At 53.2% G+C, this 243,793-nt stretch overlaps 2 protein-coding genes and 1 non-coding gene across 10 annotated transcripts; 2 read left to right on the forward strand and 1 right to left on the reverse strand.

Annotated features, from left to right (window-relative positions):
- The first annotated feature begins 38,394 nt into the window (after nt 1-38,394).
- Nucleotides 38,395-225,113, forward strand: SIPA1L3 (signal induced proliferation associated 1 like 3). Of its 3 annotated transcripts, XM_055145449.1 has the most exons (24): nt 38,395-38,605; nt 104,712-104,886; nt 120,366-120,451; nt 120,578-120,681; nt 157,938-159,723; nt 163,514-163,644; nt 169,570-169,758; nt 170,430-170,604; nt 172,969-173,072; nt 173,730-173,887; nt 178,041-178,617; nt 184,161-184,435; nt 186,040-186,291; nt 186,932-187,069; nt 188,998-189,125; nt 192,166-192,284; nt 193,999-194,423; nt 203,901-204,143; nt 212,944-213,109; nt 213,691-213,928; nt 214,994-215,137; nt 220,895-221,030; nt 221,705-221,786; nt 222,569-225,113. In XM_055145449.1, exons 5-24 carry the CDS (start codon nt 158,238-158,240, stop codon nt 222,710-222,712), a joined length of 5,310 nt encoding a protein of 1,769 aa, XP_055001424.1. In that variant the 5' UTR covers nt 38,395-38,605; nt 104,712-104,886; nt 120,366-120,451; nt 120,578-120,681; nt 157,938-158,237; the 3' UTR covers nt 222,713-225,113. The 3 variants fall into 3 exon arrangements, with proteins under 3 accessions (XP_055001424.1, XP_055001425.1, XP_055001423.1); XM_055145450.1 differs by lacking the exon at nt 120,366-120,451; XM_055145448.1 differs by lacking the exons at nt 120,366-120,451; nt 120,578-120,681.
- On the forward strand, nt 161,284-161,410 carry LOC129406900 (small nucleolar RNA SNORA54). Its single transcript, XR_008631321.1, has one exon. It is a non-coding gene; the product is annotated as a small nucleolar RNA SNORA54 (small nucleolar RNA).
- A 1,101-nt stretch (nt 225,114-226,214) lies between the features above and the next one.
- Nucleotides 226,215-238,093, reverse strand: DPF1 (double PHD fingers 1). 6 transcript variants are annotated; one of them, XM_055145840.1, is made up of 12 exons: nt 237,935-238,093; nt 232,098-232,258; nt 231,902-232,009; nt 230,826-230,953; nt 230,409-230,498; nt 230,036-230,114; nt 229,707-229,838; nt 228,663-228,713; nt 228,336-228,455; nt 227,551-227,663; nt 227,322-227,433; nt 226,215-227,225 (listed from the first exon to the last, which is right to left on the reverse strand). In XM_055145840.1, exons 1-12 carry the CDS (start codon nt 238,075-238,077, stop codon nt 227,155-227,157), a joined length of 1,308 nt encoding a protein of 435 aa, XP_055001815.1. In that variant the 5' UTR covers nt 238,078-238,093; the 3' UTR covers nt 226,215-227,154. The 6 variants fall into 6 exon arrangements, with proteins under 6 accessions (XP_055001815.1, XP_004600809.2, XP_055001816.1 ...); XM_004600752.2 differs by having other exon boundaries at nt 227,322-227,403; nt 237,935-238,092; XM_055145841.1 differs by having other exon boundaries at nt 232,098-232,253; nt 237,935-238,073.
- Nucleotides 238,094-243,793: the final 5,700 nt, after the last annotated feature.

A 243,793-nucleotide genomic window follows, 5' to 3' on the forward strand; every position in this document is an offset into this window, starting at 1 on the left:
GCACACGGCTGACCCAGGTTTGATTCCCAGCATCCCATAGGGCCCCCTGAGCACTGCCAAGGGTGATTCCTGAGTGCAGAGCCAGGAGTGACCCCTGTGCATCGCCGGGTGTGACCCAAAAAGAAAAAGTATTAAAGAGTTAAAATAGACTTCCATTAATACACTAGGTCCTGCACTGCAATGTTTCCTCTCTTCCTTTAGACTTTTCAGACTGAACAGGCTTATCTTACATCTAGCAGATGTCCTAATAAGCTCAACATGACGATTCACTCAATGTACATTCTCTAGGGTAGTAAAACTTACCATTTGCATAACTATGACAGGCTTTCCCATTCCAGTTCCTATATCTCCTTAGTGCACTCACTATTATCCTTCACAGAAGAGAAAATAACATTCTAGAAGAGATAGCTAGTCACAGTTTCACATGGAATGTCACTGACTCCAGCATCATAATGGTTCAGACTGCCATAAGCCCTCCCCATGCACACGGTCCAGTATTACAGTATTATATTGCATTCCAGTATTACATTAAGAATCTAAAAGTTCCAAATGAGTATATGCTAAGTGATAGCAAGAATCTGGCTTTTATGTTAATGGAGTGAGTGTAGCTTTCTGAGGGTCACACAGTGTGACTTTCTGAGGGCCAGTCATTTGAGACCACACATGGGGCTGGAGAGTACAGCAGATAGGATATTTGCCCTTTTTTAAGTGAATCACCATGAGATACAGTTACAAATATTTCATGAATGAGTTTCAGTCATACAGTGATCGAACATCCATCCCTCCACCAGTGCGCATTTTCCACCACCAATGTTCTCATGCCACCCGCACCCCATCCCACCCCTTGCCTCTGTGGCAGGCACCTTCCTTCTTATTTTCTCTCTACTTTTGGGCATTATGGTTTGCAATACAGATACTGAGAGACCATCGTGTTTGATCCTTAGTCTACTTTCAACACATGTCTTAGGGTACTTGCCTTGCACATGGCCAATCTGGTTCCCTCCCTGGCATCCCATAAGATCCCTTGAGCAGTGCCAGGAGTAATTCCTGAGTACAGAACCGGGAATAACCCCTGAGTATCAACAGGTGTGATCTGAAACAAAACGTCTGAGACTACACAGACAGGGTACTAGAGACATTGGGCTGAGGGGAGGTGAGTGCACTAGGAAGGGTTTATTTATTTTTTTATAAAAATAAACTTTATTGCTATTGCTATTTACTGTTTCAAGAACTGTTCATGTACTGTCTCCAGTAATGCTTCTAATCAGTTGCCAGATTAGTTACATGTGAGACATATGGAGGCTAAAGATTTACCTGCCTTTTCACCGAAATGCAAACATAACTAGTGTCATGAACTTCTGTTCTCTGGACATGGCAGCACCAGGAACTAAAGCCTAATAGGACCCTCATCTTCTTTTTCTGCAAGATTGGCTTTCACAACTTAAGAGCTATTACTTCCTACGGGGCTGGAGTGATAGTACAGCGGGTAGGACGTTTGCCTTGCACTCGGCCAACCCGGGTTCGATTCCTCCGTCCCTCTCAGAGAGCCCGGCAAGCTACTGAGAGTATCCCACCCGCACGGCAGAGCCTGACAAACTACCCGTGGCGTATTCGATATGCCAAAAACAGTGGCAAGTCTCACAGTGGAAACGTTACTAGTGCCTGCTCGAGCAAATCGATGAACAATGGAAGGACAGTGCTACAGTGCTACTTCCTAGGAAATTTACTGCCATCACCTGGGGAGGGGGCCTTCCCTATCTGTCTACCTCTGGCTCTAGAGAGGCAACTTCTGCACTGGGTTGGCTGGAACCAAGAATCATCTGAACTGAAGCAGTCATGCTCGTTTCTGCGAGAGCCTCAACCTTGCTGGACCCCCCAGACATGCCACAGTGTTTTGGGGTAAAGCTAGCGGTACGAATCACGAAAATTTACAGGGTACAGTAGCTGGAAGATTTCACATGCGTAAATGAGACGCCAGAGGATGTGAGTGTCACCCCTGCTTAATCCCGAATCCTGTGGACCGCACCACACTCCCATTCCCGCCCTGCCAGCCGCTGCCACCTTCTGCTGTAAGCTGCCCCTTTTCCTTGGTCTTCAGGTGCTCCTCGACCTTCTATCTCAGGGTCTTTAGATTCTTCTGCTCTGGTCTGGAGTCTCAGAGTTTGAGAGTCCCTAAGGGACAAGGAGAATGGCGGGAAAGAATGGCCAGGCAGGACTAGTGCCAGGGCTCCTTTGGGATGCAAGACTGGTCGCCAGGCCAGTGGACACAGATCTCCATTTAACCACACAGCAGAGGTAATCCCCCTGTTGTGGCCTTTCTTAGATTCTCAAGGGACTGGACTGGCTGCAGTTTCCAGTACCAGCCATCCCAGGTTCTGTGAGTTGAACCTTTCCCTTCAGTCTGGCATGTGAACTGACTACATTATTGAGTGCTGATTTTCATGCCCTTTATTCTATGAAGTTCTGAACTCCACCCAACAATCCCACCACTTCAAGAATAAACAACTCAGGTGTGTGTTTTCTTTATATCTACTTAGCATAAAGCCCTCAAGTTTTATTTTGTAACATATTGCAGCATTTCCTTCCTTTTAAATGATCTATATTACTTTTTGAAATTTTTAATCCATTTATCAATCATTACGTATTCATATGTCTACATTTTTTTGCTATTGTGAATAATGTTAATATAAAGGTGACTTTGTAAATATCTCTTCAAGATCCTACTTTTGTTTGGGTACATACCCAGAAATGGAGCTGTTGGACCATATAGAAATTCTACTTGAATCTTTTTTGGGGGTGCTGTCGCAGGCACACCATCTAGTAGTACCTCAGAGCTTTACTCCTGTATGGATCTTTGCTCAAGAATCACTGCTCACTTATATGCAAATTTCATGACTTCATCTTTTCTAACAGCTGCATAGCATTCGATTGTGTAGATGTACCAAAGTTTCTTTAACCAGTCATCTGTTTAGAGGCACTCTGGTTTTTATGGGCACTGGTAGAGGGATGGGTAAACGATCACTGTACAAGTGTAATGCAAACACAAAGTTCATAAGTTTGTAACTGTACATCACAGTGATTCTCTAATAAAAAATTTAAAAAAAAAAACTTGACCAAAAAAAAATCACTGCTCGGCTGACTGAATGGGGACTGAAGAGCATGCAAAACAAGTGACTTAACTCCTGTATTATCTTTCTGGCTCTGTACTTTTAAAGTTTAATTTTTATAAAATTTATCAGTAATTTATTACATTCAGTATTCCAACTTTGAGGCAAAGGAAGAAACTCTTACGCGCCATGACAGGCTCCAGCTTAGTTATCAGGCCTAAGGTTCTGTTTCCCCAAAGCATAGGATTCAAGTTCCCTGAGACTGTCCTTGCCAGAAGCTGAAAATCCCCTAGATGCCAATCACCAATCATATGATAGGCAGGATATCTCTGGGCATGGCAAGCAGATTTGACCACTCAGCTTGAAAGACTGTGACTGTTTCTCTACAATTCTTGGAAAAACTGCAAACTGTAACCAATAATTGAGCCAGCTTTACTTATGTAACCATAAGCTATCTAATGTCCTCTGAAACTAGAGTCAGGGTCCTTGTCAAGACTCCACTGCTTGGATGAGTCTTGGACCCTAACTCGAGCTAGAAATAAAGGTCCCTTTGCTATTGCATTCTCACGTGTGGAACTGGTCTCTCTGCCAATGGGAAACCCCAAGCCCGAGCATAACACAAACATCAATCCCACCACCATTATACCTTTCCCCAATCACTGTTTCCTATTTTCTCAACCACCACCCAAGCCTGCCCCAATAACAAGCCTGAAATGATTTATTTTGTATTGTTTGTTATGCTTATTGGCTAAAAAATAGGCAAAAAAATCCTTAGAAGAAAGTGTATAAGAGTATAATGTGTATAAGTGTATGAAGCTCATGTGTAATAGATTACTAACCTGTTGTTACAGGTTAAGCCTTGTGTGTTAATATTTTCTTCGAGATTGGTTGCCTTTTACTTTACATCCCATCTGATGTGGTGTGCTACTCCTTGTATATCAGTGATGTAGAGTAAGAGATGTTGGATTAGTTAGTTGGGTTAGTCTCATGGTCCCCGAGCACGAATGATTCTTGAGTGCAGAGCCAAGGGTGACCAGGGAAATTGTGGAGAAAGGGAGTTTTTGGTAGGGGAATGGTGGGGGAGCATATGAGCACTGTCAGGAGTGACCCAAAAAATCAAAGAGAAAATTGTATCTCTGTAATGCTAGACTAACCATCAATCCTTGTACATCTGGGAGACACACTTGAACTTAGTCTTCTAAAAGTTTTATTATTTTTCTTTGGGGGCCATATCTGGCAGTGCTCAGGCTACTCCTAGGTCTATGTTTGGGGTAGCTCTCAGACATACGAGGGGCAAAACCAGGGACCAAACCCAGGCCTCCTGCAAGCAAAACACACTCACAGTCCTTTGAATTGTCCCTCTGTCCCCAAGTCTTCCAAATTCTTATACTGTCATCTCCTGCAAATTCTAGGTATTGAAGGACGTGAAAGACAGATTTCCTTTCTTTCTGCTTGAACCTCAAAAGTCCTTATTTCTTAGTGCTACCCAGTAATGAGATTAGTGGGTAGTATTAGCTAGAATGTGTTGAATTTTTTTCCTTTATTCTGGGTCTCCTCCACACCCATCACCAGTCTTGCTGTTTGGGACTCAAACATCAATATGCAGAGCTATTATCAGAGAAATAAAATCTCACTCTGTGTCCCCCAAAACTGAAGGGTAAAATGCTTGTTTTTCTGATGCTTAAATCCATCTTCTTCCCTTGGTGTCAGTACCTTTTTATTAATGTCCTATGAGGGGCCAGGGGGTGGGGGCACTTGCCTTGCATGTTATGGACTCGGGTTTGATCCCCAGCTCCTCATATGGCCCACCAGCCCTGCCAGTACTGATCTCTGACTGCAGAGCCAGGAGTAATCCCTGAGCACCACCGGGTTTGATTCCTCCCTCCAAAAAAAAAACCAAAAGTTAATACCAAAGAAATTATTTTTGTATTCAGGTACTTTCCTTCATATAGCCTTTAGGGAAGGAAGTGGACAAAGACAGACTATTCTGTCTCATGGCCTCCAGAGAGTGAACACCAGGGATTGTTGGGATGTTTTCCTACTTATAGGCATATGTTAGTATCTGGTATCTCCCTCTACCTTTCCTGAAGAATCAACACTTGAAGAAAAGGGACACATCATAGTGCTTGTAAGAATCTCCTCTTTATTCCACAGATAGAAGCTCATTTCTGGAGTGGACAGAAAAATGACTTTGGCCTTGTCCCACCTCACTGTTGACCTTAAGGATAAAGGTCTAGAATCTGGTGGCCAGGCATATCTCCAGGTGAAAATGAAAAATCCTGACCTCCTGTCAATTCCAATTAGAGAATATGAACAGTGACATGGGACATTTTCTTGGGGAAGTGAGTGTCAGCTTGGGGCAGGCTTTTCCAGGCAAGTTCTAAGATCCCATATTGGGCAATGCCCATGGGAAAGATGGAATGCACATTATTCTTATATGGGAGTGACACCACCTCCTGGAACTTCAGATGACCCTGATGAGCTTGATAGGTACCAAGAGACAAGTGGTAAAGCAAACGCTCCCCAGGAGCTAACTCCATGGCCTTTAGGGACTCTTTGTCTATAATCTCTTGAGATTGGGGCTCCTCCCTCAGCAACAACTCCTGTAGCAGTGTCTGTATTTGTGGGGACTTAAGTTGGTACAGGTCCATGATATGATAGAACTGTTCCATCCAAGCAGCTCTATCTTTTGCATGTCGCATCTGCAACTTCCGCAAAACATAGTACAGTGCCACAAATGTCTCCCATTGTGGCACTTCTTCTTTTCTTTCAGAAATGCGCTGTGCTTTCTTCTCCAACTTAGGCAATTTGGTATATCCTCGTCTGTCCTCAGAAGTCCAGAAGTCCTTTTGAAATATCAGTGCTAGAGTTTGCTGGGCCACAGAGTCATGGATATCTGCAGTAATACTGCTTGGACAAGAAAAAAGGGGTTGCATCTTCATCTCCCTGAGAGTGTTGGATATCTGCTTTGTCCGTTCACTCCTGTAGGGCTCTTCTAAAATGTGCCAATTTTCAGCCCTTGTGTGCAGAATGCTCTTGGGAACTAATCTGGAAGTTAATGTAGAAACAGCTGAAGGTTTGGGCCAGCTTTCCTTTTCCTTTCCTTTTATAGGAGGGATCACTCTCAGATGTTTGAGACCCATGAACTCCTTACTAGGTTCTGAGATGCTTGTGCTCTGCGGTTCCAGGACCTGCCTGTGACGGTGCACAATAGCTTCAAGTAAAGACAGATTCATCCCCTCTAAGTTTTCCTTTGTGGTGAAATTTTTGAGAAGCTGACACAGTCTGTGGAAATTATCCCTGGAAAGTTGCTCTCCTGCTTTCATCTGTTCCAGAATATGGTGTATCCACTCTTTATCTGACAGACTTAATTCCTCTGTAACTATTTTCTCAGGCAGAATTTGGGGCACAGGTAATTTTCCCTTAGCCTTAGGTAATTTTTCTCTCAGAGTTGGACGATGCTGCAAAACCCACTGCCACTTAATCCCTAGAGATTTGCCTTGAAGTGTCTGAGCTTTCATGGTCTTCCTTAATATATGGGTTACAAATGGGGTCTTTTTATCCAGTTCTTGTGACTCCAAAATTGTATCTAAAGCTGGTAGAGGTGTGGGTGTATAGACCTCTGACAGTTCTTGTTTGTCCATAGGTCTTTTCCATGCGAGTATCCTGAATATTTCTTTCATCTTATCTTTCTGGGATATGTGTTTCAGCAACTCTGGCTCTGACATATCTGCTCTTCCCAAAGATTCTGAGGATGGTGTCTTGATAGAGCTTTTCAGAACATCTCTTTTTATATCTTTTATCTCAGGGATCATTTGTTCCATTGAAGGGACTCTTTCTCTTCCTCTTAGGTCCTTTCTTTTTTGTAACTTAAATAGTTTTTTTTTAATTTTTTCCTTCTCGTCTACCATCACTTCTTCCAGTGAACTCCTCTCTTTATCACTCATTCTTTCCTCTTCCTCTTCTTTTCCTTTCTCCTCCTTTCCCTCCACTTTTTCTTTCTCCTCCTCTTCCTCCTCCTCCCCCTTCTCTCCTCCCTTTCCCTCTTTTGTCTCTTTCCCTTCCTCCACCTTTTTTCCCTTCTTTCTCTTTACCATCCCCTCTTTCTTCTCTTCTTCCTCCAAGTCTTTTCTTATCTTTTCCACATCCTCTTCCTTCTCTCTCTCCTTTCTCCTTCTTTTTTCTTTTCTCTCTTTTTTCTCTTCCCCCTCCTTTCTCTTCCTTGTCTCTCCCTCTGTTTCCTCCTCCTCTTCCTTTTTCTTCTCTCTCATGTCCTTTCCTTCTTTATCCATTCCCCAATGTTCTTCCTCCATCACAGTTACTTGTTCCAGTCTATCTAAGAGACTTTCCAATTCTTTAGAAAGTATCTCTTCTTTCTCCAGTTCACCCACTTGACTGGGAATCTCTTCCTGTGACATATCAACTCCCGTTAGCTTTTTGCTCTTTTTCAACTCTTGTTTAAGGAATTGAATTTCTTCTTTATCCTCCTCTTCTTCTTCCTCTCCTTCTTCCGGTTTCTGCTCTGCAAGGATGAATCTTCTCTTTTTGGCTATTTCACTTTCTTCTGCACATAGTTTTTCCTCAGTCTTTATTATTTTTTCTACTTCATCAGCCAATTTTCTCTGATTTTTAGCCAGTTTCTTCTCACCTTCTACTATTTCTAGTTGTTCCTCTGAAGTATCCCACTCTTTACTATCAAGTATACTCTTGTTTTCATCCAGTTTGCTTTCCTTTAATAAGAGTGATCTCACTCTCTTTGTTAACTCTCTTTTTTCCTTTGTTACTTTTGTTTCTTGTTTGACAAGATTTTGAAGTGCTTTTAAGATTTTATTGCTTACCTCTGGGTCCTGGTAAATGTTTTTGCCTTTAGTAAGCATTGTCATTAGTTTGGCTAGCTTCCTTTCTTCTTGTACATGAATTCTATTTTCCCTAGCACATTCCATTTCTTCTTTGAGAAGGTCCTTTTTCTCTGTGGCCAGCATCCTATCTTCAAATAACAGTATCTTTTCCTCTAGTGACAGTTTCCTCTTAACTAGTTCTAGTTCACTCTCAATTGATTTTCTATGCATTGAGGTTTTTTCTATCTCTCTCTGAGATAGAATTTGTTTCCTGTAAGCCATTCTTGCCTTCTCCAGGGACAATCTCTTAATCTCCATAGCCAGTGTATTTTCTTCTTTGGCAATGTCCCACTTTCCTCTGAGCAATTTCCACCCTTGAAACCTTTCTCTTTTCTCTGTAGCTAGTTTAATTTTATCCAGGGCCAGTTTCTGCTGCTTCTCAGCTAGGTTCTGCTCATCTTGACACAGTTTTTTCTCAGCAGCAGCCAGTTTCACTACCTTCTGTAAAACTGTCCCCCCTTCCTCCATCAGCTTCACTTGCAGTTCAACTATTTTATCCTTCCAGATATCAGTTTTCTTTCTAACTTGGTCCAGTATATGCCTTTGGTTGCTATAGTTTAGTTTGTAATGAAACAAGTTCTCTTCCCTCTTAGTCAGAACCTCCTTCTGCTGAACTAGTTTCTCTTTTTCGAGAACTATAGTGTTAATTTTCTGAGATAGTATATTCTTTTTCTGTGTGAGTGTATCCTTGTTTTGGTTCAGTTTTTCCATTTCCTTGTCCAGTTTTTGCTTTTTATATATCAATTTCTCCCTTTTCTGGGCCAGTGTTTTCTCTTTCTCAGGTAATTTTTCCATTCTGTTGGCAAGTTCTTCCTGGATCAGCAGTTCTTCCTCCAAGTTCAGCTTTTTTTCTTCCTCGTCCAATTTCTTCTCTTGTAGGATCAATGTCTTCTCTTCTTGAGCCAATTCCTCTTCTTCAACATCTAGTTCATGCATTTTCTGGTTCAGTTCCTCTTCTTTACAAGCAAGTTCTTCATCCTCCCATACTAGTTCCTCCAACTCCTCTGTTAGTTCCTTTACTTTATCACTCAGTTGTTGCTCCCGCTGGTCAAGTTTTTCCACTTTATCAACTAGTAAAAGTTCTATTTTAGCCAATTTTGCTTCCTTATTCACTATGTTTACTTTTTCTTCAGTCAGTGCCTCCAAATTTGCAGCCAATTCCTTCCTTTTCTGAGCCAAATTCTCTGCTTTCTGACTTAAGTTTTCCTCTTCATGGGCAAGCTTTTCCCCTTCCTGAAAAAGAATGGTCTCTAACTGAGTAATTGTCTTATCTCTTTGAGCCAATACCCACTCTTCTTCAGCCAATTTTCTCTCCTCTTCAGCAAGTTTTCTTTCTTCTCTTGCTAGTTTCTCCTCCTGTTGTGCAAGTTTCTTTTTTTCTTGGGCTTGTTTTCTTAGAGATTTGTACTTTATCCTCTCCTCCTGAATCTGTTTATAATCTTTCTTGATCCATTTCTCTTTCCCCACCACCTCTTCTTGTTCTGGTTCTTCTGGCTTTTGAAATTGTTGTTCTCTTCCTTTTTTCCATATTAGTTTTTTATCTTGTTCTAGTTCTTCTTGTGTTTCTTCCATTTTATGCTCTAATACATCTTGCATATCTAGTTCTTGTATATCTAGTTCTTCTTGTGTTTCTTTTATTTTATGCTCTTGTATATCTTCCTTTTGTATTTCTTCCTGTAGTTTTTGTTCTAGTTGTTTCTGTTTTTCTTCTAGCTTTTTAAGTTTTTTTCGTTTGCTCTCTATATGTTTTTGTCCTTTTAGCTGCTTTTGTTCTCGTTTTTGTTCTAATTGATTTTGTTCTAGTTTCTTTTGTTCTAGTTTCTTTTGTTCTTCTAGTTCTTTTTGTTGTTCTATTTTTTCCCCTGGTTCTTCTTTTTCTAGTTGTTTTTGTTCTAGATGTTTTATGTCTGATAGTTTTTGTTCTTCCAGTTGTTTTGGTTCTTGTAGTTTCTGTTGTTTTTGTTCTTCTGGTTGCATATGTTCTTCTCGTTTTTGTTCTAATTGTTTTTGTTGTTCTAGTTCCTCTACTTGTTTTTGTTCCTCTACTTGTTTTCTTTCTAGTTGGTTTTGTTGTTCTACTTGTTTTTCTTCTAGTTCTTTTTGTTGCTCTAACTGTTTTTGTTTTAAGTCTTTTTGTTCTTGTTTCTGTTCCAGTTCTTTATACCGTTCTAGTTCTTTCTGTTCTTCTAGCTGTTTCTGTTCTAACTGTTTCTCTTGTTCCAGTTGCTTTAATTCTAGTAGTTTTTGCCATAGTCGACTTTGTTCTTCCAGTTGCCTTTGTTCTAGTTGTTTTTGTTCTTCTAGTTGTTTTTGGTCTAGTTGTGTTTGTTGTTCTAGTTGTTTTTTTTCTTGTTCTAGAGACTTTTGTTCTAGTTGTGCTTTGTGTTCTCGTCGCTTTTGTTCTAGTTGTCTTTGTTCTTCCCATTGTTTTTGTTGTAGTTGTTCTTGCTGGTGTAATTGTTTTTGTTCTAATTGTCTTCGTTCTTCCAGTTGCTTTTGTTCTAGTTGCTTTTGTTCTAGTTGCTTTTGTTCTGGTTCTAGTGGTTTTTGTTCCAGTTGTTTTTGCTCTTCTAGCTGATTGTATTCTAGTTGTTTTTGTTGTCCTAGTTGTTTTTTCTCTAGTTGTTTTTGTTTTTCTAGTTGTTCTTGTTCTAATTGCTTTTGTTCTTGATCTATTTGTTTTTGTTCTTGTTCTAGTTGTCTTTGTTCTAGTTGTTTTTGCTGCCTAAGTTGATTTTGTTGTTCTAGATGTTTTTGTTCCATTTCTTTTTGTTCTTGCAGTTGCTTTTGTTTTAATTGTTTTCCTTCTTCCAGAATCTTTTGTTCTAGTAGTTTTTGCTCTAGTCCTTTTTCTTCTTCTAGTTGCTTTTCTAGTTCTTTTTGTTCTTCCAGTTGCCCTTGCCATAGTTGTTTCTGTTCTTCTAGTTGGTTTTGGTCTAGTTGTGTTTGTTGTTCCGGTTGTTTTTTTCCAAATTCTAGGGATTTTTTTTCTAGTTGTGCTTTGTGTTCTCGTTGCTTTTGCTCTAGTTGTCTTTGTTGTTCCTGTTGTTCTTTTTGTAGTTGTTCTTGTTGGTGTAATTGTTTTTGTTCTAGTTGTTTTTGTTCTTCCAGTTGTTTTTGATCTAATTGCTTTTGTTCTAGTTGCCTTTGTTCTGGTTCTAGTGGTTTTTGTTGTAGTTGTTTTTGCTCTTCTAACTGATCGTATTCTAATTGTTTTTGTTGTTCTAGTTGTTTTTTCTCCAGTTGTTTTTCTTTTTCTAGACGGTCTTGTTCTAGTTGCTTTTGCTCTTGATCTATTTGTTTTTGTTCTTGTTTTTGTTGCTTTTGTTGTAGAATTTTTTGCTCTTGGAATTGATGTTGTTGTTCTAAATGTTTTTGTTCTAGTTCTTTTTGTTCCTGTAGTTGCTTTTGTTTTAGTTGTTTTCCTTCTTTCAGATGCTTTTGTTCTAATTCATTTTGCTCTAGTTCTTTTAGTTCTTCCAGTTGCTTTTTTTCTAATTGTTTTTGTTCTTCCAGTTGCCCTTGCCATAGTTGTTTCTGTTCTTCTAGTTGTTTTTGGTCTAGTTGTGTTTGTTGTTCTAGTTGTCTTTGTTCTTGTTCTACTAATTTTTGTTCTAGTTGTGTTTTTTGTTCTAGTTGCTTTTGCTCCAGTTGTCTTTGTTGTTCCCGTTGTTCTTGTTGAAGTTGTTCTTGTTGGTGCGATTGTTTTTGTTCTAGTTGTTTTTGTTCTTCCAGTTGCTTTTGTTCTAGTTGCTTTTGTTCTAGTTGCTTTTGTTCTGGTTCTAGTGGCTTTTGTTCCAGTTGTTTTTGCTCTTCTAACTGATTGTATTCTAGTTGTTTTTGTTGTCCTAGTTGCTTTTTCTCCAGTTGTTTTTGTTTTTCTAGTTGTTCTTGTTCTAGTTGCTTTTGCTCTAGATCTATTTGTTTTCGTTCTTGTTCTAGTTGCTTTCGTTCTAGTTGTTTTTGCAGTCTGAGTTGATTTTGTTGTTCTAGATGTTTTTGTTCCAGTTCTTTTTGTTCTTGTAGTTGCTTTTGTTTTAGTTGTTTTCCTTCTTCCGGATACTTTTGTCTTAGTAGTTTTTGCTCTAGTTCTTTCTGTTTTTCTAGTTGTTTTTGTTCCAGTTGTTTTTGTTCTTTCATTTGCTTTTGTTCTAGTTGTTTTTGTTCTTTCATTTGCTTTTGTTCTAGTTGTTTTTGTTCTTGCTGTTGTTTTTGCCCTAGTTGCGTTTTTTCTTCTAGTTGTTTTTGGTCTAGTTGTGTTTGTCGTTCTGGTTGTTTTTGTTCTTGTTCTACTGATTTTTGTTCTAGTTGTGCTTTTCGTTCTCGTTGCTTTTGCTCCAGTTGTCTTTGTTCTTCCCATTGTTTTTGTTGTAGCTGATCTTGTTGGTATAATTGCTTGTGTTCTAGTTGTTTTTGTTCTTCTAGTTGCTTTTGTTCTAGTTGCTTTTGTTCTAGTTGTTTTTGTTCTGGTTCTAGTGGTTTTTGTTCTAGTCGTTTTTGCTCTTCTAACTGATTGTATTGTAGTTGTTTTTGTTGTTCTAGTTGTTTTTTCTCTAGTTGTTTTTGTTTTCCTTGTTGTTCTTGTTCTAATTGCTTTTGTTCTTGATCTATTTGTTTTCGCTCTTGTTCTAGTAGCTTTTGTTCTAGTTGTTTTTGTTGTCCAAGTTGTTTTTGTTGTTCTACATGTTTTTGTTCCAGTTCTTTTTGTTCTTGTAGTTGCTTTTTAGTTAGTTGTTTTTGTTCTTCCAGATGCTTTTGTTCCAGTACTTTTTGCTCTAATTCTTCTTGTTCTTCCAGTTGCTTTTTTTCTAATTGTTTTTGTTCTTCCAGTTGCCCTTGCCATAGTTGTTTCTGTTTTTCTAGTTGTTTTTGGTCTAGTTGTTTTTGTTTTTCGAGTTGGTCTTTCTCAAGTTCTAGGGATTTTTGTTCTAGTTGTCTTTTATGTTCTAATTGCTTTTGCTCTAGTTGTTTTTGTTGTTCCCATTGTTTTCGCTGTAGTTGTTCTTGCTGGTGTAATTGTTTTTGTTCTAGTTGTTTTTGCTCTTCCAGTTGTTTTTGTTCTAATTGTTTTTGTTCTAGTTGCTTTTGTTCTGGTTCTAGTGGGTTTTGTTCCAGTTGTTTTCGCTCTTCTAACTGATTGTATTCTAATTGTTTTTGTTGTTCTAGTTGTTTTTTCTCTAGTTGTTTTTGTTTTTCTAGTTGTTCTTGTTCCAATTGCTTTTGCTCTTGATCTATTTGTTTACGTTTTTGTTCTAGTTGCTTTTGTTCTAGTTGTTTTTGTTGTCTGAGTTGATTTTGTTGCTCTAAATGTTCTTGTTCCAGTTCTTTTTGTTCCTGTATTTTTTTTTGTTTCAGTTGATTTTGTTCTTCCAGATGCTTTTGTTCTAGTATTTTTTGTTCTAATCCTTCTTGTTCTTCTAGTTGCTTTTGTTCTAGTTGCTTTTGTTCTTCCAGTTGCTGTTGCCCTAGTTGTTTTTGTTCTTCTAGTTGTTTTTGGTCTAGTTGTGTTTGTTGTTCTAGTTGTTTTTTCTCTTGTTCTAGTGATTTTTGTTCTAGCTGTGCTTTTTGTTCTAGATGCTTTTGCTCTAGTTGTCTTTGTTCTTCCCATTGTTCTTGTTGTAGTTGTTCTTGTTGGTGTAATTGTTTTTGTTCTAGTTGTTTTTGTTCTTCCAGTTGTTTTTGTTCTAGTTGCTTTTGTTCTAGTTGCTTTTGTTCTGGTTCTAGTGGTTTTTGTTCCAATTTTTTTCTCTCTTCTAACTGATTGTATTCTAGTTGTTTTTGTTGTTCTAGTTGTTTTTTTTCTAGTTGTTTTTGTTTTTCTCGTTGTTCCTGTTCTATTTGTTTTCGTTCTTGTTCTAGTTGCCTTTCTTCTAGTTGTTTTAGTTTTCTGAGTTGATTTTGTTGTTCTAGATGTTTTTGTTCTAGTTCTTTTTGTTCCTGTAATTGCTTTAGTTTTAGTTGTTTTCCTTCTTTCAGCTGCTTTTGTTCTAGAAGCTCTTTCTCTAGTCCCTTTTGTTCTTCTAGTTGCTTTTGTTCTAGTTGATTTTGTTCTTTCAGGTGCTTATGCTTTAGTTGTTTCTGTTCTTCTAGTTGTTTTTGGTCTAGTTGTGTTTGTTGTTCTAGTTGTTTTTTCTCTTGTTCTAGTGATTTTTCTTCTAGCTGTGCTTTTTTTTCTAGATGCTTTTGCTCTAGTTGTCTTTGTTCTTCCCATTGTTCTTGTTGTAGTTGTTCTTGTTGGTGTAATTGTTTTTGTTCTAGTTGTTTTTGTTCTTCCAGTTGTTTTTGTTCTAGTTGCTTTTGTTCTAGTTGCTTTTGTTCTGGTTCTAGTGGTTTTTGTTCCAATTTTTTTCTCTCTTCTAACTGATTGTATTCTAGTTGTTTTTGTTGTTCTAGTTGGTTTTTTTCTAGTTGTTTTTGTTTTTCTCGTTGTTCCTGTTCTATTTGTTTTCGTTCTTGTTCTAGTTGCCTTTCTTCTAGTTGTTTTAGTTTTCTGAGTTGATTTTGTTGTTCTAGATGTTTTTGTTCTAGTTCTTTTTGTTCCTGTAATTGCTTTAGTTTTAGTTGTTTTCCTTCTTTCAGCTGCTTTTGTTCTAGAAGCTCTTTCTCTAGTCCCTTTTGTTCTTCTAGTTGCTTTTGTTCTAGTTGATTTTGTTCTTTCAGGTGCTTATGCTTTAGTTGTTTCTGTTCTTCTAGTTGTTTTTGGTCTAGTTGTGTTTGTTGTTCTAGTTGTTTTTTTTCTTGTTCTAAAGACTTTTGTTCTAGTTGTGCTTTGTGTTCTCGTTGCTTTTGCTCTAATTGTCTTTGTTCTTCCCATTGTTCTTGTTGTAGTTGTTCTTGCTGGTATAATTGTTTTTGTTCTAGTTGTCTTCGTTCTTCCAGTTGCTTTTGTTCTAGTTGCTTTTGTTCTAGTTGCTTTTGTTCTGGTTCTAGTGGTTTTTGTTCCAATTTTTTTCTCTCTTCTAACTGATTGTATTCTAGTTGTTTTTGTTGTTCTAGTTGTTTTTTTTCTAGTTGTTTTTGTTTTTCTCGTTGTTCCTGTTCTATTTGTTTTCGTTCTTGTTCTAGTTGCCTTTCTTCTAGTTGTTTTAGTTTTCTGAGTTGATTTTGTTGTTCTAGATGTTTTTGTTCTAGTTCTTTTTGTTCCTGTAATTGCTTTAGTTTTAGTTGTTTTCCTTCTTTCAGCTGCTTTTGTTCTAGTAGCTCTTTCTCTAGTCCCTTTTGTTCTTCTAGTTGCTTTTGTTCTAGTTGATTTTGTTCTTTCAGGTGCTTATGCTTTAGTTGTTTCTGTTCTTCTAGTTGTTTTTGGTCTAGTTGTGTTTGTTGTTCTAGTTGTTTTTTTTCTTGTTCTAAAGACTTTTGTTCTAGTTGTGCTTTGTGTTCTCGTTGCTTTTGCTCTAATTGTCTTTGTTCTTCCCATTGTTTTTGTTGTAGTTGTTCTTGCTGGTATAATTGTTTTTGTTCTAGTTGTCTTCGTTCTTCCAGTTGCTTTTGTTCTAGTTGCTTTTGTTCTGGTTCTAGTGGGTTTTGTTCCAGTTGTTTTTGCTCTTCTAGCTGATTGTATTCTAGCTTTCTTTGTATTTCTAGCTGTTTTTTCTTTAATTGGTTTTGTTTTTCTAGTTGTTCTTGTTCTAGTTGCTTTTGCTCTAGATCTATTTGTTTTTGTTCTTGTTCTAGTTGCTTTCGTTCTAGTTGTTTTTGTTGTCCAAGTTGTTTTTGTTGTTCTACATGTTTTTGTTCCAGTTCTTTTAGTTCCTGTAGTTGCTTTTGTTCTATTTGTTTTCTTTCTGCCAGATGTTTTTGTTCTAGTTTTTGTTTTTCTAGTTTTCCTTCTTGTTGGGCTTGTTCTTGTTCCAGTTGATCTCCTTCCAACTGTTTTTGTTTTTCTACTTGTTCTTGTTCTGATTGTTTTTGTTGTTCCAGTTGCCTCTGTTCTAGTTGTTTCTGTTGTTCCAGTTGTTTCTGTTTTAATTGTTCTTGTTCTGTTTTTTTCTGTCTTTGTTGTTCTAGTTGCTGTTGTACTAATTGTTTTTGCTGATCTAGCTGTTTTAGTTGCTCTTGTTTCAATTGCTTTTGCTGTTCTAGCTGTTCTGGTTGCTTTTGTTGTTCCAGTTGCTGTTCTAGATTTTTTTGTTCTAGCTTTTCTAGTTGCCATTGTTCTAGTTTCTTTTGTTGTTCCAGTTGCTGCTCCAGTTGTTTTTGCTGTTCTAGCTGTTCTAATTGTTTTTGTTCTAGTTGCTTTTCTTCTAGTTCCTGTTCTAGTTGTCTTTGTTGTTCTAGCTGTTTTAGTTTTTCTTGTTTTTCTAGTTGCTTTTGTTGTTCTAGTTGCTTTTGTTTTTCTAGTTGCTGATATTCTAGTTGCTTTTCTATTTGTTTTTGTTGTTCTAGCTGTTTTAGTTGCTCTTGTTGCTGTTTGTGTAGTTGTTGTGCTAGTTGTTCTTGTTCTAGCTGTTCTAATTGCTGTGCTAGTTGTTTTTGTTGTTCTAGCTGTTCTAGTTGCTTTTGTTGTCCTAATTGCTGTGCCTGTTGATTTTGTTGTTCTAGCTCTTCTAGTTTTTTTTGCTCTAGCTGTTTAAGTTGCTCTTGTTGCTGTTTGTGCAGTTGTGCTAGTTGTTCTTCTTCTAGCTGTTCTAATTGCTGTGCTAGTTGTTTTTGTTGTTCTAGCTGTTCTAGTTGCTTTTGTTGTTCTAATTGCTGTGCTTTTTGTTTTTGTTGTTCTAGCTCTTCTAGTTGTTTTTGTTGCTCTAGCTGTTTTAGTTGCTCTTGTTGCTGTTTGTGCAGTTGTTGTGCTAGTTGTTCTTGTTCTAGCTGTTCTAATTGCTGTGCTAGTTGTTTTTGTTGTTCTAGCTGTTCTAGTTGCTTTTGTTGTCCTAATTGCTGTGCTTGTTGTTTTTGTTGTTCTAGCTCTTCTAGTTGTTTTTGTTGTTCTAGCTGTTTTAGTTGCTCTTGTTGCTGTTTGTATAGTTGTTTTGCTAGATGTTCTTGTTGTTCTAGCTGTTCTAATTGCTGTGCTAGTTGTTCTTGTTCTAGTTGTTCTAGTTGCTTTTGTTCTAATTGCTGTGCTAGTTGTTCTTTTTGTTCTAGCTGTTCTAATTGCTTTTGTTGTTCTAATGGCTGTGCTTGTTGTTTTTGTTGTTCTAGCTGTTTTAGTTGCTCTTCTTGCTGTTTGTGCAGTTGTTTTGCTAGTTGCTCTTGTTGTTCTAGCTGTTCTAATTGCTGTGCTAGTTCTTGTTTTAGCTGTTCTTGTTGCTTTTGTTGTTCTAATTGTTGTGCTAGTTGTTCTTGTTCTAACTGCTCTAGTTGCTTTTGTTGTTCTAATTGCTGTGCTTGTTGTTTTTGTTGTTCTAGGTCTTCTAGTTGCTGTTCTAGTTGTTTTTGTTGTTCTATCTGTTTTAGTTGTTCTTCTTGCTGTTTGTCTACTTGTGTTAGTTGTTTTTGTTGTTCTAGCTGTTTTTGTTCTAGCTGTTCTAGTTGTTGCTGTTGTTCTAGTTGTTGTTCTAAGAGCTTTTGTTGTTCTAGCTGTTTTAGTGGCTCTTCTTGCTGTTTGTCTATTTGTGCTACTTGTTTTTGTTGTTCTAGCTGTTCTAGTTGTTTTTGTTGTTCTAATTGCGGTGCTAGTTGTTTTTGTTCTTCTAGTTGCTGTTGTTCTAGTTGCTGTGCTAGTTGTTTTTGTTCTTCTTGTTGCTGCTTTAATGTTCTTTGTTGTTCTAGTTGTTTTAATTGTTCTTGTTGCTGTTGTAGTTGTTTTGCTAGTTGTTTTTGCTTTTCTAGCATTTTGAGTTGCTGTGGTTCTAGTTGTTCTGCTAGTTGTTTCAGTTTTTCTACCTGTTCTAGTTGCTTTTGTTGTTCTAGTTGCTGTTCTAGCTGTTTTTGTTGTTCTAGCTGTTTTAATTGTTCTTGTTGCTGTTCTAGTTGTGCTAGTTGTTTTTGTTGTTCCAGCTTTTCTAGTTGCTTTTGCTGTTCTAATTCTTGTTCTAGTTGTTTTTGTTGTTCTAACTGTTCTAATTGTTTTTGTTGTTCTAGTTGCTGTTGTTCTGGTAGCTGTGCTACTTGTTTTTGTTGTTCTAGCTGTTTCAGTTGCTGTTCTAGTTGTTTTTGTTCTAGATGCTTTTGTTGTTCTTGTTGCTGTTCTAGTTGTCTTTGTTGTTCTAACTGATCTAGTTGCTGGTGTTCTAGTTGCTGAGCTAGTTGTTTTTGTTCTAGCTGCTTTTGTTGTTCTAGTTGTTCTAGCTGTTCTAGTTGCTGTGCTAGTTGTTTTTGTTGTTCTAGCTCTTTTAGTTGCTCTAGTTGTTGTGTCAGTTTTTGTTGTTCTAGCTGTTCTAGTTGCTGTTCTAATTGTTTTTGTTCTAGTTGCCTTTGTTGTTCTAGTTGTTTTTCTATTTGTTCTAGTTGTTTGAGTTGTTCTTGTTGCTGCTGTTCTAGTTGTGCTATTTGTTTTTGTTCTAGTGGCTTTTGCTGTTCTAGTTGCTGTTCTAATTGTTTTTGTTGTTCTAGCTGTTCTAGTTGCTGTTGTTCTAGTTGTTGTTCTAGTCCTTTTTTTTCTAGGTGCTTTTGCTCTTCTAGTTGTTTTTGTTGTTCTAGCTGGTCTAGTTGCTGTGCTACTTGTTTTTCTTCTAGGTATTGTAATTGCTGTTGTGCTAGTTGCTTTTGTTCTAGTTGTTCCTGTTCTAGTTGCTGTTGTTTTTGTTCTTCTTGTTCCTCTGGTTGCTTTTGTTGAAGTTGTTCTGATTGTCTTTGTTTTCGTTCTTCTTGTTGTTTTTGCAGTCGTTTTAGTAGCTCTAGATTTGGTTTTCGTTGTTTCCCTTCTTGTTTGTGTTTATTTTGTTGTTTCAATCCTTTTTGTTTTTCTATTACTTCTACTTTCTCTTCTTCCTCCTTCTCTTTCTGTTCTTTATCCTTTTCCTCTATTTTTTCTTCTTGTTCTTGTTCTTCCTTTGCTTTTACTTCTGCTTCTTTTTCTAAGAATATTTTTACTTCTTTCTCCTTCTCCTCCCCCTCCTCTTCTTCCCCCTCCTCCTCTTCCCCCTCCTCCTCTTCTTCTTCCTCAAGAGTCACTTTCTCCTCCTCCTCCTCCCCCTCCTCCTCTTCTTCTTCCTCAAGAGTCACTTTCTCCTCATCTTTGGGCAGTTCCTCCTTGGAGCCTTCTGACAGTCCCTCTTCCCAGAGCTGTTCCCATTCATCCCATGTCCCTTTACTTTCATCCTCATCCATTCTTTTCCGATATGGAAATAATTTCTCTTTGGCCTCGTGAGGTTTCTGCTCTTCTTCAAGATGACTCTCAACAAATGGTATGCTATTCTCTCTTTCGAGCTGTTCTTTGTCCTCGCGTGGTTTCTCCTCATCCTTAAGATATGGTATGCTTTTTCCTTTTTCAAGCTTTTGCCACTTATCCCGCTCCTTCCAAATCATTCCTCTCTCATCCTTAACTGGTCTTTTTTCTATCTCAACCACTTTCTCCTCTAATGCAGCCATTTCTATTTCTCTTTTATCCTTCTTTTTTCCTTTGATCTCCTTAATATCCAATTTTACATCCTTTGGGGCCTTTTTCATAATTTTCCTAGAACCCCTCTTTGACATCTTATCTTTTTTCAGTTTCTCCCCTAGCTGAGTTGGGTCTGCTTTTAAAATAATAATGCTCTTTTTCTCCTTTTCTTTGAGAATTGCCTGGGTTTCCTCCAAGTCTTTCATATCCCTTGCTTCCTTTTGCTCTTCTTCCACTGGTATCTTTTCCCTCTGTTCAATCACCCTGTCCTTACTAATTGCTCCTTCACGAATAAAAGATGATTTCACCTCTGGGGAACCTATATCCCAGTCAGTTTTATCTGTTTCGTCCTTCAACACAGGACAGATCTTCTGAAAGAGTTCCCAGCTGGGGTGCTGATCAGATAGTACGGCCTGGGCTCTGCTCACCACTTCAGCACTTAAAGCTTCTGAAATTTCCGTTTGAGAACCAGATAACCTGAAGGTCATAAGACGACACAAATCATCCCGCCATGTTAAGTCCTCACCTTTATGGCCAGGCCTTCCAGAGACCCCTCGCCTACTGTCACTCTTAACATCTTTTTCTTTCTGTAGTTCTGTGATTAGAGTTCGAGACTCTTCTGTCTTCTTCTTTTGTCTCTTTATGGGTTTAAAAAAATTCTTTTTTTTCTTGCTTTTTTTTTCATGTATTTTCCGCAACATCTTCAGGGCCACTGCAACATGATCCCTTGAAGGTTCTTTTTCTAAAAGACTTTGTTCATCTTTTAGACTGTGAGTTGAAGATATTTTTGAAGGGATGGCTATATCCTTTTCCTCAATCGGTATAGCTTCACTCTGATCAACTCCGCTGTCTAATAGACCTGTTTCCCTCTGATCAACTTCACTGTCTAATGGACCTGGTTCACGCTGATAAACTACATCCTCTGATTCAGTCTCTTTTATCTTCTTGCTTCTCCGCAACAACTTTCGAGCTGTTGTGAAAAATCAGAAGATAGAGCTAAGGAAAGCATGGGTGGCTTAAATGAAACCCTTTCCAGTATCTCATGCTAAAAGAAACTTCCATAAAAGTAATAGCTACACAGGGGACTTTAAAGAATGGGTGAAATCTTTTCAAAATCAAAAAACACATTCTTGGCTAGAGAAATAGTACAGGGGTTAGGATATTTGCCTTGCATGTAGTCAACTATAGTTTGATACCAGTCACCACACATATGGTTCCCAGAGCACCACCTGGAGTGATTACTGAGCAAAAAGTCAGGAGCAATCTTGAGCATAGCCAGGAGGTACCCAACCCTACTCCAAAGACATTCTCCTTGTTTTATTCCCAGTTCTACACCCCTACACACACACACACACACACACACACACACACACACACACACATACACACCTCATGAAGAATCACCATAAGATTGGGTATATCTTCCTAAATTTTTTTCTTGAAAAGTTCTTTCTACTTTATTTCTATTCTTGCCTATCTTTTGACCCCCTTCATCTCTATAGCACCTGCCTTTAGGAATCCCAAGACTGAACCAAATCACCCTATACATACGTGGTGGTCTTTTCCCGCCTGCTCGGGTCCGTCTTTGGCTTTTGATAATCTTAGTGGCCATTTCCACATTGTCAACTGTATCAGACTTCTGTGATTCAAGTTCAAAAGGCTTTGATATTTCAAAAGAAAAAGAAGATTTATCTTCATTCAAGGTCAGGTCTTCATTTAGTCGCTGCTTTACTTGAGTGTGAAGGATTTGAAGATCTGGGAGTCGCATTCCTAGCAGCTGGTCCAAACTTTCCTCCCCAACTATTTCCTGCCTGTGAAAGTCAAAGAATAGGAAAAATAATGCTGAATCAGGAAAAAGAGGGAGACTAAGAAGAGAAGTACTGTGGAACCAACAGGGTGCTTGGTAAAGTAGCCAGCAGAAAGAGCAAACAGACTGGAGTGATTGTATGGAGACTGTGAAGATAGGGCAGAAGGATGTAAGAGAGAACTTGAAAAGATAGAAAAAGACAGGAATAGGAAAGATATTGAATAAGGTGTATTATTTATTGTAATGAATAAAGATGCTGACTACTGTCAGTGAATTGTCAGGATAGTCTAGGAATGAAAAAAAGACAAGAATGAGATAAAGGACCAGAAAATACTCATGAACTAAGAGATAGCAAGGGAAGGGACTGAGAAAGGGTAGAAGAAAATTAGAAGCTGGTAAAGATTTAGGGTCAGAGAGATAGTAATGCAGGAAGAGCTCTTGCTTCACACATGGCCAACATGGGTTTGATCCTTAGCATTCTATATGGTCCCCCAAAGCCCACCAGGACTGATTCCTGAGTGCAGAGCCAGGAATAACCTAAGCATCACTGCCAGGTGCGACCCAAACTGCCCCTCTTCATACACAACCACAAAATATATAATGAAAGAAGCTGGTAAAGAGTTAAGCCAAAAAAAAAAACTTACTGTATTTCTCGGAATGTGTCTCGGTGCTCGATCAAGTTTAAAAGTGAAGTTTTTGAGTGGATACCAGTTTCAGGAATGAGGCTTAGGGCCTTATCCCTCACTATTTTATCCTTGTCCATTAATCCTCTGGCCAGAGGCACAGCAAAGAGATGAGTAAGCATTCCTAAACGTTTTAATCCTTCCCAGGACAGCTCTCGGATGTGTGGATTGGAATTGGTGGTATCGTCCAGTAGACGATGAGCTACTTCAGAGCGCAGGGTTGGAGATACCTGATAAGAGGCAAAGATTTGCCCTAGCACACCGACACAGGTTTGGTACTTTAATGGAGCTGCATGAGCTGTAACGTTGAGGATTGTTTCAATCAGGTTATTAATAGCCATTTCACTCATTCTTTTTCCCAGCCAACTGCGATTTCCTGCACATGTAAGGATTGAGAAGGTTCGATCTGTGGATTGTCTTTTTTCTATTAAGTCTCTTTCCTCATTTTGTTTTGGATAATGTTCCCGAGGACCTGACTCTTTATTCCAGAAAAAGAATTGTTCAGATTTGTCCCAATTTGATAAATTCCGTGTGGGTGAGTGCAGAGTACACTGTAGAAATACAGGGCTTCCCTCTGGCCAAAGTCGGGCACGAATCACTGAGTTGGGGATATAACAATCAGGAGCAATGGGCCATTTCTGTCCGTGACCAAAGTAGGACCTCAATATCTGATAAGGGTTGAGTCCATCCCAGGTTATCAGCTTTAGTTGAGGAGTATCCTCATAATAAAGAAGTTCACTGTCCATCTGATCAGTTATCTCCTGGCTTGGGAATTCAGAGCTGGTCCTAGGCACAAACACGATGCTTCCTTTCTCACCTTCTACTATGACATGAGGCACAGTTTGGTCAAAAGCAATGGCCCGTTTATTGACAAGGCTATGTAGTCCCACTAAATCCTGTTTCCCGCATCCCCGATAATTATATTTGGGTGCAAGTATGTTCTCAAAAGATAAGAAGAAGCTTGGCATAAAAGGTTTTGAGTATTCTAACACCTCATCTCTAATGTTCATTAAGAAAAGGTTAGTCAACAGGGTGAGAGGAAGCAGTTTTAAACAAGATACCAGATAAAGACTCTGGTTGAAAGTCACAAGCAGATCTCCTCGATCATTTACAAAGCAAACTGGGCCAAAGTGCAGTGATGAGTCCAGCAAGGCTATGAGTTTACCCTGCAAGTTCCATACCCGGACACTGCCATCAACGCTACGTGTAACAAGAAGTTTCAAAGATAGGCAGACATCAAAAGATGAGATTGGACACTGGTGCAGAGGAAATGTCTCCATGAATGGTGTCTCTCTCTCTGTTTGAGAAGATAGAAAATCACTGAACTTCCAAATACGTAGGCAGTTAGACTGTGTGATAGCACCAACAGAGTTGGGCAAGAGTAATAGGTGTCTCAGATGACAGCTGCTGAGAATGCTTGTGAGGACATAAATACTTAGTTTGGAAGCCTCAAAACTAGCTTCTGATAGATGTATATAGTCATCCATTCCATAGGAACAGAGCAGAGTGTTATTTCTGGCACTCTGAACCCCTCCCGGAAGTGTACAGAGTGCCAATACAGCCCCACAATGCATGAATTTCTCTGTTCGAGCAAAGTTCTGATGGGAAAGCACTTTTACCATACCACTCCGGTGCCCAACGAATATCAGTCCTTCTATACAATAACCTGAGTAGAAAGTCCCATACGCCAGGCTTTGTACTTTGTCTTGAGAGTCTGGCGAGGTACATATGATATACTTAACTGGGCAAGGGCAGCGGGTTGTGTCAAATACCAGTATATCAGAGCTACCTGTTGCCACAAAGAGCTCCTGGTTTTCTGGGTTATAGGCCCAATCCACAGCCTTGTCCAATAATGAGAAGGGCCAGGTGATAACCAGACGTTCACCTGTGAGCGGGGATATAAAGTGCATCAAGCCATCCTCAGTAAGGCATAGTATCCTGAAACAATTACCACCACAGTGGACACGACGCAGCTGCTGGGGAGGAGAGCCACAGACATTGAAGAGACTATAGAAGCAGGGCATACGGCGCAACGAGAAAGTATGGGTAGTCTGACAGAAGAAAGTACTTGTGTCAATAAACTGGAGTGCGCACAATTCCTCACCAAGATCTAGCCGCCGTAGCAGGGTCCCTGAAGTCAGGTTCCACTCCTTGATTAGACCTTCCATGCCAGCTGTTAGTAAGGTGTGGGCTTCTGGCTGACTACGGATATATATCACAGACATGGAATGGGCTGTGAAACTGTGAAGAGAATGACCCCGTTGAAGGTTCCATACTTGGACTACCCCAGTCTTATTTCCAGCATAGAGGAAGCCCTGACCAAAACAGGTATAGCAGCAAGTGATAGAAGAGCCACTGGTCATAGATGTGTACCTCTTCACTTCTGCCAGCCTTCCATGGGCCTGGCGCTCAAGAACCCTCACCACTGATTCACAGAGGGCTACGAGTGTGCTATTTGAGCCATTCAACATGATGTCTTGGACAAGTTCATCACCAGGCATGGAGATCATGGAGACCATTTGGAGGCCCTTGCCAGTCTGCTCGATGGTCCAAGTGATGACTGCCCCCATGACACCTGACATAAGCATCTTTGTTTCTGGGTCATAGCAGAGACAACTGATGTTGTAGCGGCAGGGAACTGTACTTAGGGGTTTGAATGCACGAAAATGGTCCCCAAAGAGCCGTAGATTCAGGTCACCACAGTAGGCCACAATTATATGAAAGGAACCAGTATGAACCATGGATTGAATTGGAGGCAACCGTTCTGTCATAGAGAATATTCTTTTCTCAACCGTGTCTTCATCTTTGCTCTTTGTCCATACCACAGCCTAAAAGAAAATAAAAGGAAACTGCCTAGAAAAGATAGAAGGGGAATGGGCAGGCTATACAGTTATTTCCCCTGTTCTTGTGCTAAGGTAAAATTGGAAGACTAGAGTGATTTTTTTGCTCCCTGTTTATGGTGGTTGGAAGTACTGTAGGAGGAGAAAGCCTAGGACTCTCTCCTTAACTGTATCTTACATCAGGAGCCATAAAATCTATTGATCAGGGAATCTGTCATTGGAGAATGGCCAATGGGGGAAATCCTGGACCCCGAATTTTTTTTCAAGGATATATCTTTTTTTTGCCAATTTTGGGTGAGAGCTTATATGGGCCAAGCCCTATAGAATGGACTAAGATTAAGGAGAAGAAAGACTAGAACGTTTGTCTGGGTCAAAGAGATAGTACAGTGGATAGGGCGCTTGTCTTGCAATGTGGCCAACCCAAGTTGAATCCCAAACACCCTATATGGTCCTTCAAGCCCCACCAGGGGTGATTCCTGAGTACAGAGCCAGGAGTAAACCCTGAACATCACCAAGTGTGCCTCTCCTTGCTCCTTCTCCCCGCAAAAAAATTAGACAGTTTTACTGGTATTGTTTTTTTTTTTGCTTTTTGGGTCACACCCGGTGATGCACAGGGGTTGCTCCTGGCTCTGCACTCAGGAATTACCCCTGGCGGTGCTCAGGGGACCATGTGGGATGCTGGGAATCGAACCCGGGTCGGCCGCGTGCAAGGCAAACGCCCTACCCGCTGTGCTATTGCTCCAGCCCCATTACTGGTATTTTTTTAAATTCCAAATAAATTCACCTGTATTTCTTTTATGCCTGGTGTAACCCAAGAGAGGGAAGCAAAAAAGTCATCATCATTGACATAATGGCATACAAGCGGCATGTTTTGAAGATGGCGAGAATCTCTGTACAGTATCTCTGTACGGTCACTGAGGACAATTAACTCACTCGTTTGTTCTTTGCTGAGGTCCTGGGAAGAAGTATGACATAAAATAAGAGGACAGGTCATATTCTAATTCATGCCACAATGAAAATATTTCCCAAAGTTATGCCTCAACCCCAAAAACCATTTCTGTCATACCCACAAGTGTACAATTTATATTGATAGGATGCCTATATTTCGAAAGTATATAAGAATATCCTCAGCACAACAGGAAATCTAACCTGTCTAGGGTCTCAATGGACAAATATGATAGTATGAGTACAGGAAAAAACCAACGTCCATCACAATATGAAGTTGGCTATACCTGTCTTCCAATATCTAAAAGTGGATATGAAGGGGCCTAAATGATAGTGCAGTGGGTAGGGCATTTGCCTTACAGGGTTCAATCCCTGGCATCCCATACTGATCCCTGAGCACCACCAGGATAATACCTGAATGCAGAATCAGGAGTAATCCCTGATCACAGCCAGGCATAGCAAAAAAAAAAAATTAAAAATGGATATCTAATGAAAAACACATTTAACCCAAGGCAAGTGTACTGCCTCACACATGTCTTATATCGTATCCTAAGAGTCAATGCAGTTTTAAGTTACTATAGCTTAAAGCTGCACTAAATAAACTGAAGAGATAGTACAGCAGCTAAGGCACTTGCCTTGCATTTGGCCAACATGACACTGCATATGATTCATCAAAGTGATCCTTAAGCACAGAGCTAGGACTAAGTCCTGCACACCTCCCAGTATGGCCTTAAATCAATAAATAACATGAAACTGCACTAAATAAAGACTTTTAGATCACTCCTCTACTTGACCTTTAAATTTGGTAAAGAATAAGTGGATAGACAGATATTGTTCAGATATTATCCCATAGTTCAAACACGTGTTGGGAAACTGCACCTGGGATCCTTTTCTACAAACACAATCATAGCAAGTATTTTCTCTCCTGCCAACTTTCTATTTCATAAAAAAATCTCTTTTCCTAGAGGACTAGTTCCTCTGATTATGTTCCACCATGTTTACCTTTCAGTATCCATACAAGACAGTCCTGAACTCATTTGAAATTTGACAACTCACTTTCTACTAAGAGGACAGCTGTTTCTGGAACCTAACCTGCCTACTTACTGCTTTCATGAAAAAAAAAATCTCTGCCTTCTCTGAAGTGCTCATAGCCATAGATGGAGACCAATGACATATCTATATAAAAATTACCTGATTTTCTATTATGTCATTTATTTGGTATTTAAAATCCTTCCACGGGGGAATGAGTCTGGAGGCAGTCATAATTGATTATCCCGTGGTCCTTCTCAAGACTACTGCTTTTAAGAACCTGTGAAATAGGGGCCAGAGAGATAGTACAGAAGGTAAGGGGCTTGCCTTGCACAGCCAATCCTAGTTTGATCACCAGCATTTGATCCCCCAAACACCACCAGGGATCACTGCTGGGGATAGAACTAGGAATACCCCCCTACCTGGCTTAACCTCCCTCCCTGCATAGCTCTCCACCCACCCCCGCCCAGCCCTACAATAAGATAAACAGTGTGGGATTGATAATACTGAATAATGGCAACCCTTGGACTTCAAGTTTTGAACTGACATTATCATGTCATGGTGATACAGCAGGAGTGAAAGGTTAGAGCATCAGGCACACACAGAAATCTCGGACCCAAGCAACTTGCAGCATAGATGGCCCAGGACTTTGCAATAGGTAGCTCCAGATGGGGGGCAGATGCCGTACCACTGCCTACCCTCTAAGAGCTCCAGTGGCTGCCATTTTATAGAAGCACCAGCTCCCACATGGCCACGATCCAGAGACACACACAGGAATCTCGGACACAAGCAACCTGCGGCAGCAATTTCTTCAGACCCTAATATTAAAATCCTGTTCCTAAATTCCTAAAGCAAAAGCAGCCACGCAACATTATATGATATCCATAACAAGCAATACAAAACACATTGTCTAGCAATTGTATTTTCGGCAGATATAAGGGGAGGTAGGACTAGTCTTGAAATATCGAAGGCAACTAAAGTAGAGAAAGAATACCTTGCAAATTGTCTGCCACACAAGCAGGGGGAGGTATGGAAAGTGGCAGCAGGGGAGTGGGGGGGGCTCCGGGATACTGGGGATTTTGGTGGTGGAAAATGTGCACTGGTGAAGGGATGGGTGTTGGATGACTATATGATCAAAGTTCAAACATGAAATTTTTGTTACTGTATCTCACAGTGAATTAATAAAAAAAAATTAGAGCATCAGGTGGACTGGTTATTGTTGTTTTGGTTTTGGAGTCACACTTGGCTCCAAATCAACAGAAATAGTTAATCTAATTGATCATTTTAAATCATTAAAAGCAATAAAAGATATCCTATAAAAATAGATAATGGGATGACTGGAGGTCGAAGACCATGGCAGATAGAGGAAGGCCCCAGCCAGGCAATCTCTCTCTCTCCCTCTCTCCCTCCCTCCTCTCCTGCTCCCTCCGCTTCCCCTCCCCCTCCCACACTCTTTCTATACCTCCCCACCACCTCTGCCCTTCCACACTCTCTCTCCCTCTCCCTTTTTCTTCCCTTCCAGGCAGGGCTCTTACACCAGAAAGCTGGCAAGACAGCCAGCATCTCCCCAACACACATGGCCATGGCTAAAGACCAAGGAAAGTTTGAACTAAAGGGAACCATTGGATACAGCATGGCATCAGGACAAGACCAGACCTTCATACGCTGGAGATGAGTAGACAGCAAGGAACAGAATTTAGGAAAGGGACCCAGACCTGTCTACTTATTGTGCATTTGTTTGTTTGTTTTATTTTGGGGGCCACACCCAACCATGTTCAGAGGTTGCTTCTGGCTCTGCACTCAGAATTTACTCCTAGCAAGACTCAGGAGATCGTATGGGATGCTGGGGATCAAATGCAGATCAGTCTGATGCAAGGAAACCACCCTACTTGCTGTACTATCACTCCGGCCCCAGACCCATCCTCTTGAACTGTGCAATAAATTCTAACTTCTTAAACTTCTGAATTTTGTATGCAAACTTTTCATAAAACTCAAGAACCCACAATACCAGGAAAAAAATCCACTTTCATGCTAACATTGGAGGGTGATGGGAAAAGAAAGAGATGGATTAGAAATGACACGGGAGGGGGCCAGAGAGATAGCTTAGCAGGTAAGGTATTTGCCTTGCATGAGGCCGACCTGGGTTCAATCTCTGGCATCCTGTATGGTGTCCCAAGCATTGCCAGGAGTAATTTCTGAGTGTAGAAGTAGGAGTAACCACTGAGCATTGCTGGGTTTGATCCCAAAAGCAAACAAAACAAAACAAAACAAACAAAAAAACAGAAGTGACATGAGAACAGTCAGTGTTGGAGAGTCTTGAGCGCTTGGTGGTGGTGAAGGTGCAGTAACTATATACCTTAAAGTCATACAAGTTTGGAGGGCTAGAGTGATAGTAGAGTGGATAGGGTGCTTGCCTTGAATGCAGGTTCAATCCTACAAGCCCCACCAAGAGTGATCCCTGAGTACAGAGCAGAAGTAAACCTTGGGCAAAACCTGGTGTGCCTCCTAACTCCCAGGGGAAAAAATCCCAAATGAACAACAACAAAAAAAACCCAAATTATAGAAGTTTTGTTGAATGTGGAGGGGGGAGATTTGGGCCACAGACAGTGGTGCACAGAGGCTACTTTTTAGTCAGGCACAGGGATTGGTCCTGGTGTTTCTCAGGGGACCATTTATGGTACTGGGGATCAAACTGAAGTTGACTGCATGCAAAACAAGAACCTTAATCCCTGTACTATCTCTCTGAGTTTGAACCCACGTAATTTAACAGTGTTATAACCATATTACCTAAACAATAAATAAATAAGAACCTGTGAGAATTCAAAAGAGGTCTGTTGAGCCACTGCAATCTGTCTAGGACCTAGGATTTAGAAAGTGAAATCCATAAACTCGTGTTTATTGAACATGAGCACTTTTAAATGTCAAGACTAGGTAAAAGAGGTCAAAGATATAGTACAGCAGGTAGGGTGCTTGTCTTGCATCTGTTAGACCTGGGGTTTGATCCCTGGCACTCCATATGGTTCCTAGAGCCAACCAGGAGTGGCCCCTGAGCACAGAGCAGGAGTAAGCCCTGAGCACTGTGAGGTATGGTCCAAAATCCAAAAAGAAAAGAAAACTGAATTGCTGGAGAATTTGAGTCATATGAATTACCCTTAAAGTATGCCTTGAAGTAACAATGATGATTCTTTTTTAGCCTAGCCTGGTTCTCAAACAAGTGGCCATTCATTTCTTTCCAACGCATACTTAGTATCAGTTACTCTGGAAATGTGAGTTAAACTTACAGTTCTGCCAGCAGAGGGCAATAAAGGCCGTCTTTGTGCCTGCTAGAATTTGCCATTTATTTTATTTAGTCCCCAAAGTGCCATCTTCAGGCCAGCAGCATCAGCAAAACCTGAGAACTTGTTAGAAATGCAAATTATTGAGCCCCCCTTGACTTTGTAATTGGAAATTCTGAGGCAAGAGCCCAAAAACCTGAGGTTGGGCTGGAGCTATAGCACAGCAGGTAGGGCGTTTGCCTTGCACGCGGTTGACCCGGGTTTGATTCCCAGCATCCCATATGGTCCCCCAAGCACCGCCAGGAGTAATTCCTCAGTGCATGAGCCAGGAGTAACCCCTGAGCATCGCTGGGTGTGACCCAAAAAACAAAAAACAAAAACAACAAAACAAAAAAAAAACCTGAGTTTTTTTTTTAATTTTTAAAATTTTAGGCACTGTGGATTACAATACTGTTGATAGTGTTTTATGCATAATACAATCCAGCATCACTCTCTATAAATCTGAGTTTTAAAAAAAGATTTATTTTTTGGTGCCAAGTGTTGAACCCAGGGCTTTATACATGTAAAATATGGGCTATACCACTGAAGCCCCCCAAATCGGAATTTTAATAATTTCTTCAACTGATCTTATGGACACTGAAGTTTGAGAACCACTGCTTCAGAGAACAATGGGGGTCCCTGATCAGTTTGTCGGGTAATTCTAAGGAAAGATCAGCAGAACCACTTCTGACATGGCTAAGCCTACGACCTACATTGCCACAGAAATGTGATGATCCAAAGCAGCAGGCAAAATTTATCATCATCTTATGTATGTAAAATGGGCAGACCCCTCAAAAAAAAAAAAAACGTTTTCACACCAATCATATCATTAGTTCTCAAAGGAATTAAGATATAGGGACCAGAGGTGTGGCTCAGTGGTAGAGCATTGCCTTGTATAAGACCCTAGATTCAGGACACTTCATGGTTTCCTGAGCCCTACTGGGAGTGACCCCTAAGTACCAAATCAGGAGTAGTCTCCAAGCATTGCCAGTTGTGGTCAAAAAAGAGAGAGGGTTGGGGCCAGAGTGATAGTATGGGTGGTAGGTTGCTTCCCTTGCATGCAATCAACCTGGGTTTGATCCCTAGCACCCCATATGGTCCCCTGAGTGCAGCCAGGAGTAAGCCCTGAGCATAGGCCCAGAAGTAAGCCCTGAGCACTACCAGATGTAGGCCAAAACAAAACAAAAAATGAGAGAGGGGCCAGAAGGATAATATAGCAGGTAAGGTGCTTGTCATGCATATGGCTGACCCAGGTTCAATCTCTGGTACCACCTATCATCCCCTGAGCACCACCGGGAGTGATTCCTCAGCATAGAGCCAGGAGTAATCACTGGATGTGACCGAGAAGCAGAAGGAGAGAAAGAGAGAGAAAGAGACAGAGACAGAGACAGAGAGAAAAAGAGAGATCATCTCCGTTTCATATATATATGAACATGAATTTAGAGAGAAAAGTTGATAACGTTCAAAGATTCTGGGTCAGATTCAAGCCCAAGATTTAACGCACAGTTTAAGAGTCAGAGGAGGAGGTTCTGCCAGCAACAGCAGGTCTCAGACACATTAATGCACTATTTTTTTGTTTTTTGGCATTTGGCTTTTGGTCACACCCAATGATCTCAGTGGTTAGTCCTGATTTTGCACTCAGGAATTACTCTGGACAGTGCTTGGGGGACCATATATGATTGAACCTGGGCCGGGAACATGCAAGGCAAGCACCTTAACCACTCTACTATCTCTCCAGTCCCTGTAATGCTGCTAAGATTGTGGATCATGGCCCCATATGAGTTATGAAACAATATAGATATTACAGAAATTTTCTTTTAGAATAAATCTGTGATTTATTGACTAACACAGCAAATGTTTGTCTATTTTACATATAAATGTTTGACTATTTTATATGCCTACTTACACATGGTCATAGAAAAACTTCTGAGGCAGGGGTGGGCAGAAAGTAGAGGGGTTTAAATGTTTGCCTTGACTGTGGCCAACCCTGGTTCGATCCTTGGCAATGCACATAGTTTCCAAGCATAGCCTAAGTAGTTTCAGATGTGGGTCCCAAACAAAACTAAAACCAAACAAAAACGGTCACAAGTGGAAAAAGATTAAGAAAACCCTGCGCTAAAGAAGACTGGGACTGGCTGTCAGATATTAGCAGCTCTTCTTTCTCCCCAGGGCTGCATGCTGCCCTCCTCACTTATTTTTTTCCATTCTGCCACACTGCACTTGATGTTTTCAGACCCTCTTTCAAGAGTCAGTGGAATTTGCTTTAGACCCAGCACATCAATGGATGCCCCTCAGTGCACATCTCAGGTGTACCCCCAGCTGGCTCCCTTCTAAGTAAGGCCCCAGACCTACTGAGAACAGTCATTAGTAGCAAATTTACAGTCACTGTCATCAGTTCCCATTGTTCCTAATCTCTCCCCTGGGTCAGGCCTCTCTTGACCAGCCTACAAAAGGGAATGGATAGGACCATTCCGGGCATAGCCCTAGGGGATACAGTACATCTAAGGGGTATACAAGATAGAAATCTCTTGCTTATTTGTTTGTAGCTCTCTTCCATCCTTTTACACAAGCTTCCTCGGGCTATCCCTGGAGGAAATTTCTCTGCTGAAAGCTCCCATGTGATTCTCTAATACCATTACCTACCTAGCTTCTTTTCAGAGTGAGTTCCTTAATCCTCATGGTCTTGACTTGATATCTTGATAACCCAAAAATAATCTATTTGAGGCTCTGGAAATCAACCAGCCTGTGATTGGGCCTTGACACTGGCCTCTTACCCTTTTTCTCAGCTGCAGTGCACTTCCCATGTCAGTATTGAGGGATGCACAGCCAGCAGCCCAGGAATCTTACTTTTGGAATAAAGAGAACTGATGTTGGAGTCCCTGCATCTAGTCTTGTGGATTGATCTCCCCTCAGAAGACAGTGCAGAAGCATCAGAAAGAATTAGTTGGCTCTCCAGTCAAACGTACTAAGCCAGAGGATACTTTGGGCCTACCAGCTTTTTAGGGGGAAGAGGGTGCTCTCAAGCAGCAGTGGGGGCCTGTGGGTCCTTCCTGGCAATACTTAGATTGGCCGTGCCAGCTCGGAGTGATTCGCTCTACTGAAACAGTGCTGCTCGGCCTTCCTGCTAGGGGCCTCAAGAGCCACACCCAGAAGTTCTCTAACATGTGGCCCAAGGATGGAACTTGGGGCTTTATGCACACAAAACATGCACTCCAGTCCTTTAGAAGCTATATCCTTGGGGCCAGAGCATAGTACCACAAGTAAGGCACTTGCCTTGCACTCCACTGGCTCAGGTTAGATCCTCAGCACCCCATATGGTCCTCCAAGCCTGCCAGGAATAATTTCTGAGGGCAGAGCCAGGAGTAACCCCTGAGCACTGCCAGATGTGGCCCCCAAACAAACAAAACCCCCAAACACAAAAACAATTATTTTTTATTTTTGGGTCACACCTGGCTCTGCATTCAGGAATTATTCCTGGCGGTGCACGGAGGACCATATGGGATGCTGGAAATCGAACCCGGGTGGGCCATGTGCAAGGCAAATACCCTACCCACTGTGCTATCGTCCCAGGCCACCCCAAATAAAATTTTAATGGACACCGTAATATTTAAAATAGGACTGAGTACTTAGTTCAGTGAATATATATATATATGTATTTTTTCAATATATATGTTCAAAACACAGTAAGCATATAATTAAATTTTTACACCTGACTTTTGGTTCCCCTCCATGGGGCAACCTGGTTGTCTTTTTTTATAGGTGTCCTGTATATTTGTATATATTTTTTTCTTGTTTTTGGCCATTCCCTGTAGTGCTCAGGGCTTACTCATGACTTTGCACTCAGGAATCACTTCTGGTAGAGTTCAGGAGACCATATTGGATGTCAGGGATCTGAACCTGGGTTGGTCACATGGAAGACAATTGTCCCAATCATTGTATTATCTCTCCAGCAGTTCTTTTCCTTATATAAAGTGGTAGCTTGCTATTCATTGCTCTGTACTTTTCACTTAATGTATCTTAGAGATTAGTTCATTAATACATATACCTCTCTCATTTAAAAGACAATTATTATTTTTTGACTGGCAGTGCTTAAAAGGGACCAGATGGTACTAGGGATATAGAACCTGGACCTTCTGCATTGTAAAGCAAATAATTGCAGCCGTTTTAGCCATCTTCTCAGTCCTTGTCTCATTTGTCAACAATTGACAGCTCGTGTTCCACTATGCAAATGACAAAAAGCAAAAAAAAAAAAAAATTACTTGTGGCAGTGCTCTGGGAACCATGTGGGATTCCTAGGATCGAATCCAGGTTCACCATGTGCAAGATAAATGTCATCCCTGCTATACTATCACTCTGACCCCAGGGTCCTATTTTTTTTCTCTTGCTTTTTGGGTCACACCCAGCAATGCTCAGGGTGTATTCCTGGCTCTGCACTCGGGAATTACTCCTAGCAGTGCTGGGGACCTTTTGGGATGCCAGGGATGGAACTCGGGTCGGCCACATGAAAGGCAATTGCCCTACCTGCTGTACTATTGCTCTGGCCCTCAAGGTCATATTTTAATAATAATTTAAAAAAAGAATCATCACCTTCCCTTCCCTTTTTGTTATCATTGATGATGGGTATTGACCACAGCTGGATATAGCGTTTGCACACTTACTTGTTGTGTTTGCTGGGGGCCACATACAATTGAGATACTTGCAGACCCACTTGGTTGAGGGGTGCCAGAGATTGCACACACTGTTGCAACATGGGACTTCATATTTGCAAGGCAGGTGCCTTGGCACTGAGCTATCTCCCTGGTTTCTTAATTTGTCTGCAGTTATTAATAAATATTGGTAAATTTCCAACCTTTTGCTGCAACATGTACTACAAATGGACAGCTTTGTTAATACCTCAGCTTTAATTTTAGTAAACTTTTTTTTTCTTTTTGGGTCACACCTGGCAATACACAGGGTTACTCCTGGCTCTTGCACTCAGGAATCACCCCTGGCAGTGCTCAGAGGACCATATGGGATGCTGGGAATCGAACCCGGGTCGGCTGCGTGCAAGGCAAACACCCTACCTGCTGTGCTATTGCTCCAGCTCCTAAATATTTTTTCTTTTTTGGTCCCAGGAATTGACCCCAAGTCCTCTGCGTGCAAGATATGTGCAATGCCACTAAGCCACATTTTGAGACCCAGTTAGCTTCAAATTTGAATTTGAAGCAAGTGCTTACCTCAGTGTCTGAATGAACAAACCCCCAACACATGACCTTGTTGTCCAGCTTGCTGAGAGAATAAAGGCCAAGCATAACCATAGCAAGGAGCTTCAGGAAAAGTGGTGGCAAGAGACTATCACTGCATGGGTCAGGGATGTGACTCAAGTGGAGAGTCCAGGCCCTGGGTTCAATTCCTGGCACAACATGGACCCTTAGCACTATTGGGAGTGGCTCAATCTTGAAGCAAAAGAGGTGAAGATCCTACAAATAGGAACTGTAGTACAATGGGTAGGGTATTTACCTTGCATGCGGACCACCTGGGTTCAATCCCCTATGCCCCTTATGTTCTCTGGAACCGCTAGGAGTAATACCTGAGTGCAGAACCAGGAGTAACCTCTGAGCACAGCTGAATATGGCCTCCAAAAGAACAAGATCCTACAAATGCCCAGCTCACCGAATCAGACAGCTAATGGATCAGGATGGTGGAGAGCTTCATAGTTTGCAAAGCACTCCCAACCTCTCCACAAATGGAAGCAAATAGCAAATGTGTGTGTATGTATATAATTTTTAAAAAAGTTTTTGTAGTGTGGGGGATTGAACCTAGGACCTTGCTCGCTCATGCAAGGAAAAATGTTACACCTCTGAGTCTTGTCTTTGACCTTTAAGATCAATCTTTTTCATTAGGTCAAACTTGTTTGGGGTGTAGCAGATTAATTAAGAATATTCTTTTCTTTTTCACTTTCACTAAAATTTGAGCGTTTCTATGTGGCTTGCAGCATAGTTCTATCAGCCAGTACCTCTTTAGGATTGGGGAGATTGCTCAGAGCATGCTGCAGGCAGGATGCTGGGTGTGCTCCCGTGCACAGCACATTCTCAGGGTGCCCCCACACCCCATTACCATAGTAATGCTTTAGATTGTAACATTCCAATAGTCTGATGATACTCTTGCTGGTCTTAATTTGTTTTGTTTTTGATTCATTTGGGGGGCCACAGTCAGCAGTTCTCAGGGCTACTCTTGACTCTGACGAGTGCTGAGGGGACAAGGTGGTGTCCTTCTAGGGGCCTCCCACTTGTCCAGCATATACAAGGCCCTGGTCTTAACTCCATTTTGATATCTCTTGGCCAGAGATGAAGTAGGTGCTTTATACGTATTTGGGGGCCAGGATCACACTCAGAGGTGCTCAGGGATCACTCTTGGCTCTGCACTGAGAAATTACTTCTGGCAGTGCTTGGGAGACCATATGGGATGCTGGAAATTGAACTTGGGCCAGCCTCGTGCATGGCAAGCACCGCATCTACTGTAATATTGCTCCAGTCCACTTTATACATTTTTGTTGAAGGAATTAGCAAGTGAAGAATGACCTTCTGTCCTCCGTAAGAAGAAATTTGCTTCCTAGCTTCTAGTCTGTGTATCTTTGTGGAAGATGACACAGGAGGGCTTTATTTTGTTTTGTTGGGCCACTCCAGGCGGTGGCCACGGCCTACTGGCTCTGTGCTTAGGGATCACTCCTGGTAGGTCTTGAGAGAACAGATGAGGTACCAGGAATTGAATCCGGGTCATCCATATGCAGGACAAGTACCCACTGTACTCTTTCTGCCACTCCAGAAAGACCAGAGGACGTTGGTATTCCATGATCCAGTGATCCTCAATCTCAGGTCCACGAACTGGTGCCAGTGCTCAGCGGTATAAAGGTCAAAACCCCCTTCCTTGACAGCCTTGGTTCTGCCTTGGTTCTGTCAGTGGACAGGTGACAGGACAGGTGAGGGTCACAGGTGTATTACTGAACACTGTGGTTATCTATGGCATAGGAGTGCAACGTGGTTTTTTTGGTTTTTTTTTTAAAACATGATAGGATAAAAACAAAAACCACCGTGGTTGGATCCCTGATAATGTCGGCAGGTGAAGAAAACTTGGACAAAGTTTCCCGGGCAGTAGGCATTTGACAACTGCTACTCTAGGAATGTGATCTATGAATGAATGGGTGAATGGAAGAAAACTGATCGTCCTGGGCAGCCCCTGGGTGGTGCTAAGGAGAATCCTAGAGAAGAAATCTAGAGTTGCCTAGGAAGGCTGGAAGGGGCGACTGGCCATCAGCCCCAGGCCCCTCAAGTCTGGGCGTCCTGGTCTCCGTGTGGGAAGAACGAGGGCGTGACTGCCTCTTAGGTACAGGTACGAGGTACTGGTACGAATGTGTGTGTGTGTGTGTGTGTGTGTGTGTGTGTGTGTGTGTTCTCCGTGTGGAAAGAACGAGGGCGTGACTGCTTCTGAGGTATGAGGTGTGTGTGTGTGTGTGTGTGTGTGTGTGTGTGGTGGTGGTGGGGGATAGGAGGCGTGCCTATATACCTGCAATGACTGGATCCCAAAAGGGGGCGGGTACGGCGTCACTCAGGTGCTCCTACTCTAGGATCCGACCTAGAAGGGGCGTCTCAACGTCGACCTTGGGGATGCGGCGATAGGAGGATTCAACCGACAAGTCGGTTAGTCCTCCTCCAAGCCCGCGCAGCGCGGACTGAACTCAGGCGAGGCGAAGCGAGCGCGCGAGAGCGCGTGCGCACTGGCGCGCGGCCGTAGTGGGGCGGCGCGGGGGCGAGGGGGTGGGGAGGAGGAAATCCGAGCGAGCGCGCGCGCGTTCGAAACGAGAAAGAAAAAAAAAAAAGGTCCTCCCCCGCGGGGGCCCGAGGCAATTTAGGCCGGAGTTGGCCGGCGAGCGCGCGTGCGCGAGCGCGCATAGCCGCCCTGCTTCGCGGCTACCTTCCTCCGCCGCGGCCCGCCGCTGGGGGTCTGGCGCACGGCTCGGCGGTCCCCGCCTCTCCCGAGGCTCGTGCCCTCGGGGTAAGTACCTCGCGCCTCAGGGAGACGGGGAGGGAGAAGGCTCTCCCGGGGAAGGGACGAGGCGGAGCGGGCTGAGAGAAAGGGAAAGACCGCCCTCGCCGCGCTAGGAGCGCGGCTCCGGGCTGCGAGTCCCCGAAGACACACCTCCCTCCCTCACGCCCCTCGGGGCTACGGAAGTGCCCTAGAGACTGGAGCGGCGCGGAGGCGCCAGGCGGACTACCACTCCCAGGAGGTAGCGCGGCGGCGGCGCGCCTACTGTTCCCGGCAGCCCCCGCGCGCCAGGCTTTTTCCCGTTTGCTGCTGCCGAGGGTGAAACTACAGTTCCCAGGAGGTCTCGCGTGAAGCGGCTTGGAAGAGTGGGCAGTCACTGGAAGTCACTCGGGCCACCGGAGCTGGCGGCGTCTCCCGCGAGCGGCGTGGGGCCGGACGCCGCGGTCTTGGGGCCCTCGGGGTGGGAAGCCGGGACGCCCAGGTATGTGGCGCGAGTGTGCCAGGGACAGCCGGGCGCAAGGGCAGCGAGGAATCGATGACCATTCGGAGACCCCCGAGGGTCAGCGCGGGTGGCTGGCAGGGTGTAGGCATCGGTTGTGGGGGGCGGCGGCTCTGGGACTCGCGCTCTCGGGACCTGACCAGACTGATGCCCGCATGGCTCAACTTTGCAGACCTGTAGCCCAGCGCTGTGCAAAAGAGCATGGAGTAGGAGTCGGGTGTCTGTGGGTTTGCTTCTTGGCGCTGCCACTCCGGAGCTGCGATCTAGGGTATCCTCGCCGAACCTCAGTCTCTCTCCTCTTTGGTGAGACGGGAGAAGAGTCACCATCTTTTGCTGGGGATTCTGTTGAGATCTTGAGATCTGGCAAATCAGGCATGTGGCACCTAGGAGGCACTTAGAACGTGTATGCGCTATTGTTAGCCCTTGAGAAACGGGGAGGGGGAACGATCTATCAACTGCAGAGGTTTAGTTGAGCGTGTGCATGTGTGGAGCCGAGATCATAGTTAGCACTCCATGCGGGGTAGCTGCTGTTCACTGAAATTATTTTGCTAAGGCTTTGGTTTTAGGGGGGGATTGGGACGTGGGTTCAAATTTTGTCTCTGCCATTTATCTGCCATGTGACCTTGGGCAACTGACTTAACCTGTGTCACGGTTTCCCTGTAGAATGCTATTAAAATGGGATTTTCTAGCAGCCCCTTCCTAGAGGTGTCCTCAGGGTGCATGAAGAATACCGTGTGTAAAACGCTTGGAGCAGCAGCTGGCATTTCTTCAGCTTTCCATAAATGATACCATTTATCCATTACGGTTTCCCAGTGGCCCAGAGACCCTCTGAAGGTGGGACTGTGACTGTAGCCGTAATCTCTACTGCCCTCCAGACTCTTAGTGGGTCTGGTTGACTGCTCCTTGTAGCCTCAATTCCTTATTTGTGACATGGGATAACAGCACCAGCCGCAGAGGACGGAAAGGATTTGCTGAGATTGTATTCCTAGTCCAGAGCCATCTCTCACTAAGTAGCAGCTCTAATGTATTGTAATTGTTCTTCGTGTTCTCCATCTGGCCCCAAGACTGCTTAAATGTGGGCTGGGACGTGACAGGCCTGGGCTCCCCCACATGTTCACTCCCAGCCTCAGTGTCCCATCTGTGAAATGGTAGTTAGGGCTTTTGTGCCAGGGTTGTTTAGATGATTTCAGGAGATAATTCATGGTTAGTGTGTAGCACAAGCCTGGGTGCACAGTAAACATTTAATAAGCATATCTTGTTTTTCTTGATTGGCTTTCGCTGCTTCTGATTTTAGTTTCAAGGCAGCATGGGTCCAGGTTAGTGACCCCCTTGCTCCATTTTACTCCCCCCGCCTCCCGTCCAAGGGTTAAATTATGGGCCATTCTGCAGTATTGGTCTGAGAAGAGATGGTGCTGACATGCTCTCAGCAGCCCCCTGCTGGGATCTCACACTCTCCACCAGACCAGCACTTTTCACTCTTGGTCTTACATCCAGTCCCAGTGCTACCAGCACTTGACTCTGTCTCAGAGCCTTATTAACCTGCTCCCCGCCTCCCCACCCCTCCACCCCCCCACATCTAGTTCCAGATGTGAAGCCTGAAGGTAGTGCCTTCAACCTGATCTCTTTTGTCCTCTCACACCCATTAGTCACTAGCAAATGGGCTGTCAGCCCAAGCCAGATACGCTGGAGTTGTTCTCTCCAGCCTTCCCAGGTCCAGGTGATGGGTGAAAAGGACGAAACCTGTTGTTTCAGAGAAAGGCCACTTCATTGGCCCACCGTGGCCTCCATCTTCTAGGCTACTTCCACTGGAAGGAGTGCTTCTTCCTGTAGGGTCGAGTTGTTTCTTTGAAGTCATCAGGAATCAATGTTCATACAGCATTGCATTCATAGTGGGGAGAGGAGACAGTTTGGACTTGGCCAGACAGCGGTAGCCACTCATGCGACCTCAGAGCCTGACTTTCAGGATCCCGTGTTGATACTTTTCAACCTGGCAAGGCCTTAAGCCGAGTTCTCGGTTTCTTTGTGGAAAGTTATTCTGTGCCAGAGGGTTATGACAAGAGAATGTAGTCCTCGCCCAGGGAATTCACCAGGTCTCCATTTACGTTGGTGTTGTGAGAACTTGTCATTGTGATTTTATTTGATGATGGGAACTGGTGGATTCAATCAAATTCATGCAGGCTGCCAAACTTACCTGAGTGTTTTTGCTTTGCCTTTTTTCTTTTTTATAAAGCAGAGACCATAAAAAAAAAAATTCTTGGTTTTAATTGTTAGTGACAACAGCACATGGTTTTCAGCAGTCTGGATGGAATGGTCTCAGTTAAATGTGAGCCTGTGTTCCAGACATTGCAGTTGTCAGGCGGTAAATCAAAATGGAATTTAGAATGTGCAGTGATTGGCGCCTTTTTTTCCTGGAAAACATTTTGCTGATTTATTTCAAACTTATGTAAAAGAAAAATGACATACCCTAGGCAACAATTTAACTTTGTTAGGCGTTTCATTTACAAATTTAAATTGGATTTTGTGGATTTTGTTGGTGTGTTTTGTGGTCATAGGGACTAGTAGTAGTCCCCGGCTGCACACTGCTTGGACTTTGGGCTAGCCTCTGGTGGCACTGAGGCAACCATGGGGTGCCAGGGATGGAACCCAGAATCTTGTTTTCTTTTTTTGCTTTTTGGGTCGCACCTGGCAATGCACAGGGGTTACCTCCTGGCTTTGCACTCAGGAATTACTCCTGGCGGTGCTTATTGGACCATATGGGATGCTGGGAATCGAACCCGGGTCGGCTGCATGCAAGGCAAATTGCACTCAGAAATCACACCTACCCGCTGTGCTATTGCTCCAGCCCTGGAACCCAGAATCTTACACTCAAAGCTGTACACCAGCCCTTTGAGCCACCTCCATAGCCCTGTTTTTTTTTTTTGGGGGGGGGGGTGAGGTGCGTGGGGCAGGTCTCCTCAGAGGTCCTCCGCCACCAGCACTGTTTCTGGTAGTGCTGGGGAGCCATCCTGTGTCAGGGGTTGAGCCCGGCGCCCTGTACATGCCAGGTTTATGCTTTAGTCCTTGAAGTTCACTCCCTGACCCCAGTTTATGTTTTATGATATTTCCCTGTAAGTCTTTGTTTTAATTGTTTGACCAGTTTGTGTGTTTCTGCTTTCTTTAAGACTGGTGGTAGGGAGCGGAGTGTTTGCCTTGCACGCAGCTGAGCTGGGCTCAGTTCCTGGCATCCCGTCTGGTCCCCTCAGCACCACCAGGAATAGTTCCTGAGTGCAAAGCCAGGAGTAATGCCTGAGCAGCTCCAGGTGTGGCCCCAAACCAATCCCCCCCCCCAAAAAAAAAGATTGATGGCGCACTTCATTTTTTTAGGATTGCTTTGGTCATGGTCTTAATTTGTATATGTGCAAGCATGGGTTGAATTGGACTTTATAAAAGTTAAACAAAGAAATACATGCTTGTTACAATACATCAAATAATCCAGATATATGAGAAAAATAATGGGACTCCACTTCAAAATCCTCTCTTCCAGGCCTAGAGAGGTAGTACAGTGGGCAGGGCACTTGCCTGGCACACAGCCAACCCAGGTTTGACCCCCAGTACCCCATATAGTCCTCCAAGCCAAGCAGGTGTGATTTCTGAGTGCAGAGCTAGGAGTAAGCTCTGGAACACAGCCAGAGTGGCCCCAAAACAACAGTGATGACAACCACTACCACAAAATCCTCTCCTCCAGAAGGCCAGGGAGATAGTTGAAAGGGCTGGTTTTGTGTGCAGGAGCCCTGAGTTCGATCCCTGCTGAGCCAGGAGTAAACCGTAAGCACCACTAGCTGTAGTCCCCCGAATACAATGACAAAAACCCTAAGTCCTCTGCCTTTGGGAGAACCATGTATTCAGATCTAGCTGTCTAGCATCTGTTACCCACTGTCAGGTTTGGGCAGTTGTGAATAGAGCGAATGTACTGTCTGCCTTTGGCCACGTGACTATCATATATGCATAAACTGGTTGTTTTCTTTTTTCTCCCTCATCTTTTCTCGGAAAGGAGCACAGGGATCAAACTGCCCATACTTGTGAGAATTTGCCAATTAGTGAAAGAGCATAAGCTATCAACCTATGGGTCTGACTTAAAAACTACCCCCGATATTTTCCAGTTTGAAGAGATTGCGATGGACTCTGCTTCCACTCCCCTGTTTCTTTCTCTTTCACCAGAACACATCTAGAGCGCAGCCTAGTATATGGATAGCGAGACATAGTGACTGAAAGCATAAACACACAGCAGTCAAGACAAACGGGAGCCTTGCTTTCTTAGTTTCAGGTGGTTTTAAGTGTCCAGGGAAATAACAGCGTGAGGGGCTAGAGCATGGCTGAAGGGGCAGGATGGTGCTGGGGACAGCTTATCTGATCAGGAACTGGTTCCCAGACTTCTCTGAGGGGGAGAGGAGACCTCGGTGAGCAAGAGGTGCTGACTGTGTCAAGAGCTGGTGGAAGAACATTCCAGGCAGAGTGGAGGTCTTGTGCAAAGGCCCAGAGTGGGATTGAGTTTGCGTCAAAAGCAGTATCACTGGGGTTGGCGAAGGATGGATTCCCATTTTCTTTTGAGTTCACATTAAATTTTGAAATAAAATTTAAAAAAAAATTTTGAAAACGACGGGATTGGTAGTAGCTAACTGGTGCTTATTCGCTGCTGGGAGGCTTCTAAGTGTTCCACACTTGGCCTCTGCTTATGTTTTTGTTTTGCTTTTTTTGGGCCACCCCCGGTGATGCACAGGGTTTACTCCTGGCTCTGCACTCAGGAATTACTCCTGGCGGTGCTCAGGGGGACCATATGGGATGCTGGGAATTGAACCCAGGTTGACCACGTGCAAGGCAAGCGCCCTACCTGCTGTGCTATTGCTCCAGCTCCCTCTGTTTATCTGTTAATGTGCTGACGACGACACGTTTATGAAGCTCATTTTATAGATGAGGAGGCTGATTCCAAACAACAGCTCTTCACCCACATGTCCCAAATACTCTTTCTTTCCAGGCCTTCACCAGGTGGATGCAGGTGGGGCCTGTGGACGTAATGTTTCCATTGTGTGTATGAGTGTGTGTTTGTTTTCAGGTTTGGGGGCCACATGGCAGGGCTCAGGGATGGGTAACTCCTGGCAGTGCTTGGGAACCCTCTGTGGTGCAGGATTCAAACTAGGCTTGTGGTGGTCCGAGCTGCTTGTTAGGCAAGCGCCTTCACCCTCCAAACCCTCCTTTCTGTGTGGACCGGCGAAGCATCCTGGTATTTTGTTTATACATCACATGGGGCAGGATGTGAAGATATTAATGTGGTGTGACGTTGCGGCACTATTTCCACTGACAGCAAGACCCAGTGGGGTCCGTTCTTGTTGGGAAGTTCATTTGGTGGTTTCCGTTGATCCCCAACCAAAAGCAGTTAGTTATTTCGCCAAGAATATGGGTTTAATCAGAAAGAACTGAGAGTTTGTTGTTTGACGTTTAGAAAAGAACAGTCGTATGACAAGACACACTATCCCAGATTATAAACCAGCCCCCCCTTATATAGCCTTTTTATTTTTGTTTTTGGGCCACATCTGGTAGTACTCAGGGTTCACTCCTGGCTTTGCACTCAGGGATCACTCCTGGTGGGGCGCCGGATCCCATGCTGGGGGGTCTAACTTAGGTTGTCTGCTTGCAAGACAAGCACCCCCCTACCTATTCTACTCTTGCTCTGGCCTCTTATATAGCCTTCAGAGGGCCCCTTAATGCATAAGGAGGGACTCTTCTCTCCCTCTGGGCTGTTAGAGGTGCAAGGCATGTTGGTGCTTGTTGTTTGCTGGTTCATGTGTGTGGGCACATCCTGGCCTCATTTAAATCAGATTTTTATATACTAATTTTCACATGTCAGATTGAGCGGCCTTCAGTAATTCCTGCCCTCAGAAAAGACCAGGTTGCTTGTTTGCGTACTGTGCCAGCCCCGGGTTGTGGGGTTGGAGGAGAGTGAACAAAGTGAGGGTCCCATTTGGATGAGTTTTTTTCTTTCTTTTTGGGTCACACCCAGCAATGCACAGGGGTCATTCCTGGCTCATGCACTCAGTAATCACCCCTGGCAGTGCTCAGGGGACCATATGGGATGCTGGGATTTGAACCCGGGTTGGCCGCGTGCAAGGCAAACACCCTACCCGCTGTGCTATCACTCCAGCCCCCCATTTGGATGAGTTTTGCAAGGACCTGGGCTAACAGCAGAGAGAGAATTTGTAAGTACTGTGACAGCATTATGGGCTGCTAAAGTAGCAAAACACTTTTTTGAGGGGGTGGGGCCACACCCGGTGTTACTCAGGGTTTACTCTTGGCTCTCTGCTCAGGGATCAGTCCTGGCGTGGCACGGAGAACCAGAGATTGAACCCAAGTTGGCCATGTTCAGGGCAAGTGCCCAACCCGCTGTATTATTGCTCTGGTCCCGTAAAACACGTTTCAGCAATGAAATGATAATAATCCTGGCCCAGCCCCACTCCTGGACTGTTGGGAGCCCAGTGAAGGGCAGCCAGGTGAGCTGTGAGATTAGCAGTGGGTGCTTTTAAGAGCCGGAGGGACAGGGGTTTACCATGCAACCAGCCAGCGCTGAAATATTTTCCCTACTTTACACGTGTACTGGCAGCATGGTTAGACACAGGGTGTGTGGCGATGATACAGAAGATGGCACCGTGTGGTTCCTTCTGTTGACACCCCAGGGATATGGGGGTGGCATGTGGCTCCTGGATGTCTTTTACAGTTTCAGAGTGGCTGTATTTTGCAAAGTAAGAAGAGGCAGGAAATTAATTTAAATAATTTATTTGGTCTAAAATATTATCGTTTTAACATGTAATCAATATGTGTTATTGATGGTCCATATTGTGCACTTTATACTCTCAGTGCATCTCTGTTTGCTTCGGCCACAGTCCGTGTTGGTTAGCTTGCACCAGAGACGGGCCGGTCACGTGACATGGCCAAGCCATCTCCTCTGTTTTCTCTTGGGGAGTAAGGGCAGGTGCGTGATGCAAAGTATGTTTAGCTCAGCAGGGAGAGCAGACCCTGGAGCCGGCGTTCCTCAGGGCACTGTGTGTGCCTACCCTGGTGCTTAGTGCTTGGCCTGAGCCCCATGTTCTGAGGTGGCAGCTAAGGAATGGCAGCACGAGGCCCCACACTCAGGGAGTGAACTCAGGCCCTGTTCCGTCTTACTTTTCCCATAAGTTCAAAGGACTTTGGGGGCTGGAGTGATAGCACAGCAGGTAGGGCGTTTGCTTTGCACATGGCCACTCCGGGTTCGATTCCCAGCATCCCATATGGTCCCCTGAGCACCGCCAGGAGTAATTCCTGAGTGCAGAGCCAGGAGTACCTCTGTGCATCGCTGGGCGTGACCCAAAAAGAAAAAAAAAAAGTTCAAGGGACTTTCATATTTATCCATATCAACTTTGGTTTTGGGGCTGCCCCTGGCTCTATGAAGGCCCCTTCTGGCAGTGGTTGGGGAGATGATGGGGTGTTGGCGTGCATCATGGGTTGGCCCCATGCAAAGCCTCTGCCTTCTCCTCTCTACTCTCTCTCCAACTCCCAGAGGCTATTAAAACTGTTAGGTGTGCTGTGTTAGGTGGTATTTAAGGAGACTGGGACCTGAGGATATTTTGGTTTTGTTTTGTTTTGGGCATAGGGGCCAACCTAGTGGTGCTGAGAGGGTGCATTTGGGGCCCTTCCTGGTGGTCCTCAGCCCAACAGTCAGCAGTGGTGCTGAGGCCCTGTTGTGCTTGGGGGGCTGCATGCAGTGGGAAAGGGGCAGGCCTGAGTGGTGCCAGGGAGCGAATGCAGGACCTCGTGTCTGTTGGGCATGTACTCTGCCACGTGAGTACTCTCCTTACTCCAAGGTCTGAGTTTTGAACAATGAAAACCACAGCACAATATGGATTTCCAGGGTATTGTCCAGTTACATCTTCGAGTTGTGTTCTTGCTGGCTGCAGGTTTAGACCCAAGCAAGTGAATGCTCCTCCCTTTCTATTGAGCTCTAGGTTTGATGGGGAGGAAGGATGGCAGTGAGGGTGAGGAAGCCCAGGGCTGGAAAGTTACTCAGGCAGGGATTGCTGTGCCTGCAGTCCCTTGCACACCGGTTTGGTCCCTGGCACTGCATACGTTCCCCTGAGCGCAGAGCCGGGAGTAAGCCCTGTGTACCACCAGGTGTGACTCAAAAAAGCTCCCCACACCACCAAAAAAAAAAAATACCAAGGAAGCAAGAAAGGACCCCATTTACTGAAAGTTCTTCTCTAAATAACTCCTTTTGGTCTGAAGCCTCTTCTTTTCCACCTGCCTGCTCTGTCTGGCACAGCTGCTGGCTCCATGGAGTGTGGCGTATCCTCCTCTGAGCTCAGCCAGCCTGTGGCTCTTCCCTGGGATCCAGAGCAGGGCACAGTGGGGAGGGGCCGGACGTCACACGGCTTCTTCTGTCATCTGGGGGAGTCACTGTCCCAGGGGGTTCTGCGTCTCGGCCAGGAGGAGTCTGGTTCTCCAGCCCAAACCTGCCAGGTACTAGAGGTCCTCAGTCTGGTCATGTCCCCAAGAGGTAGCCTGGTTCCAGTCCTTGTCTCTAGGTGATGATTCATGAGAAGCTTAGCCTCCTCCCCCCCCTGCTGCTGTTCAGAGCCTGGAGTGTAAATGGTGCTCAGTGTCTACTGCTGAATGAAACAGGAGAGCCAGCGGTATTGCTCTAATGTGTTCAGGGCATGTCTCTGTGTGTTCTTCGTGTGATAAACCTATTTAATCCTCATCACTCTGTGGGAGATTGTTGGTTGTTGTTCCCAGTTCTCATGTGAGAAACTGAGGTTCAGAAAAGTCTTGTCATACATCCATAAAGACAAGTCATCTTCTCCCAGAGTTCAGGCGTGCTCTCTCTTTCTCTCTCTTCCAACCCCTTTCTCTCTCCCCCTCTATCCTCTCTCTCCTCACAGCTGCACATAAGGCAAGTGCCTTGCCCACTGTACTATCTCTCCGACCCAAGTTGAGCAGCCGGGTGAGGCAAGTAGGCTCAGACCCACAGCTCTGGCCTCTCCATTCCATGTAATCACTGGTCTCCTGGCTAGTCCCACTCCTGATCTCAGGCCCTTTGGGTCTGGAGGCTTCAACACCTTTGTGGCCATGAGATTTTTCTGATTCTGGAACTTACAAAAATGATCTGGATATTTGATACGAAGGAGCTCTTGTTTATTTACTTATTTTTAGGTGTGATCATAGGGTGCTGCTAAGAAAAAATTCCTTATCTTTAAGATATGCATTCTGAAATACCTATGCATGAACTGTTGAGTTGTTTGGGGTTTGCTTCAGAATATAGAGGAGTAGGGAGTGGAGGGGGGCAGGTGAGGACAGATGACTAAGATGAAATGTGATTGGCCATGATTTGGTGTGGCTGGGATGGGATTTGACACACTCTTTTTATCATTGTGTGTTTGGTTTATATTTATTGAGGGAGGAGTACTCCCAGCATTGCTCACGGTTTACTCCTGGCTCTGCGCTCAGGGATCATTCCTGGTGGGCTTGGGGGACCATATGGGGTGCCAGGGTCCACATCCAGTTTGGCTGTCTGCTAGGCAAGTGCCCTACCTGCTGCTCTCTCTCCCCAGTCCCATTGTGTGTTTCAAGTGTCTCATCATGAGAAGGTAGAAACAAGTACAACAAAATTTACTCAGTTCTCTTGTATGCATAGGGGACTTTCCTGCCTCTGATAAAAACAGGGCGGCTTGTTTATCCTCATTCAGCCAGACAGTACATGACCCAAAGCTTTGGAAGCCCCTTTGGTAAGGCAGGTGTCTAGCGGGCAGCAGTGAGGAAACCACCCCTCCTCGCCCCACCCCTTTTTGGGCCAGTAGCTCCCTCCCTCTCTCCATTTCCCTCCAGCACCTGATGGGGCCCCTCCCACATTTTTTTCCAAAGACAAGTTTCAACCGGATGCCTCTGATCCTCTCCCCCATCCTCCCCTCGGGACTGATCTTCTGATGGGGCTTTGTTATGCCCCCCCCCACCACGGAACCAGAATCCAGCCGTTGCAGTGGTAGGCAGGGAACGTGCCCCCGGATTCCTGTGCTGCCTTTTGACAAAAGCAGAACAGGGCAAGATGCAGCTTGTGCCAGTGCCTGGACCTGCTGATCCTTCTTGTGCAGCCCGAAAACACGTCCCCCCACCCCCCCCATTCCGCCTTCCCTTGGAAGAGAGGTCTCCGTTTGCATTCGAAGTGTGTGTGTGGGGGGTGGGGAGGTGATCTCTGAAGAGTAAGGAGTGACAGAACTTCTTGGGTGTAAGTGGTGGGAACAGAGGGCGCCCTGGGCCGTGTCGGGGGTTTCTGCTAGCCTGTCAGGAGCTCTGGCCTGACCCTGCTGCCGGGGCTATCCTCCAGGACCCCGTTTCTCAGCACCGGGGGCGGGGGGGGGGCCTGGCAGCAGCCCCGCCCCTCCTGCTTCCTCCAGCCTCTGCTCCAGTACCGCCACTCTGTAGGGAGCCTTCAGGGAGTGACCCTGGGCTCCTCTGTGTGTCATGTGTTGTGTGTCCCAGTGTGGAGCTGTGCAGCCTGGCTCTGAGCGCCACAAACTCCAAATACTGGCACTGTAGCTGATCCCCCCCCCCCAATTTTTTGTTGTTGTTGTTGTCGTTATCCTTTAGCTTATTTATTTATTAAACCAGAACATTTATTCATACTAATTGATGAAGTCCTTAAGATGAACAGGATGCTGCAACAGCTGCTCTCTTGGGTTTAGGCATTGTTCCCTCACGGAATCCATGCCCGAATCTGCGATACACAATTTTCAGGTGCCTCGTGCGACCGGTGCCGGTGGTGTTCATCCTCTGGGCCTTGGTGCTCCAGTTATACTTCCTCTTGTGCTTGGCGGGGTGGTAGGTCTTGGAGTCGCAGTGGCGGTGCAATGTGTTGCGACGCTTCCTGAATGACGAACTCCCCTTTGTCATTGCACTTCTACGTCGGGGACCAAAGAGCTATCCTTTATTTTTTAAAACAAAGTATTTTAAATTTTCTTGTTAGTTTTTGGGCCACGCGTGGCGATGTTCAGGGATTATATTTGGTGATGCTCAGGGGTTACACCTGGCAGTGCTTGGGACCGTATGGGATGTTGGGCTGGAGCTCTGGGCTCCACCATGCTAGGCAAACACCCTGCCTACTAGTTGTTGCCCCAAGTATTTTTTAATTTTTTAAAGTTAATTATTTTGGATTGGAGTCTGCGCCTAACATTGTTCAGGGACTACTCCCAGCTCAGTGCTTGGAGGTGCCAGGGATCCAACTTGGACTTTCAGGCGTGCAGAACATGTACTCCAGCCCTTTGTGCAGTCTCCCTGACGCCTTAATTTTGGGTGATGGGGTGGGGTGGGCGCAATCTTCAAAGAAATGCCAGGCCTTAGTTAGTGGTGCTCAGGGGGGCCACGTGTTACTGGAGATTATTGTTTTGGTTTGTTTTGGGAGGCCACACCTGGCTATACTGAGGGCTTACTTACTCCTGGCTCTGTGCTCAGGGGTCACACTCCTGGTGGAGTTTGGGGGACCATATGTGGTGCTGGGAATCAGACCCAATGAGATGCACTCAAGACAGGCGTTTCACCTGCTGTACTCTCTCTAGCCTCTTGGGGCCTTGCATATGCAGGCCATGTACTTCGTCTTCTGCACTCTCTCCCTGGACTCCATTATTCCATTTTACATATGCACATATTCCCGCCCCTCCCCCCATTTCCAGTGTGCTGGGGATCAAACCCAGGGCTTCACTCCTGTGAGGCATACGCTATAACACTGAGCTGCATCCCCACCTCCAGCAGTTCCCGAATTTCCTTGGTCTGCTGCCTCCTTTGCAGAAAAGAAGTTACTCATTGTTTCCTGGAACTCTGTTCTCTTTCAGCAAACAAACAGTGCCCTCTCCCCTCCATGGCACCTGAGGCTACTTCTGCCCCAGTCTGCCCAGTGACCCACCTTGAGGGGGTGGTTATCACCCACTTTGAGAAACACTGCGTCTGATTAGAATCATTTTTTAAATGACTCCTTTTGTGTTATGATTAGGAGTTGTGTACTTGGTTGTGTTCACTCAGGATTGTCCCTACATCTGATTTTTAATTAATTAATTGGGTTTTGGTGGCCACATCTGGCAGTGCTAGGGGCTGTCCCTGGCTCTGGGCTTGGGGTCTCTCCCAGAGGTACTTGAGGGGGACTGTGTAGTGATGGGCATTGAACTGGGGTTTGCCACATGCAACACAACTGCCTTAACCCCTGCACTATCTCTCTGGTTGCCATTCATCTGAATTTTTTTTTTTCAGCAAGGTGGTGTTGTGGTTTGAGCCATACCTGGGCTGTACTCGGGGCTTACTTCTGCTCTGTGCTCAGGGATCATTCCTGGTGGGCTCAGGGGACCATATGGGGTACCATGGATCGAACTCAGGTTTTCCGCCTACAAGGCAGGTGCCCTGCCCACTGTACTATCGCTCGGCCCTTGTCTGAGCTCAGAGTACTCTTTGGGGCATAGGGATTCAGCTGTGAGCAAGGTAGGCAAGGCTTTGCCCCTCGGGGGGGCACTCAGATTGGGTTCATAGTACCCAAGTAGGAAAATACATGCTGTGTCCATTGATGACACATGGAAGCGGAAGAAAGTGCACAAGGGTGATGGGTGTTGACATTTTAGACAGTGGTGCTGGGCAGCTGACTTGATCCGGGCCTGAGGAGATGGGGGCGTGTGAGCAGTGCGGTTTCTGGGTGGAGGGAGCACCTAGGGGCATGGTGAGACTGAGATGTTGGCTGGAACCGAGAAGAGTGATGACAGGCTTGCAGAACCCCTAGGAGCTGGGGAGATCCGTCTTGTCTGTGGCTGAGAAGGGAAGATCTGCAGGCGTGACAGGGCCCTTACGGCCTTTAATAATACCTGTTGAATCGTGACCGTATATGCATGGAACCAAAACTGAAAAGAAGGCACCTACTGCCCTCCCGCCAAGGCCACTATTCTTTCTTGGGGCTGACCAGCTCCTCTCCTGGGCATTATTTGAGTGAGTTTCCAGACTTTAGTTGAGCCCCGTAGAATTGCCTTTTCTAGGATCAGGAAAGGTTGACTATCGGCAGTTTTCTGAGGCTTAGCCTTGTATCTGCCTTTGTGGAGCATGGAAATGACCCGTCCTTTCCTGTGCCCGGGGTTGGTGATCGCTGAGGTCAGGACCTCTTCCCCCTTGCCACTGCCTTCTAATCCCTTTGAGTGCCTGTGGCATGGCTCACTCATTGCCTCTTCCTCAGTCTTGCTCTGAAGGCCAACACGAGGCCGCCTGTCCCTCCTGGGACCTTCGCTCTGCTGGTGTTAGTCACTCAGGCTTTCTGTATCTTGATGCCACCAGTTTTGAAATCACAGAGTACTCCAGGAGGGGAGGGCAGCCCCTGGCTCTTGCCAGATGTTTGGTATGACTCAGGTGGTGGGAGTGCTCTCTGGGGGCGGGCAGAGCTTGTGGGCATGCTGGATCAGTGACTGGGCAGAGCAACTGGTAGAACGCCCAGCCTGGCAGTGCAGGGAGTGTCTTCTGGGACTGCAGAGGGTCAGGAGGTAGGAGCAGAGCTGAGGTGCCGTAGTCCGGGTGTAGGGAAAGGCTTTCTTGCCCCCTGGGGGTGGCGCCTCTTAGGACCAGAGCATCACCAGTCTCTGCAGCCCTTCTGCAGCTGGACTGGGGTAAGGCATTGAGTAAACCTAAAGGAATAATGGATCCAGCTCTGGGGGAGCCCGGTCAGGACGCTATTAGGCTTCAAAGAGTCATAATTGCAGCAGCACACATGGCCGCTAGATACTGGGCTGGTGCTTGCCACAGCGATCAGGCCTCCCAACACCCAAGATATGGCCTCTTACTCTCCTTGTCCCCATGTGCAAATGAAGCACCAAAAGTTGAACAACTAAAGCCCTTGGTCACACTGCCCAGGATTTGGAGTGAGAGTCTCACCCCAAGGATACACTCTGAGCTCTTTTTTTTTTTGCCACACCCGGGGGCTCTCAGGGTTTCCTCCTGGCAGTGCTCAGGGGACCATCTGGGGGTCCAGCCAGGGCTCAAACCCAGGTCAGCTACATGCAAGGCAAGCACCCTCTCTGCTGCCCTATCTTTCTCACCACCTCCCCCCAAGCCCCACTCCCCTTCATTTTGAGAACTTTAAGTCTGCTACATGCCTTGCTGTCGCTCAAACCAGGGCAGGCATCAGAAACCCCTAGCCAGCTTGTTAGCCCCTCTCGGAGTCTGACTGTCCTCCGGCTTGAGAGCTTCCGTTCTCACATGCTCCCTCAGGGTGCTGGTGCTTCTGATCGGGGAGCACACTCTGGGAACCACTAATTAACCCGCCAGAAACCCAGTAGGAATTGACCTGGAATCAGGAGATTTATGATGTTGTATGAGAAGCCTGTAGCTAGGCACCACCGGGGTTGGCCAAGCAGTTCCACCACGCCTGTTAGGAGTCCAGCCCTCTCCAGCATCCTTACTCTGTCCTGGGCTTCCCCGATGTCTGCAAGACAACTGCCACAGCCCTAGTGGCCACGCGCTGACAGGGCTAGATCCAACAGCAGGGTGAGTCCATCTCATGCACTGTCTCTTTTTCAGAGTGAGCCTTTCATGGATCCCACCTCCCAGGTTCCCCTCATTATCTCATTGGCCATCACTTGAGCATGCCCCAGCAAATCATCGGCCTTGGCCAATCAGGATTCGCTCTTAGGCTGGGACTGGAGCCATCCTTACCTGAAGCACAGGAGGGGTTGGGAGGAACATGGCTGCCAGAAAAGAAAACTTGAGAAAGGTTTAAGGAAGGATGATGGGAAAAGCCGCAGTAGGGCTGACAGACCTCTGGATCTGCTGCAGAAATGAGCAAAACCAAAGTAGAAACTTAACACCTGCACAGTCCTTGTCCCTGCCCTGACCTGACCAACTTTGTTCAGTGATTGCCCGAGAAACCACCTGGGCATTAGCTTCTTGTTCTCTCATCATGTAATATTCCTGCGCCACGGAAGCTTTCCTCCTTGTCACGAAAGCAAAATCTCTTGTCTGAAAACCCAGAGAAGTCTGAGCTGGGAGCTGAGGGAGGAGCGGTCTGCAGGGAGCAGCAGCTGGCCTCTCTGCTCCTGACCTGGACCTCCCTCATTGAGGTACTTTGCTGAAGCCCCGTGTCCAGTGAGGACTGCTGGCGGGTGGCTGTGGGGCTCACAGGAGAGGGGGTGGGTTGAGAATAACCAAAGGCAGTGTGTGAAGGTGCTCAGTATGTGGCCTCTGAGTAAGACAGGAATTGGCAGGTTATACTCCAGCTCTCTCCTCCCAGCAAGCCATGGAAGTGACTGTTGGTTTTGCAGGCTGCACGTTCCTCTGCATTTTGCGGGATAGGGGAGGAGGACATATCCGGTAGTGCTCAGGGGTTACTCTTGGCTCTGTGACCAGGGATCACTCCTGGCAGTGCTCAGGGGACCATATGGAGTGCCAGGGAGCGAACCTGGGTCAGCCATGCCCCAGGCAACGCCCTAACCACTACTATTGCTCCGGCCCCTGCACGGTAACGTTTTTGGTGGTGCTTGTTGCAGTGCCGGAATCCAGGCCTCTCACATGCAAGACCTGTGTTTCTCCACTGAGCCACGTGCCTGGCCTCTGGAACTTTCTGTGGGTGCCTATAGGCACAAGTTGAAAGACACTGGCCTGGAGACTGCAGGGAAACTGGGAAATGAAGCACCAGGGTGCAAGTCCTGGGTACACGTCAGGCCTCGGGTGAGCCCCTTCCTTAATTGTCAGGATGCTGAAACGGGCTTCTTTTCCTGTATGTTGGGAGGATGGAGTGGGTTAGTTGTAAAGCACATAAGGGAGCTAGAGTGACAGTACAGCAGATTAGGGCACTTGCCTTGCATGCAACTAGCCTGGGTCCATCCCTGGCACCTCTTATGGTTCCCTGAGCCCCACCAGGAGTGATCCTGGCCACAGAGTCAGGCGTAAGTCCTGAACTCTGCTGGGTTGGTCGAAAAACTGATAACCAATGAGAAAAGGGCGTAAGAGGGTTGGCCAGGGAAGTAGAACAAGGGTTAGGGCACACACTGGACTCCAGTTCTCTCCTGGTTCTATCCCTGGTACCACATGGCCCCCTCAGAATCACTGGATGCCCCCGCCCCCCCTGTCAGGTCCTCCCGAGCACTGCCACGGTGTTTGGCCTGGTGATCCTCAGCGTTGCAGGGCTCAGGCAGCCCCACCCACTCAGGCCTGAACATCGAACCCTGCTCTGGTTGGCCAGTAATCACCGGGAATGGCCTCCGGGCCCCCTGAATACTTGGGAGCAGCCCCCCCCCCCAGACTCTTGAGAAACAGACATGTGCAAGGTCCCTCTGAACTTGATCTAGCACTACTTGACCCCCTTCCCCTGCTGGTGTGGCCCCTATTGCAAAATAATTGAAATAACTACATTTTCCAGAGGCATAGAAGGGGCTGAGACTGGGGCTTGTGTGAGGCCCTGGGTTCCATCCATGGCAGAGCTGGATCCGCCCGTGCAGTGGCCTCTTTCACTGTCCCCTGTGCATCCTCAGAGACTCAGCTCCTTTGGGGCAGGGTTCGGGGTTTGTGTCTACCCTTGTGTCCTGGTACTGACTCCAGTGTCTGGCTTTTGTTTTAGTTTTGGTGCGTGTAGGCTAAGGGCAGTAACAGCCTTATTTTGTCTCTTCAGCTGCCCAGAATTTAGACTCCACGATCACTAGCCACTTACTCTTACTTATTTTTTGAGGGACATGGAGAATGGGCCACACCCAGAAGTGCGCAGGGGCCGTTCCTGGCTCTGTACTCAGAAGCAGATCTCTGATGGTGCTCAAGGGATTGTATGTGGTGCTAGGGATTTAAATTGGGGTCAGCCACGTATAAGACCCTTTATTTCTATTTTGGTTTTAGAGCCATACCTAGTAGTGTTGGGGGGGCGCGCATCCATTGGTGTTCAGTGGTCTGCGTGGTGCTGGGCAGGGCATAAGCTCCATTCTTCTGAGTCATCTCCCCAGCCTGCACCCCTTACTCTGCAGGTATAGGATGGACCTAACTCAGTTTAAGGACAGCAGGTGACACTGCAGCTGGTAGATACTGAGTCCCTGTGTGTGGGTTTGCGTCAAGTGCTCACCCCCAAGCCCATTGATTCCCCACACCCCATTTTACAGGACCGGATACTAAGGGAAGGGGACACGGAGGCCCCCTCTCTCCTCCCAAAGAGATCTGATGCTGAGCTGAAGGGTTGGGGTGCCCATTTGCTCCCTACTTGCCTTTGGTGCTGTGTGATGCCTCTCCTGAGACTGCAGTTGTCCGAGGTAGCCAGGAAGCAGGAAGTGCTCCAAAGGGGTGGGCAGTTGGCAACAGGCAAAGCTGTGGGGCTGCACCCAAGGATTCGGTGGCACTGCCTTCACGTGGAACTCCACTGTTTCTGTCAGCCCCCCATCACCCCCAGCCCCACTCCATGCTGGCAGAGATCAGCCTAGGCTTGATCAGTGATGGGGGGTGGGCTTAGGGGGCAGAGGCAGGGAGAGTGTTGGGGGGGAGTGTTCCTGATCACTGTGTCCCTAGCGGGCTTTGTTACCTTTGAACCATTCTCCTAAACCTATCCAGGCGCTTCAGACCACATGTCTGATGAATGAGGAGTCCTTCTATTCCCTTTCCCGAAGGGACTGTTGGCAGAACTACCTGCATTGGGAGTGCCTCCTCCCAGCTCCTGCAGACCCAGTGTTTCTCAGGGGAACCCCAGTGGGAGGGCTGGCTGTTGAGTCAATGGTTGTTAGAGGCGGCTCCTGTTTCCGCATTCCAGACAAGGTAGGGGGGCCAGCACCCAAGGGCGGGCGCTGGGCTGCTCAGGCAAGTGGCCCCGGCTCAGCGCTCGCCCTCACTTTGTGAGCGGGCCTGGCTTGGGGTGTCCCCGAGGTGAGTGGTTTAGCTTTGTCGCTGTTGGGCGTTAGGGATTTGTGGAGAGCGAAAGTTAATTTTGTGTTGTCTCTTTTGGGGAACTGGGCTGGTGGCTTTTTTCCCTCATCAGGAAATGTTTACCTGGCTGCTTCAAACTTCAAGAAAGGGTGGGCGGGGTGTTGCAGGAGTGAGGAGGAAATGGAGGCCCTTTCTCCTCGCTCTTAGAGAGGCCAGCCTGGGTGCGGGCGGCTCTGTGCCGCCAGGGCCTGGTACACCCAGCTGTGCGGTCTCTGGTCTGCGCCTTCCCCTCTCTAGGCCTCAGTTTCCTCATGTGATAAACTGGGAAATATGAGTCATATGTGACGTACCCGCTGGGCACAGAGTGGTTGGTGCCCAGTGTCAGTGGCCCCTGTGTCCTTTTCCTCAAGTCCCCGTAGTCTCATCAGACCTTACCTCTGCCATCTCAGTTGTTTTAATATATTTATATATTTATTTTTTTTAGTTTTGGGTCCCATCTGACTGTGCCTAGGACTTACTCCTGGCGCTATGCACAGGTGTCGCTTCTGGCAGAGCGCAGGGGATCATTAGGTGTCATGGATTGAACCCAGGTTGCCGTCCACAAGGCCAGCGCCCTGCCTGTTCTCCTATCACTCCCGCCCTCTCTGCTATCTAAATTGTTGGGTGCACCCCAGCCGCTGGGCCTTTGCCCTGGCTGTTGCCTCCGCCTGGATCACTGCTACACCCTCCCCCCCACCTTGAAAGCCCTCCCCTATCTCTGCTCATGTATCACTTAACTCAAGGGGGCCCCATTGTCTTACAGTGCCCCTTCTCCACCATTCTGGCTCTTTGCAATGCTTTATTTTTCTTAGTAGCATTTATTACCCCTTGACATATTATACATCTCTCTGGCCCCCAGAAAGCACAGGGGTACAGTCTCTTTCCTTGTAGAACAGTGCAGGACACGTGGGAGGTGTGAGATCAGTTATTTTGTAAATGTATTGAGGATACTGCTTAAGGATGCATGGCTGTCCCGTTTGCAGCATGAGTAGGATGTCCACATGTTCTGTCACCCTGTGACTGTCGGGGAGGTGATTCGTTGAACACCTAGTGGTCCTTGGAATTGCTTACAGTGTTCGGCCTCTGGCCTCCTGTCCCTGAGCCTCTGCATCCCAGGTTCTGGCCTGGGTACATGTGACACAGACCTCCATGTCTTCAGGAGTTTAGGAGATGTATCCTGGTCAGTTCAGATGGGGAAGCACTTGTTTTACTCTGCCCCCTGCACACATCCCAGTATAAGTGGGAAGATGATGTCTGCCAGGCTGTGCGCAGCGTTCCTGCTGGAGGGAGGCTGGGAGGTCATGGGAAATAAGAATTAACTGGCCAGGCGCAGTTTATCGGTCTCCGCTGCTTTATCAGGTAGTAATTCTTGTTCTGAGCTGAACAAGTTTTAATTAACTGTTGCACTCGAAGAGTGTGTGTAATAGCTGACACCTTGTCATCTGTTTCCTGGCTCCCGGTGTCAGCATTTGATTCTGTAGAATTACTTTGGGCAGGACTCCCCCAGTTCTGTGGAGCGAGGTCGGGGGCTCTCACTTTTCTCCCACTAGCTGGATGCACTGAGGGACTGAGATGCCCGTGGACTTCATTGCGCATCACCTACCATCACACCTCCAGGCCTGCTGCTTTTTTAAGAATGTGCCAAGTGTAAGAAGAGCTGTTTCCGCCCTATTTCACTGCGCCCTTTGAGCTCTGGGTACAGTGGTCATGGGGGCAGGGCCCCTTCTGAAGACGATACTACATCGGGCTCATGTTTCAGCACTGCCAGGTCTCTGGGTGCGGTGCTAAGGGGTACGTTTAGCTGGGCCTCGGTCTCCTTACCTGGAAGTGTGGGGTATTTTGTACTATGTAGAGACCAGGTGACCTAATTAGTGCTCTTATCTGTGGATAGTAAACAGGCATGATTGTTAGGAATTTGTTTCAGGGGTTGGGGAAATTGTCCAATGGTTAGGGCGCCTGCCTTGGAGGAACTTGACCCTGGTTCAACCTCCAGCATCACATGGGCCCCTGAGCATCACCTGAGCACTGCTTCAGGCCCTTCTCCCCCTGCCCCCCAATAACTGGTTTCAAGTCCTTGGTAATTGCTTTTAGCCGATCCTATTTGGTGGGTGCCCTTTGTCTCCCTCTGCCTCTCTGCCCTGTCCCTTTGCCAGCTTCCTCCTACAGTTCTTTACCCACGGTAACAATTGAGGACTGGGTAGATCTTTCTTTTCTTCTTTCTCAGTAAAAAAATATCTGGTTTGTTTAAATTAATGTTTTATGTAGGCACTGTGATTTACAAATGCGTCCATAATAGATTTTCAGGCATACAATGTTCCAGCACCAATCCCACCACCATGTCAGTTTCCCTCCACCAATGTCCCTGGGTTCCCTCCCACTCCTGGCTCGATCTTCTACGGTTTTCTCCATGGTTATATAATCCTGCAGAGGAAAATAATATTTTCTAAGGGGTAATATCACCCTCATTTTCCTGCATTTAACTTATTTTTCTCATGGCAGCATTGTGGGGTGCTGCCTCCCAGGTGTCAGTCAGGGCTCACATTGACTTTGTGGTGTGTGTGTGTGTGTGTGTGTGTGTGTGTGTGTGTGTGTGTGTGTGTGTGTGTGTGTGTGTGTGTGTGTGTGTGTGTGTGTGTGTGTGTGTGTGTGTGTGTGTGTGCGCCTTCCTGTCTCTTCAGGCCCACATTGGCTCTTCCTAACCCCTGTGCACTACTCAGTGTTGTGGGCAGACCATCATTTCTTTGGCCTAGTTGACTTCAACATGCATTTGCTTTGTTCCTCGTGGTTTTTTTTTTTCCGCTCAAGTGATTAATTTTATTGATAGCCTTCTTTCCTTAGATTGCGAGCACGTTCAACCTGCTTGGCCACCTTGTTAATTTCTGCTCTCAGCCCTTGAGCACGAGTGTGAAGTAGCATTAGTGTAATGACGCCTTATGTCCAGATAGGAGCTCGATTTTTCTGAGAGTTCTCACCAGGTCCGGAACAATGGTGAACCATCCACTTTAAAAGCTTTTTAATTATAAAAATGATTAATAGACTCATCACCCTTCACACAGATTAGTTGTATTTAATGAGTACTTATTACAAAATAAGAGACAGAAGGTACTTTTTATTTTTCATATTAGCAATCTTTTTTGGAAATTAGAATATGCAAGAGATGGGGGGAGATCCATTGGCATGTTTCTTTTTCAGCTGGTCCTTTAAGGAGTACATTTAGTTTTATAAAACTTGCTCTGTGGTATATCCTGATAGAGGTAGCTTTTGTTGCTGTTTAGCAAGACACCTCAAAACATAATACCTGGGAAAGACAAAAATTTATTACTTCTCCTCAGTCTGGCTGCAGAGGCTCATCAGGGTGATTCTTCTGCTGATCTTGCTTGGGGTCTCTTTCATGGCCACACAGAGAGCAGGTGGGGCTGACAACATTTCACATGGCACCATGGGGGTACCCGAGAGCCCCTGTGTGTTCTTTTAGCTCTCCTCCTTCTGTGTGGCCTTGTGACTTCTTACCATGTTGACACGGGTGAGTGCCACTGGTGGCTCACAGATGGCTGTCCCATTGGACAAGCGGTACCATTAAATATGTGTGGTGGTTCACTAAATCTGTATGGTAAGTAGTAAAAACTTTTGCATAGTTGAAAATTAGTTTTTTGGGTGTGGTGGGGCTTGTGGGACCATTTGGGGTGCCAGGGATCGAATCTGGGTGGGGTGTATGTAAAGCAAGCACCCTACCTGCTATACCATTACTCTAGTTCCAATGTATTGATACTTGTGTTTTGTTTGGGGACCTCACTGGTGTTGTTCAAGGCTTATTCTTGGCTCTGTGCTCTGGGATCACTTCTGGTGGTTCACCATGGGGGACCGACTATGTGTGATGTGGGGGATCAAACCAGGGTCAGCCGTGTTTAAAGAAAGTGCCCTGCCCGCTCTACTGATGTTCTGGCTCTTGGATTTAGTTTCTTGTTGAAGTGAACATGTGATGACAGAACAAAACAGGAAACAGAAACCACTTACTACTCCGTTCTTCCACTCCTACCTCATCTGTCCCATCTGCTTATGACTCGGTGCACATTCTTCCTCACTTCTTTCTAAACTCATTCTGTGTTTTAAAGATGGCCTCTGGGGATGCAGTTGGATTAATCATAATCCGTGGTGCATGAAACTGCTGGGTTTTGGTCCATGCAGAAATGTCTGTCTCGAATAGCTATTAGCCTGCTGTTTGCCAAGAACTAGAACATTCCTGATGTCTTTGAACCTTGTGGTACTTCCCCTTTCATCTCCTGCTATCCTAGACCGCCCACTGACTTGAAGATTTTTTTTTTTGGAAAAAAAATCTGTTTATTTTTATAAAGTTTTCATAATTTATTACATTCAGTACTCCAACACCAATCCCACCACCATGGCACCACAATTAATTCCAATTTTCCCAACCACCCCTGAAGACTGCCCTATAGAATGCCCTGAAAATATATTTTATGTTGCTTGCTATAATACACTAAAAATGACACTTGAATTTTTTACTTACCATTTTTTCCCTCAAATAGAGTTACTGTTGAACTTTATACAAATGCTGTTTCACTGCATATAGTCTCCTGGAAAAATTTTTTTAATTGCATTCTGATTCTAAGATTGATGTAGTCTTGAATATAATTTGGTATAGCTGTAATTTATTTCGCATTGCTGTACAGTATTCCATTGGCTGAATATACCACATTTTTTGTTTGTTTTAGCCTCTCCATGCTTATGGATACTTTATTTATTTCTAAACTCTCTTTTTCTTTTTTGCTATTGATGGGTGCTGTGAATCTTGTCACACATATGTCCTGTAGTGCATGGACAAGAACTTCTTAGAATATGTACTGGGGATGAGATTGATAGCTTGTAGGACGTGAGCATCTATAGCTTTGCCAAATCTTGTCAAGCTGTTCTCTGAATGTTTCCACCAAATGCAAGTTCTTTGTTTTATGAAGCTTTTTAATTTTGTCAGTCTCAGGAAGGAAGACAAGTCTCCTTGTAGTGGTTTTAATTTGCATGCCCCTGAACACTGGGATGACAAATTTTTTTTTTTTTTTTTGCTTTTTGGGTCACACCCGGCAATGCTCAGGGGTTAAGGGGTTACTCCTGGCTTTTGCACTCAGGAATTACTCCTGGCGGTGCTCGGGGGACCATATGGGATGCTGGGAATTGAACTTGGGTTGGCCACTTGCAAGGCAAATGCCCTACCCGCTGTGCTTCCCCTCCAGCCCCGACAAAATATTCTTATGTTTCTTCTAGATATGGCTTGTTTATCAGTTTTGCTGCCTTTTTTTTGGGTGGGAGGTAGGAGGGTGATATACCTGGTGGTGATCAGGTCTTTTCGCTCTATGCTGAGGTATCACTTCTGGCAGACTCGGGGGACCATATGGTATGCCAGGGATCGAACATAGGTCCTCTGTGTGGAAGATAGATGCCCTACCTATCGTACTATTGCTTTGGCCCTAGTTTTGCTTTTTTTTTTTTTAAATATTTTTTTTCTTGGAGTCACACCTAGCACCATATGCAGTGCCAGGGATTGAAACAGGGTCAGCCTCGTGCAGGGCAAGTGCTTTAACCCCTATACCATCTCACTGGCATTACTTTTTTTTTTCTTGATGTATAGGTGTTCTTTATTCTCTCAGGTCACTCATGTTGGGCAGCAGTCTATTTAACCAAATGGAAGTTTTATGACTCTAAGACATCATTTCCAGGATTGCCTCCTCTCCGCTGTCCATCCTCCTCCTAACTCCTCCCAACTCCAGGGCACCTCTTTTTGGGGGCATAGCCACCAGTGCTCAGGGGCCATTCCTGACTCTTTGGAGGAGTGATCCCCTAGCAGTCTTCAGGGAAGCATATGTGGTGCTGGGGATTCCCACCAGGGCTGGCCTCATGCAAGGGAAGCATCTTTACCTCTGAACCGTCCTTTCAGCCTCCAGGGCATCTCTTGGCATACTCCCAGCTCCCAGTGATTCTTCTTTGGCGCAGTCCTCAATCTGGGACATTTTTAGACATTTGTATAGATATATTAATGATATCCATTCCATCTAGGCTACAATAGCTTTTTGACCCAAGCCTATCAGTTAGGATTAAGTTCAATTGCTTATAATAGAAAACTGTATATAAAACAGAATGACAGCGGCCTATGGAAGATAAAACTATTTCTTTCTTACATAAAGATGTCCAGTGACTAGTCAGCCAGGACTTACACCTCTCAGGGACTCCCCCACCCTCTACCCCGATCCTTCTGCCTTATTGTTCCACCATTAATATGTGGCTTCCTCAGGTCCAAGGTGGTCATACACTGGTCTTTATAGGAAAGAAGAGACAGAAATAGGAACCCCACTTTTTTCAAAAGACTAACTGGGAGTTGTGCACAATAATTGCACTTATAGACTCTTGCCCAAAATTTAGTCACAGTATCACTGACAGTACTGGGTCACTTAACAGCAGGAAAATATCCTGAGAAATGGGTACTGGGCTGTTTCAGGTTTGCCTGAATGCCCTGGTGTGCACTTCCACAAACCTAGCTGGTTTGTGTAGTTAGCCACCGTAACTATATATAGGGGCCTCTGCCTTGCATGTGGCCCATTGCTAATGATCGCTGTTATGTGGTCCGTGACCACATGGGAATCTGGGAAATGGTGTCTGTATGTTACGTGGCCTTGCCCTTAGCTCAAATCAGAGTCCATTACTAAGTCAAAAGAGGAAACCAAATATTGGGCCTGGCATCCAGCAACTTCACTAATTCTGAGGGGCTCCTGAAAAATACCTATTTTTGCTGGAGGTAGGGCAGAGCAGGAGAAAGGAATGACCCAGGATCCCCTCCCAAAGAAACTTGGCTAATCTCGACAGCAGTTCAGTTCAAGGCTGGAAGATTCTGTGTTGCTTGGGCCTATGGTGGGTGAGGGAGGAGCTTGCCTGGGTCACCCTGGCAATGCTCAGGGGCCATGTGATGCCAGGAATCGAACCAGGGTCAGCAACGTGCGAGGCACATAACTTAACCACTGTACTATTTCTCCAGCCTTAAATATGCTTCTTGAACTGCCTGGCCAGGTGGTGCTTCCACATTTGATTCTCTGATTCACCACCTCACTTGCAATTCTCTTACTACAATATTTAATAATAACTCTTGAACACATAGTAAGCACCTGCTTTATATAGGCCCCCATCCTGGACACTGGCTTGCATTAAGAGAAAGGGGAGAGAGACAAAAAAGCTTCTAAGAGTGCAGAGTTCTCAGTCAACAGGTGTGGCAAATGGGAAGGCCAGGTGGGGGCTGAGAGCCAGGTGTAGGCGGTGGGCATGGAGAGCAGAGGTGAGGGAAGGGAGTGAGGGGCCGGGAGAATTTTCGGATGAGAAAAGGGTCAGTGAAAGATCCCTGGCAGGCCTGAGACCCTGAGAGGGTGAGGGAGGAGGGAACGATGGGCGATAAGAAAGTATAGAGGCAGGTGGAGGGCCCGGAAGGTAGTGTTGCCCAGAGTGCCCTTAGCCACAAAAGGGAGGGGTGACACAGTCCAGGTGAGCTGGCCTCTCAGTCACCCAGTGCTTTAATCACTTGCCAACACTTTTTTTTTTTTTGGAGGGGGAATGGGAAACCACACATAATGGTGCTCTTACTCTTGGGATTATTTCTGGCCCTGCACTGAGAAATCACTCTTGGCAGTGCTCTGGGGATGCCAGGGTCAAATCCAGACAAGCCCCCTCCCCACTCTACTCTATATATATTGTACTGGCCCTCCACTGACACTTTATTTATTTATTGGCGTTTTGGGTCACACCATGGAGCTCAGGGGTTACTCCTGACTCTGCACTTGGGAATTACTCCTGGCAGTGCTCGGGAAACCGTATGCAATGCCAGGGATCGAACCTGGGTCAGCGTGTGCAAGAAAACTGCCCTACTGCTATACTATCGCTCTGGTCCTGACACTTCTTTTTTTTTTTTTATAAAAGGAAACAGCTTCAGCTCTTACTCACATGACCATTCTCATGTAACATGTATTTATATACCTCCCACTGCTTTCACTTGCTTAGATTATATTCAGGCCCCAATTTACAATGGCTCAGTTTAGGATTTTTGATTTGCTGTGATGTTCAGTAGTGACCATTCTTGTAAATTTTGCTCTTTTTCTTGGGCGAGTGATGTGTGGCCAGATGTGCTGTCCCTGTCCTGGCCAGCCGAGATCCTGTGTCGACTGCGTGGCTGGCATTTTTGAGTTTAGGGTATTTTCTGTTTGTGGCAGGTTTCCTAGAATGCAACCCCACCTTGAAGAAGACCTTCATTTAAATTGTCACTACTGTTAGAGGCTACACACAGCAGTGCTCAAGGAGGCCATTCATTCCCTGTGGGGCCTCAGCTAGGCTGGGGTTAGGGTGTGCCAGCCTGACACTGAACTTCGAACCTCACACAAGCTTAGTACTTGCTTTACCACTGAGCCATGCCCCTTGACCCCTTCCCCCCTTAAATTTGAGTGTCACTGTAACCTCTTGCAGCTTATCTGCTGAGAAAAACCATTTCTCCTGTGGATTCCCACAGTCTTTTTCTGGCTAATTGTACCCCTGTGGTGTTATTTAATCCGTTCTGTCCTTGTGTTTGCTGCAGATAGAGTTGGATTTAGATGAGATCAGATGCAGGTTTGAGATGTACATTTTGTATGTGGAGGGAGCATTTTAGGTGGGGGGGGTGTGTGTATGTATACATTGAGACATTTTAGGGTGTGAGTGTGCACACATTAGGAGGTATGCAAAGCCTCTTGTCTCTGGATTTTCTGTGATGCTAATGGCCATAAGTGCCATTGCCTAGATCCATGACTTCATTTAGGATTTGCGAAAATTGTGACATTGTAATTCTATCCATTTCATTTATTAGCTGGAATATTCCTCTGGAGAGAACCTCCCTCATCTATTATTCAGCTATCCTGTGGGGACTGACTCTTTTGAACTCTTGTTTACATTGGAGATGAGTATTGAACGTTGGCACAGGTGGGTTCTGATCCACCAGCTTTCTCCTTTGGTGATTCAGATCTTTTCGTTGTTTCTTTTTGTTTTGTTCATTGATAGTTTCTGGTCTCTGCTACCGCTTATGCCCTGCCTTGGACTTGAAAACCCGAGGCTGAACAGTCTCCATGGTGTCCTCGCGTCAGCACAGCCGCCTCAGGCCGCACCTTCAACCAGGTGGAGCCTGGGTGTGTGTCGCTGGAACCAGGAAGACTGTTGAGACTGTTGACTTTTCCATGTCTGTTTTCTCTTTCTCTATTTTCACACCTACAGCATCTGGAGCGCGCTTGCTCTCGCTCGCTTGATCTCTCTCTCTCTCTCTCTCTCTCTCTCTCTCTCTCTCTCTCTCTCTCCCCCCCTCCCCCTTCCCCCCTTGGGAGCCTTTGAAAATGCTGAATAAAAGAATAACCAGGTCTCACCCTAGCGGAGGGGACAGTCCCTCTGGATGTCAGACCCTGGCCAGCCCCCCTTGTCCCGGCTCACATTTTCTGTGTGCGACGTGGGAGTTCCTTGGGTGTCTTTGATGTTACTCTGCACTGATAAAGTCAGAACTTTCCTTTGCTTCTTGTGATCATAGCACACACGTGCCCTCTGGGGAGAGAGGCAGTGCACTTTCTCCTTATTGGCTCCATCCTTGACCCCCTCTCCAGCTGATCCTTGTTGCACAGCACCTGTGTCGGAGCCCGAGAGGAGCGTGCTGGGGCTTCCGTGCAGGCGAGGGACGCCCGTGAGCACCTAGTAAGCATGTGCAGTGGCTCTGAATTCTGCTGTGGCGTCACAACCACAGATTTGTGCCGTATATGCAAGTAGAAGGGGGAGGGGGCTTTGGGCGGCTGGATCACAGGGGTGCGGGGTGAGGGTGGGGGTCATCCCTAGGGTAGCAAATGTCAGCCAAGACTTTGAGATCCGAGGTGGCTTCTTGTGATCAGAGCCGTCTGCACCCAGGAACTAGCTGTCCCGTCCCACGGGACTAGTCAACGTGGGTAACCGGGAAAGGGTGCGCGAATGGTAAAAGAGAGAGAAGAATGGGAGCAAGACAAGGCTTTTTTCAAGCAGGCAAAAGCAAAAGCTCTTTATTTCTCTCATGCCAGTTTTTTGTAATTGATTACATGAGGAAGTAGGCAAAATGGGGAAGTAACAATACATGTGCATTTTCAGTGGCACAGGGTGCAAGCCCTAGCAGGGGGGCGCATGACAGTTATCTCGGGCGTTGCTCAGAAACTTTACACAATGTGTTCTAACATTTTCCCGAGAAGAGGTTAATTTCTTAATGTAAGGACATTTTTCCAAAAAAGGGTTGAGTCCTTACTTGCAGGTCAGGCTATACTGACATTTTGGCTCCCGGGAACTAGCCAGCGCTGGTTGGATAAAAGGAGTCTGGGGTGAAAGGAACTACAGAGCGGCCCCCCACCCAAGGGTGGTAAGGGGGTGCTGGCAGAGCTTGGGTTTCATCCCCTCCTCTTTCCCTGGGCTCTTTGGGGGAGCCTGTCATGGGGTGAGGAGAGCAGGGGGCCTGACTGGGGTGGTGGCAGCAGTGCTGGAGAGGAGGGCAGGACCAGGGAGGAGCCAAGTGTGTGGGGACGATACCCGGGGGTTCAGTGGTCGCCTCAGCTGCCATGGCACCAGCCCAGAGTATCCTACTCACAGGTATCTTGCATACATTTCCTCACACACTCTTTCCTCCTTTTTTGAGGCGGGGGGAGCACACATCCGGCAATGCTCAGGGGTTACTTCTGGCTCTGCACTCAGGAATCAGTCCTGGCAGTGGTCAGGGGACCTTATGGGATGCCAGGGATCGAGCCCAGGTTGGCCATATGCAAGGCAAGCTCCCTCCCCACTGTGCTATGGCTCTGGCCCTTCTCATTAATCCTTCGTGCAGACAAAATCCTGAGGCCTCAGCAGTGAAGCCCGAGATCTGTGTCTTGCAGCTGATTGGGGTTGGAACCCGGGTAGCCCACCCCCACCAGTCTTGCCCTTGCTTCCCCTACCTCCCGCACTCCAGCCCCCAGCTCTTCATTCATGCAGTTGACACCGCCGACAGTTGGGAGGCAACATATACCTCTGCCCTACATCTGTGAAACCAGGAGGGGCTGAGTCCCCTCCCCAGTAACCTAGATCGGACTCGCCTTGTCTTGAAGTGTTTATTACAGGGACTTCGCCGTAGCTGGCACTGCAGTAACCTGACACATGGCCAGATAAGGTGTATGTGGCCCTGGACTCTGAACCCCTGAGCCCACTTAAACTGATTGGGCCCTCAGTCTCTTCGCCCATCAGATCCTTCTGACCTGCTCCAGTGCTGCAGGTGTAAAGGGGGCCAGTTCCCTGGCTTACGTGTCTCTTGCAGCCAGCCACATACTACTTGGTGTTCCTTAAGAGAGAGGTATGTCCTCCCCCCCATCTGAAAGGTGGCCTTGAATTTGGTCCTGCCTGTTCCCTACTTCATTGGCACAGAGAGAGGCCCATCAGCTCTCACATGGACTTAGCTCACGGGCGAGGTGTTAGTTGTTTTCTTTTTGCCACACCCGGCAATACTCAAGGGTTACTCCTAGCTCTGCACTCAGGAATTATTCCTGGCGGTGCTGGTGCTTGGGGACCACGAGCGATTGAATTCAGGTTGGCCGGTGCAAGGCAAACGCCTTACCTGCTGTACTATCACTCCTGCCTCTAGGCCTGAGGATTTCATAGTGCTAGTTTTCACAGTACTTGAAAGCATCTGATTTAAAACGTGTAAGAGCCAGATGCTGATTTTAAAGCAGTTCAAAGGGTAGAGCAGCTTGTCCTGGAGTTGTAATTACCACAGATGTGGACGGAGGTATCAGGGGTAGAGGTTAGGACCTCAGTCACATGGGTGGCATAGAGGTGTGGTATATGAATATGTCCAAAACACACAGCCAACAACACTGTAAGCAGGAGACCCAGGCTTTAAAATGTGCCTGCGAGGAGGTAGACTCAGGGGGATGGGAGGGAAGTTGGCCCTGGTTGTGCGGCTGGTGTCAGAACGTTGTATGCCTGAAACTCTTAGGAACGGTTTGGTAAATCACAGAGCCTTAATAAAAAAAATTTAAAAGGTCCAGGTAGGCTTTCATGGTTTTGGGGGACCAAGGGACCATGCTTGGATATATGGGCCTCATAGTTGAGTGCTGTGGGGGTGGGGGTGGGCCCTGGGAGGAACCATGTGGTGCCAGGAATTGAACTTGGGTCTCATCCATGCAAGGCCTGTGCTCCAGCCCTTGGAGCTCTCCTCGGCTCCATGTATGAATGTTTTTATGGGCTGGCGATCTGGGAATATCATTAGTCATGTCTCCTAGGATCTGATCTTGAAGCATACCCATTTTCTTGTCTGCTTGGTTTTTCGGGGATGGTTCTTTATTTCCCCTAGTCTAGATAGTTTTCATTTCATTTTAATTTATGTTTAAAGATTTTTAAAATCAAATCATTATGAGATAGACCTTTACAAAGCTGTTCATGATTAGGTTTCAATCATACAATGTTCCAACACCCATCCCTCCACCAGTGTATGTTTCCCAGCACCAGTGTCCCCAGTTTCCCTCCCATCAACCCCCCAGCCCCCCTCTGTGGGAGGCACTTTTCTTCCCTCTCCTCTCTTCTTTTCTGTCACTCCCTTCCATTCTCTCCCTCTCTCCCTCCTTCCCCTTTGGGTGGTTCTTTATTTCTTATTTGTTAGCAGTGCTCAGGGCTGGCTCCTGGCTGTGCTCAGGAGATCATATGCGATCCTGGGGCCTGGTAGGGCTGGCGCTGTTACCTCTGTGTTCTCTCTATGACCTCCTCCTGCTGTTGCCACTTAATGTTGTATGTCAGCAGGTCTTTTTCCCCCTCCCCTCTTCCCTTCTTTTTTTCCCACTCATACTTTGATCTTAAGGTGAGATAATGTAATATTTTGTTAGGAGTTACTTTTTGACTCCAGTTTTTATGTGAAACACCTGGAATTACTTTTTTTTTTCTTTTTTTTGGCAGGGGGCGGGGCACACCTGATGATGTCAGGGGTTACTTGGGAATTGCTCCTGGCAGTGTGTAGGGAACCGTATGGGATGTCAGGGATTGAGCCCAGGTTGGCCTTGCGCAAGGCAAACATCTAACCCACTGCACTGTTGCTCTGGCCCCTGGGGTTACTTTTAGTAGCAGGTGTTGACCCTCCCCTTCATGCTCAGTGCTGGTAGTTGTCGATTGTTTCTGCAGTAATGACTAATTATCCAGCCAACTTGAAAAGCTGAGAGTGAGTGAGGACTAGTGTCAGTATTCTGTGTTTTCCCCCAAACCCTGATCCTGGCCCCATGCAACAGGCTGGTCACCCTGCTCCGCTCTCTAGGAGGGACTGCAGCACTGAGGGGCAGTGGAGCTTGGGGTGTTGAGGGTGTACTCAGCCACCAGCCTTCTTGTCCATATGGGTTTTCGGCAGCTTTTCTGCAGTTTTTTGGCCAGCCTCCCACTAGTGAGACTCTTTGATTGTTTCTGTGCAGAAGGGCATGATTTAGGCTTGTCCCCTGCCTGTTGCTCCAGCCTTGTTGTCCAAGACAACAAGTAGTGGTCAGGCAGGTGTGGGTGACCCTGGTACTTTGTCCTGCAAAGTCCCTCAGGGTGGAGGCCTGGTTTAATCACGGACCAGAATGCTCCCGAGTCTCCATGGTTGCCACTCAGCCTGTGACAGTGTCATAGGGAACTCATCTGTCCCTGTAACTGAGCCAGCCAGACCAGGACAGAAAGTGGCAGCAGTGCACTCAAACCACAGTACAGAACTTTCATTTTGTTTTATTTCATCCTGGCTCTGTGCCGGGGGCTCGGGGATCACTCCTAGCGGTGCTTGAGGGATCGGGATGTGGGATGCTGGGGATTGCGTGTAAGGCAAGTACCCTCCTCTCTGTACCATCGCCCTGGCCCACAGCAACCCAAACAAATCCAAGTCCAGTAGTGAGACTGTGGGGGCCTGATGACCAGATGTCAGCCTCACATCTCAGCTTTGGCCTCTTCCTGGGTGGCCTTGGCATAAAGCCTCCAGATCTGTGCCTTGGACTTGTTCTCTGTAGAATTGGAATAATCTCTCTGTCCACCCCCGCTCCCGCCCCAGCTTCTGTGAGGGCCTCGGTGAGCAGTGCTCAGAGTTGCGGCTGGCCCCTCGTAAACACTCAGGTCAGCCTCCATCGCTGTCGCTTTTCCTTGTCCTTTCTCCAGTTCTGAGGGCAGGGACAAAGGTTCCAGGAAATGTGCACAGAGCATGTGGGCAGATGTCATCACTCTGGTATTTGTGGAGCTCCCGTGACACAGCATCCACAGTCCCCGCACGTGGGGCGCGGACATTCCAGAGATGAGGTGGCCACCAAATGGACTGATAAGGCTCTGTTAGGCAGTTGCGTGGGCTGGCAGGAAGCGCCACCAGGAAAAGGGCTAGTGAGTGACCACAGCTCCTTTTGTGCAGAGGCAATGAGGGCAGGCCTCTTTAGAGCGCGGTTCACATGGTACCAGTCTTGGCAGCTCTGGGCACAGAGGCGCAAAGGCCTCTTGAGAGTGAGTTTTGGAAGCCAGCTGGGCCAGGAGGCACAGTGGACAAGACAGAGTGGCAGAGAGGGGGTCAGGAAGGACACAAGTAGGAAGTCTTTGAGGATGCTGAGGTTCCTTGGGCTGAAAACAGAGGCCGGGCCAGGCCCTCAGCATGCAATGGATTTCAGGGTGCCTCCTGGGCTCTGAGGGAGGGTGGCTCTGTCAGCCTGGCCCTGGGCTCCCTCCTTCCTCACCCCTCCCTAAGCTGGTTTCTCCTTCCTGCATGGGGGAAGCCGCCGGCGGTCTTGGCTGGCCCTCTCCGCCCAGGTCCCCGAGGCCTGTCTGGTCTGGAGGCTGCCGTTCTTCCAGTGACCTGGGCCCTAGCTGGCACTGCCCTTCTCAGCCCCTCTGCTATGCTTCCCTGGGTTCAGGGATTGGTGCCCACAAAACAGTCCTTGTGGCTAAGGGCTTGGATTCAAGAATTCAGCCACTTTCTGGTTGTGTAATGGGATATGATTCATCCCATCACCTCTCCGGTCCTCAGTTTCTTCTAAAGGGAGAGTGAGGGGCTAGAGTGACAGTGCAGCAGGTAGGATATGTAACCCCTTCCCCCAAAAAAGGGAGACTAATTAAAGTCTCTATACTCAAGGGGCTGTTCAAGTATTAGCTTTTTTGTTTGGGAGCCGTACTCAGGGGGTACCCCTGACTACACTCAGGAATTAATCTTGGTGGAGCTCAGGGAACCATACGGGATGCCGGGGATCAAACCTGGGGCAGCTGCATGCAAGGCATGTCCCCCCCCCCCCAGTGTACTGTTGCTCAGCCTCCTCCTCGAACCCCACCTAAACTTAGGTGACACTATCATTCTGGTCTCAGGACTTGGGAACAAAGAGCACCTGTAGCTTACCCCAGAGAATGTCTTCTTCTGGAGCCTTGCATGGACACTGCCATCGCATGGACATTAGTTGTCTGAGGTTTGGGGTGGCTGCAGGGATACCTGAGACTCTGGGGCACTGCCTGGGCTGATGCAGCCCTGCCGCCTTGTCTCCCTGAGGATGCTGCTGACCATGACAGTGCTGTTCGCCCTTGCAGTGCCTCACAAAAGTGGCCAATGGGGCTCCTCTGTCCTCGCTCTGCTCCTCTTCCCTGTAAGAGCATCCGCGCCCCCAGACTCTGATCTCTGCCCAGGTGGGACCCCACGCCACCCTGCTTGTTCCCAGCCTCCGGGCACACAGTTCCAAGTGGCAGCCACTCTGGAAGCACATTTGTGCTGCTCCGACCCGTTCCCCAGGCAACGATTCTGAAACTTGGCCAAGAACAGGCATCACCCGTGGGGCCTTGCCCACAGCTGGGATTCTGTGGCTTCCCTCTTGGGGCATCTGTCAGGGCAAGTGGAGCGGATGGTCCTGTGCTGGGGGCCAAGGGTGTCCGGCAACCCTTCCTTGGGAAACACCCTTCCACCATCATTTATCCAATTCTTGCATTTACTGAACCCTGCTGGATGTGTCCTCACGTGTGTGTGTATGTGAGCATGCGTGCACCCACACTTCATGTGGAGGTGAAGGAAGGGCCACATAGTTCTTTTCCTTGGGTGAAAGGGGTGAAGAGAATCAGATGTAAAGCCCTGCCCTTGAAAATCAAACTAGGTAGCAGTCTTTTATAAGTCATTTATCTTATAAGTTAGGGAACAGATGGCATCCCTGTCATGGCCCAATTTTAATTATTATGCCGTGATGGAGAGAATATCACAGTTCTTTGGAAACTTTGCCTGCTGGCCATTGCAGTGGCTAAAAACAAGATCACATCCACGGAAAGGTGAGGAGGCAAAACAGCCCTAGATGAAGAAGAGTCATAGCGATGACTCAAAAAAGGAACGTTGTGCTTTTCGTGCGCGAGGCCGTGGATTTGATTCTCAGCACTGAAAAACAAAGGGCTAAACTGTTTATCTTTTTTTCTGTTTGGGGGACAGTGTGATGAACATGTAAAAAAATGTTTTTGCTGTGAAAAAAAAATGTTTTTCTTCATTCAAGAAATCAGTGCTCCTAAGAACAATTTTGAATTTAAAGCTAGGATGGCTATCGATTGTTTTATTTTCTGCAGTATACTTTTCTGTATTCTTCACATTTTCTTGAAAGAACTTTTAGAAACAAGTAAACGCCTACTCTTCTCTCTTTGGAGAGGATCCTGAACAGAGTGAACATTCTTTGGCTTCGGATCTAGATGGTCTTCGGTTTTTTACTTTGGGTCACACCCAGCGATGCTCAGGGGTTATTCCTGGAGGTGCTCCGGGGATCATCTGGGGTGCTGGGGATTAAACCGAGGTCAGCTGCATGGAAGGCAAGTATCTGACCCATGTACTGTCCCTTCGGTCCCACTGGATGTTTTTTGGGACAATCTTCCCTGACTTGCCCACATCCTGACTGGCTTCAGCAGAAGTTTGGTTAGATTGTGAGTTTTATCAGTATAGTGCAGAGATTCCCAGATTCATTTGTCCCGTTGCCCCTTTTCAGGCAGAAAACAACCACTTAGCACCCCTGAGGAGTTCACCTTCTTTCAAACAAACAGAAAGTGTCCCCCAATGACACTCAAGGCTCCTGCCACTTTTCTGGTCCCTTTCATTGCCCCCCAGGGTGGGGGTGGGCGGGCATCTCCCTCTTCCGGAAGGAGTGGTGTAGTTTAAACCCCTGTGTAGACCCCACCCATGCATACTTGGAAGAGTTCCTGCACTAGGTGCCTCTAATTGTGGGAAATGTTCTAGAGGATAATTGCTCCCTCCGAGCTGGCCTCACGTGTGTGTGTGTGTGTGTGTGTGTGTGTGTGTGTGTGTGTCTGTGTGTGCACCCACACTTAATTTGGTGGTGAAGGAAGGACCACACAGTCCTTATTCTTGGGTGAAAGAGAATCTTTTGAGTTGACCCATCAGGCCAGAAAATCCCTTTTCAGATTCTGTCCAGCAGTTTCCCAGGCCCCTGGAGGGTTATTGGGGGGAAGGGGGAGGCAGTGACTACTTGGCGCTAACTGCAGGCGGGCGCGGGTGGGTTTTTCCTCTGGTATTTGTACCCCATGCTGAGTTGGTGTAGCTAAGCCTCAGCTCAGCCACCCGGAATTAGGGCGTGCATTGGCCAGGATTATTCAAATTTAGATGGATCATATTCAAATATTTCCGTGCTCCCTCCCAAAGAATTCTGCCATGCCCTTACCTTCTTGTGATACAGCTAAAAATTAGGTCAATTTTATAGTAACTTTATGTTTTCTTGTACTTGTAGGAGAAAGGAAAGGGTGCATATTTTGTAACCTGAGATGACTGGTGAGTGTAATTGAAATAAATACTTTACAGTATGGTTGGTCTAAAATGGGTTTTCTGTACCTTATTAACAAAACACAGAATGTGAAAGAAATCACATAATTCTTTCCTTGGGAATTGTGGAGCTTAAAGAATTTGTGAACTTTCAAAACATCCCATGTAAACAAATTACGACCACTGACATCTACGCTTTGAGGGTTCTGAATTTAGGGGACATCAGCATGGACCAGAATATCTTGTTTTAAAAGCCAAATTTGTGTTTAACAGATGTGTAAGCCAGGGGAAAACACGCAAATCTGGAGGCTTAGCATGCTTTATTATTTGGTATAAACTATTTCCTGAAACCCACATCTCCATGTTTGCTGTGATTGGCATCCGAAAGGTTTACGTATCCCCTAGGCAGAGCTCTTGGGACACTCTGATTGTTCCTTGGAGGAGGACAGCTGGGATGGCTGCTGACTGGCCAGGTCATTTTGGGACCTGGAAGCTTGTGGCAGTTGAAGATCTGAGCATTGCTTCCCTTGGAGGCATAATTTTTAAAAATTTTAAAAATTTTGTTTTTGGTTTTGTTTTGTTTTGGAGCCATACCCGGCAATGCTCAAGGGTTACTCTTGACTCTGTGCTCAAGAATTATTCTTCACAGTGCTTGGAAGGGGCTGTATGGGATGCTGGGGATCAAACCCTGGTGGCTGTGTACAAGGACTGTATTATCTCTCCAGCCCATCTTCAAAGCTGTGCATGTGAGGGGCCCTGGGTTCAACCCCTCCAAACTCTACCTCACACACACATACCACCCAAAAAAAAAAACAAAAACCAAAAAATCCCCTAATGTGTCTGCTGTTAGAGCCTATAAACCCCAGAGATGAACTTTCTGCAGCTGTAAGGTCCAGAGATCCCAGCCAGCTGAGAATGTCTGCTTCCGATACTCCCCTGAAGACCCCCAGTAAAATGCTTTGATTTCCCACAAATAAATAACCCCCTGGGATGAGTGTGTCCAAGCTTGTTACTTGCCCTCTTGGAGCAGATGTCCAGAGGCAGGTTGGTTACAGAAGTGGTCGCACACCCAGCATCTTATTCCCTGACTCTGCAGATTCCCCCTTCCAGGGGGAGCCCCAGTCTGGTTGAAGGGGTGCTCCCACAGCCCCAGGCCAGCTGGTTGACAGGATCAGCTCTGAAGGGCCAGGCGGTAGTGCATCTGTCTCTGAACTGATCCGTGTTGGCCGAACTCTGGTGAGAGGCCGGTAAATACTGAGGCCATCACTTTATTTTATTTTGGTTTATTTTTTTTTTTTTGGCTTTTGGGGGCATACCTTGCATTGTTCTGGGGTTATTCCTGGCAGTGCTCAGATGGGATGCTAGGGATCAAACCTGGTCGACCTCGTGCCAAGCAAAATGCCCTACCTGCTGTACTATGGCTTCAGCCCTGAGACCATCACTTGATCTCCAAATTGTTAGCCACAAGTTGGTGTAGCTGACAACCAGCTGCCACTCTGCCTTCACACCCAACCCCCCTCTAGCCCGAGTCATCTGAGCCTCACAGACCTTAGTGATCACTTCATATCCACACTGGACTGTCTGGTGGTGGCATTTAAGGGTGACCTTGAAAAAAAGTGACCTTGAGACTTCCTGCATGTTACTTTGTAAGAAATCTATACTGAGCTTTGAGTTCATACATTTTTCCTATACAGAAAGTAAATGAAATCACATCAGGGACTATAAATACTCTGAAGTTTGGGTGGTAAACCAAACAGGCATTTTACCAGGTGAAAATGTTAACTCGCCCAGAAGCTTTTCTTTGCAGTGGCACCAGCCCCATAATAAGCCCTCACTAAAAAATGTTGGCTGTTATTACTGGATGAGAGTGTTACAACACCCCTCAGCCCCTAACCTAACAGCCTGGCTGGAGTAAAGTAGTCATCCAGAAAATGTTTGTCGAGTGAATTGGAGAGCTGACTTGACAGCTTTCAGTGGCCCTGGAATCAGACAGACCTGAATTCTAATCCTACTGCAGATCTTTATCTGTGTTAATCTCCTAATAAAGCTCACAAGCCCAGGGGTACTGAGCAGTAACCATAGCCCGTGTGATGCTGTTGTAGCAGCCCTAATCTTTCAGAAGCTTTAAAACTACAGATCTGCTTCTTCCTAAGTATTTCTCCTGGGATGTTGCTAGTCCCGATCCTGTCACCCTTATTCAGGGCCCCGGGCCCCACCCTCTGAAAACAGTTTCACTCATGAAATAAAGGGCAGTTGGCAAATTGTACACCCTCTCTCAAACGATCCTGCATAGAATGGGCCCCTGCTGCCTCTGTTGAGAATCATCCACTGGCCAAAATGAATCTTAAGGCAGTAACTAACTTCCAGGCATGAGAAACTGTCCTATTTTCCGTGCCTGAAAGATGAATCTGAGCTAATGTGGTGGCATTGTTGTCTACCACAGTTTTCAAGAGGTTTAAATTAGATAAGCTGTGGGAAGCAGTTAGCATTCTGTCACATTGAGGAAATCTGTGCCATTTGTTAAGGTTGACTTTGATGATTAGGAGAGTGATTATTACTTGCATCCTGCAAATTGCAGTGGGAGTTGATGGGCGAGCTTGGCGGACAAGGTACTGGCCTCAGTTCTAACCTCCCTACTTGCTAAAAACCCCATTATAATGGAGTGTTTATACTAGTGAACTCCTGTGGACCCGGTTTGATGCTCATATACCGAAGGGATCACTCCAGAGCTGTGTTTCCACCTGGGGCTGCTGAAATGATGGGGGCAAGGGAATCTGTAGTAGCCTTCGTGCATTTGGGGGATACTTTATGGAAGAAGGTAAATTTCTGGGAAGTGGCACTAAGTGATTTTTTTTGCTTAAAGGGAATGGTAGGTCTTATAAATTAGGGAACCCTAGAGCTTGACGACTGTCAAGCTTTGACGCTGTCAAAAGTATGTTGGTACCTTCATTGGCGCCAACGTTATTTTATTTTGGTTTTTGGGCCACACCCAGTGATGCTCAGGGGTTACTCCTGGCTCTGCATTCAGAAATTACTCCTGGTAGTGGCCAGGGAACCGTATGGGATGCCAGGGATAGAATCTGGGTCGGCCACATGCAAGGTAAACGCCCTCTCCACTGTACTATTGCTCCGGCCCCCATCACCAACATTATTATTTAGCTCTGACATGCACTGCGGAGAGTAAATTTGTAAGTGACGTCGCTGCTTCTCTCTGCTGCTCCGCCTTTCCCCAGTTCCCTCCCCAGATGCCCTACAGGTTTTGATCTGTCATTTCCTGTGAGTCATTTATTTCTAAATGATAAGCAGTTTTTAAACCCCATGCCTGAGATACAATTTTCTTGCACCTGGCTTTTGTCACTTAGCGTATTGTTTTTGAGGTTCTCCATGTTGTGGCATGTATCATGGTTCATGCTTTTTTTAGTTGCTGAATAATGTTCTTTGTATGGGTATACCACATTTTGTTTATCCACTTACCAGTTGTTGAGTGCTTGGATTGTTTCCAGTGTTGGGCTGTTATGAGTAATGCTGTTATGAACATTCTTGTACATTTCTTTGTGTGGACATAATGTTTTTATTTCTACCTAATTTGCGGTGATGGTTACACAGCTCTGTAAATATACAAAAAGCCATTGAATCGTACATTTATAGAAATGAATTTGACCCATTCATGGTTGTTGTATGGAATGGAGCGATGGCACAACAGGTAGGGCGTTTGCCTTGCATGTAGCCGACCCGGGCTCGATTCCTCCATCCCTCTCGGAGAGCCTGGCAAGCTACCAAGAGTATCCCGCCCGCACGACAGAGCCTGGCAGGCTCCCCGTGGTGTATTTGATATGCTAAAAACAGTAACAACAAGTCTCACAATGGAGATGTTACTGGTGCCCACTCGAGCAAATCGATGAACGACAGGACTACAGTGCTACATGGTTATTTTATTTAGCACTGTGCTATTTGAATTAATATTGACTATTTTGTTATTTTTTTTTCTTCTCTTTTCACCATTTTTCCTTTACTGCCTTCTTTCTGATAAGCACATATTTCGGTTTGGTGTTTTTCATATTTGTTATTTGGTGTTTTTGTTTACTTCATTATTATTTTTTCCCTTTCTTTTTTTGTGCACACCTGGCAATGGCAATGCTCAGACTTGCTCCTGCCTGACTCTGTGATCAGATATCACTTTCTGATGGGTCTCAGGGGACCATATGGGGTGCCAGGCATCATACCCAGGTTGGTCACATGCAAGGCAAGATCCTTATCCTCTGTACTATCTCTCTGGTTCTACTCTTGTTATTTTCTTAGTGGGTCTCTTGGGATTAACATGCATCTTAATTTATCACAGTCTAGATCAGGTTATACTAAAATTTAGTTCTGATTAAGTATAAAAACTTAAAAGTAGCTCTATTTCCTCCTCCCGCTTTAATGTTGTTATTGTCATTTTTATTTTATATGTTATAAGTCTCATAGTACTGTTTTATTTACTTATTTTGTTTTTCAATTTTGGGGCTGTGCCCAAAAGCTAACTTCTGGCTCTATGCTCAGGTATCACACGTGGAAGGCTTGGGGGACCATATTGGGGGCCAGGGATCAAACCCAGGTCAACTATGTGCAAGGCAAACACCCTATCTATTGTTCTATTGCTCCAGCCCTTCACAGTTTTATAATTATGAACTGTTCTAGCTTTGGAGACTGTGAGATAGTACATGGGCTGGATTTCCAGCACCAGACGGTCTTCCAGCGTCACTGGCTATGGCCCTGGAGGTGCTTGAGTTCTGCTGTAGTGTCCAAGTACTCCTGATACCACAGAGCTTGAGTAACACGCTTCCGTAGACCCTTGTGTTCAACTGACTGTCTGCTTAGCTGAGAATCACTGTTGGGGCGTCCAGGCCTCCTGAGCGTGTCCTGGGAGCACCTCACCCTGAAAAAAAGAAATGTTATAGCTTTTGAACCAGTCAAGAACAAATGCACATACATATTCTTGTATGTGTACCTTTTCTGGTGTGTTTTATTTCTTTTTAATTGGAATTATAATGTTTTTTTCTTTTAGCCTAAAGAACTTTCTATAATAGTTTCTGCAAATCAAATCTGGGTAGCAGTGAATTCTTTTATATCTGGGAATGCCTCACCTTGATTTTCTGTTTTTTGGGAGGGCTATAACTAGAAGTGCTTGGGGGCAACTCCAGCTTGGGAATTGGGGGATTGCTCCCTAAGGTGCTCTGGGGACCACGTGGTACCAGGATGATCTAACCTGGGCCTCCAGTGTGCAAAGAACAAACATAAGCCCTTTGATTTCTTGAAAGATAGTTTCGCTGGATATAGAATTCATTCTTTCTTTCTTTCTTTCTTTCTTTCTTTCTTTCTTTCTTTCTTTCTTTCTTTCTTTCTTTCTTTCTTTCTTTCTTTCTTTCCTTTCTTTCTTTTCTTTCTCTTTCTTTCTTTCTTTCTTTCTTTCTTTCTTTCTTTCTTTCTTTCTTTCTTTCTTTCTTTCTTTCTTTCTTTCTTTCTTTCTTTCTTTCTTTCTTTCGTTTTGGATTCAAACCGGGTCTGCAGTGTGCAAGGAAAACACCCTCCCCTATGTACTATCTCTCCAGCCCCTTTTTTTTAGCATTTTGAATATGTTGTGCCAGTGCCTTCTTTGCTTTTGGTGCCTTTGCTGCTTTTGGTGGGCAGTGAGCTTTGGTTACTTACTCATGGTCCCTCTCTCTTTTAAATGATTCATTCTCTCCTTTAAATAATTTCTCCCTGTATGTCTTTTCCATAATATGTTGTGCTTAGGTGTGGAGCTCATTGTTTGTTTGACTTCATGGACATGAAGACTAATGTTTTTTTATAAATCTTGGGTTTGGGGGGCATTATTTACTCTGATTATTCCATTTTCTTTCTTGTCTCCTTCTGGAACTTTTGTTATACTTATACTGATATTCCAATGGTATTCCACCTGTCTCTTAGAGTCTTTATTTTTTTCTCTTTTCAGAATGGATAATTTCTTTGATCTGCGTTTAACCTCACTGATTATTTCTTCTGTCATCTTAAATCTGTTGGACCTTTCTAATAATTGTTGTAATTTTCTCTTTTTTTCCCCTTGGCTTTTTGGGTTACACCTGGTGATGCTCAGTGGTTACTTCTGGCTCGGTGCTCAGGAATTACTCCTGGTGGTGCTCAGGGGGCCTTATGGGATGCCAGGGATCAAACTCAGGTCAGCCATGTGCAAGGCAAATGCCCTACCCACTGTACTATCACTCCAGCCCAATTATTGTAATTTTTAACTGGATAATTTCTCTTTTAAACTTTTTGATTTTTTGAAGTGATGTGAAATTATACTCCTAAAATATATAGTCTTAGAAACGAATGTTGTCTCAGCAGGAAGAAAAAAAATTGAAAAAGGGTTTTGTTTATTTTTAATCCATTCTTGTTACTATTGTGGTGGGGAGACACATCTGGCGGTGCTCAGGGGTTACTCCTGGCTCTATACTCAGGAGTCACTCTTGGCAGGCCCAGGGAACCATATGGGTGCTGGGGATCAAACCCAGGTCAGCTGTGTGCAAGACAAGTGCCCTACCCGCTGTACTATCATTCTGACCCCTGCCTTGACACAGAGGCTGTGTTGAAAAACCGTGAACAATAAGGCTCTGCTCTTTGCTCTGAATCTGTATGTGGATTGGGGTGGTGGGGTGTGGATGCTGTGTTTCAGGAGTTTTGAGTAGTTTTTGCATGTCTAAGTCAAGCCTTCACCATCTGAATCTTTGCACACTCTCGAGGCTTGGTGTTCCCCAGGGATGTGCAGGCATCCAGGTCCGTCCTCTCCAGAGCTTGCATGTTGCCTGGTATATATGCATGTTTGTCCAGGCTGGCCTGGGATATGTAGAGGCTTACCAGGGCCCAGTAGGCTGATCCCTTCTCTGGATCTGGTTGCATTTCTGGCTGGTCTGCTTACAGGGTCGGTTGTCAGCTTTTACCAGGTTGCAGCCACGGCACAACTTGTATGATCTTCCGCATATGTTTGTGGCTGAGATCCCGGCTATTTCCACAGTGCCCGGATGTGAGGTTTTTCCATTCACAGCTTGACTCTGCCTTGTGGAAAGCCGGCACCAGGTGGTTGGGGGAGGGGGCGTGGGGACAGGAGGGGGCTGTGATGTGGAGGACTGGCCAGGGCTCAGGATGGAAATGGCCTGAGAGAAACGCTTCACATACTGCCTCCTCTTACAGGAACCTTTCTGGGGTGAATGTTTCTCAGGTGGACACCTTGTAGTTAATTTTTGGGACTCTCAAAGTGTGGCACTGGATAATTTCACGTACTTTTTATAGTGTTGGATTTGGGGAGAAAGAATTTTTAGAACTCTTCTTGTCATTCTTAAGGTATGGCTGTGTTGGTAGGTTTGGTTTTGTTTTCTGGTTTTTCTTTGGTTTTGGAGGATGGGACACCTGGCAGTGCTCAGGGGTCACTCCTGGCAGGCTTGAGAGACTATATGGGGTGCTAGGTTGTCCGCATGCAATGCAGGCACCCTACCCGCTGTGCTCTCACTCCAGCCCCAGGTTGGCAGTGTGGTTTCTGATTTCCTAGTTAACCTAAGTCATAACTATAGGATTTACACACTTCAGATGACTTTGCCCTGGCTGCACATTCTGATCTCCATATTCTAATGCACAAACATTTCCCCCCCCCATTTTTTTTCACAATATGAACAATTGCAGGCATAGTGAAGTAGAGCCTGCATTTTCTAGTCATAACTAGTCTTGTCTCATTTATATTCTGACTTCATCTGCTCACCAACCCATTCTTTTGGAGCAAGTCCTTTGACCCAGAAATAATTCAGTAGGTAATTGTAAAAGGAGAAGACTTTGTTTTGAAAACATAACTACAGTACCATTATTACAATACAAACAATGTTCATTCTGTATTATAATCAAATAGACTTGGAGAACTTTGAAAAAAACAAAATTCCTAGGAAGATGGCTTAGGGGGTGCAATTTCAAGGCCTGGAATTCTGGTCCTGGGTCTTTCCCTCCACACACAAAGTGCTGAGGGGGTCCAGATACCCTGCTATTAGGGATCATCAGCGGGAAAAGGGCCCCCAGGGTGGTTCAGGATCTCAGGAAGTACCCAGGCAAGCATGAGGCCCTGGGCTTCAGGCCCCAGTGTTACATGTGCACCCAGGCTGTCTCAGCTGCCTGGGTTCCCGGATGAAGAAAATCAACAAATAAGATGCTCCTTTAGGTTTGAGACCTCAGCTTCAGGCTGTGTCGTCTCCCAGGTAAGAGTGCATGTGGCTGAGGTTGAGGACCACTGAGTTAGATTTCTCTTTTATCATTTTCTAGAATTTCGGGGCATGGGTGGGGCATAGTACAGTGGGTAGGGCTCTTGCCCGGCATGTGGCCAGCCTTGGTTCAATCCCATATGGTCCTCTGAGCACTGCCAGGAGTGATCCTTGCCTAAGTGCTGAGCCAGGAGTAAGCCCCGAACACCTCCAGGTGTTGCCCCAAAACAGAACCCCCTCCCTAAAAAAATTGTTTATTTTTATTTTAAACGTGTTAGGGTCAGAGTATTTGAGAAGGAAAATTTCTCTTTGGGAGCATTCAGTGTTCTTTTATTTTTTTTCCCCAAGGGGCGGGGGAGTCCCTCGGGTGGTTTTAGGGGGCTGCTCTCCACTCATTCCTGAGGAGTCAGTCTGTGCTTGGAGCTCCATTCAGTGCCCGGTTTTGAACTCAAGCCCCCTGCGTGCAAAGCCTGCACCATGGCCCTCTGAGCTCTCTTCCCAGCCCAGGGTTTTTTGCCCTTGACATATAATCAATTCTGGGGATCATTTAGTGCATTATCTTTTCTTTTTGAGTCACTGGGTGCTCAGAGCTCTGATGCTCCTGGCTCTGCTCTCAGGAATTACTCCTAGTAGTGCTTGGGGGACCATATGGGGTGCCGGGGATTGAACCTGGGTGAGCCGTGTGCAAGGCAAATGCCCTACCCACTGTACTATCGCTAGGGCCCTTTAGTGCATATTTTGTATAAAATCTTATGTGTTCTTGTAAAAGTGTTTCATATAAACCTTTAAATCCAAGTAATTAATTTCAGGTATATGTATGTTTCCCATAGCAATTGTGATTTTGGGGGGATCACTTGCAGCAGTACTTGGGGGCACATCATCTCCAGGGCATCGCACATGCCAGAGCCACATCCCTGACCCTGCAAGTGATGATGATTTTGTCTGCTCTGAAGGTTCTGGCGATTTTTGTTGAGACCTTTAGGTTCATGTTTCTTTCTTTGAGGGGAGGTGTGCAGACCTGGTGGTGTTTGAGGGCTACGCCCAGCTTTGTGCTCAGATCGCCCCTGTGGTGGTGCTCAGGGCACTGTGTGAGAATTGAACCGGGACCTCTGCCATGCAGAGCACGCGCTCAGCCCGCTGGGCCTTCTCTGCCACCAGAGCCCTTTCTCTTTGTAACTGTGCCACAGAAGCCGAGGACAACACCAGACTGTGTCTCCCCACATCCAGGAGATTGCCCGTGCCTCAGAGTATGCTGGGTGGTGTCCCGGTGTCCCTACGCACACATGGGCCAGGGACCAGCACCCCTCAGTGTGTCTGCTCACTGTCTTTCCCCCTCTGCCCTCCAGAAGCACCTGCTGCGTTGCTGATCTGTGTGTGGTGGCCCCTCTGGGGAACTGAGCACATCAGAAGTGGCTAGCTGTGATTTGACACCTGATTTTGCACGGCGGGCTGTGTGCCAGGCTAGCTTTCCACCCCCTCTGTGCGTAGCATTTGGTCTAGACACAGAGTTCCCCCTACTTCCCTGCTGTGTGCTCCCCCGCCTTGCTGTCCTCCACCCCCCTCCCCCAGAGGTGCTAATTGATTTTCATTGCCACTTGGCGCTGCTGCTCACCGCAGCCTTGGTGCAGGAGCCCTGCTCTGCCTGAAGTGTTTCTCCGGAGGAAGAACCAGTGTTGCAGGGAGCTCACGAGCCTGCCCCGCTCAGCTGGCCACATGTGCCACCTGCGCAGACTCAGCTTGGCTCCGACTGGCTCCTGAGGCCAAGGGCAGGTTTGGACAGTGCTCCCTCTGTCCCTTAAGAGGAAGGCGATGGGGCATCTGGGCTCGTGGGAACTCAGCTTGAATCGCAGGTCGAGGGCTTCGGTTCTGGATGGACTCAGGCTGGTTCTTGGTTTCCTGGCTGCCTCCTCCCAGAGGCCCGCCTCCCTCTATCCATCCATCTGGGGCCCGATGCTGTTCTCCAGGCTGCTGTGGGAGAGGCTCAAGGAGTGCGTGGTGCCAGCCATCTGGGGCAGGGAGGGGACTCTGAGTGTCTCCAACCTTCTACCCAGTGTTTTCTCCTGCTCAGGACCTGCAGGGCTCTGTGCTCCATTGCTGCCTCCTGGGGCCCGTGCCGCTCTCCCACTTCCTCCTTTGCCACAGGACCCTGGGCTCAGGACCCCTGTAGGCCCTGGGGCAGGACGCGTGGTGCAAAGCATTTCCCACAAGGCCAAGGTTAGAAACAGGCCTCCCAGCATAGACCCTCCACCCGGGGAGCGGCGGGAGGTGGTGGTGATATTTGGTGCAGGAAACCACACGGTGGGGGGGTCTTTGCAGAAATGCGTTGTGAGAGGGACCTGGAGGGCTGGGGGCCAGGGTCAGGCTGGGCAGGGATATGCCTATCTCCGACCCTGCCCCCAGCTGCTGGGGGTTTGCCAGCATCTTTGGTGTTCCGTGGAGTGAATCTCATCCACACCTCTCTCCACCTGTATCCCCATTCCGAGGCACTGAAGGAATTGGGTATGGATGGCACATGAATTGGGGGTGGGTGGCTAATACTCCCCCGCCACCGGGGCCTCAGGATGCTAATTCTTACAAGGGAGACACATCCCAGGTTACCACTTCTCACCAACTTCCCACTCAGTGGGGTTCCAGTACCACACCCTCCCACCCCGCCCCACCAGAGGGTTAGGGAATCTACTCGAATGGCTCTTAGAACTCGGGGAGACACTTGCATTTACCCACTGATAACAAAGGCTCCCTCAGGAACAGCCAAGTGGAAGAGCTATACCAGGGATGGTGTTGGGGGGACCAGGCGGAGGCTCTCCAGACGTGCCCTGGAGGGTGTTCGTGGAGACTTGGGCATGTGGGCATGATTGATGAAATCACCAGTGTGGCTTCGCCCTTGGTCCCTCCAGAACACAGGGCTGGGTGCCATTGCAGCCCTGGTCTCTTGAGAGCCTTGCTCCTTCTGGTGACCAACTCCTTTCCCAAGACACCTGGGGACTCTTGGCCCCGAGTTTCTTTATTAACTCAAAATCAGGGGCTGGGGGCTGGATGCAATAATGCAGTGGGTAGAGCGTTTGCCTTGTATGCTGCCAACCTGAGTTTGATCCCCAGCACCCCATGTGGTCCCTTGAGCCCCACCAAGGATCACCAGGAGTGATCCTTGAGTACAAATCCAGGTGTAAGCCCTGCTTACCTCTGGGTGTGGCCTCCAAACCAAAAATTTAGGAGATAGTTGAAAGGGGGTGGTTGTGAATAGCGTGAGAAGTTTCTATCACCAGTATAATTCTGGAAGTTCTAGGGCTTCTAGAAACTGTTATGTCCGCAACCAGGGTCAAAGACCAAATAAGTCTATTTATCTATCACAATTAGTTCCAGTTCCAAATTCTCAGAGAGTTCTAAGATGACCACAAAAACTGTTGCTCCAGATGTTCAGGCACAGGTCCAGTGGGAGAGGGGCAGAGCCCCTAACTTTTGCTGCAGGATCTTTGACGACTGTTCAGAAGCTCCCTGTGGGCCAGGAAAGGCCCAGTGTGCACATTTTAGCCCCTGATGACCAGGGCGCCCTGAGGCCCGAGTTAGGCCTGGACTCCCACTGCTGCCTTGAAGGGGGGCCCAAGAGCACAGAAGGTGTTTGGTGGGGAAAGAGACAGTGGGCGTCTGTGGGGAGCACCTCTCCACTGTCAGCTACAGTGTGCTCTTTCGTGCTGAGCTGACACCCAGACATGGCTGCCAGGGGCGGTGGAGGCCTCCTGTCCACTCCGCCAGCTCACTCCGCCACGCCAGCCAGGCTTTTGTTCCGTCTCTGAAACAGGCCCTGCATCATCCTCCCACTTCTCTGTCTATGAGCTGCTTTTCCCCCTAGAAGACTTTGCACTGAGTCTCCTGATCCCTCAGACTGCAGCGAAAATTTTGCCTGGTCTTCCAGGGGGCCCTCCCGAATGTAAGCGTGGCCCCCTTCGAGTCTCGCCTGGCAAGCCTTCAGAGCAGTTACCATAATATTTTAATTATACGTTCTGTTTGCCTTCACATGTTTAATGTCTATCTTCCCCACTGGGCTGTGAATCCCAGGAGATCAAGCCCGGGCCTGTTTTTTTCCCCTCCCATTGCATTCCTGGTTCATCTTAGGTACTGGGAGTAAGTGCGGCTCTATTCAGCGAGGGTGGTTGACTTGAAATGGTCTATTCATTTCAAAGTCTGGCTAGCGCACCATTGAGCAGTGACCAGTGACTGGCCGGAAGTCTAAGGAACACGGCCCAGAAGTGGCCACTGAAAGTGTCACTGGTGGATGGAGTGGAGTGCATTCTGGAGCGTTTTTATGGGCCTGGTTAGTAGTGTGGGGGCCCAAAATGACCCTGCTTTGGAGTCTCAGGCCGGCTGAGATGGTGCATCTCCTCACAATAAAAACTTCTCTGTGTTAACTAGAGGGTGAAGATTAACACGCATTTTTCATTAGCCTGTTTGTCATCTTGCATTGAAGGAGGCCAGGGAAGTAGGATCAAGCTTGCTTACTCCAATTCCTCCAAGGCACTGCCCCACACTGTCGAACCCCAGCCCCACCCCCAGTTGCTGCATTCTCTCCCTGTTGGTGACCTTTTTTGAGTCCCTCTCTTTGCTCCTAAAGCCACAGTGAAGGGGTGACAGTAGAGGTGAGAATGCAGGAGGCAGGGGTGGGAGGGCTTGAGGATATGGGGTAGAAGGCCTGGGTGATGCTCGGTGCCAGCCCGTGAGTGGTGGGGGCAGTTGGGTTGAGATCCGGCTGCTCTCGGGCATGGAGCGGCCAGAGAGGAGCAGCCCAGGGACGCCCTCGTCTTCTGTCCCCAAGCATGTGTGTATGGCATTTCAGGGAACAGAGTACACAGGGAGAGGGCACCCCTCCTCTTCTTTGGGCAGGACCTGTTATTTTTATGGGGCTCTTTTGGGTTTGGTATGGTGGGGTGGGGGGTCAGCCTGGCAGTGCTCAGGGATTATTTCTGGCTCTGAGTTCAGGGATCACTTCTGAATGGACTCAAGACCATATGGGGTGTTGGGGGTCGAACCCAGGTCAGCTGTGTACCAGGCAAGTGTCCTACTCTCTGTCCTATCTCCCCAGTCTCCTTATGTTTGGATTTTGAGCTGTAATTTGCATAATGCACCCAGAGTAGAGGGGGGCCAGGGAGGTCGCTCAGTGGTAGAGCTATTGCCTTGTATGTGCATGCCTCAGCTTTGGGTGCAAGCCCAGCATCCCCAAAAACACAGTAAAGGGGAAAAAAGCTCAGAATAAAGGAGTATGGGTGACTCTAAGTATGGTTCTGTATGGTTGTCAGGGTGTTCATACAGTGTAGCCATTGTCACTGTCTCCTTGCTTCTAGAATACTTTAATGTGTATGTGTGTGCACACGAGTGTGCATGCATGCATGATGTATGTGTATGCACACACACTCAGGGCTTAATCCTGGCTCAGCACTCAGGGATAACTTCTGGTGGGGCTCAGAGAACCATTATGGGTGCTGGGTCTGCTGCATGCAAGGCAAGTACCCTACCCGCTGTACTATCTCTCCGGCCTCTCCTTGCAGAACATTTTTATCACCCCTACCCTGCCAAAGACATTCTGAACTCATTTAATCCCCACTCCTTCTTCCCCTGGCAACCCCTAGTCTACTCTCTCTCTGTAGACTTGCTTGTTCTGGACAGTTCGTAGTCAGGGAGTAATGTTACGTGTGGCTTTTTGTGTCTACCATCTTAGCATATGTCCATGTTGTAGATGCAGTGTTCTTTCCTTCTATGGCTGAGGAACCAGTCTGGCTTATGTCTCTTCCATGGCCTTACCCACATGGCAGTTGATGTCCCTTGGGTTGTTCCCACCTAGTTACCATCATGAGTGATAACCGCTCTGGGTGCTGGCTTGTCATGAACTGTTTTCCTCTCTTTTGGGTGTCACTCTGCCAAAGCTTGTGGCACCTGCATTTCACATTCTAATGCAAGGTGGAAGCTTTACACATTGGTGTTTCTTGGGCCTTCCTTACATCTACTTCTCAGAGTCTTGTTTCACAAGTTACAAAACTTGTGGGATTGCAAAATGAACCAGTGCTATTCAAAATGGGAAGCAGATTTGTGATATTGTGGTACAGCCAAATCCAGTGACAAGCTTGGTAACTGCATAGTTATCAGTTACGATAGCAGCTGCATAGTTATGGGCATTCGTGCCGTTTGGAGATGTCCGTAAGAACACTGATGTGATTTTAAAAACCAGCAGCCCTGTAGTTTCTATGTGACATTCATGGCAGTTGCAGAAACCACAATTTGCCTGTGTTCATAAATGAAGGGAATTATGTTTTTCAGTTAGAGGTAAGTAAAACTAATGAAGCTGCGCATCTTCCCAACAGGTCCCCCCCATTACTCCCCACCCAGCACACACTCCCCTACACGCACAGAAACGGAATGGAGCTAAAAATCATGATCCATTTCACTCCTCTCTCACTGGTCAGAGCTTATACAGCCATGCCTGACTGCAGGGGAGGCTGGGAAATGTAGTCTTCATTTAGGTCAGCCTGTGCCTGACTGAAATGTCAGAATTCAAAAGAAGAATCTATCGGGGAACAGGAAGTCAGTATTAAATGACCCTGCACAGCCGGTTTCTCCCATAGGTGCAGGACCCGTGTGCAGATAACACCTGCCAAAGTTGGTTTGCCTTTGAGGTCATGTTGTATGAAAAATGTTCGTGGGTTTTTTTTGTTTTTGTTTTTTTTTTTTTAAAACAACAACCCAACAAACTAAGCACTAGAGGGCGAAGAGATAGTCCAAAAAAGGTTACAAGGTGCTTGCCTTGTGTCAGGCCGACCCCAGTTTGATTCCTGGTACCCCATATGGTCCCCCAAGCACCTCCAGGGGTGATCTCTTAGCACAGGGCCAGGGATAGTCGCTGAGCAGAGCCCCCAGAGGAAACGTGTGCCTTGGAACTCTCAAATGCCGCTCGTGTGAGGAGCTGCGCCTGCCGGAGGTACTAAGCATATGCTTGGCTCCCGGCTCCTGTTCACACCAGAGCTCCCTGAGTGGAGTCTGGACATCTGTTCTGTTGAAAGTATTGGGGGGAGCTGTGAGGAGGTTCGGCGCCCAGCCGAATATGTGTGAGGTAAACATTTGACGCTCACCTTCTCTGCGCCTCTTCCTGGGGCCACTGGGTGTGCGGTTGGGAACTGGAGCAGTGGCCTGTGACGCGAGACTGGAGTGCTTGATGTGAAGTGTCGGGACTCGCCTTGGATAACCCGAGACTCATCTGTTTGCTTGGCTTCATCTTGTCGTGGGATCCAAGGTTGGTGGCGGAGGAGCGGGCAGTGTGGGTGTTGGGTGGGACAGAACAGGACACGTAGGACCTGTGGGCTGATGCTGCTGATGTTGGCCACAGCACCACTGAGTCCTCATGGAGCACTTCCTGTGCCCTTTGGTGCTCGTGGGCAAGCTCCTTCCCAGGCAGCCTGAAGGTGGGTTCTGCTGCATTCCTTCCCATTGGCCCAACGCATGGGATGGGGGGGGTTCTGCCCCCACACGCGTGTTTCTTCATGGCAGAGGCGGCCCGTGGGCGCTGAGGGCCTGCCACTGGCTGTACTTTTAGTTTTCCTTTCTGAGGTGTGGTGGAAGGCAGGAGTAGAGAGCCGGAAGTTCTAGGTGGAGGGGTGCTGGTTTTGGTTGCTGACATTGGAGTTCCTCTATGGCACCGTCGGACTCCCACCAGCTCCTCTCACACCCAGTGAATAGCCCCCCTACCTGTCACCCAGTGCCCGTTTAAATGGCTCGGGTGACGGTTCATCTTTTGGTCTCTCAAGTTTCTAGGCCTTTCCTTCACCCTGGTTTCCCTTTTTCCGAGCCAGTGTTTCACTGTCTTGTCTTGTGTTTTTCCCCTTCCTAATAATTATGCTTTCTCCCCTTCCCTTTCTCTTTTGTCGGGGGGTGATATGGTAGTGGTGATTGGGGCCATACACCGGGTTGTGTAACTTGCATCCTTTGGTTGTGGTGCTTGCCAGGACTTGGTGGTGCCAGGAGGAGTGCCAGGATATTACTTAGCAATATGGGGTGGTTCCAGGGATCAAACTTGAGAACTACAGGTTGCCCGCAAAGCAGAGCCTCTGTTACTGAGCCACAACCTTAGGCCTGTGTCTCGATCTTAAAAAGTGGCTGGTTTGTTACTCGGCAGATACCCGGGCCAGGCCCTGTCCTCCTGGAGCTGGAAGGGAGGCTGGAGCCGCTGGCCCTCAGCACAGTCCCTTCCCAGGCACTAACTGCTGTCACTACGTGCCATAAAGGGAACATACAGGGTGCTCAGAAGCAAGTGGAGGTGTGGCCCTAGGACCTGCTGCAGGGGCCAGGTGGTCATGTGTGTGTGGAAGCCCAAAGCTGGGGGGTTGACAAGAGAGCAGCATCGTGTCTGAGGGGACACAGACCCTCCTGGATTCAAGTAGAAAGCCCCAACCCCCACGCCAGCCCCTGAGGGTCTGGGGAGGTGCCCTTCGAACCAAGACCCCTCCACCTACTAGCAAGCCATGAGGCGGGGGCAGTGCGGGCCCCTGCTTAGCGAGATGTGAGCAGCGGCGGTGGCCAGAGGAGCCATGTAAGACCTTTAGAGCAGCTCCTGGCATGTGGCAAGGGCTCCTTGGGTGTTCATAAGTCATTAAATCTTGTAATATTGTGGGACTTTAAACGGCTCATAGAAAATCAAAGAGCTCAGCCTCAGGCCAGAATTCAGCTTAGCCAAGTGCTTGACAGGCTGCCAGAGTGGGGACCCGGGGTGTGGGTCAGGGATGCAGCCCAGAAACGTGTGCGGTGGTTTGGCTGCACAATGTAGGGGAAGGAAGGTGGGGCACTGAGGTGGCAGGGGGAGGCGGTGGTGATGGCGGGGAGGGGAGTGGGGAGGAGTGTCAAGTGCTGAATGTCCCCAAACACAGAAGACTAGTGATTCTCTCCCCAGAGTAACTAGTACTAGAGTAATTAGTAACTAGAGTAACTAGTAACAGTAGAGTAACTAGTGGTTCTCCACCCAGAGTGACAGCAGCAACCTTGGGGAGGGACCCCCCTTCTCCAGGCATTTCTCCTTGGGTCTCCCTCCTGCTCAGAAAGGTGGCCGCCCCTGCAGATGCTGGCTGCTCCCAAGTGACCTGGCCACCAGCTCTGCCTCCTGAAATGTTTATAAGCTGCTCCTGCCTGCTAGCATGGCTGGCAGCGAGTGTGACACCCGGGAAGTATCTGGTTTATCTGCCGGGTCTTGGGTTGCTCACAAAAGAAACCAGCTTAGTGCCAAGCACACTGTAATGTATGAGGCCCTGGGTCCCGTCCCTGACACCCCCAAAAGGGAAATAAAAAAGAAACCAGCTTGAGCTCTCAAGTAAGAATAGAAGCAGGGTCCCACAGCAGCAAAAGTGGTGACTCTGTTTTGGCCACTTGGACAAGCGCCCAGCCTCAGGCTTAGTCATTCGTTTCCAGCCTTTCTGGGCCCCCTGGGTGCCAGCTGTGAGTCCGGCAGAGGCAGGATGGTGGCTGCAAGGGTTCCCCAAGTCGATAGTCCTGCAGATACTGTGCAGAGCAGTGCCTAGCACTCTCAGTGGCTAAATATTAGCTGCTGGTGGTTGGATTGCAGAGCTGTGATTACTCCTGTTTTTATCAGCACTTTGAAATTCAAATTCCTGAGTGAGAGCCATTGATTGGCCGGATTTGACTCAAAGGTTGGGTGGGGCCCTGTGATTGGCTGCGCACCCCCCAGTCCCACCCCAGGAATCCAGAAAGAGCGATTGTCCCCAGGAAAAACGGGCGACTGTATCCCAAAGTTGGGGCAGAGATACCAGGCAGACCCAGAGCCAACTACTTCCCTGCTGGATAATTTGACCCAGCAAGTGCTGGTGAGCCTCCTTCATGCCGCAGCCTGTGCTGGGCACAAAAGACCCAGGAAAGGACAGGAGTCCAAGACTGCTTTGGGACAGTTCTCAGGATCTCCGTTAAGGCCAAGTGCCCGGCCCTCAGGCTCAGTAAATACTGGTTGAATGAATAAACAAATGCAAGCTGTGGGTGGGAACAGAGGCCAGTGCTTCCTGCGGCCCCGCCCATTATTTTAAAGAAATCCAGGTGTGTACCTGTCTCTCCTCCCAGGTGCAGTGCGAGGGGGGTCTGCCACCATGCCCGTTCACACAATACCTGTTTTCCCAGTGGGCCCTGAATGATCTTCCTAGGGCTCTGACCTCGCATCCCACCCAGTGTGACCACTGGGGACAGATCTGGAGCAGGGGGGGACTGGCCACCTTCTCCATTGAACAGGATGTGCAGACGTGGCTCCAGGATGTAGCTCTGTGGAATGCGGCTGTAAATGCAAATCCGCTTCCTCCTGTCACAAGGCGGCTATTATGTGGCTGGGGATGAGTCTCTGTGCCACCCCCCTAGCCCCCCACCCTCGACTCTGCAGGACTTCCCTCCCAAGAAGGGCTTTTCTCCTCCAATGACTTCACAAGAAAGCTTATGATCGCCAGCACCTCTGCCTGGCACGCTGCATACGGATTAACCTTGGAGTCCCAGCAACATGCTGTGAAACCAGTACTTCCTGCCCCAACGTGCTGAGCCCAGAGAGGTACAGTAATTTGCCTGATGGATACCAGCAAGTGAGGAAGAGAGTTGGTTTCTTCATGACTTTCACTTTGCATGAACTTGGGACTCGTAACCCCATAAATAGCCCCCTTTTTCTCTCTTCAGCACTAAATTTTAGAAAACACACTTTTTCATTTACACATGGTACAATAGCTATGGCTGGAGCAATAGCACAGTGGGTAGGGTGTTTGCTTTGCACCCTACCCTACATGGCCGACCCGGGTTCGATTCCACCGCCCATCTCGGAGAGCCTGGCAAGCTACCGAGAGTATCTCGCCCACACGGCAGAGCCTGGCAAGCTACCCGTGGCGTATTCGATATGCCAAAAACAGTTAACAAGTCTCACAGTGGAGACGTTACTGGTGCCCGTTCGAGCAAAGTGTGAGCAACGGGATGACAGTGATCAGTAGCTATGAAGAATACACTTCTGTTCTGCCCCAGAACCCTCCACAGAGGCAGCAGCTGTGCCCTGTCTGCAGTTTTAAGTATGGTGACCATGCTCTGTCCCCGAGGCCACGGGTGCTGGCCCTTTTCACCCACTGCCTGTTCTTATATGGCTGGGAGTTCGAATGGTTTCTATATCTTTTTATGGTTAAATAAAAAATATCTAGGGACTGGAGGTGTAACTCAGGAGTAGAGCAGAAGCCCCACATGTATGAGGCCTTGGGTCCCATCCTGGCACAACACACACACACACACACACACACACACACACACACACACACACACACACGGCCGTTTTATGGTATGTGGGATTCTCTGAACTTGAGATTTCTGTGCTTCTGGGTCAAGTAATCAGAATCACCTTCTGCTCAGTTACTTACTGGCCATGGTCATTTCACAGCACAGAGTTGGCGGGGAACACAGGGTCCCCCAATGTTAGATATTTCCTACCTGACTTTCCTTTCTCTGCGGGCCCCTCTGCAACATTCTTCTGCAGCTGTCCAAGCTTTGCTGATGCAGCGCGCTGACAGCAGTTTGGTCCCTTCCCTGTTAATGTATCTTTTGGAAGCCAGCAGAGCTCAGCTGCACACCCAGGGGCCGAGTCCAGATGTGTGACTGGCGGTAGGGTAGTTGCGCACACATTCATGCTTCTGTTGGGAGGCTCAAAGACATGTGCTGGGCTGGCTGGGGCCCTCTCTCACCCTCTGCTCCTGGCTCCTGCTCTTTGTTTGTGACACCTTTGTAAAAAGTAGGCCCTGCATTTGCATGCTTCAGAAGTCAGTTGTGGGCTGGAGAGATAGCACAGAGGGCAGGGCAATTGCCTTGCACAGGGCCAACCCGGGTTCGATTCCCAGCATCCCATATGGTTCCCTGAGCACCACCAGAAGTAATTCCTGAGTGCATGAGCCAGGAGTAATGCCTGTGCATCGCCGGGTGTGACCCAAAAAGCACACTGTAGCACTGTTGTCCCGTTGTTCATCGATTTGCTCAAGCAGTCACCAGTAACATCTCCATTGTGAGAGTTTCTGGCATATCGAATACGCCACGGGTAGCTTGCCAGGCTCTGCTGTGTGGGCAGGATATGCTCGATAGCTTGCCAGGCTCTCCAAGAGGGACGGAGGACTCGAACCCAGGTCGGCCTTGTGCAAGTCAAATGCCCTACCCGTTGTGCTATCACTCCAGTCCCCAAAAGCGCCAAAAAAAAAAAAAAAAGTAAGTTGTGTGTGCACAAACTCTTGGTGGTCTCTCTCCTGCCCTCTTCCCTGCCCACCTTGATCTTCCACCCCTTGGGTAATCATTTGTATTAGTTTCTTGCATGTCCTTCTAAGATTTCTTCATGCAAACATGAGCGTCTAATTTTATCTTCTTGTTTCTTATCCAAACCATACCCTCCTCCACACCCGGCCCTGTACCGGCTTCTTCCATTGAATGGCATGTCCTGGAGATCTCTTTATCTGGCCCAGTGGCTCCGCACTGAAGAGTGGGTGGGCGTTAATTAGGGGAAAGGGAAGAGGCTGAATTGGGGCAGAGGGAGCAGGGAAAGAGCTGGTGGAGGAAGGCAGAGGGTAGTGTGAGCAGCAGGTGTCAGGGTCCGGGGGCTGTGCAAGCTGCCAGGGACACTCCCTGGAGCCTAGGAGCACCTGGCAGCGGAGGTTCTGCTCCGTTTCCTCCTGTGCCCTGCTTTTCTCCGTGGCCCGGCGCGTGTGGCTGTCATCACGTGAAACCACAGAGAAGCCAGGAATGTCCTTGAGAGCAGGTTGTTAACTCTGGTTAATAATGAAAGGGCTTTGCTGCTGAGAGGTGTTCTCCAGAGACCTGGCCCATTGTCTCGGGCTGAGAGCTGTGGCCGCCAGTTCCACAGCAAGGCACCTGACGCAGGGCGGGTCCTGCGCCCTCCTCTTTTCATGGGACAGTCACACTCCTGACTGCAGTGGGTTTCTGGGAAATAGTGGCACCATAGTGGGCTCTGTGGTGTCTGTCCGCAGCTGAGGCCGTTTTACTACTCTTTGACCTGTTTCCTCCTTTTCAGCAAAACGCCCACTGGAGATCTCCCTGCTTCACCTACACCAACAGAGTGCTCACCTTGCTCCCGCCACCCTTCCTGGATGGTTCCAGTGACCCACCCCCGTGGGGAAATGCTGGTATAACTCTTAAAAGTCCTGAACCCTGGAGCTGGAGCGATAGCACAGCGAGTAGGGCATTTGCCTTGTATGTGGCCAACCCGGGTTCGATTCCCAACATCCCATATGGTCCCCTGAGTACCGCCAGGGATAATTCCTGAGTGCAGAGCCAGGAGTAATGCCTGTGCATTGCCGGGTGTGACCCAAAAAGAAAAAAAAAGTCATGAACCCATGGGTTCTGGAGGCCTCTGCCACTTACTATTTCACTCTTGGCCTTGGATCGCCCGGAAGTAGCGATGCCTTCACCTGCCCCTCGGCTCTGTGCTGACCCCAAGTGAGGTGCCACAAAGGGACGGGCAGCGCAGTCTGGGGTCGGCTCGGAGAGCAGGGCTTCCTTCCTGCAGCATGCCTCGTGCTCCGCCAGGGCTGCCTTCAGGTGCCTGGGGTAAAGGGTTGTCTCTGATTCAGTCAGGTGTGGTGAGCCCAGCAGGCAGGCCCCTGGGTACACCCGTGGTCAGAGTCACATGGTGCCTCTTGTGTTACCCCTTCCCTCAGTAGATGCCGCTGTTGTTGCTGCTGTCCGACCGGGAAATCGCTCACTTGCTTGGTCGTGATGTTCGCTCACTGGAGTGGCAGTCCCCACTGGGGTCGCACTCTGTTGGTTGCTGTGTTTGTTGCTGGGGATCTGCCATACCACACAGAAATGACCGATGGTGCCAGGGATTTCGGCCAGCCAGAGCTGCCGGGGTCACACCTGGCACGCAGGTAGCACCAGGCGTCAAAATTCACAGCTTCCAGCTTGTACCGCTTGTGTGTGAGCCCCGGGGTCCTCTCCCAGACCCCCGCTGACCACTCATAATGGCAAGGACGGCTAGGAAATTGGGGCTTTTCCCCACTGTGTCCCTCTAGAGTAGAAAGGCAGACCAAGGTATGCTAGGTCAACATTGGCAAGCACAGGAATGCATCTTCCAGCCCAGCCAGTGTGAAGCCCTCCTCCCACCACCCAGACCCACCTGTGGTCAGTTAGCACTAAGGGACAAGGGACAGGAGCATGAAGTATGTCAAAACAGTCAGCTGCAACCTGAAGTTCGGGAAGGAAATTTGTGAGAGACACAGTTAGAAAGCCTCCTGGGTTGTTTCTGTCTAATCAAGGAGACTATTAATCTCCTAGATCAAAGTAGAGAGGCAGTCTCTGGGAACCCAGCCTGAGGCGGCCAGAGGAAGGCTGCAGAACCGGTTTCTCAGGCAGGCGGCTCTGGCTCCAGCTTCTCTCACTGCCCAGTGGGCCATCCCACAAGCTCCAGAGGCTTTGCAAATCTCTTGCTTTGGGCGGGGCCTTTCTGGGCAGATGGCTTGGACCCCTGGAAGCCAGGGAGGGCCCAGCTGTGTGACAGGTGCTGTTCAGAGTGCTGGAGATAACCATTGGCAACATTTAGTGGGTGCCTATCATGTGAGGCATTGCATATAGTAGGTTCTGTAAATATGATTATTCAGTTTTTCCATTACCATTTTTGAAAAGATTGTCCTTGTACATTGTATTACCTTTGCTCCATCAAGGATGAACTAATCTACATTAGTTAGTTGCATTTTGCATTTATCTGGGTCTGTTTCTGGGTGTTGTAAGTGGTTCCATTGCTCTTTTGTCTTTTCTGTTTAACTTTCACCAGTACCACATTCTTCATTACTGCAGCTTATGTGCAGTGCCCTGTAGCTTTCTATTAAGTCTTGGGGTTGGGGGGTGTGAGGACTCTGATTTTGTTCGTCAGTTTTGTGTTGAATCTTGGTCTTTTGCTCTTCATAGAAACTTTAGAATAAGTTTGTCAATAACCACAAAATAACTCACTGTGAGCCTGGGATTGCATTGAAACTACAGATCTAGTTTGGAAAATACTGATATCCTGAGACTCTTTTTTTTCTTCTTCTTTTTGGGTCACACCTGGCGATACACAGGGGTTACTCCTGGATCTGCACTCAGGAATCACTCCTGGCGGTGCTCAGGGACCATATGAGATGCTGGGAATCGAACCTGGGTTGGCCGAATGCAAGGCAAACACCCTACCCACTGTGCTATCGCTCCAGCCCCGAGACTGTTTTTGTTTTTTTTTTTTTTTTTTGCTTTTTGGGTCACACCCAGCGATGCTCAGGGGTTACTCCTGGCTTTGCACTCAGGAACTACTCCTGGCGGTGCTTGGGGGACCATATGGGATGCCGGGGATCGAACCCGGGTCGGCCGCGTGCAAGGCAAACGCCCTACCCGCTGTGCTATCGCTCCGGCCCCGCCCCGAGACTGTTAATCATTGAAATCTCTCCATTTACTTAGTTCTTTGCTATCTTTCATCAGAGTATTAAGATGATTTTCTTTATATAGTACACATATTTTCTTATACTTTAAGTATTTTATTTGAAGAGTACTGCTGTAGATGGTGTTATGTTGTTGATTTCATATTCTTCCTGTTCATTGTTGGTATCTAGAAAAGTGATTGACCTCTGAATATTAAATTTATATTCTACAGTCTTGTTTATCAGCAACTCTGCTTTTGTTTATTTGTTCTAGGACTTGGGTTTTTTTTTTTTCTCTTCCTCTTTCCCTTCCCCCAGATTTATAATTTTCTACATAGATGTTCATGTCATCCTTGGAAAAAATTATTTTAATTTCTTCCAAATACATATAGTTTTCATTCCTTTTTTTTTTTTTTTTGTTCTGGTGCATTAATTAGGACTTTCCCATGTGAAAAAGTAGGGGTCAGGTGTATCCTTGCCTCTTCCTAATCTTAGTGGGAAAACTTTGAGCAGCCTTTAAGTATAATGTTTGGAAACTGCCTTCTTGCTCGTTCATTTCCCTGAGCCAAGCCTTTGGAGGGCAGGGCCTCACATCCACTTCCCTTGGCCCAATCCTGACTGCAGTAGGTGTGAAAAACTGGTCGAGTGAACGGGCAAGCAGATGACTCACGTGGCACAAGGAACAGCTCAGCGTACTTGCCGTGACTTCTGAGCACATGTTAAATTAGGGTTTAGGGGGGCCGGAGCGATAGTACAGTGGGTAAGGCGTTTGCCTTGCATTTGGCCAACCCCAGCATCCCATATGGTCCCCTAAGCACCTCCAGGAGTAATCCCTGAGCCTCACTAGGTGTGACCCAAAAAGCAAAAAAAAAAAAAAAAAAAAAAATCAGGGTTCAGCAGGTCATCATGGGCTGTGATTGAAAAGCAGCCCTTTAGCCACAGGCTGGTGGTATTCAAGTCCAGCTCTGCTGCTTACTTGCTGGGTGACCTTAGGTAAGCAGTGGCACCTCTCAGTATCCCAGCTTTCACTTCTGTGAAATAGAATCATCACAGGTCCTACCCCAAGGTTGTGTGAGTCAAATGGGCGGAAACGTTAATGTGTCTGGCGCACAGGCACGTACAGGGCTGTCTGTGACTTCGGTTCAGAGGGGTCTATTTGACAGTAAAGATTAATCAAGTCCTGACTTCCAGCGTCTGGAGAAACAGACTCAGTTCCATGAAGTTCAACCTATGAACTGGAGAACCAGTGATTCCCCCTCAAAATGTGTGGTGTTGTACGTGTTTCCCTGATGTGTAAGCTGGCTCAGTGCAGGCAGGGTTAAAGTTGGAGTTTGGGGAGTTGTGGAAACTGGGTGTTCTTCCTGGGAGAAACTGGAGGAAGATGGCCAGGCGTGGCCCTGTGAAATCAGAGTCACTTTCCTACATCCCAGTGGCTGCTGTTGCGGGAAGTTCTACTTCGGGCCCTGCCTTGTATTTGATCTTTACTAACCTGTGACTTGGGCAGGTGACAACTTTTCCAAGCCTCCTGTCTTTCCTGCAGAAAGCAAGAAAAGAGTTGGATTTCCCCCTGGGACTTATTTACGAACTTTGACCTTGGGAAGCGCCTGGCATAGTTTGGGTTCATAGTAAGTGCGCATCAAACGTTATTTGCGATTAATCAGTCTTGTAGCCATTTCTGCGGCTGCTCTTATGTGTTAGGCAGTGAGGTGGGGCATGTCTGGTCCTCCACAGACCTCTCTTATGTGGGAGACGCCAACAAATGAGGCCATGTCAGTGACTGGGGATGTGGTTCAGTGGTAGTACACGGACTGTTCTCTACACGGGCTGTGATGCCCTGGATCCCATTTCTTGCAGCCCCCCAAAATAATAGAAACAAATTAGAGTGTGTCATCGCAGTGAGCCCTCAAGATGAGAACTATTGTGAATCTTGCATTAGTTCAGCAAATAGTTACAGGACTTCTACTTGCTTCAGAACTAGAGCGTGTGTGGGTGAAGGTGGTAGATGGAGCTCTGAAGAATCGAAGGCAGGGGGCTGGGAGGGGGCCGGGATAGAAGGGAACATTTTGTCTGAGATGTGAAGGATGAAGAGGCGCACCAGCCTTGCAAAGAGGTGACAAACAGAGCTGCCTAGCGATGAGGATAGCATGTGCAAAGGGCCTAGGACAGAAATGAGTCTGAATGTTGAGGAGCAGAGAGGCAGCTAGCAGGGCTTAAGTTGGGTGCCCAAGGCTTGGGTGCAGTGGGAGGGGCTTGTGGGTTTGGGGTTTGCTCCTCGATGTCGGAGGGGCTTGTGGGTTTGGGGTTTGCTCCTCGATGTAGCCTCTTAGTTCTTTTCTTCCGGAATGCATTCAAAGAGGATGCGGGGCGGGGGGGTGGGGGGGGCGTTGGAGCGATAGCACAGCGGGTAGGGCATTTGCCTTGCACGCGGCTGACCCGGGTTCTAATCCCCTGTGCATCACTGGGTGTGACCCAAAAAAACAAAGAGGATGCGGGGAACTGACTTTACCTTCTAGAAGGGTGGTAGTAAGGGGAACCAGAGACCCGGCCCTTTCCAGGCCCCTGGGAGAGACCCCCCACTCCCCAGGATAGGCTTCTCTGGCTTCTCCGAGGTTTGTTTTGTTGTCCCAAAGGTGGCCCAGCTGTATGTCATGAAGAGTTAAGCCTTAAGGGCCGTGCCTGGAGCGTGCTTTTTCCCTTCCACAGAGTGGGCAGCTGACAGCGAGCTGCCCAGGAGAAGTGCCAGGAAACAGCCCCCCTGAGCGAGCCTGCTCCTCGAGGGCTTGGCTTCACCGCCTGTACCCCTGAGACCCACTGCCATCCCCGTGCCCGGCCTTGCTCTCCCACCTGAGCGGGCCGGCATGCGAACACCCACCCAGCGTTGCCTTCCGAGCTGGGTCGAGGATGTGCCATTCAGATCTGGTCCAATTGAATTTGAAGTGCCGGATGGGAGTTCCTCTTTCCTCTTGTTTCTTGTCAGCAGTCAGGACACTTGGCTAAAGCTCCTGTTTCTCCCCTCAGCTTAGTTCTTGCGCAGGATCATGGCATCTGGCAGCCAGCCAGGCCTCAGGAGCCACAAAACAGTCTGACTGTGGGATGGGGGCTGGGGAGACGGGGAGGCGAGTGACTGGGTGCCACGAGGCATAGAATATAAGGGATTATTTGTCGCCAGAGGGTGGGACTGTGGGAGGCAGGCCATCGCAGTGGGCGCTGGTTCTTCTTGCGGGCTGGTGTGGGGTCATCCTCACCCAGCCACTCTCTGAGGGGTCCGAGAGCTTTCCCTGTAGGAGCCCCAGCATGGATATTCCTGAAGCTTCCTCTTGCTCCCACCCCTGTGTGTACCGGAGTCTCCCAGAAATCTCGTGAAAACGCAGAGTCTGACTCGGGAAAGGGGTGGTGAATCTGCACTTATGGGACAGCTGATGTTCCACACACTGCTGCCCTCAGGACCACGGCTCAAGAGTCCAGTGCCAAGCGTCTAACCTGCAGTGGTGGCTGTGTCCCCTCCACCTTCCTTGCTGTCCTCCTGTGCCCACGCCCAGGCCAGCCTCAGCACTCTCGCCCTGTGGGGCTGGATGGCGCTTTGTGGTCAGACTGCCCTTTGCATTGTAGGATACACACGGCACCCCTGGCCACCACCTGCTGGATGCTAGTGACAGCCCCCCCCCCCCATAGCAGTAGAAACATCTGTCCTCAGGCGTGGCAGTGCCTAGACTTCCCTGGGCAGCTGGGCCCACAGCTGTTCTACCCCCTCCCCTCCCCCCGTACATCTGGCTGCTTGGTTCTGAGGGGTGTCGGGATGGGATTGTTCATTCCTTACTGGGGGGCCACACCCCGACTGGGCCCTGCTAATGCTCAGGAAGCTCCCTTGACTCCCTCGCTCCGGCCCCTGTGTGGCAGGGCCAGGCAGGCACCCTTGCCAGGGTGTGAGTACCAGGCTCTGGATGGGCCCAGCTCCTGTTTGTGTACCCACCCGCCCTTCTGCTGGCTTCGAGTGTTTCTCAGACTTCTTGTTGGTTTTTGAACATTCTTTTCACTGGGGTTGGGAGTAGGGGTGGAGGGGTGCTGGGCCTGGAATTGCTCAGGGACTGTTTCTGGTTCTGTGCTCAGGGATCACTCCTGGTGCTGGTGGAGGGACCCTATGTGGTACCGGGGATCAAGTGTATTGGCTACCTTGCAAGGCAAGTGCCTTCCCCATTGTGCGCGCTCTCTCTCTCTGACCCAGAGACGTTTTAGGGGGCAGGAACCACTTTCTGTGGCTCTCAGGGATTACTCCTGGTTCAGTGCCAGGCTTGGCATTGCTCAGGGGACTGGGCAGTGCAGGAGATCCAGCCTGTGTCTTCCACAGGCAAAAGCACATGCTCGTCAGCCCTTTGCATTCTCTCTGACTCTCGGACATTTGTTATCTGGACCTGGGCAGACATGACCAGGGCCACCACGGGCTGGGGGTTGTGATAGAACTTCTTGGAGTGGGGTGTCTCTTTCATGCCTGGTGGGTGGTGGGGACTTGTTAAGTAGACCCCCAGACCTCCCACCGTCGTCCTCTTAGTATCTCTTTGGCATCCTGGGGTCAGCAGGGTTTTTTTTTTTAATTATTATTATTATTATTATTATTATTATTTTAGATTTTATTTTATTTAGGATTCTTTTTGCTTTTTGGGTCACACCCAGCAGTGCTCAAGGGTTGCTCCTCACTCTACACTCAAAAATGACTCCTAGCAGTGCTCGGGGGACCATGTGGAATGCCGGGAATCGAACCCAGATTGATGGGCAGGGTTAGCACACAGGTGTGGCTGTGGTGGGGAGCACCTGCCGAGCCTCTGAGCTCCTCTTCCCGCAGGACTGAGACATGCAGGCCATGAGACCTTGGCGGGGGGGCTTCCAGGTCTCCCCTGGGTCTCCAGGGTCTAGGGGCCTTCTCTGCCTGCCCAGCGGGAAATGGGAGTAATGGTTTCGGGGGAGGGGTGAGACAGGGGGCTGGCAGCTCTCAGGCCTGGGGGCTTGAGGCGAGTTTCTCAGGCTCGCTTGTGACCCGTGTTCCAGCAGCACCGAGCTTGATCAGTGCAGGCCATGCAGGCCATTTCCAGTCAGCAGGAGAGGGCGGAGAAGAACCCCGGGTCAGGCACCCAGCACCTCCTCAGGCTGCGTCTTGTCCGAACTACGGGGCATTGAGCGAGTGCCTCGGTCTCCTGGGTGTGGCTGCCAGCCCCTGCTTTCCATGCGGTCTCGGGAGGGCCAGGAGTTCACCTGGACAAAGTCCCTCAGGCAGTGGCAGATGCCGAGATGTGCACCCCGACTGTCCCCCCTTGACCCATCCTTGAAGATGGTGCAAGTATGGACCGTGGAGGCTTTTCAGAGTTAGGGCAGGGTGGGTGTCGGCCTCTGGAGGGCTTCAGAGCATACACTGGCACCCCAGTGTTTTGGGGGACTGAAGTGGAGAGAGAGTGTGTGGAGAATGTGGGAAGGAGCATGGTGGCTGGGGCTGATGTCCCAGGAAGAGTGTGGGGCAGGGGGGGCGGGGTGCGGAGCATGGGGGCGGATGGAGGGGGTATGCTCGGGGTCTCGGGTATTGGGTTCCGAGGTCCGAGCAGCGGCCAGGGAGCTGAGGTGCCGCTGTGTGAACACACGCTCAGACACTGTGGTGCTTGTGCTTTTCTTTTAATGCGTAACAGGAAAGGAATTCCAGCAGCACGCTGGGCCCAGGATCCCGTGGCTGCTGCTGCTGTGGGTGAGGCGCCGTTGGTATGTGAGCCAAAACAAGAGTGCATGCAGTTGAAGAGAAGTGCCAAGTTCTTAGATTGGATCAGGGGTCGGAGGCTCGGGCAGAAATGGTGCCAGTGTGTGGGGTCCTGGCTGGCCTGCCCAGGGCAGTGGGAGAGCATAGATCCCCTCCGCAGCCACTCCTGTGGATGTTGCTGAGGGGGCTTTCAGGCCTCGGGGTGATGCAGCAGCCTGGCATCAGGTGCCCTCCCTCAGAGGCTGCCAGGCAGGTGGGGAGATGTACCGAGTGTCTGCTGCTGGCAGCTTCTCCGTCTCTGCAGTGGTGGCAGGGGGCCCGCCATGAACCAGCTACACTCTTCGCACTTGGCAGCTTGATGGGATTGACCCTGCCCTCTGCAGGGCGGCCTGTCACTTGGGGCTGTCACCTCCAGTTGCAGGGGACAGATGCGTCATGAATCTATCTGGGCGGTGTGGCGGGGCCCATTGATGCCGTCACTGCACAGTGAGGAGGAGACAAGCCCCAGGGTCCGCAGGGCGCTTTCTCTCTCTGCCTGTGTCTCCATGTTGGTGTGTTTTGTGCTGATGTTGGTCATGGCCATGGAAGGGCTGCTCTAGCCTGAGGGTCTCGTCCTGGCACACGGGCACGTACCAGGCAGGGGCAGGGGACAGAGGAAATGGTTTTCTCTTCGTGGGCTTTTACCTTTCTGTGGGGCTGGAAGGAGCTCCTAGCAGCAAGGGAAGCTGGGAAGGTGTTGTTGGGCCCAGCAGGAAGCAGCGAGAGAGGCTGGGATTGAAGATAAACTCCCAAACGAGCGACTGCTGTAGGCGGGTGCCTCCAGGACCCCCTGAGTAGGTGAAGGGGTCGAGGACCCAGGAGACGAGAAACGACTTGCTGGGGTCTTCATGGAGCAACTCAGGGTTTTGAACCCTCTTCTCTCCTCTTGCAGAGCCTGCAGTCAGAACTCCTCGCCCTGTGCTGCCCAGCAGAGCCCCCCAGTCTGCGGTGATGAGCAGTGGGCTTCCCTAAGTGCCTCGGGAACACACACAGGGAGAGATTGTGCTCGCGTGCGGGAGATAACGTGTGTGTGGAGTATCAGCAGTGACCGGGTTGCCCTGTGACAGGTGAGTAGACCTTCCACCGGGGCACCAGGAATGACACGGAGAGAGGGTGGGCCCTGTGCTGAGGGCTCAGGAGACCAAAAGAGGGGCACAGCATGCTCTGGCTGGGTCCATCAAAGCTCCTTTGGCAATAAGATGAATCTGCCTCATGTTTCTGGGCAGTCCAGTGAACATCTGGCCAGAGAAGGTGTTGGGGCGCTCTCTGTCCCTCTGTTTGTCTTCAGTGTGCCAGCAGGCCAGGCCTAGGTGCGATTCTTTCTGAGTCCTCCGAAAGAGGAAGTCTCGTCCACTATGTCTTATGTCTTCCCCAGGGGAGGATCCTAACAGGGTGTGTCACTGTAATCAAAACACCACAGCCCGAGTAGCTTCATAGCAGCAGAACTTACTTTCCCTGTGCCCTGGAATCTGGAAAGTTCAAGGTCAAAACTCTGGCTAATTCACTTTCCGAGGAAACAAGCTCTTGGCAACTCCTTGCTCAGGGCATGGATTCCGCTCATGACAGGGTCCCTGATCTGCTGTTTTTTTTTTTTTTCTTTTTGGGTCACACCCGGCGATGCACAGGGGTTACTCCTGGCTTTGCACTCAGGAACCACCCCTGTCAGTGCACAGGGGACCATATGGGATGCTGGGGATCGAACCTGGGTCAGCTGCGTGCAAGGCAAATGCCCTACCCGCTGTGCTATCGCTCCAGCCCTCTGCTGTTCTGATCATGTCCCAGAGGCCCAATTTTAAATACCATCCCATTGGAAATGGGGTTTCACCATATCCACTTTGGGGGGACACAGACACTGGTTAAAGAAGGTGGTGGTCAGTGGCTGTCTCTCAGGGTGCCATGAAAGCTGGCCACAGTGAAGCTCAGCCTTGGCAGGGTGATGAGGAGCTGTGGAGCTACTCAGCCTTGGCAGCTGCATAGAGAGGAGCATTTGCAAGGGGATGGCAGAGAAGCCGGGCGCGCAGCACACATCCGCCTGTATGCATGTGCAGCCCACCAGCTCCCGTGCCATGGTTCCCCAGCAGGACCAATACAGTCCTTCTACATGCACATGATGTGAGGCAGAGTCCAGAGCAGGTGCATTCGCTGTTTGGGGGTCGGGCACCGAGAGCTGTGGCCTACCATGTGGAGGGCCCAGATGCTCTCTTATATTGCCTTTTGAATCTGGTCTGCTCGAGCTTAGCGATCAGCCCTAGCTGACCAGGCAGCCTTGGAAAAATAGTTCTGCCCCTCTGTTCGCACTTCAGTACCAGGAAGAAAAATGTTTAGCACATGGAATGATCAATCTGTAATTACGTTTTTCGGTTGGAGAGTTTTGGGGCGTGCATTTATGGAAAAACTGAATCAGGGGAGATGCCCAGGTTACTGAATCTTTTTAAATTTGTAATTTCAGTAGGCCCTCCTAAAAAGGCATTGTTCCACCAGTAGAAGCTGAGATGACTTATTTCCCTGCTCCCTGGTGAATCCTAAAGTCTTACTCTCTAGGAAAAAATTCACTTGTCTTGATGAGAAATGAAACCAGCCTAATATTAGTGAAGCATGTGAAGGTGAAATGACAGGATGTCTGGGATTTACTTTAAAATACTTTAGCAAGAGAGAAAGCAGGGAGCACGGAAACAGATGTGCACTAGATGAGGCTAATAGGGTGGAATTTTGAGTGTTGTTGAACCTGGGTCTGAGTCCGTGAAGTTCATTATATTTTGTTTAAAAAGCAAATAAAACAGCCCTTCCCACCTTCTCTCTTGAATGCACCTGCTCTTGTTCTTTTGCTCTCTCTTGCTCTCTCTCAATTTTTTTTTGGAGGGTGGGGGGAACGGGACACCTGGCAGTGCTCAGGGATTACTCCTGGCCTTGTGCTCAAGGATCACTCCTGGTGGGCTCAGGGGACCATATGGGGTACCAGGGATTGCACTCGAGATACTAACCCTCTGACCCCCATATCCAGGTGGTGGGTTAATGACAGCGAAGTGGCCCTGGGTTTCCCTTCCTCTTCACCCCAGGGACCCAGTGGAAGAATGGATGGGCTGCAAAGCAACAATTTCTCATCTCCTTCCCGGACGGGACTCATTTTTCCTTCCCTTCCTGCTTTGGAGGGGAGCTGACTTCCTCATGGCTAATTCCTGGGGAGACATTTCCTGGTGGTGGGTCTGTTGTGCCGTGAGGAGGAGGGAGCTGCTTCTCCCCTGGGAGCCGAGCTGGGCGGTGATGGCAGAAACATAACTGAGTAGTGATTCACAGTGACTGCGGGCTCCAGCCCCCCTGCTCCTCCAGCTCGAGAACCGGCCTTGCCCTTCCCTGTCGACCCCCCAGCGCCCCGAAGCCTTTGCTCCAGAAGCCCCTGTGTATTTGCCGGGGCTTACTCTAGTGCTTTCTGCACCCCCACCCCGGCCCTTGGGGAGGGGCCTTCATCTTCCATCTGGCACTGGATGAGGGTGACCCACCCAGGAACCGACTGCTGGCCCTTCCAGAAAGGTCATCGTTGAAGAATGTTCCTTCGGCAGCCACAGAGCCCCTATGTGTGCATGTGGTCGGCCATAGCTTCCGGCCATCTCACTTTTGCTGAATTCCAGCAATTTCTCATTTCCTGTAGGAAACAAAATGAGTCGGAGCGAAGTGTGAATAATGATGACAGACTTGGCAATAGGACGTTGGACATTGGGAACCTTGTCCTGAGGCTTGTCTTTGGTGCCCCTACTGCTAGGGATTCTTGGTGCAGTGTGGGCCAGAGGAAAGAGGACACGTCAGGCAGATGGCCTGGGTTCCAGTGCCACTGTCCCCACTTAGCACCCAGGCGGCCCCAGGAAAGTCACTTAGCCTCCCTGCTTCAGTTTCCTCATCTGTAAAATGAGAGCCTCTGCCTCAGACATGTAAGGGAAATAAGATGCTCTCTGGTAAAATGCGTCAAACGGTCTCTTGGATCTGGTTGCTCAGTTACGCTGATGGTGGTTCTTGTCTCCTGCTGTGGTGAGCATGCAGTGAGGATTGACACCTGCTGGTCTGCACAGGAGCAGAAATTAGACAAGAGGATTAGTATCTAAAGTCAGAAATCATCCTTCCTCCCTGGTACTCTGCAGTTGGGGGCACTAGGCTTAATGTTGCCATTGGCACATTATGTTCACCTGGTGTTTCAGACGCCTTAGAACAGAGCAGGTGAGACTTTCAAGGGGGAACCTTCCGTTCCTCTTACCACACACTGTTCTTAGAGGAAGAGGCTGGAGACCCTGAGCCGACTGCATCTACACAGAGCTGCTCTTGTAGCGGGAAAATTATGAGTAGTCTTCTTTGCCTATTTATTTCCAAGTGTTTTTTTTTTTTAATGTGAGTATAAGAGATAAGCATAAATCCCCTCAGATACAGGAAGAACCCTTAGAAGTAAAGAAAGGCAAGCTGTGGCTTCTGGCCAGGTAGGGGTGGGGGGGGCCTCCCAGAATGCCCCTGTGTGTAGATGTCTGTGGAACCTGGAAAGCCCGGCTCCTGGCCTGCCTGAGGTGGGGAAGGGGGTGGGTGTCCTGGAGCTCTGAACATCAGCTTCTGCTCACAAACTTCAGGATACCAGAGCTATGTTTTTGCCATTTGCCCTGCCATCTACCTAGCCTTGTTCTAGAACAGGCCTAGGGAAACCTTTCATTCTGCCACGGGCCATGTGGACATTTGTAACATCATTCCCTGGCCATATAGTAGGACAGGGAGAGAGGCAGAAGAGCTGCGAGTAGCCTGGGTCTGTCCCGTCATGTCCCAGGACCAGACCACTGTCTCCCGCCCTCCCCTTGAAATGAAAGAACTCGGTTCCTGCTTGACCTGACCTTGAGAAGGAGCCTCATTTTTAAGATGGGTCCGGCGGGACAACCTCGCGTACATACGGATACTTACATGTTGACTTAGGTTAGAGCCTCAAAGAGTTGACTCCTTTATTCCGGAAACTGCGACTGTTTGACTGCCGGCCTGATCTGGGCCAGGTCCCGGCGAGCAGAGCAGACGCAGCCTGCCTTGCCCTGGGGAAGAAGCCCATGAGGCACTTGGCCCGTGTTCGACGTGTTCGGGTGAAGGGCGCGGTGTTCTGCGCGGTAGATCAGGACTTCCCAGAGGCTCCCCAAGGAAGTGAGGTTTCAGTAACATCATCCTGGTGCTGCTGGAAAAAGTGAGTGTGGGGTGCATCTCCAGATAAGCCTCGCTTCCGAATGCTTCCAGCTGTGGGCAGGGAGCTCCAGATGGGCGTTGCTATGGAAGCATCTTCCAGTTCCCACTTCCTGGCTGAGTTTATTTCCCAGCTTCCCGTGCCCGTGCCAGTTCCCAGCTGTAAATACAGACATGGTGGGGTCTCTTCTTCCTGCGGGGCCCCTCCAAGCCGTGCAGAGAGAGCGGATGTGGCTGGCAGCCAGCCCGGGAGCCTCCTCCCCGCCCAAGTGCGATGTGGCCCCTGCTGGGTCCGGGTTTCTTTCCCTGCCCAGCTCTTTCTTTTGTCCCACCCTGGGACTGGGCCAGTGAAACTTGAGACCCCAGCCAGTACTGGGAGAAATGCGCTCAGGAGGACTTCCTCCACCACCCAGCTCCCCCACGAATTCAGTGTCTTTCATTCAGGTCCATGCTGTGCCGGAAACGGGGCTGTCTGTTCTCAGGGACAGTCTGTGAGGAGAGGATACACTGGGGGTGGAGACGGGGCCAACACACATCTAGGCACCTTTTGTGCTTTAGAATAATCGTGGCTGATATGTGGAGAACTTACAAAACACTTGGTAATTGCATGCTTTTTCTAACTTCTAATGGCCCGCAAAGTGTTTGTGGCTCTTCTCCCCCGTGTACCAGGAGGCCACTATTGGTGGCCAAGTTCTATCTGCAGTCACAGTTCTGCTGTGCGTGGGGCTCCCTCAGGCCTGCTGACTTGGCAGTGTAGGTGAAAGAGAGCCTTGCTCTCTGGGAGCCTGGCATGCAGGGTGAACGGCTGGGCCTGTGCACACACAGAGCCAGGGTGGCAAGGAACAGATACGACCGCAGGGAGGACATGGGGGTGAGGGAGCTTCCAGGCTGATCAGTACCGTCACCAGTGACCCACACCTCTTTTGTCCCTCCTTTCTCCCCTTCGATGGCCAGGTAATCCTCAAATCTGGTTTCCCAGGAGGCTGCAAAGTTGGCAGGGCTTATGTTCCCTTCTACCCCTGAGCTGGCATGGGGTGTCTGTGTAATGAGGGGCAGGGGGTGGGTGGGCAGGGTACAAGACCCCTGACCAGAATCCCTAGCTTTGGGGCTCCTCTCTGGTCAGGCTAACACAAGTCATGTGACCTCCCTTGAGCCTATCGCTGTGGCTGGAGGAGGGGACGGCGGTCGCTCCCACGCAAGCCACTCAGAAGGCACAGCCACCCTGTGCATTGAAACAGGACACAAAGGCCCCCAGCAGGGTCCTCTCCCGCCCCATCTCTCCGCCTTCCTGTCTTTATTCATTCTCTTGTCGCACATTCCCTCTTTTCGTCTCCGACTGGCAGAGCTGCCCATGCACAGACCTAGCCCTTTGCCTCGTGTGCCAGGCTTCCAGAGAGAGAGGCCTGGTCCTCTCAGGCCGAGAAGACATAGACTGGGCTGCCTGGAACCTGCTTTCAGTCCCGAGCCACTGAAGGGCGAGGGGTGCCCTGTGCCTTTACCACATTCCCAACGGGAGTCCCTCTGGTTGGGCCAGACACCCAAACCAGACGCACATGGCCTCATCCTGTGGGTCTCTGCTAGGCCGGCGCTCCCACCCTCGGGCAGCCCACAGCTCCTGGCCTGGCAGAGGAGCCCACCCGCTCCTAGACTACTCAGCTCATGCTTTGCGGGTAGGTGGTGGTGATGTCCACCAACCCGAGGCTGGCCCCAAGCCTGCCCTGTTAAAGGTGTAACCCGCTGGGCCCCGGGGCTGCCTTCCTGAACTTTGCTGAGGAAGGGAAGGCCGTGACGGTCTTGTAAGAAAAGCTGGAGAACAGCTTACAAGAGAGGCATGGGCCTGAGCACTTGGCCGTACAAACCTGTGAACCACCCACTCTGATGGTGAGAGAGCGCCGGAGCACTGAGAGTCCTCCCCGGGAGGGAAATGGTGCTTGCTCACAGCCCTGGGCAAGAAAGCGGCCACTCAGGGAGCCCAACCCAGACCGTGTAATTACCACTGTCTCCCCACATGGATGGCGACACACCCTGGAGAGCCCTAGTCATCACCAAGGCCACACAGATAGGCCATGGTGAGAGCTGCCATTTACCCATCAGCCATTGCTGGTGGCGCCGTGCGTGCACACACGCATGTGGGTGTGTGTGTGGGTGTGTGTGTGTGCATGAGAATCCGTTCCTCCTCTGTGTCTCCTTCTCTTCTGACACCAGATGTGGGTTTTCCACATCAAGCAATTAGCTTGCCACTGGAGATAGCATCAGATCCCATCGGATCCTGCAGACTGCACCCCTGCCCCCACCCGGTGCTTCAGACACCCTGCTAGTTCACAGCTTCCCATGACCCCCTCAAAACCCAACTCAGGAAAACATGTACGCACTAGATTATCTGTGTATTATAAAGGGCTATCACTCAGGAACAGCCAGATGGAAAAGCAAGATATGGGAAGGGGCCTGGGGCTTCCGGCCCTCCCCAGCTGGCCGCTCTCCTGGGTTTGCAGCCAGATCTCCGGCACCTGCCCCTTGGGGTTCTGTGGTGGTTTCATTACATAGGCCCAGCTGATTACAAAGCATCAGCCATTGATCGGACCCGGTCTCCTGCCCTCTCCCTTCACCCTCCACGGGGGATGAGGGGGGAGGATGTAGCTCAAAGTCCCAACCCACTAATCTTGCTTGGTTTCCCTAGCAACCCGCCCCCCCTTAGGTAAACCTTGGGGCTTTCCAAAGTCCCCTCATTAATATACACTCAGGTGTGGCTGAAAGGGCCCTGCCATGAATAACAGGACACTCCTTTCACCTTTGTGTAGCTCTGCAGCTATTTCTGGAATCGAGGACAAAAGGCCATATAATACAAAACAATAGTTGTTTCCATTGCGCCTAGGAAGTTCCCAGGGTTTGGGGAGCAAGGTGCCGGGAACACTGAGCATGTAGCATTTATGAAACCTGGTATCACATCTGGGTTTCTGTACATTACATAGCATATGTGTAGCATGAGTGTTCCTTGTTTCCCAGTGGGGAATATATTCAAGAGGACAGCAGTTCAGAAATCTCCTTCCTGTCCCTCCCCAGCACCAGGTGACACTTCTGAGGCAGGGTGGTGGTGAGTGGGAATAGAGGGGGTGGTATAGTGTGCATGTGTGCACATGCACGCACTCGCTCACTCCCGTGGCATTCACCATTCTCCAGTATGCGAGTGTGTCAGCTTTCCTTTTTCTTCCTCAGAGTGTATGGATTTAATTTCTCTTGTGCACCATTGCAGCAGCAACACACACACACACACACACACATACACACACATACACACACCCGTCTCCTCAACACACACACACCTGTCCCCTCAATCGATGGTTCTCCACTACTGTCCCGGGCCTGTCCCCACAGTCCATGGCCCTCCACTGCTGTCCCAGGCCTGTCTCTGGATGGTCACCAAGCCTACCTGCCCGATCCTGCCTACCTGCCCGCTCCCCCCTCCCTCCACCTACCTCATATCATCCCCTCTTTTTTTTTGTCTTGTTTTGGGGTCACACCCAGTGATGCTCAGGGGTTACTCCTGGTTCTGCACTCAGGAATTACTCCTGGAAGTGCTCAGGGGACCATGCAGGATGCTGGGGGTCAAACCCGGGTCAGCTGTGTGCAAGGGAAACTCCCTACCCACCATACTGTCGCTCCAGTCTCATCATTTCCACCTTGTTTGCTGTCTATAACCCTGCCAGGCCAGGCTGGGGATGGCCAGGTTGGTGGGGAGTGTCATCCTGAACCCAGCAAAGGTCTTCACTGAGCATCGCCTCCACGAGGAAAGTGGTGTAGTGAAGAGACCAGGTTTTCTGCCTGGGAGTGCTGCAGCGTGCCCGGCAGAGGGACTGTTCACCCTCTCGCCCTCATGGAGAAGGGCTCGTGGATGTCTGTTTTGTGGTGACTCCCCAACAGTCACAGGGCCCAGACTCCGACATGCAGGTCTGTGAGGATGCTGGACACTGCAAGGCAACTTCTGGGCCTCAGCGTACATGGGTGGGCTTCCAGCTGGCAACCCCAGACACAGGAGAGCAGGGGTGGGTGCCCCAACTGGGAAGTTCTTGCCCCATCCCTGTCCGCCTGTTCTGGCTCCTCCTGCAGAGGTGGGTTGGAAGGGAACGTCCTCAGGAAGTGAGCCCGGCTCTCCCGCTCCGTGCCTGGAGCACCCCGTGTCCTGGCTCCTCTGCTGGGATTCGAGCTCGGGAGGTCTGTACCCGCCCGGAGGTCTGTACCCTTTTCACTTAAGGGCCATCTGCTCCATGCGCAGCCTCTGACAGCTCTGGGATGCTGCGGGCAGAGGGGTGCCCAGGGAAACCCTGGAACTTGTCCTTCCCGAGTTTCCCGTGCCGGGAGGGCGGCAGACCTGTCATCAGACAGTGACAGAGGAGTCAGAGCTTCCCAGAGGAAGCAGGGCTGGGATGGGGCGTGTTGAGGGGGCCATGGCACCCAGAGTGGGGGGCAGGTGTCTGGCACTATGAAAAGCTTTCAAGACTAGGGGTCAGGTAGAGCTGGGAAGAAGAGGAGGGGAGGAGAGCCAGTCAGGTCTGTTGATGCCCTGTCCCCGTGTCCCTCTTCCTCCTCCTGTCTCAGAAGCCCCTTCTCTGCGCCATGCTTCTTGCTGGATGTAGAGCATAGTTCCAGACCCGCCTGCTGTGTGTGTGTTCAGTACGTGGTGTGTGGGGAGGAAGATTAAATAAGCAGACAGGCTTATTTGTCTGCTGCTTACAGGTAGTTAGGTCGTGGAGTAAAAACAAATGGGGTGTATTTGTCCCATCCTCCTTCATTCAGCATTAATAATACCTTCTAATTCCATCCACAGAGCGATAAATCAAGTGGCCTCATCCTTCTTTATAGCCAAGTAGTATTCCATTGTGAATATGGGTCATTAACAGTACTGTACATCACGGTGGCTCAGTAAAACCTGGGAAGGAAGGGGAGAAAAGAACAAGGTACTGGGCTGGAGCAATAGCACAGCGGGTAGGGCGTTTGCCTTACACGAGACTGACCAGGGTTCGATTCCCAGTATCCCATATGGTCCCCTGAGCACTGCCAGGAGTAATTCCTGAGTACAGAGCCAGGAGTAACCCATGTGCATTGCCGGGTGTGACTCAAAAAGCAAAAAAAAAAAAGTGTGGAAGGGAAAGACAACCCGGCTAGTGGGAGCTGTGAGGTAACAAGTAAAGGGAAGGACCTAAGATATGGTGTGGAATAATTTATTGTTTTTGTGGGGATTGGGGGTGGGGTGGGTAGAGGGGGCCTCATCTGAGCGGTGCTGGAGATGGTGCCAGAGGCTCCTGTGGGCAGAGCCTGTACCCAGCCCTCCCGGCCAACTCCTTGGGCCCCAGGCTTGGGGCAGTTTCAAGCAAGGGAAGTTCACTGATGTGATTCCTTTCTCTTTGATCCTTCTGACTGTGGGTGGAGAATCGAACCTGGCAAAGCATGACTCGGAGCCCAAGGCAGGGGGGGGTATGAGGGTGCTGTCCAGGTGAAATAAGACGGTGGTGACTTGGCCACAGAAGGAGTCCGGGACACTGGATTCATGATAGAATCTGGATGTGGCGGCTTGTTTCTAGCCTTGGCCTGGAGAATGAGGGACTCTGCTGTCTGTCCCCCTCATGGCCTGGTGGCTCCTTCCTGCTTTAGGCCTTCAGGTCGCCTCCCACTCCCTGCCTCCACCCCTCCTTTGCCCCCCAAAGTGAGCTCTGCTTGCCACGCAGAGCTGCACCTTTCTGCGGAGCAAAGTCTGGAAGAAGCAAAGGAAAGGGCATTCCGGAGAAAAGTGCCCTCAGCACAGGCAGGGCCAGCGGCCGGTCCCCGCCTCACTGGTACAAGCCGACCTCCCCCCCGCCCCACTTAGCCTCACACTCAGCCCACTTCTGGCCACAGGTGTCGTGGGTGGGCACTGGGCCTGTCAGGGTAAAGGCCTCTTGCTTTTGGGAGCTTGGATCTGCTCTGTCCTGGGGTCCCTCCGTTTCTCCCTTCGACCTTGTTCGGGAGTGGGCACGTCCAATGTGCATACCTGCTGCTCATCCCTTCAGAGGGGTTCTGGGCCTTTGGAGACTTTAGGCGAAATCAGGTGGGGGGAGAGAGCCCTGCCCTGTTCTCACTCTCTTTGCCTGGGAGACCGCTCCTTACCCCGCCTGGGTCTCTTTCTGTCCCTCGCATGCTCTCCTCTCCTCTCCTTCTGCCTGCTGGACAGCTGTAGAGCAGAAAGAACCAAGGCTCGCAAAGAGGGAAAGATCTGACAGGCACATTTAGCTTGTACCAGGTTAAAAAGCGGGAAGAGGACAGCCAGGAAGGAGAAAAATGTAGGGCATGAATGAACCCAACTGGGCACTCTCCGGAGTTGCTGGAGGACATATGAATCATCTCAACCCTTTTTAGAAGTCAGTCTGAAAAGAGCAATCATCTTTATTTTTGAATGAACAGTATATGCATGGGATAAGACATTCAAATAACACACCCCCCGCCCCCCCAAAAAAAGATGGGCCATGAAAAGTAAACCTTCCTCCCCTGTTCATTCCCACTTTGTGAGAACAGCCACCGCTGGTGTGGTATTCCAGGGATAATGAATCAAAATCAGGCACATAGTGTACACTTTAATCTGGAAAGCTTTGTATAATATAAGTGACGTTCACTGGTCTAGGTAGTGTCAGCTAGCACAGATTGTTGTCCATAATGTTCTAGGAGGCAGCACTGCCCCTGCTGAGAATCTGCCCTCCGGAAGAAACAGCCTAGAGCAAAGGAATGGGTAGAGCAGTATTGACAGCATCAAAACAGAAACTAGGGCTGTAGATGGCTGAATAAATAGCAGTACTCTGACATTTAGGATGACCTTGTGGCTTTGCTAGATCTGTTTGGGCTGGAGCAATAGCACAGCAGATAGGGATTTGCCTTGCACGCAGCTGACCCGATTCAATTCCTCTGCCCCTCTTGGAGAGCCCGGCAAGCTACCGAGAGTATCTCTCCCGCACAGCAGAACCTGGCAGTCTACCCATGGCGTATTCAATATGCCAAAAACAGTAACAGCAGGTCTCACAATGGAGACATTACTGGTGCCAGCTAGAGCAAATTGATGAGCAACGGGATGACAGTGATACAGTGATACTCTGACATTTTTTTTAAAAATGCAACAAAAACTCAGGCTGCAACAATAGTACAGTGGGTAGAGCATTTGCCTTGCACATGGCTAACCCAGATTCAATCCCTGGCATCCCACAGGGTCCCCTGAGCTCACCAAGTATAATTCCCGAGTGAGAGTAACCCCTGAGCATTGCTGAGTATGACCCAAAAACCTAAAATAAAATAGAAACTAAATCTGAAGACCCCGAAAACAAAACCAAACGCGGATTTTTCATCAGCTAGGGCACATCCTTGCTGTGGCCTGTCAGGAAGAGTGGTCGAGGAAAATACTCTGGGGCCGGGCGGTAGAACAGCAGTCAGGGAGGGCACTTGCCTTGCACGTGGCCAACCCACGTCCAGTCCCCAGCACTGCAGATGGCCCCCCAGCACTACCAGGAGTAGTTACTGAGGACGGAGCCAGGAGAAAGCCCTGAGCACCTCAGTGTGACTCCAAAACAAAACAAAAAAGAGTACTACTGGCAGGCTGGAGTGCTAGGACCGCGTGGGGAAGGGGGGCGGAGGATGGGTCGGGGAGAGCACTTGCCTTGCAGGCGGCCCAGCCCTTTTCTATCCCAGGCACCCTATACGTCCCCCTGAGCACCATTAGAGGTCATTCATGAGCACAGAGTTGAGAATAGCCCCTGACCACCGCTGGGTGTTCCTCAGCAACCTCCCTCCCCCCATACACACACACACACACACACACACACACACACCACCACCACCACCACCACCACCACCACCACCACCACCAGCACCACCACCAACAACAATAAAGTTGATTTGGAGGCATGTCTGTGATGCGTTTAAAGGAAGAACTAGATTTAGGGATTCGAGGGGAGTGGGAAAGACTCTGCTCTGTACAATGTATTGATCAAAGTCTGTGTGCCTGCATTATCCTGAGCAGTAGGTGCCCCTCGCTTTCCTGTCACCTGGCTTGCCTGACCCCTCATTCTGCTGGGAGACTTGCAGTGCCCTCGGTCGTAGTCCAGCAGGAACAACAGTCCCTATGGGAAGACGCCCCCCTTGGTACTAGCCCCTGTGCCGGTGTTGGTAGGTGTCCTTGGTACCCTCTGTCAGGAAGGCCACCATGGAACCAGGTGCTAGGCAGGAAGTCACTTTTTTTTTTGGTTTGTTATTTTAGCCATACCTGTCAGTGTTCAGGGTTTACTCCTGGCTCAGTGCTCAGAGATCACTCCTGATGGTGCTCAAGGAACCATATGGGGTATCAGGGATCAAACCTGGGTCATCTGCGTGCGAGGCAAGCACCTGCCTGCTATACTATCTTTCTGGCCCCAAGAAGTCACTTCTAACCCCCAATACCTGGCCATTTGCAGAAAACCAGCTGTCCAGATGCCAGCTGTGTTCCATATGAAGCCTCCTGAGGCAGCCACCATCCCAGGTCCTCCCCCCAGGGTGAGCGGCCCATGCACACATATGCACATGCTACACACACACACACACACACACACACACACACACACACACACACACACATGAATGGAGAGCAAAAGGAGGGGTCTTTGGCGACCAGGTGGTTCTCTGTGGGACAGTGTGTCTCTGCCCTTTCCTGATCCCGGTGCCAGGGTTCTGGGGTTCCCGTCCGACTGGTTCCCCTCCCAGTTTGCTGTGGCTGTGTGGGCCCAGGAATCCTGTTGGGATATCCTCACAGGGCAAGCTTGAATGTTAGATTGACAACCCCCACCCCCCACCCTGGCCTGACCGCTTCTCCTTCCTCTAGACTGTCTCTCTTATCCCCCGTCAAGGAAGCAGCGCCCCTCCCTCCGTTTCCTCTTGTACAGGTTGTTCAGAAGCGAGACCCACATCTCACTGGCTGATCTGTGCCTCTGACATCTTGGAGAAGGAAGTACTGGTTAGGACTGACTCGGTGGCTTTATCTTGTTGGGGGGGTGGAGGGGGAAGGAGGGAGAGAGAGAGAGAGAGAGAGAGAGAGAGAGAGAGAGAGAGAGAGAGAGAGAGAGAGAGAGAGAGAGAGAGAGAGAGCGTTAGAGCTGTATACATACACACATACATCTAATCATGAAGAGCCCTCAGGTTTCTGGTTTGAGCAGATCAATGGGCAGCTGTCACTTGGCAGGGAGGTTGCTGTCTGCCCATGGCTAGGAGAGAAAACGGTATTGGTTAATGATTGCCAGGGGCTTAGAGGATAGGAAAGAATAGTACTGGGGTGGTATTGATTAGGGTTATGTGTGTGTGTAAGGGAGGAGGAGAAAGAATTCACACCTTTATGAAACTAATGTCCCTACCAAAAAAAAAAAAAGAAAAAGAGAAGAAAAACCGAATCGCAGTGATTTTGTTCATTTATCAATTCATAGAACAGGCATTTGGTGATCTGTGCTCAAGCTATGCACAATTTGAATCTGGCAGGAAACTATCTGGGAAATATACATGAGCCCATAGGAAGATCTTTCTTGACCCTTCCTTTCTGCTGGTCACCTGGCCTGGCCAGTCCCTTAGCAGGATGGGTTTTTGATTTGAAATCCATTTTCCAGGCCACCGCATGCCGTTCTACTGCCCTCACCCTGGCCCCAGACATCAGCAGCTCTCCCTGTTTAGCACAACCACCAACCTTCTCCCTGCTTCTCTTAAACCTTGATAATCTCTCTGTAGCAGCCAGAAGGATCTTTGGAAAAGTGAGGCTTGAGGACACCACATTCTACTGCTTTCCACCAAACTTAGAATGAAAAACAGCACAAAACTTTACGCCTCTGCACTTCTGTTTTTGTTTTTTGTTTGGGTGAGGCGGGGAGGCACACCTGGCTGTGCTCTGGGCGTACTCCTGGCTCTGTGCTTAGGGATTGCTCCTGGCGGGGCTCAGGGGACCATCTGGGGTGCTGGGGATTGCACCACCATGCACGGCAAGTGCCTTACCCTCTGTCCTATCCTTCTGGTCCCCTGCTGGGCTTTTCTCTGAGCAGACCTACCCATCTACCTCCATCTCCTGGGATGCCCCCCGTTTTTCTTTCCTTTTTTGGGGGGGTTGAGGGTTGGAAGGGGAGTGGCATCACACCTGGTGATGCTCAGGGCTTACTCCTGGCTCTGGAATTGCTCCTGGTGGTGCTCAGGGGACCATATATAGGATGCCAGGGATCGAGTCCTGGTCGACACAAACAAAGCAAATGACCTACCTACTGTACTATTCCTTCCCCCCACACACTTTTTTTTTCTTTAAAACTTTCATTGGAGACTTTATTACAACTCAGTCCATCTAGATGGCCCTCTACCATCCAGTGGCAATATTCTTCACATACCATAAAATCCCTCCTTTGAAAGTGTTCAGTCTGTGGGTTTTGTTGCATTTATAAGGTGGTGCAGCCATCACTCAGACTTAGTTCCAGAGCATCTTCATTGGCCGCAGAAGAATCCCTGTGGCCGTTAGTGCTCATTCTCCCCTGCTTCCCCCCTTCCCCCAGCTCTCAGCAGTGGGACTGTGGGGCTGCCAGACAGCTGGCAATTTCTCTGCTTCCATGGCCTCTTGTGGCCGTTTCACTCCAGTGACCCCTAGGGTGTGTGCTTCTCTGTACTGCCTTGGTCACTGGCCAAACGTTGTCTGTGCCCACCCGTGTTGTGTGGGACTTGTTGCTTGGGTTTACTTCTGACTCTGCCCTCAGAGATCATTCCTGATGGTGCTCAAGGAACCATGTGGGGTGCCGGGGATCAAACCTGGGTCTTCTGTGTGCAAGGCAAGTGCTGTGCCTGCTGTACTATCTTTTTAGCCCCTAGAAATCATTTCTAAACACTCCCCCGCGACCTGTTGGGTTATTTATTTTTTTTCCACTAGCATCAGTGATTTTATTTTTTTTAAAGGTACCAATATGAGGTCCCAGAGTAGTGCATGCAAATCAGTGACTCTGAGATGGACCACCGTTGGAAGATGACTGGCATAGCCTGCTAGTCTGTGGCCTGGTAAAGAAAGACTTCTCACTTGGAGTCCCATTACCTAAGTGTGCTCATGTCCAATCCACCACTTAGCTCGTGATCAACTCAGAGGTATAGTTTAGTTTCTGAATAACAAAGACACATGAACTGTAAGCATGAGGAAGTGTCCTTTGTGTATTAAGACAGGAAAAAACACAAACTGCTTGGTTCCTGTGGGGTGGCTGCCTGTGTGGCTGGGCCACGCTTTGTGTGCCCGTTCTCCAGTGGACAGACCGTCCCACGGGCTCACTCTGCTCTTCACAGACCTGCCTTCTCCTTTCTCTACTTCTAGGCAAATTCTCCCAGGTTTCCTGCAGGCGATCTCTCACTCTTTGTACTTGTGTCTGCTTATTTTCTGTCACGTGGTGGACACGGTTGGTAAGTTTTGGAAGGGCAGAGGCTGTAAGCTGCTTTTAGTCACCTTTTTTTTTAGGGGGGGTCAAGCATGGGAATGGGGCACCACACCCAGTGATGCTCAGGGCTTACCTCTGGCTTTGCACTCAGGGATCACTGTTGAAGCCGGGATCGAACCTGGGTCGTCCACGTGCAAGACAAACGTCCTACCCACTGTCCTGTCTCTCCAGCTCCAGCGCGTCTGGTTACCTGATGTAAGCCCTCCCTTGCACAGTGCCCATTGGGGTGAGGGGTTCTTAGAGACACTCAGTGAATAACTCCGCTCCTGTCATATTTCTCATTTTCCTGCCTCTGAAGGCAAAGTGATTAGGACCCCTTTCTAGGGGGTATTCTCTGACTGGCTTCTTCCCCTGGCATGAGGGTGGAGTGAAGGTCCAAAGCCCCAAGTAGTGGTCAGTCGCTAAGGGACTGTCGCTGGTTATCCTCTGTTTCTGAGGAAGGGCTTTCATCTGTCACTGACAGGACCAGGAATAACCGTGGGATAAACCCAGCCGAAGCTGGTTTCTCTTTCGAGTGAACTGTCTGGAGATGGGTGGTCCAGGGCTCATGTGGCCGATGACCCCTTAGCCGTCTTGGCTTTTCAGTCTTCACCACGAGGCACTCGTCCATGCCGTGACCTTCTCGGTGCCATGGGGCTGCGGGGATGGAGCCAGATATCGAGTGTAGCCCATCTTGCCAGTGTGGAATGTTCTCGGAGTTCCACAGCAACCTCCGCTCATCTCTTTTTTTTTTTCTTTTTGGGTCACTCCTGGCGATGATCAGGGGTTACTCCTGGCTTTGCACTCAGGAATCACTCCTGGCAGTGCTCAGGGGACCATATGGGATGCTGGGAATCAAACCCGGGTCGGCCGCGTGCAAGGCAAACGCCCTACCCACTGTGCTATCACTCCAGCCCCGCCTCCGCTCATCTCTATTGGCTGCCCCTAATGGCAAAAGAAGTAGGGAGACGCTGTTAGTCCCAGCTGAGCGGAGATGCCTGCAGGCAGGGAACCCAGCACCCATGGGCCCATTTCCTGTCCCAGCGGTGCCCTTCTCTGTCCCTGTTTTTATCGGTGAGGAAACTGAGGTAACCAAGGGCATTTTTGCTATTCTTCTCCTTCAGTACCTTGTGACTGAGAGGATTGGGAAATCAAACCCGACCTATTCTAGCGGAGTTGGGCAGTGCCTTCTGGCTGACTGGGATTTACAAGAGCTTTGTGGAAAAGCACCCAGCCCTTGAGAGCACAGTGACAAGCTGTTTTTATAGCCCCGCAGACTGGAGCTTAACTTCTGGCTGGTCCAGCAAATGGCTGGTGATAGGAGGGTAGCGGGGCCCCAGGTCAGGCCTGCCAGTGAGTGTCGCCCTAATGACCCTTCTGCGCCTCGAGGGAAAGAGAAGGGCCCTGGGTCGCATCCAGGTCTGAGAATCAGTCCAGGCATCAGGTTGTTTCTCCAGACACCCCTGGCCAGCCGGGTGGTGCAGTTCACAAAGTTCATCTCTGGTTTGGCTCTTGTGGGGACACCAAGTCCACGTGAGCGACTGTATCCTAACCCCCGGTGGTGTCACAACCTGTGTTTTCAGGAGCTTGTCAGCCCCAGTGGTTACGCTTGCAGGAAGCATTGGGCTACCAGGGAAACGCATTGTCACTTTGCACTGAGGTGGTTGTGTTGCTAAAGGTCTGGAGGGAGGGAGGAGTATGGCTGGGTCAGCATCAGTTCTGCTTGCCTTTTTCCCCCCACGACCACTGATGGCTGCTGCATGCAGCCTCCCCACAGGGCTGCCCCCCCTCCCCACCAGACAGTTCAGTCCTGCTGCTCAGTGGAGTGGTGTTCTGAGGTCAGGGGGCCCTCTTCAACCTGGTTGCATGTCCACAAGTCAGGCTGGAAGGCAGGAGTGAGTGGCAAAGGGACAAAACACTGTGTGGCTCTGGAAAGCTTTTTGGTAGAGAGAGCTCACACTTTTCCATGGTCCCTGATTGCAGAAACTTCTCCCACCCGGTCGTGAAAATGGGTGCCATGTTCTCTCCCAGAAGCGCTGGGTCGTTCCTTTTGCAGTGAAGTCTTTGACCCTCTGAGGTTGCTGTCCGGGTATGAATGGCTCAAGCTGGGGCTGCTCCTCACAGCGTGTCTGGCAGGTGTTAGTGGTGGTGGGCTGAAGCCATCCTCCCTGTGCCAGTTTCCTGGTCTGTTAAGAACAGGGGTGCTGGGAGACCCTCCTTCAGGGGCCCGTCAGCTGAATGAACTGATAGCTAAAGAACTAACAATAGCTGGGGCCGGAGAGATGGTACAGCAGGTAACACGCCTTATGCATGACCGACCTGGGTTTGATCCCCAGCCCCATATGGTCCCCCAGGCCCACCTGTAGTGATACCTGAGCTCAGTAAGCCTTGTGCACGGCCGGGAATAGCCCCCAAAACAAAAGTAAGACAAATAAATAAACGAACTAATAGTGTATGGCACATAGTAAAAATTGAAGCCGACACCTGTGCTTAGTCACGATGGTCATTTGCAAGGCCACACAGATATGGGAGACCCAGCAGGAACCCTGGGTAGCAGCATCAGGACCACCAAGGGCATCTGGTGGTCCACATCAGGAAGCTGCCAGCTGCTCTCTCCCACTCCCGGCGCATAGGGCACCCCCACCCACCGTGCCTCCAAGCTCTCCATCTGCACTGCTCCAGCATGTTTGCTAGTGTCACGCTCTGATATTCCAGCCGGCGCTCGCGGGGCGGGAGACGGTCATGCATTGCTGCTCTCCCGGAGCACAGACTTTGAGTTCGCCCTGAATGAACTAGCTCTGCCACAAGGTCGGGTTTGGCAGGGCAGCGAGGCCCTCCGCGCCTGGCACTGTGATGCTTGGACTGGGGACAGGAGATTGGGGACAGGAAAACGGGGCAGGAGGCCCACGAAGGCCTTGCCCCACCTGAGTCATCCTTGTGGGCTGAATCAATCAATGGAAGATCAGTGCTGACTCGTCAGCGTGCGGTATTAATAGAATATAGGTCATAAGAGAAAACGTGATTAATTGCAAGATGATCAGCAGCTGCTCCGCGGTACGGCAGGGAGGGCCCAGATTCTCTCTTCGGCAGGTGGGGAGAGGCTGTTTGGGATGGGGATGATGGCCATCTGTGAGCGAGGACTGGCTGAACGGGCAGAGGGTCCCCGGTCAGCTCTGCTCGAATGTGAGTGCCTCTGTCAGCCACTTCACAGCCACAGAGGAAAGGCCAGGCTGCGCCCTGCTCCAGGGTGGTGTGCAGGGGGGAGAGGGGGGAGCCAGGTCCCACTCACAGCTCACACCGGTCACACCCCCCACCCCTCTGATCAGCCACTCTTCCTTCCTGGGGGCAGGGGGTGGGAGGGGCGGAGGGGGCCCTGGGCTAGGCAAGTACAAGGGAGTGGAAAGGTGTGATCTTGCTCTAGTTGAAACATCCAGAACAGTGTTCCCACAGTGGGCAATACCCGTGCTGGGGGCCGTGGGGATGATTCGGGAGCAGTAGCGTCTGGTGCCCTGGGGTGGGGGAAGTGGCGCTTTCTGTTAGTGACTTCCAGAAGGCAGGTTTCCAGAGATACTGAGTAATTTTTTTTTTTTAACCTGAAAAGGAGACAGTGTGCCTAGTAGGTGCTCTCTGCAGTAGAAAGATCCAACTATCTTAGCATCTCTGGGGCGGGAGAGCAGCACCCCAGCCAACCCCGGAGAAGCACCTCACACAGCCAGCTGGGGTGTTCGCACCAGTTCGTGCTGTGGGGTTTCAGTGCTCCTTGAAACCACAGCGTCAGCGTTGCAGTACCATGGAAATGTCTCAGGAGCGATGGAACTTTGGGCTGACACTTTCCTGCAAGCTCAGTGTATAGTATGGGAGGACCGGAGCAGCTCTAAGTAAGAGGGGGTGTGGAGACCCGGTGTCTCACTTGTCACCTCCCCTTACCCTCTGCATTTCACCTCCCCCCGCCCCATCTGCTATCACCTAGATGATATTAAATTGATGTTGCAACTTGACTGTAGATATATAAATGTATTTGAACAAAGTTTACTCAAGTAAAAACTTTGGAAGAAATTTCACCCCCCAGCTCCTCAGGGACATCAAGGTGACACCTCCTGGGGCTCTAGGGAAGCCTGGCTAAGTCCCCACCTGGTCCTTGACCCTAGATTCACCATTTGAGCATGAGGCTGATCCTGAACCTGTTAATTCCCCCAGCAAATGAACAGGTGATTCGATTGAAGTATCCATCTCCACTTCCTCTTGACAGAGGGGATTCTTGTCACTTCAGAGGTCTTTGACACCCCTCCTCCCCCCACTCCCCGAGACATGCAGTAGTTACTGTTCTTCTCCTGGAGGCAGGATAGAGCTTTGTCGCCCTTTTAGAGGGATCATGTCCACCCAAACGTGAAGGAGCACTGTATTGATTTCTGGGGTTCCTTCTGGCACTATCAGTTACTTCTGTTGTAAGGGCCAGAATTGCCTCAGCTGAAACTGCAAAGGGCTGGATAAAGCCAGGAGCTAGCAGGCCTGACTGGAGTCCACACTCCAGTATTGTCACCAGCAGTCTACTTCTGTAAGTTTGGCTTGGTGTAGTTCCGCGCGAATATTTTTGTGATGCCAGAAAATCAGACCCAACACCTGCAAAGCAGATACTCTACCACTGAGCCTTTAGCCCACCTTTGCTGGTGTTGCCACAACCCCTCAGTGTCTTCCTTTCTGTCTGGGACCCTGGACTAATGGACACCTTCCAGTCATCAGAGAGTACATTCTCATCTCAGCAAGGTGCTTATAGGAGCCATGCACATCACCACAGACCAGAGTGGAAGGGAAAATTAGTGGCAAAAAAGCAGTTGCATTGGCAATTTAAAAGGCAGCTATTAAAAATATTTTATAGAAGCTTTATTACAGAGGTTTCTTGATTGTCCCTGGAATTTCCTTTAATTGGAAGTCCGAAGATAAAGGGGAGTTTTGGATCCTTCTGGAACCCTCCTTCCCTGTCATACATATTAGAAAACAGAACTGCTTAGAGATAGCAACTCCCCAGGAACCTTGGTGAGTCTTTCTGTTGTTGTTGTTTAAGTTTATTGGAAAGTAGAAGAGAAAGGAAAAAGAACTCCCCATCTGGGGAGAAAATATAGGACTAAGTTCTGGTGAGTCCTTTAAGTACCTGTGTTTTCTCCTATTTCTGTGTACAGTAGCTTCTTCCGTGACTTGGTAATAAATTAAGGAAATCATCAAAAATTTGCCCTTGCCTCTGCCCTTCTGTGTTAGCTGAGGGTCATTCAATTGTGCAAACAACTCTAAATTCAGGTCAGCCTATTGAAAAAATGAAATGTTTGGGCTTACAGCCCGGACCATGTAATGGTTTCAGGTGTAGCTGTATCCAGGAAGTCACGTGAGCTTGCCAGGCCCTATTAGCCCTGCGTTTCCCTGTGCTGGTTTTATTTCTAGAACCCAGGGGGGAAATACGCCATCCCTTTCCTGGTTGGGAGCAGGAGGTGGGCTTGGGTTTGTTCATTCGCTTGTTCCTCCAGTCAGCAGAAGTTCCTTTGAGAGCCTACTATCTTTGTTCCAGGTGCTGGGGTGGGGGCGTGGGGGGCGGGAATAAACAAAACAGAAAAGAATTCCCTCCCTATTGGAAGTGACAGTGTCCTGGGGGGCAAAACCACAGAGACTAGATAAAGTGCCAGATGCGGGTGAGCACCCTAGCAGTGAGGGAATTGTGTGTGTTGACAGGGAGGGAAGCCGACAGCCTGGTGGGGGTAGGGGGCGCGTTTAGGCAAGCTCAGCCTCAAAGGGGGCTCCCATGGCCTGGCGGGGTTTTGCTGCTCGCCAGCGGGCTGGGAGATAGCGGGCTGGGAGATCGGAATGAATTATCTCACTCCTGAGCAGGGTCGGAGACTCCCAGCAAACAGGAAATTGCTTTCACTCTCTGGGGGCTGCCCCTACTTAAGACTAGCCCATTGTTCCCCTGTGCACATGCCAAGGATTGCCAGATCTTGTACTATTTTTCTCCCAAAGAAAATGGCCAAATTGAGAAATTTTTGCCAGTTCATGGAACCCAAGTGATGTTATATCCAATGATTTTCAGTAGCAGGAGGCTGATTTTTGGGTTTTGTTTCTACTGTATTTTTCAAAATTTGCCTTCGAGAGGGATCAGCCCATAGTGCTAGGGGGACCATGTGCTGTTTGGACTTTAACCCAGGGTTCCTAGATGCAAAGCATGTGCTCAGGCGCTTGGGGTCATCTCTCTGGCCTCCCAAACTGTTTTTCCTTTGTAACCAAAGGCCATTTGTAAAAAATTTTGGTTATATAGGTTCTCATGGGGGTGGGGTGGTAGGGTGTGTGTGTGTGTGTGTGTGTGTGTGTGTGTGTGTGTGTGTGTGTGTGTGTGTGTGTGTGTGTGTGTGTGTGTGTGTGTGTGTGTGTGTGTGTGTGTGTGTGTGTGTGTGTGTGTGTGTGTGTGTGTGTGTGTGTGTACACTGATGACACCTGCTACCAAAAAGGAAGAGCAGATATGCTCCTGAGGTCCGGTGAGCTCAGTTCTCCTCTTTCTCCTCAGAGCTGCTGAGGTGGATCTGAGGCAGTTGTGTCCTGTGGACCCCTGACTGAGGAATGCTTATGGCTGCAAGAGCAGAAAACCCCCTTGCTAGCTCATAGCCCTTCACTCTTGAGGAACCGACCCCAGCTCCCTCCCCTCCTGGTCATGAGACTGCTGCTACTGCAGCTTCCAGTGAACCATGTGACTGAGCAGTTCTGGGGCCTTCTGCACCCCTCAGGCAGCTCCCCATCCAGCAGAAGGCTCCACTTAGCTCTTACTGACCTGAAATGGGCACCATGGCCTCCGCTAGCTCGTGTGGGAGCTGGATTGATCTCTTTAGCCTCTCCCGAGGACAGAGCCAGAGCACGAGGCTGAGAGAGCCACGTGGATGATCCGAGCAGCAGTGTCTGCTCCACGAGGGGAGAGGAGCTGCAGTGGTTAGCGGTGATGGAGCCAGCGGTGCCCGGTGCCCGACCCCACGGAAGCACTTTTTGAGCACAATCTCATTCCATCTTAGAGTCGCTGCTGTGATCCCCCACAGTATTGACTTGGAAACTGAGGCAGCCTGGGGCTGACCCCCTGACAAGAGGTCCCAGGGTCCCCACTGCTCGTTCTGGGGTCAGTTTCCTTGCTTCCCACTAGGTGGAAGAGGGCAGTGACCTTGGAAAAGCTTTGGTCACTTTCTGGTGAGTAGCTTCTGCCTCTGTGCCAAGCAGCGCCGCCCAGGCAGACTTCCCATGGTATCCGTTTTCCAAACAGATCTTTACTTACCAATGGGTAAGTGGGGACAGGCAACCCCACGGGCAGTGCAGTGCGCGTGAGCCTTGGTTAATCAGCCCCTCCTGCGGGTCCTACATCGGGCAGCTTATCACCAGATGAAAGGTCATTGGTGTTGGCCGCTGCTGTGGTGTGTTCCATCATCATGCTTCCCATTTATTCAGGCTACTCTGACTAGGATGGTGTAGCAGGACCCTGCTCTGGGAAGAGGGTTTATGCCGCTCCCTCCCTGCACCAGAGAGGAGCTTCTCTGCAAACTCCTTTCTGTCCAGTCCCTGGGCTTTTCAGCGTGGGCCTCTGGCGAGTGAGCTGCCCTTGACCTCAGTGGCCAGAACGCATGGATGCGCCCCTCAGCCCATCAACCGAGATTCAAATGTGACCTGACAGCGTGATTCATTCCCTGGGATGGAGCTGGGAGGCAGAGCCCCCGTGGGGGGTGTGTGCAGGAGCGTTGTCAGTCCACATTAGCCCAGGCCCTTCTCACGACTGCGCCCTTTCAGCTTGGCCCAACTATCGCAGTGGTCTTGGGGGCGGGGGGGCCTCTGAGCAGCCTCGTTCTGTCCCCAGGAGCCGGGTGTGATCGCTCAGGACCATGTTTGATGAGGGTCTTTGAGGCAGGGCTGGCCTGAGGGAGTGGGGGGCTCTTTCATCTGCACCACAGGAGCTGAAATGAGGGCTCCCCAGGGAGTAGTGGTTCCGCCCCCCCTCTCTCATCCTTTCAGGGAGGTTTGGCCCTGGCAGCTGGAGTCGCGGCCTGCTCCTCACCTTCTAGTCTTTGATCAGAAGAGTCTCTGCCTCTGACTCCTTCGTTCATTATCAGGACCGCCATGAGAAGCTGCTACCGCAGCAGATCACCCCAGAAATCATACTGAGCCTACTTCAGTTTCATACTCACGATCAGGAGCTGGTCAAGAGGATGGGAGGTGGGGGGGGTGGCTGGACCTTTCCCTTGTACCTCAAGAAGCCATATTAATGGGGAGTGGGGGGTTCCCTCATCCTGAAGTCTCCCAACCAGAAGCTGTTCACTGCCTCCAGTTGCCGCCCAGTAGGACTCAGGACTAGAAGTTCCCACAGCAGTGTCAGATGCCACAGCCCAAAGGGACATAGTGCCCATCCACCCACTCCAGGAGCTGGTGGATGGCCCCACCTAGCAGCATGGATGGGCAGGCAGCAACTGTCCTGGACACAGAAGGCAGGTGTCTGTTTGTACCTGCTGGGATGAAGGCTGGGCGGGGGGCTGAGCTGGGGGTGGGGATGGGGGTGGTACTTCCCTGTGCAGCTGACAGAAGGAATTTGGTCTCTGTGACACCTACCCTGTCATGTGAGGCTGTTGTTTTTCCTTTAGGGCAGTGCCAGGGATCCTGCCCAGTGCATCCCCAGCCCCATGTTCCTCCAACAGGCAGGGTTCCGGGAGCTGAGGCGCAGCAGTGTGTAAGCTGGACAAGTGTGGCGGTTCTGGGGGAGCTGGCATTCTGGAAGGGAGAGGCAATAAGTCAAAAAAAGCAAATCACTTTACCAGGCGAGAAAACTTACATCCAATAAATAACAGTAATATTTTGATCTTGGGGTTTTGTTTTTTGTGAATTTGTAGCCACAGTTGGCAGTGCTCCAGAATTACCCCTGGCTCTGCATTCAGAAATTACTCCTGGTGGTACTCAGGGGGCCATATGGGATGCCGGGGACCAAACGTGGGTCAGCTGCATGCATGCAAGGCCCTATCCACAGTGCTATTCCTCTGGCCCCCGAATTACAGTAATTTAATAGCAGGTCTATAATCTGAATGGCTTGCAAGTAACAGAAAACCCCAGTTGTGCTGGCTTAACCCCGGCAGGAAGTGTGTGGGTTCCCTGACTCCACAACCAGATCCCTTGGGACTGCCTTCTGTGCCAACATGGCCGCTGACCTGGGGTGTTTGGGACCCCAGTGCATTATGCTGTGCCCCATGGATGGCCACCAGCCCACTTTTGTGTCCAGTAGATTAAAAGCCAGTGGGACTGGGGGTGAGGGGGCTGCTGAGCAGATATGCAAATGCAGACATCTACTATCTGCTTGTCACTGGGTTTCCTCTCGTGACCCGTGCTCGTTGTCATAGACAAGTCTCACAGGAAAGAATCCTGCCGCTTTCTGGATCTTCAGAATTCGTCTAATTTCCTAAAGGACACTTGGGAACACGTTCTTGCTGAAAACTTTGGAAAATGCTTGTTTTCCTGGTTCCTGGCCCTGCTGCACGCTGTGGTCACGCGGGAGCTTTCAGAGGCTCGAAGGCCTGCACCCCGCCCCAGGCCAGATGATCTGGATCTCGGAGGGTAGGACCTGGGGTGTTTTTTTCAAAGCTCCCAGATGTTCTCAGGGTGTGGCTGAGGGTGAGGATTGTTGCTTCAGTGTGTCCTTGGGTGAACTTTTATTTTATAAAGCCTGTATTGTTTTCTTTCTTTTTTTTCTTTTTTGGTTTGATTTTTGGGCCCCACCCATCAATGCTCACAGCTTACTCCTAGCTCCATTGTCAGGGATCACTCTAGGTGGGCTTGGGGAATATGGTGGGGTGCTGGGGATTGAACCCTGGTCAGCTGCATGCAAGGCCAGCACCCTACCTGTTGTACTATCATTCTACTCTCAAGTGTTTCATATTTTTTTATACACCCTTTTCTTGGTTTTTAAAATTCTTGTTCCAGTGCCTCTCTATATACAGTTTGACTTTTTTTTTCTTTCTTTTGTTCTTTTTCACACCCAGCAGTACTAAGGGATCCAGCTCTTGACAGTTTAGGGACTATATGGTGTGTCAGGAATCAAATCTGGTGTGACTGTGTGCAAGACAAGTGCCATACCCCTGGACTGTCACTCCTGTCCCTACAGTTTGACTTTTTTACATTAAGCATTTTGTTTAAGTTGAGTTAACGTTGCTTACTTTCATCCCTATTTTGGTTTTTAAAGAAATCTTGGGGCCAGAGCGATAGAACAGCAGATAGGGCGTTTGCCTTGCATGTGGCCTACCTGACCTGGGTTCAGTCCTCAGCATCCCATGTGGTTCCCCAAGCACCGCCAGGAGTTATTCCTGAGTTGCAGAGCCAGCACTAACCCCTGAGCAATGCAATGTGACCCAAAATCCTTAAGGGTACCTGTGACTAGAAGACACTGGAATTGTGAAGTCAAGACACAAGGAATAGTTCTCGAGATCAGTCCTTTATCTGCCTCCTTTCTTGTTATTGCTCAGGCAGCCATCAAGTCAGGCTTTGGAAACTAGTTCCCCAAATAGCACTTTGTTCAAAATAAAGTGAAAGGAGCACTCTGAAGTACAGCTTTTATTCCTAAGCGTCAGTTTGGACGGGCAGACTTGCCGTACATTTGGGCAACTTTTGTATTCAGAATCAAGCCGTGGGGTTAGATGAGCTCAGTGGCCTGCTGCCACTGCCTGGGCTCATTGATGAGCTGAGTCTGCGCATTCTCCTGTTGTTCTTTCTCATCCTTTGCTTCATTTCATCCTTTGCTTCTGCATTGCTTGGTTTCTTGTCAGTTACCCTCAGGACCCAGGTGGAGGCCAGAGGTTAAAACAGGGTCCCAGCCTCCGCTTCTACCCTGAGTATGGTCAAGGCTTTTAACCTCCCTTACCGCACTTTTCCCCCATCTATAAATGAGGGGGACATTACTCCCTACCTTGTTAGTTACAGGGGGGTTAATGCAGAGTCACAGTCTCGGGGACACTACCCAGATCCACGGAGATCCCGTCATGGCTGCAGATCCTGAGGTGCGGCTGCTTCCCACACCTTGCCAGCCCATAAGCTTTCCATTGCCTCTCTCACTCAACTCCAAATTACCCTGAGTTCTAAAGCACATCTGGTCTGAGAGGTTTGGAAAAGGATTATGCAGCTGTTTAGAGAAAGCATTTAGCATCATGCCTAGCACATTCTAAATGCTCTATAAATGTTGACCATTTATCTTTATTATTATTATTATTTAAAGTGTATTGCTCACCAGCCTTACTCATCATGGAAACACAAATGAAAACCCCCAAGACACACCTGCTCTGGTGGACTCCCAAGAAAATATGGGTGGGGACGGGTCTGAGGGGGACCCCCCGGGGCCTCTGAGGACGGAGCCTTCCGTGAAAGGAGGGACAGTGGGAGGCACGGTGTAGAGGTGGGGGGACCTGTTTGGTCTGACTCACGCGGAGCGAGTCCCTCTCAAGCCTGTGAGGGATCCAGATCACAGGCCTGCCCTGGTGCCTGGTCCCAGGAGATGGGGGAGGGGCGTGCATGCTGTGTCCTAATGGCTTTTTGAAGAGAGTGGAGCTGATGGATCATCTGAGCAGACAGCATGTAGGGGCTGGAGATGTGACAGACGGGCTGAAGTAGTGGCCAGGCCCCAGGTGGACAGTACAGCCACAGAGCTGCAGCTTGAGAGCAGTTTGCTCAGAGAAGGAGCAAGGCGAGACGCCATGTGCAGGAGAGGGCTTTGAAGCCAGGCAGGAGAGGAAAGGGGAAATCCCAGCCATGAGACTTGCTTTCAAACCCCGGGACAGGTGCTAGAGAAAATGAAAGCTGGTAGGGACCAGCACGGGGTGCCGTGGGACCAAGCAAGGACCCAGAAATCACCCTGGATCCTGAGACAGGAGAAAGGCAGAACTGGGCACAGGCTCACAAGAGGTGGAGGGCTTTGTTGTTCATGGTTTTCCAGAACGAATTTACAGAAAACTCAATCGTAAAGTCCATAGTTCCCACAAGCCCCCTCCTGCTCCCCACACAGCTCCCTTGCAACTAAACACCTGGTTCTGCCTCCGTGGGTTGGACATGCGCCTGCCATCACATCATCTCAGATAGTTTGATGGTCCTGAGGCTCCCCATGCCGCACCTCGCCTCCCATCCCCCCACAACCCCCAAGAACTTCTGATCATGGGCCTGGGGACAGGCTCGCGTCCATCTGCCTGCATGGGGTGAAGGTGCCAGTGCTGCACCTCACACTCTGTTGCTGTGTCACTGGCACTTGGGTCAGGCCCCACATAAATCTCTGCACATGAAATTTCCATGAATGTTTCCACGGACTAGGGAAGGATTCTGACTGGAATGGGACCTTGGAATCAGAGGTGGGGGGGGGATGCAAAATATGCCCTGTGGGCCCAACTTCTCTCCACAGTGAAGCTTTCCTTCCTGACCCCCAGAGGGTACTCCAGAAGGAAATCATCACCAGTGCAACCCGGACATCCAAGTGCCCCCTAGACTCCACTGACCAAGTGCCTGTGGGCAGGGCTGAGATGGCTTCTCCATCTGTAAAATGGGATAATAGGAGCATTGACCTCACAGCACTGAGGTCAGGAGGCAGTGAGCTAATGCTGTCCACGTGGGGCGTGGCTCGCAAAGGGAGCTGCTAGGCCTGCGCCTTAGGCTGACTTCAGGGCCTCACCAACGAGGGGTGGGATAGATACTACCCAATCATCACCCAGCTAACTGGGGAGTTGAAAGGTGACCATTAAGCCCTAGAGGAGTGTCTTGAGGGGATCGGGGCCATCGTATGGGGGTAAGGTACTTCGCTTGCATGTGGCCTACCCTGGTTCCACCACTGGAAGAGATCCCTGAGCACAAAGGCAGGAGTAAAACTTGAGCACAGAACTGAGTATGGAGCAACCACTCCCCCTCCCACTTCTCAAAAAAAAAAACAATCCTTGAGAGATAGCAGGAGACAGAGTTGGGAGGCCTGGCCAACGTGGGTGCACCAGTCCTTGGTCTCTGTCTCTGTTGGAGTGGAGCCGCATGCCCTGGCAGTGGGAGGGACCATCGTACTGGGCCCCATAAGCTTCCTTCCCACAGGCCTGCAAAGACAGGGAAGAGAACATGGCTGCCATCCAGTCTCATCAGCTTCAGGAGCTCCTGTATCACCGTCAGGACAGGGTGATCTCCCTCCTACGTCCCCCCAAATGCATGGTCCCAGCTGCTCCTGGCCAGAGTCTGGGTCAGAGTGCCCACCTGCCTCCCCTCTCCCAGAATGTGTGATGAGTGCCTGTCAGCCTGTGGTCTGAGATTGAAAGGCGCTTCCCAGAAGGAAAAAGGTGGCCCGTTCCAGGCACAGGGAGGAGCAGCTTGTCACCAGCCTCTACCACAGCGAAGCCCATAGAGCAGATCACAGTCATGCTGGCTCCTGGAAGAGGCTCGGGGCTCACTGTTGCCCCTCTGAGATCCCAGCTTGCCCCCTGCCCACACACAAAGAGGTCCTAGAGCTCCTAGCATCCCCCTCCCTCTTCATTTCCCTAGTTCGCTGCTCTCGGTTCCCCCTGCTGGGTCCGGGTGAGGAGGGGAGTTTCCAGATTATCTTTGACTCCTCAACACCACCCAGGAGGGTCCGCCTTATGGGTTTGTGGGTGGCGCCCTGCTCCAGCCCCCGCATGGAGGCCCAGATGAGTGTCTGGGAATGATGTCTGATTCCTGGGGTGTCAGGAGGCCAGATGCCCTGAGCAGCTCCCCAATCCTGTGCCCTAGTGGCACCCCTACTACTTGCTGGGTAGGTGGAGGTTTTGCTCTTGGTTTCCTGGGCAGGCCCAGAGCTGCCCACTCCCACATCAAGGTGGTGCTCGCCCCCTGGGGACCCCCACCTCCTTGTCACTGAACTGCAAATTCTACCTGCAACTCCTCAGCTACGTGCCCAGAGGTGGGAAGGTGTTTGGAAAGTTTCCATCACGCTCTGTCCTTGCAGCTCAGCCTGTGGAACTGACTCACTGGCGTTGTAGGAGGCAGATGCTTTCCACTTTCACCCAAGAGCAGTCCTGGGCTCTGAAAACTCACATTATTGCCTAAGCCATATGGCAAGGAAGTGAGGAAGGCCAACCTGGAGCCCAGTGGGCATCATTGTCACCTGTGCTATGGTTCCTGCCTGCTTTACCTGTTACCCACACACATACACACACACACCTCCCCCCCCCACTATACTTACTATCCTCAAGTTATTGCCTTGTCCCTACACCCACTAGTGTATAAGCACCTGTAGGATAATACAGATGATTATGTCTTGCCTGTTGTTGTATCCTCAGCCTCTGGAAAGTACCTGGCACACAGGAGCTGCTCAGTAAATGTGGCCCGTGAACTAACCAACATTGCCTAGATGTAGAGAGATGTATAGAGGCCAGCTCACCCCTCGTTGATGTGGAGCATGTCAGATAGTGCTCTGGAGACGAACCCACCGTTTCTGAAAAGCTAAATATGCAACCTGGAATTGCATTCTTGAGCGTTTATCTCAGAGACATAAGACTGTTTCCCAAAAATCTATATTTCGTGTTCAGAGCAGCTTTTATTCCTCCTAGCCCGACACTTGAAACAGCCCAGCCGCCTTCAGCAGATGAGTGGTTACCCTGGTACAGACAGCCCCACTGTAGCATGACTCAGCCGTCCAAGGGAACAAACTGTCCATAAGTTCACCCACATGCATGAGCCCACGAGAATCATCCTGAGAGCCCATTCTAGTGGCCCAGGCAGTGTGAATCCTCTGATAGCGTGATTTTGGAACGGCCTGTAGAAGGGTGAGAGGGAGCTCTTAGCAGGCTTGTGTGACTGTAGAGGCAACACAATTGAGGTGGGGTCTTAATAAAAATAGAACCATGGAACCATTTCCTCCTTCCTATGATAGTGGGTGGGCATCATGGGATGATGTTCTGTGGGACCCAACATACTTGGGTGGGTGTGATTGGTCCCGTTTGATCACGTGCCCCCATGCCAGGCCAATCAGATTCTCTGGGGAGGTGGGGCTTGGGCTGAGTGGGACGTGGCTCCAGCTGACAGTAACAGCTACACTAACATGCTGGTGGGGCTGAAGCGTGATTTTCCTTTGAACGAGGGAACTGGCCCGTATCCCGTTTCTGCCTTCCCGCAAGTGAGCCCACAAACGGGAAGGAGAGACTGGCTCCCACAGTCTACTCGGCTGTCGGCAGAAATAATCCGTGTGTCACTGGATTGGGTTTTTGTTTTTTTCTTTTGGGTTTGGGGGCCACACCCAGTAGTGCTCTGGGGCTGTTCTGGCTCTGTGCTCAGGGAACACTCCTGGCAGAGCTTGGGACCACATAGGATGCTGGAGATTGAACCTGAGTCAGCTACATGCAAGTCAAATGCCTTAACCCGCTGTACAATCTACTTGTTTTTCTTCTTCATCTTTCCTCCTTCACTCCTTCCCCACCCCCAGACTGAAGTGTCTATGATGTGTCTTCACAAATTCTGTGTTGAGGTGTGAGGACAGCGTCCACCTCCAGGAATGACTAGGGGGTGCTGTCTCTCACTCTCTGTTCTCCCTTCCACCAGCCAGCCTGGTACACCCTGCAGACTGCTCCCACCGCCACCCTGTGCTCCCCCAGCCCCCTCTGCCCCGCTCTCTCCCCAGCTTACTGCTAATACTGCTGCCTGATGTGAGCCAGGCCCAGCAGGTGGGACCTTGGGGTGTATTTTTTGTCTTGTGGTGCCAGGGATTGAAGCCCAGGACCCCCTTGGGGCCGGAGCAATAGCACGGCGGGTAGGGCGTTTGCCTTGCACGCGGCCGACCTGGGTTTGATCCCCGGCATCCCATATGGTCCCCCAAGCACTGCCAGGAGCAATTCCTGAGTGCAAAGCCAGGAGTAACCCCTGAGCATTGCTGAGTGTGACCCAAAAAGCAAAAAAAAAAAAAACCAAACCTGAAGCCCAGGACCCCACGCGCAATACCTGTACACTTGGGCTGATCTTTGCCCCCAGCCCAGGTTGTCCAACTTTCAGTGCTCCGTCCCCAGACTGGTGGGCTGAGTGTTGTTTCAGGCTGCTTCCTCCACTGCCACCTCAACTTGAATTTTCCGGGAGAGCCTGGTGAGAGGTAAAATGAGGCAGGAAGTGGTGAGGGCAGATTCTGCTGTGGGGTGTCTCCCAGTGTCCTGTTCTTCTGACCCTGCTATCTGACCTGGGAAGTTATATCACTTAGCTCCCCAGGCTTCTGAGTTTGAACAGAAAGGAAATCTTGGGGCTGCAGTGATAGCACAGCAGGTAGGGTGTTTGCCTTGCACTCGGCCAATCCGGGTTCGATTCCCAGCATCCCATATGGTCCCTGAGCACCACCAGGAGTGGTTCCTGAGTGCAGAGCCAGGAGTAACCCCTGTGCATCACCAACTGTGACCCAAAAAGCAAAAAAAAGAAAATCTTAATAGCTAAGCCCTATAATGTTTCGAGACTTTATTCTCTTTTCTGCAAGAAGCACACGTGCACGCGTGCTTTATAGGTCCACTATCTCAGAGCTGGGGGATCTTGGCATTTTTTATAATATTTGTGCTCAGGGGTTACCAGGGCCATGCCTGGAGGTACCAGTGGATGGAACCGCCGTGCCAGAGCCTGGCACATGCTAGGTATGAGCTCTACCTCCCAGGCTTCCTCCCTGGGCCTCCCTCCTCTTTCAGTTCCCATCAGCTTGTCTTTGTGTGGAGACATTTCTGACCTGCCTGGGGAGCCTCCTTAGAAATGAAGAGTATTGATAAAGTGATACCAGCAGAAAGGCAAATCAGGCCTGGGTATACCCCTGCCTCTCACATCTGGATGTTGTGCTACATGTATTTCCATGTATGTGGTTTTATTCTGAATACTTTAAATGTGGAGCTAGAGAGATAGCATAGCCAGTAAGGTGCTTGCTTTGCACACGGCTGACCCAGGTTCGATCCCTGGCGCCCCATATTGTCCCACGAGCCCCTTCAGGAGTGATCCCTGAGCACAGAGCCAGGAATAACCCCTGAGGATCACTGGGTGTTGTCCAAACCCTCCCTCCCTCACACACACACACACACACACACACACACACACACACACACACAAGAGATCTATAGGGGGCCAAAGAGATAGCTCAGTAGATTGAATGCATGCTTTGCATGCAGGAGGTTTGATTCCTAGTGCCACATTGTCCTCTGAGCACTGCCAGGAGCAACTCCTGAGCATGAAGCCAGGAGTTGCCCCAAGGCACCAGCAGATGTGGCCCCCAAGCCAGAAAAATAAACATGCTATATGAATTGTCAAAAATCTAAACATTATAAAAGTATAAGTGGGGCCAGAGCAATAGTACAGCAGGGATGGTGTTTGCCTTGCACAAGGTCGACCAGGGTTTGATCCTCGATGTCCTATATGGTCCCCAGAGCACTGCCAGGAGTCATTTCTGAGTGCAGAGCCAGAAATAAACCCTGAGCATTTCCCGGTGTGGCCACAAAAGAAAAGTAATGAAAGCTGAAAGTCTTGCCTCTCGATTGCCTGCGCCCGGCCCCTAATCTCACTTCTCAAAGAGGAACTATCAGTAAGCGGCGTGTCTGCCATATGGTAAAGGTTGTGGGTTCTGGAGCCTGGGCTCAGCTCCCGGTTCCAGCGCTTGCTGACTGGGCGGCCCGCCGGCTTGGTTTGTTGCTGCTGCCTCAACAAAATCCTGGGTGGTTCAGACAACAGGAAAAATAAGTCTTCCCTGGATCTACGGGCTGGAGTGGCAGGAGGCTGCCCCCTGGCTGCCTGTCTGCATGGCCGTCCTGAGGATCACATGTTCTCAGCATCTCTGCATTTCCTTCTCTCCTGGGACGAACAGCGGACAGACCTGATTAGCGCTGCTGCCACACCCCCACCCCTCTTCCCCCAGTTATTTTAATTCAGTTATGCCCTTTTCCGGGGAGGGAGTAACTGCACCCAGTAGCGCTCAGAGATTGCACCTGGTTCTGTGCTTGGGAGTCATTCCTGGTGGTGCTCAGGGGAGCGTGCAGTGCCAGTGATGGACCCCAGGCTTCCTGGTTGCAAAACATGTGTTCAGACCGTTGGGCTATCTCTCTGCCCCCAAATTGTGCCATTAAAAAGATGTTAGAGGCAGGGAAGGGGTTGGGGTCACACCTGGCAGTACTCAGGGTTTACTCCTGGCTTTGTGCTCATAGATCACTCTTGGCAGCGCTGAGATAGAGGGAACCATATGTGGTACCGGGGGTCAAATCTGAATCAGCATTGTGCAAGGCAAGCGCCTTCACTCCAGCTTCAGAGTGTGCCTTTAAAGGCATCTTCCAGCATACTCATATTCTGAGGGGCTGCTCGGAGCTTCAGTGTGTGACTGCTATTTGGTGCCTCAGTTTCCTGTTTTTGTAAAAGGAAGACAGTAACTGTAAGTACCCTAAGAGGATTTTCATCAGATCATATAGAAAGTGCTAGAAGCTTATAAACATTATGTCATAAACATCTCTACCATTTACCAGACTTTTTCCTGAGGAATCTGAATATTTGGCAGGGGCAGGGGCTCCTAAGCAGTTCTCGGGGGTCTCCGGACCATGCACTCCAGCCCTTTGAGCTATCTCCCTGGCTCCCGACTACCTAAGTGTGGTATGATAAACCTCCCACCACTTGCTCTGTCATTTATCAGTGTCCCCTGGGCGTTTTGCCCTGTCAGTGTTTTAGTCCTGCCCTTATTCTTTCTAAATGGCTGTGGGAAGTAGGGAGTGTAATATGACTATCGAAATGATTTAATTGGTTTTTTTAATGAGAGACTTTCAGGCGGCCTTTGTTTCCTTTAGTCCAGGCATTGGGGAGCCTGGAACAGGAAGCTTTGGGTTCCTGGGCCAGAGTTTCTCTGGGAATCCCCTGTGTGGTTGTGTGGAGGTTTGATCTTGCTCCCTGCCAGAGTGCGTCAGGGCTGGCTTCCTGCCCCCGCATACACACAGGGCCTAGGGGCCTGTTTCCCCTTGTGACAGACTGCAGTGGTCCCTGTGGGCGCTGACACACAGGCTAGGTGTGGTCATGACATTCGTACAGTGGTGTATCTCTCAGAGCATCCCACACCCACCCTCACCCTCCATCCTGGGGTTTCTTGTGTAACTGTCACGGATTCTGGCTTGAGCCCCCAGTACCCCCTGCCTTTGAAAGTTCTGTTGGGCTCTGGCACGCAGGTTCCACATGTGTGGCATCAGCATCGTTTAGGCATTTGCCACCTTCAATTCCATCCCGTACACCATGAACCCCTTTCACCCGACTCAACTCCCCTTTTCTCCCTTCCCTTTCTGTAATCATCCTTTTGTTCTTATAGTCCAAAACTCCCCAAATTTAATCTGCCTTTCAGGGAGAAAACATGAACCACAAAACACACTCAGCATCTCCTAGAAATCTGCCTTCCCTCAGCGAACAAAGAGAAAGCCGCCCCCACCCCCAGTTATACCTAAGGCTATGGCACCCCCTCGTTTGGGATCGTTCCAGGGCCCACTCCCAGGGTACCTCCCACTCTGAGAAACACTGTGACTGTGGTTTTGGTGATTTTGTTGTTGTTGTTGTTCATTAGTTTTGTGTATCACCCACAGAGGAGTGATACTGTGTCGTATCTGTCTTTGTCCATCTGATCATCACCCTAAGCCTGACCCCCCCTTTGTCCATCTGACCGTCTCCCTAAGCCTGACCTCCTCTCTGCTCTTTATGGTAGAGTCAGGATTCCCTGACCTTGTACCCCACCTCTGTCCGCACACCTGCTGATAGGCACTGCTTCCGCACACCTGCCGACGGACACTTAGTTCTTTCCAGCTCTTAGCCATTGTGTGTGATGCTGCAGCAGTGTGGGGCGTGAAGATCCCAAGCCCTCTGCATTTCCTTGGGTCTATAAACTCTGCGGCCACATTGTCCAGAGAACATGAAGGCGTGGAGGATATCTGTATTCAGTGACTGACCTTTGGTTCATATCACATTTTCCACTTTCCAATTGTATCTTCCTTGAGGCGCCAGTGATCGTGATGTAAAACACATGTAAGACAGCTGTGCCTGTGAGGAAAAGAGTCGGCTAGATGGTATTGTGTGGGGACAGGGGTTGGGGACCTGGAGAAGAAGTGCCAGGGGTCAAACTCAGGGCCTCGCACACACCAGCCAGGCGTTCTCTCACTAAGTCACATGCCTGTCCCCACTCTGTTTCAAACCCAGAAGAATCAGCCCAGAATTTGAGTGCTATAGGGACAGGGGCACGGCAGGGAATCCCAGCAGCAGTGGGGGTCCATCAGGGAAGCTGATCCCCACGTTGTAGGTGAGAGGAACAGGAAGCGAATGGGCTGCACAGGGAGCAAGCGGGGAGATAGTCACTGTCATCATAGACCCTGGACCCTCGATCTCCAGAGAAACTGGAGATGCTCCTTCACTGTCGCCAGCCAACAACAGGGCCGTGTCTGGTCTCGGTTTCCTGGGAGACGCCTCCTGGGGAGTGCAGGGCTGTGGGCCTGGAGGTTCTTTGCTGGAGGAATTCTCTCCAGGCGTTCCCCCTGCTGATTCCCATGACCGTGAGAATGTCCTTTGGGGACCCTCAGTGCTAGCAAGCAGAGTGACCCCATGGGACTGGAACAGCCAGTGCCTGGGCGCAGGGTGTCACCAGAGGCCAGGAGTGTCACCACACAGAGCAGGCGGCTCCGGGGCCAAGGACTGATGGAGTGGTGTGTGCTGTGCGCCTGAGTGGAGGTGAGTGGGAGGAGTACCAGAAACACAGGTGGTTCCCACCAGGAAGTTAACAATTGAGGCATGGGAGGAGGCTCGTTCACCTTTCCCAGGGCTGCCTATAACGCAGGCCTTTGGTTGAAGTGTTTTCTTTTTTTGTTTTTTTGTTTGTTTTGCCTTGTATGAGGCCGACCCAGGTTCGATTCCTCCACCCCTCTCGGAGAGCCTGGCAAGCTACCAAGAGTATCTCACCCACACGACAGAGCCTGGCAAGCTACCTGTGGTGTATTCGATATGCGAAAAACAGTAACAAGTCTCAAAATGGAGATGTTACTGGTGCTCACTCAAGCAAATCCATGAGCAACGGGATGACAGTGACAGTGTTTGTTTTGCCTTGCACGCAGCCGACCCAGGTTCGATTCTTCCACCCCTCTCGGAGAGCCCAGCAAGCTACCAAGAGTATCCCACCCACGTGGCAAGCTACCTGTGGCGTATTCAGTATGCCAAAAACAGTAACAACAGGGGCTGGAGTGATAGCACAGCGGGTAGGGCGTTTGCCTTGCACATGGCCTACCCGGGTTCGATTCCCAGCATCCTATATAGTCCCCTGAGCACCGCCAGGAGTAATTCCAGAGTGCAGAGCTAGGAATAACCCCTGTGCATTGCCAGATGTGACCCTAAAAGCAAAAAAAATAAATAAACAGTAACAACAAGTCTCACAATGGAGACGTTACTGGTGCCCTCCCGAGCAAATCAATGAATAAAGGGATGATAGTGCAACAGTGCTACAGTGTTTGCTTGTTTGGGGACATCACCCGGCAATGCTCAGAGCTTACTCCTGGCTCTGCACTCAGAAATAACTACTCTTAGAGGCACGGGGACCATATGGGATGCCCGGAATTGAACCTGGGTCAGTTCTGTGCAAGGCCCTAGACCCTATATTATCACTCTGGTCCTAAAGTGTTTCATTTCATTCTCATTGTGCTGTGGGCATCCGCTTAGCAGGTCTCTGGGAAGAGAAGGACTGAGCACTGTCCAGGAATCCTCAGCACCGCCCTCTGTGGGAGGAACTTCTGAGCATTTTATGATGTGTAGGGACAGCCAGATGTGTCCATCCCTCCTCCCCAAAAGAACAAGGCAAAGGTAAAGGACTTGCCCATGACCCGCCAGCAACACGGGAGGGACTCAAACCCTGGAAGGCTGGTTGAGAACCTGTTTGTCTTTGCTGTCGCTCGTGGGGTGAAAGTGAGCACTTGCTTGTATGCACCATGTGTCATTCTTTTCGTCTCTAACGGCAGTGGGGACTCGCAGAGCAGAGACCACTCCGGCTAGACACTTGGCAGGCAGAGACTGGAAAGGGTTGAAAGAGGCTGGTATGGTGGCAGCTGACCATGCCCCAGGGACCTCACCAGATCCCATGCTAAGTTGTAAAGGGGCCAGCATGGAGGGTCACATGTCCTCTGACCCCTGTACAGCCCTCTGGGAGGCAGCTTTCCCTCCTGAGCTGGGAGCTAGTGTGGTTGGCTCTCAGGTCCTGGTGCCCATGCTCTGAGATCGTCTGCTATCTCCACAGGACAGTGTGCCGATGGTACGAGGCACAGGGACAGTTCTTAGCGAAGCTAGCATGGATTGCTGCCTGAGAGTTCACAGTTAGGTGTTGGGGACAAGCAAAGCCCGTGTCCACCCTTTGCTGCCACTCCAGCTGCCCCTTTCTTGCCTGTGCTGTGCTGGTTTCCAGGTATTTTGTAGCTCAGCTGGGAATCTAATAGAGATCTGTGTGCTGAGGCTTACTAAGTGAGCAGCTCCGCAGGCCCAGGCCCCCAGTCCATGCTTCTAAAGCATCCTGGTCTTTCCTCATGGTGGCAAGATGGCTGTGATGGCATTGGGCATCACTTCCTCTCTCTGGCAGAATGCAGAGATCCAGGCAGGACCATGGTCCTTCTGTCTGGAAGCAACCCCCTACCCCCACCACACCCTTAGAGCATACTTCTCAGCTGGGAAAGTCGGCCTGTGCCTTTTTGCAGCCTGGAGACAGGTGGAGGGAGAAGGGTTTGCAGTGCTTGTGGGGAGGTGAGTGAGAGTATTTGCTTTGGCTCACTTCCTGAAGTAAGTTTTGCTTCCACTCCAGCCTGGCCCAGCCCAGGGGTGAGGGCATTTGTCTATTTATTCAGGCCCCAGGCAGGAGAGCCTTAGAGATTAAATGCAGGGACTGATGAGAGAGTAGAGCAGGAAGGGCATTTGCCTTGCATTTGTTGGACCTGGGTTTGATCCCTGGCACCACGCATGGTCTCCCCACCCTACCAGAAGTCATTTCAGAGTATCTCCAGGTGTAGCCCAAAACACAACAACAAAAACAACGACAACAAAGCTGGGACCATGGGATCTGTCTGCAGGATTTGAACCCGGCTGTGCCAAGTACCCTGCTGCTTCATTCTGTGCCCCAGTTTCCCCATGTGGAAAGTGGAGCTGTGGAACAGGCCAGATGAGTGAAGTCACGTCAAGTGCTTCCAGCAAGGCTCGGCGCAGAGTAGGCCCACACACGTGTTGGCCTACACGTGTGTGGGCCTACTACACGGGAGCGTCGGATGCCATCCCCAGGCTCTGAAGAGGCCTGTCCTCGGCAGCTGGTCCCCCAGGACCCTGGGCATGCACACGAACCTCACAGCTTCAGTGCCACATCACCGTCAGATAGAGCACGATGGAGAGGGAGGTGGGCAGAGGAGGCCCAGGGAGGGCATCACCCAGGACATCAGGTGGAAGGCTTGGAGAGGAGGAAGAAAGTGCTGGAAGGAAGCATAGGGTAGAGCTCATGCCCCAGGCAGGCAGCTTGATCTGGATGACTGTGGAAGAGGGTGGGTAGGATCGACCAGCAGGGGGCACTGTGTGAGACTGAGCAACCCCTGGCCCCAGCCACCAGGGGCTCTTTCCACTTCTACCCCCAATAGAGATGCTCCTGGGCTGTGCCCCTGCCGGGAAGGACTCGCATGTGCCTCCCACCCCTGGGACTGGCTTTGCTTTTGTCTTTTGGTCATTGGTTTTTGGTTTTGAGGCCCGCACCCAGAGACTGACTTTTGTTTGGAGCACTGCCAGGTTTCCTTCCGGCCACCCTGAGCCCAGCCACACCGCCTGTTTCTGGTCTCCTCTCTGCTGCTGGCCTGACCCGTGCAGGCAGAACAGAGGCAATGAAGCGCATCCGGTAACCGGTTCTGGCAGAGTGCACGGTGCCCGCCAGTGCCCATTCAGAGCATGCCCAGCAGCACCTGTCCCAAGTCAGGTTGTCTCTGCTCTGCTCTCTGCTCCTTCAGCCCAGCTATGGGCCAGGCCACTGCTGCCCTGAGGGACACTGTCCAGCTGCCTCGGGGGACACTACCATTCTTGGGGCTCGTTGACCAGGTGTTTTTCTCTACACCTGCCATGGCAGTCGGCTCCAGATTTCCACCCACAGGGGGCACAGGGTGCTCTGTGCACCTTCTGTGACTCCGAGCCCCTCACCTCCCACCCCTTCATTCCATGGCCTGTTGTTTCTTTCTCAAGGCACCACTCAGATACTGCCTCCTCCGTGAAGCTCTCCTTGACCACTTACTCTGCAGTGTGCCCTTTTCTTCTTCTTGCTTTCTAAAAGCGCATGTCTCATTCATGAACATCAATCCCTTTGGCTAAGAGGGATCCACAGATCATTGCTTTCTTATGGAGTTATAAGACTCAGGAAATGCTCATTGTGTGATTGGCAGTTAAGGAGAGAAAGCGTGGGGCTTTCATGTTATTTTGAAAATACTTTACTAGCGGGTAGTTTAAAGAATATATTGGAAAGTGAAAAGGACACATTTTCAAATGTCACAGGTAGTCCCAGCATTAAAATATCGTCCTTAGGATGGCAGGGGTCATATTTTAGAGTACTGCTTCTAGTCTTCCTGCTGTAAGTGCACGCGGGAGCATATATTTAGGTAGAGGATTAAAAGAGCTTCAGTCGTGCACAGTTATATGTGCGTAAATGGTTACTATCATAAAGATATTGTGGTTGTTGTTGGACTTTGAGAAAACATTGTTTTCTTTTTCCTATTTGTGCAGGGAGGGGTGTAGGAGGCACCCGGCGGTGCTCAGGGCTTACTCCTAGTTCTGCTCAGGGATCACTCCTGGTGGGCTCGGGATGTGATGCTGGGGATCAAACCCAGGTCAGCTGCATGCAAGGCAAGCCCCTGCCCACCGTCCTAGTTCTCAGGCCTGGTTCTGTTTTCCTTTTCTTTATGACCAGTTCCAGGAATTTTTGCTCGCTGTCTGTTTCCTTGGGACCCATTCCCAGAAGTCACACCACTGGTTCAGAGGGTAAGAACATTTCACGAGCTCACTCCAGGTTGCCGCCAGAAAAGTTTCAGTAGCTGTGGGCAGTGGAAAGTTTGCTGTCCTGAGAGCAAAGGGCTGTTGGCCCAGAGTCCTGGCTTCTCTGTCTCCCAGAGAGCCGCCACTGTAGATTTCCTGCCAGCCCAGGGCCCCTTGTGGCCTGCGACCCTGGCCAGGCGTCCATCCTGCATGTTTAGGGTATGATGGTTGATCCTAATGTCGTGTAAACAGAGCTGGAGACCCCTCCCTGCCTCAGAAAAGGCTTTGCACCACTCTAAGACTGGAGGCCCTCTAGAATCTTCGAAGTGTCCAGGTTGGTGCCTGGGGCCCAGATGGATGCCCGTCTCTGCGCTCAGTCCCTGGAGACCATGGCTCTCTCCCTGCCTCCTCTGGGGCAGGAGGGCAGGTTCCCGAGGCTGCCCGGATGTTGGTGCTCAGGTGGAGTGGCCCTGCCACTTCTGGGGGAGAAAGTGAACTCCAAGCCTGGGAGCAAGAGTGTGGGGGACCTTGCAGGCCCTAGTGTCCACCTGTGTGTCCACCCTGCGTGTCTTCAGCAATGGTCTTTGGAGAGGAACAGCTGAAACCTCAGTGGCTGGGTGTACTGAAAAGAAACACCAGGCAGCCTCACTGTTGAAAAGAATTCAAACCATGCAAAAGGCACTTTAAGGCTTTGTGATTATGAAACGGAGCCCGGAGGCCCACGGATGGCTGAGCAAACAGTTACAGGGGAAGTGCTCCTGTGAACCCCCTCGCCAGGTCAAGATCGTGAACCTCAGTCATGAATAACTGTAAATCACAGTGCCAAGATCAGAGATCAAGAGCCTCACCGGCTCCTGGTGTCTCTCCCCTCACCGTGGAGACCGCTCCCTGCCCGCAGACTCAGCCTTGGCAACCGCAGCTCGGGCCTCCTGGAAATTTGGTCGCGTTTATGAGCAGCTTTAACTGGCATCCCCCAGTCTGCCTGTTCCCAAACTTTCAACTCCAGACCATAAAACTGAAGAATCATAAACTGCGTGCTGTTCCCAAGTGGTGACAGAGAGCCGTGATGTCAGCCCCTCGCGGGTGGTCCAGGAGCTCCCCTTGACAAGCACACACATACACATTCCCGACTTCCACCCCTGTCCGTTTTTGTCTGATGAGCCTTTACGAAAAATAGGCCGACCCTAACACGTCTGCATTGAGAGCTTTCCTGAGAGGGCCAGTGGCGAAGCCTCCCTGCAGGGCCTCGTGCTGATGTCCTACTGGGGGCTCATGACGTCAGGAGACAGGGGGCCTGGGGGCTGGTCCTGTATCTCACACCATACGCTGTCTCCACTCTGCCTGGGGTCACATCCCCCCACCACCTTAGATCTTTCCTCTGCATTGATCTTGGGGGGACAGGTGGAGCTTTCGGGAGTGTTTTCCTCATAAAAGGGAGTCGTGCTTCTGCATTGCTGCCTGTGGCATGGTCTGGGGCGGGGTGGGGGGAGTGGTAGGGGAATGACGCTAAGCTGGTCCCGTGCTGGAAGCAGCCAGTTTCCTCGCAAGACTTAAGTCCAGGATCCGGGTCATCACTCTAGGCCCCAACCATGCCACACCAGCCAGCGATCCTTTGGGCCACACTCGGCAGTGCTCAGGGTCTTGGCCCTGTGCTCGGGGATCACTCCTCACAGGGCTCAGGGATGCCGGGGATCAACTGCATGCACGGCAAAAAGGGCCTTACCCACTGTACGGCCCCCGGGGACATTTTCTTAGCTCCTCTGTCCCCTGTCCAAGCTGAGGGACCGGGCAGAGACTGTCTGGCCTGGGACACATCCTTCGGCGAGTTGACTAAGGCTGGTGACTCAGGGCCCAGAAATGGGGGTAGGACTCTGCCTGTCTGTGTGTGCACACAGGCCCGACACACACACAGAGGGACAGGGGTGCAGAAGGTGGCCCAGTTTCACGGGCGGTGGGACAGGGTGCAGCTGGCGGGCAGGCTTGGTGGTCAGCTGGCAGGTTGCCAGCTTGCTTTTGTTTCCTTTCGCTCTTGACTGTTTTTATGGACAGTTCTGGGGAGGTTCCCCCCCCCCACCCCCAACCCGCCTGCTTTGCATCTGGGGCTTGGCCCCTCGCCCAGCCCTCCCCGGCCCTGGGCCTTGCAATCTGGCATCTGGAGTAAGGGTGCGGAGCTGCCTGTGGTCTGTCTTCTGGGGTGCCTCCTGGCCAGTCCGTGAGGAGTGTGCCCACCCTCTGTCCCCGGGCAGGGCATCCGGCTGCAGAGCGGGTGCTTTCTCTGTGAAGTTGCCCCAGGAGCGGGCAGTGGTGACTGTGTCCCCATGTTTGGACAGGGTAGGCCAGCGCCACATCCACCTCTGCCTGTCCCTTCCCTGATGCTCTCGGGAGGCCCCTGGGGTCTGGGCCTGACCCATACGTGAGGAGCAGGGGAGGGCCTGTGGGTGAGGCTGGTTCTTATCAGTGGGGGCTGATAAGGGGTGCTGGATGGGAGTCTGGGGGGCAGGCCTCCAGCCTGGCTCCCCACACCATCAGCTTTGGCCTGAGGAGCGCCCCGCAGACCAGGCTCACCCCACACCTTCCTGTCTTTGTGACCTGAACAGGCCCTGATCCTCTCAAAACTCCATGTTCCCTTGGAATCCGGAGTGATGGTGCAGCAGGTAGGACACTTGCCTTGCACATGTCCAACCCAGATTTGATCCCTGGCACCCCATGCCCCTCCAGCCCACCAGGAGTAATCCCTAAACTTCACCAGATGTGGCCCCAAAACCCAAAAAAAGCAGGAAAAGAACTTCATGTCTCCGTTTTGAAACCTTGGAAGGAAATAACAAGGGCACTGCTGCGAGGCGAGGTTCCTCGGAGCCCCTGAGTTCTGTCTTGTGGCCAGGGCTCTGCTCCCTGTAACCAGGTCCTTGCCCTTGTCAGGGACCCATCAGGAACAGTTGGGGACTTGGGTGACACCTGCTGTCCGCTGGCGAGGCCCACCTTTGTGTGCTTGGCTCCCCACCCCTCGCCCCGGGACCTCCTCAGCCCCCCACCCCAGAACCGCCCTCAGGGAAGGGAAGACACACAGCTCCGGACACACCCTGGCCTTGGCCCCCCCAGAGCAGCATGGGAGAATAGTTCTTTGACAGATGTTCTTTGACAAGGATTCCCTGCCTCTGTTTAATCAAGATTGGCAAATATTGATTCACTCTCCCGGCCCAACAGATGTGATCTTAGCAGGTTTCAGGGGCAATTAGGCGGGATTACAGGCTGCACGCTGACGAGGCCCTGGCTCCTGAGGGAGACGGGGCCTGGCTGTTTGCGGGAGCCTTTCGGGAGACAGGCAAAGCATTTAACCACCTGCCGGGGTCACCACAGATTGCAGGCTGGGACTACAGCACGGGCCCAGCCCAACATGACACGCCAGGGCCCCCTTACTGCTCCCCGGAAGTCCCTCTCCCACCACAGACACCTGCGAGGCCTTCCCCCCACCCCCTGCGCCCCACAGGCCCCCTCCACAAGCCTGGCCACAGCGTCTGGGTGGGCTGGTATGTGGGCCACAGGACGTAGCCTTCAGTGATCTGCATTTGGGGGTTTTGTTTATTGGGTTTTTGTTTGGGGGACACACTCAGCATTGATCAGGGGTACCTCCAGGCTCTGCGCTTAGGAGTCACTCCTGCAGTGCTCAGGGGGACTCTGGAGATGGATCAAACCCAGGTTAGCCATATGCAGGGCAAGCATTCTACCCACTATGTTATCTCTCCAGTCCAGATCTGCAATTTTGGAGTCTCTCTGATGAGCCTTTGGGATCAGGCTGTGCCCACAACGGGAACAAGATACTTAGCCCAGTGTGCTTTCCCCAGACTTCCACTCCGCCCCAGAGGGACTCCCCTGTCCCTGGCGCTGAGCCACCTGGAAGGAGGGGCTCGCCTCACTCTCCCAGGACTCAAAGTGACCAGTGCTCACGTTTGTACGCTACAGTTTGCCGGGGACAATCTCGGTCTCTGGGCATCCCCGAGAGATCAGCCCATTATTATTCCCATTCTACAGGTGGACAGACTGCAGTCGGAGAGGCTGTCCACCCTCCCAGATTTACTTAGGTAAGTGGCCAAGTGAGGAAATGATCCAGGTTCGTCCTCTGGCTACTGTGTGACAGCCGTCACATCTGAAAAGATCTCCCAGCTCTTGTAAAAGTAAGAAAAGCAGGGGCTGGAGTGATAGCACAGTGGGTTGGGCGTTTGCCTTGCACGCAGCCCACCCGAGTTCGATTCCCAGCATCCCGTATGGTACCCTGAGCACCGCAGTAATTCCTGAGTGCAGAGCCAGGAATAAACCCCTGTGCATCACTGGGTGTGACCCGAAAAGCAAAAAAAGAAAAGTAAGAAAAGCAGCCAAGAAGGTCTCCACCCAGTTGCTGGGGGGAGAAAAACCACTTCATCTCTGTATATTAGCTTTTAGCCTGTGTCACTTCAGCTGTACCTGCTCGCAAGCTAGAAAGCAGACAGAGGGGACACGTGGGTGAGTTGTCGCCCTGTCTCCCTGGGAACCGTGTGGACACAGCTGGGCTGCCCCTTTCTTCCCTGACTGTGTCCTCCTGTGTCCAGGTGACAGTGGACTCTGACTCAGACCCCCCAGCCCAGATGTGGCTCCGCTCAGCAGGGGAGGGGCACGTGCCTCTCTGCTCCCGTCAGGTTCTCACAGGTTCTTGCAGGCTGGACTGGGGCAGGGGCAGACTCAGGCACTTTCTCCTCACATGGTGGCAGATGAAGTAAGATCTTCCACTGAGCCGTCGACTGCTCCCAAGTGCCTGTGTCCCCCCATCTCGCCACCCTGCTGTGGTGTGGGTGCCAACAGAAAAGAGATTGCTCGATTGAAAGAGAAAGGGGGGCCCGGAGCGATAGTACAGCAGAGATGGCGCTTGCCTTGCACGCAACTGACCCAGGTCCAATCCCCGGCATCCGTATGGTTCCCCAAGCCCCACCAGAAGTGATTCTGGAGCACAGAGCCAGGAATAAGTCCTGAGCAAAGCCAGAAGTTGCCCAGAACCCAAATCACTGTGTAAGCCGGGGACCCGCTACTTAGCACCTGAGATGGGGGGGGATTATCCTGGGGGACTGACTTTATAACCCAGGGAGGGACCTGTACTAACTCCAGGTCGTGTGAGGATTGGGTCAAATTGAAGACCCCCCCCCAGGTGTCTTTGGAGAGCTGGAGAAAGCACCCGCGACCAGGAGCGGGAGCAGGGCTCAGGCCATGGTCAAGGCTGGGGCTGGGGGTGGGGGGGGGGCGGAGCGGAGCGATAGTACAGAGGGTAGGGCATCTGCCTTGCATGCAGCTGACCTGGGTTTGATCCCTGCCATCCCATATGGTCCCCCGAGCAGAGCCAGGAGTAATCCCTGAGCATGGCCCAGTGTGACCCAGAAACCAAAATAAAAGGCTCATGGGGTCCCCGTCTCTCTCTAGTGAGATTGCTGAGTTCCGAGCATCCTATTTCCCGGGCGAGAAAAGGCAGGGCAGGGAGCTAAAGGAGAGTGCTGGGCTCTCAGCAAGGCTCTCAGGCTCTGTCCTTTGGAATGGGCCGTGAGGAGAGCCTTGTAGCATTTGAATCCCAGCACCGATCTGACCTGCTATGTGACCTTGGCCTCATCAGGTTGAAGTTCTTTGTGAGTTCATCACATCACATGCCTGGGGCCTTGCGCTGGACCCCTCGGGGGAACCTGGGTGTCAGTCCTACATTCTGTCAATTGCTGCCCCATGACCCTGGCCCCGTCCTTACCCACTCATGCTCCCAGGACAGGCCTTCACACCTGACCCTCACCCATTCATGCCTCTGGGACGCTCCTTCACACTGGACAACCCTCCACCCATCTTAGAGCTGCCCACAGCCTGAGGAGGAAAGAAGAGTCTGGGGGTTTAAAAGTCCAGGGGCCCCTGAGAGCTTTCAGAAGGAATGAATAAGGGGCCAGAGCATGAGTACAGTGGGGAGGGCATTTGCCTTGCAAACAGTCAACCCAGATCCAATCCCTGGCACCTTATATGGTTCCCTGAACACTGCCAGATGTGGCCCAAGAACAAACAAAATTAAATAAATAATAAAAAAATGAATCTGATTTGAGTGGTGCCAGGGATTGAAGCCAGGACCTCACCTATACCAGGCGTATGCTCTCTCTGAGCTACATCCCTGACCCTAATGGATTTCAAGTAATCAGTGTTTGGACAGTGGACTAATGGCTTCATTGTGTTGAATGAATAGGTTAACTGTACAGTAAGTTTTTTAGTGCTTTTTGGACTTTAGCATGTTTGGATTGTCGTGGGGGGTTTGGTTTGGTTTTTTTGTTTATTCGTTTTTGTGGTGGGACCCCAGGACTGAACCTAGCAGTGCTTGGGAGCATGCAGTGTTGGTGAGCAGGGCGGGGGGTGTTTGGACCCTAGGCTCTATGCATCTCAGGTATGTCCTCCAACCCTTTGCACTGTCTCCCCTGCCCCTCTTTGATTTTTTTTTTTTTTTTGCACCAAATGACTCATAAGAACACAGTAGGTGTCCAATTCATGGATAGATGAGTTGGAAGGGCAGGTGAGCGCCTCTGAGGAGAATGAATGACTCCTGTGTGCCCAGAAGCTGCTGGGTCGCCAGGTCTGTTCCCAGAAGAGTCACCATCCCCCTCCAAAAGTAGTCCTCAGGCTCCATGCCACAGCCTGGAGCTCTCCATAGTGCTCAGGTCCCCCTGAGCTCCCACATCAACAACTAGATCTCATTTTCATGAAGGGGAAAAGATTGAGAAAGCCCTGGAAGCTGAGGCTGCCTGGGAAGGAGGCCTGGATCTCCTCTCTCTCTCTCTCTCTCTCTCTCTCTCTCTCTCTCTCTCTCTCCCTCTCCTCTCTCTCTCCCCCTCTCCCTCCCTCCCTCCCTCTCTCTTTCTCTTTCTTCCTCCCTCTCCCTCGCTGTCCCTCTCTCTCCCTCTCCCTCTCTCTTTGTCCCTCTCCCTCTCAGTCCCTTCCTCCATCCCTCCCTCCCCGTCCCTCTTCCATCCTCTCCCTCCCTCCCCCCAGGCACCAAGCAAGCCCCAGATGCACAAAGTTCTTTGAGTCCCCGTTGTCACCCATCCTTTCTTTCACCTCAGGGATATTTATCAGTGACCCCCTTTGTGTCAGGCCTGTGCTGGGGTTGCAGACTGGGCCTCACAAACCTTACAGTTCCCCAGTTAGTTACATATATTGATACAGGTGTCCCCAAAGAGAACATGTGTGCTCTAGGGGCTCAGGGCGGGTGGAGATTGAACAAGGTTGGGGGGATAGGAAGGTTCATGTGGGAAAGTGGTTGTCGGGTACTGAGAAAGAGTGACTTAGTGGCAGCTGGGACAGCGGGATGTGCTAAGGCCCGGGTGCAAAGAGAAGGGGGGGAAGAGGAAACGGAAAAAAGGGCGGCAGTGGCCGAGGTGAAGAAGATAGGGGAGGCCTGGGGGCTGAGGGGAGTGTGAATTTTATCCTGAGATTGCTCTGCTCACTGTGTGGAGCCGGAGCAGAGACCAGTGATGCCATGGTGTGGGCAGCCAGGGAGAGGTGGCAGCTTGGCCCAGAGTGGGTGGTGGGAGTGATTGGTGACTTGGTGATGGATGGACATGGGGGCGGGATGGGATGGGGAGGCAGAGGACATTGGGGTCCAATTGAGCACATGAGCAGGAGGAAGGACCATAGCAGAGGGCCACTGGCTTCCTCTGCTAGCAGATGACCCGGTCAACCATTTGTTGATACCAGTCTCGGATGTTTTGACTTGATTTGGCCAATGAAATAGGTAGGAGCAGAAGTGACATGTCATTCCTGTCACTGCCAAAGAGGCCCCCACACAGTGCAGCTGTGCCTGTCTTTTTCCCTGAGATGTCAGGGAACCCCCAGGTAAAGGCTGCTCAGCCGGCTGGGAGCAAAGCTGGCCCGAGAAGGCCCCCTGATCCACCTGTGGTGGACATGCAGGTGGGAAAAGCGGCTCATAGCTGTGGCGTGGACTCCCAGGCCCAAGAAGGAGCCTCTCCATCAGCCCAGAGCCAGGAGCAATTGTCAAGGGGAAACCTCAACCGTTGGAGGAAGGAGAGACCAACTTGAGCATGAGATTCAACCTGGGGGTCTGCTGTTCTCTGGTCTTGGGGCCTGGTAAGGGAGCCCTGTTCTTGCTAAGGGACGGGCCGGAGCGCCTTCCACAGTGCCTGTTTATTGCCCGGAGTCAGCTAACCTCTTGCAAAGGTGCCTGGGTTTTCAGGAGCCCTGTGCCCCATGGGTGGTGTCCTCACGGCATTGTCCCAGGGGCCTGTAGGGCATCCCAGGCTGTGTCCTTCCTCACACCTGCAGTGGCAGGTGGTGGGTTCTGATTCTCCTTCCTGATTCGGGTCAGCTCCCTCATCCCCCGCCCACTCTCCAGCCAGAAGCATGACTGGCTGCCAGCTGTGCCCAGGAAGCCCCAAGCCAGAATTGCAGTGCACTGAGGGAGGCAGACACGGGCTGCCATTTCTGGGTTCCGTGCACATGAGCTAACAAGGTGTCTTCATTGCCCAGACCCCACCTCAGATGGGGGTTGAGATTCCTCCCAGCTGCCTCTCCCACTGCCACGTGCTTCTCCTCGGCTCCCATCCACCCTGTTGTCATCCTGTGCACTGTCCCCAGCTGCTTTCCTTGCCCCTAGCGTCTGACTCTCCGTCAACGTTCCCCTCATGCCAGCAGTCATGCCTGGCAGGCTCAGGCCGCTGCCGAACTGTCTGAGGCAGACAAACCATGGTGGGCCGTGGAGCCAGCCTGGAGCACAGGCAGGAGTCATGGGGACCCTGCCGGGGAATAGCCATGGGCCCGAGCCAGGTAGGCCATGGGACGAGCTGGGATCCTCCAGCCGCCAAACCTGCAGGGCCCCCCCAGGCTGAGCTGTGCTTCCAGACAGGGGAGAGTCAGGGCTGAGTCAGGTCCTGCATGCGGGAGGCCTGGGGTCCATCCCCAACACCGTGTGATCCCACAGGACAGAGCAGGGAGAGAGCCACCAGGCTGCTGGGGGTGACCCAGATGCAGCACCCAGGTCAGAAAGGTGGTTCAGCAGGTAAAACAGTGTCCCCCCAGGTTCCGTCCCTAGCACCCCAGAGGGTTCCCCTCTTCCCACCAGGAGTGATCAAGAGCGCAGAGCCAGAAGGAAGCCCTGAGCACCTCCAGGTACAGGCCCCCTAACAAAAAGTAGCACAAGAAAAATGGAACCAAGCAAAAAGGCCACCCGAGCTGTAATAGCGGCAGGGTCTGGGGGTAGGTGCTGTTATTCCCGGGTAGGTACAGGCTGAGACAGCCATAGTTCTGGTATCGGTACTCGCCGGGATCTGGAGTCGGGCTGCCTGACCCTCATCGTGGGGCTCCGCATCATGGAACTTGGGGTGATTTTGGAAGGACAAGCCTGACGAGGCAGCGGGGATGGGACCAGCATGCATCAGTCCCTGCATCCCAAGGGCTGTGGGTGTCACCCAGTGCCACAGGGAGGCAGGGACCCCGTGCATCTGTCGTTCCAGCCCAGATGCTTGGGGCTCATGCTCAGTCCCCAGGACTATGTGGCTGCAACACATCACCTGGCCCGGGCACCAGACTCTCAGGCTGGCACAGCCAGCCCCCTTGAGCACCAGTGGAAGGTCTGTCTTCCCCCCTCCCAAAAAAAAAAAAAGCAGGAACATCTGTGTGTTTCCAAAATGGGAACAAAATGGACCGGGGTTTTCTTGACCCAGCTGGAAATAAACTACCGGCAGCAAAGCCCATCTGTCAGGGTGCCCGGGCACACTGGGGTCACGAACATCGCCTCATGCAAATGATCTGTCCTCTACCGGGCTGAGCCAGTGCACAACTGAGCTGCCACATGCTGGCAGTGCCCTTAGCTAGCCCGGGCACCCCAGTCCGGGGTGCAGAGTGAGGAGCCATGCCCTGGCAGATGCCATAAGCACCCACCTCCCCTACTCACAGACTAACCTGGCCTCCCTCATTGAGGTTTTGCTACTAATGTTCCTGCAACACATTAACTGACTAGAAGCACATGAAAATGGCCTCGTCTATGCAGAACCAGAGGTGGGCAGCAAGGAGGGGGGCATTTGGAGCCTTTAAGTCATGGGGATACATCAGCAGCTCATGTTCTCATGCGCTAGTGAAGGGGGGTGGGGGAATTAGAGAAATAAGCGTATGTATTTGTGAGCACTAGGGAGAAAAGTACAGGACCAGAGAGAATACTGCAGGGAGGGCATTTGCCTTGCGCAGAACTGGCCGGGTTCGATCCCCAGTACCCCATATGGTTCCCTGAGTCCCACCAGGAGTAATTTCTGAGCACAGAGCCAGGAGAAACCCCTGAACATTGCCAGATGTGGTGCCCCCCAACAAAGGGGGAAAAAAAATGTTGGGAGGTAGGGAGGTGGCAAGCGTGGAGTTGCCTGTCCCCTCCTCTGAAACTCCTTTTGGAGGTTCTTCCGGGCGTGTTGTTGCTGCTGGGGTTTTCATTGTTGGGGGATGCAGGGATGGGGTTTGTTTTGAGCAGACTTAGTGCCTGGAGGACGCCGCCAGCTCTGTGCTTGGGATCAGGTGGTGCCAGGGGTAGAACTCAGGGCTCCCGCCAACAAAGCCTATGACCCCACCCTTTAAGATCCCCCCTCCCGTCTTCCCTTGTTTTTCCAATTGGAAGGCTCTGTGCACAGTTCCAAATTGAAGGCTTCTCTTGAGAAATCGGATGAACTGGCCTTCCCGTTCCAGTGTGGTGGAGCTCGTCTACCTCTCTGGAGGCACCTTCAGTTCCACGCCCACCTCCCCTCGGCCCTGCTCTTCGCAGGCCCACCAGAACCGTGCCCAAAACCCTTTACCCCACCTGAGGGGCTTTTCCCGTGTGCCCCCTGCAGGAATGCCTTATGGGGACCCCTGGGGATGGGGCCCAGGAGAGGAGCCATCTTGCTCCTCACCTCAGGTGCACTTCCCCAATCTGCTTCATGCCTCCTTCGAGCTCGCTCCATTCCCCCGGACACAAGTTAGGAAAAGTTCCTGCATGCGTGTGGGAGAAAACTCTGCTCACGCACATGTGCCGTATATGCGCTCCCATACACATGCATGTACACTTGCGTACACACATCTACAGTACACTTGGGCATGTGCACCCTCCCCCAAAAAAAGTCCCAAACAGTAGTTGTCCTGCGTCAACTCCCAGGGGAGGAAAAGTTCTTGGTCCCAACCCAGCCTGCCACTGCCCTGATCAGAGCCATTCCAGTGGCAGGAGGAAGGGGCACAGCAGCTGAGGCAGCCAGCGGAGTATGCCCTGGACCACGCCCCACTCTCATCCCTTTCTCCCCAGCAAAGGGTTTCATCCTCCAAGAGTAGAAGGTAGTGGCGGAGGGAGACAATCCCGTGAACCGCATGTCTTCCCGGGGCCCGCACCTAGCAGGTCCCAGACAAAATCCAGAGAGCAGGGCGGGTTCTGCCCACATAGGGCAGTCGGGAAAGGCTGCTGGCCTGGTAGAGAGTCAGGGCAGGACCCTCCAGATGTCTGAATGGGGGTTGGGGTGTCAGGGGAACAGAGATGAAGGCACAGAATCGTAGTTGGGGTAGAAGACATCAGGGAGACCCACACGAGAGCCAGGGCCCACGGGGATGGCAGGGGGGCGGCAGGCATGGCAGAAGGAATGCTGATTTTGTTCGGGCGCAGCAGGAAGTCACTGGGGAGACCTTAGCAAAGAAGAGGCAGGAGCAGACGAGTTTGTGACATGTCTTGGTCACGCCACTTTCTAGAGGGTTCCTCCCCACGCCCATCGACGCCCTCCCCCTCACCCCCAACACACACACTCCTCAGGCCAGTGGCTGAGCGGCCTCAGTGCACAGAAGCCACAGGGCTGGGGTGGAGGATGTTTCGCAGCAGTGCAGGTCCTGAACGTAAGGGGTGAGCGCCAGCGTGTTATTGCTGCGGGGGTTTTCATTGTTGGGGGCCAGCGAGCCCGCTCCTGCCACAGGAGCATGAAGGTAAAGCTAGGGGTGCAGGCCTTGAGAGACACGGGGAGAAACTGAGGCAGGGCATGTGCCAAAGCAGAGTCTGGGTCTTGTTTGGATCCAGAACCAACCCTGAGAGACAGACGCCTGTGGGAGCCTGGTCTCGAAAGCCGTGTCCCCACCTGGTTGGGTGTGGTAACAGGTCACAGTGATATTTTTCCCAAAGACTTTGTCAGCTTTATCAAACAGAAAGTGTTCATAAGCAAATCACCCTACTATCCAGGATTTCCTCCGAAATACTCTGTCCCCAAAGCAAACAAGAAACAGGTGGGGCAGAAATGGCAGGTAGTTCCTGGGTGTCAGAGCTGAGCCCCCGGCGGGGACTCCTTGCTGCATCCGAGAATGTTTGGAAAGTTCCACACTGAACGACTCCTGACGCTGGTGGAGCCGTCCTGGTGCAAGGGTTCGTCCTCCCCAGGGCTCGGCCGCCTCCCTTCTCACCTCTGCTCTTTCTCTGTTCGCAGCATGGCCGGGGAGACGCCTCAGCAGCCGACCAGCCCGCGCCCGCCGCACGCCACGGCCTGCTGAGCCCCTTGGCACGGAGCTGCCGGGACAGCGCCCACCTCCTGAGCGTGTCCAGCTCGGCTGCCCACAGCGATGGTGGAGAGCTGGCCGCCACAGGCTCACGACCTTCCCGACAGGCTTCAGGGCCCGCTTCCTTCCTCCTGGGACTGGTGGCCCTCAACAATGGCTGAGGGCCAGGGGACCCCATAAAGCCCCTCTACACTCTCTGGGGGCCAGCAGCACTCCTGTGCCCGTGGACGATGACCACCTATCGGCCCCTTCCCAATGATGGCGTGGACCTGGCCACCAGCTGTGGCGCCCGGTCCGAGGGCCTCCCAGGAGACTACACTCCCATGGGCTTCTGGGTCCAGAACGGGGGCCTGGCCCAGCCGCTGGGTGAGAGCCCGGCCCCCGCCCCCACGCGCCCCAGTCCCACCACCCCCGCGGTGCCCAAGATGGGTGTGCGTGCCAGAGTGGCCGACTGGCCGCCCAAGAGGGAGGCCCTGAGAGAGCAGAGCAACCCCAGCCCCTCCCAGGACACAGATGGCACAAAGGCCACCGCAGCAGCCCCCCCGCTGCGGAGCATGCAGAACGGACAGCCCCCCACCAGCAGCTCGGCAGCCTCGGGGTGCCGAGCCTTCCACCGGCTCTCCAGGAGGAGGTCCAAGGACGTGGAATTCCAGGATGGGTGGCCGCGGTCCCCGGGCAGGGCCTTCCTCCCGCTGCGCCACCGCAGCAGCAGCGAGATCACCCTCAGCGAGTGCGACGTGGAGGACGCAGGGGAGCCCCAGCGGGGGCCCCGGCACCCCGGGGCGCTACCCCTCTTCCGGGAGTACGGCAGCACATCCTCCATCGACGTGCAGGCCGTGCCCGAGCAGAGCTTCTTTGACATCCTCAATGAGTTCCGCAGCGAGCAGCCGGTGCCCCGGGGCTCCCAGACCCTCAGCCACCTCCTGCAGGCCGACCCGGGGGCCCCCCTTGCAGGAACACCCCGCCCCGGGCAGCCCACCCAGGACCACCTCCTCCCACTGCAGCCCCTGAAGGAGAAGGAGAAGGCCCGCCGGAAGGCGGCACGGGGCCCGGGCAGCGGGGACACCGTGGACTCCTCCATCTTCCGCAAGCTGAGGAGCAGCAAGGGCGAGGGGGAGGCAGGCCGGGTGCCGGGGGAGCCCGAGGACGGCCGCAGCCCCCCCGAGACTGGCCGGCCCTGGGTGTGCCAGAAGAGCTTCGCCCACTTTGACGTGCAGAGCATGCTCTTCGACCTGCACGCCGCCGCCGCTGCCAACCGGGGCTGCCCCGCACCTCGCCGCAATACCACCACGGGGGCCTCGGCCGCCTCAGCCACCGCCTCGCTCACTGCTGGGGCGCGGGCCCATGGCCTGGGGGGCCTGGACCCCACCTTCCCCAGCACTGAGGACCTCAACTGCAAGGAGAGCCTGGAGCAGGACCTGGGCGACGACAACAGCAATGAGCTGTTACTCAGTTGCCCGCACTTCCGCAACGAGATCGGGGGCGAGCGCGAGCGCAACGTCAGCTTCTCCCGGGCCTCGGCGGGCTCCCCCGGAGGACCTGGGCCCGAGGGGCGCCCGCCCGAGCCCGCCCTCAGCGCCTATCGCACCAACGCCAGCATCTCGGTGCTCGAGGTGCCCAAGGAGCAGCAGCGGACACAGAGCCGCCCGAGGCAGTACAGCATCGAGCACGTGGACCTGGGCGCCCGCTACTACCAGGACTACTTCGTGGGCAAAGGTGAGGGCACCCGCCAAACCCCTGCTCCATCTCACGGGCTATGCTGGGGCTGCGGGGAGACAGGGTGTCCAGCGTCCACCTTCACGATGGATCAACGCCGTAGATAGGGGCTGGTGCCATGAACAGGTGCCCGTGTGCCAGGCATTTCCTGGCCCAGCTCAAGAGAAAGCTGTTGTCTTGCTAGCATGTAAGTGTTTTAGGGGGCCCGCCAGAGAGCCGGGTGTAACAGGTGAACTCGGTAAGTGTTGAGCTGGTGGAGGTGGGGGGAGGCCGTATTCCTGGAATACGGGCCCAGGAAGGAGATGGGAGCAGTGACTAAGGGTGCCAGACAGCTGACAGCACTGTTTCCCCTCCGGGAACAGGAGGTACAGACTGGGCATGAGCCAGGAATGGGGCAGAGGCCGCTGTTTCCAGAGCCCTCCTGCAGGGATCACTGCTGTGGCCTGGGCAGTGTTGTACTGGAGAGCGGTGGGTTTCATCCATCCCTAGGGTCACCGGTGCTGCCAAGGCAGTCCCAGAAGGCCATGCAGCGTCTGTGTGGAGACCCCAAAGGCAGCTACAGCGGAGGCAGGAAGATGCGCATTGCATGTGTGAGGGTCAGGCTAGGGCTCCATTCCTCAGCCCCAGCCTGTGCGTGTCCAGGAGACACCAGCCCAAGCTTGCCGGCCTCCCTGGGTCTTCAGGGTTCTTCGGAATTCTGGTTTTCCCAATGTGGTCTTCTAGTTTTTATGTATGTGGATAAACTTGAGGAGGCGGGAACGCAGGGACAGCATAGGGCCCCATACTACCTGCGCGCCGTGTGCCTCATCTGACGAACTTCGTGAGCCATCCCTGCCCCACTCACCGCAAGTTTTAGATGCTGCCAGGTGTATCAGTTCAGAATTGCTCACAACCAGTAACTTAACCTACGCCACTACACACTCACCCTGCTTTGACGTTTACTGTTCTCATAAAGAAGTCCAGCCTGGGGCCAGGGACATGGTTCAGTGGTAGAGCCTTGCAAATAGAGAGCCTGGCTGGATCCCCCACACCACCAGAAAACAATTTAAAGCAGAAACAAGAGTTCCAGCCTGATTCTGACCTCCTAGGGCTAGGCTGGCTCCTCATCAGCATCCGTAGAAAGCCCGCCACAGTGCGTGGCCTCGACCCTCAGTCTCCAGGCAAAGAAAAAGGAGACAGGAGAAGGGCCGAAAAGCTCGCCCTCCTGCCACGTCAGCTCCTTTAAAGAAAGACCCTCCCAAGAAGCCCCATACAACCGCCTGTTTCTTGACAATTGCTCTGCAAGACAGGCCTAGAAATGGCGACCATCCATGGACATAACCCCGCTCTTCCTCCAACCCCTACCTCACCCCCCAAAATTGAGGGTTTTCTTTAAAGGGAAGATGAAAAGGGGCCAGAGCCATGCAGTGCAGCAGGTAGGGCGCTTGCCTTGTACACAGCCAACCCGGTTTTGATCCCAGCTTCCCATAGGGCCCCCGAAGAGCCCACGGGAGGAGCCACGAGCCAGGAGTAACCCCTCAGTGTCACCGGATGTGACCCCAAAGCTTAAAAAAAAAAAAAAAGCACTGTTCGTGACCTGCCAGTCTCCTGTGGCACGCGGGTTCCATTCCAGTGCGACAGGAAGTCCAGCGGCCCGTGTGTCCGACTGACTCATTTGGGCTCTCGGACTAGGGCCTTGGAGACAGCTCAGGGGGCAAAAAAAAGAAAAGAAAAAGAAGAGTAGACATTGGAGGCCAGCAAGTATTCCATAGCTACTGGATGTTTTGATTTTTGTAGACATAGCGTCCTCCTCATGTAAGACTAATGTCCTAGGTCATCACACAGGACTCGGCCAGTGGGAACAAGAAAGGGAGTGGGGGGACATCTGTTCCATGGCATTGGCCATAGGCTGCCTGTGCCCCCCTGGATTCAGGAGCAGAGGTGGTGGTGGCCCCTCAGCCGCCCCCACAAACCAGCTGCCAATCAGAACCTGAAAGGGGTAGCAGAAGACGCCCCTGCCAGTTGCCAACCAAGGGCAGCCTCTTTGGCTCTAGTAAAGAGATTCCAAGCTAAAAACACTTGCAAGAAAAACAGAAAAGGCATTTCATGTCTTTTTTTTTTTTTTTTAATAGCTACAAACCTGCGTGCACCTGGCACCTGGCGTCAGGTGTGTAAACAGCAGCTGATAAGGCAGCTTGTGGGAAAGTGGGTGGACCCACCGTCACAGGAGGCGTGCTGGGGCCTCTTTGAAGGGGAGAGATTGAGTCGGTGGTGGAGGACTTAAACCAGCCCGGCGTGATCTGGCTTCATGTTTACTCCACAGAGCAGGAACACATTCTTTTCCATTGGCAGAAAGTCACCTGCAGTCTCGTGAGGAGCCAAGGTCACACGTTTTGACACTTGGTTCTTCGTTGGGCCTAAGAGAACATTTTCCCCCCTTTGGGTTTTTTGGTTTGTTTGTTTTCAGGTTATTCCCAGTGGCTGTGGTGCTCGGGGCTTAGGGGACCCAATGCAGTGCCAGGGATTGAACCAGGGTCGGCCACGTGCAAGGCGCAAGCGCCTTGCCCCCTCCTCATACTCGCTCTTCTGTTCCTTGTGATAGGACCTTTTAAAAGTAAAGATTTCCTCATAGCTCTGGAAGCTCCTAGATGTCTGAGCATGCCTGCTCTGTGCGAGGTACTACATGTACATAGAGGAGAAAAATTAAAATGGGGGCAGGGAGGTAGCTCAGAGGCTGAAGCACAGGGTTCTCAAGCAGACGCCCCAGGCTTGGTCCCCAGTACTTAACCTGTATCACCAGAAGCAGCCCTCCAGGTCACTGGAGCACTGCTGGGGGCTGGCGGGCAAAACAGGGGAAAGCGCTTGTGACAGCTTTGAGGCCAAGCTGTTCCCAGAGAAGAGTGTTTGGTCCCTGGGCAGCCAGGAGGTGGCCTGGCTGTCACGATCATGGGGTATGGGGTCAGCCTTTGACGCCTCTGTACGTAAGACAGGGCTACCCTGTAAAGGTCAATGCACGCAGAGAGGAATCACGGGCCCGGTGAACTGCATCTGGACACACTCCAGGCAGAGACACAGGTTCCACGTGGGGAAGAGCAGCACCTGTCTTAGAGAAAAGGGGGAGAGGGCTTTTGTGCAGGGGGCCAGGCAGATGTAACCCCTAACTCTCTGCAGGAGCATCTGTGCCATATTTCTTTGTCTTCTAAAGGGCCAGACAGGCATTGGGGTCTCCTGGGCCTTTGGCAGCTACTGACAATACAATGTGGCAGTGTAAATCAGGGTCCCTTTTCTGTGACATCCCTTGCCCTGGCACTGCAGGCACCAGCACCTGGCACTTACCATGTGTCCACTGCAGCAGGCGCTCCACACTGCACCTCCAGCCCTTCCGCCTGCCCTGACTGCCAGGCAGGCAGGTCTGCTTTCCTGGTAAGAGGGTGTCGCTCGGCCCCATCCAGGGAGACTCTAGTGTCAGCCCCTCAGCGCCCTCTGAGCAGGACCCTAATGACTCACAGGACACAGCTGAGCCGCTGCATGCATCTTTCGTAAGCCTGGGGTAGTTGCCATGAGTCTAGGTTTGCTGCGTGGCACTCCTGTGCCAAGCACTTAGCGTCTCCATGTCACCAGCCCATCGGGTCTGTGAGTATGAGTCACCTCAGGGTTCCCGTCTCCCACGATGGTGCCGAGGTTCAGGAAAGTCTGTTGGCACAGCGAGGTGGGTCCCTCTGTTCCATGTGGCCCTGAAACGGGCATAAGCTGTGCATGTCTGGGCTGGCACCGAGGCCCGCTGACTCGACCCCCCCCACTCTTCCCTCAGAGCATGCCAACTACTTTGGCGTGGATGAGAAGCTGGGACCGGTGGCTGTGAGCATCAAGCGGGAAAAGCTGGAGGACCACAAGGACCACGGGCCTCAGTACCAGTACAGGATCATCTTCCGGACCCGTGAGGTACGTCCTCGGTCTGTTGTAACTTCCACCTAAGGATCAGTCGCTTCCTCTGCGGCACGTCCCCTGCTAATGTCTCTTCCTGGTCACCTCGGGAGTGCGCTTCTGTTAGTCTCCCCAAGAGAACACGCCAACGCAGAAACAGAATGACCCGCTTGAGATCAGTCAGTAAGTGGCCAGCGAGGGCCAGAGTCCAGTATGATGACAGCAGGGGCACAAGATTCTTTGGGCCTGACTCAGTGCTCAGGAGTCTTTTCCTGCAGGCTTGGGGAGCCATGCAGTGGTGGGGATTGCTCCCCGGGGCTCCTGCATGCACAGTGCGTGGGTCCCCCTTCCTTGCCCTGCCCCATTGAGCTGTCCCCCCAAGCCCGCAGGAGCCAAGGTTCACACGTTTGTAAGAGATTGGCTCTGACTAACACAGAAACAAAAGGGGAGATGGGGGGACGCTCAGAGTCCCAAAGTACTCCACAGAATGAGAAGAAGCAAAGGCAGCAAGCCGCTGGCAGGGCGGGAGCTCACGATCGTATCCACGGGCACAGCTCAGATCACTTAGCTCTGAGCAGCAAAGCCTGTTGTCCGGGTTCAGCCAGAGGAATTCCCCCCCAAGTTCTGCTGAGAGCAAGTGACAGTGCTATGGGAGGCAGCCTGTTCCAGGTCGCCAGCTGTCTCAAGCCAGAGCAAGGACCCCTGCTCCATGGCGCTGCACTCAGGGGTCAGGCGAGCAGTGGGCTCAGCTGCGCCCCAGGACTCCCTCCTTATGTCTCTTCCCACTGTTAGGGTCTCCCCACCCTCCTCCCACCTTCGGCCACCACCAAGTTCTCTCCGTGTCAGGAGACAGTAACTCCTCACTGCCCACACGAGCTTAGTTTCGTCTCGTCCCCAAGGAGGAGACACGGTGCTGCAGACCCTCTGAAAGGTCTCTGGCGGGCTCTGCACCAAGCCCCAGCCCTGGTCAAGTCACCTCCACCTGGGTGGAAAAGGGACTGGCTGCTTCTAGAAACAGCTCCACCTGAGGGTCCAGGACAGGGCACTGACAGGGGTTCCATCAGAGCGAGGAGGGGACCAGGTATGTCCCCAGCCAAGATTGGAGAGATGCTGGGGCCACAGGATAGTGGTTAGGGCACTTGCCCTACATGCGGCCAACCCAGCTCCAATCCCTGACATTCCAGAGGGTCCGTGAGTACTACCAGGAGAGATCCGTGAGTTCAGGACTGTAAGCCCTGAGCATCGCTGGGTGTGGCCCATAAAAACCAAAAGGAATAACAAGAAAACTTACAGCGATAATGAAGATTTTCCACCAAGACACCCCCCAGCCAGGTCTTCCTCAGTCCCCGCCTGGCCCCGTCCCCTTGGGACCTGGCCCAGGCCAGGCAAGGACACCCACTGCCCGGGACTGTGGGATTTCGGCCAGCCGGGCTCCTCCACCCTGGCAGAGGCTGCCCTGAGGACTCTCTTCGCAGGCCATGGGTGGCCGCCAGCCCCTGCTCCCTCATCTTTCTGGCTTGTGAGCTGGAGGGCAGAATGCCAAGTGACAGTCCAGCCTGCGTCAGCCAGGGCACTGGCCACCCCAAGAAGCAGGTGACAGCAGTCAGGGCTGATGCAGTTTCCAGGATCACTGTTCCATTGCAGGGCTCACACTGCTGGGCTCCTGAACTCGGCTTTTGGGGTTAGGGGGTCTCCCATACCCCCAGGGGCCACAGAGATACTTGGGCCCTGCGGTGCCGCTGGTGGCCTGGGCTACCTCAGGGGTGCTTGCGAGCCTCCAGACTCACACCCGGCCTACTCAGGGGACTGTGCAGTGCGGGATCAGACGGGGGCTGGCCGCATGCAAGGCATACACCTTAATCCTGGACTTGGCACAGCCCTGCTCTCTGCACCCAACGTCTGCCACTCACTCTCGTCCTGGTGCTTCTGGGTGGCAGCTGTGTCATCCTCACTTGCAGAGACTCAGGGGCTTGTGCCTCCCAGACCAGCTCCTCTGTCTTGCTCAGACCGCACGTCAGACCTGCCGGCGGCTCCCAGACTCACCTCAGTGCCAGAATCTTTGTGCTGTTTAAGGAAAACAGGACAGGTGGGACGAGTGTTGAGAATCCCAGACTGCCGCCCGGCACCTACCGCTGGGTGTGGGGATGGCGGCTGGGGGTGTCCTGTTGGCTGCGGGTCCTCGTCTGTGAGTTGGGAACCAGTTAGGGACCACCTTGGTGCTGCCGTGCCCTGCCCACTTCCAGCCCCCGCGGCCCTGGCCCAGACTCGCAGAAATGCTTTCGGGGGTGTCAGGGCAGGGCCGGGGGTAGGCAGGCAGTTGACACCATCTCCCACCCAAGGCCCCTCCTACCACAGTGGCCTCCATAGCCCGAGCAGTAGCCCAGCAGGGGCATATGCACCCTGACGCCTTCCTCCATGTCTCAGCTCCTGGGGACAGTCTCGACAGACGCTCCGTGAGGACCCAGGCTGCTGGGTGGGGCGAGCGCCCCTCACAACTCCAGCCTGCTTGGGAGGTTGAACCCTCCGTCTGGGAGCAGGCAGCGCCACCACTGAGGATCACATGACCTCAGCAGCCAGCTGCTTCTCCTGGCACCCCTGTGTCCTCCTCTGTAACTGGTGCTGGGGCAGCCACAGGGCCAGGAGTGACAAACAGCAACTCTGCTGTCCGGGATGGAGGGCCCCACTGGGAAGCATGGTTCTGCCCTCTCCTGTCCCCCATGCACATGTCTCAGGCTCCTGGAAACCAGGGCATGGGGCCAGAGCAAGAGGCCAGGCTGTTCTGCAAGGCAGCCGGCTGCCCCGGCCCAGATGGCCGCCCCCGGCCGCCCAGCAGGCACGGAGAGTGGGCCCACAGCTCTCGGCAGATGGGGTGTGAGCGTTGGCGGCCGCGCTCCCTGCGGGCCAGGAGCAAGCAGACTTGGAGCTGGGCTTTGGCACCAGACGCCTGCCCGTCAGCCCCTAGTCGCACCCTGTGCCCAGAAAGGGTGCTCCCCATCAGGGCTGGTACAGCCTCACCCGGGACGCGGGGTCCCATTAGTTCCCCTTCAGCCCAGCAAACGTACTTTTTTGAGAGACCTTAGTTACTGCTAGGGTTAGAGGTTTGGACTTTTATCTTTTTTTTTTCTTTTTAGTTTAATTAAGGGGCTAGAGTAATAACACAGTGGGTAGGGTGTTTGCCTTGCATGCGGCCGACCCGGGTTTGATTCCTTTGTCCCTCTCGGAGAGCCTGGCAAGCTACCTATGGCATATTCGATATGCCAGAAACAGTAACAAGTCTCACATGGAGATGTTACTGGTGCCCGCTCAAGCAAATCGATGAGCAACAGGATGACAGTAATACAGTGATACAGTTTAATTAAGGAGATAGCTCCTCGTTGATTTTGAACAATGCATAAGCATGCAAAGTTAAAAACAGAGTCTCATTAAGGGAGAAAAAGGAAGATTTAAAGTGTATCTATTGATACCACATTTTTGTTCATCACACACGTGTGTATTTATGTGTGTGTGTATAAGTAATCTGCTCACAGGGTAGAAAACAAACTATAGAGTACTATTTAGGGTTAACAAACAATTTCTTTAAAAGTTCTTAATTATACATGTGCTTTAAACATAAACATCTGGGCCAGGGAGAGCTCAGCAAGCCAAACACATGCTTTTCGTGCAGGGGGCCTAGTTCCATCTCCAGCACCACGTGGGCATGTCCTTCTGCCCATAACAGAGAGGGGGTGGGGGAAGAGGAGAGAGAGAGAGAGAGAGAGAGAGAGAGAGAGAGAGAGAGAGAGAGAGAGAGAGAGAGCGCACAGTGCCTAGAGTAGCCATTGCCCAGCTCTTGGCTGAGCAAACACACACGAAGGAAGTAACTTGCCCAGGGCACCCACTTGGGAAGGAATAGAACCAGGATTTGAAGGAATAGAACCAGGATTTGAATTCTGAGTGACTGGTCCCCCCGGGACTTTCCAAGGACAGTGATTGGGTTCCCTGATCCTGAGCAGCCCGGCTGCCCTCAGGGAGATCGTGCCTGCTGTCCTGGGACCAGATGGCACAGGCCCTTCGGGGGAACCCAGAGTGTGGATTTGATCATTTGATCGTAGAAGCAGTTAGCGGGCTCTGAGCCAGGGAGAGGCCTGACCCAACGCAGGTGGCCGTGAGAACGGCCCAGGAAGGAGCCAGGAGACCTGGCGGTGGCTTTGATCTCAGCCTTAGAAGGACCTGCTCATGGACGGGCAGGTGGAGAATATAGGTGGGCACTTGATGCAGTTCGCCCATGCCCCCATTGTCCCCAGCAAGGAAGGAAACACTGGGAGCGTCCCATCTGGGCCCTTGGCCCAGTCATCGGAGCCAGACTGATTGCAGGCGCCTCTCCAGGGGGGGTGACTGGAGGAATCCTGCCCACACTGTCCCTAACCCCCAGCAGAGGGCGCTGTGGGGCAGTGTCAGCACAGTACAGACCTGTATCCCTGAGCACAGAGCCAGGAGCGAGCCCTGACCCCCAGCCCTCAGCCACGCCCTGAAAAAAGAGTACTTTTTACCCCAAAGTACTCTCCAAACCTAATACTCCTCCATTGCCTAGAATCGGCTGCAGGGAAAACTTGTAAGTGGCCTGCGTGGGCAGAAGATGCTCAAGACAGCCAGGTGCACACATGTGGGAATCCCAGCAGTGAGTGCACATGTCTGTGCACATACATGTATCCCTGTGTGCACATGTGCATGCATCCCTCTGTGGACCTGCTCAGGTCACCCAAATCAGAATCACATGTGATTTTGTCAAAAAGCCCAGTGGGAAGTCAATGTCCCTGGTCAAGTCCCAGGGTGGTGCTGGGTGGGGTCTGTCTCAGGCAGGCTGGGTGACCCAGCATGCTCATCTGAGTCACACACACACACACACACACACACACACACACACACACACGTGATTTTGTCAAAAAGCCCAGTGGGAAGTCAGTGTCCCTGGTCAAGTCCCAGGGTAGTGCTGGGTGGGATCTGTCACAGGCAGGCTGGGTGACCCAGCATGCTCGTCTGAGTCTCACACACACACACACACACACACACACACACACACACCCCATCTTCATTATCCTCCTTCCTCCTGGACAAGAGGTGAAGGGTCGGGTCGGACTCACACACACACACAAATACACACACACACCTGCTGCCTTCATTATCCTCCTTCCTCCTGGACAAGAGGTGAAGGGTAAGAGGCAAAGGGTTGGACTGAGTGTCACACACACACACACACACACACACACACACACACACACACACGCTGCCTTCATTATCCTCCTTCCTCCTGGACAAGAGGTGAAGAGTCGGACTGAGTGTCTCTCTCTCTCTCTCTCTTTCTCTCTCTCTCTCTCACACACACACACACACACACACACACACACACTGCCTTTATTATCCTCCTTCCGCCTGGAAAAGAGGTGAAGGGTCAGACTGTCACACACACACACACACACACACACACACACACACACACACACACTGCTGCCTTCATTATCCTCCTTCCTCCTGGACAAGAGGTAAAGGGTCGGACTGTTTCTCACACACACACACACACACACACACACACACACACACACACACACACACACATGCTGCCCTCATTTTCCTCTTGGACAGGAGGTAAAAGGCCTTGAGGCAGGGACTTAGTTCGCTGCGCTTAGGAGACCTTTTGGTTGAACAGACCAAGGCTCGCTTGCTCACTCTGTTGTCTCCATAGTCCTTTGGGGTTATACTGTCACTAATGCACTTCACCTGAGTAGAAGTGAATCAGAGATCGGAAGTCACTTGGCCAAGGTTACACAGCCAGTTTCAGCTCCGGTTCCCCTCACCCCCCACCCCTGGGGTTTTCGGACCCTGGGGCTTCTGTGAGAAAGCCCCAGAGGCTGTACTCCCTTTCTGGACCCTGAGAGCCTCTCCTCTCTGGTTCTGTCCCCTGAGCAGCTCATCACCCTGCGGGGTTCCATCCTGGAGGATGCCACGCCCACAGCCACCAAGCATGGGACGGGACGGGGGCTCCCCCTGAAGGACGCACTGGAGTATGTCATCCCCGAGCTCAACATCCACTGTCTGCGTTTGGCGCTCAACACCCCCAAGGTGACGGAGCAACTGCTGAAGCTCGACGAGCAAGGGGTGAGCTGGGCAAGGGCCGGGGGGCCACTCCTGCTCCCTCTGTCTGGAGCTTTTGGTCCTTCTCCAGAGGACAGACAGGTGTGAGGGGAAATAGTTGGAGGAGAGAGAGAGAATGTGATGGGGTGGGGGGAGGAGAGAGAGAAAGAGAGAAAGTGTATGTGTGTGTGTGTGTGTGTGTGTGTGTGTGTGTGTGTGTGTGTGTGTGTGTCTGGGGATGAAGCAGCCCGCATGCATGTGCATGTGTGTCTGCCCCATGGTCCTCACACACACCCTGGTTTCTCATAGGCTATAGTCCCCTGCAGCCCCTATAGCCAACTCTAAGTGCCCAAGAGCCTCTTAACAGGCCCCCACTGGGGGCAAGTGTTTGCCCAGTCATTGTGTTCTGGAACCAGCATTGTTTTGTTGCTGACCCCCATTCCTTACACACCAAGAGTGTTCCCAGCCCCACTGGAACTCCCCTTTCCAGAACCTTGGCCAGTTCCAGTCTGCCTGCTCTGGGGGGCCGGCCAGGCAGCAGTTTCTCTCTCTCCCAAGAGTGGGAAAAGAACTAGAAAAGAGCAACAAGTCCCTGTCCTCCCCTTTGTGGCGCCCCAGCCCTTCCTCTCCCTGGTGACCACCCCAACTAAGGCCCTTCCCTCTGTCCCCTCTGACCCTCTGACCCGCCTCTGCAGCTCTGCCGGAAGCACAAAGTGGGCGTCCTTTACTGCAAGGCGGGCCAGAGCTCCGAGGAGGAGATGTACAACAACGAGGAGGCCGGGCCCGCCTTCGAGGAGTTCCTCTCGCTCATCGGAGACAAGGTCTGCCTGAAGGGCTTCACCAAGTACGCCGCCCAGCTGGACGTCAAGAGTAAGTACCGGGGTCAGAGGTAGTACAGCAGGTAGAGTCTCACATGCAGCCGACCCGGGTTCAGACCCCAGCATCCCGTATGGTCCCCTGAGCATTGCCGGATGTGACTCAAAAAGCCAAAAAAATATAGTAAGTACCAACAGGGCCGCCTCCATGGGCTGGCACCTCTGCAGCCCTGCCAGTGTGTCAGATACACCAAGGGGCACCAAGTGGCCACAGAGAGGGCACACAGAGCGTGACATGTGGGGAACAGTGGGGGCCAGGCCCTGGAGGACTATGGACACAGACTCTGTCCCACACTCGCACCCCAGACCCTCGACCACAGCTCCGGGATGTTCTTGGCCTGGAGAAGCTTAACTGAGGGTCTCTGAGGAGCAGGCCCTGAGAGCTTTTTGCATGACGAATTTGAGCTGCACCCCAGGAGCTAAGGTAATGATTTAGAGGGCTGGAGCGCAGGCAAGAGGCACACTGAGACTTCAGGCCTCACACCTGGAACCACAAAGTACCCCAGAGCACTACCAGGTGCAAACTGGGAGCACCCAGCCTAGAGGAGCCCTGAGCACAGCCTAAAACCAGAGAGGCAGGGGTTGGGGGGCAGGGTGGGGGTTGATTCCTGACACCCCTTAGGGTCCCCCAAGCCCACCAGAAATGATCCCTGAGTTACAGAACCAGGAATAAGCCCAGAGCACAGTCAAATGTGACCCAAAAACCAAGCCCCTCCCCGCCCAATGAAAGGATTTGGAATAAGCCCAAGTGATAGAACACATGCGGGCCCAGGGCCCCCTGAGCGCCGTTGGAGGAGATCAGAATTGAGCGAGTCACCGTCACTGGCACACCTGCTCTGTTTTGTGTGTGTTGGGGGTGGGGGTTCTTATCTAGAAAAACGAAAAAACAAAGCAGCAACGGGCTCCTTGTTGAGGAGTGACAGGCTAGGGCTGAGGTAATAGCACAGCGGGGAGGGTGTTTGCCTTGCCTGGTTTCAGTCCTCAGTACCACAGGTGGTCTCCTGAGCCTGCCAGGAGTGATTACTGAGCCTGGAGCCAGGAGTAAACCCTGAGCACTGCGGGGTGTGGCTCACAAAACAAAATGACAGGAGTGACAGGCTCCTGCAGGAGAGGCTGGAAGTCTCCCGGGAAAGACTTTCAGTGTAGGGTGTTAGCCAGCAGTGCTCAGGGGACCGGGCAGTGCCAGGGGCCGGAGCAGGCATCCCACATGCACAGCCAGTGCTCAGTCCTTGGCGCCATCTCCCTGCTCCGTGATGAGTCCAGTGGGAGGTGCCACATCTCCACACAGCACCTCTGCAGGTGTCCACAGGCTTTATGTGCTGTGTAGGCTTGAATGGTTCCACGGGGCGAGGGGAGGTGGGCTTTGAGCCTGGCGTTACTTGCAGTGTGATCTCTGGGTTCATGTGTGCATGTGGCAGGCACTGCCTGGCGGGAAGGGGCAGTTCAGCCTGACCTGAGTGTCTGTGGAGACCCTGGCCTGGTGCCAGGGCTGGGCCAGGCTCCTCACAAACACAACCTATGGTCTGAGAGGGGAAGAGATGGAATAAAACCAGCGATGGAGGTGCAGGGAGCACATTTGTAGCCAAAGGAACAGCATGTGCAAAGGCCCTGAAATCTAAAGGGAGTAACGGGAAGAAGTAAGGGACCCCACCATGCAGGATTTGAGTATGGGGTCTCTTTCCTCTGAGGAAGGTGAGCACTTGGTGGCACTGAGCTCTTATAAGGACACGGTCTGGGACCAGGCGACTTAAATTCCAGACACCTCTGAGTCATGCCGCCCCCCCCATCCCTGCCTGTTTCCCCCTTAGAAAAGCAGGCCCAGTGACTGGATGTGCCAGTGGAGCAAAAAGGCCAGAGCCCAGATCTGCTGCCAGGGGTACCCCCCTCGTAGATGTGACTTGGCTTGAGTGAGCGTCACGCTCGGCAGCTGTTCAGGAGGTGGAGCTGGCAGTGGGCCTGCCTCTGTCCCGTCAGGGTCCGCCATCCTTGTCTCCGGGGTGGCACCAACACGGGAAGATCCTTGAACCCACATCCCCAGGCCCACATGCTTGCGGGGGAGGAAGCGCAGTGCCACCTGTGGAGTTTGTTTCCCACTGCGGTGTCTGCCAAAGCGCTGGCGCCCGCCTGGCCGCCGCCAGGGCCGCTCGTATCCTCGCCCGCTGCAGGTCCGTCAGACGCCGGCTCCCACCCAGCGGGTGGGAGCAGAACATAATGTTTCCCTTCCTCTACACTCATTTCCCTTTAAAGAGTGGAGTTAAGTGAAAACATCAAGTTGAAAACTCGCACAGATGGTACGTGGGACATGGCGCCCGCCCAGAGGTTTTGGGGACCGCCGCGCTAACTGGTGTTTCTGTTTCAGCCGACTCCACAGGGACCCACTCCCTCTACACCACGTACCAAGACTACGAGATCATGTTCCACGTCTCCACCCTGCTCCCTTACACCCCCAACAACAGGCAGCAGGTCAGTGTGGGCCCAGGGCCGGCCCCCCAGGAGTTCCCATTGAGATCCAGCTGGCCCCCTGTGGCTGCTGCCCGCTGCCTGCCCGCCCTCTCCACACCTGCTACCCACCCAGGCAGTAGATGGTCACTTCGGGTGCTGCAGGCAGGCCAGCTGTTGGGGGTGGGGAGACAGGCAGTGATTTTTGTCTGTTCCTGCACCACCCAGTTCCCCCAGGGTCTCGGGAGTCACCAGAGGTCCTGCGAGGAAGAAGAGCGAATCAGAAATGCAAACCTCGGGAGACTCAGGAGTGGGGGGGTGAGGACGGGCAGTGATGGGGCTTGACTCTAGGCTGGCTTCACGCAGCCGTGCCTGGGGGCTCATGCTCACGTCCCAGCCATTTGTCTGTCACCCACGTGCTTTTCCCAGTAGTGGCCTTATCAGAGGGCTTAGAAGCAGTGGCAGAGGCAGAGCCTCAGGGGGACAAACTGTTCCCTCTAGAAACACTTCCAGGCTGGATCTCATGAGACCCTTTGCTGGTCCCTGACCTGGGTCCCACCCCAGAGAGGACGTGGGGTGAGGGGGAGATAGTAAGGAGATTGCTGGGTGGGGGTCCAGGAGGGACCCCCTGGGCCAACCTGTGACACTTTACTCTCCCTGCTCATGTCTCCCTGTCACCAGCTCCTGAGGAAGAGACACATAGGGAACGACATTGTGACCATCATCTTCCAGGAGCCGGGGGCGCTGCCTTTCACCCCCAAGAATATCCGCTCCCACTTTCAGCACGTCTTCATCATCGTGCGAGCACACAACCCCTGCACAGAGAATGTCTGCTACAGGTGCGCACCCTCCCCACCCCTCGCGAGACCTCAGGCAATCCGGGCTCCATCCCTCCCCCAAGAGAGAGTGGCCAGAAAAAAAAAAGTGGCTCCCCCAACACGCACACACATAACTCCCGCTGGCTCCCCCAGACAACCGTTTGGTGGGGTTCTGCCCCAAGACACACACACACACACACACACACGCACACACACACACACACACACACACGCACGCACGCGTGCCTGTTCCCCCATATAACCACTTGGTGAAGTTCTGCTCCAAAACATACATACACACCGGCTCCCCCAGCCAACTGCTTGGTGGGGTTCTGCCCGACACACGCGCACACACCACACAACACACACACACACACACACACACACACACACACACACACACACACACACACACACACACACACACACACACACACACACACACACACACACACACACACACACACACACACACACACACACACCCCTCTCCCCCCACCCCAGCCAACTATTTGATGGGGTTCTGCCCGAGAGAGAGACACACACACACAGAGGCTTCCCCAGCCAACAGCTTGGTGGGGTTCTGCCCAAGAGAGAGACACACACCTCACCTCTGTGCATGGCTCACACACACACACACACACACACACAGCCCCTGTGATGGCTTTGTTTATGGGCTGCAGATCCCAGCTGTGCCTCCGCCAAGAGGGGAGCCTTTTCCTTTCCTTTCCCAGGACCAGGGCTCTGCGATTGGCCAGCCTGGGGCCCATGAACATTCCAGAGCAAAACTGCCAGCCCCGCTCCGGCAGTGGTGCCTGGACTGCATGGCACAGAGGGAAGCAGAAGGCGAAAGGATGGAGGCAGAGTGGGCAGGGACCCCCTCCCCTGGGAGGCAGAGCTGAGGCATTGAGTCAGCCACAGAACAGACAACTGGCGCAGGCCCAGACCCTTCAGCTCTCACCCGCCCCGGTCGTGGCCCCAAGACCCCGTGGAGGGTGAGCACCTGTGAGCCAGGGTGCAGTGAGGCTTGTGCCATGAGCCCAGGTGGCACAGCTCCTCGGAGCAGTGGGCTGGCAAGTGTTAACTTCCTGTTTCCTGAAAAATGGGTTGGAATTCGGGAGATGACTGCAGAGACTCTGCCTCCCGCCCGAGCCCTCAGCGCCCCGTTGCCAGCCCCTCGGCAGCTTCCGGCAGGTCCTCCTGTCTGCCTTTCCAACCAGCCGGTGCGTGTCCATCACCCGCTCCCCTCCACCCTGCACATTTCCACACCACTGTCTTGGGGAACTTTCCAGGCCATTCCGCCGGGGCCTCTGCCTCCTTTGTGACAGTGTAGCGTGGCCTCATGTGCGTGAGAATCCTCCCCCTGGGGTCACAGGGTGGCTTGTTACCGTCCCACCGCACATGTGCTGTGCAGCTGTGGGCTGAGTCGCTGCGGCTGGAGGGAGCACCCAGGCCTGGGAGGGGCTGGGCAGGGGGTGCTGGTGGCAGGGCCCCCCCCCGCCCCACCCCTCAGGAGCCCATGGCCAGCCTCCCACCTGCAGATGCCCCTGGCATGCTTGGCAGGAGAGGAAGTGGGTTGGTGGGTTGGTTTGTTGGGGGGTGGAGGGTTGGTGCTGCACAAACCTTTCCTGTTTCTCGCAACTTCTTTTAGAATATATTTGTTATTATGCAATATCTTAAACATTCTGAAAAATACAGAAAAGAATCTGGCAGACCCCCTGGTACCTCCCACCAGATTGAGCAGATGTTCCCATTTTGCTGTTTGCTTCAGCGCTGTCGTTCGCTCGCCCCTTTTAATTTTCAAGAAGGAAAATGTTAGCGATACCACCAGAGCTTCCCCCATCTCCTCCTTCCCCGCAGACAGCTGCTCTCTGCCCTCCCAACCCCCCGTGTCCCCAAACAGCCCCTCCTCACCCATAGAAACAGCTTTCCCAGGAGGAGCCCCTCGCCCCCCTCACCCTCAGGCTGCGGGCCCCAAGGAAGCAGCCATTGAATAAACATCAGGGTGAGTGGGCAGTGCAGGGAGGGGGGACCCTCCTGGATGTGCACCATACCCCCTCCCCCACATCCGTGCAGACCCCTCCACAGGTCCAGCTGTCCTGCAACCCTCCTGCTGCTGGCGACCTGGGGACCAGGTGACACAGAAAGGCCTGAACTGGGCTGGGGAATCGGAGGAGCTAAGTGCAGTGGGTGCGGGGCCCCTCACATCTGCCCACCCCCACAGGCACGGTTCCTTGGGGCTGGGGGGCTCCCTGACCACTGTGTGTGTGCTGCAGCTTCAGTCATTAACACGGACCTCGGTGGCCCCTGTGCCATGGTGCAGAGCCTGCCTGCTCTGCTCCCCTGAGCACAGAGGGCCTTTAGGTGGCCAGCTGCAGGACTGGCGAGCCAGAGGCTGGCACAGCCCTCTAGGGCTTGCAGAAACCTCCCTGCAGTCTGACAAGGTGGGGGCTGGGGGGCAGCCGCTCTGGTCTTTGCCAGTGGCCCCCCCTCTGCCCCACCTGAACCCTGCAAGGAGCACAAGCCTCACTGCCCACTCAGGCTTTAATGGGGGGAGCAAATGAAATGACTTCTAACAGCTGGGGTTGGCGCAGCTACTACCTTTTTTATTGGTTTTTATTGGTTTGCTTCGGGGGCCCACTCCTGGCAGTGCTTAGGGCTACTCCTGGCTCTCCCTCAGGGAGCACTCCTCCAGGTGCTGGGGGAGGGGGGCCATCTGGGATGCCGGGAGCAACAAGCCGAGGTCAGCTGTGTGCAGGGCCCTCCCCACTGTGTTCTCTCTCCGACCCATTGGCTGCTGCCTTCCGGCCTGGTGCTAGAACCTGGCTGCGCTGTCCAAATGTCACATCTGAGTTGCCCCTTGAATCTGAACTGGGAGAGAGGCTCCCTCTGCCTCTCCATCTCCCGCTGTTCCCACCTGGTGACCTGCCCTGTCCGGGTTGGAGCACAGGGAGGAAGCAGGCGGCAACGCAGCTCCCCAGAACCCTAGAAGGGTGGGCACCCCTCCCCGCTCCCTCCCATCGACAGGGGTCACCTCGGAGACCCCCCTTGCAGGGTGGGGCAGTGATCATGGGATCCACCCACAGCTCTCTTCTCCGAGGTTTGTGCCGTGGGTGTGTTCAGGAGTTTACCTGGGGGAGGGGGGGTGCTGGGGCCAGGTGTTAGCTCGTTAACTCTCTCTACCCACTCAGGGTGCGCTCCAACTCCCCCATAATAGTGTATGGGTCAGCCCGAAAGAGGAAGGCCCCCTTCTTACCCTTTCTCTGGCTCTGCTGCGGTGATTTGCAGAGTGCCTTTCTAGTGAGTCACGGTGTCCAAAATGTTCCCTTGTGGGAGGGCAGAGGGTCTGGCTGGCCCAGACCCTCAGGTCAGGTCAGGTTTCCCCAGAGGTCCCTGCTCCTTTCTGAAGCAGGAGATCCCCTGGATTCATTTAGCTGGTGGCAAAGGCAGACGCTGGGGAGGGTGGGCCCACCCCCATGCCCAGTTTGTGCAGAAGCCATTGGCCAGATCAAGTCACATGAGCAGGCCAGGTGGGGTGAAACTATTCCTGCCCACCACCAGAGCAGAGGGAAGGGGGTGAATTTTTGTCGGACTGTGAACTACTCTGCATGTGTGATCAGTAACCTGGGCTGACAGGGCTGGAGAGATAGGACAGTGGGTAGGGCACCCCCCCTTGCACACAGCTGACCCAGGTTTGAGCTCCAGCGTCCCATATGGTCACCACCACAAGCACCGTCAGGTATAATTCCTGAGTGCAGAGCCAGTAAGTTCTGAGCATAACTCGGTGTGGCCCCCAAATGAAAAACAAACAAAACCTCGGCTGAGTGAGACCAGGAGACCCCTTCTTAGGATCTCCACGAGCCTTCGGAGGCCCCTGGCGGGGATAAAGCGTGTGTGCCTGAGACACTCCAGTGCCGAGGTTTCTACATTCTTTCCTTTCCAAGGAGCGTCTCCTCTCTTCCTGCCATCTAAACCTGGGTTCCCTACGCAGGCAGCTGCCAAGGGCCGGGGACAGGAGCCCTGGGCAGAGCCAGGCTTTACTCGCAGCCTCGGGTGCCGTGGGGGAGCACGCTGTTTGCTTCAAGGAGGAGGTTTCGGGGATGGTGGGCCGCAGAGGGGGCGGCGGGCCAAGGGAGCATGGAGCCTCTGACCCACACGGCCTCTCCCTCCCCAGCATGGCTGTGACCCGATCCAAAGACGCACCTCCTTTCGGCCCCCCCATCCCCAGCGGGACCACGTTCCGCAAGTCCGACGTCTTCAGAGACTTCTTGCTGGCCAAGGTGATCAACGCGGAAAACGCGGCGCACAAGTCGGACAAGTTCCACACCATGGCCACCAGGACCCGCCAGGAGTACCTCAAGGACCTGGCCGAGAACTGTGTCTCCAACACACCCATCGACTCCAGCGGCAAGTTCAACCTCATCTCCCTGACCTCCAAGAAGAAGGAGAAGACCAAAGCGCGGGCGGGCGCGGAGCAGCACAGCGCTGGGGCCGTGGCCTGGAGGGTGTTGGCGCAGGACTACGCCCAGGGGCTGGAGATCGACTGCATCCTGGGCATCTCCAACGAGTTCGTGGTGCTCCTGGACCTCCGCACCAAGGAGGTGGTGTTCAACTGCTACTGCGGGGACGTCATCGGCTGGACCCCCGACGCCGCCACGCTCAAAATCTTCTATGGGCGAGGGGACCACATCCTACTGCAGGCCACCGAAGGCTCGGTGGAGGACATCAGGGAGATCGTCCAGAGACTGAAGGTGAGGCGGGCAGGTGGGCGAGTGGGCAGCCCATGGGGTGGGCAGGTCCCAGCAGGCAGCCAGGCCAGGCCTAAGCCCTGCCTCGGGTTCCAAGTTGTCACATTCGGGCACGCCGGTGGCCCCACTGTCTGTCATCTCCCTGGCAAAGATGGGGCTGGAATGCCGAGGCACAGGGGAGGGGAGGGCACTTACTACTACTTTTCTTTTTTGCTTTTTGGATCACATGCAGTGATGCTCAGGTTATTCCTGGCTCTGCATTCAGGAATGACTCCTGGCAGTGCAAGCACTGCCATAGGGGACCCTATGGGATGCCGGGGATTGAACCCGGGTCTGCCATGCGCAAGGCAAACTCCCACCCACTGTGCTATAGCTCCAGCCCTGGGGAGGGCACTTCCTAGAAGAATTAAAGTAGAATGAAAAGTTCCAGGCCATTCGAGGAAGCGGGGAGGGGGGAAATAACGAAGCATAGTGACAGCAAACTCATGTCACCTCAAATGGCGTGACAATTGCACATTATCAGTAACAGAAATGTGACGGCTTGTGCTTCCACTGTTTGAAGGTAAAGATCAGTCTGGACAGGGGCTGGAGAGATAGCACAGCGGGTAGGGCGTTTGCCTTGCACGCGGCCGACCCGGGTTCAAATCCCAGTGTCCCATATGGTCCCCTGAGCACAGCCAGGGGTAATTCCTGAGTGCAGAGCCAGGAGTAACCCCTGTGCATTGCCAGGTGTGACCCAAAAAGCAAAAAAAAAAAAAAAAGATCAGTCTGGACAAAAATATTTCAGGTTTGGGTGGTTGATTCTTATTTTGGGGGGATAGAGGGGCGGTGCTGGGGGAAGGATCCCAGGTCTCCACGTGCAAGGCTTGTGAGTAGCTGCTCGAGATCCCTCCAGCCCTGGATTAAAGTCTTACCCTGGGTCTGGGTCAGAGAGTCCAGCAGTCAGGGCAGTTGCCTTGTAGGCAGCCAACCTGGGTTTGATCTCCAGTGCCCCACTGGTCTCCCAAGCCCTGAGCACCGCAGGGCATGACCCCAAGATTATTTAATAAAGTCTTGCCCCAAACCTCAGACAGCTCAGGCTCCAACACTTGACCAAGCCTCAGGGTGGCAGATTGGTTTTAAGGGCGACGTCATTGGTTGAGGCTCCTCGAAGTACTGAGAGGGTCAGGGGCTGTACTGAGCTCCTGAGAAAGGGGGTGTCCTGTGGGGGGCTCAGTGCCCAGGGGAGGCAGGATGACCTTGTGATTAGTCCACAGATCCTGAGTCAGATGGTCCTGCACTGATGCTCACTGTGGCCTGGAGCCAAGGTAGCAAACCGTGTGACTCAGTTTCCCCATCTGAAAAGTGAGAATAATGTTCCATTAATAATAACTCACCATGTAAGTTTCAAGGACTGGACAGATGGCATTGCCTCGGCCTGGCCTGGTGGATCATGGCCTCCAGGTCATGGTTCTGCAGCTTGCCTCGCCTCCTCTACCCTGCGTTAGCTTTTACAGTGGCCACCACCTGGTTTCTTCTGGTTACTGAGTGGGGGGGGGGGGGGGGCGGGTGGGACACAGGTCTTGGCTGTCTAGGGGAGCCACTAGCAGTTGGCAGGCTGGGGGTGCATCCCGGCTTTTCTCGCTGCAAACCTCTTTGTGCCGGAACTTGGGCGAATCTTCCTGCCTCGCTCAGCAGTCCCACTCGAATGTGGGGGTTCAGGATTCAGACCCCCGAATCCTGGCCGGTTCTGTCCTCGAGTGAGCTCCGACCCTCCCTGCCGCCCCCACGCCTCAGAGTCCCTGCCCCCGTGAAGGCCGGGCTCGCACCTGGCCAGATGGCCTCAGCCTCCCTCCTCTCTTTGACACCCCCCCAGCTCCCTCTCCCACTCCCTCTCCCCTGCCCGGCCCCAGGCTCCCCAGTAAGGTAGTTAGACACCCAGATCAGGCCCCTCAGCCACTCCAGGCCAAGGCCTGCATCCTCAAGGATCCAGCTCCCTGCTGATCTCTGACCTCACAGCCCATGCCCCCTTGAGGAGTACTTCCCCCAGGCTGCGGCTGCCTCCCGCTCCCTCGGGCCTTCCCTACAGAGCCTCCCTGATCTGGGGCCTGTTGAGGAGAGATTGCACACACCCTCTCCCTGTGCCTCAATACCCTCATGTGGGGTGGAGATGGAGAGAGGTGCTCTCTCCCTTGGAGGGGGCTTCCATCTCTGCCTCTCCTGACTGCCTGCGCACGGCCTAGGCCCCACGCGTCTGTTGTATTGGTCAGCCATGCTCCGCTCTTTTTCTCTTCCCACTGGGCACTTCTCTTCACAGAAGCCCCCTCCAAGGGAGAGATCACCTCTCTCCATCTCCACCCCACATGAGGGGACTGAGGCACAGGGAGGTGCAGCCCCATGTGGGCCCTGGTTGGCCAGCACACCCCGGTCCCTCACACTCCAGGCCAGAGAGTGACAGAATCCCTCCTGGGAGGAGACAGGGAAGGGAGGGACCATGAGGTTCTGCTCTGTAAAGCCCTCCCCCCGCCCCACCCCCAGCACAACCTTTGTCTGTCACAGACAAGGCCTCTTCTATGCCTGGCAGAGTTGGGACACCGCAGCGGCCTGGACGTACCCTCCAGGGCCCCCAGACACAGTATCCCTCTACGGCGTGCATGGTACCCCTATATCCCATCCACAGCACAGAATTCACAATGCCAGGGGCTGCAGAGGGACACGGGGAACCTAGCGTGAGGCACAGGGGGTGCCCGGATGGCCCCGGGTGTGGACTCGTCTGAGCTGAGCGTCAGGGTGGTGTTTGTCGTGACTGCTTTTGGGCCTGTCTTGAAGTGCTGGAGGAGCTGGCCAAGTGCTCCTGCGTTTCTCTTTGCACAGGGCAATGGGGGTATTGGGTGCCTTTACGTGGACCATGGGTGCACTTCTGGCCTTGGTCCTACAAGCTCCATCCCATTTCTGTTATCCACCAAGAACGTTCAGCGTGTGCTCTGGCAGGTGGGGTGGGCATCCCCTGAGAAGATGTGAAGGGAGTCACAGTGCCCCCCAACAACTGAGGTCCCAACAGAACGTAGGAATCAGGGCCGCGGGGGTGTGGCTTAGTGGCCGGGTGCCACTCTCACGTGTGCAAGCCTGGGCTCAGTCCCCAGGCACAGAACAGCAGCCAGGCCTCAGCCTGGTAAAGAATGGGGCAGGACCCAGCAGGGAGAACTGCACAGGGGCTCCCTCGAGAGTTCAGGGGCTGGGGGCTTCGGACATCACCTCATTTCCCGCAGTGCCCCCTTACGAGAGCTATGTTGGAAGGGGCCCAGCGGAGCCTCCTGGGAATGGGTGGGTATGTGCACCCCCACAGTGTCCCTTCCCTTGGCATCTTTCTGGAACCTTCCACGCATCAGAAAGGGTTCTCTTCTTCAGGTGGGGCTTCCTTTCATTTTTTTTCAAAGCCCAGGGGCAGTCGCGAGTGCTCCTCGCCACTGACCTCCACTGGTTCCAGGTGGAACTGCTGAACTCGGGATCAGCACTGAACACTGGGCCAGCCAGAGCGTGGCCTTGCTGCAGGCTGGTCGGGGCTGGCCGGTCCCCAGCTCAGGGACACCCACTTTCCCTCCCAGTGGCTCCCGCTGGGCACGGAGCCGGAGGGTGAGCTGCTTCCCCCAAGTGCATGAGTGAACCCCAGATACATGGCTCAAGGTCATGTCCCCTTTGGCCGGAGCCCAAATGTCCATGCCCAGGAAACTTGAGAAATGACGGTCCCCAGATGGGTGATGGTGCACCCATAAAAACTGTCAGGGGAGGGGCTTCCCCCCAGAAAAACTGGATTTATCCACCCTCCACCCGACACACACTGAAAAAAAGAAATCCTGGAGGCATCTCTTAGTAAATGGAAGAGGAGAGGCCAAAGAGGTGATGCAGTGGGTTCGCCCCCATTTCAGTCCCCAAGCCCCACCAGGAGTGATCCCTGAGCACAGTGCCCGGAAGAAGGCCTGAGCACCGCCAGGTGTGGCCCAGACACACAGAAGAAGAAGAGGGGGCTAGCAGGGTTAGCACTGCTGTCCCCAAGGGGTTTGCGCTGACCTCTGAACTCTCTAGATGGACAGACCCTTCCCATCAGCACAGGTCAGGGTACCTGAAGCCGAGGTTTGTAAGGACCCACAGTCAGAGTTTTGGAACATTACGGTGATAACTTCAAAGAGAAGACGAACGGAATTCCCAAGCGGAAGCAGCCGGCTCTGGTCCACTTCTGAGGCGCTAACGCCAGGCTTTGCTCCCTGATCGGTTTTTATTATTTTGAATTTTCCATGTAGGAAGTTTTCCACCACGCACAGGCCCAGGGGACGCGGCCCTCCCCACCCCCCCATGACTTCAGCACATCCTGTCACTCCATCTGGAAACAGTTCCTCTCTAAAACAGACTCTGAGAATCCTACATAAACAACTGACACTAGCTCCTTATCGTCCCCTACACAAGCCGGGCTCTGAAAACCCTTCCTGGGTCTTCACCAGCAGCACAGGCCAGGGGAGGGCAGGAAGTCTCTCAAGCCGAACTTAGGCTTCCACAGACCCAAACCCCCAACTCTCACCTCCCACTCCCAACCGGGCCGGGCCAGGCCGGAGGGGACTGGTTCAGGACAGTCCCCTCCTTTCCTGCTCCCCTACGCTCAGGCCGGTCTCTGTCCCTGCTCATGCAGGGTACGTGGCTGCTCAGGGTGGCTGTCACTGGAAGTGGAAGTGAGAAAGGTGAGTGACAGCCTGGTGGTGGCCAGGGAGTGACTCCTCACAGGGCACTTCTCTGTTCTGTTTTGTTTTGTTTTTGAGGGGGGAGAGGGGGCACAAGCCCAGTGGTGCTCAGGGGTTACTCCTAGTTCTGCACTCGGCACTCAGTATTTACTCCTGGTGAGGTGCAGGGAACCATATGTGGTGCTGGGGATTGAACCCAGGCCGGCCACATGCAAGGTGAGCACGCTCCCTGCTGTGCTGTAGCTCCAGCCCCACAGCACGATTCTCTGAAGAAGGGACAGTGCGCTGGCCGTGGTCTGTGGGGTTCATCTCTTGACCCAGAAAAGGGGGGAGATCAGGCACGACCTGCCCAAGGGCTGGGGTTCTAGGTGAGGGTCCTGCTCTCTGGGGCGTTTTGTAATAGGTGGGAGGTGGGTACATGGGACCCCCCACAAACAGAACAGGGAGTCCACTGGAAGCAAGTGTCCTTGTGGTCTGCAGGCCCCAGGCTGGGGGCCTCAGGGGTTTCCTGGGAGGGACCGCCGTGTCCTGCTGCAAAGATGGTCCCCCCGGACCCAGGGGCACCCACAACTGCTGTGTCTTCTCGGCCCCCTCCCACCCGCCGTAGTGGCTCCCAGCTGGCGTCCCTTCACGTACCCTGCTGGCTAGAGCCCGGGGAAGGGCCTCCGGAAGGTCTCCCTCGGGCAGTTAAACAGTGGCCCCAGTGGCGTGGGGAGTCCACTCACAGCCATGGGCCACCACGGGGCCCCACGGCACACGGCTCCCGCATGCTAGCTTCGAGCCAGCCCGGGTTCCAGCCGGCAGCCTCTGAGCCTGGGCCCTGCCGCTCGCCCGCAGGTGATGACCAACGGCTGGGAGACGGTGGACATGACGCTGCGGCGGAACGGGCTGGGGCAGCTGGGCTTCCACGTCAAGTACGACGGCACCGTTGCCGAGGTGGAGGACTACGGCTTCGCCTGGCAGGCCGGCCTCCGGCAGGGCAGCCGGCTGGTGGAGATCTGCAAGGTGGCCGTGGTCACGCTGACGCATGACCAGATGATCGACCTGCTGCGCACCTCCGTCACTGTCAAGGTGGTCATCATCCCGCCCTTCGACGACGGCACGCCCCGCAGGTGAGGGCCCCGCGCATGGTCTCCCCCAAGCCTCCAGGACCCTGGGCGTAGTCTCCTCCCACCCCCGTTTCCACAGGAAGGCCCCCCCCACAGCCCTGAGACACAGTTCTTGGGGTGTCCCCCTGTCCCTGTCTCCTCAGTCTCCCTACTCGTGAGGACAGAGGGGGTGGCACCTGCCTTGTTCTCAGCCCACCCTTGCTTGATCCCCAGCAAGCATCGGGCCCCCTGAGCAACACCAGTCTGGCCCCCAAACAAATGAACAAGCCAAACACATGAGCAGCCCCTCTCAGGGACCCACAGCTGTGAATTGCTTTCCCCCCCACCCCGCCCCTCCTTAGACCCCTGGCCGTGAATCTGTCTCCCTCGGCAGTTCCAAAACGACTTGCAGAGCCGCAGCCCAGTGACCCTGCCCAGCCTGCGCAGTGCCCTCGTGCCCCGGTAGCGGGGGTCTCCCAGGCCCTACCTGGAGGCAGGTGTGCTCCACCCCACCCCAGTACATCGACCCCCTCTGAGGAGAGAGGGGTGTCACCAGTGGGTAGGCAGGCAGAACACCTGGGACTCGGGGTGACACTGGGACTTTGCTTCACTCCCGTGTGGGCCAGCTGTATCGCTGTTTCCTGCCAGAGTTCCATCTTGTTACTTCTCAGAGACATGGATGCCCGCTGGTCCGGCTCCAGCTGCACTCCCCACCCCGGGGGACATGCGCGGCCTCTGGACACCCCCTTCTTGGTCATCTTTTGTTTTGCCTTGTTTGGGCGCTATGCCCAGCAGTGCTGAGGGCACTCTCCTGGCTCTGTGCTCAGGGATCACAGCTGTTGGGGCTCGGGACCATTTGGGGTGCCAGGGGTCAAGCCTGCCTCTGCCTCGTGCACGCGCCCGCCCCATTGTGCTATTGCTCTGGTCCTCTGTCATCTTCTGAGGACTCCTAGCCTCCCTCCTGGGCTCTCAGCCTCCCAGCCTCCAGGCTTCGAGACCTTTTCGGGTGACCCTGAAAGTTCCCGGGCTCCAGGGGTGCTGAAGGGCGTCGGCGGGTGGCTCAGCAGGGACAGGCGGACTCCAAGGACCAGGCCAGTCCAGGCTGAGCTCCCTCAGGATCCAGGACATGGATCCCAGAGCTCAGCCCCTGCCCCACCCGCGCCCCCTCCCGAGCAGCACGGCAGCCGCCGCCGCCGCCCCACCGCGAGCCCCAAGCTCCGGCGCGGGTGCCAGCCAGGCTAGGGGGGAGTCACAGGCCCTCTCGCATCTATTTCAAGGCTCTGGGTTTCGTGGCTTTTTTTTTTTTTTTCCCTTTAACCACCCTGCAAAGTAGGTCACCTGCTCCTCTTCAGCTGCCTCTGAGCTGCTCTGGAACAAGGCAGAGACTATCCTTTGATCCGGAAGGCGTCTGCCCCTCTGGCCCCGGGTACCAGGAGGGCAGCAGCCAGCCCAAGGCCTGGCTCAGGAGAGGGGGAGAGGGCTGGGCAGGCGGAGCCCCGCGGCTGAGCCCCATCCGGCTCGAGGACCCGGAGCAAGCCAAGTCTCAGGCTAGTCCCCGCTAGGCCCTGGCGGTGCAGACACGACCTTCCCCAGCTGCCGTCTCTGAGTCACTTAATCTGTCTTCCCAGGGGGTGGCCGGAGACCTATGACATGAATACCTCGGAGCCCAAGACCGAGCCGGAGAGCTTGACCCTGGGGGGCCGGCCCCCCTACCGCAGCAACGCTCCCTGGCAGTGGAGCGGGCCCGCGTCCCACAACTCGCTCCCTGCCTCCAAGTGGGCCGCTCCCGCCACCCCGGGCCATGTCCAGTCCCTGAGCCGGGCCCCGAAGCAGACCCCCATGGTCCCCTTCCGGGAGTCCCAGCCCCTGCACAGCAAGAGGTAAGGACCACACTCTCCCCCCCCCCTGTCCTGCCCCTCCCCTCCTTCCCAGCGCCTGCCTCCTTGAGGCCCTGCTCACTTCCCCCCTGCCCGCTAGTTCTCCCCCTCGCTCCTTCCTCCCTTCCTTCTCTGCCTTTCTACCCGGAGCCTCTCACGCGAGGGAGAGGCCCCGTGCTGGGAGCTCAGAGTCTGAGGGTGGAGAGCCACCCGGGCATGTAGGATCAAAGCTATTTTTAAAAAAGATCCAGGCACGGATCAGCACAAAACCTAGGTGGGAGATTCCCAGTTGGGGGAGGCGGGCGGAGGGGCAGAGGAGAACCCTTTTGTGGGGGATGGGGATGACCTCCCCCCCATTCTAGCTCCTGACCTTGGAGTCCATGCTGATGGCATTTGCCCTCCTCTGGACCCTCTTATGTCTGTCCTGAGAGACAAAGAGCCTTTTCTAAGACATGAAGGAGTCCGGCCAGCAGAGGAATGTCTTGTCCCTGGAACGGGGGTGGGGTGGGGACTGAGGGGGCCGTGAGGCTTCCTGCCGCCTTTTCTCCACCGCTTTGCCTCCACCTCCTGGGCCTGAGGGAAAGGGTGGCCCTGTCCTCTCCCTCACCCCTGCGTCTGACCTCCCTCCCTTCTCTCCTTCCAGGCCCGTCAGCTTCCCAGAAACCCCTTACACAGCGTCACCAGCAGGGGGCGACAAAGTCCCTCCCTACCGACAGCCTTCTGGGAGCTTCTCCACCCCCGGCTCCGCCACCTACGCCAGATACAAGCCATCCCCAGAAAGGTCAGAATCCTTCCCTCCTTCCAAAGGCAGGAACCAACCGGATGAAAGCTGGGGCGCCTCGGTCCCCGCAGCACGCACACAACCCAGGGTATCTGGGCCTGTGCAGGAGATTCCTAGGTCCCAGGAGGACCAGGAGGAGACCAGCGGGGCCTGATCACCGTCAGGGCCCAGCTGACCACACAGGACTCGCCCTTGGCTTTTCTTACGGCAGAAGCTTGAGGGTACAGTGGGGTAGCGGTTAAGAAAGCAGATCCAGGGCCTGGAGCCATAGCACTGCGGGGAGAGCATTTGCCTTGCATGCAGCTGACCTGGGTTCAATTCCTGGCACCCACTATGGTCCCCTAACCACCACCAGGAGTAATTCCTGACTCAGAACCAGGAGTAACCCCTGAGCATCGCCGGGTGTGACCCAAAAAGCCGAGGAAAAAAATCAGGTCTTTGGATATTGTGTTTGTGCTCAGCCATGTCTCGCTGAGGTGATGCCAAGCCAGAATTACTCAGGGGCCTGCTTGGTGCCAGTTAATAATTCTGCGTGGCTGACTTAACCTCTGCACGTCAGTGGCTCCACATCTGCTTAGGAGATCTGCTGGATTCGATCGTCAGATCTGTGATGCTGCTGCTGCACGTTCTTGACCCCCAAAGAACATAAGCGTGAGGTGATAACCGCGCTAACGGATGCCTTGGTGATTGGTGCGTCCAGCCACGCCGCCTCTGCTGCCACCTTCGTCACCTCTGCTCCATTAGGTGCCTGTTGGTGACCTTGAGGGAAGGTGTCTCTGAGTGTCTCTGCTCAGGAAGAACATTCTCCAGTCAACATCACTGTACTGTACAGTACAACCCTGTACTGTACACACAAGTAAAGTGCCCCCAGAGCCTGGTCAGAGGTGGAGTGCCCTCTCCCACCCCCGTGCTGACCGTGCCCGAGCACCAACCCGTGGGGCCTGATCTGCTGGGCTGAGCTTCACCCTGCTCGGGCATACTGGCACTGCCAGGCTCCTGGCAGAATCTCCACACTTTTCCCAGCCCCTGAGTAGGGGCCGAGGGACCTAGGCTTCTGCGCCCTCACCTACTTGGTGGTGCCGCTGTCTTTTCTTTCTTTGTTATTATGCCTTTATTATTATTTCTTTCATTATTTCCTGAGGCCACACCAGGCGGTGCTCAGGGCTTACCTAACCTGGCTCTGCACTCAGGGATCACTCCTGGCAGGGCGCACACGAGGTGTCGGGATCAGATCTGGGTCGGCCATGTGCAAGGCAAGTGCCCTGCCCACTGGGCTCGCTCGCAGCCCGGGTCTTGCCTTCGAGATCCTCAGGTCCATGCGAGATGACCCCAAGCTCCCAACCCCTCCACACACCTATCCTTCTCTCGGCAGTTGGACATCAGCTTCCACCCCACCCCTCGGACCATGCTTGTCCTTGGTGCAGTTAAACCCCCAGCATCCCCCAGCCCCTTGGGTGCTCCCTTATCCTGCCAGGCCGGAAGCCGAGACTGGCTGGTGGGTGCAAGGAAAGCTGCTGACGGCAGCCCCTCATTTCCCCCAGCATCCAAGAGCCTCCTAGTGGGTCGGTCTCCCCAGTACCCCGGAGGTGCCCCTCTCACTGAGTGCTCCTGACCCTCAGACGCCTCCCTCAGCACGTCCACTCAGTTTTGTTTTTTTTTTTTGGCTTTTTGGTCACACCCGGCGATGCACAGGGGTTACTCCTGCCTCTGTACTCAGGAATTACCCCTGGTGGTGCTCAGGGGACCATATGGGATGCTGGGAATCGAACCTGGGTCGGCCGCGTGCAAGGCAAACGTCCTGCCCACTGTGCCTTTGCTCCAGCCCACGTCCGCTCATTCCTGCGCCCCCTCCCCGTACAGCTTCCCGCCACCATGACCCAGGGTCTCTCACACACCAGCCCTCAGCCCTGTGCTTGCCTCCTCTCCAGGTATGCGGCCGCCCCCCACCCACTGCTATCCTTTGATCCCCACTTTGGCCTCGATGGGACATCCAGTGGCGAGTCCTCCTCAGGCGGCCTGACCAGCCAGGAGAGTACCATGGAGCGCCAGAAGCCAGGTAGGCCCCACACTGGGCACCAGGGACAAGGGCAGGCAAGAAGGCTGTGGGGGCCGCGGGCAGCTGAGCCGCTCCCAGGGCTGCTGGCCACATGCCATGGAGCAATGGTGTCAGGACGCCAGAGGGACCCGATCGGAGCCGTACCGGTGCCTCAGCCCTCCTGGGCCCCGACTCAGCCTCCGTCCATTCCGGCCACTGGGGTGGACGTGAGAGTGGGGACACATGGTGGACTTGCTTAAGATTTCTTTTGAAAAGGTGATACTCAGCCATGCCAGGCTGGTAGTTCAAGGCAAGGCTGGGAACCAGCAGTTCTCCCCCAGGGGGACTCAGAACACCAGGCAGTGCCAGGAGTGGACCCCATCGGTTCTGCTGCTCTGTCTCCTGGCCCCACACCCTGCAGTTTCAATGACTGGTTCCTAATGTCCTGGGGTTGGTTTCGTTTGGGGGCCCCTCCTGGCACAGCACTCAGGGATCACTCCTGATGGGGCTGTGGGACCCTCGGGGTTCTAGGATCCAACCTGCACTGGCTGCGTGCAAGGCAAGTGCCTTCCGAGATGTACCACCCATCCGGCCTTTCCTTTAGCCCTGATGAGCGCGGCAGCCTCTGGCGTGTTTCTTCCCCATTTACCCTCCCTGCCAGAGGATTGAGCCCGCACAGGCGCCTCTCCTGTCAGTATCTTACACAGTTTTCGACATCTTAGATTTGTGATGAGGGGGTGGTCTCTACACACAGGAAACCAGTGGCGTGTCCAAGTGTCGGCATTGGAGATAGACACGGCCTCTCTCAAGCTGTTCCCGCCTCTCTGCTGCTGTTCCGGGCAGCTCTGGAGGTGACCGTGTTGGCCTGTCACCAGTTCCCAGGATAGAGAGTTCCGGGAGCAGGGTGCCTGCCCCTCCTGCTGCCGCGAGCCTGCAGACTCCTCCTGTCACCACCTGCAGGGCAGAGCCTCTGCCTCCTGATCTGTATCTCGTTCCTCCCCACACAGCCCAGAAAGACACAGAAGTGTTGCTTGGTGATCTCAGGACACCAGAAGTGTAAGATGGAACGAGGGAAGGGGGCAGCAACCCGCGTGCCCCCAGGTCAGACCCCACCAGGGTCTGCTCAGCCATCACAGGACCTCGCCCTATACTTCCCCGTGGCCTGGCATTGCCTGTTCCTCTGCCCTCCGGTGCTCAGACATCCTGGTGACACCATAGTGGCACTGGAGCTGGCCCCGGTTAACAGAGGAGCCAGAGCATGGGGGTCCTTGTGGAGGTCCCTGTGGGTGAGAAGCGTCATCAGGAGTGAGCCAAGGCCCCTGAGCCACGCCCAGAGGTGCCAGAGGCTCCACTGCCCTGTGTCTCTGTGGCCATGGTTGCAGGAGTGCTGGGAGGTCACAGGGAGGATGAGGCGCACAGACACCAGGTCAGAGAGAACATTCCAGGGAGAGTGGGCAGGAGGTCATTGAAGACCCCTCGGGGGCCACCTGTCTGGGGTCGGAGGAGCAGTGAGGGCCTTGGGGTGGGAGGACTGGGGGAGGCAAGGACACAGGTGACAGGTCAGCATGGGGGACGAAGTCTTTGTCCTCTGCACAAACCCAGTGCTGTGGCTCTTCCAGCGGAAGTGTGTGGGGTACAGCGCTGGGGTTCACAGGGGTCCTCTGGCCGCGACTCTTTTTGGGGGGGACAGTACAGGAAAAAAGGGGTAAGTCTAAATGTGGCCACATGGAGGGGGAGTGAGGAATTCCTTGTGCCTCGGCATGATAACAGCGGTAAAGGGGGCCAGGGGTTCTGACCTGAATAGCCAGAAGCAGGAGCTGCCCTGGGCTGGGGAGATGGGGACACAGGGAGGCGGGGCGGCTCCATGAGAGGGGACAGCCCTGGGTAGGAGGCCTGGAGTCAGTAGAAGTCAGAAACGGGGGGACTCCACAGAAAGAGAGAGACAGACATAGAAAGATTGCACTCATCTATGGTATATAGAATAACAGAGTGGGAGACTAACACCCAAGAACTGTAGAAATAAGTACCAGGAGGTTGACTCCATGGCTTCGAGGCTGGCCTCACGTTCCGGGGAAAGGTCAACTCAGAGAAGCGATCACCAACTACATTGTAGTCGAAGGCCATGTGGGGGAAGGGAGTTGCGGGCTGAATGAGGGCTAGAGACTGAGCACAGCGGCCACTCAACACCTTTATTGCAAACCACAACAGCTAATTAGAGAGAGAAAACAGAAGGGAATGCCTTGCCACAGTGGCAGGGTGGGGTGGGGGGGAGATGGGATTGGGGAGGGTGGGAGGGACACTGGGTTTACGGGTGGTGGAGAATGGGCACTGGTGAAGGGATGGGTTCCAAACTTTGTATGAGGGAAGTATAAGCACAAAAGTGTATAAATCTGTAACTGTACCCTCACGGTGATTCTCTAATTAAAAATAAATAAATTAAAAAAAAAAAAAAGATGCAAGAAAAGAAAAAAAAAAAAAAAGAAACGGGGGGACTCCAGAGCTGCCAGGTTGGGCAGAGGGGGAGTGGGGGGCACCGGGGGGTGCTGAAGACCCTGTGGGGGCAGGGGCTCCTGATGTCTCTGCTCACCACCCAGGGACACAAGACAAAACTGTCCCCAGTGGAGTGGGGCCAGGAGTCGCCCTGCCCTTCCACACCCACAGCCAGCTCCATCCTTGACTGCACCCCCCCAGTGCCTGGTGCCAGCCCACCTCCAGCAGGATCCTGGGCCCCCAGCACCCCAGGGCCACCCTGGAGGCAGCTGCCACAGTGGTTGCGGGTCTCTGGGGCTTCTGGGTGGGCCATGCCACTCGGCAGGGCCCGAATCTCACCAGTGGGCGTCCGTTGTGTCTCCTTCCTCGGGGGCTTAGGGTGTCCAGTGAGGTCACTCCTGAGGGTCCTGTCACTAGGAGAAAGGCGACACCTGCTTAATGCCATTCTCCCTGATGAGGGGGGTGGTCACAGTCCCTGGTGCCGAGAGGGGTGGGACCCTCCAGCCTTCCTGAGCACTGGCTCCACCAGGTGAGTCACAGCTAACCGCTCCTCTGTCTCATCTCCCTGCAGAGCCTTTGTGGCATGTGCCCGCCCAGGCCCGGCTCACCGCCATGGCTGGAAGCTGTGGGAGCAAGCACACCTCCCGGCAGGACACAGCAGGCAAAGACTCTCCCAACAGGCATTCCAGAGTGAGTCTGGGCGCCCCCTGCGCCTGGGTGTGGGCATCCCCACATTCCAGAGTGCGTCTGGGCCCCGCCCCCTGTGCCTGGGTGTGGGCATCCCCCACGTTCCAGAGTGAGTCTGGGCGCCCCCTGCCCCACCCTGTCTCTTGGATGTGGGCATCGCCCACCTCTGCCGGCCCCGCCCGCCCGTGCAGCCTTCCTTCACCAGCCTCGTCTTTCCTCGTTGTTCCATCAGTCTTGGTGGTGACGTCTCCTTGAGCTGCTGGTAACAAAACTACCACAGCTGATGGTGGAGAGACGGCAGGATGTTTCTGCCCATTTTGGAGACTGGGAAGTTGAGGGTAAAGGTGTGGGCAGGCCCAGCATCTGGTGAGGGCCCCTTCCGGTTTGCACGCGGTCACCACCTTCTCACCTCCTGAGCTCCGGGAGTCAGAGAGCTCTCTGGGGGCTGGAGCAATAGCACAGCGGGTAGGGCATTTGCCTTGAACGCAGCCGACCTGGGTTTGTTTCCCAGCATCCCATATGGTTCCCCGAGCACCACCAAGAGTGATTCTTGAGTGCATGAGCCAGAAGTAACCCCTGTGCATCGCCATGTGTGACCCAAAAAGCAAAAAAAAAAAAAATTGCTCTGCAGAGCCCTAAACACGATCAGGCCATCAGAGCCATCTTTCTGGAGCTGGTTACGCCCAGGCCCTGCCATCTAATGTGACAGCACAAGAATTGTGGGGGCAGCAAACACTGCACTACACTAGCCTGACATTCCCCAGGTCCCAGTGACCTCACACAGTGCCCATGCGCCCTCCTCTGACAGCAGCTGGTGTCTGGTGAGGACTTCCTGTCTCCTGTGGCTTCACTGCCCCTCGCGGCTCGGCTGCCAGCATGAATGCTGGGAAATGGCCTCCTGCATGCTTGGCAGTCTCTCCTCGGCCACCCACCGGTGGGTGTCGCATGGCCCTTACGCCAACGCCCAGCTCTGAGGCCATGGTGCGACAGGGTCAGACGCAGCCCTGCTTCCGTGAGGGCCACCACAGGGCGGGCCCACCATGACGGGATGACGCCAATGACTGATCCCTGCTGTGAAGGGAAACCAAAGCCCAGCCTAGTGGGGGTAGTGGGAGGGGGTGTCTGTTGAGGACCAGGCAGACAGGGAAGGCCACTTGGGAGGCTTGAGGGGAGGGCACCAAGGGCAGGAGTGCCAGCAAGTGTCCCAAGCAAGCGTGGTGAGAGATCCAAGGCCTGAGTGGGCCTGAGGCTCAGCCCCGGGCGGGGAGACTGGAGCAGGGGCGTAATCTGACGCAGGGGGTTCACAGCCCCTCTCCAGCTGCCTCGGAGCATGCACGGGTCCCAGGGAGGAGGAGCTGTGCTGGGCAGCACCCGGGCAGTGCCATGGAGCCAGAAGTGCCAGGGTCTGTTCTGACGATGCTGCATCACTGATTGGCCACGGGCAAGAGGAGGGTCTAGGGCAACTAGTCGGACAGCATGGAGGCAGCAGGCAAGGGCCAGGCTCATGACGGGGTCCACAGGCTGCACTCACAATCTCTGGTGCCCCTCTGAGAGACGGGGCGGGTGTCAGCCCCATGTCACAGATGTGCACACGGCAGGGTTGGTGACCGGCCAGTGGGGCTGGAGCTGCCAGCTGACCACTGGGTTCCGCCACAGGGGGGCAGGGGAGCTGGCCCCACCCGGAGCCCAGGGCTGAAACACTCATCTCGCCCTCCAGGGAGAGCCTCAATACTCCAGTCACTCCAGCAGCAACACTCTGTCCAGCAACGCGTCCAGCAGCCACAGTGACGACCGCTGGTTCGACCCCCTGGACCCCCTGGAGCCCGAGCAGGACCCCCTGTCCAAGGGCGGCTCCAGCGACAGCGGCATTGACACCTCCCTCTACACCTCCAGCCCCAGCTGCGTGTCCCTGGCCAAGGTGCCTCGGCCCACCAAGCCCCACAAGCCCCCCGGAAATCTGGGGCTGTGTGGGGGCGGGCGAGAGGCGGTGGTGCGGCCCCATCACGCGGACCGGCGCCGAGAGGTCTCCCCGGCCCCCGCCATCGCCAGTCAGAGCAAAGGCCACCGAGCAAAGCTCTACTCGGGCACCAGCACGCCGACCGGCCTGGCAGGGGGCAGCCGCGACCCCCCAAGGCAGCCCAGGTAAGACCCTGCACGGCTCTTGGGGTGGGGGATTCCCAACCCCCTTGCACTTCCCCCACAGTCATCCTGGCAGAGGGTTCCCCTCCCCAAAAAATGTGCCCATGGGGGGGATGGGCTGCTGACATGCTCACTTGCAGAGGGGAGAGAGGGGGCTCATCATCCCCACCGCCCTGTTCCCCATCCATCAGCCTTCAAGGTACCTCGGGCCTGGTTCACCCTGCCCTTCTCTCTCTCCTGCTCTCCCCGCCAAGACCAGTGGCCCGTTTTTAAGCTCTCAGGAGTGAGTTTGGACCCAGGTTGAGGCCTCGCGCACAGGGCAAGCCCCCTATAGCAGGAGGGGTAGACAAGAAATCTGGGGGGCCCGGGAGTGCCATCTTGGCTGAGCCCCACAGAGGCATGAAGCGGGGTAGAAGAGCTCACGGGCTGGGCTGGCCCACATCAGCTCCTCAGACCCCCTCCTGGAGAAACAGGCTGGGGGCCGGGGCGCATCTCCCTCCCGGGTCTTCTCTCTCTCCTCTCACCCACCCCCAGAGGGCCCAGACAGGCCACACCCGCCCTGCCCTCTGGCCTCACCCAGCAGAGTTTTCTCTGCTACCTCAGGCCCTGGTCCCAGGCAGAGGCTCAGACCCCCTGGACCTCTCCCAACCACCCACCCCATCCGCGTAGAATCCTTTTTGCTCCACATGGCTCCAAATCTCTCATGACCACGCAGTGGATGGGGGTTCACTGACAGACTCAGACCCCCACGGCAGGTTTGCAGGTGCCCCAGAGGGGGAGAAAGAAGAGGCGCCCTGTGAGTCCGGCCCGGCCTGTGTCACTCTGCCACCCTCCCTTTCCTGACAGCCCCTTCACTCGCCACTCGTCCCACCCCCATCAACCAAGGGAGGCCCAGGAGTGTCGGCTCAGCACTGGCGGGGGCACCCACCCCAGGCGCCCGGGACTCCGTTCCCCTCTGGGGACCCACAGGCCTGGAAAGGCAGCTGCGCCAGGAGGAGACAGGGCTGAGGCGGGGGGTGGGGGGGTCTAAAATTACCCGGTGTCTGAGAGAAGGATCTGGTGAACCCAGAAATGAAGGGAATAAAATGGGAGAGGAGCCGGTTCGAAAGAGGGCCTGCGCCGAGCTTTAATTTGCATGCAGACAATTGATGCTAATTGCAAATCATTCTTATCTACTCATTAAAGCCGCTTCCTGAAGTTTTCTCCTAGGCAACCAAGCTCTAGTGTGGAACCGCACTTCCCAAAATGGGGTGCTCACAGGCGATTTGGGTGGTGCCGGGAGGAAAGTATTTCCTTTTAAATGGATATATGTTTACTTTAATGAGTATCGGGAAGAGTGTTGCCAGCCATCCCCTGGTTCTACTGACAGCGCCTTGACAAGTTAAGGGAAATTCAATGAGTTGATTTACAGCAATGTATTGGAAGCTGAGAGGGGCGAGACCTGAGTGGGGGTGCATGCCTGCCCCTCAGCCAAGGCTGTCTGCCCTGGACTGAGGCCAGAACCTCTCTGGGCCTCAGTTTCCTCATCTGTGAAAGGGGGTGTGTGTAGAAAGGTCCTGCCCACCTCAGATAAAAATCTGAGTTTGGGCTGGAGTGATAGTACACGCATAGGGCCTTTGCCTTGCATGTGGCCGACCCGAGTTCAGCCCGCCACATCTGTATATTCCCCACGAGCACCACTAGGAGTAATTCTTGAGTGCAGAGCCAGGAGTAACCCCTGAGCATAGCTGGGTATGACCCCAAAACCAAAAAAAAAAAAAACATAAAAATCTGAGTTCATGGGGGCCGGAGTGATAGCACAGTGGGTAGGGTGTTTGCCTTGCATGCGGCCAACCCGGGTTCGATCCCCGGCATCCCATATGGTCCCCCAGGTACTGCCAGGAGTAATTCCTGAGTGCAAAGCCAGGAGTAACCCCTGAGCATCACTGGGTGTGACCCAAAAAGCAAAAAAAAAAAATCTGAGTTCATTTTAAAACTCAATTGTCAAAACAGTTCGCAACCAGGCAGTGTCCATCTACCACAGGAGAAGTGTTCCCAAAAGTTGCACAGAGTCCCTGCAGGCAGGGAGAGGCAAGAGATGGGGAGGCAGGGTTCAGGCAAGGCCGCTTCCCCCACTCCCCAAAGCATCTGGGCAGGTCTGGCGCATGCACTTGCCCTGGGGGAATGGGAAGGATGACTTGTCTGGGGCTGACCAAGAGGTTCCCCCCAGACCAATCTGGACCATAGCCGGGGGGGGGGGGGGTGAGTTTCAGATCTTCTGAAGGCCGAGGCGACGCTCAGGTGGGGGTGCCTAGCCTGCCCGCCTCCTTGTTAGGCCGGTGTTTCCCACCTCACAGAATTGAGTGACCCATTGTACACATTCTTAGAGCAGTGCCCAGCAGTGGACACCTTCTCCATACCTGGGAGGGTCATTTGACCTAGAGGGAAGGTGATAAACAGAATGAGGCTGCTTTAGACTGACCAGCTAGGACGTTGGAGCTTGTCACAGTACCGGGGACAGCGAGGACAGCGTGAGACTGGGTGCAGTGGGGGAGACAGATCTCTCCTCGGTAGTGATAGCCCAGCCGGTCAGGGAAGGAAGAAGGAAGCACCCAGAAAGTGGAGCCCAGTGGCTGGAGTGATAGTACAGTGGGTGGGGGGTTTGCCACGCACACGGCTGACCAGGGTTTGATCACTGGCACCCTGTAGGGGCCCCTAAGCTCCTCTAAAAATGGCCCCTGAGCACAGAGCCAAGAGTACGCACTACTGTGATGCCCCGCCCCCAAAAAAAAATAAAGAAGAAAGGCCGGCTAGAGTGATAATACAGTGAGTAGGGTGCTTGCCTTTCATGCAATCCCCAGCATCCCATATGGTGCCCTAAGGCCCACCAGGGGTGATTCCTGAGTGCAGAGCCAGGAGTAACCCTTGAGCATCACCAGGTGTGACCCAAACAACCCCCCCTCCCAAAAAAAAAAAGGAAGGAGGGAAGAAAGAGACAAAAGGAAGGAAGGAAACTACCTAACTGGGGGTGCAGCAGGCCTGACCCGGTTTGGAAGAAGCTTCCTTTCCTGGAGAAAAGCAGCCAGTACCCCAGAACTCACAGTCAGCCCCACCCAGCCACCCTCCGTCTCCCCTGTCCCCTCTCCATGGACGCAGGGACCCCAGGGCGTAGAGGCCAGTGAGCTGAATGGAAGGCCTGTGCCTCCGAGCCTGTGGGCAGGCCTGGGTGTGTGAGCGGCACCGCCCTTGGCTCTGCCTCCCTGGCCCGTGTGGGAAGCGCCCATGTTCTCTCAGCCGCCTGCTGGGCGCCGGGTGCAGGCCAGACCCCCCGGCACGACAGGAACGGCAGCAGCAGTGAATGGATGGCGCTGGGAGAAGCCTGCTGCAGAGCACCCCTGGACTGGGGCTGGGGGCGCCCTGACCCCGCTCGCCTGGGTTTGGGGATCGCTTCCCTGAGGAGTCACGAGACGGAGGAGGAAAGGGAGGAGCAGGTGAAGTGGTTTGGGGGGGCTGACCCAGGCTTGATCTGGGATGTGGCGATGTGGGTGTCGGAGAGTTCGTGCAAGCGTGTGTGTATCGTGCCTGTCACCATCCACGGGATTGCACAGGTGGGGGCGGTTTTCCCTCTTGTGTTTGGGTTTGTTTGTTGTTGTTTTAACTGTTCTTGGAGGTGACACTGGGTTACAGGGCTGTGAGTGTTTTTAGGGGTACAGGGTTCTCACCCCAGCTCCCCATGTCCGTGCCCCCCAGTCCTGTGGTCAGTCTAGGGATTTGGTTCGACTGGCCTGCGCCCGCAGAGTGGTGCCCAACCCCACACCAGCGTGAGCTCATCCCAGGTCTCTGCTGCCAGCTCCTGGCTTGTTTTCTGGGGCCACACCCGGCAGTGCTCAGGACTTTCTCCTGGCTCTGCCCTCGGGGATCACTCCTGATGAGATCAGGGGGAACTTACGTGATGCGGGGGATCAAGTCCGGGTCAGCCTCCTGCAAGGCCGGCACCCTCCCCTCTGTGCTTTGCTTCGCCTCCTCCTCCTGGCTTATATCACACATTCTACCTGACCTGACGCTCACTTGGATGTAGGGATGGGGAGGGAGGCCCACCAGACTGCCCCCCCCACCAAAGATGCCAGTCGAGGGTCTCTAGGTGACCCCCAGTTCTTTCTCATACGGCTGCAGATCAGGGTCCCCCCAGCTTCCAGTGATTTGCCGGGATGGCTCACAGAGCTGCAGGGAACAGCTCTGTGTTTGGCCAGGTGACTGGCCAGGCGGAAAGGGAGCACTGTGGGAAGGGCCAAGTACTGGACCCTCAAGTGCATGCCCCTCGCCTGCACCTGCACGTGCTCAGCACCCAGAAGTTCCCAAACCCCACACTGGATCCATCTGTAGCTCTACTTCCAGCCCCATCTCCTTTCTCGGGAAAGTGGGGGGAGGGCGGAAGAGCTGGCTCTGATCACAGCCTCTGGGTCTCTCCAGTAGCAGCCGTGGGCCAGGAAACAGGGCAGATTATCAGGTCAAAAGATGCACTTCAGGCCAGGAAGATAACTCAGGGCTGGAGCGCGTGTGTGGATGGGAGGCCCCTGGCACGACAGGATCCCCTCAACTTGCCTGTCAGTAACCCCCATCCCCAAAGAAATGCCCCGTTTTGTTTAATGGTGGGGGGGCGGGGGTTAAGTGCTTCTGGTGCTCTTTTCTCAGGGAGGAGGTCAGGGTGCAGGTGCCTAATAGACGTTTTTCAGTTATCTCACAGGGATATTCAACTTACTTTGGGTTGTTTTTTTTTTTTTGGTTTTTGTTTGTTTGTTTTTTGGGTCACACCCAGTGATGCTCAGGAGTCACTCCTGGCTCTACACTCAGGAATTACTCCTGGCAGTGCTCGGGAGACCATATGGGATGCTGGGAATCGAACCCGGGTCTGCCGAATGCAAGGCAAACGCCCCTCCTGCTGTACTATCACTCCAGCCCCGATATTCAGCTTATTTTGAACAGGACCAGGAAAGATGAGGTGTGGCATTGTGGGGGTTGGGGGCATGGGGAAAGCATGTACAAAGACCCTGATGTAGAGCAAAGGACGTGTCAGGTCACTGGATACTGGCCCCTGGGCTCAGGAGAAATTGGAGTGGAGGCAGGGCCTGAGGGGAGGTCTGGGAAGTCAGATCCATGGGAGTCCCTGTCAGCAACCTGACCGTTGGATGTGATGGACAGCAGAAAGCTTTCCAACATAAGGATCCTGCAGGCGGCTTGATTCGTTTGGCGGAAGGGGGGCTTGTGGGGGACTCTGAGCTCAGGGATCACTCCTGGCCAGGCTGTGGGGCCCGTATGAGGTGCTGGGGATTGAACCAGGGTCGGCCATGTGCAAAACAAGTACCTTCCCTGCTGTGCTCTTTCTCCAGCCCCAGGCTAGACTGGAGTGAGGGCTGGGGATGGTGCTGTGGGGAGGCGGCCGTGACCAGGCCGCTGAGAAACCAGCAGCTGTGGGGCCTTCCCAGACCTTCGTGCCAGGCACTGTTCTCAGCGCAGCAGGGAGCAACAGCTTCCGCCCTGGTGCAGCCCCGCTGTCCTGGAAAGAGACAGACAGACAGACAGCAACTATACAGCCATGACAGATGCGCCCGGTGATAGAAAGAAAAACCTGAGAAGGGTGGAGATCAGGGAAGGCCTCTTAGAGGAGGTGGTTGTTTTGGAGGAAGCCAGGGAGTGATCTGTGCAGAGGAAACAGCACATGGCCAGGCCCGAAGCAGACCCGTTGCAGTGCCCTGGACAGGGCCGGTCCCCATGGGGCACAGCGGGGCAGGTGGAAGGCAGCTGTGCGTGGTGGGGAGAGGCCCAGCAGGTCGCTGCAGGGCTCCTCTGTGGGGCGGGCGTGGGGGCCATATGGGGATCAGGAGAGGAGCAGGGGTGGAGCCCAGGAGGAGGACGAGCCCAGCCCTGCCCCGGCGGGTCCCTTCCACCCCCCCCCCCCGCACTGCGGCCTGTAGCAGCTTGTGACTCCCCAGCACCCCCCACCGCCCCAGACGTTCGTCATGGGCGCCCAGTGCCAGGCGCCCGCAGTGGGCCGAGATCCCAGGCCTGCTGCCACCAGGCACCCCCGGGGCTGCCCCTCCCCTCAGGAGCATCCAGGCTTTCCAGAACAATTTGTCAGAGCTTAGGGCTCCGGCGCCACGTGCAGCCCCACGCCCCAGGCGTTCCCACAGAGGCAGGAAGCATGTGACCTGGCCCCTGGCCCCACACACCTGTCTAGGGGGCACAGCCCCGGAAGGTAACGTGAGGGCCCTGGGCGAGCGGATAGGCTGGGGTGACCACGTGCTGGGCCTCCTGGGAGACGCACGGTCAGCCCCCCACAGTCCAGGGAGGAAGCACAGGGGGCGCGGCCAAGGTGGGTGTGTCTGGTGGGTTGGAGAGCAGCTTCTCGGGGGTAGTGGGGAGCAGGCAGCTGCATGCCCCCCCCAGCCCCCCTGCATGAGGTGGACCCAAGTCCTAAGGGGTTCTACCTGTTTCTACGCTGGGAGTCAGGAGCCACGGCAAGGACAGGGGTGTGGAGGATGGTGGCAGGGACTGAAGACCCACAGGGCCGTGGGTGGAAGGTGGCCCGTGACTGACTCAGCCTGTGCCAGGCCACAGGAGGCAGCGAGGAACCCACCAGGGTGAACAAGCGCGTCCCCGGGTCTAGGTTCTGCCTGTGACCTGAGCCCCCTCCCACCTGCCCACTGCAGCCTGGCCTGGGGTTGCAGCAGGATCTAGGGTGCAGTCCCAGGTGCATGCCTGGTCCAGTCCCAACTGCTGCGAGGTGTCCTCTGACCTGGCATGTCCTCCCACGACTGTCATCTCAGCATGGACAGGCGCCCTCTCTCCAGCTGAACCTGGCTGTACCCCTACCGGCGTCATCACTTGGGATTTCACTTCCTCTTTCGGGGCCTCAGTTTCGCCACTTGAAAGAGGAGCCCAGTAGCTCCTGCCTGTGAGCAAAGGCCTTTGAGATTGTTGCCAGGGGCAGAAGTGCAGTTCCCTGTGTGGATTGCCCTGCACCCTCAGAACCAGAACTCGCCCAAATGAGCAGTTGTGATGCCACCCTGTGGCCAGGTCACAGACCCTCCACGCTGACCAAGAACCTCTGAGGGTCCCCCCAGAGCTGTCAGGTTGGGCCCCCGCCCGTATCCCACACAACAAGCCCCTTTCTAACCCTAGCTCAGGGAGCCTGTGATCGGGGGGCGGGGCTTGACATGGCCTGACACGGCCTCCTCTCAAGGGAGGAAACTGAGGGAGGCTCACTGAGGAGGGGAGGGGTTGAGGTTACGGTGTGGAAGATCCGGGTTCTGACCTCGTCCATCTGCCCTGGGCTGCTGCCCACATCACTAATGAATGCAGAGTCCAGGAGGGCCCGTCACACGGGGGTGTCCTGAGCGAAAGGACAAGGTGTTTGCTCCACGGGTGGCGGGGAAGTAGCAACTAGGAACTCAGCCCTGCACGGCTCATGGCAGGGAGTTCTGGGGCATCCCCTGTCTGCACCATATTCAGGGCGTGTCACAGCCACTTTGATTGCATTTGATTTTTTATTTTGTTTGGGGGCCACACCCAGCACTGCTCAGACTTGTTCCTAGCTCTGCGCTCAGTGGTCACTCATGGTGGGGCCCGTGGAACCATATGTTGGGGTTCGAACCCAGTGCTGGGGATCGAACCCAGGCAGGCCACATGCAAGGCAAGTGCCCTACTCGCTGTGCTATCTCTCTGGTTCCCGATTTTTTTTTAACTACTTTTTATATCAGACATTCCTATCAGTGGAATTTAACACTAGCTTTATTCCCCTGAAATATGGCAACTTTTCCCCAGTATAGCAGCGTTTTCCTCTGCCCCTTTGTGTTATTTTTATCTCATCGCTGTCATGTCCATATGTGTTAGAAACCTACCAGTTCTGGGGTGGAGCGATAGTACAGCGGGTAGGGAGTTTGCCTTGTACACCACCAACTCGGGTTCGATCCCAGATGGTCCTCTGAGCCAGCCACACCCAAACCGTCAGTGCAGTCATCTGTCTGGTGGAAAGTTCCAGGCAATGCTCAGGGGTTACTCTTGGCTCTGCACTCAGGAATCACTCCTGGCGGTGCTCCGGGGACCCTATGGGATGCTGGGGATCGAACCCGCATGCAAGGCAAATGCCCTTTCCCCTGTACTATCCCTCAGACCCCTGTCTCTAAGCTTTATCTGTCCCTTTCTGACCGATCTGAGACTCACTGCACGGGTCGGTGTGTGACCCGCGGCTCTGCTGTAGCGTCCTGCTGGGCAGTGGGATAGAGGAACCCCTAAGCAACATGCCAGAGTCCCTCCGTTCCCCCCAGAGTGCGAGTGTTGTGTGTGCAACATTCCTTGGTATTTGCCGATGCAGTCCACCCCCCCGCTCCGTTGCCACAGTGCTGAAGTGGCTTCTGTTACCTTTGTGCTTGCCAGGAAGGGACTCTGCCCGCCCCCCAGTGTGGCCTTTGTCAGAGCCCTGCCCTGCAACGCTGGAAAAATTAACCTCCAAAGGGATTTGCTGCTTCTGCTCTCAAGGGCGCTCATTTTCTCATTGAATACCTCTTACTGAAGTGGAATTGGAATTTTATTAAACGTTTTGAAAACTGATATGCCTCGGGGGTCAGCCCAGGTTGAGAGCTTGGTTCATCACAGCTCTCCACAAGAATCCAGCGCTGGAGCTCCAGTGTTTCTCTTTGGGATTTTGGTTTGGGGGGATGGAGGGGCAGGGCACACCCGGCTGTACTCAGGGCTTACTCTTGGCCCTGTGCTCAGGGATCACTCCTGGAAGGGCTATGGGGACCCTACGGGGTGCTGGGGACCAACCCAGGTCAGCTACGTGGAAAGCAAGTGTCCTCCCCATTGTACTATTACTCCGGCCCCCAGGTTTTTGTTTTTTTACAGTATTGGGAATGGGATTCTGGGCCTCACGCCTGGAAGGCAAGTACTTGCCCACTGAACATGTGTTTCACACAGTAAAAGGTTAAGACGGAAACAGCAGACTGCAAACCCTCGTTTCCTCTAGCGCCCACCCCGCCTGCACTCTGCAAGGTTATGCCCAGAGTCAGGGCCTGCTGGGTGAGGGGTTCACCTTTCCTGGGGACTTTCCAGGGACCCCTCCCAGCATTGCTTTAGCCACTGGGCAGGTGGCTCAATGCGAGGGCCCTGTGGTGCCGGGGGGTTCCCCCAGGACACCCCTGCATCGCTCGGGAGCTTTCCAGCATTGAATCTACCACTTTCCGCGCTCACTATCCAACCCTGACTGCGAGTCGTAGGTGGCACCAAATGTGCCACAAGGGCAGCAGCCTGGGGTAGGACTGAGGCTGTGTGGCTGTGACCTCCTGTTCGTGCCAGCTGGGGTGTTGGCACCGTCAGCCCCAGCAGTGCATTGGGGTATCTCGTGCAGGAGTTTCCACCATCTCTCCCGAGTGCCTGGGAGCGGGTCACCTCTGGGAAAGGCGGCCTGGACGCCACTGCTCACGTCTTTGGTTTCCTCCTTTGCAGTGATATGAGCGCAAGGGCCACATACCCCGCTCAGGTTTACAAGACGGCCAGCTCGGAGACCCCACGGCCCTCGCAGCTGGCACAGCCCGGCCCCTTCCAGCTCTCCGCCTCCGTGCCCAAGTCCTTCTTCTCCAAGCAGCCCGCGCGCAATAAGCACCCGACGGGGTGGAAGAGAACGGACGAGCCCCCGCCACGGCCGCTCCCCTTCACAGACCCAACACTCCCCTTCACGGACCCAAAGAAGTAAGGACCGGGGCACCCCGTCAAGCAGCCTGGCTTCCCGGGGGTCACTGAGGCGGGGGGGTGCCTGGCTCATACATGGGCACATGCTGTCCTTTGGGGCCACAGCAGGGAGCTCTCGTGGGAGACTAGGGCCGTGGTGGAGGGTCATCTGGATAAAGAGCGTTCCTGATGCAGGAACAGTGTCGGCAGAGAGCCTGAGGAAGGAGCGCCCTCCAGCTGCAGGGGCGGGAGAGAGGGGCCAAGCAATCAGAGGGGTGGCAGGTCACTGGGACCTCAGAGACCCTTGGCTGAGCTCTGGCATCTGCTGGGAGGAAGTGGAGGGTGTGATCTAAAGTGGGTGCTCACGGCATGTGGTCTGTGAGCGCGGGGAGGCTGCAGGAGCTGTGCCACGGACGGCGGGGGGCGCTGGGGGGAGATGTTGGAGGGGCAGCAGATGGGAGCTGATGAGCGAGAAAGAGGGAGGTAAAGCTGATATCGGCCAAGGGTACTGAGTACGCAGCTCCCGCCTTTTGCAGCAGCCCTGGGGCCCGCTCTCCCATCCCCACAGCTGCTGGCCTTCCAGTGCCTCAGACCAGCCCCCCAGGGGGCCTCCGGGCTCAGGCAGAGGCGCTGTCCAGCACGCACAGGCTCTGTCTCCTGGGGACTCTGCCAGACAGAAGCACTTTCTCCCAGAACGCCACCAGTGGGGTCTTGGAGCTCTCCAGCCCCCACACCCGGCACCTTCCACCCATCACTTCTCCCTGCTCCATCGTCCATCCCAGGACAGAGACCACCATGTCCCAGCCACTCGATGCAACACAGAGCCTGTGAGCCCACCCAGGGTCCAGTATATAGCAGGTGCCCAGAAAAGAGATGAGCCCCCCTTGTTACCTCTGTGTCTGTGCCGGCATCATACGTGTGAAACGGAGGACCAAGAAAACGGTCCCATCTTGCTTTGCATGTGGGAGTCCCAGTTTCAGTCCCTGGCACCACATGGTCTGCCCAGCCACCACCAGCTGAAGCCCCAAAACAGGAAGGGAAGAAAAGGGAAGGAAAAAGTACCTGTGAACTGTAGGCTGCCTACAGCATTTTGGGGACACAAAATAATCTGAAAGGGACTGACGCTGTTTATTAATTTATAGATAGGATGTTCCCCTTTCCTCCATGTTTATTTTCATTCCCCACCCCCCTTTTCCCTTCCCTCTTGTTGACGATGATTATGATGATGTGACCACTGGCGTGTCCCGAAGCCTGCTTCTGGCTCACTGCTCGTAGCCACAGAGTTTGCAGGGGCGCTCCCTGGGGGTCCGCTCAGGAGTTGGTTTTTTTCTTTTGGTTTTGTTGTTGTTGTTGTCGTTACTTGGGGGTTACACCCAGTGGTGCTCAGGGCTGACTCCTGGCTCTGCACTCGGCATTCACTCCTGGCGGGGCTCAGGGGAACCTATGGGGTGGCGGGGAGCAGACCCAGGTTGGACGTGTGCAAGGCCAGCACCCTCCCCACTTTCCTGTCTCTCCAGCCCACCCCTCTGGAGTTGAGGCAAAGGTTCCAGCCATGATGCTGGCTGGGGGCTCGTCCACTGCTCACACGTGTGCTTCTGAGGCTGACAGGAAGAGCATTGATGGCAGAGCTGAAGCTCTCCCCCTCCCCCCTCTGCCCCGTAGCCACCCCCCCACCCCCCACCCACCTTGGTGCCTGAAACTCCAGGGATTGAGTGAATTCTCCACCTTTACACTCACTCAAAGGAAGGTCAGTGCTCTCAGCTGTCCAGCTGGCCCCTGCAGATAGATTTTTTTTTTTTTAATTTGGGCCACACCGGCAGTGCTCAGGGCTAAGTCATGGCTCTGCAACCAGGAATCATTCCTGGCAGTGCTCTGGGACCATAAATGGTGCCAGGAATCGATACAGGGCCAGCCATGTGCAAAACAAGTTCCCTCCCTGAACAACTATCTCTCGGGTCCTAAAGATAGAGTTTTCAAAATTGGTATGTATATGACACTTAGGATAACTCCCCTATGCCCCCAAAAGAAACTTCAACTTGCATAAGATAATGTGTCAGCATTTTTTTTGGTGGGGGCTGAGGGGGTCACACCCGGCAATGCTCAGGGGTTACTCCTGGCTCATGAACTCAGGAATTACTCCTGGCAGTGCTCAGGGAACCATATAGGATGCTGGGAATCGAACCTGGGTCAGCCACATGCAAGGCAAACATCCTACCCGCTGTGCTATCACTCCAGCCCCAATATGTCAGCTTTGATTATTACTTTTGTCCACATATTCCATCTCATAAAAAAACATTCATTGTTTTGGAGCAAGTGTCTTCGTTTTTAGAATCACTTTGGAGTCATCTACCCTAGTTTTTAAGAAACACTGTCGGCGCCATAGCAATAGCACAATGGGTAAGACTGTGTTGCCGTGCACACAGCCAACCAGGGTTTGATCTCCGGCATCCCATGTGGTCCCCCGAGCACCGCCAGGAGTGATTCCTGAGTGCAGAGCCAAGAGTAACCCCTGAGCATTTCCAGGTGTCACCCAAAAAGCCAGAAAAGAAGAAACATTGTCTTCACTTCCAGTGAAATTATTTTAGAGGAAACAAAATAATGTGTTTGGTTGTTTTTGTTTTTTTAGTTTTTGTTGTTTGCTTTTTTTTTTTCCCAATCTCTCTATGGAGAAACCTTTCCTGTTTGCACTAGTTCTCTCCTGCACTCATTGGTGCCCAGAGCTTCCCCTCCGTGCACTCACTGCGAGCGGCTCCCTCCACTCTTAGTTCCCGGGTGCAGAAAGCGAGACGCGCATGGCAGAGCCCCAGGTCAGTGAAGGCCAACTGCGATGCGCACTTGCCCGGGTCAGCCTTGCGCTTCGTCCACAGAGGGTTAGGAGCTCAGCCCCACTGAGTCACCCCCAAGTCTGCTGAATTCCCTTCTCCTAATCTGTCGGGCCCCCCACCAAGGAATCCTTCTCTGACTCTCATTTTTGACCGGGAAACTGAGACACAGCAGGTCCCCCCCCCCCACAGCTGCAGTTGGGAGAGAAGAACCAGGACCCAGGCCCAGAGGCCTCAGCCATGAGGCAGTGAGTTTCCCAGGCTCACTTCTTGGAGGAAACGGTCTCCCCCAGTTCTGAGTGCATGCTCTGCTGGTAGCATGAAAGGAGGGGTGAGGGTCCAGAAGGTCGCACGCCTGCAGCAGGGGAACCTTTTGTCACAGGCCCTGGCCAGCGGGAGCATCCTACAGCCCTCCCTGTAGGCAATGGTCAGGGCCCGCCAACTTCACTCTGCTCTGTTCCCTTTGCTCATCGTCCCGGCATGAGAAGGCCAGAAGAATGGGGGCCAGGCAGGTATCCCCCAATCACCCTCCACCCCTCAGCTTCCCTGTCTCTGACTCTGGACACTAGCGTGTACCACCGGTGGCGCGCCCTTGAATGTAGTTTACTTCACACATTGCAGTGCCAGCATCAACATGTTCAACTGGTGTGACCGTCCCTCCCCCAGGGTTGGTGTGTGAACGGACTGTGTTGCTAGCGGGTGGGTTTCCAGGCTGACTGGAAGCCAGGATCAGCCTCCTCCGTGTCTGCTCCCCCTGCCAGACTGGTCCCCTGCGTTGGGCACTGGCCCTGCCATGACCGCCAAGCGGCCCCCAGCTGATCTAGCTCTGAGTTGGCTTCTGCCCTTCCAGCGGCTCCCGCAGACACCCCTGCCCTCGGAGCGTGGACCGAGCTGATATGCCACACGGACTTGTCATCACACACACTTTTTTAGGCCCCCCCCCCAACTCCATTCCTACGACCCGGACTTGGAGAGGAGGAGGTGACCAAGGGACAGCCTGTGGGAGCACCAGGAGGAGTGATCGGGGGAGGGGGGTCAGATGCTTCATATACACAAGGCCCAGATTCCATCCCCCAATGCTTCCCCCGAAAAAAAAGGACGGATGCAAGCACGTGAGTTTTGTTGCGGTTGACGGTACTAAGGCCAGAGCAGTGCTGGGTCAGAGGCCGAGGTTCCCATCCCTGCTGGAAGTCAGAGCACCTGACAGCCCCGGGGAGAGCCCCTGCTCACCCCACAACCCTCCCGGGAACTCTCAGGGTGCTCAGGGCACCCAGCAGAGGCCCCGAGAGGCCCTGCTCAGTGCCCACCGCATTTCCTCAGCCTGGGAAGAAAGGAGATGGGGGTGCCTGCACGTAGAGGTGGGGCACAGGCAGGGCCCCCCCTTTTGGTCTGGGCCAACGGCCACTGAAACCTAGTGAGTGGCCCCTGGTGTCCAGCCCCCGCCTTCCTCAGCATTGAGGCCCCAGCCTGGGTCCATTTCAGCGTCACCAGAGCAGGGCGGGAACGCGTGTCCCTGCTCCCGCAGGCCTCTCCCTGCCGGCCTTCCAGGGAAGCCCGGGGCCGCCTGAGATAGAAACCTGGCAAGTGTCCTTGCCAGCCACATTGGCAGCGCCCCCAGCTCGGGCAGCCCCACTGCGGTGCTAATCAGCTTAATTAGCCAGGCCCCGAGGGAGCCGCCCCAGTTGGAGGCCGGACACGCATCAGCCATGTCTGAGCCACCACCGTCGCCACCACTTCGGGCCCTGGTTTGGCATTTTCTCTGCACCTTTTTTTTTCTTTCTTTCTTTCTTTTTCCTCATAATAAAAACACTTTTATTATGCATTGTAGAGATTGTACAGCATACAGCACTTGCCTTACACAAGGCTAACCCTGGTCTAACCCCTGGGCCTGTGCATGATCCCTGGAGCCTCGCCAGGGGTCATCCCAGTGCACAGAGCCAGAAATAAGCCTAGAGCACCGGCAGGTGTGGGCCCCTCCTATAAAAGAAATTACTCCGGGGGGCGTGGGGGATTCTGTCCAGTGCTGCCGCGCAGGCCCCTGAGCAAAGCCTTGTCCTTTTGGTCCTTTCCTTCCTCCCTGGTTCTGGTCTCCACCCCTGGGATTGAGCTCCAGGCTCACAGCAGGGCACGTGCTCTGCCGCCGAGCCGCGGCCCAGCCTGTTTGGGTTTGGTTGGTGGGTTGGTCTGTGGCTTTTTGTTTTCATTTCTTTCCCTCCTCCCTTCCCTTTGTGGTGGTGGTGGCAGGGGGCATCACACTCACGTGCATGGCTGTGGCGCTCGCTGGGCGCACGCCAGACATTGTACACTCGTGGCATGGAGAATCCCCAAGGCAGCAGCGCCCCAGGGATGGCACTGCGCGTGGGGCGGTGCCAGGACAATGCCACTCAGGCCGGCACGCCGCCTCTGCGTGCTCCCCGGTTTGGATTTTTTCCCAAGCTTGAAATTAATGCCACTCCAACTGTATGGCTGTGGTTGGCAGTTGAGAAAATAGGTTGGGGAATTCTTCCAGGAGACGGAGTAAGCGCAGAGCCAGTGGAGTCCACCTTCGTCAGCAGGCACTTCTCAGACTCATCCCTGTAGATCGGCAGCTGCCGGCAGGGTCCAGCTTCGGAGAAGGTGCTGGTGTGGTCTCTGCTGGTGGTGGCTTCTCACTGTGTCGGAGGACAACTTTGCAAATGAATAAAGAGTGACACACCAGCACCAGCGGGTACCACCAGCAACTCCCACTTGAATGTGGCATAATTAGTAGCCCAGCTGCAGCACCAGAGCCAGAATCGGAGTGACTTGTTTATGTTTTTTGGTTTTGGGTCCACACCCAGGGATACTCGGGGATTGCTCCTGGCTCGGTGCTCAGTGATGACTCCTAATGGGGTTCAGAGGACCACATGGGATGCCAGAAATTGAACCCAGGTTGGCTGCATGCAAAGCAAACATCGTGTGTCCTGTTTTATCTCTTTGGCCCATAACTTGTTTTTCCTAGTTTGTTTTACCCCTTCCCTTTTTTTTTCTTCTTCTTTTTCTCTTTTTTTAAACTAAGCAAAGAACTGTATTAACCTTTGCTTCAAACTTGATTCCCAGTATTCTTCAGCTTCACTAGCTGCAAAGAATGGGTTGTGTACAAACAAAAACTGGGAAAAAGATGTGGCAATGTCCATGGGGCTTGCGCTTAAAAACATTTGAGCAATAGTATAGCGGGTAGGGTATTTGCCTTGCATGCGGCTGACCCAGGTTCGAATCCCAGCATCCCATATGGTCCCCTGATCACCACCAGGAGTAACCCCCATGCATCACTGGGTGTGACCCAAAAAGCAAAAAAAAAAAAAAAAAATAGTCAGTCTAGATCTTATTAGAATCTTGAACAAGGAGCCGAAGTCATAGTACAGTGGGTAGGGTGTTTGCAGAATGGCAAACGTCTGTAGGGCGTTTTGTAGGAAAGCAGGCACCCACTGTGCTATTGCTCAGGCCCCAAATCTTCACGTTTATCTACTTCAGAAGTTGCCTCACTTCAAGTGCTGCATTCTTAAAAGCCTCATCAGAATTCTCCTTGGTGGGAGCCATAGCTATAGTACAGCAGGGACGGAGTTTGCCTTGCACACAGCCAACCTGGGTTTGATCCCCAGCATCCCATATGGTCCCCCTGACCCGCACCTGGAGTAATCGCTGAACAGAGAGCAGGAGTAAGTCTTGAGCACTGCCAGGTGTGGCCCAAACACTGACAGGAAGCTTCTGGCAAGCGTTCCTGTCAGCTGCGATGTCTCGGCATGCCCAGTAATGGTGCATGTTTGCTGCTAGGAGGGCCTAAACTTCAGGGATATTAATATGAATCACTGTTGGGGCTGGGGCAGTAGCACAGGGCAGGGACTTGCCATGCCCATGCCCAACCCGCATTTAATTGCCAGCATCCCAGGTGGTCCCTTGAGCCCACCAGCAGTGATCCCTGAGCTGAGAGCCAGGAGTCAGCCTTGAGCACTGCCAGGTATGACCCCCAAACAAAAACAAGCAAGTAGGGACCAGAGCAATAGTCTAGCAGGGAGGGTATTGGCTTTGTACGCGGCCGACCCAAGTTTGATCCCCAAGCACCATCAGGAGTATTCCTGAGTGCAGAGCTAGGAGTCACCCCTGAATATTGCTGAGTATGACCCAAGAAGGGGGGAAAAAAAAAACCATGCATCACTGTTCTCGACTTGTGAACTTACTCACCTCTTCAATGCCGGAGATGCTGTTTCCTCCTGACTTCATCACTGAGAACACAGGTTTGTTTTGTTTTGGTTTTGTTTTTTTTTTTTTTTTTTGCTTTTTGGGTCACACCCAGCGATGCTCAGGGGTTACTCCTGGCTTTTGTACTCAGGAATTACTCCTGGCAGTGCTTGGGGGACCATATGGGATGCCGGGGATCGAACCCAGGTCGGCTGCATGCAAGGCAAACGCCCTACCCGCTTTTGTGCTATCACTCCGGCCCGAGAACACAGGTTTTTAGCATCTCTGTAGCTGCTCTGAACCGGCTTCTTTCTGTGAGCGGTTTCTTTCTCCCCAGGGCACGCTCGTGCCTGACAGCTTCTCCTGGTTCATCGTTTCTTTCATCTGGGTGGAGTGGAGATGGGGCCGAATCAGGAAGGCAGTGGGGGGGACACTGGGGGGCTCTCATCGGTCCATCAAGATTAGACGCACATGCGCAGAGCTGCCTGCCTTTCCCTTCCTGCTGTTGTGGTGACTAAGGGCCGCAGCTGGACTGCGGGATGCCCAAGCCCAGCGCTCAGCCTGCGGGTCTGTGCCCCTCCCGCCAAGCCGCGTCCTTGGACCCTTCACTGTGACAAGCATTGGTCACTGTCCTGTTTCCCTGCTTTACATGAATCACTTCAGCGGGCTGGGGAGGGAAGAGGAGAGGGCCAGGGGCTGCCGGGAAGGCTGGATTCGTGGGAGACATATTTAGCTGCACGCTGGAGGGCTGCAGTGTGGCAGGCCCTGCCCCCACCCGCTAAGGGATGAGTAGGGCACAGGAGACTGGGGGGTGGGGGTGGAGTGGGCCCCCAACCATTCTAGCACACACCACAGAGCAGGGGCTGAGCACAGGAAAAAAATGGACCGGGAGGCTGTCCTGGGAGGTCGTGTGGTCCTGGGGAGGCCTCCTGAGAGGTGACATGAAACTGGAAGGATGAGTAAGGCCAGCAGGGAAGCCACTGGAGCAGATGGAGCAACTGTGCAAAGGCCCTGAGGCAGGATCCTGAGCATGGTGTGGGGGAGAGCTAGTGAGCAGGGCAGATGGTGTGGGGACCCTGGGTGTCCCATCTGTCACCTCCTTGTGGCACCCGAAGGTAAGGAACAGCCCATGGAGACAGTGGAAGGGACCAGGAGCACAGTGGGGGCTTTGGGGGGCTCAGTTCTAGGTGTTGCTCACCCAGCACGGGAGGAGGGGGGGCAGGAGGGTTCTCAGCTCCCCCACTCCTGCGCTGGGTCAGGGCCCGCCAACCCCTCTGTGCCCTGCTGCCATCAGACTGGCTCAGAGATGGCTCAGTGCAGTAGAAGGGTCACCCCACCTGGCCCCCACGTGAGAACACACATTCAGACCACAGGGCCTTCTAGAAGGCGGTAGGGTGGGGAGGCTTTGGGGACCCCGAAGAGGACAGCAGTGGTTGGGCTGACCCCAATTCCCAGGTCTAAGACCTCCAGAACGGGGTGGGGGCAGCAAAAATGGGGGTGATGGTGCCACAGCAAACCTGCCCCTGCAGCTCCCGAAACACGCCCACGGCCTTCCTGTCCCACCAAGTGCCTCCCTCCCTCCCACAGGGGAGCGCCCTTGCTGGTGTTTGTCAGCCCCCCACCGCACCTCGACAGCACCGCCGCCACCACACAGCTCAGCGCATTACCCCCCACCCCACCCCCTGCAGAATGCAGGGGTGAGGCTAGTGGGACCATGTCTGGCACTTCCTCCAGGGAGGCAATGAAGAAAGTGGCTGGAGGCACCCCTCCAGGCCCCTCTGACCCCGGCCCCCTCGTTCCAGGCAGGTGGACGCCAACACAAAGAATGTCTTCGGGCAGCCGCGGCTGAGGGCGTCCCTCCGAGACCTGCGCTCCCCCCGGAAGAACTACAAGTCCACCATCGAGGATGACCTGAAGAAGCTCATCATCATGGACAACCTGGCGCCCGAGCAGGAGAGAGAGGCAGGGGTACGGCCAGTGGCCCCCCAGAGTCAGGCCCAGGGGGGATAGCAGCCCCGAGGCCGGGAGTCATGGCATCACCTGAGTCAGGGGCTTAACCGTGGGGTGAAGGAGCAGCGAGGCACAAGGGGGGTCAGGCCCCTAGAGCCTACCAGGGCTCCATAGGGCTCTCATCGGAGCCCCTAGCCCGTGCCCTCTCATGGAGCCCAGCAGGGATTGTCCCCCATCTCTGCAGACCACCCTGAGCGGAGGGGGACCCCAAGGGAGGTTGGATTTCCCAGTAGGGGAAAGGATGCCAGACCCTTTGGCGGCTGCCAGCACATTTGTCCCCATGCTCTTGTAGGGACCCAGATGGCTCCTTGCAGCTGGGGGGCACATGGGGGAGCTCTATGCCCATGGCCCCAACACGGTCACTCAGGCAGGCTCACCCCATCTTCAGGAAACTCACCCAGGGCCGGGGCGGGGGGGTCAGCCCTCCGGAACTTGGGGGACTTTGCACAGGGCAGAAATGGGCACAGGTCAGCCGCAGAGGCCTCCAGGGGGCCGTGACCTGGGCCGGCATGACCACCCCGTCCCCATCCCCACCACAGTCACCCCAGAAGGGCCTGCAGCGGACGCTGTCGGACGAGAGCCTGTGCAGTGGATGCCGCGAGCCCAGCTTCGCCAGCGGCGGCCCCGAACCCGGCCTCCCCAGCGACGTGATCTTCACCAGCACCTGCGCCTTCCCCGCCAGCACGCTGCCCGCGCGCCGCCAGCACCAGCACCCCCATGCGCCGGGGGGCCCCGCCGCCAGCCCTGCTGCCGGCAACGGCTTCCCAGAGAAGAGATGTGAGCCTGGAGCCCCTGGGGCTGGGGGCTGGGCCAGGGAGGAAACGGGGGTTACTCGGGAGCACTGGGTGTTGCTCCCGCTATTTTTGCCAAGTGTCCAGGGCCATCTCTAAGAATCTGGAAAATCCCACAGTTAGGTCATCTGAGACCAAAAAGTGGGTGGCCCCATGGCTGGGTAGCTAGGGGTACCGAGGCACAGGGGTCACCCCAACTCCCTACTCCAGCCTGACTGCCATTTACTTACACCCCAGCCTGCCCCTCTCTGGGTGCCCCCCAGGCAAGGATTTACCGCATGCCCCCCAGAAGCAGTGCCCACTCCACACTGCCTTCCTCTACCCGCCTCTAAGGCCTTCCCACACGGCTGGCTGGAGTCTGGCAGGCCCCCGCCGGGCACAGGGCTGCCCACCTGTGCCTGCCCCACACCCCCTGGGGCTTCCTTCCCCCCCTCCTTCAGTCCCCTGACCACCTGGAGCTGGACAGCTGAGTCCCCAGCTCGGGCCCATCCCCATCCCACACCCACCACATGGGTCCTGTGTAAGCTCACTCCCGGCCCCACTCTGGCCAGCCTGTCCCCTCACTGTCCTCCTTCCCCAGAGAGCGGATACTGACTCTTCATCTCCCTGGAATGCTTTTCCTTGGCATCCCAGCCCAACCTCTCCCCACCACCCAGACTTGGTTCTAGCATTATTACCCCAGCCTCGGCGAGGCTGCCCCGGAGCACTGTTGAAAACAGAGCCCGGGGCTGGAGTGATAGCACAGCGGGTAGGGCATTTGCCTTGCACACGGCCAACCCCAGTTCGATTCCCAGCATCTCATATGGTCCCCTGAGCACAGCCAGGGGTAATTCCTGAGTGCAGAGCCAGGTGTGACCCAAAAAGAAAAAAAATAACGGAGCCCATGTAGGCACCCAGCATTTAGCACCCTCCAGCGTATCACACTGGGTGAGGCGCAGTGCTCAGAGCAGGGAATATAAAGTCTCATACAGGGTCGGGAAGAGCATGTTCAATTCTTTGTTTCTCCCACCTTGTCTTTCTCCTGCATCTCCCGCTGCCTCCCTGCTCCCAGCCACCATCTCTTCCTCGGAGCTCTCTCTGGCCGACGGGCGGGACCGGCCACTGCGACGCCTCGACCCCGGGATGATGCCGCTGCCCGACACGGCGGCCGGCCTCGAGTGGTCCAGCCTGGTGAACGCAGCCAAGGCATACGAAGGTAGGCGCCTTGCACCCAGCCCCGCCTCTCCCCGCTCTGCCCTAGAATAATCCATGGAGGGCCTTGAGACTTTGAAAGGGGGTTGCACACTAGCTTTAAAAGAGCCAGAGCCGGAGGGAGCAGTAGTACAGCAGAGAGGGCGCTTAGCTTGCATGCGATCGAACCCGAGTTCGATCTCCGGCATCCCATATGGTCGCCTGAGAACCACCAAGTGATCTCTGAGTATCACCAGGGGTGGCCCAGAAGCAAATCAGAGAGCTGGGTTCCCAGGCAGCTCTCCGACTGGCTTCCTCACGGTGCTCCTGGCTCCATTCCTCTTGATTCCCGGTGACCTTGTCTGCAAAGCAGGGCAGGCACACAGTGACCTCGCATGTGGAGGCCCAGGTTTCCTACTCGGCACTGCTTATCCCCCCAGCTCTGAGCCAGTGGTCCTTTAGCACTGCCAGTGTGGTCCAAAGTCAAAGCGAAACAAAATCGAAACAGACCTGCAGCTCCCAGGCAGCAGTGAAGTGTGGGAAACACAGTGGAGAGAACATGTTCAGGGGACCAGAGAGAGAGTTCAGGGGCCTAGGTGCCCTGAACGCAGCCAGTTATTCTGGTCAAATCCAGGCACCACATACAGTCCCCTGAGCACAGAGCCAGGAGTACGCCCCAAGTACCTCTGGGTGTGTCCTTTAAGGAAAAAAAAAACCACATCAGGCTCAGAGCAAGCCCTCAACAGATGGTATCTTACTGCAGCTCAAGACTGTCATCATCAGAATGGTATTTAGAGTAGAATTCACTGCAAGTGGCAGAAAACCCACATTAACAGTGGTGTAAACACACAAGGTTTCCTGCAGGTACAGATTCCTGGGCTGAGCAGCCTGGGGCTGGCACTTCCGCAAGCTCATTAGGCCCCATATGCTTTCCCCACTGTTGTTCCCATGGGCCTCACCACCACAGGGAGGCTGCTGGAGCTCCAGCCATCACTTCCAGCTCTGATCAGCAGGAGAGAGAACACATCCCTGCCCCCTTACAGAGGCTTCCTCAAAGCCTCGCTTCTTTTTGCTACACTCACTGCAGATAAGGCCACATCTGCCTTCAGGAAAATCTGGACAGGCCATCACTGGCTGACTCTGTCCCAGGGGACAGAACCTAGACTGCTTGGGCCCAGCCATGAATCTGAAGCAGACCCCCAAAGCAGGCGTCCACCTGAGGGGGTGTTGGAGCCAGTCCACTCCAGCAGGCGACCCCCAGGAAGCATCTCCCTCTCTCTCCTTCACTCCCCGCTTCTCTCTGCCCTGCATCCTCCCACAGAATGCAGGGGGCCGGTTGGCGGGGAGGGAAAGGTCAGAGAACAGAACCGGCCGCCCTGCTTCATGCTGTGGGACTGGTGGGGAGTGGCCGCCAGATAGTGTCCATACCACAGATAAATGTGAGCGCGTGTTTCCGGCTGCCCAGCTCAGTGCGGGGAACGTGCTGGGTGCCCTTCCCGGAGGAGGTGACCTCCTGGAGCAGCTGCTCAGTCCCTTTACAAGGGCTGCCCAGCCTGAGACCAAGATCACACCCGGTTGGAGCTGCCCCCTTTGGAAAGACACTGGCACACTCTCAGAGCGGGATCAGTGGGCGTTACGTGCCCTGAGATGCTCTCTCAGCCCCAGGCTTCCCAGAAGAGCCCCGGTTCAGAAGCTTCTAGTCCCCGGGTGTGGGGAGATTTCCCAGGCCCTGAGAGCTCACACCCGCCCAGACGCTGGTCCCACGGCTCAGGGTACACCCACACACCAGAGCACCCCTCAGAGTGCGTTTCTGACCAGGGGGCTGAAACCCCCGAGTACAGGTCCCAGGGGCCGCCCCCACTCTCAGATTTGATCCATTTGCCATAAAGCTCAGGACCACGCTGCCCCCCCCATCCCCCGCATGTGTTACAGGCACAGCCGGCGACCCCGGGAGGCAGCCCCTCGGCCGGGAGCTCCTTTCCCTTGGAGCTGGGGTGCCTCAGCCTCCCCGTGTGGGCGTGATCGCCCCACAGGAACTTCTCTTAGGTTTTGGAGAAGCTTCCTGGCGTGGGCCCGACCAGCTGTCACTCTGTTTCCAGCTCTCGCCGCGCGGGGGGGCAGGGCGGCAGCTCAAAGTTCCCCGTTCCCCGTCATGGCAGGGCCCACCTCAGGTCACCCCAGGAGAACCAGCCATGCCCCCCATTCCCTCACCACCACCCAGAGGGCCACAGGCTGCCTGGAGCCCCGTGAGCAACCAGGGACCGAAACAAACACTGTGCCGTGCACAGCCTGGGCTGTTGCTGGGGTCCCGGGGAGCATCCAGGCCTGCGCTGTCTCCTCCCCTCTCGTCCTCACATCCCAGCACACTGCGGCCAGGACCCCCCAGAAAGCGGGGAGGACATTGGGGGGCACCCCCAGCCCCCTCCCCAGGGCCTCATGCTACCTCCTCCTGCCAGACAGTTCCACTCAGTGAATCCTGAAGAAGTGAGTGGAATGCAGAACCCTTAGTTGAACACCAAAGCAATGATTATTGATGACTGCTAAAAAACGGGGTGATTAAGAGCCGGGTAGTAGTTTGCCTTGCAGGCAGCCGACCTGAATTCACTGCCCGGCACCCGCATGGTCCCCTAAGCACTACCAGGAGTGATCCCTGAGCATCGCCAGTTTGGCCCCCAAAAAAGGGAGGGTGCCGACATAAGCAGATGGAGGATATTTACAGTCTAAAAGTCACCCCAAAATATTTGACAACTCCTCTACTGCCTACAGAAAGTCCATCTTGTCCCTCCAAGAGGTGGAGTTCAGCCCCCCTCCAAGGGGACACCGGATTGGGGGTTTCCCTTCTAACTAGTAAACAGAGATACGGGCCCAGGAGACAGCTCAGTCAGTGGCCAAAGCACATGGATGCCAGCTCTGCAGGCCTGGAGGGGCTCCCTGGCATCGGTCCCCACATGGGCACGAACCTCAGCCTGGACTGAGTAGAGGCCCCCGCCCTCCCACCCCCCTGCACCACCACCACCACCGAGCACTCTTCAGGGGAGAGCTCGTGACAGCCCCAGGGAAAGATCCCAGATGAAGCAGGTCAGCGGGAGCCCGGGGGACCCCAGATAAGAGCCAGGAGGGCATGGGGACCCGCAGGAGCCAGAGCGGTGGGGTAGTTGGGCTGGAGACAGCATTTGTGCCTTAGATTTGGTGACTGTCCTGTTTCTGGAAGAATCCCTCCTCAGGGGAGGCGGGGTGCAGGGAATGCGGGCCTCTGCGCTTACCTGTGACTCTGCAGTTCCAAAAGTAAGGGTTTGGAGGGGCCAGGGCAGGGGGGTAGTACAGTGGGTAGGACATTTGCCTTGCATACATCGAACCCAGGTTCAATCCCCAATACCTGTATGGTCCCTCAAGCCCCACCAGTGGCCAAAGCTCATGCTCTGAGCACCGCGGGGTGTGGCCTAAAAACAAAGAGGGCGCGGGGAGGGGCCAGGGCTATTGTACAGTTGTACAATGGCACAGGGAGGGCACTTGCCTTGTAAGCGGCCAGTCCAGGTTTCATCCCAGCACCCCAAGTCCAAACCCAGGTGGTCCCTGGTACAGAGCCTGGTAGGCTCTGAGCACTGCTGGGTGTGGCCCAAAAGCAAACAAAAAGCACAAAGGAAGGAAGGAGGGAGGGAGGGAGGGGCCTCCCTGCCTGGACAGACTGCTAGGGAAGGCCTGAGGACCTTTCCTTCCTCCCCCCTTTCTCTTCCCTTTCAGCATTGTTGTTGTCGCATGACTCATGACAGGGTCTCACGTGGAGCTGTGGTGACCCCCAGCCTTTCACGTTGTTGTTGAGGCCAGCGTGGTCATGCTCTGTGCTCGGGACTCTCTTCGCAAGGAGCTCAGGGGCCGTGCGGTATCAGGAGTGGAATCGGCTTGGCAGCGACTCTGTACTCTCCAGCCAGGAGCCCGAATGTTCTGTTTGGGTTTCGGTCCCTGTGCTCGGGGATCGTTCCTAGCAGCCCTCTGGGGACCATATGGGGTGTCGGGGTCGAACCCAGATTGGCCACGTGCAAGGCTACACTAATCTCTCCGGCCCTGCCACTCAATTTTATCTGCTTCGGGGGCCTGTCTGAAATTGTTTACGCTGAAATATTTTCAGAGAACAAATATGAAGTCCAAGACAGGAAACGGCAGCTCTTATACCCCTGCCTGAGAAATAAAACTCGGAGCAGGGGGAGATTTCAGGATGGCTGCCTCTTTTTACTGAGCACTGTTACCCCACACACCTCCCATTTGTGTCCCTCTCACTGTTGCTGTGTTGTGATGTCTGAGGGGCTCCACCCTTGCCATAGGGCTGGGAATTGAACTCTTTTTTCTTTTCTTTCTGGGTCACACCCAACAATGCACAGGGGTCACTCCTGGTTCTGCATTCAGGAATTACTCCTGGCCTCCTGGCGGTGCTCAGGGGACTGTATGGGATGCTGGGAATTGAACCCTGGTCGGCTTCGTGCAAGGCAAACACCCTACCTGCTGTGCTGTTATCACTCCAGCCCCTGGGGATTGAACTCTTGGGGATTGAACAGGTGATGCTCCGCCATAGGTCATAGGGTCATGCCCCCCAGGCTATGAGCTAGGTGTCTTTTTTGTTTATTTTAGCTTTTGGTCTGGGGCCACACCCAGTGATATTCAATATTCAGGACTTATTCCTGGCTCAGCACTCAGGAATTACTCCTGGCAGTGCTCGGGACCAGTACAGGATGTCAGGGATCGAACCTGGGTCCGCTGCATGCAAGGCAAGCGCCCTACCCACTGTGCTGTTGCTCCAGCCCCTGAGTCCTTGTTCTGGGCACAAAGGTGCCATGTGTCCACAGGCAAGTATGTGGGGCAGCTTGTGTGGGCATCCGTATGGTGCAGAAGCATGAGGTTGGCAGTCTTCGAAAACAGGCCCACACAGATAAGAGTCTGCCTGGGGAAGTGTTCATCCGTGGCTCATGGAGCCGTCAAAGGGCAGGGGTTTGCAGTTTGGGACTGCACTGTTGTTGGAGCACAGAAGTGCAGAGAGGGCCGGAGCGATAGCACAGCGGGTAGGGCGTTTGCCTTGCACTCGGCCGACCCGGGTTCGATCCCCGGCATCCCATATGGTCCCCCTGAGCACCGCCAGGAGTGATTCTTAAGTGCATGAGCCAGGAGTAACCCCTGTGCATCGCCGGGTGTGACCCAAAAAGCAAAAAAACAACAACAAAAAAAAAAAGAAATGCAGAGAGAGGAGCCGGAGATGGGGCAGGCCCAAATTCCAGTCCCGGCACTTCATGGTCCTCCAGGCACTGCTCAGGAGTCACCCCTGAGGTGTGCTCCATAAAGTTATTAAAATGGGGGGGTTCGGAATGATAGGATATGGGGAAGGTGTGTGCCTTGCGTATGGCTGACCCAGGTTTGCTCCCTGGCATCCCATATGGTACCCCAAAGCCCAGCCTCAGTGATTCCTAAGCACACACCCAGGTTAAACCCAAGAACCAAATTTTACAAAAGCACATGCTTCGCCCACTGCAGGCCCAGGTTTAATCCCTGGTACCAGATGGGCCCCTGAGCGCTGCCCAGCGTGGCCCAGAAAGGAAAACCATGGTAACTCGTGTGTCTGCCTGTGGAATGTGGCATGAACTGGGCCTGGCTCAGAAGCCGAGTTTTACTGCTCTGTCCTTTGGGGCAAAAACTGTGAGAACCAACGGGGCCAGGGCAATGGGGGCAAAGGGGGAGTCACTGGGAGCTCTGCCCCGCCCCCGCCTCTAAGTTGCCTTCTGGAATTCTCTCCTGGCAGTGCAAAGGGCCGTCTCGCTCTTCTCTCTCAATGACCCAGCTCTGAGCCCCGACATCCCGCCCGCACACAGCCCTGTCCACAGCCACCTGAGCCTGGAGAGGGGCCCCCCAACGCCCAGGACCACCCCGACCATGAGGTAAGACACCCCTGGGAGCCCCATGGGCCGGGCAGTAGCAATGCGTGACTCTTCTGGCCAATGACATGGCATATATTGAGAGAGAGAGAGAGTCCCGTGACCTTCATTAGAGACCGTTGTCACTCCCGGCCTGGCAACAGTCACTGTGGCGTGTGGTTTCTCCAGCTGGTCATGGAGCAGGATGTGCACCCGTCGTATCCCCCAGGGTGCCCTGGACATTTGGCACTGACCCCTGGGGGATGAGGGCGTCTTGCCCACTCTGTCACCCACAGGGCTCCCTGGGGCGGTCCCCAACACTCCCTCCATGGAGGAGAGACCAGGAAGGCTTGTGGCCACCGAGCCGTGCCCGTCTGTGCAACCCCGGTCCTGTGTGGGTACCGGGCTGCGGCCGTGCCCTCTGCCCCGTGGACTGCGGCTCTCTCAGGGCCCATTTCTGCTCTGTCTCTTGCTTCTCACTCTGGCTATGGGACTCACCCTCCGCCAGAGCCGTCCCCGCACCCCACAATGATGGGAACCAGTGAGTGAGGTGCCCGTGGGGTGCACCCACAGACCCCAGCGGGTCGGGCTGGCACTCGGCCTCCCTCGGCCATTAAAGGACTCTCAGGCCTCGGGGCCGGGAGCTGTGTGACACGGGGGTCCTCCCCTCCCTCTGACCCCAGCCCCTACCTTCACAGTGAGGAGCCACCTCTGGACCTGACGGGCAAAGTGTACCAGCTGGAAGTGATGCTGAAGCAGCTGCACACGGACCTCCAGAAGGTATGGCCGGCCCCGGGGGCTAGAGAACGTGATTCGGTATCAGGGGCCCTATGGCCCTGTGCTGCTCGGCTCCCCCGGGCACTGCGTCCGCAGACCCACCAGCAGAGGCACAGACCCCGAGGCTGGTCTCCTGCTATGGGCGACACCGGAGCACTGGCCCCAGCCAAGCCTGCAGCGCAAGGGGTGCGGATGTCCTTACGGGCACACTAGCGGATGTCCTTACGGGCACAGGAGGGGGCCAGAGACAGGCCAGCAGGTGAGGTATTTGCCTTGCAGGTGTCCGATCCTCCCGGCTCTGCACTCAGGAATTACTCCTGGCGGTGCTGGGGGACCATAGGGGATGCTGGGAATCGAACCCAGGTTGGCCCCGGCCCCCCCCCCCCCCCCCCCCCCCCCCCCCGTGCAAGGCAAATGCTCTACCCGCTGTGCTATTGTTCCAGCCCCACTTGGGGTAATTTTAAGTTGGGCAAAGCAGAGTCAGAGTACCAGGCGTGAGTCTGTCTCGGGGGTGGGGGGGACTGGGGGCCCAGGCACACCGAACCCCCCCTTCCCATGGGAAGGTGTGTCAGAAGGGATGGGAAAGTGGGCTGACCCCCATCCTGAGGCCTCCGCTGCCGTGAGGGCGCAGCAGGGTGTTAGGGTCATGGGCTGTGGAGTGAACCCTCATGTCCAACCTCGGGAGTCCTCACCACAGCCCCTCAGAGAGCTGCGGCAGCGGGATTCGATCGTGACCTTAAACCCCCTGATACCTGCTCCTCCCCCCCACCCCCCCCCCCGCCCAGGAGAAGCAGGACAAGGCGGTGCTGCAGTCGGAGGTGGCCAGTCTACGGCAGAACAACCAGCGGCTGCAGGAGGAGTCGCAGGCCGCCAGCGAGCAGCTGCGCAGGTTCGCCGAGATCTTCTGCCGGGACCAGAAGGAGCCCTGAGTCCACCAGGCCCCGTGGCCACCGCGCCCACAGGGGCGACCGAGGATCCAGCCAGGCCCCGGCCCGGCCCCCCGGCGGCCTCACAGACCTGGTGCCCAGGGCCCCCGGGCTCAGCCTCCTCCCAGCTGCCGCCTGGGGTCGTGGGGGTGGGGCTGCCTCCCCAGAGTCTTCCACCCTCCTCTCCGGCCCAGCCTGCGGGGGCTGCAAGAAGGCCCAGAGGGGCCCCGTGTGGGCTCGAGGGGCCCGGCCCCCTGCATGAAAACTCTCAGTGTGACCCGCCCCAACCTCCCCAGAAGTGAAGGCCGAGGCCCAGACCCTCGCCCCGCCCCACCCCGCAGCCCCCAGAAGCATTTTCTCTCAGACTTTCCACATTTCCCTGGGCCTCCCAGGAGAGCCAGAGGACCCCCGCAGCAGAGGCCGCTTCTGGGGGCAGACTGTTTGCACACTCGACCGTTCATCGTCTGTTTCCGCCCAAGGCCACCGTGCCTGTCCCCTCCTCCCTGCTCCCCCCGCCTCACTCCTCCCCACACAACCTCCCCAGCCTGGGCCTGCAGCCGCCTTCATCTGCTTTTGTCTTTTCTTTTGCGAGTTTATCGGCCTGCCGTGGTGGTCCTTGCAGTGGCCGCCCGGGCCCCCTTCCCCATGCTCCCTGGGGGCACTTCGCTGTGGACCCTCCGGAGACTCTGCTTCTCTAAGGCAATAAGGGGCCGCTCGCAGGCAGCCGAGCCCGCAGGGTGCCACGCTGTTCACCCAGAAGACAGAGTTTCTTTTTTTTTTTTCCTTTAAAAACAAACAAGAAATATATATATATATATTTATTTTTTCATGTAGAGTTGCGCCAGAACGAGTCTGGACGGACAGTGTGTGGGTCCCATCAGCCTCCAGCTGAGGGCCGAGGCCTGTCTGGGGGCTGTGACTCGGCTGGTGGGAGGACAAGGGGCAGGCGGCCGGCAGGGGCTGGGCACGGGGCCAGTGGCCCAGCCTTGGGCCAGAGACCCCACTGCCTTCTCTTGGGGACCAGAAACCTCAGGGAAGGGGGCGCCAGGGGCTGCACAGGACGCAGGCCCTCTGGGAGGTGCCAGGCAGCACCCCCTCCCTGCCGGCAGAGCAGCCCCCACTTCTGCCATCTCCCTTGGGGGGGGGGCTGCCTGGCCCTCAGCCCTGGCCAACTACTGTGACGTCGCCCCCCCACCCCCCGCCCAACTCCTTCTCCAGATGGTTCTCCAGGACCGCCTCCCTCTCCCCCCTTTTTTAAGTTGTCTCATATCTTCAGATCATTCGAATCATTTTGGGGACCTAATCATGTACATTGACCAGTGTAAATTATGATTTTTTTTTGGTTTTCTGTTATTTTTAAGGATCTCTGCAAAACAAATCTATTTAATTCAAGGTTGGTGTTCTACCTGATACTGAAGATAGTGGGGTGTTTATGTTTTGTTTTGTTTTCAGATGTTGATTTGTTTCCTTTGGATTTTTTTTTTATTCTTTGTCCTTTTTTTTTTTTTTTTCCTATCCCTGTCTTGAAATTTTCTGGCATGTTTCTGGAGATTTCAAAGGAAATAAAATGTTTCATAGAAAAGGCTTGTGTGCAGCCTGGAGTCGCCGACAAGAAGGTGGGGTCCCCCCTCCATCGCCAGCACTGTCACCAGCCCCCATGCACACACCACATAAACATGTACACCACACATATTTAGAGACCGCATACACATACATGACATGTACACAGACCACATGCACAGCATACCACACACACACACACACAGGCTCACACACTTGCTTCCCTTATATCTTTCCCTTCCACCAAGCAAGGACAGAAACCCAACACAGAAGTGACAGTGGGGATTCAGCAGGAAAACCAGCTCGGCTTGTGTTTCAGAATTTGCCGGTCCCCTAACCTGGGGCCAGCGGGTATATGGGGCTTTTTTGTTGCTTTTTCATGCCACACACAGTAATGCTCAGGGGTCACACTTGGTGCTGCAGGTAACCAGGGTGCCTCTGGCCCCAGAGATGACGTGTGGAGTTTTGTGGGGGCTCCTGGCCCGTTCCCCATAGGTGTCAGTCTCCTCTTGCAGGTTGGGGGGGAGCAGAGCACAGCCCTTGCTTTCTAGGCCAGGGACTCAGCAGGGGTGGGGTCACCCCCGTGAGCTCAACTGGGGGACCAGGTTATTCACTGACCTGTGCATGTGTGTGCGCACTAGGGGTTCAGGGTCGAAATGACTGAGTGTGGAACTCCTGGAAACGCCACGGCCCTGTGTCCTGTGGGAAGTGGGGGTGTGCCCCCCAAACATATGCACACCCAGGGCCCTCTGCCCGCTCACTTACTGTCATGGAGTCTGCTGTCCGAGACCTCACACCCCACCCCTCCCGGCAAGGAAACACTCAGGGACGGCGTCTGTATCCTTTCCCGGAGCTGAGCTGGCTATCTGAGCCGGCTATTTCCAAGTCGCCTAAAAAATTCTAGTGTTCCAGACGCCGGGCCCTCCGTGAGGCCCTGCCCCAGCCCCGCCGCCCTCCCCCCACCGGGAAGCCTTGGAACAAGCTGTCCTCGCATCCCAGCACCCCGCCCTCCCCCACCGCGCCCCAGTTTCGCTCTGTCACCCCGCGGGCCCCCCCAGCCCCTCTCCAGACTTCTCAGTCACTCCCACAGATGCGTTCCCAGAAGTCTTATCTCTGGCCTGTCCCTGGATCCTAACCGCCTGCCCCCCCCCACGCTTTCCCCTCTTGTGGGGGCCTGGGTGCCTCCCCCTCACCACACCTCCTCTTCCTGCGAAGCTGCTACATTTTTCCTTCATTTTTGGGTCACACCCGGCAGTGCTCAGGGGACACTCCTGCCTCTGTACTTGGGGGTGGGGGGGTCACCCCTAGAGGGCTCGGGGCACCATGCAGGGTGCCCAGGATCCAGCTGGGGTGCAAGGCCGGAGCCCATCCCTCTTTCCCGTTATCAGGCTGCCCCCTCAGGCGCTCCCCGAGCCCCCCTAAGTCCTGGGGGGGTCTCTTCAGCTCAGTCTGAGGATTCCTCCCCCACTCCGGGCCCCTCTGCTGTCGCTGGTTCTGGGCGGATGGAAGCAGAGGATCTGGGGCTCTCCCGAGCTGTGTCCTGGTTCCCTCCTGCCTCAGCCCACTGCTGCCCCCCAAGATGCCCAAGTCGGGGTCCTTCCGCCAAGCCCTTCCCGCCCAGGTGAAGCCCCGGCGGGGGAGGCGCCCCTGGCCGCCCCTGCCCCCCCTCCCCGCGCCTGCCCCCTCCCTCCGCTTCCCGCCGCAGCTGCAGCAGCAGTTGCCAAGGCAACCACAGCTGGCGGGGCGAGCGCCCCTCGCCCATCCCCCTCCTTCCCGCGAGGAGAGGCGGGGAGCACTGGGACAAAGCCACGGAGAGGAGGGGTGCGCTGTGGGGGGGGGGGGTCGGGGCCAGCTCCAGCTGTTAGCCTGGCTTGCTTCTGCCCCCGAAGAGGCCCCCCCTCTTCCCTTCCTGGGTGACGCCCCGCGGCAGCCTGGAGCACAGAGGTAGGCAGAGGGGCCTGGCCCAGTTTAATACACAGAACAAGTGAATTCACAGCAGAGGCAGGCAATAAAGGAGACGCCGACGGGGGGGTTCGCCGCGCGGGGGACGGCCGCCCCCACGCCCACCACCTCCCCCACTTGCAGTCTCAATTTCCCTTTTTTTTTTTGTTTAAACCCGAACAACAAACACACACAACCACGAGAAACAACCACACCCCCTCGCTCCCCCCTAAAATGGCCAGCGAGGGGGGCAGGGGCCGCCGGCCTAGCCGGGTGTAGGGGAAGGGGGAGGGGGGTGGGGGCAGGAGGGGACTGCAGTCTGTGCTTCTCATCCCGGCGGGTGCTGGGCAGGGCCCACCCTGCGCAGGTGCGGGGTGGGTGCTGGGGTGCGGGGCGGAGTTCAGAACCATGGTTCACTTCATGCAGAATCCACAGTGCGCGCCCGAGGGCAGCGGCTGGCACAGCGCCCACCGACCCTGGCACCACGGAGCGTTGCCCACCTTGGGTGGGCCGTGGGCCAGCGGCGACTCCAGAAACTGGGGGCAGGGGCCTTGCCAGGCCGGGAGCTGGCAGAAACCAGTGCCCGGAGGAGCGGCCCGGCCACCCCCGTCGGCCCTTAGAGGACTCTTTGTATATATTAATTTCTTTTTTTTTTTAACTTTTTGACTTTTTCTTTAGAAAAAGGCTGTGTCCATGCCCCCGGCTGGCATCCACCACCCCTCGTGCCCGCCCAGAGGCGGGGTATGGCTTTGAGGGGAGCAGACACGCCTGGTGCCCGTTTGCCAAGAGCTGGGAAGGAGCAGGGGGGGTCCCTGCAGGGCCCGCCCCCAGGGGCAAACATTCCATTTGCTGGGAAGGGGGTGGCCCCGCCTCCCAGCCTCCCCTTCCTGCAGGAGCAGTGAGGGGGCGCTCCAAGGTGGGGGGCAGCACCCCGTGCAGCAGGCCTAGGTGAGGGTGATGTAGGCAGAGGCCTTCTCCTTCAGGTGCCGGAGACAGAGGTGGCAGCTCCAGCTCCCTGGGGCAGGGGCAAGAGGTGGAGAGTGAGGCCCAGGGCAGGGGGGATCCCGCCCCTCCCCCATAGGAAGACAACACCCGCCCCCCCTTCTCTCACCTTCTGGGGGCTCCGCCATGGGGGGGCTCAGGCAGTACATGTGGTAACCCCGATCACAGTCGTCACAGAACAGCAGCTGGTCCTGGGGGGTGAGACCCGCCCAGCTGGCACCCTGGGGGCACGGGCACCAGAAACCGGGGTGGGGGGGCTGGGGCTGGGGCAAGCGAGCGTCCTAGCAGGGTGGCCCTGGTGAGTCACTGTCTGGGGAGGGGGCTCCGGGGGGACTCACGTCATTCTCCGAGGTGCCGCAGAGGCTGCAGGATTTACACTCAATGCACTGCCAGCGGTAGGTCCGCACGGCCGCCGTCATGTTCACCGTGAACTGTAAACATGACGGGTGTCCTGGGGGGGTGGGGGTGAGATGGTTAGGGGGTCACCTGGGCTGAGTCCTCACCTTGCACACCCCACCCCCATGCATGGTGACCCCAATGGCTCCCCGATGCCAGGACAGCCACACACTATCCCCCACAAGGTGCCTTCTCCCAGCCCCCTCCTGCCCCTGCAGGTCCTATACCCTGGCTCCCAGCCACCCAAGCCCAGGACAGAGGGCGCCCAGCATCCCACAGTCCCTAACAAGATGGGGCGCGGTCAGCCCAGCTCAGCCAGACACACCCGCGGCCACTCCCAGAACCAGCGCCACGCGCCCGGTCGCCATGCCAACCGCATCTCACTCCCAGAACACCATGACAACCACAATCCCTTCCCCACTGCGGCGAGCAACCACAGTCGCCTGCCCACAATCCACCCGGGAAACCACGTTCTGTTAACCACACACCTCCATGGCGGGCGCCGTTACCCACAGAGCCGGGGCCGCGGCACCCCCACCCCAAAGCTCAGCACAGAGCCAGGAGCACCTGGAAAACCCTCTCCAAACCCCTTCGTTCCCCGCGGTGATCCTGGGTCCTTGGCGTGCTCTGGGCCTCCCCACCCCCCACAAGGATCATCTGCCTCCATCCTCCAGGTCCGGACTCTGGAAATCCTTTGCACCCCCAAAACCCTCGTGGGGAGTGTCACCTGATCGCCCACAGTCAGCACAGGAGATGAGGTCCTCAGGACACCCCGTCTTCTTTGAGCCCCCCAGGCAGAAGTCACAGTAGCCGTTGGGGATGACCGTGCCATCAGGGGCCTTCTTGGCTGAAAGACAGCAGGCAGGGGTGAAGGGGGGCACAGGGACCCCCTCAGATAGGGTGAGGCATGAGGGGGGTGATAGGAGCCCCCTAGCAGGGGTGAGTGAGGACTAGCAGGGACCCATAGGGCAGGCCACAGGGCAGGGATGGGCGACTTACAGGGACCCCCGGGGCAGGAAAGGCAGCAATGCAGGTGGAGGGAGATGTCCCCTACCTGTGTGTTTTCTCTGCGCCTCAGGGACCCAGGCCAGTTCCTTGTAAAATTCTAGGGGTGGGAGTCAGAGAGGGGGGTTCTCACCAGAGGCATAACCCTTGGTTCAGACAGGGAAGTGGGGAGAGAGGGCCCCCCCAGCTGTGGCCAGTGAAAAAGAATGAGGGTCGAGTCATTCTCATCAGGACCTCCCAATCTCCAAGAACTGACCAAAATCCTCATTTTTTTTTGTTTTATTTTGGCTTTGGGCCACACCCAGTGGAGATCAGGGATCCATCCTGGTAGGCTTGGGGGACCATGTGGGGTGCCAGGGATCGAACCTGGGTCAGCCATGTGCAAAGCAAATGCCCTGCCCGCTGTACTATTGCTCCAGCCCTCTGACCTCTCCTCTTTATTAAAAAGCAAACAACTTGGCAAATCCAGCATACACACACACACACACACACACACAGCCCTGCGGCTGATCACAGGCCCCTGTGCCAGCCTGGCCCCTCGGAGTCGGGGCATCAAGGCCATCTGCTGCAGGAACCACGTCCCAAGGAAAGATTCCCACAGAGGCGCCTGGGGTTTTGGTGGGGGGAGGCAGGAGAAGCTGCCCCCCCTCAGAGATGGGGGGAAAATTCCCTCCACACACACCCCAGCAGATCCTCCCCAGCCCTCCCCCACTCCTCAGCTGTCAAGGTTGGCACTGGGTGGGTGAGAGGCGGCGCCAAAGGCTCCTGGGCCCCTGCCCCTGCCCCCTGGCCCGAGCTCTTCCGAGAAGGGCAAAAGAGGGGCAGGGAGGGAGGGAGCCAGCTCCCACCCCCCTCCCCAAGCTCTAATTGAAACAATAAATCAGACCCAGAAATATTACGCCCGGCCGGGAGCGAGGGAGAGATGGTGGGTTGCCATGGCAACCCCGGAACCAGCATCCCCATGGTCGGTGGGGGGAGGGGCCGCTGAGCTGGAGCCTTTCCAGAAATGTCTCGTGTGCCCCCACCTCCCCGCTCCGCTCCACAGCTCCCCCCTAGCCCCACTTCAGGGGGCCCCCCTGGGGTGGCCGCTCACGTTTGTGGTTGTTCTTCCGGTGGAAGGGCAGGGCGTGGCGCTCGGCGTTCTCCTCGCCCTCCTCCTCGGCCAGGTGGGTGTGGGTGTAGTGGTAGCTGAGCCCCGGTCGGTTCTTATACCGCTTCCCACAGACTGCGGAGGGGGGTGGGGGGCAGCAGTGGGGCCGCCAGCCCACCCACCCCGTCCTGGCCTTCAGGAGCCCCCCCAGGCCCCCATACACAGCTGCCAGAGGCCTGAGCACCCCACCCTGCCCCAGGGTCCAGACCAGGAGGGGGAGCAGAAGGGGCAAGCGCTCGGGGCCCCACTCTCTCCCCCTCTTCAGAACTCACTATCACAGACATACGGCTTGTCTCGGTCCTCCAGGGAAGCGGTGTCCTGGCGTTTCCGGAGACCCCCGATGCCATATGCCTGCGGGGAGCCAGCAGTGAGGGCCCAGGGAAGGGAGTGGACACACCCAGCGTTGTCCACCTGTGGGCCTACAAACCAGGGTGTAGCTGGACCCCTTCTCCCTCCTGGGCACCAGAGTCCTAAGCCACCCGCAGCCTGTCTGGCAGACACCCTCAGCGCTCCAATCCTCAGCATTCCCCTCTGTAAAATGGGCAAAGTCTCCTCTCCGCCCTTCAGGCCACACCGGGAAATAGGTGAGGTCTGAGCTGTGGGCAGGTAGGGGTGACAGGGGCCTGTTCTGGGGTGGCCCATCACCTTTCCCTTGGCCCTGTTCTTCCTCCTGGGAATGTCGTCCTCCAAGTCGTCCACCTCAAGATCATGTGGGAACTCCAGCAGCTGCTGTTTCTGGGCGCCGGAGGGGACGGAGGAGAGGAAGGGGAGAGGAGAGGAAGGTCAAGAAAGTGGAGGGCAGTAGCCAGAGCAGTAGCACAGCAGGTCGGGCACCTGCCTGGCACATCCCAGCCAACTGGGGTATCCCAGAGGGTTCCCCAGGAGTAACCCCTGAGCATCACTGGGTATGACCCATAAGGAGCCAAAAAAAAAAAAAGGAAGTGGGGGGATCAGGGGTGGGGGTGGCAGGACAAGTCAGAAGCGTTCCAAAGAGACAGGGCGTGGGGGCATGGAGTCGGGGGAGCGGGGACGGCGGGGCGCAGCACCCCGGGGTGCTCCTACCTGGCTGTCCATGATGGCCTCCTCCTCCTTCAGCTCCATCTTCTTCTCCCCAGTCTCGGCGCACAGGAGCGCCTCGAGGACTGGCCCCTCGGGAAGGCCCCCCTCCTTCTTCAGGGGTGCCTCACAGTCTGGGGAGAGGCCAAGGTGGGGTCTAATCCCAGCAGGCTCCTCCCTGAGGGGTGACCCAGGTATGGGATTCCCACCCTGAAACACACATCTACACACACACACACACACACACACACACACATGCACACACACATATATACACACACGCACATGCACGCACACACACACACATATATACACACACACACATGCACAGGCACCAGGGAAGTCACAGCCAGCACCCCGGCTCCACACAGGGCCAGGCATGCGAGGAACTGCTGGACACTGTGTGGGGTCCACTGTGACATGCATGGGGCAACCTCTTCTCAGCTCAGGAGGACAGGCACACACAGCTGCACCCGCCACATGCCCGAGGACCCTCAGAGACAGACCACTGGGCAAGAGAGACCGCTCACACCCCTGCATAGGCACTCCACCATCACTTGAGCGGTCCCCCAGGGACAGACACAGACGGTCCCTCTGAGGCTGTCAGACGCCCCAGAGGGACAGTCAGGGCGACCCAGAGAACACCCTGGGCCCCTGCTGGGGCGTGGTCAGGGAGTCACAAGGCCAGAGGCAGGAGAGACAGGGAATCCACCAGACACCGCGGGAGAAGCCCCAGCACCCCGCAGCGCGCGGGCACACCAGAGGAGGCCGCGGGGCACCCTGGTACGCCCAGACCCAGGATACTCAGGGGACAGACATACACTGGGGCCGACACACGATGGGGAAAGTCACACACTTGGGACACGCTCTGGCTGCCCCATCAGGCACACACATGACAGAGCCCCCCGCCATTCTGGGCCCCCCAACTCCCAGAGTGGACGCCCGGGAGCCAGGAGACAGCCACTAGCCCGTGCAGGGAGAGATGACCTCAGACAGGCCTGCCCGGGCGCAGGGTGCGAGGGTCGCGGCCAGTCCAAGCCCCGCCCTCCCCCACGCCCCCCAAAGCCCGTAGCTCCGCCCACCGATCTTGTACTCGCAGGGCCGGAGTCGGGGGTCCTCCAGGATGTTGAGTCTCCGTTTCTTCCTCCAGCAGCGGGCGGGGTACGTGTAGATCTGTCCCGGGGCCAGACCTGGGGGGGCAGGGGGGGTCCCACTGTCAGGATGAGCCGCCTCGCCCACCCGCACCTCCCACCTGCCCGCCTGACCCCGGGCGGGTACCTGGGCCGCGGTGGGTCTTCTCCATCCAGATGTAGCAGTTGTTCTGGGCCACCCCGGTCTGCGAGTCGAGGAACGGCAGGCGCAGGCTGCGCTCGGCACACAGGCGCGCGTTGTAGCTGCGACAGTGCTCGATGGCCTCGCGGTAGAAGTCCTCGCCTAGGCTGCGGGGCACGGCTTCAGGGGTGCAGCCCTGCGGCCTCACCTCCCCCTCCAGTCTCACCTCCCCACTGGCCTCACCACCCCTCCAGTCTCACCTCACCCTCTCCCTTCCAGCCTCACCTCCCCCTCCAGACTCACCTCACCCTCTCCCCTCCAGCCTCACTTCCCCCACCAGCCTCACCTTCCCTTTCCCCTCCAACCTCACCTCCCCCACAATTCTCACCTCCCCCTCTCCCCTCCAGCCTCACCTCTGCCTTCAGTCTAACTTCCCCCACCAGCCTCCCCCGTCTCCTCCAGCCTCACCTCCCCTCCAGCCTCACCTCCCCCACCATTCTCACCTGCAGTCTCACCTCCCACTCCAGCCTCCCCTCCCCTCTCCCCACCAGCCTCACCTCCACCAGTTTCACCTCCCCTCCCCCCTCCAGCTTCACTGCTCCCCTCCAACCTCTCCTCTCCCCTCCAGCCTCATCTCTCCCCACCCCACCACTTCCAACCTCCAGTACCCAGGAGCCCCCTGCCAAGGAGTTGAGCCCACCTTGACCCAATGAGCAGGGACACACAATATAGACAAAAGTGTGTAAGACCCAGTCCATGTGGCACAAATGCAAACACATAACACCAACACAGCACACAAAGAGAGACAGCCCAAGACTCACAAAGAAGAAACAGACAAATTCACCTATGGGCACCCTCACATTTATCTACAGAAAAACAAATAACCCAAGTCACAGGGTAGAAACAGGCAGAGCACACAGTCGCGCACATCCAAAAACACACAACATAAACAGTCTCCCACACGAACACAACATGCCGACAACTGACACCCCCCACACACACAACTATAGAAACAAACTACCCAAATATGCATCTACACAGATTCAAAGACACAAAACAAATAAAGCACACATACACACACACTTCACACTCTACAGTGAAATCAGATTCACAGAGAAAACAGTCACAGACACACAACATAGAACCAACACCACAGGCCACCGAGATCCATATTCTGAGTATTCAGATACACAAAGATAGACACACACGCCAGAAACGGGCAGGTCCGCTCATATTCACAAAAACTTACACACCCACAGACACACAACCCGACTGCTGCTGTTTCAAATGCTCTGGACACACTTTCAAAAGACCCAAATAGCCAAAGCTCCCTGGTGCAGAATAAAAGAAATGATCCCACAACCACACACAGCACCGAGAGAGAGAAGCCCTGAGCATAAACAAGTGACAAGCTCCACACCCCCAGACAAAGGTGTGCGAGCTCCTCCCGAGTTTCCCAGGGCCCCGCGCCCCAGGCCACCTCACTCCCCGCCGAGCCCTGGGGGCCGGCGGGCAGCCCTTCCCCTAGGAAGACCCCCACACCCTCTGCTCCTCCAGTAGCCGCGCGTCGGACGGACCCCATTCTTGCCCGAACCCACATTCACACACACTCGCTGCCCCTCGCGCGGTGACAGCCCCGAGGCACCCCATCGGCCCCACCCCCAGCCGCGCCACACACACACACACACACACACACACACACACACACACCCCACGCAGGCACACGCATGCACACATGCACGCACACACACGCACACGCACAGGCACGCGAGCGCGCGCACACCAGCCCGCGCAGCCCCGCCCGCGCGTCCTCCCCCGCCTCCCGCCAGCCCGCAGCACCTCAGGGGGCCGGGGATGACCGTGGCCATCTTGCTCCCCGGGTCCTGCCCCCAGCAGGTCCCCGCCGGGTCGGTCCTCCCAGCGCTCGGGCGGGCGCTGAGGCCGCCCATCCATTCATTCCCGGGGGGCGGGAGCTCGGGCGCCGCAGCCAATCGCGGCGGCGGGGCGGGTCCGCGCGGGGCACGCCGGGAGTGGTAGTCCCGGGCCGGGGCGCCGCGGGCACGCACGGCCGCTCCCACACCGCCCCGTCCCCGGGCGCACACGCGCACGCCCGCACATGGCAGGTTACACACATTCACAGGGAAACTCGCACCTCCCACACTGACTCACGCACACTCCCGCTCCCACGCCCTCCAGCCGACTCACATACATTTACACGCACACACGCGCACTTCGATGCCGGGAGCCGTGGGGACTCCCTACAGATGCCCACGCGAATGTCCCACTGACATGCTGGCGCCACGCGTGACTCGCAGACGTCCCTTTCCCCGCTCTATCCCATCTAAGCCGCCCCTGTCCCAGCCCTATCCCAGTCTCCCCTCCCCCTCTCAGTGACCCCCCCCCCTTCACTTTCCTGACCAGGCAGGCAGCCGGTCTAGCTGGAAGCTGTAACCACACTCCCCGGGTTCAAATCCCGCTGCGCCCCCTTGGTGGTCGTGGGACCTCGGGGCACAGGACTTAACTTCCCAGGACTTATCTTGTCGGTAAGAGGATGGGTGAGGAGTGAGGGAGTAAATGTGGGCCAAGGGTCTCAAGAGGCGCTCCTTCCACAGAAAGTCTCTGATCTGTACTCAGATCTGAAAGATGACCGCTGACCCTTTTCGAGAGAGACGAGGGGGCGGGCGGAGGTTTGCTCAATAAGATACTAGCACCCTCCAAGCTCTTCGGGTTAAATGCTTTACGGGGATTAACTCAGACAATCCTTACAGTGAGCCTTCTGGCTTCACCGTGATGATCCCTACTTCCCACTCGAGGACTCCGGGGCAGAGGAAAGAGACATTACACACCTTCTCCATAACTTCTCTTCTGTGGTAAGTGAAAGATGGGACCGAGGGAGATATTCATTCCCTGAAGTGGGTGGATCCCTAAACGGGCCCTGCCACTCCTTTCTCCACTGACTCTGGCGGACTGACTCACTCACCCCAAGAGACCCTCAGAGTGAACTAGCCCACTGAGCCACACGCATTGGCCAAGGTTCACCACACCCAGGGGAACCCCCATTCCCCTTCCCCCTCTCCACCCCCCCACCTGTATATAAAGTTTGCTCAGGTTTGAAAATGCATGAAAACTACCCAGGAAGAAGGTCCTAGTGCCCCAGGAGGCACTGGGGTGGGCAGGTGAGGCAAACAGGCTTTCACCTCTTTCCACTTGATGCCTGCCACCTCCCACCTCCCGCTTGCTGATGGAGACCCCTTTAAGGTACACACACACACACACACACACACACACACACACACACACGCGCGCGCACACAAAACAAGACACATGCACGTGCTCTTCTCTAGTCTTAGCCCTTTCTGCAATCTCCAGGAACTGGGGGAGGGGGGGAGGCGCCGGGCATCTCTGCCTCACCTCTGGCCCAGAATCAGGGATAAGAAAGCTACATCAGGGACACTGGCTCCCTGCACTCTCTGTCCTCCTCAGCCCTCCTCTGCAGACAGCCCTGCCCCCAGAAGCCTTAGCTCACCCAGAGGGCGGCCTTGCCACCTCCTCCCTCACCTCACACGGATCCCCAAACATGCCCTCTGCTTTTCCATCGCTGCCCAAACCTCCGGCCTCCAGCACCCCAGAATTCTTGCCAAAGGATCAGTATGGAGCCTTGTGTAGCTGTTCTCCCAGGCTGCTAAGGCCTTGCCCCCCACATCCCACAGACACGGGATTCCACTCAGACCCAAGCTGGCACTTGCAAAGGGCTCCTCACTCTCTCTCTCTCTCTCTCTCTCTCTCTCTCTCTCTCTCTCTCTCTCTCTCTCTCTCTCTCTCTCTCTCTCTCTCTCTCTCTCTCTCTCTCTCCTCACTGTCTATCTCTTCCCCCCCATTTCTCTTTTTTTATAGGCCACACCTACAATGTTCAGGGGTTACTCCTGGCTCTGCTCTCAGGAGCCACTCCTGGCAGTGCTCAGGGACCATATGGGGTCCCAGGGATCGAACCCGGGTCAGCTGTGTGCAAGGCAAGCGCACTGCCCGCATTGCTCCGGCACCATCTCTCCATTTTCTTACCCCAAATCGCCTTCAAGAGCCCTCTACCTGAACTCCCCATTCTATCCTCCTCCTGGACTTCGAATGTCCACAACAGAACCTTTACTGATGCCACTGGTCATTCAGGGCCAGGCAGGTGCTAAGCACTGCGCACACACCACAACAGCCCCAGGATCATGGAATCGTTGGACTTCCCAGTTCACAGGTGGGAAAACTGAGGCCCAGGATTTATGGTTGACACTGGGGTTTGCATGGGTTTCCAGAACCCCTGAGGGTCTCCCCCTCGCTCCAGGTGCCATTCTTTCTCTAAATTCCTTCAGGAAAGAGGCTTCCCCTCACCCCGAAGCCCCTCAAAAAGGTGACAGCAAAGAGAGGTGCTGGCACTCCTGCCCCAGTGCCACACTTAGCCCCTGTTGCCCCTTACACATGGGCCAGAGCCACGAAACTAGGCAGGAGCGGTCCCTGCCCCATGTGTGTCTCTCCACTTGGCGAAGGAGGGAGAGGACGTGGTAGCAGCGCGCACCCCCGCAGCAGGGACACAACCTCCAAGCCCCCTTTCTGCACACCACCGGGCCGCACATGTAGGCGGCTGCCGCGAAACACCCCCCCCCCCCGTCTCCTCCCCTACAACGTCCCCCTCCAAAGCCAGAAGCGATAGAGGGCCTCGCGTCCAGTCGTTGCACCACCCCGGGGCTCCTGGGTCCCACTCCCTGCCCCAGCCCCAGCCCCGGCCCCCGTAGCTCAAGGTCAAGGCGGCGAGCAGCGGGGCTTGGGGGAAGGGTGGGGAGGTCGCCCGGGCCCCTTTGTGCGGCGCCGCGGGCGCCCGGCCCCCGCCTCCTCCCCTGGGCCGGCGGGGGGCGGGGAGCGGACGGGGTAGGGGGGGGAGGGCGGCCGTGCGCCTGTCACTCGGCTCCCGCTGTCACCGCCGGAGAAAGCGGGTTGGGGGCGCGGGAACCCCGGAGTCCGGCGCTCCCCTCCCGAAGAGGGACGGACAGCGACGGCGAGTGCCAGGAGAGGGGCGGAGCACGCCGAGAGCTGGGAGGGAGCGGACCGGCTCCCAGCCTCGGGGCCCCCGAAGGCAGAGCAGGCACCGGGGAGGGACGGCTGCACGAGGGGAGGAAGCGGCTCCCGGGAGACGGAGGGTGCCGGCAGCACCCCCCGCCCGGGCCCCCGGGCCCCCGGGCCCCCCGGGGCTGGGAGACGCGCCCGGAGCGGGAGAGATCACGTTCCCAGCCGCGCGCGGCGTCTAGGTCCTCGAGACCCCGGGAGAGCAAGTCAGAAGCAGCGGGGACCGAGGCGGGACCCTCGGCCTCTGGGCACCCACCCTGCGGCCGAGGTCCCCGGAGAGAAAGGGAGGAGACGGGGGAAGGTGCTTCGACGAGGGGAGGGAGGGTGGTGGACACCCCGAGCCGCGAGTCTGGCCGTCGGCATTCCCGGTCCCCAGCCCGCCGCCCGCCGCCCGCCGCCCCCCCAGACGCGGAGGAGAGATGCAGGAGGAGAGGGAAGCCCCTACCCCCACTTCTGGGTGGGGAAACGGCCTCCGCCACCCCCCCAGCCCGCGCCACATTCCTTCACTGACAGCGACAAAGAAGAGGCGCCCCCGCGACCCTGGAGGGGCTCCCGCCCCCAATCCCAGGGGAGGACAGGCGGTGGCGGCCCTCCCCGAGTGGTACGGGGGCGCGCCGGGGGGCCCCATTCAACTACCATCCTCGCAGCTGCGTCCCCCTCCCCAGCGAGCGGGGGGAAGGGCTGGCGGGGGGTGGGGGCTGCCAGGACGAAGGGACGTGGACGGCGGGGACACTCACGACTTGAGCGGGTTCTGAATGGCGGTGGCCATGGCCCGCTCGGCTGGGCCGTCTCCGGCCCGGGGCGCCGCTGCCGCCGCGCGCGGGCCCAGCCCGGCCTGCGCCGCCCGCTCTGCCGCCCAGCGCGCTACGATTTCATTCATTCTTGGGGCTGCGGCGCGAGCCGAGCGGGGCGGGCCGGGGGCGGGGCCCGGCCAATCCCCGCGCCTCCCGGCGCACGACGGGACGTGGAGTCTAGGGGCGCACGGCGGCGCCCGAGGGCGCCCGGGTCGGGACTACACGTCCCAGGGGGCGTCGGGAGGACCGCGCGCTCATTGGCTGCTAGGGATACGGGGCGGGGCGGGGCTCGCCCCGAGCATCCTTCTCTCCTCCCAGGCGGTGTTCCACTTCCCACTCCAGGTCTCTGTCCTGCAGGCAGGCGTGGGCGTGGGTGGTCCCTGGTATTTGTAGGTGTGTCTCCCCAAAGTGTGTGATGGCCCCAGGCCCCGTCGTTTCTCCTTGTCTCTTGCCTGGGTGGGTTTTTGCACACCAGTGAGCAGGGCAGGTGATGGAGTCTTTGTGGTGAGTGCCAGGCACTCTTGCAAGCCCTGGGAAGATATAGCAAAGATCCAGCAAAGCCGCTGCCCTCAAGAGGCTGACCTTCCAGCGGGAAAAGACAGCTTATAAGCGGGAAAGCAAACAGCCATCTGAGAGAGCATTAAGCATTTTAAGGAAAGGGACCGCTTCTCTGTGGAGGAGCCATTTGAGGGGAGCCTGTGGGAGGAGGGGGAGAAGTGTGTTGGCCTATGAGTAAGGAGGCTGGTGTCACTGGGGCAGAGAGAGTGCCGGCAAGAGGGTAGGGACCTGGATCATATAAGGCCTTGTAGGCCATTATCAACAAAATGGATTTTGTTCTAAGCGCAATCAATCATCCTTGACGCGCCTCTACTTTTACACTCGTGCACTCTCCAACCCCCTGGGCAAATCCTGTTATCTCCTCATTCACAAAATAGATCCTGGAGCCAGCCCTCCTCTCCCGGTCTCAGCCTCCACCCTGGTCTGGACCCCGGCTGCCACGTCTCCTGGTATATATTCTCTCCACACCAGCCAGCTGGGCTCTCGGGAAGGCCTCTCGCTCACCAATTTGCCCGGTGGGTTTTGTTACCATCCCAGGAAAACACCAAGTCCTCCCTGCCCATCTCTGACTTCATCTTCTGCCTTCCATCCCTGGCTGACCTGGCTACAGCCACGCCCATCTCTGCCCAGTTCCTGGAACATTCCAGGCCTGCATCAGCCACAGGCACTTTGCACCTGCTGTTCCTTGCATGACTCTGTCTCTTATTTTCTTCAGGTTTGTGATTAAAAAAAGTTTTCTTTAATCTCAAAGAAAACTTGCATTCAAATATCATACCTCCTTCCTATGTCTCTGTCATATAAAAAAAAACTTCAATTGGAGTCATAGAGATAGTTCAGTGGGTAGAGCATCCCAGATGGTCCCCTGAGCACTGCCAGGAGTAATTTCTGAACACAAAGCCAAGAGTAACCCCTGAGCAATGCTAGATGTGGCCCCCAAAGAAGACAAAACAAAAACAAAAAAAGGCCCTCTTATTTTTATGACTTTCTTTTTTCAGGGCTGTGATCAAACCCAGGGCCTCACACATGTAAAGCAAGTACTCTCCTGCTGAGCTTCATGCCTGACCCAGGGCTTTATTTCTCTTTGAACACTTATTATAGTTTATCATCATGTAAGGCTGGAGCAATAGCACAGCGGTAGGGCGTTTGCCTTGCACACGGCCGACCCGGGTTTGATTCCTCTACCCCTCTAGAAGAGCCCGGCAAGCTGCCAAGAGTATCTCGCCCGCACGGCAAAGCCTGGCAAGCTCCCCGTGGTATATTCAACATGCCCAAAACAGTAACAAACTAGTCTCACAATGGAGATGTTACTGGTGCCCGCTCGAGCGAATCGATGGGATGACAGTGACAGTGACAGTGCAGTGATTATCATGTTACAGACCTATTTAACTTACTGACTGTTTGGCTCTTTCTTGAGTTTAAAATACCAGCTCTCTGAGAATGGAACAATCAGACAGCAGGTAGGGCACTTGCCTCACTAGCAGCCAGTCTGAGTTCGAGCTCCTGTATCCCATATGATTCCCCAAGCACTGTCAGGAATGATCCCTGAGTGCAGAGCCAGGAGTTACCCCTGAGCACAGCTGGATGTGGCCCCCAAACAAACAAACAAACAAACAAAAGGACTTTTAAAAAGATTTTTTAAAAGATTCCAGGACCTGGGGCTGGAGTAACAACAGCACATCGGATAGGGCATTTGCCTTGCACTCGGCCAACCTAGGTTCAATTCCCAGCATCCCATATGGCCCCCCAGCACTGCCAGGAGTAATTCCTGAGTGCATGAGCCAGGAGTAACCCCTGAGCATTGCCGGATGTGATCCAAAAAAGAAAAAAAAATTCCAGGGCCTGGGGGCTGGAGCCATAGTACAGTGAGCAGAGCGTTTGCCTTGCACGTGGCCAATCCAGGTTTGATTCCCAGCATCCTATATGGTCCCCTGAACACCTCCAGGAATAATTCCTGAGTGCAGAGCCAGGAGTAACCCCTGTTCATCACCAGGTGTGACCCAAAAAGCAAAAAAAAAAAAAGATTATAGGGCCTGGAATCAGGTCTGAAAACAAGTCAATGCTGGGTCGTTACTTGGTGAATAAACAAATGAATCAGTCACTGTGCTCTGTGATTGCCCCCGTGTGTGCCTCGACTCTGAAGCACATGCCAGATGGGGAGAGGATTGACTCACCCCGCCCCCGCACCAACACTTAGACAACCTGAAGGGGTCTTGGGGGGACCTGTACTAAAGGCACCCTCCCAGCAGAGGATCTGGTGCTAAAGTTTCAGTGAGGTACTCACTTGTTTCTAGAATGTTCCAGCCTCAGTACCATGTACATAAACTGGGGACTCAGCAGTGAGGTGTCTGATGGGTCTTCCCTAAGCTCACGGGTGGGCAAGGCCCAGGCTGAGGGCTCAGGGCTGGGAGAAGGGGTCCATGAGGCTTCTCCCAAAGCCTGATGTTTGGAGTGGCGCATTCAGGGGAAGCCTTTAGAGAGCTCAGCCCTGATTTCTCCAGACACCACACACATCCCTGTCCTGAACCCTTGGGACCCTGATACCTGATCTTGTCACCCCCACAGCTAAGGGACTAACATGGCTCAGGAAATCCCCCTGGGGCCACTTCTCTGCATGATGGAGCCAGCCATGTGGCCGCCAGAGGGCACTGTGGTCCCAGTTTTTGTCCCCCACTCCAGCATTGTCGTGGACAGACTTGAAGCTGGCCCTGGGAGGGGACACCAATGCCCCCATGGAGGCTGAGAGCTCTACCAGGACCACCAGCTGGCCCCTGCCCCAAAGACTCCTACCTCAGACTCCTGGGGGCCCAACTTCGCCTCCAAGGGGTGCTAGCCCCCTCCAGCCCCCACTGACCCCTAATGTTCAGGGGAGACGGCCCCCCACTAAGCTGCCCTGATGTGTCCATATGGGACTCGCAGCTGTCTCTTGCCTGGAAGGGGACACTGAGGCGTAGAGTAAGGAGGCGGCAGAGTTCACAGTCTATGTCAGCAGTGACAAACGTCACCACAGGCTAATCCCATCCACCACCTCTTCCTGCACTCAGAAGTGGCTCTGAGTCTTTGATTTTTGTTTGGGACCGACCACCCTGCTTCTCAGGGGACCATGCAGTGCCGGTGACCCGGCCTCCCATTTGCTTTGCATGAGCTCTAGCACTGAGACCAAGTCCCAGGCCCCAAGCTGCTCAAAGCGCCTCTAGGAAGCCCTATGTGCCTTGACTTTAGGTGAGGCAATAAGGGGCCAGAGGGGCTGGAGTGATAGCATAGCAGGTAGGGCGTTTGCCTTGCACGAGGCCGACCCGGGTTCAATTCCCAGCATCCCATATGGTCCACTGAGCACCCCCAGGAGTAATTCCTGAGCGCAGAGCCAGGAGTGACCCCTGTGCATCGCCAGGTTTGACCCAAAAAGCAAAAACAAAACAAAACAAAACAAAATAATAAGGGACCAAAGCAATAGTACAGAGCAGAGGGCATTTGCCTTGCATGTGGCAAGTCTGTGTTCTATTCCCAGCACCCTATATAGACCCCTAAGCCTGTCAGGAGTGATCCTTGAGTGCAGAGCCAGGAGTAATCCCTGAACAAAGCTAGGTGTGCCCCCCTCCCCCCCCCCACAAAAGACAAGGCAATACAGCCTCCCAGGGAAGATGCTCTTTCTTGCCCAGACCCATAACCCTCTGGGAAGCAGAACTGAGTTTGAACCCGGGTCTGACCCCAAAGCTGAGCCATCGTGTCTCCCCTGTGCTGCTTTGGCAAGGGGAAGGTGCTGACCGCTGTCCCCATTCTGACACCAGAACCTGCCCTTTCCCCACCCCCACTCTTTTTTCTCTTCACTGGTGCTGCTGACAGAGGGCACAAGGCGGAGCGGCAGGACGATGGGGGGCGGGGGGGATGGCAGGGGCACGTGTCTTGCATGCAGCCCATCTGGTTTGATCTGCAGCATCACATCTAGACCCCTAAGCACCACCAGGAGAGAACCCTGAGCACAGAGCCAGGAGTAAGCCTCTGAGCACCGCTGAGTGTGCCCACAAAACCCAAAAACACAGAAGAGTCTGTTCATTGAAGGTCTTGTAGGGGTGAGGCTAGGGGAGATCCTCTTGGGACTCTGCCACGCTGGCACACCGCACTTGGACCAACCAGACCCTGCGATTGGCTCCTGAGGGAAGCTCAGAGGTTAAGGCATTTACCTCGCATCCCATCAGCCCAGCACCATGGATGGTCCCTTGAGCACTGCTAGGGGTCATGTTTGAGCACAGAGCTAGGAGCAGCCTCTGTGTGTGGCCACACACCCCCAAAAGAAAGAAAATTCACTCATTATTTAAATGACTCTTTACATTTAGTGATGAGCATCGTTTCATTTTATTTGCTAGAAATAAGTTCCAAAGGTACAACAAGGGGATGTGACTTTTTTGATGTGTGGCGGAAGCTCAGGGCCACTCCCCAGGACACTGGTCCAATGCTAAGTCTGAGGACGTGGAGCTGCTCCTTGGGTCCTGCATAGATGGGGACCACCAGGGTCACCCCAACCATGCCTGCATTGAAACCAGCCCCCCAGTCCTAAGATACTATCATTGATGTTTCTTTGTTTGGGGACCACAACTTGCTGTGCCCAGGGCTGACTCCTGGCTCTGTGCTCAGGGATCATTCCTGGCAGTGCCAGAGATGGAACCTGGGCAAGGCAAGCACCCTTCCTGCTGTATTATCGCTCCAGGACTAAAATTCCTTTTTTGACATTTTATTTCACTCAGGGGAACCTCACCTGGTGGTGCTCAGGGGCTACTCCTGGCTCTGGTTGGGGGTTGCTTCTGGTACTGCTCAGGGGACCATGTGATGCCAGGACCAATCAGGCTGCCCACATATGGAGCCTGTATTCAGCCCTTGAGCCATCTTCCTGGCCCTTTTAGTTATTTTATTTTATTTTTTAAAACTTTTTTTTTTTTTTGCCTTTTGGGTCACACCTGGCGATGCACAGGGGTTACTCCTGGTTCTACACTCAGGAATTACTCCTGGCGGTGCTCAGGGGACCATATGGGATGCTGGGATTCGAACCCGGGTCGGCCGCGTGCAAGGCAAACGCCCTACCCGTTGTGCTATCGCTCCAGCCCCCTTTAAGACTTTTTTTTTTTTTTTTTTTGCTTTTTGGGTCACACCTGGCGATGCACAGGGGTTATTCCTGGCTCATGTACTCAGGAATTACCCCCTGGCAGTGCTCAGGGGACCATATGGGAATCGAACCCGGGTCGGCCGCGTTGC

The sequence above is a fragment of the Sorex araneus genome, chromosome 8, assembly GCF_027595985.1.
Source record: "Sorex araneus isolate mSorAra2 chromosome 8, mSorAra2.pri, whole genome shotgun sequence".
In the NCBI taxonomy this organism is placed as follows: domain Eukaryota; kingdom Metazoa; phylum Chordata; class Mammalia; order Eulipotyphla; family Soricidae; genus Sorex; species Sorex araneus.

Excerpts from the sequence above, each read along its gene's own strand:
- SIPA1L3 (XM_055145449.1), top strand. The coding sequence starts at position 158,238 with ATGACCACCTATCGGCCCCTTCCCAATGATGGCGTGGACCTGGCCACC. Across the intron at positions 159,724-163,513 it reads GGACTACTTCGTGGGCAAAG|AGCATGCCAACTACTTTGGC; the intron begins GTGAGGGCACCC and ends CTCTTCCCTCAG. Across the intron at positions 169,759-170,429 it reads TGAAGCTCGACGAGCAAGGG|CTCTGCCGGAAGCACAAAGT; the intron begins GTGAGCTGGGCA and ends CCGCCTCTGCAG.
- DPF1 (XM_055145840.1), bottom strand. The coding sequence starts at position 238,077 with ATGAATGAAATCGTAGCGCGCTGGGCGGCAGAGCGGGCGGCGCAGGCC. Across the intron at positions 230,115-230,408 it reads AGAACAGGGCCAAGGGAAAG|GCATATGGCATCGGGGGTCT; the intron begins GTGATGGGCCAC and ends GGCTCCCCGCAG. Across the intron at positions 227,434-227,550 it reads GCGGCACCTCGGAGAATGAC|GGTGCCAGCTGGGCGGGTCT; the intron begins GTGAGTCCCCCC and ends CCGTGCCCCCAG.